The following is a 288358-nucleotide window of genomic DNA, read 5'->3' as shown; positions in this document are numbered from 1 at the left end:
CTGGCTGGCGTCCTCATATGCAGAGGAGATGTGGACGCGGTCACCAGGGGGAAACGGAGGAGACGGAAGGAGGCAGTCCCGTGACAGAGGCAGAGGCTGGGTCGAGACCCCACCAACTTCAGAGGCCCCGTGCCCCGCCGACACCTCGCTTTTGGACTTGTGGCCTCCAGGACCATGAGACAATCAACTCCTGTTGTTTAAACCAGCTGGTCTGTGGTGCTTTGTTACAGCAGCCCTGGCGAATCAAGATAGTGAGTTATGTTAAAGAGAAATACATATATATACGTTTATAAATATATAGTCAAATATAGTGCAGGAGGTACATAGAATGGCAGGAATCAAGACAGTGGGTGTGTGAGGTCCAAGTTCAAGGCACTCATCAGCTGGGGCAGGAAAAGCCCCGGTCCTGGGTCCCCACATGGGCAGGGCTGTCCCAAGTCCCTGGCTTCCTTCGAAGGAGAGGTAGGGGGGCCCAGCCGTCCTGGTGTGTCTGGAACGGAGGGCGTTCCCACATCGTGGGACTTTGGTGATAAAACTGGGACAGTCCCAGGCGAACCAGGACGGTTGGTTACTCTAACTGGACTGGGGTTGTGGGGACAGTGGAGAGTTGCTGGTTTAGGCCTCTAAGAGTGGCTGTCACTGTGCAAGGAAAGAAATAGTGTCTTTGGAGTGCCCGCAGCCTCACCCCCGTTCCCCACGGCTCAGGAGAACTCTGCCCTAGCCTTGCTCCGTTCCCAGGCCGCCTCATGCCTGCATGGGTGATGGGGGCGGGGTGAATGGAAAGGAGGCTAGAAAGATGGGAGGTGGTTCTATCGGAAAGGGTCAGCACCCCATAATTTGTCCTTCCATTCTCCTTGATGGACATTTAGCTCTTCCCAGTGCCTCTGCTGTGATCAGCCTTGTTATTTTTACTTCTCTCCTGGTACACATGGATGGCGGGTCCGCATCTAGGAGTAGAATCGCAGGGTCTCATCCACACAGGGTTTTCAGAAACGCGGCGGCCTTTAGACTGGGACGTCCTCTCAGGTTCTTCTCAGCCCCCACTACGCCCTGTTGTCTTATACCCAGGCCACTTCACTGTTCCCATGATCTGGCTCTGCTGGCATTTGGGTTTTCAACTCCTGGTCTCTTGGGAGGTACAAAGGCATGTAGACTAATCATTGCAATGTCTTGTGATAGGTGCTATGAAAGCAATAAGCCAAAGGTGCTGGCAGTGCAGAGAGGAAATAGCAATCGGTTCCAACTGAGGGTTTGAGGAACATTTCAAAGTAATAGTTAAGCAAGGTTTTGTAGCATGACTAGGAGTCTTCCATATAGATGGTGGTGGTGGGAAGACATTCTAGCAGAGGGAACAGCATGTGCACAGGCACAGAAGTTTAGGCTAAGGAACAAGCAGAACTGAAGGAATAACAAAGGCTGGTATGGCTAGAACAAGAGGGAGGCATGGCAGGAAGGACAGTTGGGACCCAGGATGCCATGCTAAGGAGTTGGGATTTACCTTGTGGTGGTGAGTCTCTGGTGAGGTACTAAAGGAGGGGCGTGACATGTTCATTGCTGTGTTTGCAAGAAGTCACAGTGACAGTGGAAGGGGGAGGGAAGAGATGGGCCTGAGAGCAAGGGAGACCGATTAGGGGTCTACTGCAATGGTCCAGTCACCAGAGATCCAAGGGGAAAAAACGGAAGGATAATGAAGCAAGGCAGAGGAGGTGACTGTTGGGAGAGAAGTTCAGGCAGTGACCACTTAGATGAGTGGATAAGCAAGGAGAAGAGTGTCCAGAACTGTGGGAGACAGAATAATGACCTCGAAAAGACATCCATGTCCTAATCCTTGGAACCTGTATGGCCAAAGGGATTTTGCAGGTATAATTAAGGTTCTGTACTTTCCAATGGGGAGATTATCCCGAATAATCTGGGGGAGCCCAATCTAATTCCACGAGTCCTTAAAAACAGAGCATTTTTATTTGACTGGTGCGAGAGCTGTGTGGTAGAGGAAAGAGTGATTTGAAATATGAGAAGGCACGACGTTGCTGGATCTGAGACGCGGGTGCTGTGAGCAAGGGCGGGGGAGAGGCCCCTAGGAGCAGAGTGCGGCCCCCCGCTGATGGCCAGCAAGGAAGGGGGCTGCATATTGCGTTTTTGAAGCCGCAGAGTCTGTGGGCACGTGTCATGGCGGCCACAGAAAATGAACACCAGGGCGGGCCCCAGGGTTCTCGCTGCAGCTGTGGGGCGCAGGTCATCACAAAGAGGGTGCAGAACCTGAATGGCACCTGGGGTTTTGGTGTCCCTTAGCAGACTCTTCTTGGGTTAATGATCTATTGCTGTATAACAATATCGACACAAATTCCGAGGCTTACAAGAACGCACATGTGCTGTCTCCCAGCGCCGGGAGTCCAAGCCCCAATTAGCCAAGGTCTCCGCAAGGCTGCAATCGAGATGTCACCCAGGCTAGGGCGCACCTGGGGCTCACCAGGGGAGGGTCTCGCTTCCAAGTTGACTCCTGTCTGTTGACAGAATTCAGTGCCTTGCAGCCTGTTAGGACTGATGGCTTCGTTTCTTGCCGATCCTTGGCTGGAGGACGCCCTCACTTCCTTGTCTCCCCAACCCGGCCCCTCATCTCAGCAAACCGCAGGGGAGCATCTCCAGCGAGCTGGACATCTCACCCTAATGTAACGTCACCTCAGAAGTGGCATCTTAGCACCTACTGGTGAGAAGCAACTCCCCAGTCCCTCTCCCACTCAAGAGGGGGGATTAGAATACCAGAAGGCAGGGATAACTGGGGGCTGTTTAGAGCCTGTCCCCCACGTTTCTCAAAGAAGGAGGCGGGGCCTCCTCTTTGGGCGTGTTTCAAGAATCGTGACAGATTTGACAGCTAGAGCGGTCTCAGGCTTGCGGGTTATGTTTACCTGCTACTAGTCAAAACCAGCTAGGCTCACCTGGGCTGGAAGGACAGGGCTGAGGCAACAGGGAACACAGAGTCACAGGAAATGTTTGTCGTGCGCCAGCGGGTGATCTGCTAAGCTAAACTCAAGTTGATGTGTTATAAACAGCGTCTGCTGCTTCCAGGGGCCTGCCACAATATTTTCATTTAAGTGCTACTCACGCCTGAAATACGCTTCTGGTTTTGAAATGCGGTTCTCAGTTCGTGTGTGTATACAAACCACTCACTCCCTTACGAGGTGTCCCATTTTTTATTCTTTAATGTAAGTTTTCTCAGCACATACTGTCAGCTCTGATGGGCAATGTGCCAGGGCAGGGGGGACCAGACTCTGGGGGCCAAGAACTGCAGGCTCCTGCCGGGTAGACCCCTTGGCCCCCACCTCTGGAGGGGGTCAGCTCAGCTGACCAGAGATGAGCTTTTTCACTGGCGACCTGGCGTCATATCAATATCCGTGCCAGCTCTGGGTTAACACTTCTGTATCCAGAGCCCTGACATCTGCTGACTCTTTAGATTTTTTTTCCTTTTCTTTTTGGCTGCTGTTGGGCATGGTAGGTTTTTGTTTGCAAAAATAGAAAATCCAAAAGTAACACTGCCTCTCTTTGCCAATACCACGACATTAGGGGAAATTAATAATTTTCCCTGCCGTTCCTCTTGCCCTGCCTGGAGGTGTTCATTGTCAATAGCCTGATGTGGAACCTGCCACGTGGCATGTGGGTCCTCTTCACTTTCCAAGAAACCCATGTACACAAATGCACATACGTGTACTAATAAATATGTTTATTTTGATAAAACAGGACACTGTTGTTTTCACTTAACTGTACCTCCTTACGTACCCTTCAGTACATGTCCGCCTCCTTCCCTCAAGTGCTGCCATGATTCTTTTTTTTTTTAAAGATTTATTTTTTATTTAATTCTCTCCCCTTGCGGGGCGGCTCTCCTTACGGAATGCACTCCTTGCACGTGGGGCTCCCCTACATGGGGGACACCCCTGCGTGGCACAGCACTCCTTGCGTGGATCAGCACTGCGCATGGGCCAGCTCACCATATGGGTCAGGAGGCCCTGGGTTTGAACCCTGGACCTCCATATGGTAGGCTGACGCTCTATCCGTTGAGTCAAATCCGCTTCCTTGCCATGATGTCTTTAGGTGATGGATTGCCATTTACTGAACAGCCCTGGCTATCATCAGAAGAACTCCTCAAGCGAGGAAGTGAGAGAATGTGTTGTTCCTGTTTTACAGAGCGAGAAACCGAGGCACAGAGCGGTTAGGTGGCAGTTCCAAGGTGCTGACCAGTTAGTTAGTTCCTGGTAGGTGAGGGGAAGAGCACTCAGTTTAGCACTGCCGTTGCTTCCTGTGGCCACAGGGGGGCACTGTTGGAGTTGCCAACCTACCCTCAGCCAACAGCCCTCCCCCCCTCCTGTCTTGTTTCAGAAGTTCCTTACCCTTTGCTGCCATTTGCCACCGGGTGCTCATCTCATAGGCCGCCCTAACTTGGAATATCAGGGAGGTGGGTCGGGGCAGTTCCGTTTCTTCTTTCCTAGAGAGCCCTGAGCTTCTTAGGAAATACGGCTGGCTCTGCAATGGTCAAGTTTGCACACTGAGGTCTCAAAGGCGCTCTCCAGTTTCTACACCTGCCTCGCCTTGCTCCCCACCCCTCTGAGTCAGGGGCCTTCTCATCTCTCCTTTTCTTAAGGAAGTGATTCCTCACAGAGCACAGACAGCCGACTTCAAGGTTACTTTCAGATATGAAATTCATACCGAAGTTATAGAATCCCAGACGCGCTTTCATGCATTCATGAACACAAGTGATTTAAATCAACATAAAACTTTTTGCTTATTCAGATACATGATCAGCTTTACCCATGTGAATTCAGGATTTTGCTCACTATGCTCCTCTTCTGACCTAGTATTCAGGCTTGCAGAGTGTGCCAACTGGGCCTTACAGCTCCCTGACGTCTCCAAATTTCAACCAGAGGTGATGGTTTTGAGGTTAGTGTGTCATGTTCAAGGTCTAACAGCCCCCATCCCCTGCCAAAAAAAACCAACCAACCAGTTATCACTCTCCATGTGTGAATATGTATCCTTAATTATTTTGTGCACCCCCTCCCCCCCATAAATGGTAATTGTAACTTGCCTGGAGTTGGGGGTGAGGATAAGGGATTTGAAAACAGAAAAAGGCATATTGATCTGCTCTTTGGATAAGGAGATGGAGTAGGTTGAATTACGTACTCCAGTTTAGACAGGTCCTTAATCTTAATCAGCATTTCCATATTTCCACGGGTGTGAACCCATTGTAAGCAGGACATCTTGAAGATGATATTTTTTTGTTCGAGTGTCGCCCAACTGAATGAGGGCAGATTTTTTTTTAAGATTTCTTTATTTAGCCCCCCCCCCCCCGTTGTCTGCTCTCTGTGTCCATTTGCTGTGTGTTCTTCTGTGTCCGCTTGTATTCTCATCAGATGGCACTGGGGATCTGTGCCTCTTTTTGTTGTGTCATCCTGCTGCGTCAGCTCTCCGTGTGTGTGGCACCACTCCTGGGTGGACCGCAGTTTCGTGCGGGGCAGCTCTCCTTGTGCAGGGGCCACCCTTATGCAGGGGCACCCTGCGTGGGCCGGCACTCCTTGTGCGCAGCAGCACTGCGCGTGGGCCAGCTCACCACATGAGCCAGGAGGCCCTGGGTATCGAACCCTTGGACCTCCTATATGGTAGGTGGACCCTCTATCTGCTGAGCCACATCCACTTCCCTGAGGGTGGATCTTAATCCGGATTACTGAGGGCCCTATAAAGAGAAAGCCAGGGCAGCCAGAAGCAGGAAGTCAGCAGAACCGGGAAAAGAAAGGAGAGGAATAAGAACCCCAAGGAAACCCCAGGATTTGCCTGCTGCCAGCCCCAGAACACTATAGTCTTCAGAGAGAGCAAGCTGTGCCAGTGTCTAAATTTTGGGCTTCTCCTAACCTCAAAACTGTAGCCAATAAATTCCCATTGTTTAAGCCCAAACCAGTTTGAGGTGTTTATGATGGCAGCTGGGAAACTAATACAGGAAAATTCATGTGGGTGACTCCCTCCTTCATCAATACTGGGCTTCCTGCCCAGGGGCAGTGGGCCTTTTTTAATTTTAATTTGTGTCTTTTTAAGTGCTCTTCTCCTTTCTTTAGGAAGCAATGAATGAACACCCCAGAGGAGGAAGAGAACCCTCAAGCATCCTCTCTGTCGTAATTTTGGATCTTCTAATTTGCCTATGCAATAATAAGTTATCTCTGAGACCTTTGGAGGTGCTTCTAGGGGGGCAAGTGCACAGGTAAAACAAGCAAACATCCCTGTAGAAAACCCAGATGACACGTTTGCAGGGTAAGGCGTCCAGGACGCTTTCCACAGCGCTCGCTTCGCACTCCCCTCGCCAGAGGCAACAACTGTTATTTTGGCACGTAGCCTCCTGTGCCTCCCGACTTACTACACTTCGTGGGTTCTGGACCCGCAGCCGCAGCTTCACGGGGGAGCTTGTTGGAAATGCAAACCACGGGCCTCACCCTAGATCTACTGAATCCGAAGCCGGGGCGGTGAGGCCGGCCAATCCGTGCTTCAGCAAGGCCTCCCAGGGATTTTGCCGCAAGCCGGCCCCTCCAGCCGGGATCACGTCCCTGTCCCTGTCGCCTCAGGAAAGCCGGCTCCCCCCCCCCCCCCCCCCGCGCCACCAGGCGCACACCAGGAGCGCCCTTACTGCTTAGGAGCTCGGGGGGGTACCGGTTTCCCCAATTTAGGCCAAGCCGCTTTTCAGATGTCAGTTACCCGACCTGGGGGTCTTTAAATGCACCCTTTGGTGGTGCAAGGAACCCCCGTGCGAGATGACGGTAGCTCCATTTTCTGCGACCACCCCGACGGCGCGCCTCTGCCAGCTGCTTCGCAGACGTCGACGCTGGCCACGGACCCACTTTACCGAGGGGGAAACGGAGGCTCCGAGAGAGAGGTTCAGAGCGTCGCGTCAGAGCCGCCCCCCCCCCCCCCCCCCCCGTCTGGGCAGGACTTTTAAGGCAACGCCTGCAGTGGGTCCTTTTAAAAAGAGCAAGGCAGACACCGCTGTCTGGGGTGTGAGGTGTGGATTTTAATTTTCAGAAAAACGCGAGGTGGCTCTTAAGTGAAGTGGCATCAGCTGTAGGACTTCGGCACGAAGTGTTGGGCCTTCGGTGGGGTCCCCGTTCGGCCTCTACCTCGGCCCCAGGTTCTCGAGGGGACCCCTCCGGGCTTTTCGAGTTTGCGCCCCAGCACACCCGACACCCTCCAACTTCCCCGAGGACGAGGAGCCCGAAACGGCCCGCGGCGCTGTCTGCGGGGAGCGGAATGCAGGGCGGGTCGAATTTGAGGCCAAAAGGCTCCGGGGCTGGACCACCCAGAACGGTTACCTTTGTCCCAGGTAAGGGGGTTTTGACTCTAAACTGAGTGAAAATGGTTGGTTCCTGCGGGCAGCCCAGAGGCAAGGGCTCCAATTCCGAAACCAAGTGGCGGAAATCACGGACGACCCGTGTGAAAAGTGGTTCCTCCCTTAAAAAGTCTCCACCCAGCGGCAGGGGACAAACAGGCACGGACGGGGTTCGAACCCGTGATCTTCGGTTTACGAGACCGACGCCTTACCACTTGGCCACCGCGCCTGCGTTAGAGCGGCGGCCCAGAGAACCTGTATTCTGGCTTCGCTCCCGTGAGTTCGCCCCGCGGGCACGAGCGCGTCCGCACGGCCCTCGCGCGGTCCCGACGGAGCACGCGCAGCCGCGGTCCCGCCCCTTCCCGCGGCCCAAGGGGCGAGGCTTCAGGAGGCGCGCGCGCCGGCCGTTCCCGCGGGCTCGCGGCGGCCTGGGCGTCGCGGGAGCGCGCTCCGCGGGGTCCTCCAGGCCCCACCCCGGGCTCCAGGCGTCTCGCGTCCCAGCTCCGCCGGGGTCGTGTCCCCGGATACCCCACTGCCTCGACAAGGAGGCGTGTCCGGGACTCGGAGGCGGGCGGGTGGGAACGCCGTAGGGATTGGGTTCGAATCCCAGGTCCGGATGGTCCGCGCGACCTTGGGCGGCTCGTCTCGAAGCCTCAGTTTCCCCCTCTAGAGTGAGGTTTCCGTGAAATCGCGCGGGTGGAACGCTGGCCGCCGGGGAAGCTGAAGCAAGGTGGCAGTTCTTGTTATTAGCCCGCCCCCCGGGGCCGTCCGCGGCTGCAGGAGGTGCTCAGCAAGGGGCTGTCGAATGAAGGAACGAGTTTAACGCACTAAAAAGCCATAAATTTCTCTTCGCACAGATTATCCGTTGTTTAGCCTAGTGTGCGTCTCCAGTCCTAGAACAGCAGCAGCAGCTGGCAGCTTGTTGGAAATGCAAGTTCTCTGGCCCCAGTCCAGACCTGCTGAGTCAGCAGTCCTCGGGGCGGAGCTCAGCGATCGGGGTTTTAGGAAGCCTCCCCACGTGCTGCTGGTGCACCCCAAGTCTGAGCCCCACTGCTCCAGACAGTGCAGCTGCATAGTCGTATTTACGTATTCGAACGTGCGCTTTTATTTTAATACAGAAGGACTGACTTTACCGTTCTCTGCCCTTTGAATTTTCATGAACTAATAGATGCTGTGTTCATTAATACAATGCCTTGTGATACATAATGCAATATAACAGCCAGGATAAATAATAGCATACGTTATTTGATAAAGATCATTAACGATCGCTACTACTCTTTAATGTGGTGGATAATATTTTCATCATATGTTACAGTAATTATATACTAAATTATATACTATATTTAATTTGATCATGATGCATGAATGGGTTAATTTAGGATAGGTTATCTTGTTTTCTTTACTGGCTGCATGGTTTTCCACTGAATGGCTGTACCACAATTGATCTAATCGGTTTCTGGGAGGTAGGCATTGGGTTGTCTGCAGCTTTTTTTTTTTTTTTCTGCACAGAAAGTTCTGCCACATGGGCCTTTGTCTGCTGTTACCAGTGATACTGTAGGGTATATGCGGACTGTGCAAGAATTTGAAGAATATCCACAGTCCACCCATGCAGGTTTATAGGCAAATAGGAAGCTTGAAAATACCAGGAAATTGTGCTCTCCAAGTTGCCATAAGTGTCAAGTTCTTGGTAGGTGAGCGTAAAAATGTATGACATTACCCTCCAGACACTAGGAATAGAACCCCAAGATGTGGGGATGCTGGGGACCCCTGGGTGCTTGGGATTTATGTGCAGCCCCCCAATTAATAAAAAAATACTTGAACATTTTTGGGAGTTAAAACATTTATTACTGGGCATTGCTTCTAGATGATAAAATTGGTTCCATTGCCCCCCCGCCACCACCACCACACCTTGTTTGGTTTTCGTAAGGTTGTTGGAATTATTGTGAGGAAGTGATGGGCTTATAAAAAGTGAGAAGAAATGATCAAATGAGAGAAAATCACTAGGGGCTGAAATCAGATTCTAACAGGTACATTTTTTTGGCTTTGCCTTCTAAGGGATGGGAGGTGGTTGCATGCTTTGGGAGGTCCCAGGCATGGAGGAAGGGGCCTTGATGCAGGCTGGATGGTGGGATGCTGTGGGCTGGGAGTGATGCCCCAGGAATCCACAGCATCTAAAAAACACGTTCGAGGTGGTGTGAGCCAATTTCTCTTACACGTTTAAAGGCCCCCAAGAGGCCAGGGAGTAAATCATGGACCCCTGGGTGGGGATCCGTCTATCCTGGCCTCCGCATCTTAGAGCAGTGCCAGGACACAGTAGGCACTCAATAAATATTGTGACAGAAACCTCTTTGGCTGGCGCCCTTCAACCTTTTAGTGATCAGGAATTGTTCCTTAAGGAGTGAAGGTCCTGCAAATGTTTCCTGAGCCCTTTCAGGGACCCTGGCGAGTTTTGATGGCACAAAAATAAATATGGCTGATCCCAGGTCTCCCCAGGGAACCGAAATGCTAGGGTGAGAAGACAGGGTCAGCTGAAGCAAATGATGCTTTGGGAAGTCTGGGAAAGCGACATTTGACCTGAGAATGTGTCAAATTGATCTGGGGACAAAGCCAGGTGACATGATGGAATACTTTTCATCTTCTTATTTCATCCGTATAATTAAGTTGCCTTGATCTGAATAATTTATAAGCATCTACATTTCTTTTGTATTGAAACTTAATCATTTTTTCCCTCTATTTTAGAAAAAATATATAGTTTTAAAATCTCTTTTTTTTCCTCTACCACTTTGTTTCCCTGCCCCTGTCTTTCCAAAGCAGGGATTCTTAGCCTGGGGCCATGCATTCAGGACCAGGGAATCGGTGAATCCCCCCCAAAGTATTTGTAAAACGTGTGCGTATATTTCTGGGAAAACGATGGCACTCTTTTTTTTTTTCAATCAGGTTTTACAAAAGGCCTCCTGAAGGTCTTAAAAGCCCTGCCTTCCCGTCTTTTTTCTTCCTCTCATCGGCACATGATCTCCCAAGCCCCGCAGAGCTGAAATACCCTTCTAAAGTTCCTTAACCACAGTTGAGGTGGCTTGAAAAACTGTTCCCAACCAATTCAAAGGAAATGTCTCCCTCGGAGACACGCCTTCCGGGATGAGGATGCTTCTGCCAGCTGCCAGCACCTACACCCTGCCTCCGCTGGCCTCTGCCTGCTACCCACTCGAGAGCAGGGATGCAGCAACAAAGGGCCGTCGCCTCTTCTGTTTTCCCACACTTCACAGGCTACGCGGTGCTTTCACCTGTCGCATCTCAATTAGGCGTCGGCTGCGGCCGCGCAGCGCCCCCTAGCGCCCCCCGCGCTTAACGGGGCCCGCCGTCCACCTGCAGAGCTCGCTAAATCGCAGCCTGGGGTTCTGCAGGTCTGGGCTGGGGCCCGAGGTTCTGCTTTTCTAACCAGCAACCAGGTGACGTTGCTGCTGCCGGCCCAGGGACCTTGGAGAACCGCTGCTCTGAATATGCTTGGAGAAATTCATTTGCTTGCGCAAGAGGGAAAAATTCCCTCAGACTTGGATGTTTGGGTACCTGGAGGCTTTTTATTAATCCCTTACCTAAAGCCTTTACCTCAGAACGCTCGCTTAGCCCCACCGGGTGTCCGGGCTCCTCCAGGCAGTGCGAATGCCTTGTTGGTGATGGACGATTTAGAACCCAGAGCTGGCCAGGCTGAGGCCGAATCCGGCCCCCTTTCCACTGCTTTAGCTGATACAAATTAAGTTCCATGACTTGGAGCAGCTGTGGCCACCTCAAAGCTTGATGGGGCCCAGCAGGTTCCATAGACCTGTGAACTGGGTGGGTGTTAGGACCCAGGGAGGGTGGGGTCTGCGGCCAGGCCATTTGCCAGGGCTGCTGTAACAGATGGCACGGACTTAGTTGGCTTAAACTACAGGAATTTATTGTCTCCCAGTTTTGGAGGCTAAGAGCCCAAAATCAGGGTACCCGAAGTCTTAGCATTGGTTGGCCGGTTGGCCATCTCCGCCTGGGTCACATGGCCGATCTCTTCCCATCCATCTCCTCCTGTGTCCAAATTTCTTCCATTTATGAGGATCTCAGTTATATTGCATTATCACCTTACCTAGTAATTTCTTCAAAGACCCTTTTTTTCAAATGAGTTCACATCCACAGGACCCAGGTGGGGACTTGACCACGTCTTTGTGGGGATCATGATTCAATCCAGAACAGACGAGTTGTAGGCCTTTCACATCTTTCACATCCTGTCAGGCTTTTTAGTTTTAGCTATTGTGGGGGGTATACAGGAGTACCTCAGTGTTTTAATTTGCCTTTCCCCGGTGACTGACGACCCTGAGCCCTTTCTCATATGCTTATTGGCCATTGGTAGATCTTTGTGGTCTAGTCAGATATCTTGCCCATTTTTATAGCTTGCCTCCTATTAATAATAAAATCATCACGGTTCTTTGTATATTCCGGGTACAAGTCTTTTGTCTGGTATTTTTTTTTTGTGACTATTTTCTTTCCAGTCTGTGACTTGCTTTTTGATTTTCTTAATGGTGTTTTCCCAAGTGCAGACATTTTTTGTTGGAAACTGAGGCACAGTGGTCTCGCCAGGAGAGATGTGCTGTTTCCATGGCTACGCTTGCACCCTAAGGAAGGCGGTAATTAAGAGTTCCGGGCAAACAGGATGAAGCTGTTAAAGGCTGAAAGAAAAGATGAGCAGATAACATTTTGTAGGAAATAGAACACTTCGACTTTGTACCTTGAGATAAGAGTTTTTGAATTCCTTAGACTGTGAGTAGTGCTGATGGTTACTGCATGTTGCTGCGTGTTCTCCCGTGGACTGGGGTATATATAGAGCCACTTGTGAACAATAAAGTTGTCTGATGAGTCTCTACTGGCAGACCCCCTGATCCCAGCTCTCTCACGTTCTTTATCTTTCTTTCTGTCTTTCTTTCTTTCTCTTTCTTTTATTCTCCTTTTTTTCTTTCTTTCATTCCTGATACCCTTTGGGCCCAAATCTCCAACAATTTTTAATTTCAATGAAGTACAATGTACCAATTTTATCTCTTATGCTTTTTGGGTCCTTTTTCTGTCTACCAAGGTCATAAGAATTTTCTCCTATGTTTTATTTCACAAATTTTATCATTTTGGCTTTTATGTGTGTTTTATCTGTGATCCATTGAGTTAATTTTTGTGTAGGGTGTAAGGTAAGGCTTGATGGTCACTTTTTTTTTTTTTAATGGTTGTTCCATTACCATTTGTTAAAATGATTTTCATCTCCCCATTGACTTGCCTTGGTACCTTTGTCAAAAATCAGTGGACCTGGGGAGCGGATGTGGCTCAAGCAGTTGGGCACCGGCTTCCCACATGGGAGGTCCTGGGTTTGGTTCCCAGTGTCTCCTAAAATAAAAACAAGACGAAAACAAAACAAAACAAACAAACAAGCAAAAAACAAAAAACAAAAAACCAGTTCAGGGTAGCCAGTGCAGCTCAGTAGTTAAGCATAGGTTTCCACGTACGAGGTCCCGGGTTCAATCCCCAGCCCCAGTACCTCAGGAAAAAAAAAAATCAGTGGACCATATATGTATGGTCTATATCTAGACTTTGTATTCTTTATTACAATACCACACAATCTGGGTTACTGTCTCTTTATGAAAAGTATCAAAATCAAGTCTTGTAAATCCCCTGGCTTTGTTCTTTAAAAAAAATTGTTTTCCTTATTCTAGGTCCTTTGCATCTCCATTTAATTTTAGATTGATTTCATCAATTTTTACAAAATGCCTTCTGGGGTTTTGATCAGGATTGCATTGAATCTATAGATGACTTAGGGGAGAATTTATGTCTTAAAAAAATTGAGTCTTCCTATCCATGATTACTTCATTTTCCAGGTTGTTTTTTTGCTAGTGCCTATGATATTTTTAATTCTAAATTCCATTGTTTGAGGTTTCGTGATGTGAGTTCTCCATGGTTTTCAGTGCACAGATAGCTGAAATGATCGTGGTAACCCTGTTCACTTCCTTTTGGCATGCCATCCAAGCAAAAGCCCCTGTCACATGTAGGAATTATGCAGGCCACAGCAGAACACAGCAAGGTGATGAGTGAGGCAAGACTTATTTCCTGTGAAACTGCTGTGATGAAATGCAGAAGACCCTAAGGTCTCCCAGGCTGGGAAAGAAGTAATTATTGCTTTAACATCCTTAACAAATAATGGCAACCTGGGGGTGGCTTGGAATTATGCACCCCAGAAAAACATGATCTTTTTTTTTTCTTAAGATTTTTTAAAAAATTTAATCCCCCCCACCCCCCCAGTTGTCTGCTCTCTGCGTCCATTTGCTGCATGTTCTTCAGTGACCACTTCTATCCTTATCAGCAGCACCGGGAATCTGTGTTTTTTTTTGTTGCGTCATCTTGTTGTGTCAGCTCTCCATGTGTGCAGCGCCATTCCTGGGCAGGCTGCACTTTCTTTCACGCTGGGCGGCTCTCCTTACGGGGCGCACTTCTTGCTTCGTGGGGCTCCCCTACGCGGGGGACACCCCTGCGTGGCACGGCACTCCTTGCACGCATCAGCACTGCACATGGGCCAGCTCCACACGGGTCAAGGAGGCCCGGGGTTTGAACCGCAGACCTCCCATGTGGTAGGTGGAAGCCCTATCCATTGGGCCAAGTCTGCTTCCCAAAACATGATCTTAATCTATTTTTGTGGGTATGAACCCATTTGTAAATTGGACCTTTAAAAATGTTTTTAGTTAAGGTTTGCCCAAACTCAATGAGAGTTGGCCTTAAATCCAATATGTCTGAAGACCTTATAATCAAAGAAATTGGACACACAGAGAGAAGCCACATGGGGACCAGCCAGAAACTGGAAGTTAATGGAACGTGGAAGAGAAAGAAGATACTGCCATGTGCGTTTCCATGTGACAGAAAAGCCAAGGACCAAAGATTGCTGGGAGCCAGCCCTGGAACGCCATCATCTTTGGGGAGAAAGCATTGCCTTGCTGACGCCATGAGTTTGGACTTCTCTTAGGCTCAAAGCCATAAGCCACTAAAGTCCCATTGTTTAAGCCAACTCCTTGTCCTTAGCCATTAGAAACAAAAACACAACCATACATAAAATATTATTGAAATTAAAAGTAAATTTTTATGCAGAAAAATTACAGCCATATAGAAATGTCCTGGTTTCACCCCATCAAATCAATGTTTAAACCTCTAATCTTGAAAAGTATATTTAAATTGGTTCACTCCAGAGCCAGAACAAGATGGAGCTGGCAGCTATGAATAATAAAAAGTTTCGTCCTTTTTTTTTCAGATAAGCTCTTAAAAGGTCAATTAGATTATATGACATACAGACATTAGCATGTGGGATTGGCAATGGATTTATGTATATAAAAAGCAATAGAGAGGAGCAGAATAAAATTGCTTTTTCTCTTATTATTTTTCCAGATCCTCCTCTCTCCTCCTCCTCGTTTTCAAGACAACCACCGTTATGAGTTTATTTTGTATCTTTCCGTTTCTTTCTTTCTCTCTTTTTGCTTTCACATCAATATATTTATCCATAGGAATTATGGATAGTGTTTTGGGTAAGTATGTGGGTTCCCCAACCCCTAAAATGGCATCGTATCATACGTGTTTTTCTTTATGTCCCTTTCATTGTACAAAGCTTTGGCAGTCCAATCACATCATTCCCTTTGGCTCTAGCTCATTTCTTTCAACATGTATTCCAGTCCACGGCATGATGGCACCATAGTTTTAGTAATTCCCCTGTTGCTGGACACTTGGGTTGTTTCCAATTTTTCTTCATTACCAATAGAATTGTTTTGTATCCTTGCACATGCCTCCCTGCCCATATGTTGGGGGGTGGGCGATTCTCCTGGGTAGGTATTGGGGCCCGTTGCCTTCCTAGGAGAACTTTTCTGTCATTTTACCAGCCTTATCTGAACAGTTCTGACATATTTACTTGCTGGTGAGTGAGCTGGCCATCAGTGCCACTGGGTTATGGGAGTGATACTTTGATCTGAGACTCTCATTTTCAGCTTTGTATGGGGTCTGTTGGGAGAAGGCAGAGATAATCAGCCACACTTTGTGGCTCAGATATGTATTGTGGTTTCGCGTATGTTGGAATCAAACTGAACAAATTCCTTTGGTTCTTTTCAGTATTCTGAGCTTGTAAGAAACAATATGTGAATGTCCAAAATTGATTCTTTCACATACGGTTCCACTTCCTCTAAAGTGGTACCAGTCTCTCACACGAATGACAGATGGCATATGTTTCTCAAGGCAACAAGGAATCGTTTATTTTCCTTTATGTTTATTAATATTATTGATATTTTAAAAACCCAATCCACTTTACTTATATTATCCAGGAAGTCGTTTTTTTAATTTTTTAAAGATTTATTTTATTTATTTCTCTCCCCTTCCCTGCTCCCCCCCCCCCAATTGTCTGCTCTCTCTGTCCATTTGCTGTGTGTTGCTCTGCGTCCACTTGCATTATCAGGTGGCACCAGGAAACTGCGTCTCTTTTTTGTTGTGTCATCTTGATGTGTCAGCTCTCTGTGTGCGGTGCCACTCCTGGGCAGGCTGCGCTTTTTTCTCACAGGGCAGCTCTCCTTGTGGGGTGCATTCCTTGTGTGTGGGGCACCCCTATGTGGGGGCACCCCTGCGTGGCATGGTGCTCCTTGTGCACAGCAGCATTGCGCATGGGCCAGCTCACCACATGGGCCAGGAGGCCCTGGGTTCGAACCCTGGACATCTTATATGGTAGGCAGATGATCTATCACTTGAGCCACATCTGCTGCCCGGAAGTCATTTTTGAGAATAATACATATACAAACATATAATAAATACATACACATAGATGTACATATATATGTTCACACACAGACATGGCTATAGGTATGGATATAGATATAGACATATTCTGACCTTTTTTCTAGACTTTGTATTCTTAATCTTCTAAGTTGCCTTTTTTTTTTTTAATCAATACAAAGTTTTGATGAATTTATGCTTGCTATATAGCCATCTTCCCTATTTAACCCCTTTTAAAAATCTAGGAGTAAAAGCAGTATATAAGTGGTTAAAGATGGAATATATATTATAATTTTAAAGCGACTCCTCAAAAATGTCACCTCCTGTCATCAGACACCAATTATCATTTCCCCAGCTCTTGGTGTGGGAGGTGATTATTCCCAGGGCTGTTCTTGGCAACTTGAAAAGACAAATGGGTGGAAGGAAATTAGAACAAATGTGGTGATGAATTCACTTATACAGCTGAACATATCTTCTGCATTCCCCCCTACCCTGGTGGCTTTGCTTTAGTGCCGTAAAACTGTAAATGTACATGCAAAACTCCAGTGTAAAAATGTTTAACATGAAATATGACCTTTCCCTCCTTTCTCCTCCCATTGTGGACACACTAGAATTTCTTTCAAGGGAACGTAAGGTTTTTCTTTTTGGAGGATTCACTCTTCGTGTTGTACTGTTCTACGTTTTTTTCTTTTATTCTGGTAACCTACATACAACATAAAATTTCCCCTGCCAACCACTTGTTTTAGTTTGCCAAATGGCTGCCAATGCAAAGTAACAGAAATGAGTTGGCTTTTATAAAGGGGATTAATCTGGGATAAAAGCTTACAGTTCCAAAGCTGTGAAAAGTCTGAATCGAAGCCCTGGGACTGCCACGTGCTGAAGCAAGATGGCCACGGAAATCTGCTGAGGCCTCTGCCTTTCGGCAGCTGTAGGTGAACCTCGCATCGGGCTTGTTTCTCCTCGAGCTGTTCCATGGGACCAGCCTCCGGGGGGCTTCAAGCTAAAGCAGTCCTCTAGTCTTCTCTCACGTGGAAGGATCAGACATGGTGGCTTCCTTTCCTCTGTCTGTGTGTCTGTCTTTGTGTCTCTGTTTTTATCAGACCCAGCAAGAGGGCAGAGACACATGAATCATGCGCCACTGACCTAGTCCAATTAAAAGCCCAAAAGTGGTCTTACCAAAGGGCCAAATTTAATCAAAGGGCCAAATTTAATGATGACCAGCACAGCTGTTCTTTACCAACAACCTCCCAGCCTTGAGGAAATCCAAAATAGAATACTATGCCATATAATCAAGTGGTATTACACCCACAGGAATAGATTAGTTTTTAAAAAATAATCTTTCTTTTCTTTATATATTCTAGATATTAAAACCCTTATCAAATATATGGTTTCCAAATATTTTCTCCCATTCTGTAGGTTGTGTTTTCACTTTCTTGATAATGTCCGTTGCATAAAAGTTTTTAAGGATAATGAAGCCCCACTTTATTATTTTTTCTTGTTGTTTTGTGCTTTTGGTGTAAACTATAAGAAATCATTGCATAATATAGGGTGATGTTTTCCTCTATATTCTTCTAGGAGTTTTATAGTTTCAGTTCTTATATTTGGATTTTTGGTCCGTTTCTGCATTAATTTTTTAAAATGTGGTATGAGATAGCAGTTCACTTTCATTCTTTTCTGTGTGGATGTCCATATCTCCCAGCAACATTTGTGGAAGAGCCTATCCTTTCCCATTGAGCAGAACTGGCACCTTTCTTTCTCCCTGGCCATCTTGGTAGCTCCTCTTGGTTGGGGGCTGCCCTACACCTAAGGCAGGAAGGTGATGGCCACAGAGAAAATGAAAAAGTTGCTGAAGCCAATCAAATCTTGTTTCCTACTCATTATGAAAAGTAGAAAGTATGTTCTGGGGTACAAGCAGGCTCTGAATATGATCAGGCAAGGCAAAGTACAACTGGTCATCCTCATCAACAACCTCCCAGCCTTGAGGAAATCCCAAATAGAATACTGGGCCACACTGGCCAAAACTGGTATCCATTCACTACAGTGGCAATAATATTGAATTGGGCCAGTGTGTGGAATGTATTACAGAGTGTGTACATTGGCTCTCACTGGTCCAGGTGATTCTTTTTTTTTCTTAATATATTTTGCGACGGCTTGCTCAGTCGGTAGAGGTGGGGTCTGGCTGCGGACGAGGGGTCGGTCCAGCTCTGGACGAGGGGTCGGTCCCGCTTGGGACTAGGGGTCGGTCCAGCAGCAGACGAGGGATCGGTCTCACAAGGGGTTGCGCGGTTCGGCTGACGGGGTCGCCCGGCGAAGCCGGCGACGAAGGGGTCGCCCGGAGAAGCAGGCGACGAACTGGGGACAAGGGAGGCCAGGCCCTTGTGGGGGGCTCTCAGGACTGGAGGGCGCACAGCAGAAAAACTACCGCGGAGACAAGGTAAACACACAAGTCCAACTTTATTGAGGGAGAGGCAATAGTTTTATAGGGGCTGGGGAAGGCTGATTGGTCGAAGCCACGCCCTATTCTGATTGGTTGCTGGCGAAAGGTCAGTGGGCGGTACCGGACGGGGGGAGGGGTGGTGATTAGGGATTGGCTGTCGCTGTTGCTGGGGGAAGGGGCAGGGTTTAGGGCTTGGTGGCTGCTGTTGCTGGGGTGGAGGGCAGACTTGAGTTTCCCGCCCACGCCTGGCTGTTGCTGCTGTCAGGGGAAGGGAAAAGGGCAGACTGGATTTTTCCGCCCACACCTGGCTGTTGCTGCTGTCGGGGGAGGGGAAAAGGGTAGACTGGATTTCTCCGCCCACGCCTGGCTGTTGCTGCTGTCGGGGGAGGGGAAAAGGGCAGACTGGAATTTTCTGCCCTGCGCCTGCACAGGGAGAAGGAAGAAGAAGGGTGCCGCCCCACAAGGCATCGGGTGGCGCCATCTGGGAGGAGGGGCGGCCGCGGAAGCATGGCTGCCGAGAAGGGGAGACCCGAGGGCACTCTGCGCCCATGCCGAGCTTCCTTCAGGGGTGGCGGTGGGCCCGACCAACCACCCTTTTATGGGGGCAGCGGAATTAGGCCTACCGCGGCCGCTCCCCTCGCCAGGCCAGCAAACCACACTTCAGCCCGAGGGGTGACCGCAATATTTTTTTGAGATTTATTTATTTATTTATCCCCTGCCCCCCCCCAGTTGTCTGCTCTCTGTGTCCATTTGCTGTGTTCTTCTGTGACCGCTTCGGTCCTTATCAGTGGCACTGGGTATCCATTGTTTCTTTTTGTTGCATCATCTTGTTGTATCAGGTCTCCGTGTGTGAGGCGCCATTCTTGGGCACGTTGCACTTTCATGCTGGGTGGCTCTCCTTAGGGGGTGCACTCCTTGCGTGTGGGGCTCCCCTACGTGGGGGACACCCCTGCGTGGCACGGCACTCCTTAAGCACATCAGCACGGCACGTGGGCCAGCTCCACACGGGTCAAGGAGGCCTGGGGTTTGAACCGCGAACCTCCCATGTGGTAGGCAGATGCCCTATCCATTGGGCCAAGTCTGCTTTCCCCAGGTGATTCTAATATCATTAAAAGCATGCCAGAACCAAAAAAGTAATTTATGTAATATTATGTAATATTTTATAATATGTAAATTATGTAATATTTTTCTTTAATAAAACTGGTCAGAGTTTGTTTTAAAAAGTCAATTGGCCATAACCATGAGGGTGTGTTTTTGACCCCTTAATTCTATTCCATTGGCCTATTGGTCTATATGTCCTTCCTTCTGCCAGTACGATGCTGTTTTGATTACTGTAGCATTGTAATAAGTTTTTTTTTTTCCTTAGGAGGCACGAGGGATTGAACCTGGGATTTTGTATATGGGAAGCAAGCTATGGGCTATGCATGCTCCCGGTAATAAGTTTTAAAATTGGGAAGTGGGAGTCCTTCAACTTCATTCTTCTTCAAGATGGTTTGGGCTATTCAGGACTTCTTACCCTGGCATATGAACTTGCTTGCTTTTTCCATTTCTGTGAAGAAGTCTCTTGGAATTTTGCTTGGAATTGTATTGCATCTGTATATCACTTTAGATAGAATTGACATCTTAAAAATATTTAGACTTCTAATCCAAGGACTTGGAATGTCCTTCCAGACACTTAGGGCTTCTTTAATTTATTTCAGCAGTGAAAATTTTCAGCAATTGTAATTTTCCATGCACAAGTCCTTTACATCCTTGGGTAAATACATTCCTAGATATTTGAGTCTTTTAGTTGCTGTTGCAAGTGGAATACTTTTCTTGATTCCTTTTCAGATCGTTCATTAGTGTTGTGTGGAAACACTATTAATATTTGCATGTTGATCTTGTATCCTGCTACTGCTGAATTTGTTTACTAGCTCTAGGACCTTTATTGTAGATTTTTTGAATATTCAATATCTATAGGATCATATCTTCAAAAAGGGAAAATTTTACTACTTTCTTTCCAATTTGGATACATTTTCTTTTTTTTTTTAACTTTAACCTCTGCTTTTTATTATGTTTTAGTTCAATTTATGTAATAATTTGTATCTGTACAAATTCAAGTTTACTGAATAAAAGGCATTTTTTATGGTTTATAAAGCAAAGAAAAATAAGCTGCTGATGGGGTAGCATTTAGCGAATTAGATAATACACATTTCCAATAGATCTATATTTATACATAAAATAAACTGCAAAAGAAACTGTTTGTATTATGACACCACAAAGCAGATTTACATACAACAATAAGTAGAAAAACACAAAAAAATTTCTGTGATCCCAGCAGAGGTGCCCTTTCCTTGACCGTAAGAAAACCAAATGTTTTTAGAAGTTAAAGTTTAATAGGTTTATAGCCACACAAACACCAAAACACTTTAAGTGAAGCATTATTTTTAAGGAAAAAAGTATGTTCTTGGCATAAATTTTAATTCTTTCTGGTAGACCCAAAACCTCCTGAACCCCTTTCAGTGACATCCAAAACCTGAACTTCCTCTATTTCTGGATAAAAAATCCGTTCACAAATCAGCTGTGCGATTCAATCACTTGTTTTCACTTCAAACTTTTCTTTGCCAAAATTAAAAAGCACAACACCAACATTTCCTCTGTAATCTTCATCCATGACACCAGCTCCTACATCTGTGGAGCGTTTTGCAGCCAAGCCAGAACGTAACATCCAGAAGGAAGGGCTAGCTGAACGTCTGTTTTCACAAGGGCTTTCTCCCTGGGTGGTGGTGTATAATCATTGGCACTGTACAGGCCAAAGCCCCCGGCTCGCGCGGACCCCTTGGTGGGGGCCATGGCCGGCTCTGAAAGCCGAGCAAAGCGGCTCCGCTCGCCGCCCTCCTCCGCAGGCCGGGCCGCTTACTGGGGGAAATGGCGGGGGTCTCTTCAGAGCAGGGCATGGCGGTGCAGAGAACGGAAGAAAGAAGAGAGACCCCAAAAAGAGAGCACAAGATTTTTATTTCTTTTTCTTGCCTAATTGCTCTGACTGGAACTTCCAGTGTGAGGTTTAATAACACTGGTGACTGTGGGTATCCTATCTTATTCCTGATCTTAGGGGGAAAGCTCTGTCTTTTACCATTCAATATTATGTTAACTCTATTTTTTTCATATGTGCCTTTTATCACGTTGAGAAAATTTCCTTCTAATCCTAGTTTTCTTATGGTTTTTATCAAGAAGGGGTGCTGACTTTTGTCAAATACCTTCTCTGCATCATTGAAATGATCATGTGATTTTTCCCCTTTGGTCTATTAATGTAGTATATTACACTGATTTTTCTTATGTTGAACCACCCTTGCCTTCCTGTGATAAATCCCACTTGATCATGGTGTATAATTCTTTTAATGAGCCTTTAGATCCAGTTTGCTAGGATTTTTTTGATCATTTTTACATTTATATTCATAAGAGATATTGGTCTGTAATTTTCTTTTCTTATGATATCTTTATCTGCCTTTGGTATTGTGGTGATGCTAACCTAACAGAATGAGTTAGAAATGCTCCCTCTCTTGAATTTTTTGTGAGGGTTTAAGCAGGATTGGTCTTAATTCTTTGAATGTTTGGCAAAATTTACCAGTGAAGCTCTCTAGTCCTTTTCTTTTGGGAGTTTTTTTCTTTTCTTTTCAATACAATCCCTACTTATTATTGGTCTGTTGAGATCATCTATATCTTCTTGATTAGTAAAGATAGTTCATGTGCATCTAGGAATCTGTCCATTTCATCAAAGTAATCAAATTTTTGGCATACAATTGTTCTTAGCACCATCTTATAATACTTTTTATTTCTGTGGAGCAGATAGTAATTTTCTTCTTTTCATTTCTGATTTTAATTATTTGCATCTACTCTGTTCCTTTGTCAGTCTAGCTAAAGATTTTACTCATCTTCACAACTTCTGGTTTTATTGGCTTTTTCTATGGCTTTTTAATTCTCTATTTCATTTCTCTGCTCTGATCTTTTTTATTTCTTTCCTTCCTTCCCACTTTGGGTTTAGTTTGCTCTTCTTTTTCTTGTTCTTCCAGATGTGATATTTGAGCTTTCTTCTTTTTTTCATGTAAGCATTTAGAGCTAAAAATTTCCTTCTCAGCTCTTCCTTTGCATCCCATAAGTTTGGGTATGTTGTGTATTTATTTTCACTTGCCTCAAGACATTTCTTAGTGTCCCTTGTGATTTCTTCTTTGACTCTTTGGTTATTTATGTGTGTATTATCTAACTTCCACATATTTTTTCCCCCGTTATTGACTTCCAATTTCATTCCACTGTCGTCAGAGAAGATACACTGTATTATTTCTGTATTTTTAAATTTACTGAAATTTGTTTTGTAACCTAACATATGGTCTATCCTGGAGTGGGATCCATGTGCTACTAGAGAATAATATGTATTCTGCTGTTGTTGTGTATAGGGTTCCAAATATGTCCATTAGATGTTGTTGAATTACCATCTAGTTCAAGTCTTGTTTCCTGAATGATCTTCCATCTAGATGTTCCCTCTGTCTTTGAAAATGGTGTATTGAAATCTCTTGCTATTAATGTAGAACTGTCTTTTTACCTTCAAATCTGTCAATATTTGCTTCTTGTATTTTTGGGGCTCTGCCCTTAGGTGCATAGGTATTTATAATTGCCCTATCTTCTTGTTGCATTGACTCTTTCATCATTATATAGTGTCTTCCATTGTCCCTCATACCAGTTTTGAACTTAAAGCCAATTTTATTTGACATTAGTATAGCCACCCTCATCCTATCCTCTGGATTCCAACACTATGAGTTTGCTTATTCTAATTATTTCCTATCAGTGAAATGATACAATATTTGTCCTTTTGTGGCTGGCTTATTTCACTCAGCATAAAGTCTTCAAGGTTCATTCATGTTGCCACACGTATCAGAACTTCCTTCCTTTCTATGACTGAATAATATTCCATTTTCCGTATATGCAAATGATGGCATTGTTACTTACACAGCAGGAAAAGAAATCCCACTGTGGCCAGTCTTCTGGGGTGGCCAAAACTGCTCGGGTTGGGTGCCCAAGATACAATGGCCCTCATCTGGTGTTGCAACAGGATCAATGTTGAGGGGCCTCCACCACCACTTATGCGTGGGTGTCTCTCCCTGGGGGCCTGGGTGAGCCTGATCTTGACAGCACCACTTCCAACTGATGATGTTCCGTTGCTGGGCACTGCCTGGGTGGGTGTTCTGATGACCCAGGACCAGGATATGATTGGGATTTCTGGCCTCAGTAGGACCTGAGAGCACTTGTGATCCTTTCCATTTCTACCAAGGCACAGTAGCAGGACTGAAGTTGCCTCTTGCTGGGGAGAATATCACTGGGCTGCATCTGAAAACTTCTTAGTCTAGAAGACCAGGAATCTGTGTCTTCCCGTTGTTCCTTCCTTCTGCCAGAGAGACCAGTTGACATGGGGCCAGGTGGCAGAAACGTGTAACTCAAATGGAGACCCATGCACTCAAGGTCCTGGAGGCAGCAGCTGAAATGGCCACTTTCACCTCCCGCAGGGCCTGCTCCTTCTCTGTTCCGCAGTGGAAAATGCCTGCTTTCCGTGTCACCTGATAGGAGGATGCCCAGAGTTTACCGGGATGAGGAATATGCTTCACCAATATGCAGACAGTGCAGTGTCTGAGACCGCGGGTGCCAGAGGGGACACTTGGCATTCAAATGCCGACAGTCCATAGTCAGCCACCTTGCTCCATTCGCCTCTTTGGCCGGCCACACTGGGCTATTGCAATAGGCAGAGACGGTGAAGTGGAGGACACCTGTGGATAGAAAGTCCTTTACGAGTGCAGTAGCGTCCTTTTCCCCACCAGGGAGCCAGGATGGCTGCTCCTGGATGGTGTGGTGAGGAGCTGGGAGCACTGGGAGTGCACGGCCAGTCACTCACCCACACATGATGGTAGGAATTTGCTGGGATGGGGGAGAATATCCCCCCAGTCACTGCTACGAGGTGCAGCAGTGCAGGCCATCAACTCCTACAATGCATTCCCTGGAGGGAAACTCGGCCACAAATGTGGCCAGAGGGCCCCGGGGCTGACCTGACACCAAGCAAAAGCAGGTTCTTTTCTCCTGATGCATCTTGAAGGCTGATTTCTGAGATACCAGGGTTTCAAAGGCAGAGTTTATTTAGTTGCACAAGCCAAGGAGGCCAGCTGCCTTAGCCCAAAAACTCCTCCCTGATTCTGCAGAAATCCTAATATTTTATTACATAGGGTGCTAATGAATAACTGGGATAGAGCTCAACACATTTCCTTCATTAATAAACATTAAGGGGCTGGACAGGATTGGGGTGGGCCCCAAACCAGGGGAGTCACAAAGTGATGATCATTATCAGAGATCAAGGTTCTGGCATAGGAAAGGACAGAGTAGAGGTCAGTCACAAGGTTTTCCATATGGATATTTCCATATGGAGTGGTTACCAGCCCAATCATAAGTGTATGCAAGAGTGAGCCTAATCGGTAAGGTCAATCTAGAATTACCATCATACACAAGGGTGAGGTTAAGTCTAGAGTAACCATAAACAGGGCTGAGACCACTCTGGCTAGCTTCAGTCATTAAAGGTATTGATCTTCTGCTATTTTATAATATAAAGGCATCTATACGATGACTTAGTAATCATAATATTTGTTAATTATTAACCCTCAGTTATAACTCCTCCCTTTCTGTTTTGTAAAATCCCCAATCTTGGGGATAAACTAGACGTTGGATCTTTCCGGCTTCTTCATACTGAACAGGAGTGTCCACATGACGGGGTAGAGAAGTGAAGCTGGTTGCCATTTTGACCTCAGTTCCAGGGCTTGCCTGGCAGAGAAATAATTCAGAGACTTTCTAAAAAATAAACTTAATATGTCAATTGAGAGTTACAGGTGTAAATAACCATATTACATGGGGGAATTTACTTACAGCTTTTCTTAGATATAGTCCAGAGTATTCTTTTGGGCTTTGCCTCCTGTGCCTTTTTGCACTATTTGGCTAAAACCCACATAATGGCAACCTCCAGATTGACCTCTTGACTCTTTGAAATTTCTTAGCCATTAAAATGTGATTCTCTTCTATTTCTTTTCCCCGCTTTGGTCTAATCCCATGTTATCAGGGAGGCCCATCCCTGGGAGTTGTTAAGTTTTGCACTGCCAGGAAGACTTTATACCTGGAAGTCCTGTCCTACATGCTGGGGAGGTAGGGAGACTTAGAGATGGGGCCACAGTGGAATAACAAAGAGGTTTTCTAGAGGTGACTCTTAGGCATTAATTAGAGTTAGGCTTAGTTTTGTTATTACAGAAAAAAGTTCATTGAGTGCGAGCCTGGAGACGAGTGTTCAGCACACTGGCATGTTTCTCTTTTACGGGTTTACCTTGTAGAGTTTTACTATTTCAATAAATTGTTTTGAGATAGTAGTAGGAATTTCCCAGGTGAAGTTTTATATTTTTACATTTTTCCCAGCCTCTTAGCAAATACCTTTCTATCTTATGCCCAAAGCATTTTGAAATGCATTAGGGTATTACAACAATTCTGTACAGAATATCACAATCTGAGTCGCTATTTTAGGTTCCATGTTAGTTATGTTGTTTAAATAAACTGACTAGTAAGGTTAAATTAGATAGTACTCTACAGAAATTTAAAGATTTTTCTTGACAAAATGTATTTCTTTCTGGTCTCTATAATACTAAAAGTTTTAAAATACTGATATTACCATTTTCCTTGTATCCTGATTCTCCTTAGTGTGGAGTTTAGCCCCATTTACCTTTTAATTGAAATCTGGTTCTTTTTAGCTTCTTTCATTGGGGTGGTCTTTTAGAAGTAATGCTGCTTTTTTAGCACCTTTAGCGATGATTAACTTTTAGCTCTGAGTTCCAGGTGTTATCCCTAGAATCTTTACACAAAGAGTAAAGCATCTTAGGACTTAGAAATAACAATTACAGATCAGAGCTCAGGAATAAAGCTGACTGCTGCCAGAGTTTACCATCTAGACCCTAATTTCCTTGAGCATTTTGAATAAAGCTGTGTTTAGACACCGTTAACTATAGACCAGAGTAGAAGTTTTGTTTCATTTTACTTTTACTCTTTTCCAAGATTATGTTAATCAACAGGGAAAACGTAACTTACAGACTTCCCTTGCTTTTCTTATACAGTCCTTTTTTGTTGAAGATGGGCTGACTCCCTGCTCTTTTAGAGAAGCATCAGAGCAGAACAATGAAACTGATAGATTTTGATTGTTTCCATAATATATCACATTCTTCTAAGAATAACTATAACTATAACCAACAATACTGTCATGCAGATCAGTATTAGGATAAAATAGATAGTGAGAATTTTAAAAGTCTTTAAGAATATCCACATAATCCCCAAATATGTAAGTAAATTACACACTTAATTTCTCCTTCATATATATTTTTTATTTTAATTTTATTCTTTCTTTAGGAGGTATGGGGAATTGAACCCAGGACCTCATATGTGGGAAGCAGGCACTCAACCACTGAGCTACACCTACTCCTCATGTTTTCTCTTTTAGAAAGATACTGTTTACCACAAAGAAACTTTAACAGTACCAGAAGAAAATGATTTTCCTAATTATTTTATGAGAACCTAATATTACCAATGAAATCAAGATTACTTTCCTATTATCATTTTATAGGTTTTCCCTTAGTAGTAAACATAATTCTACACATTCACAATAGTCTTAGGAAATAAATACTGTGACTAGTATTTTTTAAAAGAGGAACTTTAACACTTTTATAAATTTCTGATCAGAATAAAATGTGACTAAAACTTAAAACACTGTAAAAATAACATTCCATTTAAACTTTTCCACAGTTTACAGAAGTATTATGAGTCTCCAGTTTTGGTATATATTTTTCTATTGTGAATTAAAATACAAATATATTGGTAACGTTAATTTTCATAAATGTATATATTTTAGCACCTCATTTTTTACAAATTGAAAGAATAAATTCTTTTGTAGCAGTGTGAAATTAAAGATATCCTTAAGGGTTTAATTAGAATACTAAAAGTTGCCAGGTTTAAACATTATATTTAAATAGGCCTCTATTTGTCACAGGGACAAATAAATTTGTAAAATGGTTTGCAGTTAACTTCCAAAATAATAGCAGTGTTGTGTATGTATATTTTAAACAGTTACGGATATGGTAAGGCCAATATAAAGTATATGAAGTCATTCTGATAAGGCACAGACTCTTTGTTCTTTATACATTGATCATTTCAAGAGGACTTTTAAATTTTTTCACTTCAAACTGATTAACAATTTAAGAAAACTGTGTAACTTTAACAGAGAGAGAAAGTCAATCTTCAGTTTTGCATCAGTACACACTCTGTAAACAAAATCCTAGTTAGCATAGCTCATAATAGATTAAGATGGCAACTGGCAGGTTTCTCTGCTATGAAGTTATTTTTTGTTATCAATATCAACTCATAGATTTTTACTAATAATAGCTTCCCGGAATCAGCTATTTACACTCAAATCCCTTGGTTTAGAAAATGCTTTTATAACTTCCTACAACATGCAGTCTCCTATAGCCTTTTATAACTATTTATAGCCATATAGACTAGTTACTTTACTTTAAGACAAATTTCACCTTTAAATAAGCTTATTGAATTACAGTCAGCAACAAGGGAAATTTACTTCCACAACCCTCCTATAACTTTCCATACCCATTCCAGTCTTGTCCCACATATTTCTATCTTGATTTTATGAAAACCAGCCATCTTATTTTAGGACAAAACGTACTCCCTTAAACCAGCTTTCACAATCCTTCTACTTTTTTTCCATAGCCATTTAGGTCATTTCTTTGTCTTTTTCTTTTTTCTTAAGTCGTTTCTTATAACCCTCATTCTATTCTCTGAAAAACTAGTCATTTCACTTTAGGCAAAACAATTGTTTTTAAAAGATGTTTGTGAAAATTAATTTCATTTAGTTACAAAACTTATATTAGCAACATAAAGATCTGATAGTCTTAATGTTAACTTATTAATATCTGTATAAACCTTGAGAGATTACACCCAAGTATAATAAAATTAAAATGATAGTTTACATAAGAAATGTTTTCTTTTTTCTTTTCCTTCATAGGAGGTTAAGACCTCTTTGTTTTCAGGATATCTTAAAATTATAAATAACTTCAAAATCATACTGATTATCAGGCTCTAGAGAATATAATTGTTTTATTTATTAACTTATTTTTTTTAAGATTTATTATTTATTTATTTCTCTCCCCTTCTCCTCCCCCCTACCCCGCCCCCCCACCAGTTGTCTGCTCTCTGTATCCATTTGCCGTGTGTTCTTCTGTGATCCCTTCTATCCTTATCAGCAGCACTGGGAATCTGTGTTTCTTTTTGTTGCGTCATCTTGTTGCATCAGCTCTCCGTGTGGGTGGCGCCATTCCTGTGCAGGCTGCACTTTCTTTCGCACTGGGTGGCTCTCCTTACGGGATGCACTCCTTGAGCGTGGGGCTCCCCTACGTGGGGGACACCCCTGCGTGGCATGTGTGCATCAGCACTGCTCAAGGGCCAGCTCCACACGGGTCAAGGAGGCCCCAGGTTTGAATCGTGGACCTCCCATGTGGTAGGTGGACGCCCTATCCATTGGGCCAAGTCTGCTTCCTATTAACTTATTTTAAAGATTTATTTTATTTCTCCCTACCCCCTTGCTGTTTTTCACTTACTGTGTCTGTTTGTCTTCCTTGTTTCTTTAGGAGGCACCAGGAGCTGAACTGGGGACCTCTGATATGGGAGTGAGTTTCCTAATCCCTTGAGCCACCTCCACTCCCCACTTTGTTGGATCTCTCATTATGCTTTTCCTCCCCATGTCTCTGGTTGCATTGGCTTGCTGTCTTCTTTAGGAGTCACCAGAAACCTCTGCTCCTGCTTTGTTGTGCTCTAATTATGTTTTTCCTTCTTGTGTCTCTTGTTGTGTCAGCTTGCCATGCCTGCCCATCTTGCCAGCTTGCTGTCTTCTTTAGGAGGCACTGGGATCTGAACCAGCAACCTCTCATGTAGTACGTGGGAGCCCAGTTGCCTGAGCCACATTCGCTTCCCTGTTTTATTTATTTTAATTATAATTTAATTATAATTATATTTAATTATAATTTAATTTAGTTATAATTTAATTATAATTTAGGAGCTTTTCATAGCTTTCAAGGAACTTTTCTCTACTTACTGAAATTTGGCCATTGGGTTAATTGCTCTTATCTCAAGGCTGTTAAAACTTAATTGGGGAATTACAGTATGAACTATGCTAAATAAGGTTTATTCTGTTATATCCCCTCTGTTCCTTTCATTTTTAATTTCCAGGCCTAGTAGACAGGATTTTAAGTTAAACTCACATCTCCCCTATCTTTCCATACCCAGTTCATCTCCCATTGTTTCCTAAACTGGTTTTAATGAGTCACTAGAATTCAGTCAAAATTGGAAGACCCAGGGGTAGGATAGGCTATAGAAAGATTGTGGAGGAATTCAGGCCAGCCTTTTTAAGGTTGTTTTTTTTCCCTTTTTTTTTCTCCCTTTCAATAGTTTTTTCAGTCAGATTTTTATATGACCATTTTCATCGTGCTTGGCTTTTCTAATTTGGTCTACAGGAGTATTAATTATATCTATAAACACTTATTTAATTTTTAGCAATTTGCATAGAGCTCTTTTAAGAATTTTCATTTGTTAATTTGATATTACCATCTAGAGGTATGAAAATAGACTCTGAACAAACAGACACAAATAGAGTCAGACACACCAACAGAAACAAAACTCACTGATTTGACACATAATTCTCACTCTTTTGGTATGGTTGTCTCCAGGTTTTCCATAATTTTACATCTTTGGTTTTTACCACTTTTTTTTCTAAACAAATCGATTTTAATGGTAATTATTTAAAAAAACATACAATTAGTCCAACATGTACAATCAGTGCTATTTGGTATAATCACATAGTTGTGCATTCATCACTTTAATCATTATTAGAGCGTTTTCATTATTTCAATAATAACAAAAAAACAAGACAATTCTTCACCTCTCAATCTCTCATGCTGTACATAGCTGCTATTTCTGGCTACTGTTACACGTTTATTTATTTATCTTTAAGCAGTTTTATTGTGATATATTCACATACCATATGATCTATTCCTCATTCAGTAAGCTCTTCTTAAAATATTTGGTATTAATTCGGTAGTAAAGCTCCCCTCCCCTGGGCAGTGTTACTTGGTTTCCATCTAGCTGCTCTTGGGGTTTTCCCCAGGGGCATCTAGGGCAGCCCCTTTTCCAGTGTCCTCCTTCTTTGCAATATGCACATTGATTGGTTCATAGTTTTAAAATTTCTCTCGTCCCTGGAGGGGTAGAGGTTGGGCCCAGAGGTCTTACCTTTTTGAGGTGGTCTTGTTGTGATTATTTCAGTTCATTAGAGAGTTGAGTAAGGTCATTTGACCTTCCGAGGTGCAGGGTTTCTTTAACTCGGCCCCTAGTGTCATAAACGTCATAGGCAATGCTAACTAAACTACAGATAGGTCATTCTCGTCCCCCATCAATTTCCTGCAGCTTCCTTCTTATAGCTGGAGAACTTTTTGAGTAATAAAAGTTATATATAAATGTCTGGTATTTTCTGGACTTTCCGGATCTCTCTTAGTATATTGCCAATAGGCAGCATCAATTCTTTCTAGAAAAGTGGAGGGACTACCTTTCTAAGTTTACAGCTTCAGGGACTGATCTCTGCCCCGTCCTCAGCACCATTAGCATTCCATTTAAGACGTCAGAGGGCCCTACTTGGAATCTGTGCTCCTGAGTGTGATGAAGCTGGACTCAGATGTGACCTTCCTACACACGCCTCTTGTCACTTTCACTGAACCTGTGGTTGGTGCTAGGGATGGTCCATACTCAGGTGACTTGAATCTCTGGACTGCCCATGTGCCAGCCGGGCCCTGAGCCTCAGGAGAGTGGTGACTCCTACTCTCTGGTTCATTGGACTTACCCAGGTCAGCTAACAGGGAGGTGAAGATGGTCAAACACCACACCAGGGAATCAAGAGTGCCTACAACTGCAAGCAGAGAAATTGCATCCATCATCCATGTGTAACCTAAGCCCCCTCTTGATCTAGAGGTGGAGGGGTCATTGCCATCCCAGGGTCCACAGAATGGAGGAATAAAATATGGATTAGAGTGGACTTACTGATATTCTACTGTAAAACTATTGTGACTAGTAATAGAAGAAATTGTAGCATTGAGGAGGAGAAAGTGACCACAGTAGTTGCTGAGGGCAGGGAGAGGGAAGAAGAGATGTGATGTGGGGGCATTATTGGGACTTTGAGTTGTCCTAAATGATATTGCAGGGTCAGATTATGAACTTTATATATCCTGCCTTAACCTACTCAATGTACTGGGGGAGAGTGTGAACTACAGGGTAAACTATGATCTGTGTGGTACAGCAGTGCTCCAAAATGTGTTCACTGAGTGCGATGAGGGTGCCACAATGACGGAGGAGGTTGTTGGTGTGGTAGGAGAGGGGTGGGGGAGTTGGGGGTGTATGGGAACCTCTTATATTTTTTATTTATTTTAATTTATTTTTATTTTTATTCATTTATTTATTTATTTTTTTCTGATCAAGTCTCCATTTATTGAGGGTAGAGCATCAGAATATATACTAAGGGGAGGGTATTAGCAGGGGGTGATAGGCTGATGAAGCGGCTCTTCCATATAAGGCAATAAAATGCTGTTGCACCTCTTGCTATAGGTTGCGAGTCTTCAATGCTGGTCATGGCTTCAACATCTTGTTGCGCAGGTGCAACACTTTTTGCCCGGGAAACTGGGGAAAGGGGAAGAAGAAGGCGGAAGCACAGGGGTGGAGTAGGCGTACTTATGAAAACCGCCATGTTGCTGGAGACCGCAAATGCACGTAGCTCCGGGCGGCTCCCCACGGGTCCCCCTTCTTTATTATATTTTATGAAGCACCCTGAGTTCGGGGGGAACTGTGCCTGTCTTAGGTTGGGGTGGGCAAACGGTTAGGCGGATTGCCTTACCGGTCATGGAGAATGCAACAGCGGCGAAAGGCTGTGTCTCTGTCTTAGGTGGCTCTGCCTTGGAACCGATCACGCCCAGTTGCCCGTCATTGGCTATCCAGTTTATCACCTCAGAACCTGACAGCGTTCATATGTATTTGAGAACCGCTGCCAGCAGTCAGGGTGCTCCCATTTTGGTTATAATGTGTGGAGGCCAGAGGGAGGTGCGGTATGTACCGCGTTCTCTTACTGCGGTTTCATAATGGAGGTTTGGGGAGGTGAAAGCAAGAGGGGGAGAGAGAAACATGAGGGAGCTGTAGCAAGGATGGACTCTTCAGTCGCAAGCAGCTGGCGCTGGTGGATGTGGTGTGCGGCGTTGGCCGATACAACCTTAGGTTGTGCTAAAGACTCGGAGTGCCGGCGTCACAGAAGGACTCCAGGGGGGCTGTACAGCCGCATGGGTTTTTGCGTTGGTTGCTCTCCGAGGGTTCGCAACCGGGAGGCAGGTTCCCTCGTGGCGTCCTCTTATTACTCTCTGATTCTCCTTTTTTATTTCTGGGCGTTACACTTGGTTCGGCCGGACTGTCTGTCGGCGTTCCTCACTGGATCCCTCGTTTTCAGGTCCCTGTGCTCGGGCGCCAGTTGACCTGGCCCGCAGGTCAAAGGAACCGGCACCTGAAAGAGGGAGTGGGAATTGGGGGACAAGAGGCGAGAGAAACGGAGACAAGACAGGATTCTGATCAAGTCTCCCTCTTATATTTTTTAATGTAACATTTTTTTGTGTGATGTATATCTCTTAAAAAATACAATTTACAAAAATGATGGGGTGGGGGGAGCGGGGTATATGGGAATCTCTTATGTTTTTTATGTTTTTTTAATGTACTGTTCTTTGTGATCTATTAACTTTAAAAAGTGTAAAAATAATGGGAAACGGACTTTGGCCCAGTGGTTAGGGCGTCCGTCTACCACATGGGAGGTCCGCGGTTCAAGCCCCGGGCCTCCTTGACCCGTGTGGAGCTGGCCATGCGCAGTGCTGATGCGCGCAAGGAGTGCCGTGCCATGCAAGGGTGTCCCCCGCATAGGGGAGCCCCACGCGCAAGGAGTGCACCCGTAGGGAGAGCCGCCCAGCGCGAAAAGAAAGTGCAGCCTGCCCAGGAATGGCGCCGCCCACACTTCCCGTGCCGCTGACGACAACAGAAGCGGACAAAGAAACAAGACGCAGCAAACAGACACCAAGAACAGACAACCGGGGGAGGGGGGGAAATTAAATAAATCTTTAAAAAAAAAAAAAAAAAAAAAAAAAAAAAAAAGTGTAAAAATAAATAAAATTTAAAAAATTAAAAAAAAAGATTCTTTACTGGTGCTGCTAATTTCTTTCTAGCAAAACTGGGAATTTTTTTTTCCTCTGGATTTTTTGTTTCTTATCTGTTTCCTGCTCTGCTTCTTCATTTTCTATTTTCCCTTCATCTCCTGTTATCCGCGAGGCCTCAGTATCCAGTTACAGGTTGGAATAATTAATCTTTTTATTTTCTCTGCATCCTTTTTCTAGAGTGGACCACCATTTCCCCACCTATGTAAATCTGACAGGGGAAATGGGGCAAGCATTTTGTCTATTCCTAGAGGTGTTTCCCTGAGGAGAAGAAATTTTCTCCGCTCAGCTGCTGACCTTAGAAAACTGTGCTGGACTAATGGGGATACAGCGTACTTTCCTACAGAGCCATCCTCCCGCCGTTTTCTACCTGGTTCTAAGTTATATTGAGGCCAAACTTTGTTACAGGAAAAAAATTATCTTTTGCTTTTTCATAGGCTTGTGACTGAAAATTTTCCCATTAGGAACAAACAAATAAACAAACACAGCCTAACGGGCTACATTTAGGAATGGCAGTAGAATTAGTATTTTCCATTTTAAAGAATTTCAGTAACCAGTGACCAGTTAGGAACACGTGAGCAATATGAATGTAGTCATACACTACTTTAGCAGTTTAGACAGACTGCGTATTTACGACACCTAAACAACACACACCATTTAATGAACAGACACTTAACACATATATTCTGGATTACTTTTCAGAAGTACACTTAACAGACAGACTTAAGGCAGGGATTTGAACCCCAGACAGAATGCCACCCCCCAAACAACAACAACAACAACAACACAGGAAAAGGTGGAGAGGTCAGAGCAAGGGAACTTGTTCTGGAAGGAGTTTAAGGGGCCTGGGACTCGAGCTAACGTCCTGATTCTCTTCTACTTTGGTGACGGCTTACCCAGGCAGATGGCCTGACTCAGGGCTGGACATGTTTCTCTCTTTGAAGCTTTCAAGCACCTTTAGAGCCTGGAGTGCCAGCGAGGTAGGAAGAGCCCCATAGTCAAGCTTTTAGACCAAGAGGGTCTAGTGGCCACAGAAAGCTTGATTATTTTGCGTACCTCTCTTGCTGGGGCCCCATAACTTTGGGCAGTTGGACTCTATCAGGGACCCCTTTGTTCTTAGTCCCATCTGGGTTGTCAAATTGATAGCAAGCAAAAGCTGTATCTACTGATGTCTTTAAAGCCAATTTCTGAGACACTGGAGTTTCAAAGAAAGACAGTTTATTTGGTTGCATAAGCAAAGGAGGTCAGTTGCCTTAAACAGCTCCAAACTGCCTCCCTGATTCTGCAGAAATGCTCCTACTTTATAACATATGGTGTTAACAAATAACCGGGGTGGAGCTGAACACAGGTTTCTTTATTACTAAACATTAAGGGGCTGGACAGGATTGGTGTGGGCTCCAAACCGGGGGGAGTCACAACGTTAAGATCATTAATCAGTGATCAAATGTCTGGGATAGAACAGTAGAGTAGGTTTTCCACACGGCGATTAAACAGAAGAGGGCAGAGTGGTTACTACCCCAATAGCAAGCCTCCACAGGGCAATCCGTACACAAGGGCAAATTCAAAGTGCGGTAAATCTATGGATCAATGTGGGGAGAATTGACATATTGACAATATTGAGTCTTCCAACTTCTGGGTGTGATATATCCCTTAATTTATTTAGGTCTTTAATATCTGTCAGCAGTGTTTTGTCATTTTCAGTGTACAGATCCTTCATGTCTTTTTGTCAGATTTATCCCTATGCATTTCCTATTTTTTATACTATTGTACATTTTATTTTTAAAATTTCAATTCCTGATTGTTCTTTGCTAGTATAGAAACTGTTGATTTTGGTATATTCATCTAATAATATTCTGCAGCCTTCCTAAACTCACTTATTAATTTTCTTGTAGATTCCTTTCAATTTCAAAATAGATAACCATGTCATCTGAGTTTTACTTCTTCCTTTCCAATACAAATTCTTTCTATTTATTTTCCTTATCTTATTGGCCAGGACCACCAGTAAATGTTGAATCGGAGAAAGCATTCTTTCATTCACCATTAAGTATGATGTGAGCTATGAGCTAGCTATAGATGCCCTTTATTGGGTCCAGGAAGTTCCCATCTATTTTTCCTTTGCTGAGGATTTTAAAAATGTCAGGGAAGAATGATGATGGTCTTTGTCAAATACTTTTCCTTCAAATGTTAAACCAATCCTACATTCCTGGGATAAACCCCTTTGGTCAGAATATATTATCCTTTTAATATATTGGTAGGTTCAATTTGCTAAAATTTTTTAAAAGAAATTTGACATGTCCATGAGGGATATGGTCAGTAATTTTCTTTTCTAGCTTTTTTTTTAAGAAATTCCTTTATACACTGCACATACCTACTCTCTTATTGTGAAAGACTTTTTGCCCCAGTACTGAGTCTTTTTTACCCTCCCCCCATCATTTTTTTTATTGTCTTTTTTTTGAAGACACATAGATCACAAAAAATGTTACGTTAAAATCTAGTTTTGGCATTGTAATGTTGGTCTCATAGACTAACTGGGAAATATTCCATCCTTTCAGTTTTTGGAAAGAATTTGAGTAGAATTAGTATTTTCCTTATATGAGAATAGGAATTCATCAGTGAAGCCATTTGGGCCTGAGTTTTCCTTGTGAAAGTTTTAAACTATATTCATTTTCTTTAATTGGATTAATCAGGTTATTTGTTTCTCGGTGAGCTTGGGCAGTTTGCATCTTTGAAGGAAATTCTCTGGTTCATTTAAGTTGTTTAATTTATTAACACAGTTTTTCATAAATTCCCCTATTATCCTTTTCATATTTGTAGAATCTGTAGTGATATCATCTTTCATTCCTACTACTGGTAATTTGTGGCTTTTCCTTCTTTTCCTAGTTTGTCTGTCCAGGGATTTGTCAATGTTGTTAGTCTTCTCCAAGATCTCTTAGTTCCACTGATTTTTCTCTATTTTTTTTTCCATTTTCTGTTTCATTGATTTCTGCTCTGATCTTTATTTCCTTTCTTCAACTTACTTTAATTTTATTTTTCTCCTTTTTAAAGATGGAAGCTGAGGCCATTGGTTTGAGAACTTTTTTCTTTTCTAAGATAGGCATTTATTGTACTGCTTTAGCGGTATATCACAACTTTTGATACACTTTTTATTTTCATTAATTCAAAGTACTTTTTCTCCTTTGACTTTATTACCCATGGGTTATTCAAATATGTATTATATAGTTTCCAAATATTTTGAGATTTTGAAGGAATCTTTCTGTTATTGATTTCTAATTTAATATCATTGTTGTCAGAGAACATGTTATATATGATTTTAAGAGTTTTAAATTTATTGAGACTTATTTTATAACCCAGAATAATGTCTTCTTGATAAATACTTCATGTGCCTTTGAAGATAATGTCTTCTGCTATTGTTGGGTGAAGTATTCTATAAATGTGAATTAAGCCAAGCAGGTTGCTATATTGTTTAAATATTTTTTATCCTTACTTATTTTTTTCTTGCTCTATTAATTACTAAGAAAGGACTTTGAAATCTTTGACTATAATTGTAACTTGTCTATTTCTCTTTGTAGTTCTATTTATTTTTTGCTTTAGGTAATTGGAATCTTGTTAGGTGCATAAATGTTTAGGATTCTTATGTCTTCTTGATGAAGTTATCAATATGAAATGACCTTTATTTCTGTTTGCTCTAAAATCTATTAAGTTGTGTCTGATATAAATATGACCACTCCAACTTTCTTTTTTTAATTAGCTTTTTAAAAATTTATTTTTATTATTAAAAATTTATTCCCACCCACCCAAGATGGCTCCCTCATCTGTTTGCTTGTTGTTTCTGCTCATTGTTTGGACTCATTGTCTGCTCATTTTTCTTTAGGAGGCAGCAGGAACTGAAACCAGGACCTCCCATGTGGGAGCCACATCTGTTCCCCACAACTTTCTTTTGCTTAGTGTTAGCATCACTTACCTCTTCCTCTACTTTTTCCTTTAATCTATATCTGTGTCTTTGTAATTGAAGTATGTTTCTTGTAGGCAGCATAGAGTTGCATTTTACATTTTTATCAGTCTGAAAATCTCTGCCTTGTAATTAGCTTATTTAGACCATTTATATTTAATGTGACTATTGATAAGATTAGGTTTAAATTTATTACATTTATTTATTTTCTAATTGTCCCATTTGTTCTTTGTTCTCTCTCTCCTTTTCTGTCTTCTTTGAATTCATTGAGTATTTTATTATGGTTCCATTTTTATTCCCTTTGTTCACTTAATAGCCATAACTTTGTCTTATTTTATTGTTTGCTCTAGAGTTTATAATATACATATTTAACTTATCATAGTGATATTATGTCACTGCACATATAATTTAAACACTTTACAACAGTATACTTCTATTCCTTTCCCTTTATGCTATTGCCACCATCAGTTTTACTTTTACATATGTTATAAACCCTATATAATATTATTACTTTGGTTTGAAGTATGTTATTTACATTTTTTATGTTGAAATAATTTCACACTTTATAGGGAAACTGCAAAAACAACAAAAAAAGAATATAAAACCAATACATATATTAAAAAAACAATATAAAGAACTCCAACATATCCCTCCTCCATCCCAAGTTACCCAGATCCAATTTCAACATTTTATCACATTAGTTATATCATTCTGTCTCTATCTGTCTGTCTATCTATCTATCTATCTATCTATCTATCTATCTATCTATCCATCCATCTATTTTCTAAACATTTGAGAGTGGGTTATATATATATATATATGCTCCTGCATACAGTATTTCCATGTACATTTGCTAAGAACAAGGATATTCACTTAATCAACCAATTTAAGTACAAGTTCAAGAAATTTTAAATTGATGTAAAGCTTACAGTCTATATTCCAATTTTTCAATGATCTTACACAAAATGTTACATTAAAAAATATAAGAGGGAAGTGGAGTTGGCTCAATGGATAGAGCATCTGCCTACCACATGGGGGGTCCAGGGTTCAAACCCAGGGCCTCCTGACCCATGTGATGAGCTGGCCCACGCACAGTGCTGATGTGCGCAAGGGGTGCTGTGCTACGCTGGGGTGTCACCCATATAGGGGAGCCCACGTGCAAGGAGTGTGTCCCATAAGGAGAGCTGCCCAGTGTGAAAAAAGTGCAGCCTGCCCAGGAGTGGTGCCACACACATGGAGAGCTGATGCAGCAAAATGACACAACAAAAAGAGACACAGATTCCTGGTGCTGCTGATAAGAATATAAGTGGACACAGAAGAACACACAGTGAATGGACACAGAGAGAGCAGTCAATTGGGGGGTGGGGGGTGGGAGGGCAGGGGAGGGGAGAGAAATAAATAAAAAATAAATAAAACTTTAAAAAAATATATAAGAGGTTCCCATATACCCCACTCCCCATACCTCCCACTCCTCCCACATCAACAACTTCTTTCATTAGTGTGGTATATTCATTGCATTTGATGAGTACATTTTGGAGCACTGCGGTACAGCATGGATTGTAGTTTATGTTGTAGTTTACCTCTCTCCCAGTCCATTCAGTGTATTATGGCAGGATATATAATGTCCTGCATCTGTCTCTACAATATCATTGAGGACAGCTCCAAGTCCCGAAAATGTCCCAATATCACACCTCTTATTCCCTCTTCCTGCCTTTAGCAACTCCCACAGCTGCTGTCTCCACATCAGTGATAGAATTTCTTCCATTGCTAGAGTCACAATAATTCTATAGTAGAATACCAGTAAGTCCACTCTAATCCACATTTTATTCCTCCATCCTAAGGACCCTGAGATGGCAATGTCCACTCCACCTCTAAATTGAGAGGGGGCTTAGATCCCACATAGTTGATGGGTGCAAATCTCCTGCTTGCAGTGGTAGGCACTCTCAGTTCCCTGGAGTGGTGGTTGACCATCTTCACCTCCCTGTTAGCTGACCTGGATAAGTCCAACAAACTGGAGGCTCAGGACCCAGCTGGCACATAGACAGTCCAGAGATTCAAGTCTCCTGAGAATACACCAACCCCAGGGCCAACCACAGGTTCAATAAATGTGAAAGAAGAGGCATGCATAGAAAGGTCACATCTGAGTCCAACTCCATCACACTCAGGAGCACAAATTCCAAAGTAGGGCCCACTGGTAAGGCACTGAACTCCAGAGCCATCTGTCATGACAATAAGACCTGGGTGTCTCCATAGCCCTCAGGAATACCAATATCTGGGGTTGTATCTACTTTGGCTGTCTCTAAGATCCTTCTGAGAGGTGGATCCTCTGAGAGGCATGACCCCTCTGATGACTTCCAACTCATTTTGAAGTCTCTTAGCCATGTAAACTCATTTGTCTTTACCATTTCTTCCTTTTATTCAAGCTCTTTTTCTAGTTGCATCACCAGCTGGTGATTGGTAGCAATCCCTTAGTGGCAGGGAGGCTCATCCCTGGGAGTCATGTCCCACACTGGGGGGAAGGTAATGCATTTTCATGCTGAGTTTGGCTTAGAGAATGGCCACATTTGAGAAACATGGAGGCTCTCAGGAGGCAACTTTTAGGCACTCTAGGCCTAGTTGAAATTTCAGGCACACAGACTCATAAGCATAGTCATCAGTATCAAGGACTCATCTTTGGACCATCATTCTTCACTGGTCTTTGCCATTACACTCGGGGGATTGTTGCTTTTCCATTGGGGAATGTGACAAGCTCCTCTGGCTAGGAACTCAGTACTCCCTCAGTTGTCATTTGTAACTCTAACTACTATGACAATACCCAATGAATATCTGAACATTTTTATATACCCTATATGCATGCCCTGGAGAACTCCCTCCCAACCATGTGTCCCCCATCAATAACACCCCACACCAGTGTTCCTCCCCTGCCATAGTTGAACCCCTCTGTGATCCAAAACTTCTTAAAAAAATGAAGCCTACTATATTGCCAAATTAAATTAGTAGGAAAATGAAATAGTAACGATATGTTTAAAGATTAGAAAGAGAATACATAAAAATTTAGAAAAACTAAAAGAAAGTAAAAAATAAATTGGGGTATTAAAAAAATGAAAAATATCATAAAACTTTGTTTTTGACATTTTGTTTTCATCACTGTAATAGGTGTTGTCCTGTATGTACAGTAGCAAGGTAATTTCTTTCATTCCTTCCTCAGTGTTTACATCCTTTTTAAAAAAATGTTGTCTTCAAAAAAGTTTTAGATCACAATAAAGTCACATATACAATATAGGGGACTCCCATATATCCAACATCAAACCCTTTTCCCCCTTCCCCAGCAATGATCTTTTTACATGTTCATGTTATATTTGTTGCAGGTGATGTACCTGTTCAATTTTTTCCACTCTTTTTGTCAATTTTTTTGTGTGTTCATTTTCGGAGGCCATGTCTTCAAGTTCAGTGATACTTTCTTCTGCCTCTTCAAATCTGGTGTTAAATGACTCTAGTCTATTTTTTATTTCATTTATTGTGACTTTCATTCTCACAATATCTGCTATTTTTCTATGTTTGCTTTCAAATTCTTCTTTGTGCTCACCCAGTGTCTTCTTAATCACTTTAGCCTTCTCATTGAATTTATTAAAGCAATTTGTTTGAACACCTGTGATTAGTTTTCTTAACTCCTTTATGTCATCTGGAGGTTTAGTTTGTTCCTTTGACTAGGCCATATCTTCCTGTTTTTTGGTACAGCTTATAATTTTTGTGTTGGTGTCTTAGCATCTGATTTACTTGGTGTATTTGTTCTGGGCTCAGTTTCTCTCTTTTTTCCTAGGGTCTTCTATTTGATTGGCTTTGTGCTAAAGCTCCTCTTTGACATTTGGTTTGACTTTCTTTGGAACTTTGTAAAGGCTTGTGTTTAGCTGATCTGAATTTTTTCAGTTCTTTTTCATCTGTTTCTTGCCTTTTCTCTCTTTCTGGGGGTAGAGTAGGAGCTGAGAGTGTGGTTGGTACTGTAAAGCATAAAGGCTGAAGCTACCTGTGTTGCCCTCTGGTGGCAATGAAGCTTCTCCCACCTTTCTACACTGCCAGGGAGGCAACTGAGCTACAGCTGTGTGCAGTAACCCAGGCTGTGCAGGCCAAGATCATCAGTAGTTGCCTGGAGAGACTGATGAAGTTTCATGGACCTTCCTCCCCTGCCTGGGGTGGCAATGAAGCCACAGGTGTGGGCAGCAAACTAAGTCATGTGGGCCAAAACTGACTGCAGTTGCTCAGATAGACTGATGAAACACCAGTCCCCCTTCTCCCCTGCCAGGGCTGGGATGGATCCACCTGTGCCCAACAATCTGTCCACGTAAGGCCTTGAGGCTGAAAGTGGTTGCAGTTGCCTGGAGAGGCTGAGAAAACACTATCCCTCCTCCTGCCCTCTAAGAGTTGGGTTGGAGCCACAGGTGTGTACAACAATCTTGTCTGTGTGGACTGAAACCACCTGCAGTTGCCCAGAGAGGCTAGGAAATCACCACCCTCTCCTGTCCTATTGGGGGTGGGGATGCAGCCACATGGGTACCCAACACTCTAGTCCATGAAGGCTGAAAGTGACTACAGTTGCCTGGAGCAGGGCTGGAACCCAGGCTAGGGCAGCAATCTGACCTGGGTAGAAAGAAGCCAGTCCTTACCATCACTATAATTTTCACTCAGACCTTCTTCTCATGCCAAGGGCAGAGTTAAAATGGAGGCTACCAGCATCTTTCTGACTTGGACAGATTCAAACTTTAGCTCTACTTAGGATTGAACTTTAGCCAGTGAATTTACTAATCAGTAGCTGAAGATGGTGCCCAACCATCTCTTCCTCCTCTGTTTTTGGGAAATGGAGCTTTCAACTGCAGCCAGGGAATAGCCAGGGAATCAGTGGGGGATGAGCTCCAGCCTCCATGGTGTGGAATGCTCTGCTCATGAATCCTTACTGCAGATGGGCAGTCTCCTCCTTACATTCTTCCAAGGATGTTGCAGGATACTCTTCTAGTCTCCTAGGCCCTACAAACAGGTGATTTAGATAGCTTTGGGTGATTACTAACTGCCTGGTAGGATGAGCTGACTCTTGGAGCTCCCTTCTCTTCCACCATCTTGATTACTTTTGCCTTCATTTTTGGAAAGATATTTTTACATGGAATAGAACTGTAGATCAATAGCTTTTTTTCTTTTAGTACTTTAAAAACAATGCTCCACTGCCTTCTAGCTTGCCTCATTTCCAACAAGAAATCTACCATCATTCTTACCTTTGCTCCTTTATACATAATGTGCACACATCGCCCCAGCTGATTTTAAACTTTTAAATCACCAGTTTTAAGCAATTTGATTACATTGTGCCCTGGTGCTGTTTTCTTTATGTTTCTTGTGCTCAGGATTCATTGAGCTTCTTGGATCTGTGGGTTGTTTTACCAAATCTGTAAGAATTTCAGCCATTTTTTTCCATCAAATATTTTTTGTCTTCCCATCCTTCAGGGACACAAATTACACATATAGTAGGCTGCTTCAAGCTGTTTCACAGCTCATCGATGTTATGTTCTTCTTTATTTCTCTCTTGTCTTTCATTTTGGATGGTTTCTAATATATCTTGAAGTTAATTTTTTCTTCTGCAATATCTAATCTGAGATTAATCCATTCCATTCCCTGTGTTTTTTAAAAAAGATTTATGTATTTATCTCCCCCCCCCCCCATTGTCTGCTCTCTGTGTCCATTCCCTGCGTATTCTTCTATGTCTGCTTGTATTCTCATTAGGTGGCTCTGGCAACTGATCCTAGGACCTTCCGTATTGGGAGAGGGGCTATCATTCTCTTGCACCACCTCAGCTTCCGGATCTGCTGCATCTCTTATCATCTCTCCTCTGTGTCTCTTTTTGTTGCATCATCCTCCTGCTCCAGCTCTCTGCATGGGCCAGCACTACTGTGTGGGGCAGCATTCCTGCACAGGGCAGCATTTCTGCATGGAGCAGTACTCTGTGCAGGCCAGCACTCTGCATGGGCCAGCTCACCACATGGGCCACCTTGGTTTCACCAGGAGGCCCTGGGCATCGAACCCTGGACCTCCTATATGGTAGATGGGAGCCCAATTGCTTGAGCCACATCCACTTCCCCATCCCATGTATTTTTCCTCTCAGACATTTTGTTCTTTATCAATGAAAGTTCAATTTTTAAAAAGTAGCATCCAAGTCTCTACTTAACTTTTTGATCATATGGAATTCAGTTATAATAACTACTTTAACATCCTTATCTTCTAATTCTAATATTTGTCATTTCTGGGCACTTTAGATTGATTACATATTTTCATTAAATAGATCATATTTTGCTGCTTCTTTGTGTATTTGATTTTTCTAGATGGGTCTGGAGCAGGGCTCATTCTAGGCTAATTATTTCCTACTGTTGAGGAAGGTCCTCCTGAGTACTTCTCCCATTATGAGTTTTGCAATCTGGCTGGTAGGAACAGATACTGTTCCTGACCCTGCATGAGTGCTAGGAACTGTTATTGCTAATCTTTTGGGGTGGTTCTTTCCTGGGCCTTGTGTAATTTTTACTTACCTGTACTCTACTGAATACTTAAAGAAACCTCCTGCAGATTTCCAGCATGTCTTCCAAACTGTGGTTTCATATATTTTGCCCATTTTTCGTTGTGTCATGTGGGAAGATAAAACTGGTCCTTTTTGCTCCATTTTGGTCGAAAGTGAAAGTGGAAGTGTTCAGGTGTCATCTCTAAGCCAAAGCTAAGGTCATGATTTCCCCCTCATTTTTTTTCTAAGAGTTTATAATTTTAGCTCTTTTAGTATTTAATCTATTTTGAGTTAGTTTCCATATTTGGCATGTGGTAGGGGTCCAAGTTCATTCTTCTGCGTATGGATATCCAGTTGCCTCACCACACTGTTGAAAAAATATTCTCTCCTCATTGAATTGCTTTGGCACCCCCATTAAAATTCAACTGATGATAAATATTAAGGTTTATTTCTGGACTCTTAATTCTATTCCATTGATCTTAAATATCTATCCTTATGTAAATACCCTACTGCCTGAAAATTGTAGCTTGGTAGTAAGCTTTAAAATCAGGAAATATGAGTCTTCTAACTTTGTTCTTTTTTCTGATTGTTTTGGTTATTTTGAATCCCTTGGATTTCCATGAACTTTAGAATCATCTTGTCAATTTCTGCAAACAACTTAGCTTCAGTTTTGATAGGGGTTTCCATGAATCTGTAGATCAATTTGGGGAAATATTGCTATTTTGACAATATTAAGCATTCCAACCACAGCCATAGAATGTTTTTCTATTTATATAGGTCTTTAATATTTTATCCTATTTAATGCTCTTGTAAATGGAATTGTTTTAATTTCATTTTCAGCTTGTTCATTGCTACTTGTATTAGTCAGGGTTCTCTAGGGAAACAGAACTGACAGGTGATATCTGTAAATAGCATGAATTTTATAAAATTGTCTCATGCAACCATGGGGATGCATAAGTCCAATTTCCATAGGGCAGACTCCAACCAGGAACTCCAGTGAAGGTCCTCGTTAAGTCCCCAGGAGACACTGATTCTCTAAAGTAGAGATGGGAGTTCTCTCTTTGAATGCTGAAATCACTCCTCCTTTTAAGGCCTTCAACTGATTAGATGAAACCTCATTCATTGCCGATGGCAATCTCCTCTGTTGATTGTACATGTAGCCAGTCATCTATGCAAATAACTCACTGATAAAATATCCTTGTATTACAATTAGCCTAGTGCTTGTTTGACCAAACAACTAGGCATAATTACCTGGCCAAATTGACACATTAGCCTAACCATCACAGTCTAATCCTTGTCAACTTGGCAGCCATACACATCATCTTAAACCATACTTAGTCTCTAAATAAAAATAAGTATATATATAAGTGTATGTGTGTGTGTATACACATATATACACACACACACACATATATATACACACACACACATATATATGGTAAGACCAGAGAATTCCATGAGCATGTGCCCATTTCCATACATCATTTGCTGTGAAGTGGATTCCTTGATCGGAAGCAATGCTGTGTGGAAAACCATGGCAGTGGATAAGACTTTTGGTAAGTCCACAGATGGTAGTTTTGAAAGAAGCATTGCGTGGAGGGAAGGCAAACCCTATCTGGAGTATGTATCTATTCCAGTTAGAACAAATTGCTGCCCCTTCCATGATCGTCCAATGTAACCAACCTGCCACCAGGTAGCATGCTGATCACTTTAGGGGAATGGTGCCATATCAGGGGCTGAGTGTGGGTCTCAGCTGTTGGCAGATTGGGCACTTAGCAGTGGCTGTAGCCAGGTCAGCCTAGGTGAGGGAAAGTCCATGTTGCTGAGCCCATGCATAATAACCTCCATTCCTATCACCATGGCCACTTTGTTCATGAGTCCATTGGGTAATGACAGGAGTGACTGGGGAAAGAGGCTAACTGCTATCCACAGAATAGGTCATATTATCCACTTGGTTATTAAAAATCTTCCTCTGCTGAAGTCACCCTCTAGTGAGCATTCATGTGGGACACAAGTATTTTCATGTTTTTTGCCTATTCAGAAAGGTCTGTCCACATACCTCTGCCCCAGATCTCTTTGTCACCAATTTTCCAATCATGTTCCTTCCATTTCCCTGACTGTCCAGCCAAATCATTGGCAAATGCTCATGAATCAGCATACAAATGCACGTGTGGCCATTTCTTCTTGCAAGCAAAATGAACAACTAAGTGCACTGCTTGATTCTGCCCACTGGGAGGATTTGCCCTCACCACTGTCCTTTAGGGATGTCCCAGAAAGGGGCTGCAGTACTGCAGCTGTCCACTTTTAGGTGATACCTGAATATCATGCAGAACCATCTGTAAACCAGGTCCAAGTTTTCTCTTCCTCAGTCAACTGATTGTAAGGGACGCCCCAAGAGGCTAAAGCTGTGGGCTGGGAAAGAGAAGGCAACATGGCAGGGATGGTGACGATGGGTATTTGGGCCACTTCTTCATGTTACTTACTTATGCCTTCAGGACCCACTTGAGTCCTATCTTGAATATACCACTCCCATTTTATGATGGAAGGTTGCTGTGCATGCCCAACTTTATGGTTTGGTGGGTCAGACAATACCCAGCTCATGATAGGCAACTCAGGTCTCAGGGTAACTTGGTGGAGCATAGTTAAGCATTCAGTCTCTACCAAGGCCCAGTAAGAGGTCAAGAGCTATTTCTCAAAAGGAGAGAGAGTAGTTATCTGCAGAGGATGGCAGGGCTTTGCTCCAAAATTCTAAGGGTCTGCACTGTGACTCTCCTATAGGGGCCTGCCAAAGACTCCAGATGGAATTTCTTTATGCCACTGCCACTTCCAATACCATCAGATCATATGGCCCAAGTGGCAGTGCAACTTGCACAGCAGCATGGACCTGTCACAGAGCCTCCTCTTGTTCTGGACCACATATCAAAACCTGCAGCTTTTCTGTTCACTCCACAAATTGGCCAGTGTCGCACACTTGAATGAGGAATAAGTTGTCTCCCAAATCTGAAGAAGCCAACTGTGATGGTTAGGCTATTATGTCAACTCGGCCAGGTAATTGTGCCCAGTTGTTTGGTCAAGCAAGCACTGGGCTAACTGTAATACAAGGGCATTTATGGACTTTAGTCATCATTGACTTTCCTGCAGTGGTAAATCATAGATAGCTGATTACAATGACATCAATCAGGAAGATTGCCATCAGCAATGAATGAGTGATGCTTTACCCAATCAGTTGAAAGCCTTAAAAGGGAAGGTGATTCCAGCATTGAGTTAGAATTTCCCAGCTTGTCTTTGGACAGTCAGTGTCTCCCAGAACTCATCAAGAACCTTGTTTGGACTTTCATTGGAGCCCCTGTTTGCAGCCTGCCTGTAGAACCTGGACTTGTGCATTCCCATGGAAACATCAGAGACTCTTACAAAATTGCATACTATTGACAGATATCCCTTGTTGATTCTTTTTCCCTAGAGAACCCTAACTAATACAGTTTGGTACCAGGAGTGGTTCTTGAGGAACAGAGTCTTAAACATGGGGTGTCTGAGGTGGTTCTGGAAGCTTTGCAATTGGTTCTCTACTCTAATTGGACTCAAGGGTACTGACAACTTTTTTTCCAATAATGAAGAGGCTGCTAAGAGTCCATGGCATGAGTTGGCAATTGATATATGCAAAATATCATCACTGGATTCCCCTACTTCCATGCTTATAAGAAGCAAGGAACTGGGGTGAGAGTGTTTTCAACACCTTAACAGAGTTTTGTGGAGTCAAATGGTATAATGATGTCGGCTGGCTCCTCCTAGATACTCTGGATACGTTACAAAAGAAAGAGATGAGTTAAAGGTTTCAAATTTGAAATTTAAGCACCATATGAATGATGCAATAGTTTCTATATGTGCTCTGAAAGGAAATCTTTTCTCCTGTGGCCACAGGTTCGAAATATCTGAGAACAAAAACTCAGACTCTTATTGTATGAGTAGCAGAGTTACAAAGAAAACTAAAATCTCAACACCATAGGGTTTCTGCAGTTAAATTGAAAGCATTGATTGGAAAAGAGTGGAATCCAGAGAATTGGGATGGAGACATATGGGATGAGGGTAATATTTGGTGGAGACATTGGAACCTTGAATTCTCTGCAATTTTACCAGATAAGCCTGCAATGGCCTGCCCTGTCCAGACCACACTTTGTCAACATTGTATCATCCAGCCTCCAGCCTGCCTAAGGGAGTTTGAAACAACTTCTAGGCCTGAGGGTCGTACTAGCCAAACTGAAGCCTGCCTTGCCCAGCCTCTGGCCTGCCTCAGGGAGTCTGGACCTCCTCCCAGCCCTGAGGCATGTACTTGTACCAGCCAAACTCCAGCAGGTGCTGCTGAGCCTCCAGTCTGCCTTGAGGAAGCTGCCTTCCAACCCCTGCCTGAAGAGATTAATCCTGTCTCACCAGAAGAAAACGCAAGGGAATGCCCTGAGGTCAGTAGTTTGCAAGGCATTTCTAATCCTTCTCCTTACCCATCCATACCTCTCTTGTCTTCCAGACCTAATACTAGACTAAAATTACAACAAGGCCCCAAAGGTGAAATACAAAGGGTGACCCATGAGGAAGTAAGGTATACCCAGAAAGAACTGCTTGAGTTTTCCAACTTATAGAGACAGAAATTAGGGGAATATGTGTGGGAATGGATACTAAGAATATGAGATAATGGTGGAAGGAATATAAAGTTGGATCAGGCTGAATTTATTGATATGGGCCCACTAAGCAGAAATTCTGGATTCAGAGCTGTCGCTTGAGGGATTAGATGGGGCTCTGAAATATGGACCAAAAGATGGCCTAGCATGTCTGAGATTGAGATGCCTGATTTGCCCTGGTATACAGTAGAAGAGGGAACTCAAAGGCTTAGGGAGATTGGAATGCTAGAATGGATTTACCATTTGAGAGCCGCCCACCCACCCCAGGAATGTCCAGAGGACACACCTTCAACCAGGACAGTGAGGAATAAATTTGTAAGACTAACTCCATCTTCCCCCGAAGACCTCTGTGGTTGTTCTTCTCCGTTGTCTAGATAATACTGTCTGGAAGGCTGTGATGGGATTAGAATTCTTAAACATTGTGGGAATGATTGGATGTCGGTCTGGTAAGAGTCAAGTATCAGCAGTTAATGGCCAAAGTCAAGGTGGGTGTGGCTACCGCAATGAAAGGCAAATTCAAAAAAGCACTCAAGATAGTCTGAGTTACATAGAGTTATGGTGTTGCCTAACACATCATGGGGTACCTAGCAGTGAAATAGATTGGCAGTCTACTAAATTTTTTCTAGATCTGTATAAACAAGAGTTCTGGGTCGAGTGAACAAAACCCTAACTCAAATTACAGATGCAGGGAATCACAGTCCCTTAATCAATTCCCAGACTTAAGACAGTTTACTGACCCAGAGCCCCTTGAATGAGAAGGCCAGGTCTCCTTGGGGAAGGATCCTGTTAAACTGCCCAAAATTTATACTGTTAAAGTTGTTCCCACCTTTCCCCAAGGAGATTTATGGCCTTTCACCAGTGTAATAATAGGGGATTATTAGACACTGGCTCAGAAGTGATATTTATTCCAGGAGAACCAAAATATCACAGTGGTCAACCAGGCAGAGTAGGAGTAGGTTTATGGAGGTCAGGTGATTAATGGAGATTTAGCTCAGGTCTGTCTCACAGTTGGTCCAGTGGGTCCCCAGACCCATTCTGTGGTTAATTCCCCAGTTCCAGAATGCATAATTAGAATAGACACACTCAATAACTGGCAGGGTCCCCACATTGATCCCTGACTTGTGGAGTGAGGGCTATTACGGTTGGAAAGGCCAAATGGAAGCCACTAGAACTCTCTCTAGCTAGCAAAATAGTAAACCAAAAGCAATATCAGATTCCTGGAGGGATTGCAGAAATTAGTGCCACCATCAAGGATTTGAAGGATGCAGGGAATGGTGATTCCCACCACATCCCCATTCAACTCTGCTATTTGGCCTGTACAGAAAACAGATGGGTCTTAGAGGATGACAGTAGATTATCATAAATTTAACCAGGTGTTGACTCCAATTGCATCTGCTGTTCCAGATGTGGTATCATTGCTTGAGCAAATCAACATGTCCCCTGGTACCTGTTATGCAGTTGTTGATTTGGCAAATGCTTTTTTCTCAATTGCTTTTAGTAAGGACCACCAGAAACAGTTTGCTTTCAGCTGGCAAGGCCAGCAGTATACCTTCTCTGTCCTGCCTCAGGGGTATATCAACTCTCCAACCCTATGTCATAATATTGTCTGCAGCGATCTTGATCATTTCTCCCTCCCACAAGACATCATGCTGGTCCATTATATTGATGATATCATGTTGATAGGACCTAGTAAGCAAGAGGTAGCAAAGACTCTAGACTTATTAGTAAGGCATTTGCATGAGAGAGAATGGGAGATAAATCCAACTAAAATACAAGGACCTTTCACCTCAGTGAAATTTCTAGGTGTCTGGTGGTGCGGGGCATGTTGAGGTATCCCTTCTAAAGTGAAGGATAAGCTGTTTCATCTGGCCCATCTTATGACCAAAAAAGAGGCACAATGCTTAGTAGGTCTCTTCAGATTTTTTTTTTTTTAAAGATTTAATTATTTATTTAATTCCCCCCTCTCCCCTGGTTGTCTGTTCTCTGTGTCTATTTCTGCGTCTTGTTTCTTTGTCTGCTTCTGTTGTCGTCAGCGGCACGGGAAGTGTGGGCGGCGCCATTCCTTGGCAGGCTGCTCCCTCCTTCGCGCTGGGCGGCTCTCCCTACGGGGCGCACTCCTTGCGCGTGGGGCTCCCCTATGCGAGGGACACCCCTGTGTGGCACGGCACTCCTTGCGCGCTTCAGCACTGCGCATGGGCCAGCTCCACGCGGGTCAAGGAGGCCCGGGGCTTGAACCGCCGGCCTCCCATGTGGTAGGCGGACGCCCTAACCACTGGGCCAAAGTCCGTTTCCCCTCTTCAGATTTTTGACACAACACAGTCCTCATTTGGGTGTGCTACTCTGGCCCATTTACTGGGTGACCAGAAAAGCTGCTAGCTTTGAATGGGGACCGGAACAAGAAGAGGCTCTGCATCAGGTCCAGGCTGCTGTGCAAGCTGCACTACCACTTGGGCCATATGATCCAGCAGATCCAATGGTGCTGGAAGTTTCAGTGGCAACAGAGATGTGGTCTGGAGCCTTTGGCAGGCCCATATAGGAGAATCACAACACAGACCCTTAGGGTTTTGGAGCAAAGCCCTGCCATCCTCTACAGATAACTACTCCCCTTTCGAGAAATAACTTTTGGCCTGCGACTGGGACTTAGTAGAGACTGAGTGCTTAACCATGGGCCATCAAGTTACCATAAGACCTGAGTTGCCTATCATGAGCTGGGTATTGTCTGACCCACCAAACCATAAAGCTGGGCATGCACAGCAGCATTCCATCATAAAATGGGAGTGGTATATTCAAGATAGGGCTCCAGTGGGTCCTGAAGGCATAAGTAAATAACATGAAGAAGTGGGCCAAATACCCATGGTCACCATCCCTGCCGTGTTACCTTCTCTTTCCCAGCCCACAGCTTTAGCCTCTTGGGGAGTCCCTTATAATTAGTTGACTGAGGAAGAGAAAACTCAGGCCTGGTTTACAGATGGTTCTGCACAACATGCAGGTACCACCGAAAGTGGACAGCTGCAGCACTAGGAGGGCGAATCCTCCCAGTGGGCAGAACTTCAAGCAGTGTACCTGGTTGTTCATTTTGCTTGGAAGAAGACATGGCCAGAGGTGTGTCTGTACACTGATTCATGGGCTGTTGCCAATTTTTTTGTTAGATGATCAGGGAATTGGAAGGAACATGATTGGAAAATTGGTGACAAAGAGGTCCTGGGGTGGAGCTATATGGATAGACCTTACTGAGTGGGCAAACAACATGAAAATTTTTGTATCCCATGTGAATGCTCACCAGAGAGTGACTTCAGCAAAGGAAGATTTTAATAATCAATGGATAAGATGACCCCCTCTGTGGCTAATGCTCAGCCTCTTTCCCCAGCCACTCCTGTCATTGCCCAATGGGCTCTTGAACAAAGTGGCCTTGGAGGTAGGGATGGAGGTTATGCATGGGCTCAGCAACACACACTTCCCTTTACCAAGGCTGACTTGGCTACAGCCACTGCTGTGTGCCGAATCTGCCAGCAGCAGAAAAGCACTCTTGGCCCCTGATATGGCACCATCCTTGAGGTGATCAGCCTGCTACCTGGTGGCAGGTTGACTACATTGAACCACTTCCACCATGGAAGGGGCAGTGATTTGTTTTAACTAGAATAGACACATACTCTGGATATGGATTTGCATTTCCTGCAAGCAATGCTTCTTCCAAAATTACCATCCATGGACTTACCGAATGACTTATCCACCACCATGACATTCCACACAGCATTGCTTCTGATCATGGAACCCATTTCACAGCAAATGATGTGCGGGAATGGGCACATGCCCATGGAATTCACTGGTCTTACCATGTTCCCTATCACCCTGAAGCAGCTGGATTGATAGAACAGTGGAATGGCCTTTTGAACACTCGATTATTGTGCCAATGAAGTGGCAATACCTTGCAGGGCTTGGGCAATGATCTCCAGGAGGCTGTGTATGCTCTAAATCAGTGTCCACTCTATGGTGCTGTTTCTCCCATAACCAGAACCCATGGGTCTCGGAATCAAGGAGTGGAAATGGGAGTGGCACCACTCACTATTACCCCTAGTGACCCACTAGGAAAATTTTTGCTTCCTGCTCCTGCAACCTCAAATTCTGCTTGTTTACAGGTTTTAGTTCCAAAAGAAGGAGCACTGTCACCAGGGAACACAACAATGATTCCACTGAAATGGAAGTTAAATCTGCCACCTGACCACTTTCGGCTCCTCTTACCTCTGAATCAACAGTCAAAGAAGGGAATTACTATACTGGCTTGGATGATTGATCCTGACTATCAAGGGGAGATAGGCCTGCATCTACTTAATGTGTGTAAAGAAGAGTTTGCCTGGAATACAGGAGGTCCTCTAGGGCATCTCCTAGTACTGCCATGCCTATGATTAAAGTCAATGGAAAATTGCAACAACCCAATCCAAGCAGAACTAACAATGGCCCAGAATCTTCAGGAATGAAAATTTGAGTCACCCCACCAGGTAATGAACCATGGCCAGTTGAAGTGCTTGCTGAGGGTAATGGAAGCAAGGAATGGGTAGTGGAAGAAGTTAGTGATAAATATGAATTTTGACCATGTGACCAGTTATAGAAACAAGGACTATAATGGTCATGGATCTTTCTTGCTTGTTTCATTATGATGATGACTGTATATGTATACAAAATGAATTTGTCTTCTTCCCCAAACTTTCCCCTTATCATTTAACAAGTTGTATCAGTTTCATGTCAAAATATTTGAGGATGTCAAGTTTGAGAATGAATATTACCCAAGACCTTGCACCCTATTCTGTATGGAATTAATGCATTTCCGATTATATGCAGGAGAGCTTAACATTGTTAGGCGGAAATATATATATATGCATGTCTGTTATTGTTTTTACTTAGAGACTGGGTATGATTTAACGTAATGTGTACAGTTGCTGAGTTGACAAGGGGTAGACTATGATGGTTAGGCTATTATGTTAACTTGGCCAGGTAATTGTGCCCAGTTGTTTGGTCAAGCAAGCAGTGGGCTAACTGTAATACAAGGGCATTTATGGATTTTAGTCACCGTTGACTTCACTGAAGTGGTAAATCATAGATAGCTGATTACAATTACATCAATCAAGGAGATTGCCATCAGCAATGACTGACACTTTATCCAATCAGCTGAATGCCTTAAAAGGGGAAGTGATTCCAATATTGAGTCAGAATTTCCCAGTTCGTCTTTGGGCAGCCAACGGGTCCCAGAACTCGTCAAGAACCTTCATTGGACTTTCAGTGGAGCCCCTGGTTGCAGCCTGCCTGTGGAACCTGGACTTGTGCGTCGTCCCCACGGTCACATCAGAGACTTTTATAAAATTGCATATGATTAACAGATATCCCTTGTTGATTCTGTTTCTCTTGAGAACCCTGGCTAATACACCAACTAAGCATTATGCCTCTATTTTGGTCATAGGAAGGGCCAGGTACAACAGCTTATCCTTCACTTTAGAAGGGATATCTCAACATGCCCCACACCACTGGACACCTAGAAATTTCACTGAGATGGAAGGCCCCTGTATATTTGTTGGATTTATCTCCCATCCTCTCTCATGTAAGTACCTTACCAATAAGTCTAGAGTTTTTGCTACTTCTTGCTCACTAGATCCAAACAGCATGATATCATCAATATAATGGACCAGTGAGATGTCTTGGAGAGACAATCAAAGTCCTAGCAGAAAATACGACAGGGCTAGAGAGTTGATCTACTGTGAGGCAGGAGAGTGAAGGTATATTGCTGGTCTTGCCAGCTGAAAGCAAACTGTTTCTGGTGGTCCTTACTAATGGCAATTGAGAAAAAGGCATTTGCTAGATCAATAGCTGCATACCAGGTGCAAGGGAATGTGTTGATTTGCTCAAACAATGATACCACATCTGGAACAGCAGCTACAATTGGAGTCACTACCAGATTAAGTTTATGATAATCCACTGCCCATCCTCCAAGATCCACCTGTTTTCTGCACACGTCGGAAAGGAGAGTTGAATGGGGATGTGGAGGGAATCACTACCCCTTCAGATCATTGATGGCTGCACTAATCTCTACAAACCCTCCAGGAATCCAGTATTGCATTTATTATTTTGCTAGGGAGGGGTATTCTAGTGATTTTTACTGGGTCTTTCCTACTATAATAGCCCTCACTCCACAAGTCAGGCATCCAATGTGGAGATTCTGCCAGTTGCCAAGTTTGTCTATTCCAATTATGTACTCTGGAACTGGGGAAATAACCATGGAATCTGGGCACCCACTGAAGCCACTGTGAGAGAGACCAGAGCTAAAGCTCCATCAATCACCTGATGCCCACAGGCCCCTCCTCTGATTGGGAGACCACAGTAATGTTTCCTGGAATCGTCACTTCTGAGCCAGTGTCTAATAATCCCTGAAATGTCTGATTATTTCCTTTTCCACAGTGCATGATTACCCTGGCAAAAGACTGTCAGTCTCCTTGGGGAAAGCTGGGAGGAAGATTAACAGTATAAATTGTTGGCAGTGTAACAGAATCCTTCTCCTAGGGGTCCTGGCCTTCCCTTCATTCAAGGGGTTACTGGGTCTGTAAACTGTCTCAAGTCTGGGAATTGATTAAGGGGCCATGACTCCCCGTTTCTATAATTCAAGTCAGGGTTTGTTCACTCAACCTAGAATTCCTCTGCTTATATAGATCAAGTGGGAAGTTAGTAGATTGCCCATTTATTTTACTTCTATGTACCCCAGGATCTACATGCCAACCCCATAGGTCTGTGCAACCCAGATGCTTTTCATTGCTGCTTCGAGTCTGCCTTTCATTGTAGCCGTGCCCACCTTGTCTTTGGTAATTAAGTGCTGCTACTTGGCTTCTGCCAGCCTGGGATCCAGTCATCCCCATAGTGCTTAAGGATCCTAGTTCCATGACAGCAGTTCCAACAGTAATATCCGGATTACAGAGTAAAGCAACCATAGAACTCTTCAGGGAAGATGGAGTCTCATGAATTTATTCCTCATGGTTTTGCTGAAAGTTGTGTCCTCTATCCTGGGGTAGGTGGACAGGTCTTAGGTAGTAAATCCAATCTAGCATTCCAATCTCTTTAAGCCTTTGGATCCTCTCTACAGTATACCAGGGTAAATCTGGCCTTTCAGCTTCAGTCATTGTAGGCCATCCTTTGGTCCATGTTTTAGCCAGCCACCCAAACAAACTGTTGGAGCCCTTTCTAACCCCTCAAGCTACTCTGCTTCGTGGGCCCATATCAGTAAATTCAGCCTGCTCCACCTATATTCCCTCCACCATTATCCCACATCCTTAATATCAATTCTCACACACAGTCCCCTGATTTCTGTCTACATAAATTGGAAAACTCATGCAGTTCTTTTGGAGTATACACTCGGTCACACTTTGTACTTACTTTGCATTTGGGGGCTTCTTGTGATTTTAGTTATAGGTTTGGGAGAAACGAGGGTTGGTTGGGGTGGGTAAGAGGAATTAGAGGTGTCCTGGGGAAGCGGACTTGGCCCAGTGGTTAGGGCATCCACCTACCACATGGGAGGTCCGCGGTTCAAACCCCAGGCCTCCTTGACCCGTGTGGAGCTGGCCCACGAGCAGTGCTGATGCGCACAAGGAGTGCCCTGCCACACAGAGGTGTCCCCCGCGTAGGGCAGCCCCACATGCAAGGAGTGTGCCCCGTAAGGAGAGCCGCCCAGCATGAAAGAAAGTGCAGCCTGCCCAGGAATGGTACAGCACACACGGAGAGCTAACACAGCAAGATGATGCAACAAAAAAAACACCACAGATTCCCAGTGCCACTGATAAGGATAGAAGCGGTCACAGAAGAACATACAGTGAATGGACACAGAGAGCAGACAGCTGGGGGGGGGGGGGGGAGGGCAGGGAAGGGGAGAGAAATAAATAAGAAATAAATCTTTGAAAAAAAATAATCTTTAAAAAAAAAAAAAAAAAAAAAGAAGTGTCTTGCAAGCCACTACCTCAGGACACTTTCTTGCAGTTTCCTCTGGTGAGACAGGATTAAATCTCTTCAGGTAAGGTTGGATGGCAGACTCCTCAGGGCAGGGCTGGGTTGGGTGGTTGTTTCCTTAGGGCAGGGGGGAGGCTGCTGGGACTCCTTGGGGTAGGCTTGAGGTTGGGTGGTCCTCTCCTCAGGATGGGGAGCAGGTCAGACGGCTCTCTCCTCAGGGCAGAGCATTACAGGTCTATCTGGCAAAGTCTCAGCAGGCTTTAGGGTTTCAGTGTCCCCACGGCCATCATCATCATCAACTCAAAGGTCTCCAACCCAGTCCTCAGGTTCCCACTCCTTTCCAATCAACTTGAACAGCAGGCACACTTCAAGGTTGAGATTTTAGTTTCTGTCTTAACTCTGCTACTCACCCAATGAGACTGAGTCCAGTTTTCTGAGATCTCAAGTCTGTGGCTGCTCAAAACAAGATTTTCTTTCAGTACACATATAGAAACTTTCCCGTCATTCATGCAGTGCTTAAGTTGCAAATTTGAAGCCTTCATCTCATCCCTGTCTTTTGTAACTCTATCCAGTGTATTTAGGAACAGCCAACCAACATCACTGTACCTTTTAACTTCACAAAACTCTGTTCAGGTGTTAAAAACACTCTCACCCATATCCTTGCCTCTTATAAGTGTGGAAGTCAGTCATATCCAGCAGTGGTATTTTTCATATCTCCATTGCCGACTCATGCCATGGACTGTCAGTGGACTCTTGATTAGTGGAAACAAAGTCATTAGTTCCCTTGAGTCTAATTAAAGTAGAGAGCCAATTGCAAAAATCCTAGAACCAATTCAGAAATCCCACTTTTAAGATTCTGTTTCTCAAGAACCACTCCTGGTACCAAGCTGTGTTAGTCAGGGTTCTCTTGGGAAACAGAACCACCAGGAGATGGTATGAGATTTTATAAAATTGTCTCACACAACTATGGGGATGTACAAGTCCAATTCCTGTAGGGCAGGCTGCAAGCCAGGGGCTCCAGGGAAGGTCCTTGTTGAGTTCCCCAGGAGATGCTGGCTGTCTAAAGGAGAGATTGGAATTCTCTCTCTGAATGCTGAACTCACTTCTCCTTTCAAGGCCTTCAACTGATTCAATGAGATTTCACTCACTGCTGATGGAAATCTGCTCAGATGGTTGTAGATGGAACCAGACATCTATGCAAACAACTCACGGATTAAAGTCCATGAAATGCCTGTGTATTACAATTAGCCCAGTGCTTGCTTGACCAAACAACTGGGCACCATTACCTGGCTGAGTTGACACATTTGCCTAACCATCACACTACTTCATAAAAATATAACTGGTTTTTGCATATTGATCTTGTGTCCTGCAATGTTTTTGGACTCATTTATTAGTTCTAGTAGATTTTTAGTGGATTCCTTAGAATTTTCTATATACATGTCTATATGTATCTTCTACAGAAATATATATACAATGTAATCTGTAAATAGAGATTGTCTTCTTCTTTCTTTCAAATCTGGATGCCTTTAAATTCTTTTTTGAAACATTTAAAAAAATTATCTCTCCACCCCCTTGTTTGCATTTGCTGTGTCTGTTTGCTGTGTGCTGGTATTCTTTTGTTAGGAGGAACAGGGAACCAAACTTGAGTCACCTCTGCTCCCTGCTTTGTTGTGTCTCTCATTATGTTTTCCTCTGAGTGTCTCTTGTTATATCATCTCGTTGCATCAGCTTGCCATGCCAGCCCATTGCATCTGTTCGCTGTCTTGCTTGTCTTCTTTAGGAGGCACTGGGAACTGAACCTGGATCTTCCATGTTGTAGGCAGGAGCCCAATAGCTTCAGCCACATTTGCTTCCCCCTTTTAATTCTTTTTCTTGTCTAGTGTCCTCGTTTAGAACCTTCAGTACAATGTGGATAGAAGGGTTCCTGATCTTAGGGGGCAAGCACTATCTTTCCCCATTGTTAGGTGTGGGTTCTTTGTAGATGGCAGATTGTTTCAGTTTCCTTCTATACTAGTTTGCTGAGTATCATGAAATGGTGTTTGGCAAATGCTTTTTCTGCATCTTTTGAGATGATCATGTGGTTTTTGTCTTTTATTCTATTGATCATTGCTTTAGTTTGCTAGGCTGCTCAAGCAAATTCCATGAAATGGGTCAGGTTAAACAGTGGGAATTTGCTTATAGTTGTGAGGCTAAAAGAAAGTCCCAATCAAGGCATCATCAAGGTTATGCTTTCTCTCAGAAGACTGTGGCTTTTTGGGACTGGTTCCTGGCAATCCTTGATCATATGCATTGTCATATGGCAATGCACATGGCAGCCTATCCTGGCCTCTCTGTTTTTTTCCTGGTTTTGTTAATTTCAGCTTCTGGTGGCAACCTCTGTGGTTTTTTCTCTTTCTGTTTGAATTTCACTCTGCTTATAAGGAATTCCAGTCATAGGACGAAGAAAGTTTTAGTTTGCTAAGCTGCTCAAAGCAAATTCCATGAAATGTGTTGGCTTTAATGATAGGAATTTATTAGTTGACAAGCTTACAGTTTTGAGGCTGAGAAAAATGTCCAAATCAAGGCATCATTGGGCAAGTTTTCTTCCCAAAGACTGGCTGTCGGCAATTCTGGACTCCTCTGTGACATGGCAAGACACATGGGAGACCTGCTGGTCTCTTCCTTCTCTTCTGGATTTCATGGCTTTCCGCTTATTGCTTCCATGGCTTTCTCACTGTATCCATCCCTTTATAAAGGACTCTAATAAGAGGATTAAGACCCACCCTGGGCTATGGCTTTACAGAAGTAACCTCATCAAAAAGGTCCTGCTTATACTGGGGTTTGCACCCACAGGAATGGATTAAATTTAAGAACACGATTTTCTGGGATGCATAGTTCCAAATCACCATGAAGACCCATTCTGAGTGAGGTGAGTCACACCATCTTAATGGAAGTAACCTTATCAAAAGTTTCTACTTACAATAGGTTTAAACCCACAGGAATGTCCTTTTTCTTTTCTGGGGTATATACAGCTTCAAACCACCACTTATGGTGTATTACATTAATTGATTTTTAATTGATTTTTCAGATGTTAGATCAACTTTGCATTCCTGGGATAAACCCCACTTGGTCATGGGGTATGATATTTTACATAGATATTGCTGGATTTGGTTCACTGATATTTTATGAAAATTTTTCCTATTTATACTTATAATAGATACCATTTGTTTGTGTGTGTGTGTGTGTGTGATTTCTCTAGTTTTGTTAACAGGGTAATACTGGCCTCATAGAATGAGTTGGGAAGTTTCCCTATTCTACTTTTTAGAATTGTGTGTGAAGAATTGGTATTGATTTGTCTTTAAAAGTCTGGTAGAATTCATCTATGAAAGCATCTGGGCCTGGATTTTTTTTTTAGCTGGGGTGATTTTGATTACTGATTCAATCCTGTTACTCTATTCATATAATTTATTATTTCTTCTTGAATCAGTTTAAGTAGTTTGTGTCTTTGTAGTAATTTGTTCATTTCATCAAAGTTTTCTTATTTATTGGCCTAGTTGTTCACAGTATTCCCTTATAATTATTCTCATTTATTCAATTTAAAGCAGCCTTTTCTACATGAAATATGTTCAACTCATAGAAAAGAATGGGGGTGATAAAAAAAAAATCAAGTTAACAAATGCTAATATTTTGTCACATGGCCATAGGATTTTTAAAAATGTTAAGCTACAGGGCTTTTAAAGAAATAAAATATTAACAAGTTAAAGACCCTTTCACACTTTCTCCCATCTTATTCCTTTTCTTTCCAGATGTATTCAGACTCTTGATATTGATATTATTCCTTACCACCCATGTTTTTTATACTTTATATCTTTACATGTTAAAAAATACATAGCATTTCTTGTTTTGTATTTTAAAGTGTTACTTGAATTATCAAGGCTTCAATATGCAACTTTTTCTTTCAGCGTTTAATTTCAAGATTCTTTACAATGACACATTAGGTTTAGTTCACTCATTTTAACACAACTACTGTGTGTATTTATCTGTTCTCCAATTGAAGGGAATATGGATTGCTTTCAATATTTGCTTTATAAACAATGCCTTCGTGTTCATTCTTATACATGAATGTGTGCTTGTGTTTTTCAAGAATATTTATAAAAGAAGTTCAGTTGCTGGGTCACAGAGTTTGTATCTTCAAAGTACTAGATATTGTAACATTATTCTACAACACTTGGGCTCTTGCATGTGCTCAAGTGGTAACATAAGTACAGCACAGATAGACAGTATTTTTTTTTTAAAAGATTTTCTTTCTTTCTTCCCACCCCCTTGTTGCTTGCATTTGCTGTGTCTGTTTGTTGTATGCTGGTCATCTTTTTAGGAGGCACCAGGAACCAAACATGGGACCTCCCATGTGAGAGGTGGGAACCCATATGCTTGAGCCACACCTGCTTCCCGGTAGTATATATTAACAAATCATTGTGCACGTCAGAGGACTTGATGTAAGATGCCCCAGTCTGGGAGTCCAAGTTCAGGCTGTAGTTAACCTAGTAAAAACCACATACTGGTTATACAGATGTCATTAACCATCTGTATAAGTGTTGTAAAATGTGTGAAATATAGGAGACTTGAGAGACAACCAGCTCTAATAAGAGAAGTTGGGGTGAACTCAAAATTGACATGAAATCCTATAAGCTATAATTGATTATATTCACAATGGATGCAAGCAAGGATGGTCAGCATGTGGAGAGTTATATGCCCCAAGTCTACAGAAATGGTTTGGATTCTGGGGGTTTCAGAAGCTTGATCTTGAATCTGGATTCTGTTTCCTTTGTGAGTTTGGGAAGTCATTTTGACCTTAGTTGCCAGATCTATGCAATGGTGACAATAAGGGTTCCTACCTCAAAGACTTATGTTTAAATGAGGTTTATACATATGAAGTGTTGGACATAGGGCCTGGTATATGGCAGCATTTAATACATTTCTCTATTACTATTATCCTGTCTTCAACCACTGTGCAAGGTGAGTGGGGAGATGGGTAAGTTGCATTTAGTCTTAGCATCTCTTTTTTGGTCTCTCTGTTGTAACTTCTTTATCTCTAGTGAGTTTGATGTCTTGGTCAACTTTCTAAGTTGCTTAACAGACATGATTTAAATGAAAAAAAAAAATAAGGGTACTTCTTTAAACAACTTTGTAGATTTTTTCTAGTGTTCAAGGAAGCATTGTAATAAAACCATTTTAACTGCACTCCTTGTCTAGAAAACTTCAGGGGTAGACAAGATTTCATTGTGATTCTGCTGAGCATAACTTGGGTTCCATCCAGCTACTGTTGAGAAAACACCAAGAGGTGCATTCAAAAAGTTGATGAGCATTCTTGTCTTATTTAGTTACAAAATGTGGGTTTAATTTCAATAGCTTGCCATAAAAATTAACAGGGAAGATAAAGTCCAGGATATCAAGGTGTTTATTTCTGCAAGTTAAATTAGATTAAAATTAATAGCCATAAAACATTGAAGATAAGCTATTTCTAGAAGGAGGGGCGAGGGAATGGTCCTTAGCTGTGTGACTTGGGAAACCTCCATGGACTGGGTATCATTTATTTACAGTCACCCCTATGTGTGTGCATGTCTATGTGTACAATGTTTTGGTATTCATCTCGTTTCTAGAGCAAATGTGCTGTATAGGATTAAAAATGCTAAATGATGACTCTGTCCAATAACTGAAAAGCTTTCCATTACACAAAGCAAAAATAATTAACTACAGGAGATTCTTAAGCCCTTAAGTCCTTGGCCTATAGAGAATATCCAACTGTTTCCTGGCTTTCCAGACCGTTTCTTAGCACTTCCCATGGATGCTGTCCTGCAGCCAAACTCCAGATCCAGGCTGGTATCTACCACACATCAGGGACTCAATTATCTTTCTCTTTTCCTAATCTGGAGTTGATACTATGCCCATTTTATCATATGCTGATATGATAGTTATGGTTGGCAGTCAAGTTTACTCACTACCATTTTGTTTTTTCAAAGCAAGGAAAAAATTTAATACAGTTCTCCTTTAAAATCTATTTAAAGGCTTAAGGACTGAAAATTAAATATCATCTTACTAAAAGAATACTGAATTCTAAAAACCATATTACATGGTCTATAAAAATGTTTCACAGAGTTGGCTAAATTGAAATTTCTGAGTCTTTCCAGAATTTCACTGGTGATACATTTATTACTGTCAGAGCATGCATCAGTTTTCACTGTGCCCTTCCATATATATCAACTACATACTTTATCATTTTATTCATGTGTTTCCTTATGATTGTGGAAGAAAGACCATGATTTTTCTGTGGTCGAGTTCCCCTAGTTCCTGAGTTTCTGCTTTGTACCTTGTGGTCCTGGGCCTGGGAGATGTGGTTTACTCTGTATGTGCCCTACCAGCTCTCCTGCTGAGCCCATGGCTCTGTCCGGGGGCTTTCTGTTGTGAGCTGCTGTTCTAAAGGTGGTTCCTTGCCCAGATCTTTTGGCACTATGCACCCCCCCACCCTCCCACCCCCCAGTCTACCATAGCTCTATCCATTTACAGTCATGGGGTCTTTTCTCTGTATAGCAAGAATCATGGTATGTCAAAATGTTTTTTATTTGAGACACAAAAATGCAAAATTGCTGAGATATCAAACATTTCCCAATCAGCTACAATACTGCCACTATGTACAAAAGATCTGATGATAAATGTGCACACATATAAAAATACAGTATGCGTTACCTATGTACAGTACATGTGCAAAATGTATGGCAAACATGATATGGAATTGACTTCAGGGGTGCAAACAGCAAATACAAAGGCATCATGGTTTTTCTTTTACAAAACAACATCAAGGCAAGACATGAAGGGACCCCCGATTGCCATAATTTTTTGTTTATTAAACTAGTGCTTCAGAAAGCAGGGCTCTGAGGATTGGTATCTTTCTTCTTTTTTTCATAAAGTGAGATGCTAAGACATAATGTGACAATGAAAATAAGAAGAGAAACACCTACCATGTTAAGCACTTCTATTGCAAGCAAGAAAACTATTTCTATGTCGAAAGGCAAAAACTTTGCATTACAACTAAAAGTGTATTATCCTTAAACCAAAAAAAAAAAACAAATCTACACTATTTTACATGAAAACAATAGAGAAATATCTACATGTCCGTGAAAATTAAATTTTAAATGGTAATACCTTTTTGGGACTGAATTTTGAAATCTCATTAGTCTCACATTTTACATAAAAAGTGCCTCCTTTTGGCAAATACTTGGCAGTGCCTTTGGTTCCTTTAAAGCAAGTTTGCCTTACCATTGGTTAGGTGAGGTTAAGTACTTTTGGTAGATCCTAAATCCTTTCCTAAATGCTTCCTCCTATTCCTATCCAATTAGCAAGTTTTTTACAGCACAATGTAGAGAGGTAATTGTAATGAGTGTCCATGATTCTATAAACTTTGTCAAAGCCTTATCTTTGTAGTTGGCATAAGCTCTGTTAAACACTAAAGCTGTGTTCTCTCCAATGACAGGTTTCATTTGACTCCAGACAGCACCTTTTAGATCTAAGATTGTTACACTGTGACAACAAAATTGTGACCTTTTCCAATAATGATTCACAGAGCAATGTGTTTGCATGGAGGATAACAGCTCTTTTGTAAACATGTGCAGCTTTTTGAATTACAGGCCTCATATTAGAGATTTCAGGTACAAACCCTTTGCAATGAGTATTTCCTCAGATATTGCAAGAAGGGCTGACTGGGGAAAAAGTGTGGACCTGCTTATTACCATGCAGACAGTCACTTAACAGATTAAAACATAGCCCAGAAAGACTGCTGAATGAGCAAGTTATTTAGGTTTGAACCAGGAAAAAAAAGTACATCTTAATTGTTGTTTTCCAGTTTTGACTGAAATCACTTAAAATATTAGCTGGAATGCAGTTAGGATGCTCTCCAAATACACATCTATGCACTCGTAATCATGTTCATTGATGAACCTGACCTTCCAGTTAACATTCTTTGATGCCTGTGGATGTATTCCGTGGCCTCCAAGGCAGCAGGACAGTCTGAGTTGTGTATTCTGCTGTTGCTGACATTCTGCAGTCACGTTTGCAGTGGGATAGCAAAAAAAAATGGAGGGTTACTTGTGAGTATGTTTGCCTTGTGAATTTTAAACTGACCTGTGGTGCTTGGCTGTAAACAATGAGTAGCAATTTTCCCCAAATTGCTCTAAAAAGCCCCGCATGGTGCCACAAGCTCCCTGCCTTACTGACAGCCAGATGTTTTGGGAGCTAACCTGTGTGGTTCTGCTGACATGGTGGGAGGGTATGTCCTGAAATGTGGGCTTCTTGTAAAAACTTTCAAATTGCTTTACTAATTTTCTAAGGCCAAGTCTGTTTGAGGACAGTAAAGGACTGTCACATCACTTGTGGGGACAGCTGTTTTGTCTGCTGCCTGGGATGATCTGGGCTGAAGGTGGACGCAGCCTGAGTCAGCTTTGGTGACAAAATGGGAAATAAGCTCCTGAGCCACCATTTAGGGTCGCCTACTACACAGTCTGGTGGAACTATTTTATGGCCAGGTGTTTGCGTTCAGTAGGTAGCAGCTTGGAGTTGACACCAGACTATTTTTGCCACTTTTCTTAAACCACACTTAAAAACTGAAAAGTATCAGTTACATGATGCTGATCACAGAACCATGCATTTTTTTAAAAAAGAAATTTAAATAAGATCTCTTTAGTATTACAAAAATATTCATATAAAACAAACACAAATAGTATCTGAGCAGGAAATTCAATGAACTTGGAATATATCAACGTACAAGTAAATGGCAGATACTATACAGTAGATTGCACATTTCAGGAAAAACACAAGAACATGAACCATGAATTCTGTCCTAAGAAGTTTCCTAGTAGGTGCTTTGCTGAAATGTACAAGATGACCACATAACTCTAGACTTCCAAAGGCTTTAGCGAAGCTTTGGTATATCTCTACTTCACCCCACCCCCAAAAACATGATCTGATATCTGCATACTGTAGAAAGCTAAGGATGATACTACTGTAGTTTCAAGAATGTATAAAAGCCTGCGATATGAGAGAATACACTTCTAGGAGTTATTTTCTTGGCAATGTATGATATCCTACAGTGTGATATACAACAGCAGTACCACTTCTAAGCTGTACACATGCATAATGAAAACTGAACCAGGCTGTTTGACCTGTGCTTTAATGGCTGTGAAACGAACCTTAAACAATGACAATCTTCTTTAGTAAACATACACTTACCATTATATACACTGAGTCAGGTCAAAGGGGCCTTGACTATAGAGTATCATCTTTGGTCATATCATAGGCTGCACATTTTCAGTATATTCACTCCAAACTGAAACATGTAGGTGACATCCTGGAAAGCAGCACTGAAGTCACAGATGTCTGGCTTGCTTCCCAAGTCAGGAGAGGAGGCCGAGCGGAATGGTGTAAGTGGGATGGCTTATAAAGTTAATAATTCAAGACTTCTTGCCACCTTAAAAATTAAATATTGATACAGAAAGGATTGAACATATATGTGAGGTGGGCACTTTGGCCTGATTTCTGTTGACTATGAATTGTTAAATGAGATAATGTTCTTTGCACCGCATTCTGTATTTTTGGAGAGCAACCTTCCTGTGACAAGTTTCAACCCCTGTTTAAAAAGCAATAAGAGGACCTAAGAGCTAGAAAACTATTTATGTGTACAACTCAGGAGCATGGAGATATAAAGTTACTCAACAAAAGTTAATAGCAATAGTTCAGTTGCCTGCTATGATCCCACTGATAATTGGTGCTAATCCAATATGCCATTCAGATCTGAATGAAAATGATGCTCAGAGTGTAAGTATGGACCTGATACACCCCAGACAAAAGCCTGTAGCAGAAAACCCATGACCAAGACCTACTACAAAAAAAAAGTACCTCCCCAAGTAAATGAGCCTGCCCAGGAGAGAGGGATTCTTCTCTCTCCAAGGAACCTGACCTAAGGATTCTCATCACATCCAATACAGGAAACTTTTATTGGGTTTGGTCAGATGGTGATGGTTCTGGTTAACAGAAAGTTACTGTACCTCATAAAGTGGAATAACAATTTGTAAAAGCAAACACTCTATTCCCTACAACCTCTACTGAGCATGACAACCTCTGCCTTGAATGATGTAGTGCATTCATATTAGGAAGTGCCAGTTAACAGAGGGCGCCAGTGTTCTGATTGACTGAATGCTGGAAAAGCACCTTTACATGGCAGGAAATTTGTAAGCTTGGGGATGGGAGGGGAGGACAACTGACAAAGATCAGCACATAGGCAAAATAAAACCCAAGAAATGATTGTTTTCAAATAATGGGACGGACTGCCTTTCTGCATGTCACTAAATGAACCAGGGAAATTAAACTGACCTGAGGATTTACACAAGGGTGAGGTGGAGGGCACATAGTATTTAGTAAAAGCTCCAAGCCTCTTTTGGTAGATTTTAGTTTTAGTTGTTATTTACATTCTGTCATATACTTAAATACCTTGAATTAATTTGGGAAATCCTGTAATAGTTGGCATTTTAGAAAATTATGAAGAAACTACATGGCAAATATGTAATAACATTTTTTCTATATATATATACATAAAAAAAGAATTAATAAAACCTCCAGTTTTTCAATCCTAGGCTTGATAACATAGTGAGAGCTGGGGTGTGCCATCCAGTTACAAACCTGTAAAATGATAACCAGGGATTAGCTGCAGAGAAGAGGGACAGCCGGGCCTGGGCTCTGGAGGCCGACCCGTGGCACAGTCTAACCTGCAAACATCATGGGAAAGTCCTGGGTTGGGGACAGACATCCCCCTTGCCTTCTATTTGTAACTCACCAGCTCAAAAAGATACTTTGGGCTAAAGCCCTTTCTTGGTTCTTTGAGATGGGTTTGGTTACCTGAAAATTAGTCAGCAATTCTTTAAATACAGAAATACATGTGGCTCAAGTACTCTAGAAATTATTCAAATTATTAAAAGAAGTAGGATCATTGGATACTCATTTCCTTACTCCAATGTAGTCTGTACAAATCACAATGTCAGAGTGTACATACAATAATCTAATATACACATTAAAATCAATATAATCAACAAAGGGTTGCTAAAAGAATTTTCAGTGTTATCAGTATACCTGGACTTTTTACAGTTCATTATGACAGTATTTCATAGACATCTGGTTATCATGAAAGATCTTCCATTTAAATTTAAATTTGAAAATCTAAAGTAAGATACCCCAAATCACAAAATAAATTACAACACAAAGAAATTACACAGGCTTCTGAATGGAACCAAAAGTCTTTAGCTAGAAGTGTCACTGTCACTTCCCCACAATGGCCAGCACTCCCTAGTGCCCTTGACCCCGATGCGTCATGCACTCAGCTTGGGTCACCTCTAGATATGCCAAGTGTAATGATTTCACCTCCCTCACATCGGCCTGCTTCCTCAAGTGGAGCTATCTACCTTTTGTTCAGGGTTTTAAAGTGACCACAAAGATTTATATGTAGTTGATTACCAGAGAATCCTAATGGCATTTTCCTGTATACATTACTCTTCTTTACGCTTTTTATCTAAAACTCTGTGCACTCTTTATGGAAGTCTGGAACACTAGATGAGTCTTCCTTGACAAGTGTATTTCTCAGAAGGCCCTGTGCTACCTCCAAATCTTTAAAGAATTCACTGCAGAATGCAATGAAATGTTTTCAGACTTGGTTTCCAGGCTATGACTTTCTAGCCATTCTTTCTGTGACAACCTATTGTAATTGTAACAATGGAACTATGGATCTATCTCCAAAAACAGACCTTTTAGAATCATTTTCATATTCTTAAACATCATGAACTCAGATCAGAAATATATGACTTTAGTCCCATGGCAATGGTAGATCTTGTGGATCTAGAAAGTCAGCAGAAAACATACTTGGAGCAGTGGCGCTGAGAGGAGTGAGTCCTGATGATGGGTTAGGCATAGTGATGTCTAACCACTCCATGTTGTCCAAGTTTGTGTCAGAAAGGTCAAGTGACAGACAGGAAGTACTTGCAGCAAATTGGGCCTCGGAAGTTTCCATGGGCGAGTGTGAATGGTCCAACACGCTTGAGTGACTCAGTAGATCATTCTGGAGATCCTCAATCAGAGAGAAGGACTCTCTATCTTCACTGCCACTTGGCAGTGGAGCAATTTCATTGGCTGAAGGTAAAGTTCCATCCAAGAAGGCTTCTAGCTGATTTTCTAAGCTGGTGGATAAACTGCTCATGGGTTCTAAGGCTATAGGTGGAGCCATCTGGACTTGGGGTGGTGGCCGGGACACCACTGTACTGACCGGCATTGTAGTGATACTGGCTGTCACTGGTCTCATTTTGGAAATAGGAGATGGCTCTTCTTTTATAGGGAGGGAAATCTCTGTGCAAAATAATTGAAGTAATCAGTAAGTAAAGATATATTACTATTTAGAAAAATGTATCAATTTACCAGGACAATTATTTTGCTATTTTTCTTTTACACATGTCCATCTAGAGCTAGGAGAATGCTATTGGCCTTGTACAATCCTTGATATCTTAAGGATGATGGGCCATTTTAGCTAAATAGGTAAACATTTAAGTTTATAACATTCTGATAGGTTTTCAATTCTTTTTAGGAAGACTAAGCATTAAAAGCAGTTACATCTCAGTAGGTAGGAGTAAATGGTTATCTCTCTGTCCTTCCTCTTAGTCACTTTAGGTTTAAGACAAGGTTCATATCTTATACTTACACCATGAACTTGCTATCATAGCAGCAGGACACCCTTAAAATTAATGTAGAAATGTATTTTAATGCAAATACTGCTTTCCTGAGCTGATGCAGAGACATGAAGTGTATCCTTAATATTATGAAAGACCTAATTATATTATTTTTCCTTTTATTATCATTAGAGTTGGGCTGTGTCAGATTTGGCCATATACATTCTTAATACATTTTTGAAAATATTCAGTGCCATCTTTTGTTGTTTCTGAATAAAAGCTAACACATGCTCCTTTGTCCTTTTTATTTAAGTTGAGGGAATTACTTGCTTATTTCTTACTTTTTTTTTTTTTTGGTCTTTTTTTGAGTCTGCATAAAATCTTGGAAGATCTGGTAAATGTCTTAATAGGCACTCATAATGTGATGGTCTATTTATTTACTGCTTTATCTGACAAGGACTATCTGCTACAGATACCAGTGTTCACTTAACTATATATGTTTGAATAAAATATATTTTTTACTCTCTTAGGTGTATCTGATTGGTTTTATCTGCATACTTAGAGCAAGCAGATGCACTAAGAAAAATAGTTTTAATGATAGCTCTTAAAGCTCAATGATTGGGATGGATAGAATCCCAATGAGAAAGAACTTATGATCTGATCCTATAAGTAAACTGTTAACTATATATACTATATGGGCCTTTTGGACTATTCATCTTCTTTTCATTATCTACAGTCATCTCTAGAATTGTTTCGAAAGCTGTTAAGTACAACTGAAGTGACTAATTTTACAATCAGCTATTTAAATCTCAGTTTTCATTATTATTGGTATTAATAATAAGATGAAATACTACACTCATGATCCAGATACCTTGTCATAAAAAGAAATCATTCCTTTTAGAAAATAACTCAAAACTATTTGACTTTGCCATATTTTAATTTCCAAGATTAATCTGTAAAAATTACCATCACTTTAAAAAGTTTTTTTGTCTTCATCAGATTTGGCAAAAATCATTTAATTTTTTAAATCCTAAAATTAGGGCATGGAAACCTGTCTATTTCTTTAATTTCAATAGGTTAGATACACCATGAGTTTAAATTGTTTTGCAAGGCCAATATATTTCTTAGCAAAAAATGCTATTTCACATGTAGAAGTGTAGTCAAACATCACTAATTTTCTATTATGCTGAATATTACAATCAGAACATCAACCTCAGTATGAAATAGTACTGGCTATGAATGGAGAGATCTTGATCATTATTTAAAAATTCAAATAAAAACAACTTCCATCAGGGTAATTTATATTTAAGATTATTCCAAAATAGCATTTCAATTTTTGAAATACTGATTTTATACTTATTTTTAAAGATATTGAAATTGAGGCAGAGATATCTTTGACTTTTTTTATGGTTAATATTCCTTATGACTTTTAAAAAAAATTTTTATTTAGTTCTTCCCCCTCCCTCCATTGTCGGCTCTCTATGTCCATTCACTGTGTGTTCTTCTGCATACGCTTGTATTATCAGGCGGTACTGGGAAACTGTGTCTCTTTTTTGTTGAGTCATCTTGCTGTATCAGCTCTCTGTGTGTGCGGTGCCACTCCTGGGTGGGCTGCACTTTTTTCACACGGGGCGGCTCTCCTTGTAGGGCGCACACCTTGCACGTGGGGCACCCCTGCATAGGGGTGCCCCTGTGTGGCACAGCACTCCTTACGTGCAGCAGTACTGCATGCAGGCCAGCTTACCACAAGTGCCAGGAGGCAATGGGGATAGAACTCTGGACCCTTCATATGGTAGATGGATGAGCTATCATTTGAGTCACGTCTGCTTCCCCCTTATGACTTTTTAAAAACATATATTCTAAAATCTAAGATTTTATATTATGTTTAGAAAGTGCTTTAGCATTGTTTCTAAATTTTAATAAAGTTATTAGAGGCCAAGCTAGGGAATTTGATTGTCACAAAATTAACATATGGATTGGAAAGTTTTTATCCCACAACGACTGATACACAAAGAACATGGTTTAAAGTTTTTCATGGTGGAATCTAAATCTGGTTCTACTTTGCTCTTTTGAGGTTGTCTCTTTCAGAGGGCATACTCTACCGTTACTTCTAACATTATTTACTGTTTTAAGCTAAATCAATGGATTTCCCCCCATTTATAGTTTTAAACTGATATAATGGCCTAAATTTAACATAAATTAACATGGTAAATTCAGTTAGAAGAATATATTTCACAGTATTCAAAGAAAAGCTGTGAGCTCTAGAGAAAAATGTTTACTTACTTGTGGTAAGAGATTGTTATATATGGTTGGATGTGACTTTCCACTTACCTCCACTCTTAATGAGGATATCGAAGAGGTCGTCCATCTGCTGACTATGTGCAATGGAAATCTGCAACAAAGGAGAATATAAATTAGCTTTTGGCCATACAATTCTGGAGTATAGTACAATTGGGAGCACTAAAGGACCTCACAGAAAATCTAGTTCCAATCTAATGTTTGAAAAGTTTACAAACACTAAAGTCATCCTTAGAAGTTAAGCAGTTTACCCAAGGTGTCAGCTGGTTAGTTGACAGTATGAGTGGGGCTAGTATTGAGCTTGCCTGACTTCTATACTTCCTTTATTTTCTATCATTGACTGTATTTTTTAAATTAAATTTTGCACTGTGATAACACACACACACATACATACACACATATACACCACAAAATGACATTTTAACCATTTTCCAGCATCTAATTCGATGGTATTAATTACACTCACAATGTTGTGCTACCATTATCACCAACTATGATCATCACTAAAAACAAACTCTGCCCATCAAGCCATAATTCCTCATTCCCCTGCTTTTACCCAATCCCTGGAAACCTCTAATCTACTTTCTGTCTCTAAATATGCTTATTCTAGATATTTCATATAAGATGAATCATACAATATTTGTTCTTGTGTATCTGGTTTATTTCATTAAATATGATATCTTCAAAGTTCATCCATGTAGTAGCAAGTATCAAAACTCTATTCCTTCTTATGGCTGAATAATATTCTACTATATATATTTACCACATTGTGTTTATCCATTTATCTGCTGATGGATACTTGGGTTTTTCTCCCTTTTGGCTATTGCGAATAATGCTGCTATGAAAAAAAAAATAATGCTGCTATGAATGTATCTGTTTGAGTCATGACTGCATTTTCAGAGGCTTTTAATACTTTATTTAAAAAACGTCTTTGTTCAATTGCATGTAGGTAAAATTTTACATGTCTACATGTGACCATACATATATTTTTTTAATTAGCTTTATTGATATTTATCTGACATACACTAAACTGCACATATGTAAAAATGTACAATTTGGTAAGTTCTGACACATATATATACTAATGAAACTATCACCACAATTGAGCTAATGAACATATCCATCATCCCAAATTTCCTTTTGTCCCTTTGTAGTCTTCCCCATGTCCCCTCCCCCCAAAGCCTCTTAGCTGCTTTTTTTCACTATAGTTTGCATTTTCCAGAGTTTTATATAAATGGATTCAAACAGTATGGGGACTGGTTTCTTTCACTCAGCATAATTAGTTTTAGATTTATCCATGTAATAGCATCTACCTTAGGAATATTTCATTCCTTTTTCTTGCTGAGAAATATTTCATTGGACAAGAATACCACTGTTTATTCATTTACCTGTTGATGGACATTGGGTTAATTCCAGGTTTTGGCTATTAAAAATAAAGTTGCTAGGAACATTTGTGTATAATTCTTTGTGTGGACCATAGGCTTTCTTTCCTCTTGGGTAAATAACCAGGAGGGAAATGCCTTATACATATGATAGTTATAGGCTTAATTTTTAAAGAAATGGATAACCATTTTTCCAAAGTGCTCATACCATTTTACATTCCCACTGTAGTATACAAATTTCCAGTTGTCCCGCATTCTCACTGACACTTGCTGTAGTCGGTCTTTTTAATTTTAGACATTCTAATAGGTATGTAGTGATATTGCATTGTGCATTTCCCTAATGACTAATGATGTGGAATTTTTTCACAGGCTTATTTGCCATCCATGTATCTTCCTTGGTGAGATGTTGGTTCAAACTTTCAACCTATTCCAGATTTCTTATGCATATTGTTTGCATGGTATATATATTTTCCAACCTTTTAGCTTCATCCTGTGTCTTTGTATTTAAAGATGCCTTTTGTAGACACATGCATTGGTTATCTATTGCTCCAAAACTTAGTGGCTTAAAACACTAAACATTATCTCGTAGTTTCTTTGGGTCAGATATTTGGGATTGGTTTAGATGGGTGGGTCTGGCTTGGGGTCTCTAATGAGGATGCAGCAAGATGTTGGCAGGATTACAGTCCTCCTGAGGCTTGGCTTGCTTTGAAGGGGGCTCGCTCACATGACTGGCAGAATGGTGCTGGCTGTAGAGGGGAGACCTCACTTTTCCACATGCGCTTCTCCACAGGGCTGCTGAAGTGTTCACAAGGCATGACAGCTGGCCTTCCCCAGAGCAAGCAATCCAAGAGAGAGTAAGGCAGAAGGGGCATGCCTTTCTTGAGCTAGCCTCAGAAGTCATTTGTCATCATGTCTGCCAAGTCTAAGCACTGGAAGAGTGTCATGAAGTTCAACAAATAGAGGAATGTCAAAGAATTCTTAAAACTACCACATAGCACATAGTTTAGACTGGTTTTTAAAAATCTGTTCTGACACTTTCTGCATTTTAATTGGATAGACTAATTGTCCACCATACACTGTATCGATATGGTTGGTTTGCTATTTTTTAATTTATTTTCGGTTTGTACTATCTGTTTTTATTTTTCCTTTCCTGTCCTTTTGAAAGAAGTTATTTGAAATTTTTTGGGATCCTAACAACTTTTTGAAAAATTTTTTTAGCTATACGTCATTGCATTAACTTTTCATAGGCTCCTTAATCTTAATATTGTATCATCCCATATAAAATACAGAAACCATGCAGATCTATTTATTTCCTCCCCCATCCTTTAAGTTATATCTTACATCTGTATTGTTATAAATTCTACAATGCTATTTCTTGTAGTGCAATTTTACTGCTGATGAATTATCCTAATTTTTCTTTACCTGAAAATGTCTTCGGTTCTTCATTCTTTTTTTTAAATTAAAGATTTTATTAATATTTATTTATCTATCCCCACCCCCTCATTGTTTGCACTTGCTGTGTCTATTCGTCTTGTTTCTTTCGGAGGCACCAGGAACTGAAACCGGGACCTCTGATGTTGGAGGGAGGCACTTAATTGCTTAAGCCACCTCCATTCCCTGCTTTGTTATCTCTCATTATGTTTTCCCCCTTGTGTCTCTTGTGGTGCCATCTTGTTGCACCAGGTTGTGCTGATGATCTGCTTTAGGAGGCATAGGGAACCTCTGCTCCCTGCTTTGTTGTGTCTTTCGTTATGTTTTTCTTCTTGTGTCTCTTGTTGTGCTAGCTTGCCATGTCTGCCTGGCACACCAGCTCACTGTCTTCTTTAGGAGGCACCAGGAACTGAATTACGGACCTCCTGTGTGGTAGGCAGGAGCCCAATCACCTTAAGCTACACCCACTTCCCTTCATTCTTGAAGGATAATTCCATTTGATAGAGAATTTTTGGTTGGCAGTCCCTCCCACCTCATCCACTTCCTTTAAACTTGTTTACTTTCTCTAGGTTTCCATTGTTTCTGATGAGAAGCTGACCACTAACCAAATAATTAATCCCCTGTGTGTACTGTATTGCTTTTCTGTTGATGCTTTAAAGATTTGCTTTTAACTTTGGCTTTTAATAGTTTGACTAGATGTGATGAATAGATGTGACTAGTCCCCCATTGCATTGATCCTGCTACCAAGAATCTTGAAACTGTTAATTTGTCTTCCATCATATTTGTGAAATTTTTGGCCATTATTTTTTGAAATATTTTATATGTCTTATTTTCTTACCCCTCCTCTGGGTCTGCCTGTGTTAGACTGTTTGATATTATCCAACAGGTCTCTGAGGCTCTGTTCACTTTTTTAAAAAAATCTTCCTCCCCTCTCTATTATTCAGACTGTATAAGTCCTGCTGATCTAATTTCAATTTCACTGACTTTTCTTCTGTCATCTCCATTCTGCTGTTAAGTTCATCAATGATTTTTTTTTCCCATTTCAACTGCTGTATTTTTTCGTGCTAGAATTTCCACTTAGTTCTTTTAAGAAATCATTTATACATCTGCTTAGATTCTCTACGTATTCATTTTTTTCTTTTACAACATTGAGGATTGCTATACAGTTGCTTTGAAATCCTTGTCTGCTAATTCAGACATCTGAATCAGCTGAGAATTGGTCTCAGCTGATTGCCTTTTTGAGACTGGGTCACATTTTCCTAATTCTTTGTATGTTGTATGCTATGAATGGATGTTAAATTGTGGAGACTCTGGATTGTTATTTTTCTCAGATGAGTGCTGTTTTTGTTTGAGCAGGCAATTAACTTGGTTGGACTTTAATTTCGAAATGTTTCTCAGGCAGAAGTTCCCATCTCAGTTCCAATCTTTTGTCTTTAGCTGAGCTGCTATGAATCTGATCTATATTTATGTGATAGGGGTCAGCGAGAGATGAGGGCAGATAGAATTAGGGCATCTCTTCTCTACCTCTTTCCATTCTGGGGTGCTCTTGAGTTATTTCTCTGGATTCTCAGGCCATAAAGATTGTGGATTTTCCACCAGTGACCTCACCACTTGGCTTGACCCCATAGTAAAAGCAATAAAATGAGGGAACTCACACCATATAAACTTCCCTCCTCTGAATGTGGACTCCCCACCAGAATATGATTGCTTCTATTCACTCTTCAATGCCTTCATATAGTTGCTTTTTGTATTATTTATAGTTGTTACCTGTGGGAAGGCTGGAAAGTAAGGCCTTACTTAGCCATTAGTAGAATTGGAAGTCTGAGTAAATGTATTTAAAAACAAACAAACCCCAGAATTCCCGGAATTTGGTGATCAATGGCATATAAAGAGGTACTACAGATAGCTCCTCATTCAAATACTAGAAAATGATGCAGAACCTGGCTCCTTCCATCTATAAAAATGAACCCAGAGATGTGTAAATGCCAGGGATTCCAATCAGCTTTCTTAAGTTAAAGTGAAAGATTTTTTTGTGTTGTTGTTACATAAATCAAGTAAGTAGTACATATTAACCTACACACAAGAACCAGGCAAACTACCTTTTTATTCTCTTAAAAATTGCAGTTAAGGTCTAGGAAATTCATGTCAACTCTGCTCCCCTGTAAAGAGAACAGATCTTACTTCTGCATGGACCATGGGGGTGGGTAGTCTAGTTCAGTATCATTTGTGTCAATTCTTATTGAAAATGTTTAAACTTAGGAAATTTGGCTTTTCCCTCTCAGATAAAGGCTCTTACTGAGTCTGGACCTAAAGGATTATTTTACAACTAGAAAAGTTATTTTCCCTCAGCATTAAGGCACTAAATGGATACAGAGAAGCATATGGTATATACATGTTGTAGCAAATGTTCCTTACTTAGGGAGGCAGTCCACTATGGTCCCTGAGCATCCCTGAATGTCCTTGCTGGGAGTGCCAAGCTGTATGCTGTCCCCCGGTACTTAGCAGTTTCTGTAGCTGTTCATTTTGGCAACTAAATAGGTCAAGGTAATCACAGAATGATTATGCTCACTCCCTGGTTGAAGGGGACTGGCTTGTTTGCTGCTTGCTGTGCAAAAAGTGATGAGCCCTTGGTCCTATGTTCCCATGGTGCAGCAAAACCAGCTGCATCTGGCCTCATCAAATCACTCCATGGAACACAGGAACTTGGGGGAACTGTCACAACTGTGTTGATGCTCCTGTTGTAATAATCTCGTTTGTTCAGCACCGATGGAGTGGTGTCAGGTTTTTTCCTTGCCATCTTTACAAGCCTGGGGTTCTTCTGTGATAGTGAGTTTTGTTTTAAGCCTTGAAAGAAAGATTTAGATAGGTAGGGAAACTAGGAAGAGTGTTTAGGGTTAGGCTTGACAAGTACTATTATTGGTGGACACTCACCATAGGCACTATTTTTAAAACTGGGAATTCTAACTATTCTCATCCCTCGAGTTGGAAAAGGTGCTGCTACTCTTATTTTAATCAATGAAAAAGAAGGCTCAGAGATTAAAATAAGCTCTTTGTCCAAGGCCACATGGTTATCAACAGGACCTCAGGTCTGTCACCTCCAAAGTGCACTGGCTCAACGAACAAAGTCACGTGCATGGGCAGGTTTTCTAAGAGCAGGTGCTGGGAGCTAAAGAGTGATGGAAGCAGGACAAAGTGGGTTTAGGTGGTGGGCAATCTTAATGCCAGCCCGACAGATGGTGTTTTAAAAAAGAGGAGCCTGTATAAATACATGCCCTGGTCATAATCACATCTATGCCTAACATATGTGATCCACTGCCCCAAAGGAAAAATTAAGAGACAAGACCCAGATTTCCAAATAAGTAGTAACTATAGGTTATACAGTTGCTAAAAGCTGTTGAGGACTCTTCATAATGAATGACATTTTGATTTTTAATGACCACTTAAAATATAAAAAAGCCTCCTTGTCAAAACAAATTATTTCTATTGAGGCAACTCAATCTTAGACTCAGTACAGGGTAAGTCAAGATTTGAGGATGCCACATCAGATGTAAGCCTTATTTTGAAACTGAGATGTGAAAACACCGTTTATAAGCTATGACCACTATCCTTACTTACCTCTGGAAGGGAAGACTGTGCACTGCGAGTCTGCTTGATGGCCTCCTCATAGCGGGGAGGGTCTTTTGTCTTGGTGACTGGGCTACCAAACAGCGAGTGCTGGACAACAAATTGTTGGGGTGGAGGGGGTGAATTAGGCTGTGTCAAACAAAGATGAAGCATGTTAGCTCTTCACAATGACCTTTCTCATGCCCTGGCTAGACTCAGCTCTGTTCTTCACATGGCAGCCAAATCAACATCTGTGAGGTTGACAGCACTGGTGGACCACATCATGTGGGAAGGACTGTCTTCACTAGTATAATTTCTAAGCCACTCCTTACCACATTATTACCATGGTGTTTTCTGCTATTTCACCCAATTAAAATTGATACTGTCATTTCTTTTCTAAAAGCACTAGGCTTTGGAATGATTTCATACTCATGTAAGCATTGTTATTGCCACACAGTCATCACAGGATTACCTTGCTGGGACTGCTGGGTCCATTTTGCACTGATGGAAGTGGAACATTTCTGGACTGAAGAATGCTGTTAGATGCCTTATTAATGAATGGCTGCTGGACTGTTGGAGCAGGCTGTCTCTGGTATGAGAGGACTGTACTTGACGCTGAGTTTGTGAAAACCTGAAATGAATAAATATTTCTCCATCAATTTGCTCTTTTGCTTTTCCTAATGAAGGAAAGAAAATCATGTTTTAGAGCAGGGGTTGGCAAACTTTTCTGTAAGTTTTCTGTAAATGGCCAAATAGTAAATATTTTAGGCTTTGTGGGCCCTTTGGCAACTACTCAACCCTGCAACTGTAGCATGAAAGCAGCCCTAGACAGTATGCAAACAAATGGGCATGGTTATGTTCCAAAAACTCAATTTATCAAAATAAGTGGTGGGCTGGATTTATCCCCAAGGCCATGGTTTGTTGAACCCAGTTTGAGCATAAGCAGTGCTTTTACTCAGGAGCCTGTCTTTGATGACAGTGTTGGCAGAACTTTGTGGGAAAACATAGCATTTGCTCAGTAAAATTTTCCTTTAGCTAAATTTCTTATATTTCTTATGAGTGATTTCCTCAATTCTCATGGCTTTAATTTTCACAATTAAATCCACTCCTCTATTTCCCATGTTACTCCCAAATGCTAAAGCCATATATGTCAACTTCCTGGACATCTCAAAATTTAATACATTCTAAATGAAACCTTCCCCTTCCCTCCCACCATCCCCAACCTTTGACAGAAAATAATTCTGCCTTTGTTTTATGTTTTAAACTCTGGTAAACAGAGCCGTTGGTCACATTGGCTTTCTGTTCTAGATGCTCACATATTTTAGAGCTGTCTCTTGAGGGAGGACTCTGTTCTCTGGCCAGCTACCCTGATCCAGGTCATTATCTATCACTGGAATAGTGCCACAGCCACATAGCTCTGCCTCCCAGCCCATCAGCCCTCCACGAAATTATATTCTTAGACACAAACCTAGACACTCCTGCCTAAAACCTCCACTAGCTACCTGTCTTTAAAACTCACTCTGTGTCTGGTATGTAAAACTTCTCATTATCTGGCTCCTTTTCCACTCTATCTTAAACCTCACACATGTTGTAGCCATGCTGAATTTTCCATCATTTCTTGAAAACTTCTTCTAATCTTTGTAATGTAAGACCCTATTTAAAATTCAGCCCCTCATTGCCACAGTGGGTGGCATTCACACAACTGAAATATTGAACTCCCATCCTGGGGAGTTCTGCCACATTCTCTAATGGAACAGCAATAATCACCCAAGTACAGGGGCAATGACTAGTGTCCATTGTATGGCCCTTGATATTTATGACTATTCTTATATGAGCCTTTGTTCTTGAAGTTGCAACGTAGCCTGGTGTTGTAGGGTGCCAAAGAGTTACGTCCTGAGAGCCTCTCTATTGTTTGACTCTCTCAGAGTCAAACTCAGCATATAAATGCATTACCTTCCCCCCAGCATGGGACATGACTCTCGGGAAGGAGCCTCCTTGGCACCAAGGGATTATTACCAAATACCAATGAGCAATGCAACTGGAAAAAGACCTTGAATAGGGCGGTGGACTTGGCTCAGTGGTTAGGGTGTCCATCTACCACATGGGAGGTCCGTGGTTCAAACCCCGGGCCTCCTTGACCTGTGTGGAGCTGGCCCATTCGCAGTGCTGATGCGTGCAAGGAGTGCCGTGCCCCGCAGGGATGTCCCCCGCATAGGGGAGCCCCACGTGCAAGGAGTGTGCCCCATAAGGAGAGCTGTCCAGCGCGAAAGAAAGTGCAGCCTGCCCAGGAACAGTGCTGCACACACGGAGAGCTAACACAACAAGATGACGCAACAAAAAGAAAACAGATTCCCATGCAGCTGACAGCAACAGAAGCGGATAAAGAAGACGGAGCAAATAGACACAGAGAACAGACAACCGGGGTGAGGGGGGGAAGGGGAGAGAAATAAATAAATAAATCTTTAAAAGAAAAGAAAAGAAAAGAAATAGACCTTGAATAAAAGGGGGAAAAGGTAAAGACAAATGAGTTTATATGGCTAAGAGACTTCGAAATGAGTTGGGAGGTCTTCCCAGAGGTAACACATATGCATGTCTCAGCAGGATCTCACAGACTGCCAAAATAGATACTACCCCAAATAGTGGGGCTCCTGAGGGCTCTGGAGAAACCCACATCCTACAGTCATGGCAGATAGCTCCAGAGGTTGGTGCCTCACCAGTGGGCCCTACTTGGAATTTGTGTTCCTGAGTGTGACAAAGTTGGACTCAGATGTGACTTCTATACATATTCTTCTTCTGTCCCTTTTATTTGAACCTATAGTTGATGCTGGAGTTGGCAGGTGTACTTCTAAGAGACTTGAATCTCTGGGCTGTCCATGTGCCAGGTGGACCCTGAGCCTCAGCAGAATTGCAACACCCACTCTCCAGGTCACTGGACTCACCCAGGACAACTAACAAGGAGGTGAGGATGGACAACCACCACACCAAGGAACCGAGAGAGTCTACAACTGCAAGCAAGAGAGGCCTATCCATCAGCCATATGGAACCAAAGCCTCCTCTCAATTAGAGGTGGAGCAGGCATCACCATCCCAGAATCTTCAGGATTGGGGAATAAAACATGGACTAGGGTGGACTTACTGGTATTCTACTATAGACTTATTATGATTCTAGCAGTAGAGGAAATTATATAATTTATGTAGAGACAGTGGCTACTGGAGGTGCTGAAGTCAGGGAGAAGGACAAAGAGGTATAATAGAGGGGCATTTTCAGGACTTGGAATTGTCCTGAGTGACACTGTAATGACAGATATGAGTCATCATATATATGGCCATAACCTACAGAATTGAGTGGGAGAGAATGTAAACTATAATGTAAACTATAATCTGTGCTTAGTGGCAGTGTTCTAAAATGTGTTCATCAAATGCAATGAATGTACCATACTAATGAAAGAAGTTGTTAATGTGGGGAAGGATGGGAAGTGTGGGCAGTGGGGCATATGGGAATCCTTTTATTTTTTTATGTAAAATTTTATGTAATTGAAGTATCTTTTAAAAATAAATAAAAAATACATTAAAAAAACAAACAAACCCAGCCCTTATAAGAAGCTGTCCTCATGGAATCCCAAGTGGTTTGTTTAACCTCCAACAAGATCCATAGGTGTTAGGGCTTTTGCAAATGTATTTCACAGAAGTTGGTTTGTGTATTAAAATATTTAATATACTTTATACCATTAATACTCTGAAGGAGAAAAACCTCCTTCCTATACAAAAAGTGTACATCAATATATAAATATTATACACACACACACCAATACATACATACATATGTACATAGACACACATATATATATATATATATAGCCCACGTATTTCTTAAGTGTGAGAGTATATGTATATATATATATCTCCCAAACGGTTTAACTTCCCTGGGTGATGAGTTCTATAAATTTATTCCTATTGAAAAAGTTATGTTTCCTTATATTTGTTAAAAAAATTACTTCCTTTAAACTGGAAGTAGTGACTCCAAATTCTAGTAATTTGAGACTTAGTGAATAAGCCCATTACCCTGTCTATATATTACTTATGTTGCTAACATTTGAATATTTCCTGTGCTTATAACTACACTAAAACGATATTCTGAGCTTTCCTCAAACTAAATAATATACATGCATAATTCCTTTCTCACTGCATTTCTGAGGAGCTTCCTAAAGAGAGCATGCTGAGTCAAGAGGCCTTTTGTTTGTTCCTAAAGTTGTCTTAACTCAAACTGTTCAAACTACCTCCCCAGGCATCTCTACAGGTATACTAATTATCTAAGTTCTTTTACGTTGAAGAGCAAAATTCTGGGACTAATAATTCTCAAGGTTTAAAATTCTAAGGCCTATTTTTGAGGCCTTCAGATCTTTCTGACAAGGAGATGTGCATATAGCTCCACCTGCTGGGTAAGAGGGAGTTTTGCTGACTTTTGGAGCAATTTAATGTCATAAGTTTTTGGTAGGAATTTGTACAGAGGATGGGAAGTATTAGAACAACAACCTTCATTCATTCTCTGTCATGCAGAGAAGGTGAGTGAATTTTGCTAAAGGCCAAATACATAGGAAGTAGTGAACAAGAATGATAACCAGACCTAAATGCTCTGGCTAATAATTTGTATATGGCAAAGATCTTCATCAAAATAAAAATTTCAGAAGTAACCTTTTATCTTCAAATAGCTTTTCCCAGGGAACAGCATTTTTGTTTTCTACAAAATCTTTTAATTTGAAAAACAAAAACCTCTGAGATTTTCATTTGGAAAAAGGTTTTAACTGTTAAGGTGAGCTATCTTTTAGTAATATAGAACTCTTTCTCCATCCCAAATAATTGGATAATCTGCAGCCAAATGTTATCTGACCTATGGCTTCCTTTATGGGAAAGTGATCATAGAGAAGAGCAAACAGGAGCTTCCCACTGAGGCGGCTTCTGAAGATGCTTGTTGAATGGATGAAGGGGTGACAGTAAAATCAAGCAAGAGGCTGTTGTAACTTGTTAGCATCCACTGACCTTTCTGACTTGTTGAGGCTGACTCAGAACATGCTGTGTGAAAGTGTCTTGCTTCTGAGGTACAGTCTGGGTCAAGCCTGAGGACAAGGCAGCAGCAGTTGACATTTGTGCAGCAGTTGCTATCTGAGGCTGAGTCTGGATGCCTGCTTGTGGTGGAGTCTAGGAGGTGAATAAAAATAATCAATTTGTTAGAATAAAAAGTTTAGATGTGGAATAAATGGTCACTTGCGGATTGTATCTAAAATGAAATAAGACAAAATGTTTACAGATAGTTTTCGTGGCCCTTTTCAGATTTTATTGAGTATTTAAAATCAGAATTTGAAAGAGAAATATGTGTCCTAAGAATGTTTAGGAACACATTACTGAATGGTATTCTAGATAAAGTGACTTCAATTTATATGTAAATAAACTTGAATTCCAACAATTCTAAACCAGAGATTTAAAGGGCAGAGGAGAATTTTTATGTTCTTGTTTCTTATGTGGCTAAGATCTTCATTTGAAAATTTGGGGAAAATAAGAAATGGAAATAAGAAGAACCTATTCCAGTTTTGCATACATGTAGGTCAACTAAGAACTTCTATTTCTCTGTCCAAATTCCTGCTTCTCAAGTTGGAGTATGTGTACTCTCTGGGGATGGGGTGTGCACAGGTGGGTATACAAAGCCCCACTATAAAAATGGTTCTTGCTCTTAGAATGTCAACTCTAATGGAAGATTTGGACAAAACTTTTTTTTCCAAAAAGATATATTGTGGTGTACATTTTCAAATTCACAGGTGCTTTAAAGCTAAAACAGGAGAATTAGAATTTTTACACATGCCAAAGACCTGTGGGGCCATGTCGCTTAACCCCAGGTTACAAGCTTACTCCTCTCGGCTGTTAAGTATTTTAGTAGTAAAGGCTGAAGTGCACTGGTCCACAGGATTTCTTGTTAGTTGTATTCTACATTTTATTAAAACCTACCAAAATTGCGTTACATAAAACAACTTAATATAATTACATAGTTTATGTAGGCATAAAATGAAATTTTATGCTAATCAGTATTTTCTCTCAATAACATTCTCAGTCCTAAGTCTGAAGTCATATTTTCCTTGTTTAGGTACCTTGACATTAATAGTACCTTTTTAGAACTAAATTTGGGAGACATAATATTGGAATGGGTATGAAATTTAAAACTGTGGAGTCAGAGGACCCGGCTAGCTCTGTGACATCCTAGCCGAGTCCTTTGGCAACTTACTAAACCTTCCTAGGCCTCAGTTTCCTTATCTAGAGAGTGAGCATATCACTTGGCTCTTCTGGAGAGAGGGAGGAGTAAATGAAATAAGTCACTGAAAGGACTTGATATTGTGCCTTGCATGTAAAAAGTGCTCAATAGCAGTAGCTATTATGATATAATGTCATTGGTATTTTAAAATGTCTACACAAATGATAATGCCATTGGTATTTTAAAATGTCTACATGAACAAGACTGTGTTCATTAAAAGGTAAAATGTATTTGATAGAAAAGCATTCCACATTTGTTTTTACTTATAAAAAGTCTAGCTTTAAAAATCTTTGAAACTCCCCCCACCACTGCAAGTTTTATATAATTGCAAAACCTAATTTGAATGCATTTAGGAGAATGCTCAGGTATGCTTTTATCATGAGCAGTTTCTGTTCTATGTGTGGTAGAATACAAGGTAGTTAGAAGACACACTTCACACCTGGAGTTTGAGGCTGCCTACTGGGAGCTGCACTGGAGTGACATTTGAGCCCTGGATGGACACTGGGAGCAGTAGCTGAGCAGTTTGCGTGGTCAGTAAAGCCTGAGGCTGAGCAACAACGGCAGGCGGCGGCTGTCCCTGGGAACTCACGTAAAACTGAGAGACGATGCTCTGCTGCTCCGCTTGGGCTACAGGTACCTCTTGCTTGATGACTACAGCCTTTTTGGCAACAAGGGTCTGGCTGCCTGTAGAGACAGGTTGGCTTACAGAATGGCTGGCTACTGGGATGGGTTGTCTTGAGTTGGAGCAGTCAGTGAGCGAAGTCTCATCTTTGACAGTGACACCAGTGCTACTATGGTTTTGATCTAACTTATTGACAGAATTAGCTGCTGTGGTGGGCTGGACTTCCAGCGGCCGCTGCTGCTGGCTCCGTTTTTCAACCTCAAGTTGCATTTTCAGGACTTCCACAAGCTTCTGCTCTTGTTCCAGTTTTCTCTTTAGCTCTTCAATCTGCTTCTCTTTTTCCTGGAGCTTGCGATCCTTTTCAGCTGCATCCAGTTCCAGACTGGACAGAGTACTGCTGGTGGGACTTAAGCTGTCTTCAGTATTTGTCACTCTCAAAGGAGAGGAGCACAAGAACTGTGAAGGAGACATCATGGTCATAATCTCAGTGAAAGTGTCTGCCATGTTTGTGTCATCGGTACTGAGACTGGACTGTTCGGAGGGAGATGGTGAGATTGGCAGAGGGGAACTGACACTTTCAACAGGAGCCAAGTTGCTGCTTCCGGCAGATGACAATTCTGCCTTGAAAGTGGAGACTGAGCTAGTCACAGAGTTATGTAGTGTTGTAACTGGCAAGGCCACGGTAACTTCTGGGTTACTGGTAATGATGGCAGAGGCTGATACTGCCACAATACCGCCTGCAGCAAGGCCACTGCTGTTCAGTTCCTGGTAGGGTTTCAGGCGTTCAATAAGGTCGGGTTTGGTGCCTGACACTGGCAGACCCCTTAACTTCAGTTCTGTCTTCAGTTCCGATACCTAGAAATATTACAAACAAATCAGATCTCTTCTCTTGGTACTGTAACTTTCTGACAAATTGACAGTACACTTGCATGATGGAAAAAGTACCTGTCAGACAACTTGGTATTACTGCATTTCTGAAAGTGGGATTGTTCTTTTTCATGAGAGAGGATTGCTTTCTTTCTTTTTTTTTCTTTTGAGGTACCGGGAACCAGGGACTGAACCAGAACCTCACATGTGGAAAGCTGGCACTCAACCACTGAGCCACAATGGCTCCCAAGTGTTGGCCCCTTCGTTTGTTTTGCTTGCTTGTTTTGTTTTTTTTCTAGGAGGCACTAGGAACTGAACCCGACACTTGTGGGAAGCAGGTGCTCATTTGCTTAAACCACATCTGCTCCTCTCCCCTTTTTAAAAAACACAAACACGTTCAACTAGAGAACTAAAGAACTTGAGAGGCAGTGATAAAGTACGGGTTTTTAAAGTAATTCCTCTTTTATGTCAAAGAAAAGATTTACTAATTATGATGATGAAAACAGCTACATTTATTGACTAGTTATCATGTGCCAGACACTGAAGTGCTTTGTGTGTACTCTTACAAATTAGTCTTCAAATGACTATGAGGTAAGTATAATTATTAGCTACATTTTACAGATGAGGACGTTGAGGCAGAGAGGTTAAATCACTGGTCCAAGCTTCTACAGATAATAGAAGGCTGAGCTAGGGGGGAACCCAGGAAGGCTGGCCCTGGAGCTCATGCTCTTAACTGTTACAAGTTCCTCCTTCTCTCAAAATTGGCACTGGGCAGGGAAGAAAAAAATCCTATGTGCTTGGCATGTGGTACATCCTTAATAAATGAGAGTTACTGTTTTAAAAGAATCTTAATGGAAGTAAAAAGAAAGTGCCTCCAAAAAGGTTTCATAGCTTTGGTAAAGTTGAATGCCTAGTGAAAACTACCTACATCTGCTAGACAAATCTGGCAAAGTATTTACATTTTGTGGTACTTATGGGTGAATAAGCTCTATTTGGAATTATCACCTTTAACTCATCCAAGCTAGAAGGCAGTGGTCCTGGTTTTCTCACAGGAGCAGATGTGTTCTGTCTTGGTGTGTTAGGTGTGGTACTGTTCGAAGCTGAATTCCCACTGTTGCTATTTTTGTCATTGAGTGTCCTTCAAAAGAAAAGGAAAATTAGAGTTCAAAATAAATAAAATAATTTCTGAATCTGTTATTGTTTGCTGCTATAAATTTGACTGTTAATTTATTAAGAGAAAAATATCATAGTCATGGATTGGAAGACTCAATATTTTAAAGTTGTCTATTAAATTAGATTCCAATAAAAATACCTGCAGGGTACATGAAAAAATGTTCAGAATCACTAGCTATTAGGGAAATGCAAATAAAAAATACAATGAGATATCATCTCATACCTCAGAGAATGACTGTTATTAAAAAAAACAGAAAACTACAATTGCTGGGGAGAATGTGGAGAAATACAAGCACTCCTTCACTGCTGGTGGGAATGTAGAATGGAGCAGCCTCTGTGGAAAACAGTTTGGTGGTTCCTCAGGAAGCTAAATATAGAACAGCCCTATGATCTAGCATTCCCTCTTCTAAGACTATATCCAGAACTGAAAACAGGAATGCGAACAGACATTTGCACACCGATGTTCACAGCAGCATTATTCACAATTGCTAAAAGATGGAAACAACCCAAGTGTCCAACAACTGATGAATGGGATAAACAAAATGTGGTATACGCTTATGATGGAATACTATGCTGCTGTAAAAAAAAGGAAATTGGGACACATATGACAACATGGATGAACCTTGAGGACATTATGCTGAGTGAAATAAGCCAGACACAAAGGACAAATATTTTATAGAGTCTCATTAATACGAACTAAATACAAAGAATAAACACATGGATTAAAATCTAGAGTATAGGTTACTAGGAGATAGGATGAAGGCTGAGAAGGGGTACTGATGATTAATGTATGCAGAATTTTTAATTAGCTTGAAGTTAAAGTGTAGAAATGGATACAGTTGATTATAACGCATTAGAGTGAGTGTAATGGTTGATTTATAAATGGGATTGTAGTTGAAAGGGACATTACATCTAGGGATGCAAATGTCAACTGAGAGACAGCTAGAGAATAATTTAGGGACCGAATACCATAGGGAACCTAATGGTAGATAAAAATTGTGGTTACTATAAACACAAAAATAATGTTCTTCTATGAACTAGAGCAAATGTACGTCACTATTACAAAGTGATAAGAATATAGTGATGCATGTAAAAATACAATTAATTTAACTTATTGACTATAGTTAATAGCAATATTCTTGCAACAATGTCAAAGAAGGTACTATATTAATGCTAAGGGTCAATAATAGGGTATAGGGGATTTTTTTTCTTTTGGATTAAGGAAAACATTCAAAAATTTACTGAGGCAATGACTGCACAACTCTGTGATGAGACTGAGAGTCACTGAGTGTACACTTTGGATGGACTATACAAGGCATGGGACTCTGTAAGAGTGAACCATGTGGTAGATGTCTGTGGTTATCAGTACAAATAAGAGAGTGTTTTCTCACTAACTATAACAAATAGTACTAATACAAGCTGTTAATAATGGAGGGGTGTACAGAAAAAAAAATCTAATATAAGCTATAGCCCATAATAGTAATATTTTGATGATGTTCTTTTATAATCTGTAACAAATGTTCCACCACAATGCAAGGTGTTGGTGGAGGGGTGATGTATGGGAATTTTCCATGTTATGCATGATTATTTTGTAAGCTCACAACTTCTCTAATAAAAAACATAAGAAAAGACCTGCAAATTTTGTTTGGTGAAAATTTAGAAGGTGATCCTAAGCTTTATATGGAAATGCAAATGGCCAAGAATGGTGACAGCATCCTTGAAGAAAAGTAAAACTAAAAAAGTCATACTACAGAAATCAAAATTTATTACAAAGGCACAGTTATCAAGATAACATGGTGCTGATGCAAGGACAGAAAGAAAAGCAAATGGTAGAAAATTGAGAAAAAGACACCACATATATGGGCCCTTGAGTTAATACAAAGATGACATTGGAAGGCAATGGAGAAAGGGTGGTCCTTGCAGTAAATGGTGCTGGGCCAACAGGATATTCATTCAGGAAAAAATAGGTTCCTGACTGATCCCTACACTCGAATTTAATGGGAACTGTAGAACAAAATTTTTAGAATAAAATTCAGGATATTATCTTCATGGCCTTTGGATAGGTGACTTCTTAAACAGGACACAAAAAGCACTAACTAAAAGGAACACCTTAAGACAGCGAAAAGTCAAGTCATATACAGGTCTCAGATCTACAATATACAAAGAGAAAGCTGATGTAGCTCAGTGGTTGAGTGCTGGTTTCCCACATATACGGTCCTGGGTTTGCTCCCTGGCTCTGGTACTTTGGGGGGGAAAAAAAAAAAAAAAAAAAAAAAAAATATATATATATATATATATATATATATATATATATAAAATGTACACACACACACACATATACACACAGAAATCTTATGAATCACTAAGAAAAAGAGAGAAAATCCAGTGGAAAAACGGGGGAAACATCTTGACAGGTATGCCCAAGTGGTCAATAACTATATGAACAAGTACTCAACTTCATTAGGGATGAGGAAAGTTAAAATTACAGTGAAACACCATTGCATACCCAGAAGAACTGCTATAATGAATGAGACTGGCAATACCAAGTACTTGGAGCAATTAGGACTCTCACTGCACAGTGGAAACGTGTATTGGTAAAACAATTTCGGACAACTATTTCATAGTATCTACTAAAGGTAAATACATGTCAATCCTCTGACCCAGCAATTCAATTCCTAGGTAGATAACCAACAGAAAGACACATACGTGTACCAAAAGATAAAGATTAGAATACTTATTATAGCCTTATTTGTAATAGCCCAAATTAGAAGTATGATGGATAAATTATGATATAGTCATATACAGAACACTAAACAGTATTAAAATTAGTGCTATCTGTAACAAGAAGGATTATCTCACAAACACAATGTTGAGCAAAAAAAGCCAGACACACAGAAGTATTATAAGATTGCATTTATATAAAATTCAAAAACAGGCAAACTGGGCATAGAAGGCAGGATAGTCACTAAGAGGGGATGCAAGGGGGATTTTTGGGGTACTGATAATGTTTCATTTTTTGATTTAGGTGGTGGTTACAGGTGTATGTTTACTTTTGCATTAATTTTCACTTATACACTTTTCTGTATGTAAGTGATATTTCAATAAAAGAGTTTATTTAAAAAATGTTGGCAAATCAATTGTCAAGTCCTAGAAGTTGGGTGCTTTGCATTAATTTCCCTAAACTCCTTTCCACATCAAAGGTAGACCTCTTTGCCTTTGCACAGATCTCTTCCATCTGTGATACTCTTGGAGAGATTGGCCTCTCCTTTTCTGGGTGGTTGATGCTTATTAAAATATAAACATAATGGTTGATTCTATATAGCCATCTACATTGTGGATTTATGGTCATTACAAAGCTTTGGTGTAGATACCGAATAGACTCTAAATTCCAAATTCTGAAATAGGGATCTAAGGTGAGAATGCTTATGGGGTGAGATTCATAGTTGGATGAGAATCAGTTAGTAAAATGGCAGAGTGGGAAACTCTAGGGGCTAGCACTGAGGCAACTATTGAACTGGAAACAGTGCTTGGAATTAATTATTTTGGAACTCTGGAACCTGATGTGACATTTAAAACAAGGTGAGTGCTAGATGGAGAGGCTGCTGATCTTTCATTAAATGAGCAATACGCCTGGACCAGCTACTGCTCCCCATTTCTCAGCCTTGCTCCAGCTTTGGGGATAGCAATGGGTTGGTGGCTATGGGGACCATGTTGCCCCCAGAACTGGGAGTTGGCATTTTGGTTGGTCTGTTGGTGCTTCCAGAGACTGGCACAGATGCTTGCCTTAGTTTTGCTTTTTTTTTTTACTACTTATTATATTTATTATTATGTTTACACTGGATTAAATCCTTGGCAAATATCACCTCATTCATCCTCTTTCTATCTCTCTGAGACACACTATGTTAGACCCATTTTTGCTGAAGAGGAAAGGGAAAGCACAAAGAGATGACATTTATTATCCAAGGGTAAAAATGATAAATTAGATATGGTTCTTTCCATAAAGAAGCTCTCCATAGGTCTTTCATTTAATAACCTCTATTGAGTCTAGTTTCATTCAACTTGAATTAGGATTGGAAGACAAAGCCTGGGACTTCAGACGTGGTGCACTTAACACAGACCTCCCATAACTTTAGTATGGACCAAGACTGCCCTTCTGGAGAGAATTCACTTAAACAGGAGAGGGAACATGAGAGAAACATGAACTTGATTTTGGCTTTTTTAGGCTTATCCAGGTGGCACTACATATTGGAAGATTTAAATGAACAGTACATCCCCCCACCCCCTTTTTTGGTATTTAAAACCACACACAACAAGGGCTAGACACTTTATAAAAATTTAAATTTGACAAGTCACAGATGGCTGCTGTACTCAACAAGCAAAAAAAAAAAAAAAAAAAACAAGCAATGAGTGAGGAGTTGGAGAATCAGATTTCCAGAGGTAACACATTATAATACTTAAATCTGTCCAGCTGCCAACAAAAATTACAAAGCATACAAAGAAACAAGGACATGTGACCCATTCACAGGAAAAAAAGAATGTGACAGTAATCATTTCTGAGGAAGCCCAATGTTGGAATTTCTAGTCAAAGACATTAAATCAACTGTCTTAAATACAGTAAAGAGCTAAAGGGAACTATGAATAACTAAAGAAAATCAGGAAAATGAAGTAGGAACAAAGTGAAAAAGAATATACTAGAGAATAGAAATTATAAAAAGAAACCAAACAGAAATTCTGGAGCTGAGAAACACAATAACTACAATAAAAAATTCACTCGAAGGGCTCAACAGCAGGTTTGAACAGGAAGAAGAAAGGATCAGAGAACTTGAAGATAAAGGCAATTGAAACTATCCAGTTCGAGGAGCAGAAAGAAACAATACTGAAGAAAATGAACAGAACCTGAGGGACCTGTAGTCACCATCAAACATACCAACATAGTCACAGAAGTACTGGAAAGAGAAGAGAAAAGGACAAGAAAAGTATCTGAAGAAATAATGGCCAAAAAAATTATTAAATCTGATTAAAGACATGAACATACAAATTCAAGAAGCTTTATTAACTTCATGCAAGATAAACTCAAAGAGACACCAAGACATACTATAGTCAAACTATTGAAAGCCAAAGACAGAATTTTGAAAGCAGTGAGAGAAGTGACTCCTCACGTACAAGTAATCCACAATACAATTAACAGCTAATTTCTAACCAGAATAATGGAGGCAATAAGGGATTGGGATGACACATTTAAATTCCAGAATGAAAAAACGTCAAGCAAGACATCTCTAAATGGCAAATTCACCTTTCAAGAATGAAGGAGAGGGAAGCGGATATGGCTCAACGGACAGAGCTTCCGCCTACTATATAGGAGATCCAGGGTTTGATACCCAGGGCCTCCTGGCCCATGTGGCAAGCTGGTCCACAGAGTACTGCAGTGCAAAGGAGTGTGGCCCCTACACAGGGGTGCCCCCCGCACATTGAGTGGCCCCCATGCAAGGAGTGCAGCCCTGTGCAGGAAGGCAGACTGCTCAGGAGTGGTGCAGCCCACATGGAGAGCTGACGCAGCAAGATGACACAATGAAAGAGAGACAAAGAGAAAAGACAATATGAGACACAGCGAACTAGGGAGCTGAGGTGGAGCAAGAGAATGGTCCCCTCTCTCCCACTCCAGAAGTTCCCAGGATGGGTTCCTGGAGCCGCCTAATGAGAATACAACAGACACAGAAGAACATACAGAAATGGACACAGGGAGCAGACAATGGGAGGAATGAGGGGACTGGAGGGGGAGGAGGGAGTAAGAAAAATAAATAAAGTGAAAGATTAAAAAAAAATAATAATGAAGGAGAAATGAAGACATTTCCAGATAAACAAAAGCTGCGGAAGTTTATTACCAATTGACCTGCTCTATGAGAAATGCTAAAATGAGTCCCTCAGGCTGAAATGAAGGACTTTAGACAGTAACCCAAAGCCTTAAGCAGAAGAAAAGAACACTAGTAAAGGTAACTACATAGGTAAATATAAGTAAAAGCCAGTATTATTGTACTTTGGGTTCATAACTCCTCTTTTTTTCCCTATGTGATTTAAAAGGCAAATGATAATAATTATAAATAAATTTTAATGGGCACACAATGTATAAAGATGTGATTTGTAAAAACAACAATAAGAAGAAGGGACAAAGACGTATAGGAGCAGAGTGATTGTATACTATTGAAACTAAATTATTTAAACTAGGTAGCTTTAAGTTTAAAGTGTTAATTGTAATCTTCAAGTAGCCACTAAGAAAACAACTAGAAAATATACAGAAAAGGAAAGAAGGGAATTAAAATATGGTCCACTATTAAAAATCAACTAAATACAAAAAAGGGCAGTAATAGAGGAATTAAGAAGTAAAATTAACATGATATAGAAAAAGTGCCAAGTGGAAGAAGCTAATCCTTCCTTATACGTAATTACTTTAAATGTGAATGGATTAAACTCCCCAATTAAAAGGTGGAGATTGGTAGAATGGATAAACAAAACACATGGTCCATCTATATGCTCTTTATGAAAGGCTTACTTTAGAGGCAAAGACACAAAGAGATTGAAAATAAAAGGATGGAAAAAGATACTCCATGCAAATATAATAGTGCCCAAAGAGAGCTGGGTAGCTATATTCTTGCCACAGAAAATAGCCTTTAAATTAAAAAAAGTTGCAAGAGACAAGGAATAACATTATATATTGATAAAAGGTTCAATTTATCAAGAAGATATAATAATTATTAATACATACACATCTAAATAACAGAGCCCTAAAATATATGAAGCAAAAATTGACAGAATTGAAGGAACAGACAGTACTAGAGTAAGAGTTAAATAATAAAATTTCAATATCCTACTTTCAATAATGGATACAACAACCTGGAAGATCAATAAGGAAATAAATAGAGGACTCAAACGATACTACAAACCACTTAGACCTAACATACACACACACACACAACACTCCACTGAAAAAACACATATAGGAGACTATATGTTCTCAAGTGCACATGGAACGTATTTGCATGAGCTTTATTAAATGGGTTTCAGGAAGCCAGTAATTGAAGCTGACCTGGACTTGTCAACAGCTAACTCTTGACATTCATTTTGGGGTTTTATTTTACAAATCTGCTTCAAGTATTTGAGATAAGTTTCTTCAAGTTTGGATGAAATGATAAACATTTTAAGTATCACTATTATCCTAAAAATTCAACTTTTAAACTTCATGTTAGAATTATGAAAATATATTAAATCAGCATTTCTTAGTCTTAATTTTCATTATTGCCCCTTCAGGGACTATAATAAGACATTTTTTTCATAATTGTCCTCCCCATGAAATTTTAATAACACAGATGTACTACACATCTGTTAGATACTATGCTTGTCTGTGTTTTATACACAAAGTAAGATTTTTTTCACTTCCTCTAACCCCCACAACCATCTTTAACCTCTTGGGGGCAATATTGTCTCCCATCAAGATTGCATGATTTAAAGTAATTATTCTATGAGGCTTGTCTTTTTGGTTGAGAATCTATAATACCATACTTGGTCTCCAGATTAACAGTTTAGTGTTTAATCCTTAAAATAACAAAACTAAGTTAATTTATTTTTCCCTTAAGTCAACTCGGCAGGGAAGGGTCTGGTGAATGTGATCACTATCTAGACAAGAACTTGAAGTTCAGAGAGAAGATATGACCTCCAGGACCATTGAGGCTGTGTTTGGCAAAGCTTAGACTAATCCTAGACTTCTCAGGTTGTTGTTGGTCTTTCCATGGTACCAAAGGGGAATATTATACAAATAAAATTCTACTACTGTGTGCTCTGTAGGACTTAAAAATTCAGTTTCTTATAATGGGATTTTGGTAAAAATAAATGTGGCAGGGAAGCAGTTGTGGCTCAACTGACAGAGTGTCTGCCTACCATATGGAGGGTCCAGAGATCGATACCCAGGACCTCCTGACCTGTGTGGTGAGCTGGCTCACGTGCAGTGCTGTCGCATGCAAGGGGTGCCATGCCTGCCCTACATGCAAAGAGTGCACCCTGCAAGGAGAGCTGCTCAGCACGAAAAAGCGCAGCCTGCCCAGGAGTGGTGCCGCACACATGGAGAGCTGATGCAGCAAGATGACAAAAAAAAGTGACAGGTTCCTGGTGCCCCATGACAAGAATGCCAGTGGACACAGAACACACAGCAAATGGATAGAGAGAGCAGACAACAGAGGGGAAGAGAAAATAAATAAATAAATAAATAAATTTTTAAAATCTTAAAAAAAAATGTGGCAGAAAATGTCTCCAGTGTTTGGTTCTGGAAATTAAACAGAATTTATCTACATCTAATTTATTGCAAAATTCTTAACCAGTTTTCCTATTTCTAAACTCCCCTTTAAACCAAATTTCAAATTATTCTTTCTTGCATTTCAAGAAACTGCCCTCTGAAACTCTCTACTGTCTGTCTACCACGTCAAAATTAAACTCTTCTACCCAACTTCAACTTCCTGCAGACATTGGCTCTGCTCACTTTCACCTTCCACTTTTCTTAAGAAATTAATCATATTCTTTACTCAGGCTATTTTTCTTATCAACCAATACATGGCATTGCTTACAACTCCTTCTATATTTGTACTTATATCATTTCCCTTTGTTTGGAAGGGCTCTTCCTGAGTTCTTCCACATATGCAAATCTAGCTTTTTCCACAAAGCTTTCCTTTATCATTCATCTTTCCTTTTTATACCAGGTCTTCAACTTATGTCTGTATCATAGCACTTAACACTGTTTTGAGTACATAATGGAGATATCTCTCCTGACTGAATAACGTGAAAAGCCATTTCTCACTTGAAAAGTTCTGAACCTATTCTGGAGGATGAAAACTAGACTGGAATGTGGGTAATTCTCACTATGGTAACTTCAGGCACTGGCTGATAAGCTTTGATGACAATAAAATGAAAATAATTGTTGAGTGCAAATAAATCACAACATCTGACCTTTAGTAACTTATGTTGCCTCATAAGATACCACAGTAAAATCCACTTTATGAAGACAGCATTGACCCCCAGCCCCGTACTTGAGTGGTGCAGGCAGGATTGTCTGATAGTTGTAGTGTTGCTGCTGTTGGCTCAGGATCTGCAGCTGCAGGAACAGTTGCTGCTGTTGGAGCAGGCGGGCGTAGTTGGAGTCCATTTGCGGCTCGTTCTTCTCACCTTTCTGATCTGGTGGAATGTACTGGTGGTACTTCAGCTTCTTTACCCGTGGTTTGGGATCTTTACACTTTTTGCTACGATGTTTATCGTTTGGATTCTTGGGATGGCTTTGCTATTTTTGAAGAGAAGAAAATCAGACGATTTAAAAAGATGTCACCACAGGGAAAATCTATTCTATCATGTGCCTAAGTGATTTGAAATGAAAAAGCAATGCACCCTTAGAAACTGGTATAGTCGCTTTGAAAAGAAATGTGCTAAATCCATTTCAAGAACCACGAAAACATTTGCATACTTACTTTGACCAAGAAATCTTGCTTCTAAGACTCATTTTCTCCTGCTGCATTGTTCCCTTAGGGTAAAATTCAACAAACATTTATTTTGGGTCTCCTATGGAGACACATTACTAAAAGCTTACATATATTACCTCAAAGTGAAAAACAGGCCATATAATAAATATATTGGGGAAAAGATTAAGTGTATTTCACTATAACTATGTAATATTTTATAGTCATTAAAAATATCTATGAGGACATAAAAAACAGAAAAATGCTTTTAATGAGAATGAAGCAGAATCCTATGGAAAATAACACAAAAATGAAAACATTGAGCAATGTGACTGAAATATTTCAAAATATAGCATTATTTTATTTTAAAAATGGAGTGTGAGAGTATACAACCCCTTACCTTATGATTAACAATCTCATGATTATTTTTATTTTTCTTGCATTCTTTTCTTCCTCTCAAATTCTAAGTTAATCAGATAATCTTCTTTTACATTATTTACTAATATTTATTCATAAGATACCTTCATCTAAAAAAAGTCTATCCTAAAAAACAAGGTAATAAATTATTCCTAAGCTATTTTAAGTAAAACACCAAACAACAAGACACTTTGAGAAGTACTAAATTAACTATAGCTATTGATGCAATAATATTAAATATGTTCATGCTCAAAGAAGTTAGAAATTGCAAAACAACGACAAAGAAAATAAAAATCACGATAATATTACAGACTAGAAATAGTCATTGTTAATATTTTTGTTACATCCTCCTATGCACATGCTAATGTTTAACAAAATTGGGATGATATCTTATCAGAAATATGACTTTTCCCTCCCCTCACTTAATATGCCATGCACTTCTTTCTTTATCATAAAAGAATTATTCTGCAACAAGATTTGAAGGCTGCATTGTGTAACAGTTTATAGACATAATCAGTGGTGTGCTGGAGCCAGCTCTGAGTCAGGAGAGCCAATCGTGAGCATCTCTCCCCCACTCCACATTCAGTGACAGCCCATGAGCAGCTTGAAATTGAACATGATGGGAATATTTACACCTCAGGAATTAGCAAAGGCTACAAACCACTCCCATACCCTCAAAGACAGTTGTTATACATTTACCAGCAACCACTGGATATAACATAATCCAACTAACTAGTAGACTTTTCTGAACATCTGTAAGGATTTGTAAAAGTAAGTGTGTATTGGAAATAATCTGTTCTTGTGAACCTCAGTCTCAGACTTGCCCACCAGGATTTGTCCTTGTTTTAGTTCTTTACTGACCCCCAGGCCACACCCACCCACTCTTTACTTTTCCACTTCTACTCCATTCATGGTTCTTAGAGATCTTAATAACTACATACACAATCCTCCTAATATTCTGGCTTCAGTTCCTTGGCTTCCTTTCTTCTAAGTACCTCATCCACTATCTCAGTCACACATTCTGTGGTCATAATCTAGATCTTGTCATTACCCCAAATTGTACCTTCTCACTTTCCAGCATCCTATTCTCTGACAACCACCACCTATCTTTACAACTCACTCCACCTAGGACCACCATCTCCAATAATTATTTGATGCCATTGGTAATCTAGAATCCATTTATCTTCCTACCTTTACACTGCCCCTCACTTACCTCCTTGCCTAACTATACTGGCCCACCCTTTGTCCTACTCACTTGGCAAAAGCCCAATCTAACTGTCTATTCCAGCGTTTCTCAACAGTGGCACTACTGACATTTTAAACTGGATAGTTCATTGTATATTGCACAAAGTTTAGTGACATCCCTGGACTTTACCTACTAGATGACAGTAGCATCTCCCCACCAACTTGTGACAATCAAAAATGTCTTCAAACATACCCAGGAAGGGAAGGGGGGAGGGTAAAATCATCTCCCTACTGGGAACAATTAGTCTACATGCCCATACTCACACAGCTGAAAGCAGCCACAAAAAAACAAAACTGAGCTGAGAAGTCTCATGTTAAACTCATGACCATAAACTTAAAGGGTCTCTTTAGTGCTACCTGGCTATCCTATTGCATTTTTCTAGTCCATTTATTTTCCTAATCTCCTAGAATACTACCTCATATCTTCTCTCTTTTCAAACCTTTCATACCTGCTCCTACATCCTGTCATCAATGGCCCTGCTTCCTGAAACACCAATGAGTGATCAGCAAAGAGCTTCCACATGTTCCCACCTTGGCATCCAACAGCCTGCCTGTATCTGGGCTCCATATGTAGTGTTCCTGCTGCTATGGACTGTCTGTGCTGGTGTCTAAGGCCAGCATTTTCTCTACTGTACAATCCTCCACTTTTCCTTGTTCCACAATCCTTCCCAACCCTCAGGATTATTGCCATTGGCTCACAAACATTCTTTCTTGACCCCACAACCTGATCAAGTACTTACTGACCCATTTCTCTGCATCCCTTTCCAAGAAAGGTCCTCAGAAACATTTTTCTGTATATACACTATCCCCTGGTTCTCCCTTTCAATCACTCTCATACTCCACCCAATATTTTGCCTTTCTCACTCAACAGAAACTGTTCTTAACAGGGTCACTGTAACTTCTCCATTGTTAAACTCAAGGTCACTAACCCCAGTATTCATCTTAATTTGACCCATAGCAGCATTTCACACAGGTAAGCTCTTCTCTCTTCTTGAAATGTTTGGTTTGGTTTCTGTGCCACCACACTCTCTTACCTTCCTGGCTGTCTCTTTTCAGATTCCTTTGCTGGTTCTTCCTATCTCCCTAAAACGTGAGTGCCCAAGGACTCAGTTCTTGAGTTCTTGTATTTCTTCTTTATCCATTATACAATTAGTTCCTTGGTAACTTTATTGGGTCTCATGGCTTTAAATGTCATTTACACAGTTGTGATTTTTCAGTCTGGACTTCTCTCCTGAGGTCTGGATTAATCTATTCAACTGCCTCTATAACACTAAAATGTCTAATAGCATCTCAAAATCCAGGCTTGTTCCTTCCCATCACTGGAAAAGGCAACTCCAAATATCTAGTTCATATAAAAAACAATGGATTGGTTTATGGTTTCTCCTTTTTCCTCCCCACATATTTAATGTCAGTAGATCCTTTTGGCTCAGCCTTCAAAACATAGCCACTTCTTGAACTGCTACCATTGTTGCCTGCTGTAGACTATACGTTTTAATTGGTCTCTTATCCACCATTGCTTCCCTACTGTTCTTTAACAAATCAGCTCACAAGCTTCTAGCAATTTCATATTTTAGTTTTTGTAAAATGTCTAACTTCTTACCAGGCTCTATGGAATCTGGTCCCTGGGCCACGGGCTGGCCTCCTGGTTTACTTTCTACCCCGTGGTCATTTGTGTTCACTCACACTGGCTTCCTTGTTCCTAAGCTTCAAATTTCCTTCCATATATCCCCACGGCCCACTTCCTCACCTCATTCAGATCTCTGCCCAGATGTCATCTACTTATTTTACCAGACTGCCCTATTTAAAACAGAAATGTCTCTCCTCATCTCCCTTCTATCCATGATTTATTCTTTACCACTTTAGACACTTGGTATTTCATTCTTTGCTTCTCTCTCCACTCCTAACAAAGGTGGGAATTTGTGCTGTTTGGTTCACTGCTTTATTTACCCCTAGCACCCAAAAACAGCACATAGAAAGTGCTTGAAAAGTATCTGCTGATAAATGAATGATGATTACATAAGCTAGCTGGAAATCACTTTAATTATCAGGCACTTAAGATACATCACAATGTCAGAAAATTTTCTTACTTGCTTAAACATCCCCCTACAATCTCAAAATATTAATCAACTAATCGACCTCTGCTTATTTTGTTGTCAATAATAAATTTTATTTCCAGTCTTTTCAAACTGATCATAACAATGAATGGAGTCTGAGTTAAGGAGGTTTTGGTGTAATTATGATGTAATGATAAAACAATGGACCCAGCTATAATCAGGAAGGCATCTGTTGGGAGATGGAGGGAGGTATTAACATAACCAGTATTCCTCAGACTAAATCAGCTATTACCTATTAGCTGGCATGGATCTGTTCTCTCAGTAAGGCTGATAAACAGCTTGCCTCACAGAAAAGCCCAAAGAATTGCAGTCTATTTCCTAATATGTACTAAATATTTCTCTACTGGCTTAGTGCTAGGATCCCCTAACCAGTGCTTCAGTTTCACATTCTTAAACAATACCTTTACCCTCCTGACCAAAGCCCTCCTTAAGGAGAGACACTAGTAAAGAGCATAAATTCAGAGACCAGGAGGGGCAGAGAACAAATCTGCAGGGCAGACAGTTTGGCATTCACACCCTCTTTGTGCCATAAGTGGTACATATATGGGAGTTTTGGAAGAGGAGGTTAAGAGGTGATATTATTGGCACTGTTGCCACTCACCACCCTCTGGAATTTCTGGCTCCATTGCTAAGCAATGGAAGACTGTGAAATACACTGGTATATACCCTGAGGCCATGTACACTTAGCTCTACTGACAAAGACAGGCTGGAGAAGAAATCCAGGGAGGCCAAGGAGCAAGTATACTTCGAGGTGAAAGATAGAAGTGAGGAACATGCACCACGCTAATTTGAAAGACATTACAGAAAAGTGCTGCAATTGATGAACTAAGAGGCTGAAAGGAGGCTGGACTGTGATTTGGGAGACTGGCACCCTTCCTGGGTTTGCCACTTTACTTCCTTGGGCTTCAGTAGCCTCATCTGAAGGTGGTGAAAGGGGTAGCTAGCTCTCTTATGTCCTTTATACAGTTCTAAAATTTTGATATCTATATTCTAGTTCTGGCAAAACTGTATTTGAAATGATTACACTAGTCCTCTGTTTATGCACCTCCTTCCCCTTAAGTTCTAAATATACTTAAAAACTTTAAAAAACGTATTATGTATTAAAATTTTTAACTTTCCTTGGGAGTTATTCTACCCAAATTATTTTTACCAAGTAAAACATTGGTAACAGTGCCACAAATCAGCAGCTTATCTGAAGAACAAACCAAGCCTCTTCTGGCCAAATCTGCTAAATCAAAAAATGTATCTGCATCTCTAAAGCCTTTAACCTGTCTTGCAATATATTTGGAATATTATGGAGTACAACCTTGTGTATAAACTCTAAAACCAGGTTCCCATTAAAGACATCTGTTTTAAGATTCAAAAATCACAAATCCTGTGTTGAAGCAACTCTTACTGTTCACCATTTTTCCCTGTTTCATTTTAGTGACCTGGGTGGTAGCAGAATTGGAAATTGCAGATAAAATAACTCCTAGAACCTTTCTTCACAGTGCCAGTCATTTTATTCAGATCAAATTTTGTGGTATTTCTCAGTGACTACAAGACAACAGGTCATTTGTTCAAGGTGACATTTTCAAACATTAAGGCCCACTTCTTGTCTTTCTATGGTTTAGTGTTCAAAGCTGCAGGCTACAAGGGAGGCTGGGTGACTGAAATGCCTGAATATTGTTTTCTGTTCAGAGGGCGACAGACAACAGTTACAAGTAAAGATACTTGAAGCAGTGTGCATCCAGGGTACCCACCTTTACCAGTGTTGGCCCAGGTTTTGCTGAGGACACAGTGTTTGTGGGGAGGACAGAAGCTGTGGACCTTGTGGGAGGTTGATCCGCAGGAGGAGTTTTCAAGAATTCAGGAGCTGCTGGGGACACTGAAGTAAACTGATGGAGAAGACAGAAAAGGAACAAGTCTGTGGAATCAGTGACCATAAAAATAGAAATAATGTAAGAAGATGACTATTTTTTTTTTAAAGTCTGCCAGAAAAGAAATGAAAGAAAAATAGACTATTATGTCAGAGACCAAGATGGTGGAATAACATGTTTTACATTAGTGGAGCCAATTATTTAGTCTTTGCCTCAACAGCACTGAAACACTAAAGCTAAACAGGCTTACAAGGACTAAACCGGTGTTTTCTTAGAAATATGGTCAGAAGAAATCTTTTATGGTTAAAAAAAAAAGCCTAAGACTCTTACAAAAAATGATAAAAACATTACATGGTGTTCATAAGGTTTTCCTGCCTTACTGGTCACAAGAATGCTGGCTAATTTAAATGGGATTGTGAATCTTCATCTCAGAGCCTCCGTCCTGCATAGTCCCATGGCCTGTGATAAGCACACTGCCTTGACGGAAAGCCCAGTAGGTGCATGTGTCCTCACAGGTGCTTGACAGCTTACCTTACTCTCTCAACCTGACTAACACTCTCAATGAACCACTTCCCCTCAATTCTTGAAATAAGAGAAGATGTGAAGACTATACTCTGATAAGACTGACCTATTTTATCGACAGACCACCTCACTTAAAACAAGAAGCTAATTTGTTACCTAGGCTGAAAAAAACAATTATTGAATCTTAATATGGAGTCATATTAACAAAGGAATCTACAGGAGGCTCTTAAAAAAATTCATTGTAAGTATATCACTCACACATAAACAGTAAGTATATAGTAATAGTTGTGAACTTACAAAACAAACATACATACCATCATACAGGACTCTCATAACTTACTCTACCACCAATACCTTGCATTGTTGTTAAACATTTTTAACTAATGATTAAAGAGCATTGTCAAAATATTACTACTAACAAAAGCATTTTCTCCCAACCTACCCTATTATTACCTTTACATCATTTATATATGAGCATACATAAACAATAAATGTATAGTAAAAGTTGTAGACTTAGAAAGCAAACATGCATAACATTATACAGGGGTCCCATACATCAACCCTCCACCTACAGGAGGCTTTGTTAACAATTTGGTTAAATAGATTTTAAGTATTCATTTATTGGAAAGAGACATTACTATTATAATAAATCAAATTTTGCATATTAGTTACTACTTGTACTTACTTATTACTAATCTTATCCTATGGAAAAATTTCTTCCTTTATCACTTCCTCTTGCCTGAACAACTCTCGAATTCACTATACCAACAATCAAAACCAGTTCTCTTGTTGAAGTATTTGGGTTTTAAAATATCAAATTGTATTATTCCTTTTTAAAATAAATGACCTAAAAACTCAAAGGGCTATTAGCAGCAAAAAATATGAAGCTTGGCACATACTAGTTACTCAATAAATATTTGTTTAATGCATGAATGGAAATTTCTTGTGGCTTTGCTCATGCTAGTACAGACTGCCAAGCCCAGAAGAGACTGTGACTATGTGTGTGAGTGTGCAAATTAATTGTGCATGCCCAGGCCTGCTCTGTCCCTGAGATTGTTTTCATTTTGCCACCTCTTTTAGTTTTCAAGTAATTATTAGTAAAAGTAGTGTTTATAACATAAAAGACCAGCTCTTATATACTTTGTAAAGATGGCTGTACTCCATTTAATTTTCAAACGGAAATGAAGGGAAAGCAACTCATCCAAGAGTCTCAATATCTATATTCTAGGCAGATTTCTGCCCTCATTCCCCTGAGATGGCTGGCTCCCCAATGAACCTCTTTGACTATCCAAACTTCACACGATGTAAAAGATGATGGCAAGCTGATGATTTCTTTAAGGGATGTAGTACTGCATTACTTATTATTTGAAAACCTTGGGAAGCGGTTATGAGTCAACTAATAGAGGGTCTGCCAACCATATGGAGGGTCCAGGGTTTGGTACCCAGGGCTCCTGACCCGTGTGGTGACCTGGCCCAAGTGCAGTGCTGCTGCACACAAGGAGTGCCATGCCACATAGGGGTGTCCCCCATGTAGGGGTGCCCTATGTGCAAGGAGAGTGCCCTGTAAGGAGAGCTGCTCCGTGTGAAAAAAGTCCAGCCTGCCCAGGAGTGGCACCACACACGTGGAAAGCTGATGCAACAACAACAAAAAAAGCAACACGGTTTCCCAGTGCCTCATGAAAAGAATGCAAGTGGACACAGAAGAACACTCAGCAAATGGACACAGAGAGCAGACAATGTGGGGGAAGAGGAGATAAAACTAAAAAATAGATCTTTAAAAAAAAAGGAAACCTTGCAAATTTTTTGTAAATAAGAATAGTTACTTCTGGGTCAATTTTTACATATGAGAAAAAATTTCTTGCCTATTATATAATTGCAGATGTTTGAATTTTGAACTGTACATATATTTCCTTGCAGATGAATTCTAATAATCTGGCAAGCTATTTTACCAGTCCAACCTCCTGCCCCCCCAACTGATATAATATAGTAATGCTGCATTTGAGAGCAGTGTTAATAATCTAAATAATAATCTAGAAGTACAGATGTAGTATCATCTGTAATATTTACGGCAATATTTTGCCTATGTTTCTAGACCCTGCCTTATTGATTTCAGCCTTGATTACTGATCCTGTCCTCTCATTAGCTCTTTGGTATTTCAGTTTCCTACCAGAAACACACAGACTCAAGCATAGCACAAGAATAACCCAACTGAAGTACAGTGATTAACTTTACCTAATCTGAAGGTAAATTCTGATTAAAAGGGGGGAATATCTAAATGCCTCTCTACATTTTGCTAGCCTTTTTAACATGTTTTAGAAGGGACTCCCTACCCTACCCCTCAAAAATCTTAGATCTTATCTATGTATTAGGATCCTATTGGCTAAAATTATCAAAACAATTTAAATATTAGTAATTTTGAAGTTACAGTATTCCAGAAAAGATTACCCACACCATAAAGGATACTTTGACTTATTGTTCCACAGTAAACTGAACAATGTGTTAAAATCTTATAAGATTGATATGTTAAATATGTTTAAACTGTCACTGAGACTTAAGTTCACCTCCATACTGTCAAAATTTAATTTCAAACTCAGAATCTTTTCCTTAAAGAAGCAAAAAAGTTGCAAGTTTGGCTTTGTTTTACTGGATCTGATTGCTATTTCCATTAAAAATATAGGTCTTACAATGATCAGTTCTTTAAATTTCATCATTATACCATAAAAGAATATGTCAGAAAATATTGTTGTCTAATGATGGCTATTTGCTTTAAATAAAACTCAAAAGAAGGCACTTTCAGTCTTAAAGACTGACTTTTAACAGAGATTTCTTTTGGGAGATTCTGCTATAAATGAAAAAGTTAAAGGAAAAGCATCTAGGGGGATTAAAGTTTTATAATGTTTCAGGTGTCTATACTGGTACTTTCTGAAGAGCATGATACTCCTGCCAAGGACCAATAATTTTATGTCTAGTAAGTTTCCCTTTTTAATTAGAATTTCTTTATGTAATCTTGAGGGGCAGAAACTAGAAAAAGAAAACTATCTACTGTACTAAAGATAGGTAATAAAGCTTTTTTGTATTGTAGATTTAAAATCTACAGATGTGTTTCTAATTTAAGATGCAGGAGAGTTATGTAAGAGGGCAAAATGCAAGATATAAAAATACAATTATTCTTTAAATAGTATTTTCATATTCTAATACCCAGAGAAATAGAATGAATACCATTCAGTGAGTTGACTATAAACTAAAACTTATGCTTTGCATGTTTAATAGACAGATATTTTACATAAAATTCTAGCTCTTCCAAACATATTACCTATCAATGATCCCTTGTTTCTGTAATATATACTTGTAAACTTAAGTGTTTCATTTTTAGAACAAGTAGTTGAACATTGAAAGTGAATTAAACCACTGGCACATCTAGTGGATATTCAGCTGGTACTTGATGAGTAGTGAGGATTCTATGTATCCTTCATCCTGTTTAAAAATATGCATTACCTTTTATGTGAGACTGTTCTACCATTTGTGTTAAGACAGTGCTAAGCATGTTTACACATACATAAAATCTCAAAATGTAAGTCTGTTTATTTAATTTTATTTAACTTCTAATTTTTAATAGTTCTATTATAGCCACCAGTACTATACCTAAAATAGTGCCACAAAACAAAAGGGCAATTAATCATTTGGAGTATCACCAATCTACTCTAACCATTAACAAGCAACAGTATTTTTGGTGCTAACTTCACAGATAAATCAAGATAAAAAATTTCATTAATACTTTGGATTGACTTTGGAAAGCCCAGAGTCAATGTCTACTTTATATTCAATACAGTTCCTTCTATAAAGGTGATATGTATTATTCATCATATTCTCCAAAATCACGTGGAATGTTTATTACAAGCATGGTATGACCATGTTGGTGATTCAAAAATTAGCCAAAGTGACTGTTATGGGCCAGAATGTGGAAGAATAACAATCATTAGAATTTCTAGGCATTTTTGGTAAATGAGTTACAATACTTGAGTAAACTGTGTGGGGTCAAAGAAATAATGTTATCTACCTCTTAAGTAACATACATAATAGTGTAACTGTGAGTAACAAAGCATGACACAGGATAATGTGTTGAAAAATAATCTCAAGGAGAATCTCAAGCTGCTGACCTAATGAGAACAATGCCATTAGCGTAAACCCTAAGAGGACAGATAGATATGGACTTTGGCCCAGTGGTTAGGGCGTCCGTCTACCACATGGGAGGCCCGCGGTTCAAGCCCCGGGCCTCCTTGACCCGGGTGGAGCTGGCCCATGCGCAGTGCTGATGCGCGCAAAGAGTGCCATGCCACACAGGGGTGTCCCCCGTGTAGGGGAGCCCCACGCACAAGGAGTGCACCCATAAGGAGAGCCGCCCAGCGCGAAGGAGGGAGCAGCTGCCGAGGAATGGCGCCGCCCACACTTCCCGTGCCGCTGACGACAACAAGCAGACAAAGAAAAAAAAAGACGCAGCAAAAAGACACAGAAAACAGACAACCGGGGGAGGGGAGGGGAATTAAAAATAAATAAAAATAAATCTAAAAAGAAGAATTGGGATGGAAAGCAAATCCACAGTTACTGTTGGAAACCAATTCAAAATCTAAGTATTAATAATGGAAAAGTCCTCTTGACATAACAAGTTATAAACAATGTAACTGAAAGGGTAACAATAGAAATTAAAGTCATTATCTTTGGCCTACTTGGAACTTCACTGATAAGCATTTGTAAAAAAAAAAAGGTTAGAATAATTTTGATTATTTAACATATATGTGTATGGCTTACCTATTAGCCTCTGATCATTCTCTTTGTTAGCTTGAACCTGAGGTTTCTAAAATAGCTGGCAAAAGGTCATGTAACAGATTGTTACTTGGTAATGGGAAAAAACAGGACAGTTCACCAAATTCTCCTAAACTTGTCTTCCTGAAAATACACAAAATTGCTGGCCAATAAAGTTCCTTTCAGGACTGTAATTAACATAGGTCCTGTCTGGCCATGTTTACCGTTACACATTTGGGTATTTATCAGAAATGACTAATGGGCTTAAGATGACTGAGAGAAAGAAGTCTTCAGATTAGGAGGGTCAGTGTAACAAGTTCCAGGTGCCCACATGTACTAGCTGCTCCTAATTTCCTACAGCTTTCTGATGTTGAAGAGTTGCTTAAGCATTAATATAAATCAAGCTCCAATATGTGATACATGTGGCATTAATTCCTTTCCAGCTCCACTTGGATCAGAATTGAAAAGATGAGAAAAATCTAAGGAGAAGCAGTTTTTGCCTCTTACATATCACACAGAAATGCGTATTTCAAAGAATTTTTTTCAGTTAAAACTTACATTTTGAAAAAAGGACATGGCGATGTGTTGTACTGTCTACACCATGAAGTCCTTAGCATTTTAGCACTGGGATTGCAAGAGGAGTGCCTGAAAAATCTGTTCTTTACCTAGATGTTATGTATTGTAACAATAATTTTTGTAGAGAATGTTTCGTATATTTGAATAGTTTTCTGTAGAACCTACTCTCTGGTGTCTGTGTGTCCTGCAAAAGAATTAAGGAGACGATATGTCATAAAACATTTTGGAATAAAGCAAAGCACAATGAAATTTTAAGCCTACTTTTCTCTTTAACGATCTGTAAATTTTAACTTTTAAAGAACCTAAATGACACTGAGCTTTATATTAGGTGAAGTATAAAAATGTTAAATAGGGAAATGAGAAATGTGTTTAAGCCATGGGATTAAACCTGTAGCACAGAATGATGATTAATGAATATATGAAAAAACTTGGCTCGTAAAGAAGAAAACTGAAGTCCATAGCAGAGCTACTCAAAGTGTAGTCTGTGGTCTTTTGTTACCAACCTGTGACAGATAAATATAGAAAATCTCACAAAAACCTGATGTCACCCCATCATCTTTCTTGAATTTAAGGAGAGGATTAGTTTGCAATGAAATGGAAATTAAACTATTTAAAGCAAGCAAACACTAGTCCTTTGGTCTAGGCAGCTTGAGAAATAGTGGCCTATAGGAACTAAACTCACTACTGAACTCTTACACTGAATTTCCATTTTAAATATTAAAAATCAAGAACTTCAAAGAACACTATACATGCAAGAGGCTTACATTGCCCCTTTATTATCTTTGCATTAAAGGGGCTATTTTAATAAACAGTGATGAGATGTACTTTCCAAGTGTAATGCTAATTCTAAAGCAGGACAAAAAATAAATTGTACAGATAATCTCCTAAGGTTTTTCATTCATTAAATTAATAAGCACTTGGTGTGTGCTGGACACTGTGTTTGGTACACGGTTACTAAAATAAAATGAGAGGAAGCCCCTACCCTCTAGAAACTCACTGTCTATTGAAAGCAATATTTTAAGTTACTTTCCCCCTTGAGTTACAAATGCAAAAGTAATTCTATTTAGATAGATAAGTATCTATCAGGTGAGAAGCCTGGATTCTATAAACAAATACTGGATAACACTGAAAATAATTAAACTACAAAACTTGCCAAAGAAAACCAAATTACCACTTTCACATGATAAAAAATCCCAAAGACTTCACAGACATCATAAAGTTTGTCTATTTATGTCAATTAAAAACCAAAACCAGGGAAACGGACTTTGGCCCAGTGGTTAGGGCGTCCGTCTACCACATGGGAGGTCCGCGGTTCAAACCCAGGGCCTCCTTGACCCGTGTGGAGCTGGCCATGCGCAGTGCTGATGCGCGCAAGGAGTGCCGTGCCACGCAAGGGTGTCCCCCGCATGGGGGAGCCCCACGCGCAAGGAGTGCGCCCCGTAAGGAGAGCCGCCCAGCGCGAAAGAAAGTGCAGCCTGCCCAGGAATGGCGCCGCCCACACTTCCCGTGCCACTGACGACAACAGAAGCGGACAAAGAAACAAGACGCAGCAAATAGACACCAAGAACAGACAACCAGGAGAGGGGGGGAATTAAATAAATAAATAAATCTTTAAAAAAAAAAAAAAAACCAAAACCAAAACCAAACCAAAAAAACCTAAAACATACTTAAAATCAGTTTAACTCCTATTGCTACTTAAGGATTATCCTTCTTCAATATGAATATAGCAGTTATTAAGGAAAATGCTACTCTAATTTCATGAATTTAAGTATAATGAATAAGAAACTTTGTCAAATTCCTTACTTACAGGTATCAGAACTCTTAACACAATAGAATTTTATGAAGGACACAATTTTAAGAGGTCTCAAGGTAACTAGTACAGAAACAATCTAACAGGTATAGCTGTAGCAGAGCTATCTCAGACTCAGGTTCTTTTTCTTGAGTGTATGTAGAGGGATTATTAACGTTCTTGAAAGGGGGTCTTTTCCCCTGTGCCGACTTAACAGAGAAATGACAGACTGTTAATGCTGCATGTGGCAGGCAAAAGTGGTGTCACAGCAACACAAGAGGTATTCTAAAAACCAACACCTAAGCTCATGAATGACCTGAGTTTTGTGTGTATGGCACTAGTAACAAATAGGTATTTATTCTTCAAGATGTACTTTCCTCCAAGAAATTGTGGAATGTTAACCCACCAGGTGGGACTGTGTCTGGTTAAAGTTTCTCACTTACAAACTTTGCTAGAGACCAAGTTTCAAGAGCTAAGCAAAATGTAATAAATAGTACAAGCAACACAGGGAAAAGGAGACTGATAATCTCTTACTCAGGCACAATTGTCATGAAGCCATTAACAGGTAGGTGACAAAAATTCTGCTTTACTAACCAAAACTAAATACCATGATGATAGCTGTCTGATATCCTGACTTCTTCAGATAGAAGCAGAGAACAAATAACCCAAGTGGATAAATAGAACTGTTTTTTAATATTATTTACTTGCATACTTGACATTCTTTTTAAAATTTCTCTCCCCCCGCCCCTCCACACGCCCCCCCCCCCCCATGTCTGCTCTCTGAGTCCATTCGCTGTGTGTGTTCTTCTGTGTCCTCTTGGATTCTTGTCAGCGGCACTGGGAATCTGTGTCTCTTTTTGTTGCATCATCATGCTACATCAGCTCTCGGTGTGTGTGGCACCACCCTGGGCAGGCTGTGCTTTTTTTTTGCCCTGGGCAGCTCTCCTTAGGGAGTGCACTCCTTGTGCGTGGGGCTCCTCTATGCGGGGGACATCCCTGAGTGGCATGGCACTCCTTGCATGCATCAGCACAGCACATGGGCCAGCTCATCACATGGGTCAGGAGGCCCTGGGTTTGAACCTAGGACCTCCCATGTGGTAGGTGGATGCTCTATCTGCTGAGCCAGGTCTGCTTCCCCTGACATTTTTTTTAGCCTTAATTTTAAAGCTCAAAACCATGGTGCAGAAAATATGTGAGAATACAGTAGGGGCTGATCTCCCTTACTCTCTCTTTCTGCCTGCTCAGAGGGTGGGCTGGCCAGTGACCTTCATTTGTACTTTAGGCCAGGTTCCAGTGAAGCTGTGGGGCCAAAGTCACTTTTGCCCTAGTTGATGGTAAACTTTGACAGGAGAATGTGAACTGCAGGTACCCAAACACTACCTCTGATGAATCTAAGCTGGAGAGGTCTACTCTCAAATGGAAGGAGAACACAAACACTGGTTACACAAACATTCACTATCAGTCTTTGCTCATAGTGCTTAATTCAACATTTACTGAGCACCTTTTCTGTACCAGTCCCTGTGCTAGATGATGAAGACACACAGACAATGAACAGTAGCTCTTGTCCTCTAAGAGTGAAAACCCCTGTCATCAATAGGCTCACATTTTAGCTGAGGCATAGGACCAACAAACAAACAAACAAATATATTTCAGATGACAGTGATAAATGCAATGTAGAAATAATACTGAAAGCCTTGGTTCCTAACAAAAAGATGTTCACTGTTGAGAAGCAAGGTTGTAAGAAAATATGTAAATAGTTTTTTCCTTAAACTCTGATACCTCTATGAGTTGAGGCTTCCTCTTGATTAAGGATTAAAGCACATAATTGCCAAATTCCTTTCCAACTAAAAAATTCTATGATGCCATGTCTTAACAAGAATATTTTCTGCTAAACTTGACCACTCTCATTAAGCAGTTCAATAGTTCTGACTTTAAAATAACTAAATACTACTAAAATTTCAAATCCATAGAGACAGAAAAGACATTAGTGGTTGCCAGAGGCTGGGAGGTTGGAGTATGGGAAGTGACTGCTAATGGGTACAGGGTTTTTTTTTTTTTTTTGGAGTGATGAAAATGTTCTGGAATTAGATAGTGGTGATAGTTGTACAACCTTGCAAATATAACAAAAATCACTGAATTGGACATTTTAAAAGGATATGATATATTAATTATATCTCAATAACAAAGCTTTTAAAAAAGAAAAATTTTAAGAAGTTACAAACAGAACTGTATGTAAAATAAAAACGTACATGAAGAACAGAAATAGCATGTAAGAATATACTGAAAAATATTTTTCAGCACTTTCAGAATTTTTTTCTGGTGAAAATGAATTACTCTGACATATAAAATTAGGCACTTTCTCCAGTAAGAAGTAAAAACAAAAAGAATACCTGGGCTGGAGTGTTTGTAGTCACAGGAGATGGCGATTCACTAACTTTTGGCTCACTTGGGGATGCGGCTGACCCCTGTGACTCCTGGCTAGCTGGCTGGTCTGGAGACAAAGCATCACTGCTGTCTTCATCAAATGAGAAATCACCCTGAGTGTGGGGATAGTCCTCCTTTCCAACGCCTAAAAGAAGAAAGTATTCTTTCCTTATTTTGACCTTGGAATACCACACTTAAAACAAAAAAGAAGAAACATTTTCTAAAAGAACTTAAGAAGTAGGTTTAAAAAAACACTGTATTATTGAACATTATGTATGTTCCAGTGGAAGAACATATCACCAACTATGATGTATTTTGGGGATGGGAAAAAAAAAGTCAAACTTGAATCAGAGTAAGTCTCTCTATCTAATTACCAGTTACAGGACAAGTACAGGAGACAGAGAAATGTTTTTATGACACCTGGGGATGTACTTGCAAATCAGTAAAATAAAGAATGTGGGAAATGCTGTAAGACAAAACAATTGCATTTTGTCAACAAATGAACACTAAGAAAAAAAAAAAAAAAGACTGAGGGAGACCCAACAGATTAAGACTTAGACACATATCAGCTAGAGGCAATGTGTGGGCCTCATTGGATCTGAGTCAGAACCCAACTGTTAAAAAACATCATGTGGCAATTAGGAAATGGGACTACGATTTATCTTTCGTTAAGTTCCCACTTCCAGGAGCAGCCTACCTATATTGGCATTTTACTGTCTGGGACTCATCTTTTTGGGTTTCAATGGAGTCATAGAAGATTGTACCAATTAGAATTACTGAATACAAATTGCTTGAAATTTAAATTCATATTAATGCAAAATATGAAGTTCCCAGAAGGAATGGAAACCCTGATAATTTAAAAAATAGGGTAATCAAGGTTTCAAAATTGCGCTTGCTGAACAAATAACATTATCCCTGAAATTATTTTTATTTGCTAAAATTTATGCTAGAAGAAAAAGATGAGAGAAGAGTAAACATTAGTAATTATGATTAGATTATGTAAAAACAGATATAGTTATTAATGAATACATTTATAGTCTTATGCTTTTCACCTTTTTGAACTAACATTGAACATTCTTTTCTAGAAGTAAATAAAAGTAAAATAATGGAAAGTTTGTAAAAATATTAAAACAACAAAACCTAAACAGTACAAGACTGTAAGATTAATTTAGAAAACATGATAATTAAATCAGAACATAAGACTTAAGTCTCAAATGTAACAAGGGGACTCTCTGTAGTTAAATGGGAACAAATGTTAATCTTATGTAATACAATATCAACAATAACAATAAGACTAAGAATCACTGTGTTAGTAAATTTCTAATGACCCAGAAAAGAATACTCATGATTGGTGCTTGTTTTTTTAAATTAAATTTGTTTTATCTAAAATTTCAAAGTTTTAAATATTCTTCCTCACTCAAAATGGTAAATTTTTAGTCTTGCCTATAATTGCTTCCTTAACGCTGGAGTCTACAGGAAGGATGTTTTTCTCTACCAGTTCCATAGGACCAGGTCTTTGAGCAATCTTTTCATTGAGATCATCAGCTAGTCGAGCTCTCTTCAATTTCATCTGAGTAGCCTGCAGTGATGGCTCTGCAAAGGTTTCTAAAAGAGGAAACATGGTTTTAACCATTACTTGAATAACCATTTCTATTCCATAATATTACTCCAGAACAGAGCAACTAATTTAATTTAAACTGGTTTAAACATATTTATGTGTTCTCAAAATATTTATGGAAGGAAAAAATGACTGTTTAAGAATGCTCCAGAACACATTTTATCTTTTTAGTTTTGGATAGCTTTATACTTGCTGTACAACATGGATGCCTGCACATTTGAATTACCAGCATAAGCCAAAAATGGTGTACTGTTATTGTTTGTATATGGTAGGAGGGTCAGATTCACATATTCTAGGTACTAGGGACATGGAGGATGAATAAAACCGATATGGTTTCCAAGACAGATTTGGCTTTATTGGAAAGTAAATTCCTAGAAGACAAGATACTACATCTTAAATAGAAGCTTCTCTGCAGTGGTCAACGGCAAAAACTATAATTTACATTCTTGGATTGATTCCTACGTGTCTCAGAGTCAATCATCATAATTAAGTATTTGGATTTATTTCTGATTAAATACCTTTGTGTCTGTTAGAAACTTTCAATTACATGGGAATGGTCATACAATAGCATTAACTCTTCTACTTACAGGTGCATAAAGTTAGCACAGCAGATGTGAAATAGCTATAAATATATCTAATTCATTTGCTTCATCTGATATTTACTTGTTTCTGGTAACACTAACATTTTTTCCATTGTTCTATTTATACATGATTATAATAATGATGATGATGAGGTATCAACTCAAAACTCCAAGTTGAAAGCTATGAGTCTTTTAAATAGAAGATCTTTTAATGAAACCCCCCTTAAAGCAATCTCAGGATTAACTGGTACTCTCCATCCTGAAACTAAAATGTCCCACCTGAAACCCAAGGCTGGAATTTTAGCTGTTGAACTTCAGAAAATACTTTAGATTTTAGTGTGCTAAATATTCAATCAATTCAAAATTGAGTTAATGTTAGAATACCCTTGGGGTGGTTCTGAGGCATTTTAAAAACTGTAGATGACACATTCTTTCTTACTTGGAAAATCTCAATTTGACGATGGATGTCTTAAAAACATCACTTATGGATTATTCATATACACTTTTATGTTTTTAAGTGTTGGGTAGTTTTTTTTTCCTAAGGGCAAATATGATTCCTCTTAAAAGTTAAATGAATTTGCTTTGGTTTTAATTGTATTAATAAAGCATGTTACAGTTAGAAGGCAGATTGAACAGACAGTATTATCTATTGCCCCTTATAGATCAAGATTTTTTTTCAGGCATGGAAAGAGCCATTGACCCTGTTACTTATCAGTAAACTTACTTCTCTGAAGAGTCACTTATCCCTAATACCTGGTAGCTACTTCTATCCTACCACTGGAGTTCTGGAAAAGCTTTTTTAGTCCAAAGACTTCTGAGAACACAACCCAAAGTAGGGAAAGGCATATGTCTCTCCCCCTTCACTCCTGGAATGATGAGGATAATCACATAATTATAGATTCTTCAGATAAGAAGAGATCATAAGGGTTGTAGAGCCCAAGGTGATATCTGAATCTTCTTTACAATACCTTAATGTGGTATCAGCCTGTGTTTATTCTCCACCACAGCAGCCTGTTTATTCCCTACAGAACTCTTTTCACAATCTGCAATAGATTTGTCTTTTTCACGATCTGTCTGCCACCAGAATGTAAGCTCCATGAAAGTAGGCACCCATCTGTCTCACTCACTTGTTGGGGATATAATGGCTAGCTTGCTGGTCAGTGAATGGATACCTCTAATAATGGCAACCATATCACCTGAAGATTTCATTTTTGGTCATGTCTGACTTTCAGGATGTTATTCATTATGTTGAGCTATAATCTAATACTTTGAAACAGTGGCCTAATTCTAATCTTCATTCTATCTTTAGGCCCAGGAAGAACAAATCTAATCCTCCTACCACTTGATAATTGTCTCCAAATACCCGAGAAGTTTTGAGAATCTTTCTGTATCTTCTCAAGATTAACAAACCTAAGAACATCACAGAGTCAAGACCCCAATCCTGCTCAATAAACTAGTCAGAGAAGTAAAACAATTAAAGAAAATGTAACTTGGGAACTTATGGTGGAAATACTAGCTTTCAAGAAAGCTTTATCTTTAGAGAGAAAAACATTCTGGCCTGAACTATACATTTTGCCAATGGAACTGTCCCACTAGTGGGTACTTATGAGGCTAGATTATCTAGATTATCAAGGGAACTTCGCTGGGGTGTGTTTTTTTTGGCGGCGGGGGGGAGGGATAGTGTTTATGATTATAATGAGATCAAGCTGGATCATCATGGGTCTGTGGCAACAAAGACAATGTTGGGTGTGGGCAATTCACAAATTACATATAACAAGATTAAAGGATCTTAAATCTAGAGTTAGACTTGTAGGAATCATATCCTTAATAAGAGGGGTATATGTCCCTCACTGATGAAGAAATCCTCTGGGCTAAAAATGTTCTCCCAGAACAGCATGGTGGAGACATCTGTAATACCAGTTACGGAAGAGTCAGTCCATTAATAAGTTATATTAAGAATCAAAACTTCCCCATGTATCTAACATAACATTTTAGCTTTGGATCTTCATGTTGCTATCCAATTTGGTAGATGTCAGCTTATGGGGTAAAAAATTTGGAGTGGGAAGAAGAGATATGATGTGGGGGCATTTTCAGGAATTGGGAGTTGTCTGTCCTGGGTGGTACTGCGGGGACAGTTACTGGACAGTGTGTGTCCTCCCATGGCCCACTGGGTGGACAGGGGCAGAGTATAAACTTAAATGTGGACCTTTGACCATGTGGTGCAGCAGTGCTCAGAGATGTGTTCACCAAGTGCAGTGAATGTTCCATGCTGTTGGAGGTTGTTGTTGTGGGAGGAGTGGGGTGAGGGGGGTGGGGGAGTATATGGGGACCTCATATTTTTTGAATGTAACATTAAAAAATAAAGACAAAAAAAAAAAAAAAAGTTGCTATCGAATAAAAAATTTTATTAAAGTGGGGATAAATAGAAATGGTAAAATTCTCACTTTTTTTCTTGAGAAAATACAGCAATATAAGCAGAAATAAAATTTTTACCTTCTAAAATGTGCATTCTGACAAGTTCAGAACGATCTGGTCGGCTCCGAATCTTGTGCTTCAAAAAGTTTTCAGTCTAAAAAAAAAAAGAGAGAAAGTCTTATAAACTGTTTGATTTATTGTGGTTTTAAGACTTTTCTCAAGGTACTCTATTTAAATAAACTGTATATCTTTTCTGTCATGACTTTGAGAGGAATAAAAGGGTAGAAATTAGTATTTAGATAAACAATTACCTGATTCATGATTTAAATTGCAGCCTTCAAAATCTCACAGGTACTTGAAATATATATATTGGTATAAAGTAAGCACTGGGTAGACTTATACTCTAAAACTTGGCAAAGGCATAGGGTCATAATTTTGAAGATATTTTTGAACAGATAGGACTTGGATAATTTAAATATCTAAAATCAATAAAATATATACTTTAGTTTAGGTCAAGTAAAAATCCACTTAGATGATAAGAACTTTTCTAAAAACCCTAATATATTTTCTTTGATGAGTTTATATCCTTGATTCTATTTTCTTAATTAGAATTGTATTTCAACTCTAAACACAGGGTTTTAAAATGGGGTTTATATTTATTTTATAGGACTCTGAGAGATCATTAATGGCATCTTGGGGAACATTTTTAAGGAATTTCTGGATTTCACTTATTTTCATATTGCATACTAGTTTTCCCCAAAATAAATACACAAAACTGAAAGAATGCACATTTCAAATGGCACTTTTAAAGAAAAATAATAACTATCAATTCAATGTGCATCAGTGATGGAGCCATCTCAAAGAATAAAACAGAGAAAATACAGCAATATTCTTTCACTTAGTCAAACTCTCCTACCCTTGATCACATGAACAGGTAACATAAATCGAACAAGGAAACCACCTAAGTATCTGGTATCACTTCATTACTTGGATTGTCCCTTTGCAGGGGTATTAATGGGCAGAATTACTTCCCTGTTAAGTCTTTAAAAACTATTGTTGTGCCTTGAAGAGGAAGAAAGCAGAGACATATGATTTGCCCTTTATGCACAAAACTACTTACTGGTTTGAAAAGAGCAAAATCATAATGTCATGTATTTTCTACAAATCTCCAAGGTAAAACTATCCCAGAATATATTACTCAATTTGTCATGTATCCTGAAGGTATGCTGTATTTTCTCTATTGAACATGTTTAGGAGAAAGATTGCTACTTGTCGACAGGTATTTTAGAATGAAAGAGAGAAGTAGCGCTGTAGAACATTTTAAACTGAAATTTCTTACTCTGGCTCGTTCCAAGCTTTTTATCTGTTCATGGAATGCCGCTGGGCTCTTCAAAGCTGTGAGATGAAAAGAAGTTCCACAGTATAAATAGTGGAATTAATACTTCAAACATTACAGTATATCATGTTGATGTTTCCTCTTAATCTTATTAGTTCATATCTAGAGTTCCATTTATTAGTTTCTTTAGGAAATCTGCAAAATTCAAAACCTTAAAATGAGGTATTTTGCAAATAAAATGAGTACACATTTAAAACAGAGTCGTACACAACATGACATTGCAAAAATAAAAGGTCAGACTAGTTCTCAACCCTAGTTGGAGCAATTTTCATCACTGAGAGAACTTGTTAATGATTCCTTGATGGGTCTTTTTGCTCTTCATATCCATGTAAGCTACTGGGAAAAGCCCAAATATTCTTGAGTGTGATCTCACCTTGAACATGAGAACACATTCACTCCATGTCCAACAGATCAAAGTTACCTTTTATTGACAGCCCACAATGTGCTCAGTCCTGTGCTCAGTGGTCAATCATGGTTACACAATGCTGTTCATCTTCACAACAGCCTTGCCAAGTGGATATGAGCCCCAGTACAGATGAAAGGTTCAGAGAGGTTAAATGAATTCTTGAAGTCATATATAGCTAGATGGGGATGAAGTGGGGTAAAAAGCTAGGATTCTGATTTTGAAAGGCTCATGATCTTTCTCTTATACCATAATGCAACTTGCTTTAAAGAAATAGTGAACCTTTAATATGTGAATTGCTAGTCCATTGAATATTCCAGAATCCCAGAGTGAGGGTAAGCTGAATTTACCAAAACATCACCTACTCTAGGCTTTCTATAAATTATCTTTGTTAAATCTTTTGTATTTGTGTCCACCACGGCCTGATAACACACTGCACTTACTATCAAGGGCAATCAGATGAGACAGATGGGACACAGTACCAGGCTTACTTGGGCTGTTACTTCTAAGACTTACTGATTAACTCTTTATCAGCAGTATTTTCAGCTCTGGTTCTTGAAGCATTGCAAAGACTACCAGGAGCCCAACCCATCATGTTGGGCTGGGGACCAACTCCTAAAAGCAGACTAGTGCTGACTTGGACATTATCATTTGACCCTGTTTGTTTGATTCTTAGATGGTAATACGCTGGTGGAGAAACATGGCAGGTTTTCAAAGCATCTTTTGACTCTTATCAAAATGCTAGATTTAAACTATTTAGATACTCAACTAAATAGTTGAGTATCTAAGGAAAAAAGTTTCACTAGGAAAAATAACTACTGTAGAGAAAAATCATTCCTTATTATAAACCAAGAATAGAGTAATATCAATGATTCAAAAGGCAGTCTATGAAACATACATTTATTTTGTAATTTCTTTCTCATACTTTAAAGCCAAATAAGTTACATATTGGACAAATCAATTTTTAGATGAAATTCAGACAAATAATCCTAATGGGCTACATAAGACAAGCACTCTTCCCCTCTAAAATACAAAGCTACCTCCAAATCACTAAAAGGTAAAGAAGACAATTTGGACAAATATTCTACAACTTTCAACAATCTCTTAAAGGAACAAAGCATTGGGATACTTGGGAAAAGAAAGATTTTATTAAACTATAAATAGAACATTTATCAGTCCTATAACTAAGATACACTTAATTATATAGACCATACTATAATATGAAAGATAATAATTTGAATTCTATAAGATAAAGCAGAATGAGGTTGTAAATTAATTATATATTTTTCTAAGTTTAACTAAGCTTAGATCCATTACTTCAATTATTTTAAAACTAAAACAAATCTTGACACAAAGTAAAAACTGTTAGCCTAATTAAAGAGCTTTAAGGGTATGCTTTGTATAATATAAAATTCAAGTCCATCTTTTAAGTTGCATCTATTTTTAAAAATATATTCTAAATGATTCTCTTAGGTTGCCTGAGTTTTCCTTACAAATCAATTTGGCAGTCATATATTGATTTAATGGGTACAAGTGAAAGGAGAGTATGATAAAGGCTCTTCTTGAACACACCCATTTGTTGTATCAAGTAAGACAGGACAATGATACTGAGACTCTTACGTGGCATGATGCCCTGGTCCACTAGTTGTTCTCTCGTTCTTCTTTGTTGCAGCCTCAGCTGGAGCACTGTAAAAAAGGAAATAATCACTGTTGGAGTTTATAGGCAACTGTAGGATCCAACTCATGAAAATTCCAAAGATACAATTAAGCTTTATTAAACATCTTTTATTTCATAATTGAACAGTAAGACTATTTATTACCTGGCACTATCCAACTTGTAAAAAAGGAAATCATTTTGTAGTTTCTGCCTCTTTTGTGAACTCTGAAGTTTATTCAACATATTTTGGTTCAGTTAGTTAATAATCTTAATTTGGTGAATAAAGCTAAGTATTTCTGTTTAAATACATTCAAATAGTAAGCAATAAATGAACAAAAATAATTGGCTTAAACACTGCGACTTGTTAATAAAGAAGTCTTATTCTTGGAAATAGAAATGTCAGATTCCTTGACATTCCTTGTTTTTTTCTTTTAAAAAACAAGTTATAACAAAAATGTATTTTAAGGAAAGAATGACTTATTTGAAGGGACTTACTGCATCTGGAACAAAGTTTACATAGCTTTAATGAAGTTAGTGACTTAAAAAAATAAGACCTATGAACTATTACTAATGACCCAAAAGAAAATTTCTAAATAAAGGATTTTAAGTTTAAAAACCTTTACATAAGCATAACACCATATCTCACTCAAGTTCTAAGAAGGTCACAAATCAACTGACACCATATCATTTTAATAGAAGAGTAAAATTCCAGAACTGACAGACAATGGTGTATACATCATGAAATGTAGAAATCTGGTGTGCCAAATTTGATCAAAATTAATTTTTTTCCTAGGTTTCTCAAGCATATTTTAAAATGTTTTCCTTTTTATAGTAACTACATATTTTTCTCTGGAAAATGAGCTTATTTCATAACAGAGAAAAATATGAAGTAATTTTGAAAAATATTTTTTTAAACTTATCTTACATTTAATTTTGAGATTCCATTTTGATTTTTGTTTCTAACCATGGATAAAAACCAACGTCAGGATTATTAAAAAGGTCTGCCTAAGGGTTGTTAATATGCTAAAAAAAATTACCTATGTATATTTTTTAAACTTCAGGTCAATGCTAGGTGAAGAAGGAAGAGAGAGAGAACTTTCTAGTGAGGGGGTAATGGCTGGAAGAAGAGGCTGGCTGGGACCAGTTCTTTACCCAGCCTCAAAGGCAATGCACAAGGTGTCTCCTTTTTGCAATAAAACCCTGAGATCTGAAGATATAGCAACCATGGCCCTCAGATCTGTTTTTTTAGTTGGCTGTGTGCTAAGGGCAGAACATAAGCAGGGAGAGCACAATTTTAGATACACTTCAAAAAGGGCCTAAACTGTAAAATGGCTTTTATATGTATTCTATTATTCATTATTATTAATGAATGTCATTCTTTATTAATAGAGAAATAATAATGACTTTTTGGTTTTTTTTTTTTTGCTTCTTTTGGGGGCCATGGGGTCACAAAGCTTTCTTGACATCCCATTTAGGACAGAAGCAAGTGACATAAGATTCTGTTACACAAAGCAAAAGAAAAATTTAACGAGTTTAAAAAAATAAAGGCACATATTTCTCACATTAAAAGTTTTTGTGATGTTTTGAATCAATTGTGCTCTAACACAAAGATCTTTTCCCTGATAATTTATAGTTTATTGGGGATGGTATGTTCTTACTGTACTTTACTAAGAACAAAACTAACCAAGGAGATGACCTGTGGATCTGATTGCATCCAAATGCCTGCATACTCTAACATTCTTTTATGAATGCTAAAGTTAATGCTTGCCGGAATTTAAAGTTGTCTTATTAAAGAGGCAGAATCCTAAGCAAAGGAATACTGAGGAGAAAAGGGTTAGAACAAATCTCTAGTTCAAAGGTTGATATTTCTGGAGCATGATGGTCCATGTCTTTTGGAGAATCTCTAGCAGTAGCAGCTTTCCTTTCTCCCAAGGGAGTCCTCAAAGAAAGAAGTAAAAAAGACACGGTAGTAAATACATCAAGAACCCCCTTTTCTGGTTTAAAGCAAACCAAACAACAAAAAGCACTATACTTATAAGACAAATGCATTAAACACAATGTGAATTTTTGGAAGAATGGCATATTTGAATGATGTATACATTTGCAACAATTTGATTTGCAAGCCAATGCTGATGACAAGAGCTTGCTAGTCCTGGAAGCCTTTCCTGATTGTCCACTGGTCATATCAAGCACTAAGACTGCAGCCCTTTTACCAATAGCATCTTTGACTAGAAATCACACTTTCAAGCTGAAGATTTCCTGCCATGACGAGAGTAACACACAAAATGTATGTATGTCACTAATCACAAATTTTTAAAACAAAACAAGAACCAAACACAAACTATCATCCATCCAATTTTCTAAATGGCAAAATAAACAAAAAACCTTACTTAGTCATACTGCTTGAAGGTAGGAGAATAATGTTCCCAATCAATGTTCTCATGAGTGCATGAACAATTTTCCTGAGAAGAATATCATACTACAAGTATTACTCAAAACACAGAGGCCAGCAGTTTTTCCCCAAGGGAACACCTAGTAGGCATCTATTGGTGATTGTATGCAAAGTACCGTATGGGAGAAAAATATGGGAAAGAGTAAAAGCAGCAGTGAACATAAGTTCTGTTTTTGAGCAAAGATAGTACGAAGAACATGAATGGAAGAGTTGGCAGATTTGAAAATAACCAGTTATATTGTTAAGACTGTTGGTATCCAGCTTGATTTAGTTTTCATCTGCACAAATAGGTAGACAATACTGGACCTATTTTGTTGAATATGAACACAAAGGCCTATGAAGAGACTCAGGTACAATGCCATTTTCAGTCAATGTTAAAACACAATTACAGGGAAGTGGATGTGGCTCAAATGATTGAACTCCTATCTACCATACAGGAGGTTGAGGGTTAGATTCCTGGGGTTTCCTGGTGAAGGCGAACCGGCCCACATAGAGAGTTGGCCTGCTCAGGAGTGCTGGCCTGTACAGGAGTACTAGCCTGCGCAGAAAAGCTGGCACATCAAGATGATGCAACAAAAAGACACAGAGGAGAGACAATAAGAGACACAGCAGACCAGGGAGCTGAGGTGGTGCTAGAGAATGGGTGCCTCTCTCCCACTCCAGAAGGTCCCAGGATCAGTTCCTGGCCACCTAAAGAGAAGACAAGCAGACACAGAAGAACACACAGTGAGTGGACACATCAGACAGCAAGTACAAAACAAAAGGAGGGGAGGTGGGGAAAAATAAATAAATCTTAAAAAAAAAAAAGCCAAAAAAAAACCCAAAAACAATTACAGGGGAGTGGATGTAGCTAAGTGGTTGTGCATCTGCTTCCTAGGTACAACGTCCTGGGTTATTCCCCAGTACCTCCTAAACAAACAAACAAAAACCAACAATGTAATTACAGTATTTGTTCATATCAAACACAACCAGTCACTCACAACTTTGACAAAGGTTCTTCTGAGAACTATTAATATTGGCTATAAAAAGTACTGACCAAATAAGTACCGGTTCATAATCTTAAAAAGTATCAAACTTCCTTTCAGTACATCCCACTCATCATATTAATGCATATTAAATGACAACAGATACCTGCACCTTAAAAGACAATACCCAGGGCCAGGAAAATAAGGCTTGAATGATGTAGACAGCTTAGCTCGTCCAACACTGGAAAACTGGAGTTGGGCAGAATATGGTAGTGTTTCCCTACAGCTATGAAGGGGTTAAGATCCTGAATATAGAGGATTGAGTCTTTTTTAAAATTTTTTAAAGATTTATTTATTACCTCACCCCACCCCCACCCCACTGTCTGCTCTCTGTGTCCATTCGCTGTGTGTTCTTCTGTGTCTACTTGTCTTCTCTTTAGGTACCAGGAACTGATTCTGTGACCATCAGGAGTGGGAGAGAGGCACTCAATCTCTTGAGCCACTTCGGCTCCCTGGTCTGTTGAATTTCTTATGGTCTTTCCTCTTTGTCTCTTTCTGTTGCATCATCTTGCTGCACCAGCTCTCTGCGTGGGCCAGCACTCCATGTGGGTCAGCACTCCTGCATGGGCCAGCACTTTGTATGGGGCAGCACTCTGTGTGGGTCAGGTCTCTGCTCAGTCTGGCTTGCAGCATGGGCCAGCATGCCTTAACCAGGAGGCCCTGGGAATTGAAATCCGGACCTCCCACATAGTAGATGGGAGTCCAAATACTTGAGCCACATCCGCTTCCCCCTGGATCGACTCCTTTAATGAAGGAGAAGCATTCATGGTTCTGGGATCGAGATGCTTTATCAAGTTTTTCTGAGACCTTTGAATTAAGCCTGGAGACCTTGCCCCCTTGGCAACCTCCTGGCTCGCCCCAGGTGCGCTCACATCTGTGTGGAGAGTGGAAAGGCCCAGATCCCCATCACTACTGGTACTGTTGTATACTTACCGTTATCAAGACAAATGAATAAACTGATATGCTAGCTAATCTATGGAAAATTTGTCAATTCTGGCTGTGCTGACAAGACTGCACTTTTGTAGCCACAAACTGAAGTCTAGCTGCTGGTACAGCACTGCTGCCCTGTGGTGGTACTGCTGCCTAAGCAACCCAAAAGCAGACCCTGACCACATTCTTTCCCTGCAAGGTGGCTAACTGAGTAGGTGAACTGTGCTACTGGGCTAAGGTCACAGCCTCAAATCTCTTAATAAATTGGCTAAAATTTAGTATCTTCCATAGCACAGCAATCTTGCAAATAATTGCATGCAAGAAAGGAATATATGTAACTCCATAGAATTCTAAAGGGGGGCAACAGCAGTTAAAAAAAACTCAGTGAGTGGCTACATCTCTTAGCAACAAAGGAACAAATAGGTAATAGAGTGAAATAGAATTCATGTTACAGTTGCTCACACTTGAACATTTTTAAAGAATGGCTTTCTCTTTGAAATATGGAGAAATTACAATAATCAAGCAAATAATGATTGGGTTTAAACCTGTTTGATTTAAAAAAAAGGCAGATATAAATAAGTATATTGTACAGTTAGAATTGTATTCTTTGTGCAAAAACATATACCACATTTGAAGAATTCCACAAGAGCGGTGTATTTCCAGGTGACAAAATTTACAAGAAGTGAGCAAAGAAGCCCTAGCAATGGAGGAAGATAAGTGAGGTTGCAGAGCTATTTTGTTTTCTGCCTTTATCACAACTTTCTTAATCAGCCTGAGTCCAAGCCTATCTTTTTATTAAAACAAAACAAAATAATTTTTCATCCTTATAATAGAAATTGGTATCTGTTCATGACATAAAATAAGGAAATATAAAAAATAGGAGGAAGAAACTAAAAAAGCAAATTACTGTTCAGAGACAACTACAGTTACCATACTGGCATATTTCCTGTCTTTCTTCTAAGCATGATTTTTGATTCTCTGCTTCCCCAGTGCAACAAGGATCACATTCTTTTTATATAAATAGCAACATGAAATATTCTGTTAGGTGGGTATGTCATAGTTTTACTAAATAGTCCCCTACTGTTTGCCACTTAAATTGTTTCCGAATTTTTTCAACTATAAATAATGATGTGGTGAAATTTTTGTGCATAAAGTTCATTCTTTATTTCCAGTTATTTTATTAATTTAAATTCCTGGAAGCAGGAATAACTCTATGTGGTCTATAGTAATGAGACTAATCTCTTCTTGTGCAAACATCATCTTGAAATTATACATGTGTGAAAACATGGATAAAGGCCACTTTATATTTATTTTTAAATTTATTTTTATATTTTTTAAGAGAAAAAAATTTAATTAATTATTGAATTTTTCCAAGATGATGTTCTTTATTATATCTTATGGTAGTAGTCATGGCTTCCTGTTACATTTCAACAAGCAAGGAGAACATGCATATAAATTTTAAAAACTTACATAATGCTTATTCCTTGTTATAAAAAAAACAATATTATGTTGATATTTTTGAATCAGCTATATTTTACATAAGGAATGTAAAAATTTAATTTTAATCATCATCCCCTCACAAGAAACACGGCTTATGTAATGGTAAACTGGAAATGTCATTCTTAATACTACAAATAGTTTAGACTTAAAAAAAATACCTTCCTTTAGTTTCTTTCTCTTGTTTATTAAATAGTGTAAAGTGCTTTTAGAACAGAATTTTAAGACTACTTTGCAATATTAAAAAAACAGAATATAAACTTTTTCAGGTAACAATACCTTACTTCTAAATTTTAAGGAATTTTTTTTAACCAGGATGCTGTGACTATTTTCTATTGTTTCTATAAGTAGGATAATTTAAATGTTTTCTTAAGATGACCTAATTAAAGTGTTTTTTGTTTTTTTTCCACTCTGAAGAAAAGAAAATGCATTACATAGCATTTTAATAACACTGGAGTTTAGCATGAGTTGAACAAGCGAAAACAAAGCTTCTGGCTCAGAGGGGGGTTGTAAGGGGATATCTGACGACTGTAGATTACAAAAGCAAGGCAGAAATGTCACTTTCTGGGAAACAGAATGGCAGGCAGCCATGGTCTTGGAATTTATAACTAGTTAAATTTCAGTTATGGGGAATCAAGAGAGGTGGTTGGAGGAAGGCCGTGGAGATGAGGAGCTATCTGCAGGTTAGAGAAAAGATCCAATATATTTTATTTGAACAGGGCAATGGTTAGAACAAACTGCAGTCATGAGAGGTGAAATAATTGGAGCAGTTAAGTAAGACTGGGAAACCAGTGGCAAAAACAAAGGGGAAAAACTAAAGAATACTCTAGAATATCAGGCAAAAAAGAGATCCTGGTTTCAGTTTTATTTTTTTAAACAGACGGTTGAGTACTTAAGAGAATGAAGTGGTTGTACTTTGGCAAAAATTTAATAAGTACTGTTCAAATAACATTAAATGGAGTCCAGATTCTATAAAAACACGACAATTTATAAAAGCCAACATTATCTTTTGAGCTTTGACACAGAAAGAACACCTTAAAACAGTTAAGTTTGAGAGCACCATTCAATTCTGGTTTTACGGTTTATCAAGCAGCATTTTAATGGTAAAGTTTAGAATTGCAGGAAAGCAGACTTGGCCCAATGGATGGGGCATCAGCCTGCCACGTGGGAGGCCAGCAGTTCAGATCCCGGGCCTCCTTGTCCAGGGTGGAGCTGGCCCATGAGCAGTGCTGATGCGCACAGGGAGTGCCAAGCCGTGCAGGGTGTCCCCTGTGTAGGGGAGCCCCACACGCAAGGAGTGCGCCCCGTAAGGAGAGTCGAGTCGCCCAGCACAAAAGAAAGTGCAGCCTGCCCAGGAATGGCGCCACACACAGGGAGAGCTGATGCAGCAAGATGACGCAACTGAATGAGGATGGAGGTGGTCACAGAAGAACACACAGCAAAGGGACACAGAGAACAGACAACTGGGGTTGGGGGTGGGGGGAATTAAAAAAAAAAGTTTCTTGAAAAAAAAGTTTAGAATTGCATTTGTTTATCAGGTAAGGGCAAACCACATTTTGAGAAATTTATACGAACAAAAGACTATTCCTTAAAAAATAAAGGATTAAAAAGATGGTGGTTAGTATTATTATAACTTTAGATACTTGATGATAACCAAATTTTTAAAAAATGTAAAACTGTAAGGATTTTAAAAATTTAACTTCACAAAGTTTCACATATTTATGTTCTTTGTTGTGGACTATTTATTTTGTAGTAAAAGGGTAAGAAGTCAGTTCCTGCAGGTTTTCCTTCTGAACCTAGGACTCAGAAATATATCCTATATGTACCACCAACAACTCCATTTTTAAAAATCTACATTTTATGACATTTACTATTTGTTAAAAGGAAAGCGGCACATATACATAATAAAAAAATATTAAAAAAAGGTAAAAATCAGTCCTTCCCACCCTAGATACACAGTCATCTCCAAAGGTAACCACCAGGAAATTTCTTATGGCTCCAGAAACTATTTTGTGTATATTCCAGAAAAATTATATATAAAATAAGCACAGGAAATACATGGGATGGGATCACATGATTCACGCAGTTTGTAAAGGGCTTCTAAAAAATAACATTAAAGCACTTCTTCTTAATGGCTATACTATATTCCACTGTATGCTTCTATCAATTTATAGACATTTAAGTTTCCAGACTTTTTGCTATTGTGAAATACAAACTACAGTGCATAAGCCCACTCATTTATTTTGGCATCCTTTGATAATATATCTATAGATTAAATTCCTGATAATGGAATATGCATTTAAAATACTGATAGGGCCACTTTGCCATCCAAAAGGTTGCACCAATTTATATTCCTACTCACAAGGTGAGTACACCCTACCCTACAAAGTGCATCATCATATTTTAAGGTGACTTTAAATTCAGAAATAAAGTTTACCTCATTTTATCACAAGAGTACTGGCAATATCATGCTAAAATATTAGGATAATTTAGTATAACTAGATACAAATGAATTAGGTAGGGTGATGGGGCGGAGTTTTTTGTTTTTTTAAAAATATATATTAGAGAAGTTTTTAACTTAAACAAAACAATGTGCAGAATTTTCTATACGTGTGGAAAAAGTGGCCATGGTAGCTGCTGGGTGTGGGGAATGGGAGGAAGAGTTGAGATGTGGAGGCATTTTCGGGACTTGGAGTTGTCCTGGGTGGTGCTCCAGGGACAATTACTGGACATTGTATGTCCTCCCATGGCCCACTGGATGGAACGTGGGAGAGTGTGGGCTATGGTGTGGACCTTGGCCATGGGGTGCAGCGATGCCCAGAGATGTACTCACCAGATGCAATGGATGTGTCATGATGATGGGGGAGAGTGTTACTGTGGGGGGAGTGGTGGGGTGGGGTTGGTGGGGGTGAATGGGGACCTCATAATTTTTGAATGTAATATTTTTTTAAAAAAAATGAATAAATAAAGTAAAATAATAATAATAAAAAAGAATTTCCCATACAACACCCTTCCACCAACACTTTACATTGTTGTGGAACATCTGTTACAGATTATGAGATAATGTCATCAGACTATTATCACTAATTATGGTCTACAGTGTATATTTGGTATATTTTTTCCATAATCTCCTATTATTAACAGTACTTCTTTGATATTGATGTAAGAATATTATAATATTGCAGCTCACTATAGTCTATAGGTTACATTAATTGCATTTTTCCAATGTACTTCCATACTCATACTACCTAGTAATAGTGATGTACACTTGTTCTAGCTCATAGAAGAAAGTTCTTGTATTTGTACTTTTAACCACAATTCTCATCTACCTCTGGGCTCACTGTTATTTAGTCCCTAAATTATTCTCTAGCTTTCTTTCAGTTGACATTAACATATCTAAAATGCCCCTTCAGCCACAGGGGCTAGGTTTTTGACCGAATGGGGAAATATTTATAGTTGACTGTCAGAAACTCAGGCTAGGTTTTTTCTGGCAAACCACGAATGTTTATAAATTTGGTATAATTCTTCTGATGTTTTAACACAGGACTTCTTGATTTTTTCTTCAACTCCCAATACAGCAGAGAGATGTAATGGATAGATCCAACATGTATTTAGAATGAAATCAATAGGAATTGGTGAAGGATTGGATGTTGGGTTTGAAAGAGAAAGGGTCAACAAAGATGATTCCTGGTTTCTTGGCTTAAGCAGCTGGGCAGACCATTTACTGAGATAAGGGATACATGTTGGCCATGACAAGGATCAGTCTTGAACATTTTTGAATTGAAAGATGAGATATCAAAGTGGCAATTGGCTGTATGGATCTATATTTCAGATGGTAGCCTAGAAGGTTGGTCTTAGCTAGAGCCTGAAACCTAGAAGTTGTCACTTATTAGTATATGAAGCTGTGGGAGTTTGCTGAGGTAGAGAAGGCAATGGGTAAAAAAAAAGGCAAAAAGCCCATGACTGAGCTATTATGAAAGACAATAATTAAAAGCCCATTTATAGGCTAGATAAGGGATGGAGAGCCAACAAAGGAAGTCCAAGGTAGCTGCTTAAGAATTAGGGAAACTGGAGGGTGGCATAAGAGTATTTCTAGAATGGAGCACATGATCAGCTGGGTCAAATGCTGCTGTTAAAATACATGGAGGAGGGCGGCAGATGTGGCTCAAGTGATAGGGCTTCCACCTACCATATGGGAGGACCTGGGTTCGATTTCTGCAGCCTCCTGGTGAAAAAGAAGAAGAGAAAGCATACCTGCATAGTGAGCCAATGCCTGTGTGGTGAGCCAAGTGCCCACATGGCAAGTTGAGTGCCCACGTGGTGAGCCAAGTGCCCACGTGAGTGCCTGCGTGGCAAGCCAAGTGCTTGCGTGGCAAGCTGAGTGCCTGCACAAGTGCTTGCATGGTAAGCTGAGTGCCCACGTGGTGAGCTGAGTGCCTGCATGGTGAGCCAGTGCCCACGCAAGTGAGTCATGCAGCAAGATAATGACACAACAAAAGAGAGATGAAGGGGAAAGTCGAGGTGAAGCGCAGCAGACCAGAAACTCAGGTGGTGCAGCTGAACAGGGAACCTCTCTCCATATCAGAGGTCCCCAGGATCAAATCCTGGTGAATCCTAGAGGAGAAAAAAAAATGAGAAGAGAAGACAAAAAGAGAAATAGACACAGAATATCCACAGCGAATGGACAGAGACAGCAAAAATAGCAGGGGAAAAATAGACCTTTAAAAAAATAAAAATAAAATAAATACATGGAGAAGCAGACTTGGCCCAGTGGTTAGGGCGTCCATCTATCACATGGGAGGTCCACGGTTCAAACCCCGGGCCTCCTTGACCCGTGTGGAGCTGGCCCACACGCAGTGCTGATGTGTGCAAAGAGTGCCGTGCCACACGGGGGTGTCCCAGCGTAGGGGAGCCCCACATGCAAGGAGTGTGCCCCATAAGGAGCCGCCCAGCGTGAAAGAAAGTGTACCCTGTCCAGGAATGGCGCTGCACAAACAGAGAGCTGATACAACAAGATGATGCAACAAAAAGAAACACAGATTCCCATGCCGCTGACAACGACAGAAGTGGACAAAGAAGAACACGCAGCAAATAGACACAGAGAACAGACAACTGGGGCGGGGGGAGGGGAGAGAAATAAATAAGTAAATAAATCTTTAAAAAATAAATAAATAAATACATGGAGGAGCTACCTTCATGGAGTGATGGGTAGAAGTCAGACGAGGACATTAAGGAGGAAAGGAGAAACCAAAGTATGATGTAGTTAACAGAAGCAATACTTTCAAGATGTTGCCCATGAAGAAGGGTAAGAAAGAAGATGAAAGCTTGAGGGACGTGAAACTGAGCTGGAAAACACTTGAGCATGTTTATAAATGATGGAGCCCAAGTAGAGAATAAGAATGAACAAATATGATTGTGAGAAAGGACAAGAGGCTAAGAGACAGCAGGTCCTGCAAAGGCAGTAAGTCAGAGCATACAAGGACATCCTTTGGTAAGAGCCACTTCTCTTATGATACAAGAGCAATGATGTTGGCCACAGATGCAGGTAGGTTTATAGGTGGGGTCTGGATGTCCAAGGAGTTCTCAGGTGATGGCTTTTATTTTCCAGAGAAGTAGGAAGCAAGGTCATCTGTTGAAAGTGATAGGAATGAAGGGAAAGTTAGTTTTGAGAGTGAAGGTGGTTTGAAATAATCATTGCAGTAAGACTATGTTGAAAAGAGAAACATAGTTATGTATTATCGAAAAGTTCCAACTAATAATGCCCAGAGCTAGGGGAGAGAAGTCTATCAACAAGTCATTCATTGGCCCTGAATTATATCATTTTTATCAGAGAAAAAGACCACAAGATATAAAACTAGAACATTTAGCAGTTCTTTCTAAGTCTCATTATATAAAATTATAGTTAAGAACAGTTAGCACAACAAGACTATAAGAAAATAACTTCTCGGACTTCCGGCAAGATGGTGGCTGAGTGAGCTTGCCTTGCCGTCTCTCCTGGGAAGAGGTAGCTGGGCACCGCTGGAGGTTCTCCGGGACCAGGCTTTTTCAGGATTTTTTCAGGGCAGGAAGTGTCTGGACATCGATTTGGTGGGAAGGTAACGGAAAGGACTGGTCTATAAGATATAAATTGAGACTTTTCAGGAGGGGGAGGCAAGATGGCGGCTGAGTGAACTTCCCGGTTACTAGCTCCTGGGGGGAATTGGCTGGGAGGCGTCGGAGACTCTTTGGGACTGGCTGTTTCGGGATTTTTCCTGGTCCGGAGGTGTCTGGACATCGATTTGGAGGGAAGGTAACAGAGAGGATCCATCTGTGAAATATACACGGAGATCCCAGCTACGTGTGGAGGATTCCCTCCTTGGGTAGGTGGAGCCGAGGCAGCTAGCACCGCGCGGAGCCCCGGCGGGCGGCGGCCAGGGTAGCCGAGTCCGGCCGACCCCAGCTGAGCCGCGGCGGGCGGAGGGGCGGAGCCCAACTGAGCTCGGCCGAGCCCGGCCGAGCCCAGCCGCGCCGCGCCGGGCGGCGAGCGGGAGAGCCAAGCCGCGCTGTGCCGCGCCGGGCGGCAGGCGGGAAAGCCGAGCCCAGCCGAGCCGCGGCGGGCGGCGGGCAAGGGACCGGAGCCCAGCTGAGCCCAGCCAAGCCTGGCGGCGGGGTATCTGTTCTTTGGTTTTTTTTTTTTGTTTGTTTTTTTTTTCAATCCTCTCTTTCTTGTCCCCAATATTCTTCTTATACTATTTTACCTTAACAATACAATAGGTCCTACAGGAAATACCTCACATTTGCTGGGTTTCCTCACCCTCCACTGCCGCATTGCTCTGTGAATAGATTTAGCCTATCTACACTATCCCCTTTCCCCTACAACTTGATATCCTCCACCATCTGCTATCTCTCCTATATTCCATCTCCCTTTCTTTGATCCACAAAGTGTCTAACTCTTAATTTCTAATACCTTTGTTTAGTTTTCCATCTGGTATTCGTCCCTGAAACTATTACCTTTCTTTTCTCTTTCCCTCTCTCATGAAAACAATAGCCTCTTAGTACGTACCACATTCCTCCCATATTCAGTCGTCTACCTCATTATAGGTACTTTCCTACTACTATAACTCTACACAATTTACATGATCTAACCTCCATCCTCCCAGAACTCATATTGTTGCTTGGTAAACATATATCACCAATACTACTTCACACTTTTTCCTTCCTTACACAATTGACTTTCCCCAGCACTAATACTTTCCTTTAAAGTGAGCTTAACTAGCAATAAGAAATTGGAATAAGAAGAACAAAGTGACAAAGAGAAGATATAACACTTACGCAAAAACAACAGCTAATTAATCTCCAAGACTAGACAAAGAAGCTAAGGAACTGATTAAACCCGTCAAGAAAAAATGTTGACAAGACAGCAACAAAAATCTACAAACCAAACCAGTAATCAGGAAAACATGGCTGAATCCAATCAACACACTGAAAATCAGGAAGGGGGGCAGGACTTCGCACAAGCAATGAAAGATCTCAGAACATTTATCACCAACAAATTTGATGAAGTAATGAAAGAGGTTAACAGCGTGAAGACAACACTTGGAGGGGAAATCGCAGACATGCGCAAAAAAATAACAGATATGATGGAAATGAACACCACAATTCAAGAAATCAAAAATACACTTGCAGCAAATATCAGCAGACTAGAAGAGGCAGAGCAGAGAATTAGTGATGTGGAAGACAGTGCATTGGAAATCAAACAGATAGTAGAAGTGGTCAATAAAAAGGTAGAAAAAATCCAGATAGGACTTAGGGACCTGAATGATAACGCAAAACGCTCAAACATACGTATTATAGGCATTCCAGAAGGAGAAGAGAAGGGAAAGGGGTCAGAAGGAGTGTTGCAGGAAATAATGAATGAAAACTTCCCAAATCTACTGAAAGAGACAGATGTACATATCCAAGAAGCACAGCGCACTCCACTGGTCATAAACCCCAACAGGCCCACCCCAAGACATATACTTGTCAAATTATCCAATGCTCAAGACAAAGAAAAAATTCTAAAAGCAGCAAGAGAAAAGAAAACCATCACATACAAGGGAAACTCCATAAGATTAAGTGCTGATTTCTCATCTGAAACGATGGAGGCAAGAAGGCAGTGGTATGATATAGTCAAGGTACTAAAGGAAAAAAATCTCCAACCAAGAATACTATATCCAGCTAAACTAGCATTCAAAAATGATGGAGAGTTCAAAATATTCACAGATAAACAGAAACTGAAAGAGTATATCAACAAGAAACCTCCCCTTCAAGAAATTCTTAAGGGAATTCTGCAGGAAGAAAGGAAAAAACAGGACAGTCAGAGATGGAGGAGAGTGTAAAAGCAACAAGAAAGACAAAAATAGAAGGGGAAAATAAAATAATACAAACAAAATATAACAAACACAAATCCAACCAAAATATGGCTACCATAAATAACTCTCTAAACGTAATAACACTGAATGTCAACGGATTAAACTCACCTATCAAAAGATTCAGACTGGGACACTGGATAAGGAAATACGACCCATCTATATGCTGCCTACAAGAGACACATCTTAGACCCAGAGACTCATGGAGGTTGAAAGTGAATGGCTGGAAAACAATCATACAAGCAAACAACAACCAAAAAAAGGCAGGAGTAGCTATATTAATATCAGACAAAATAGACTTTAAATGCGAAACAATTGTGAGAGACAAAGAAGGATACTATATTTTAGTGAAAGGGACAATTTGTCAAGAAGATCGAACAATCATAAATATTTATGCTCCTAACAAGGGCGCCTCTAAATATGTGAGGCAAACGCTGGAAAAACTAAGTGAAAGAATAGATGCATCTACAATTATAGTGGGGGATTTTAATACACCACTATCAACTCTGGACAGAACATCTCAAAAGAGAATCACTAAAGAAACAAAACATTTGAACAGTATATTAGAAGAGCTGGATCTAATAGACATATATAGGTCATTACACCCAAACACAGCAGGATATACATTTTTCTCAAGCGCACATGGAACATTCTCCAAGATTGACCATATGCTAGGCCACAAAGAAAGGCTTAATGAATTCAGAAAGATCGAAATCATACAAAACAATATCTCTGACCACAGTGGAGTCAAGCTGGAAATTTGCAAGGGACAGAGACCCAGACTTCACACGACAATTTGGAAATTAAACAGCACACTCTTAGAAAAACAGTGGGTCAAAGAGGAAATCTCAAAAGAAATCAATGACTACCTTGAAACAAATGATAATGATAACACAAAATACCAAAATTTATGGGATGCAGCAAAAGCGGTACTGAGAGGGAAATTTATAGCCATAAATTCATATATCAAAAAAGAAGAAAGAGCAGAAATTGAAGAATTAACTGCACATTTGAAGGAATTAGAAAAACAACAACAAAGTAACCCAACAGGAAGAAGAAGGAAGGAAATAACAAAGATAAGAGCAGAACTAAATGAAATAGAAAATAAGAAAGCACTTGAAAAAATAAACAAGACCAAGAGCTGGTTTTTTGAGAAGATCAACAAAATTGACAAACCTTTAGCGAGACTAACAAAGAAAAAAAGAGAAAAGATGCAAATACACAAAATAAGAAATGAGAAAGGTGATATCACCACTGACCCCACAGAAATAAAGACTATCATAAGAGGATACTTTGAAAAACTATATTCCAACAAAAATGACAATTTAGAGGAAATGGACAAATTCCTAGAAATACATAAGCAGCCCATACTGACGAAAGAAGAGATTGATGATCTTAACAAACCAATCACAAGCAAAGAGATAGAATCAGTCATTAAAAATCTCCCAACTAAGAAGAGCCCAGGGCCAGACGGCTTCACAGGTGAATTCTACAAAACATTCCGGAAAGAACTAACACCAATCCTGTTGAAACTATTCCAAAAAATCGAAACAGAAGGAACACTGCCTAATTCCTTCTATGATGCCAACATTACCCTAGTACCAAAGCCAAACAAAGACACCACAAGAAAGGAAAATTACAGACCAATTTCTCTAATGAACCTAGATGCAAAAATACTTAACAAAATACTTGCTAATCGTATTCAACAACACATTAAACGAATTATACACCATGACCAAGTGGGATTTATTCCAGGTATGCAAGGATGGTTCAACATAAGAAAATCAATCAATGTAATACACCATATAAACAGATTGAGAGAAAAAAACCACATGATTATATCTATAGATGCAGAAAAGGCATTTGACAAAATACAGCACCCCTTCCTGATAAAAACACTTCAAAAGATCGGAATACAAGGAAACTTTTTGAACATGATAAAGAGTATATATGAAAAACCTAAAGCCAACATTGTTTACAATGGCGAAATCCTGAAATCCTTCCCTCTAAAATCAGGAACAAGACAAGGATGCCCATTGTCTCCGCTCCTATTTAACATTGTCTTGGAAGTACTGGCTCGAGCACTGAGACAAGAACCAGATATAAAAGGCATTCAAATTGGAAGGGAAGAAGTCAAAATTTCATTATTTGCAGATGACATGATCCTATATATAGAAAACCCTGAGAGATCTACAACAAAGCTCCTAGAACTCATAAATGAGTTTAGCAAAGTCGCAGGTTATAAGATCAATGCGCAAAAATCAGTAGCATTTCTATACACCAATAATGAGCAAGATCAGGAGGAAATCAAGAAACAAATACCATTCACAATAGTAAATAAAAAAATCAAATACTTAGGAATAAATTTAACTAAAGAGGTAAAAAACTTATACATCGAGAACTATACAAGATTGTTCAAGGAAATCAAAGAAGACCTAAATAAATGGAAGAATATTCCCTGTTCATGGATAGGAAGACTGAATATTATTAAGATGTCTATCCTACCAAAACTGATCTACACATTCAACGCAATCCCAATAAAAATCAACACAGCCTTCTTTAAGGAACTAGAAAAACTAACTATGAAATTTATTTGGAATAAAAAGAGGCCCCGAATAGCCAAAGACATATTGAAAAATAAAAACGAAATAGGAGGAATCACACTTCCTGACTTCAAAACATACTACAAAGCTACAGTAGTGAAAACAGCATGGTACTGGCATAAGGAGAGACACACAGACCAATGGAATCGAATTGAAAGTTCAGATATAGAACCTCATGTATATAGCCATATAATATTCGATAAAGCCACCAAACCCTCACAACTGGGAGAGAATGGCCTATTCAACAAATGGTGCCTGGAGAACTGGATAGCTATATGTAGAAGAATGAAAGAGGATTACCATCTCACACCTTATACAAAGATCAACTCAAGATGGATCAAAGACCTAAATATAAGAGCCAAGACCATAAAGACCTTAGAAAGCAGTGTAGGGAAACATCTACAGGACCTTGTAATAGGAAATGGCTTCATGAATATCACACCAAAAGCACGAGCAGCAAAAGAACAAATAGATAAATGGGACTACCTCAAAATTAAAGCCTTCTGCACCTCAAAGGAGTTTGTCAAGAAAGTAAAAAGGGAACCCACACAATGGGAGAAAATATTTGGCAACCATATATCTGATAAGAGACTTATAACTTGCATATATAAAGAACTCATAGATCTCGAAAACAAAAAGATAAACAACCCATTTAAAAAATGGGAAAAAGATTTAAACAGACACTTCTCCAAAGAAGAAATACAAATGGCTAAAAAGCACATGAAAAAATGCTCCAAATCCCTAGCTATCAGGGAAATGCAAATCAAAACTACAATGAGATACCATCTTACTCCCATAAGATTGGCAGCCATGAAAAAAACAGTAGAATACAAATGCTGGAGAGGATGTGAAGAAAGGGGAACACTCATCCATTGCTGGTGGGAATGCAGAAGGATCCAACCATTCTGGAGGACAGTTTGGCAGTTTCTCAAAAAATTATCCATAGATTTGCCATATGACCCAGCAATACCACTGCTGGGTATATACCCATCAGATCTGAAAACAAGGACACAAACCGATATATGTACACCAATGTTCATAGCAGCATTGTTCACCATCGCCAAAAGTTGGAATCAATCCAAAAGTCCATCAACAGATGAGTGGATCAATAAAATGTGGTATATACACACAATGGAATACTACTCAGCTGTAAGAACCAATACACTACAATCGCACGTGATAACATGGATGAACCTTGAGAATCTTATGTTGAGTGAAGCAACCCAGGCATTGAAGGACAAATACTATATGACCTCAATGATATGAAATAAGTTAACTGCCTCAGAGAGCTAGAGTCTGGAAAAGTGGCTTACTGGAAATCGGGGGGTGGAGGAAGGCTGTGAGTTAATGTCTGTAGGGGTGGAATCTGTGATGAGCTGGGGGTAAGTATGAGCACAAAGAAGGGACAAAATGGGGGCAAGGGGTTACCTTCGGGTAGGGTTTTCTGGGTTTGAGGGGGGCTGGGGATGGGAAGAGGGGTAATATGGTCCAAGAAATAGGTGGGAGGGAGGGGCAACATACAAACATGGGAGAGTGCCAGAAGTTCATTGAGAACTAAATGTTGAGTAAAACATATCAAAGTATAAGTAGGAGGGTTACCTGGTTAGGACGCTCAGGGGGTATGGTCTGATGCGGGACGGACTCCGGAGGGAATAGCTGAAGGCTCATTTTGCCAAGGTGGGTTCTACCATTGGGTGGGGTGGACCCATATCCTGGGGAAGACTAATGCCGTCGAATAGAGAGAGAAGCCGTCGTGAGAAAGGACGGCTCCCAGGGCATTAGATTGGCAGGCGTTGTGGGCCCTAAGGGGAGGGGAAAATGGACGTGCAATGGATGGAACAAAGGTAAATAAGGGGGCAAAAGAGGAGTTATGTGAGAGTACACGAGGATGAATATAAAACAGCTAATATTACACCAAAAATATATAGGGGACGACAGACTAATAATGAAATATAAAACAGCTAATATTACACCAAAAATATATAGGGGACGACAGACTAATAATGAAAACCATAAGACAAAACATAGGATAACTAAAAAATTTAGAAAACTGTACAACCTAAAGTATGGACCACATAGTAAGCACAAATGTTACCTTGTTTGAAAACTATAGTTTCGGAATCTGTACATCAGTTTCAGGAAATATGATATGAATAAGTTAAAAGATTATTGCTGTGGAAGGGAAAAGGTTTTATGGTGGATCTGGGGAAATACTGTATATTGTATATATGAATTTTGGTGATCTAAGACTCTTCTGAAGCTGACATTATGTTGGGATTCACTTTACGGGAAGTTTTGGATCACAGAGTGGTTCAACAATGGCAGCGGAGGAATACTGATATGGGATGTTATTGACAGGATATATATGGTTGACAGGGAGTTATACAGGGCATATGCTCAGGGTATATGGTAATGTCTATATATACTCATAGTGGAAACAATTAATAACAACAGCTAGGGGGGTACTGGGCTCCTGGCCGGGGGGTCACTGTTGTGGGCCCTGGGAGAGCAGCGGCAATCCTCCAGGTGCAACGGCAAGAACCAGGAAGGAAGGAGGGCCCAACAGTGGGCTCTTGATACTAATGGCTACACTTTTGAGCCTATGCACCTGCAATAAGAACAAGGCCTAGAGTAGCATTGTGCCTGGGGGTTTCCTCCTGACAGCCTTCATGTTACTCAAATGTGGCCACTCTCACAGCCAAACTCAGCGTGTAGATGTGATGCATTCCCCCCAGCGTGGGACACGACACCCAGGGATGAGCCTCCCTGGCACCGAGGGATCACTACCACATACCAGCTGAAGAAGCAACTAGAAAATGACCTTGAATTAAAGATTCAATGCGGAACAGCAGAATATACCTGTCTACATATAATAACATGACTTCGGGAAGCGGTTTGACCTAATGTAAGGGGGAAATGGAAAGGAGAAATGAGATTATAAGGCTGTGAGTCTCTAAAAAAGAGTCTGGAGGTTGTCAGAAGGAATACCCCTATGTACAACTGAACAGAGTCTAAGAGACAGATAAGGTAGATACAACCCCAGGTATTGGTTCTTTTGAGGGATAAAGAGACCCACGGGTTCTATGGTCATGGCAGAAGGGGTTCACTGCCATGACAGATGGCCCTTCTTTGGAGCTGGTGTTTCTGCGTGATGGAAATGGACTCAGAGGGGATCTCTTTTCACAAGACTTGCATGCTACTTTATTGGAATTGTAGTTGGTGCTGGGTTTAAGATATATGTAGGGGATTTGAATCTCTGGACTGATAATATGACACCCAGGCCCAGAGCCTCAACAGACTTCAGCTCCTACACTTTGACTTATTGGACTTACTCCACTCAGCTAACATGGAGTTGAAGAAGGTCAACCACCACAACATGGAGCCTAGAGTGTCTACAACTAGAAGCGGGAAGAGTGCATCCAGTACCCATGTGCAATCTAAGCCCTCACTTGACATAGGTGTGCAATGGACACAACCAATCCAATGTCCACAGAGAAAATGTGGAATGGGTGTGGGAACGGTAGCCATGGGGGCTGCTGGGTGTGGGGAACGGGAGGAAGAGATGAGATGTGGAGGCGTTTTCGGGACGTGGAGTTGTCCTGGATAGTGCTTCACGGACAATTACGGGACACTGTAGATCCCCCCAGGGCCCACTGGATGGAACGTGAGAGAGTCTGGGCTATGATGTGGACCATTGACTATGGGGTGCAGTGATGCTCAGAGATGAACTTACCAGGTGCAATGGATGTATCACGATGATGGGAGAGAGTGTTGCTGTGGGGGGAGTGGGGGGCGGGGGCGGTGGGGTTGAATGGGACCTCATATATTTTTTTATTGTAATTAAAAATAATAATAAATAAATATTAAAAAAAAAAAAAAGAAAATAACTTCTCAATGATCAAATTTCTCATTTCTCATCTACCCATAGCTGGCTCCCTCTCACCACATAATTTCATTAACCATTAGCAGTGACTTCATCTTTGATGATTTGATAACTACAAGAATAGCTACATTATATATTCCCTGTCACACGAAAGTTCTAGATATTTGCTTTTGCTGATTATCCCCTCCCCACTAGTCTTCATCCTTATATATTTTCTAGAACCTTCCACAATGCTATGCACATTTGTTTTGTTTAATTTTGCATGGTACACATCAGAGTACATAACTGAGTTATTATTTTCTAAGAAAAGAGAACATTATTTCCAATTTAAAAATAAATTATAAAAGGATTTTCAATGGGCAAGTGATTATCATGGGGCAAAACTAACACTATTTTCCTTCATCCTGATGAATTTGGGGTTGAGGTTATTTTTGATTGGTGTTGGTGGTAGGAATAGAAGACAAAATCCAATGTCATCCCCCACCCCCCCACCTGTGCCAAGATGGGTGGCTTGTCTGCTTGTTGTTTCTGTTCATTGTGTCTGCTCGCTGTGTCTATTTGTCTTCTTTAGGAGGCACTGGGAACTGAACCTGGGACCTCCCATGTGGGAGGTGGGCACCCAACTGCCTGAGCCACATCTGCTCCCCCAATGTTGTTTTGACGCGTAAAAGAAAACTAAAAAGGAAAGGCTAAGGGCAAAGGAGTATAGAAAACCATGAACAAGTGGTAGATGCTAATTTCTTTTTAGCTCCACTTACAATTAATTTGAAATACATGCTGTAATAAAGAAGAGACAAAGTACTTAAATATTCTTATAGATGATTAAAAGTAGCAGCCAAATATCTGAGATTTTTTGTTATATTTTCAGGGATCTAAATTGTCAGTTATAAAATAAGGCACTTCTGAAAATGATTTTTTAAAAAATAGAATGCAAAGAGGCAAAAAATAAGGCGGCATTTGGTTTGTCTTGTAAGAAACATGCTATCTGTACTTACTAAGCAAACTTTCATCACCACTTCCTGTCTGAAACAAAAGCAGAGTTACAAAGTGTGCACATAAATCTAACCCTCAGACACTGGGAGGAGTAAATAACATTTGATCAGGAATTTTTATTATTATGCATATTTTCATTTAAAAAAAAGGGAGAGACAATATCAAATTAACTGAAAACAAACAAACAAACAAAAAGCACAAAAAAACCCAGCACAAATTAGTGTTTGAATACTAAGGCTTTAGACCAACTAATTAGGAAATACGGTTACTTCAATATTTCAAAGTGAGAAAACCTATTGCATACTTATTAGGTACACTAGGATTGGGAGAGTCCTAGGAAGTGGAAGATGGTACAAAAAGTGGAATTCTTTACGACTATCCCTTGCCTGTAAGGAGGTCACAATGTAGGAACCAAAGAGCAAAAACGGAGGGAAAACTGAAATGCTAACAGAATTATCATTATTTCAGCTTAACACACTGAGGTTTCCTGTGTTAATCTGCAGCATGAGGTCAGGAAGACAACGTTTTCATCACTTAGCTTTGGAAATTTACAGAAGCTTTGATAACTCTGTGGCTGGCTGTTTCTTCTGTTACCATGGGAACAGACTGCTAAAAATGGGGCATGTTTCTTTAAACTGATTATACCTTCACATAAATTCTCTTCTCCTTTTTGTCAAGTTGGAATGAATTTAAAGTATTCTCCTCATGGTGTGACAATATAATGTCAAGCCAGGCGGCTTAGTACAAATGGCAGGGACAGCATTAAACATCAGCCCATGGCAGACACAGAAAGATATGCATATACACATTTTAAAAAACCTAACTTGGTTAAAAAGTAGTGCAAATAAAGCTCATGATGGGATAAAAGGAAATGTAACACAAATAGAAAGTATTTCAAAGTACATTCAATCCATGAGCATTAGTAATGCAGAAATGTTAATAAAATAATTGCTTACCTTCTCAAGCAATCAATCTTTAATTTGTAGGACCATGGTGTTCTATGCCTCAAGTTCTAGGTTTCTTATTCCATAGGGTTCACAAAGATAATGTCTATTTTAAAAAAATATTTGTGGCAATCAAAAATTCCCTATTCCACTACTGCATTAGAATTTCAGGATGTAGCTATAGTTAGAGGTGCTAATAGGCTAAAGCTGTTTCCTAATCCCTCTATATAATGGGAAAATGCAAGTTCTATGAAAGATTCTGAAATGCCTTTATGTAAATTTCTAAGGCAGGCTCTTTGAATAAAAGAACAATTAACAATGAAACAGGAAAACAGGAATATTGTTTACCTCTATTTTTTCCCAGACTAGTACGCATAAGCCACACTCTCCTGAGATCACTTAATCCAAGCCAACATTTTGATTTTTCTTCCCATTTTGTGGATTCGAAAATGGGATGGAAGTACATGTCCATACACAAATATATTCACCTACACACACATATGTAATATATACATACACACACACCCTACACATATAGAACACATATGTACATACAATTTGCCCATCAAAACATAAAGACAACTAAGAATGGTTACACCTTGTGTGCTATCCTAATATCATAGCAACTGTGCACTATGATTTAGAAGACACTATTTGAAGCAGCCAGAACAGCCTGGGGGATCATGCCATCACCCCTTGCCAAACACAACAGCCACTTGTTCTTCAGTTATTACATGGGCATTTTTATAAAAGTACATATAGAAAGATTCTGATGTCTGGATACTTTTTAGCATTTAGACTCCAAGATAGACAATCTACTCCCTTGACATGACCACTGTTTCCAATCACACAAATGAGAAAATGTGCACGTCTAGCAGATGAACATGCCTGCCAAAACTCATGGCTTCTGTAATTCTCTAGATGGGAAATGTATTCATTTTAGCGAACAGGAAGAGACTGGACACTTATATTTCCTCAGAAATTTTATTCACCTGGAAAATCACAAAACTCTTGTGTATTCACCAGCTTCAATGGCTTAAAATTGGTTTTACTTTGCCCCAAAGATGTATAAGTAGGACAAACAGGGATTTTCCCCCCATAACATTCACTGAGGGCTTACTGTGTACCAGGCATCATTATGAAAGCTTTACATGTATTATTTCATTTAATCTTCACAATAACATAGAAGATTTATTTTTACACAGAAATTAAGCAGTTATCCAAGATCACAGCTAGTGAAAGGCAGAGCCAGAATTAATGAGGCAAAATGGGTAGTGTTTCTGTAGGATGATTTTTCTTAAAAAAAGAGAAAAAAAATCTTAGCACACAAAAATAAATATTTCCTGATGTTTGAGTAAAGTCTTGGCCACCATCAAATAACCTCAGCAATCTTTTTGATCACATTGTCTCCATCTAATAAGAAATCCTATACATTCTAATTCTAATAGAAGAGTTACATATATCAAGAAGAATTCACCAGGAAGACATAAAGAAATTATAAGATTATTCTCTTTGCAATTCTGAAACCTGTTTAAAAAACCCTAATAAAAGCTATCACAGGGAACTATTTGAAAACCCAATGTTGAAACTTACCTACATTTCTCCTGAAACCTTTTAATAAAGATTAGAATGATGTCACGATAGAATGTCATTTATTATTGCTATTATAATGATATTATAAAATAGTAGTCAAGGCCTAACACAATGCCACTTAGAAATTTGAATGAGAAGCACGAATGCCACAGGTGTGAGCTGCGAGCACAGTGATGAACAAAACAGACACAGTCCCTGTCCTTATGGAGCTTATGGTCTACAAAGGCAGATAAACATTTAATAAAACAATTGTGATAAATACTATAAAGAATAAAAGGATCTAATGTAGTTTGAGGAAGGAGCAGATGGACAAAAAGGCCTCTGTGAGATGACTCCTGAACTGAAATTGAAAGGATGACCTGTAGTCACCCAGGTCAGTGGAGTAGGGTAGGAAGGGTAGGGTGAGATATTCTGAGAAAGAACAGTGATGGAGGGAGAGAGAAGCACAAGATACTTGTAGAGACGTAGGCAGGGCCTTTATCTCCATGGATTTTGGATTTTACCCCAAGTACAATGAACACACATTGTAGGGTGTGAAGCAGTGTCACAATTAAGATCACATCGTAAGATGATCACTCTTGAGATTAATGGAGGATGATGGAACACAGGGGGCTAGAGTGGGTGGGGAGGGATTGGCTAAGGCAACTCTATTTCTAGCTAAGTAATAAGACTCAAGGAGACCTGGTTAAGGGGGGCAGTCATGGTGACAGAGTGCTGTGGAGAAATGAAATATTTCTGAAATAGAGACATACTCTAAGTGGGGAGGACATCAAGGACAGTGTCAAGGATCAGTCCCATTTAGGTTTCTGGTATGAGCCACCTGGGAGCATAAGTGCCATTTACTGATGGGAAACCCTGGAGAAATATGTTCTGTGGGAAGACTGAGAGCCTCACTGGAGCCGTTGGAGAGGTAGGTGGCTACACAGGTCTGTAATCCTCACTCATTTAGACTCTATCACCTATGGTTTTCTCCTGTTATCTCTTTTACGCGTGTCTGTATTTCCCTAAACTCCTGTATTACCATTTAGTTTCTTGCTCTTTGGCTGTGAGCCCCTTCATACAGTGGCTTAGAGAGATTTATAACATCTGGCATGGTCTATGTAGGAGCACTTAATTGTATGCTAAAAAATGATTTCTAATAAAAAATTATATAATTTAATCTCAAAAGTAGCATGCATCCATTCTTTAAAAACACTGAATCATGTCTGGGAAGAGGGATCTATCACTTTTTCCTTAATACTTATATATAATTTATTTTTAAATATATATTGATTTAGTAACACATCACTTACAACACCCTCGATTCAGGAGAATGTTGGCAGCAAAGAAACTCAGAGAAATCAAAACAGATGCTGCAAAATTCATTTACTTTATTTAAAAAGGCTTTGTAGCACTCTTTTTACCAATTGCCCATTTGCTGTTTGCTTCTGCCACTCTCTCCTATAAATTTTAGTTGAATCAACAACAGAATTAGAATTCCACTATCATATTTTGTTAACTTTTACAATTTTAAAGAAGATTAGAAGCAGTAAATCAGAAAAGGTAGAGCAGCCAGAAGTGGCAAATGACATAAATCAAATAAATAAAAATTCTAGTTATCTAGCAATGGTCTAGGAATCTTTCTGTGTTTGGGGAAACAGTCCTATATACCTCAACAGTCCCTAAAAGCACCAATGCATTATATTTTGGGTTAGAAATTAATTTATAATTGAATTATAACTGAATTATAAATTATAATTCAGAGTGCTGTGAGTTATACATTATGCCTGAAAATAACTGCAAATTATTATATTCTGTTGAAGAAGGCAAGGTATAATATTCTTTAAATAACTCTTGTATAATAATAGTGTTACCATGGGATGTAGGGATGTGGCGTACTGGTTGTAAGGTACAAAAATGAAGCAATGGTTCTTTGTGGTCTCATAGTGAATGTAGTACAGATATACAGAACAATGGCACAAGGTCAAATGGAATAAATACCATAAAAAAGATGCAGATAAAGTCACTGCAAATATACAGGAGGGAAGGAATTAATTTCGGCTGATGGAATCAAGTGACTTTCTTTGGGAATTGACACAGGAATTGGTTTGTGGGTTTTTTTTTTTTTTTTTTTTTTTATGTTACATTACAAAAATATAAGAGGTTCCCATATGCTCCCCAACCCCCCTCACCCCACTCCTCCCACAGGAAATGACACAGGAATTGGGTTTTAATAGACTTTGGACCTACAAGGATGGGGTGAGAGGAATATTGTGAGCAAAAGCCTGAAGGAAGAAAGTACAGAGCAGTGCTTTCTGCAATGATGGAAATGTTCTACAATCGCACTGTTCAATATAGTAGCCATACCCGCATGTGGCAACTGAGTACCTGAAAGGTGGCTAATGTGACTAAGGAATTGTATTTTAAATTTTATTAATTTTCTTCTAAAATAAATCTACTACGAGACATGTCCCCTTACATCATACTAATCAACTCCACTGTTTACTATGCAATCTACCACAAACTTTCACATACTTTGTCAACTAACCAATCTGGCAGAATTGGGAATGTGGTCCCCAATTCTATAACATCTCCCCTCTATACACACATATACCTACCCATGATGGAGCTACACAATGAAAGGATCTCAGATCTACAGATCAATTCTTGGAAGACACTGCCTAACCTACACTGGACTGTGTTGTAAACAAAAAATGCAGTTTATTCATGCTCAACCATTGAGTTTTGGGGTTATTAGAGCAGTTAGTTTTAGTCAAAGTAATTAATAAACAATTGACTTTTCTTCCTGTGGTTTCTTATTTTCACCATAGGGAGCTCTCTATATTAAACATCAATTTTTCCTCTTTGAACCTCATTTGCTACCATTTTGCCTTTGATAAATATGAAATATGGCGAGCTAGCAACACTGGTATTATGATTCACTTATCTCAATAACAATTCATATTAAACCTCTTCTCTGAATTAAATCATCTAAATTTACTAGATCTTTTCCTCAAAATTTATAATTATCAAGTTTTCAGTTAAGTAACAGTTTATAATATTCTTTTTGAATTGTAGAACTAAAAATTAAATTTAAATCTCACCCATGTTGAGCATAATTAGAAAATGTTCTCAGCCTTTGCATACAAGCTGAAAGATATTTCCTACTGTTGCCTGACAAAAGAAAACTAGTCTAAGGAAATTCCCTATTTTGAATTTGATCAGGAGAATTCATGACATTTATTGCTATTCTCACCTAAAACAGAAAACAAATGAAATATCTAACTAAACATATTGGTTGGTATTTATCTATAAGTTTATAGACAAAACTGTGAGATGGTATAAGTTTTATTATCCAAACAATTCTCTATTACGTGATATTCATAAGGGGTTTATAGTTAGAACATTTTCCCTTTTTAAATTTCCAATAGATATTAGGTTATTTAAACTCTTGAAACCTACAATTATTTTTGCATACAAAGTCTGTTCTCCTCCCACTAATAATTTTCAATAAACGAGCACTGTCAACAATAGGAATTCCAAAATATCCCAACGTAAGCAAGAAGTAAAGCAACCACTTAAGAAGCAAAGTAGACTTTCAATCCCTGACAGTGTACATATACCAGAAACACCAAAGATACCAAGTTTGTGTTTATATAATATGAATTGAACCACTCAAAATTTATCCATCTTTCATTATATGAAACCTTATGATTCAGACATAAAAAAAATTTCAGAGGCTGCTCTTTTAGACACACAAAAATAAAACAACTTTGCCAAAAATGAGTGGAAAATCGAACACTGATAATGTTAAAATATAGTTTAGTGTCCCATAACACATGAGGTATAAACTATTCCAGTAGTTATGTTTGTCTCTTTTGACAAAACAGCATAAGATCTTATTAGACTCTAAGCTTAGAGTTTTACAGAGATATGTCAAAGTGTTTGACAACCAATTTTCATTTATCAAATACAATTGACTTATGACCCAAATATGGATGGAACTCATCAGTGGCTTGTCTCAATGTCCCAAGTCTGATGAACTGATCATCTGTGTTCCTGTACAGGCAGTAACTGACATATTGAATTGCAGGAGTTCAATCTAAAACATGGAACCAAGTTACTTTCATACTATTGCAAATAAAAAAGTGGCTGTCTACAACATTTTTTTCCCCATTCTAATTAAACCCAGATCTAATCTTCAGTATCACTAAACTCTGAGGTAACAGATCACCCTTGATGTCTATATTACTATTTTTAACTCCAAGCTTATATACAGCAGAAAATGAGTAGAAACATAGTTTAAGATATAAAGCAAAACCCCATTCAACAAAACTGTGGTGAAATAGATGAATTTTATTATCCAGTCACTTTTGTAGAGTGTTTTAAAATATGAAAGTTTCCTCCCCTACATATTACATCAAATATACAGAATACTCTTGTTTGATAAATTTATTTAGATTTAAAATTAAAATTTTAAAGAAAAAGGAATAGTGTTTTAACAGTGGTAAAAAGAAGTGTTAAAAACAAGAAGAATAAGAAATATGAAACTGGCATTAAACCAGACATCTCATAAAAACACTGTGAAGTAGTTTTTACCTTCATTGTACACATGAGGAAATTAAGGTTCAGAGCACTAAACTAGTCCAGGTCATAATAAAGCTAGTAAATGGTACAGGTGAGATTTGAAACCAAGTACAGCTATCTAACTGCAGAATTTGTGCTCTTTTGGCATTATACTATAACACACATATAATCTGAAAGCACAGTCAGAATCGTTAGGGAAAGAATCAATACATTTTGTAATCATCACAACTCTGCCGTTCCAGTTGATAATTCTACTTTGTTTTTATATTTTTAATCCTTGCTTTCTATGCTTATCACGCTCTGCTATTGACATTTTTTTTATTATACCTATTCCATTTTTCAGTACTTTGCCAGTTTTTCAAGTAGCAAAAAACTTAGGGTATTAAAAGGGGCTTAACAATTGACTTAAATGATGCGCAGATAATTTTAAATTAATGATTTAAAAATTTCTAAGTTCTTCTCAGTGAACTCTCCTTATATCTCCAAAGCTTCAGAAATGTGTCCTAAAAATTCCACTGGTATTGATTTTATAAGACATTCACAATAGGTTTGCTGTACAAAAGCAGAGGTAACTCCATTGTTTGGATCCTAGCAACAGCTATTTATACTTCATTGTGTGTCATTTGTTTCCATTTAGGTGATTTTTCTACTCATTCCTAAAAGTAGCTTAACTTTAGTAAGTTCAATTTTTATTGTTTATTATTTTCTTTAAATATGCAACCAACTATCATCACATTCTCATATTCACTTGAGGGGGGAAAAAGGAAGGATATCCTTCTGGAAGAAGCTCTACTTAGGCAGATATCTCTACATTTGCTCTCTGGACGAGAGCATGTGGAGAAGTGAGGGGTGGTTGATGACAAGATGAAAGCCGATAAAAGACAAAAAGTTATGTGTCGTCTAGAAAATCAGTTTTCAAATTAAGCATTGGGGGTGGGGGGGCAGTGATCTTCATGTCCCCAATTTAGGAAAAACCTATTCTTTAAGCATTCTGGATTTAAGCCATGGCCCTTGATTTCTAGCTGCCAAAATAAGGCAAAATGTCCAGCCTTTAGTATGCCAGGACAGAACAGAAATGTCCTTATCTTTGGTCATTTTCTTAAAAGAATCAGTGAGGTACCTGTGGTTTTTAACAATAATTGACAGCATTCTCAAGCTTATTATTTGCTTTATTAAAAAAATTTATGTAATGTGCATTGTAACTAATTAAACCAATCATTTTAAACAATGAAAACCACAAATATATTAATTGGAAAAAATGAATTTTCCTGGTATCATGTCTTTGCAAACCTAAAATAAACAGTTTTCTAACATTGAAAAGGAAATGGCTTCTCCTTAAACAAAAGTGGGGGTGTGGGGGGGAGGGCATAGAAGACAGGAAAAAAAAAAAGAAGAAAAAATTGGAAAACACACAAAAATATATAAAATGAACCTAGAAGGATTTAATGACATGAGAACTGGCTTTTATAAGGTTCCCTGCTGTATCCATTATTGCACAATCCCTAGAGTTCTCTCAATTAATGAATCTTTAGTAATAGTTACCAAGAACAGATTTAGCATTCACTGCGAAGAACTTGGAATGTGTAAGGTACATGACTGGACAGAGAACAAGCAGACACACAGCATGGTAAGCAGACACACACGCTCAACCTGGTTGACAGGAACAGGAATGTGGCAGTTTTGCCCCTGTCCACAGGCAGACTGACCTTCCTTAAGACTTTTCTGGTTGCTCCCCTCAAGGCATTCCTTTTCTTTTAATGGTTCAAAATCCCCAGCAGTTAAAATCTCTGGGAAGTCCTGATGCTGCTTTTTGGAGCTATCGATCATGGTGAGAGGCTTCTCCAGATAGGCAGCATCAAGCAGAAGAAAAGCTCAATTTGCCGAACAGCAGAGAACGATGCTCAGAATAGTTTGGTCCCTGTATCCTTGGATCCCTCCTCACAATATTCTAATCATCGGGCAATTAAGTCTTTAAGCAGCAGAAGGCAGCCATTACCCTTTACTTCCCAGCTTGACCTGCAAACACACTCATGCTGATGGAAGCCCTCAACTCTCTCCTGCATTGGGAGGCAGAGCCACAGAGGCACGTTTCTAAAATCCCACCCCTTTTCCCAGCCAGCCCCCTTTCCTCTGCCATTCCAGCTTCCCCTGCGCCGGGTACTTCAATGTGCAGTTTGATGGTCCGAATCATCTGACAAACACTGACTCAAGCAGTTAAAAATAAATCCTCTAGTTGTTACAGGAGAAGACTTTGCCGATACCTAAGAAGACAAATTGCTGCCTGTGGTCTCTCTCCTGCTCTCTATAAACACAGCCGCAGGCTGTGGAAATACTTTATACCAGCCAGACAAGCACATTCATTACTCATTAAGTTCTCCAGCTAAACAAATGGCAGTCTAGGGCATCTGAAGGAAGCAGGTCTTATCACGCCTGAGGCACCACACTGAATAAACATACTACCAGCATATCTGGATACAAACAAAATCATTTCACCAGGGAAGTTCTTTTGTGGTGGACTTTTTTGCTGCATACGGATCTCCCTGGCCAAACCAATGCTCTTTGTAACAGGAAAATGGACTGTAATCGCAGCTTTCTTCCTCTGGCAATTCAGATCCGAATAGCAGTTTTCCTTTGTGCCACTAGTTGGCAGAGAGAGTTAGCATCGCCAAGATTTTTCTAAGGGAAAATCTTTTCCCGTGCATTAAAAGTGGTGCCGTAAATAGCTTCTTTCACAACAGACTCAGCCAGCAACCAGCCCAGGTTTAATTTCACGTGAGTACCAACGATCAACACCACTCTGGCAAGTCATAGACTGTTCATTACATATGAGGGATGCTGCTGGAAGGGACTCTTTAGGTATGACAGTCCAGGCAAATGGGGAGAAAGCCTTGGACTGTCTGTGTCTATTTTTAGCTGGAGTCAAAAGAAAAAAATTTAACGGTTCAAAGTATGCACCTTTGCAAAGAGTGCCCATAAAGTCCATTAATGGTTATAAAAGCAGTAGATTATGACTCTTGTTCCATGAGGGATCAGTTTTGCTCATTTTACAACTGACATCAGTAGTGTCTGAATACTGGGAATACTTAATAAATATTTGTTGCATGAATGAGTGAACGAATTAAAGCAGAAGCTCAACAGAATTATCTTTTGACAATACTCATTGAGTTCTATAGAAGTCTTGGAGAGCCAATAATTTCAGATGAACAACTAAATGTTGTCTAAAGGAAGCAAATTCTCTCTTCAAAATGTTTTAATTGTGCACTGACAGGATCCTCCTGTGGGATAAAGAAAGGCTTACCTTTTTACAGCCAGAAAAATCAATATTCTTTTGTTTAAACAAGGATGGAAGCAGGGAGGGGACTGGATGAAGTATTTTGTCCTTTGTCCCTGGTTCCAAGGCTGGTGTGCACTAAACCCTTGATGTTCTAGAAAGATAGTTATCTACCCTTCTCCAGTATCTCTTGAGAATAGGATTATACAACACACGACATATTTCTTGTCAACTGAAATTCCTTCTGAAGCAAGTAAACACCTATCTGTGGCAGTTCAAACCCCTGCAGAAACAAACAGCTATGAACTTATTACACTTCTCAAAAATGCCCTCAAATCCTCTCTACTACATCAGATCCAATAAAGTCTTCTTCTAAATTAACTATTCATGTCCTTTCAAAGAAGCAGTGAAAAAACCTTTTTTTTAGGAGAACATTCTTTATGTCAGTCACTTTATTAGATTTTTTTTATGTTTATCTCCTTTAATTCACTAATCAGTGCTTTGTGATCTCCAGGATTATTTTTATGTCATAGACATTTTATAGACTAAGGCCAAAGTCACAAAGCTTGTGTTAAGTATGTAATTAACCACAGTCTTAGTTCTCCAAAGCCCAAGTTCTTTCTACTGCATTGCACTGCCTGCTGTCTTCTAGAATAAGCCCAATTTCTGGGCTTCAGTTTGATCTTGAACAGGTTTAATAGTCGAGGTCATAATTCTTATGGTACCGTAGTAATTCTACTTCTGGTGATAAAGAAGAAAACCAATATAATCATACCAGAATACCTTTTAACTTTTCATGAATAAGTGCTTACTCTATTTAGTGCTTACTCTGTGCCTCAGTCTAAGCATGCTTTGTATATTATCCCATTTACCATGTCAACAGACCTGTGAGTTCAATATCGTCTTTCCAACTTACAGATGAGAAAAGTGAGGCCCAGAGAAATCAAATACTTAGTATCTGAGGTCTCATATCTTGTAAGTGGTGGCCAGGATTCCAAAGCAGGCAGCCTGGCACCACGGCCTACATTCTTTATTACTTTGCAAAAAGAACAAAAACAATATTTTTCTTTTCACAATGTTGCTTTTTATATCCTGTCCATGGGGAGCTGATGTGGCTCAATGATTGAGTGCTGGCTTCCCATATAAGAGGTCCTGGGTTCAACCCACGTCCCTGGTACCTCGAAAATAAAAAAATGAATAAATAAAAAAATTTTTTTTAAATAAAATAAAAATAAAATCCTGTCCAAATGTTTTTTCAGACCATACGTCTAGAAACCTGAGTAGATATACGACTACACCAGCTCCTTTAAAATTATTTTTTGGTAGTGTGTGTTGTATGTTAAGTGTGTTCTTTAAAAAAGCAGTTGTCTTTTAAATATCCTTTGTATTATTATTTATATATAAAGATTAAAAAATATATTGGATTTTTGTATCCAATGAGTATCAAAATCCCAATAAGGAAACTCATTGTCCTATTGTAGGTTTGTATGAAGAGTCTTGCCTTTATAGTTTTGAAAGGAAATACTTTCTCTAGTAATGAATGAGCCTTACAGAACATTTATTTTGCTATATTCTGAAACAATTTCAAATTCACAGGACATTTCCCCCTCAACTATCTGTAAGCAGATTCTGACATAGTAACTCTTCACCACAAATACTTGGGTGTATAATTCCTACAAACAAGGATGTTCTCCTACATACGGCAATGTAACTATCAAAAAAGAAATTAGGATTGATATATCACTACCATCTAATCCACATACCCCATTCAGGTTTTACCAGTTGTCCCAATAACATCCTTTATAACAAAAAGATCTAAACCAGGATCTTACATAGCGTTGCATTGTGGAGATTCTTTAGTTTCCTTCCATCTAGAACATTTCCTCAGTTTTTATTTGATTTTCCTTTCCTTGAATTTTAAAAATTACGAGAAAAATTTTCCTGGAAAATTCTGCAAATTACTATTTCATAGTATTAGCCTCATTTTGAGTTTGTCTGATATGCCCTCATGATCAGATTCGGGTTATATATTTTGGTAGGAATAGTATGGAAGTTACGAGGTGTTCTTTGCATCCTATCAGGTGGTGTACAAATTTGATTTTCCCATACTGATGATAGTTTATTTTGATCAAATGATCAAGACGGTATCTGCCAGGTTTCTTCAAAGTAGAGTTAGTTTTTCCTTTGTAATTATTTTTGGGGAGTTACTCTGAGACCAACCCATTGATATTCTTGGCTGAATTATTTATTATTATGATAGGTGCCAAATGGTGATTTTTTAAATTCCATCATTCCTTCTACATTTATTAGTGGCATATCTTACTGTAAGGAATTCTCTTTGCCATTTATTTATTTACATTACAATAAAATGGATTCCTATTTTATTTAATGGGTTACAACTTGTTACTATCATTATTTATTTTGAGGCTCAGATTATCCCAGATTTGGCCAGTGGAATTCCTTAAAGCTGGCTTCAGTTTCCTATTGTCATGACCCTATCATTCTTTGAGCACTTTCTGACTTTCTGGCACAAGATGTAAATTTCTTGTCTCAGCTTTGGAACTGGTTATTTCTCCAAAGAGTCCTATCTACTTTTAGTAGAGAAAGATATTTAGAAACCACGGTCTGAATGCTAGATGTTTTCATTGCTTTTAGGATGTCACTGTTCCCAGGATTTCCCTGTAGTAAGAGCTAGGGAATACATATGTAAATGTATATGTATGTATGTGTATACACATATACACTTATACACATTTATATCTATATTTACAGAGGTAAATATAGTTCTATATCAAAACATATACAGCTACATTATTTATACATATTGATAACCATGAGTAAACTCTGCTGCCTCCAATTCCAACCCATTGTCACCAGGTTCACCCTTGTTTTCTCCCTTTTTCGTATCTGTAACTGACTTCTCTTACAGTGAGGAGCATGTCTCCCACATTCTCTGCCTCCCCTGACAGAGATACCCTATTGACCTCAAAACTGCCCCTGCCATAGTCAAACTCTGTGCAAATACCCTTTTACCCAATGTGGGTTCCGAGAACCATATTTCCCCTGCCCCTGCCTGGGCAGCTACCTTGTTCAGCCCCACATAATGCCTTTTGGGTTGAATTAGAAAGGAAGAAGGAGATGAGCAGGACCCAAATTAAAACAAAACATTATCTCTGAGTAAGACAGAGAAGCCCTTAGTTGTCACATAAATTGTTTTCCAGTAGTACATTTGCCCTAGTTCTTTACATACTACATCTTCTTTGCTGCCATTTGGCTCTATGGCCATGAGGGACATGTAACATCGAATGATATGTGATTAAAGTCACTCCTGCTATGGTAACTCTGCTTTGATAGTGTCTGTATGTAGGTACACTCAAAAGAGCTGTTTAAGTATGAAGGAGACTACCATAAATCAAGTCAATCTTCCCACCACCCCAAGAATGGACACTTAATAAGCGTGAGAAAAACTGTATGGCTTAGTGACTAGGAACAATCTAAGAAAGGCTTCAGGGAATTAGAACACAAACAAATATGGCTCAAGGGGCCTACACAAAAACTTGGCAGACACAACATATGCTTATAAGACTACTGATAAATGATGTTATGCATGTTTGCTTTGTAAGTTCACAACTTTTACTATACACTTAATTGTTTATGTATGTTCATATATAAATGATATAAAGATAATAATAGGATTGGTTGGAAAAATGTTTAGTGGTAATGTTTTGACAATGCTCTAATTATTAGTTAAAAAGCTTTAAAAACAATGCAAGTTATTAGTGGTAGGGTGAGATGATATATATTTGATGTTATATATGTTTGTTTTGTAAGTTCATAACTATTATACACTTACTATTTATGTATGAGTGATATTTTTCAATAAATTTTAAAAAATGAAAGAAAAGAAAAGATGATCACTTTAATGATAATGTATTTCAATAAGGAAAAACCTGAGACTATTACCAATTGGGCAATGTTTTACTAAGGCAAAACCAAAAGTAACAAATAAAATAATTAGTAACTGACTGCAAAGAGAATGGTAAATATTGATTTGGACTTCTCTTGCAGCTTAATGTCACCAAGATTGAGAGAAGATGATCTTTACTTTTTATCTTTCATGTCTTGGTAACAGGTGCTCAGTATCTATGCAGTAAAAAAGAATGAAGGTACATTTCAGGGCCTCAAGTGACATCTGAGCCACAGTATACAGAATTCACACAGACAATTAGATTGGATGCATATGGGGATGGGAATTCCAATCTAGATTACATCTAAAATTTTTATAAGGGTACCATATTTTAAATAAAATACATACTTAATCCTTAATTTTCTCCTTTAAAAAATATTGTGGTAATACATACACAACATAAAATTTCCTATTTTAACCACTTATATGTGTACAATTCAGTGATACCAATTACATTCACAATATTGTGCTACCATTACCACCATCCATTATCAAAACTTTTTATCACCCCAAACAGAAACTCTGTATCCAGTAAGCACTAACTCCCCATTTTACCCTCCACCCCAACCCAGTCCCTGGTAACCTGTATTCTAATTTCTGACTCTATTATAAATTTGCTTGTTCTAGGTATTTCCTATAAGGAGAATCACAGAGTATTTGTCTTTTTGTATGTGGCTTATTTCACTTATCATGATGTCTTCAAGGTTTATCCCTATTATAAGCATGCATCAGAATACCATTCCTTTTGATGGCTGAAAATATTTCATTGTGTGCACATACCACATTGTCTCAGTCCATTCATCTGTTGATGGGACACTTGAGTTGCTTTCAACTTTTGACTATTGTCAACAATGCTGCTGTGAATGATTTTCTCCTCTTTACCATAATAGACACCACTATAAAATATACCTTTATGACATTACTCAATGTTTACAGTAAATCCCAACACTCTAAAATCTTTTGAGCAGAGCAGATATAGCTCAGTGGTTGAGTGTGCCTCCTCATATGTACAAGGTTCTGGGTTAATAAAAAACCCCCAAACCGAAAAACAAACCTTTGGTGAAAAAGGACAATTAAAGAATGCTCTCTCTTACAGAGAAGGAGAGCCATCATTTTGACACTGTCATGTGAGAAAGGGGTCTCCAGAGATTGGCTGCCATCTTCTCCTGCCATGTGGCAGAACTCCAGGATCTGTTAGCAGCCAACATTTGGTGAGAAATTATCTCTGATGATACCTTGATTTGGTTATTTTTGCAGCCTCAGAATGTAAACTTGTACCCTAATAAATCCCCATTACAAAAGTCAACCCATTTCTGGCAATTTTTGTATTGGCAGCCTTCAGAGACTATATTAGAAAATGGTACCAAGAAGGTGGGGTGCTGCTGCTTGCAATTACCAAAAATGTTGGAACAGCTTTAAAAATACAGGGGGTATATTCTAGAGGAAGACTGAGATGCTTGATAGAAAAGACCTAGATTGCTTTGAAGAGATTGTTGATAAAAATATAGATGTTAAAGATACTTCTGATGAGGCTTTGGACAGAAATGATGACTGTGTTTCTGTGAACTGGAGGAAAGGTAATCCTTATTTTTAAGTTGCAGAGCATTTGATAAAATTGACTCCTGATGTTAGATAGAAGGTTAAGTTTGAAAGTGATGAGCTTGGGTGTTTAGCTGAGGAGATTTCCAGACTAAATGTGGAAAATGAAGCCTGGCTTCTCCTTGCAGTTTATAGCAAAATGTGAAAGGAAGAGGAAAGATGAGAACTGAACTCCTGGGCACAAAGAAACCAGAACTTGATCACATGGAAAATTCTGAGCTTCTGGAAAATGAGTCCCCATGTGAGGGATTAACTGAACATGGCAGCCATTTTCTCAAAGTCAGGACTGGAAATGTTGTTATCTAGAAAGGATATGTGGAAAGTCTTACTGTCTGATGGTGTGGACCTCTATGAACTGCATGCAAAATCAAAGAGCTATTTGCTTGTTGTATGAACTGTATGAGTGAAACCACTGTCAGCCTGGACTAAATGAGACAGAAAAGGGAGAGAAGGAAAAACAACTTCAAGAGAAAAACAATGGAAACTGAGGTCTGGGTTTAAGACATCTTCTTGGGCCAAGAGAGCGAGACCCACCCATGTGTATGAGGGGAGAGTATACCTAGAGCTTGGGCAGGGCTGGCTTTCCACCCCATTGTTCAGGAAGAGTTCAGCCACTCCAGATTACTGAGAGTGGGGCATATTCCCTGGAGATTAGGGTGAGTTAGGTCACCACTCCATTGTTCTGAGGGGGTTGAGCCTGTATGCCAGAGATCAGGGAAAATGAGGCCCCACCCCACTGTACTAAGGTGGTTGAGACTGTGCCCCAGAGATTGGGGAAACTGTGGCCATCGCCCAAGGGTTCTTGGAGGGCAAGACCTAGAGCTCAGCCACCACCCAGATGCTTGATGATGGTGGAACTGAGAAGAGGGCCTTTGCACAAGCCTCTGGAAGGGGTGGACCCCCAGGAGGTCCTGAGGAGATGAAACTATCATTCTATAGATGACTCTCATACTTTGCAATCTAACGGAGTATGTCCTGCAAGTTTTCTGAACAGTTTGGAACCCACGAGGCCTGTTTTCCTTCCAATTTCTCCCAAAGGCAATGGAAACCTTTATCCTGTCCCTCCTTTGTATAGTACAAGCAGATAACTTGTTTTCTAAGTTTTACAGGTCTACAGCCAGAGAAGAATTTTGACCCAAGAGAGACTGCATGCCTAAACCTGACTTTGATGTGATTTTGTACTTAGCATTGCTACTGAAATGATTTAAGGCTTTTTGAAATACTGTGATGGAATGAATATATTTTGCATATGGAAAGAAAATGCCATTTGGGAATTCAGAGGGTAGAGTGTAACAGTTTGAAATTTTATGAATCCCAGAAAAGACCATGTTCTTAAACTAATCTATTCCTGTGGGTGTGGGGCCCTCTGATTGCATTAAGGGACGTTTTGATTAGATTGCTTGATTAGATTGCTTTAGGGCCTTTGATTGCACTATGTTAGGGAGCCATGACTCAGGGTGGAATTCTACTCTCTTGCTGGGGTCTTATATAAACAAAGAACTGGAAGCAGAAACACACAGAGAAAGAGAGCCACAATTCTGATCCTTCCATGTGAGAGACTCCAGAGATTGGCCACCATATTGCCTTGCCATGTGGCAGGACTCCAGGATCTGCTAGCAGCTGACTTTTGGTGAGAAAGCATCTCTGATGATGACCTGACCTGGTCATTTTTGCAGCCTCAGAATTGAAAACTTTTACTCTAATAAATCCCCATTATAAAAGCAAAAAAAAGAAGAAGAAGAAGAAAAAAAAAAAAGAATTAAGAATGTTCTCTCTGAAATCAGAAATTGTATCTTAAAAGTCCTTCATTTTATCACTTTAAATACATGAATATTGAATATACAATATGTAAGATGTAAACAGTTGAACAAAATTGGCCCCTAAGGAAACCACTATTTCATGGAAGGAAAGGTAATTTTTCCTGCTATTTCTAAAGTAATTAACATCTTAAAGAAAAGCATCAAAGGTTTGTATAAGTATTGTAGCACAACTAAACACTACAACCAGTACAACACGGGAAAATAGCTTAATAAATTAACTAATTATTTGGTCTGTAATTTGTGCTTATCATCTTTCACTCTAGAATACAGATTATAAAGCCTTCACTCAAAGGAAGTGTTCTGCCTACATAGTGTATGGGTGCCATTTTTCTCCTCCTGGTCCAAATCATTGGTGTCAAGAGGTGACAGAATTTAAGTTTTAAAAAAAAAAATCAATTTTTAAAAAGTCTTTCCAAAGTCATTCAAAGCATGTTTCAATTGTGCTTCATACATAAGAATAAGATATTTTTTGCTCTACTCTCCAAGGACCAATTTTCACTGTGAGAATGCTTAATCTATAAAATTGAACAAAAGCCAATGTTGTCCATTCACCATTCATAGCAGTTTGATATTGTTTATGAATTCCAAAAATAGATATTGGATTATATTTGTAAACTGGTCTGTCCCTCTGGGCATATTAGATTATATTGGATTCAGAGGTTTCATGTTTATGTGAATTAGATTAAGGCTTTGATTGGGCCACATCAGTAGGACATTGCATCCCTGCCCCCTTGGTGGGTGGGACTCACAGAGAAACTGTACTGAAGAGAAGGGAGGTTGGAGTTTTGATCCTGGAGCCTGGGAAGTAAACACACAGAGAAGGATATATGTGAGGAAGTAGAGAATCTCCATTAAACACAGGCAGAGGCCTTGGGAAGAGTGACGAGCTATTCGCCTGATAGTCCACAGCTGGCCTTATGGAGAAAGCAGAGCAGTTGAACTGGAAGAGAAACAGAGCCCCAGGAAGAGGGGAACCCAGGAAGCCTGAACCCTTGCAGGTGGCAGCAGTCACCTTGATCCAATAAGTGGCAACAGACTGGTGAGGGAAGTAATTTATGCTTTATGGCCTTGCAACTGTAGCTTCTAGCCCAAATAAGTATCCTTTATAAAGGCCAACAGATTTCTGGTATTTTGCATCCAGCACCCCTTTGGCTAATATACCATTTATAATAATGACTTTTAGAGCACAATTAAAATTAACATATAAGATCTTTTGGATCTTCAGCAGCTCTGAGGTATAGGGTGATATGTACTGTTATTTATGTTTTATTAAAAAAATATTGCAGCTTAGATATAAAATGACATGCTTCCAAGTCACTCTGCTAGTGAATGTACATCTTTAATCCCAGTTTCTGACTCCAATTCTCTTTTTACCCAAAGCAAAAGCCAGTATTTTTTCCTTTTTAAAATTGTACATAAGATTTGCAAAGGCATTTTATGAAAAATTGGTTCTTTAATTGCAGAGGGATAACAACATCACAGACAGTTTTATGAAATTTAGAGGTAGGATGGCTTTATGGCTTTAGAGTTAAACATACTTTGATATGAGCCCTGGTTATGTCATTTAACAGCTTGGAAGTGGCATAAAACTATTGATGCCCTTGTTCCTTGGCTGCCTCATCTATAGAAGTGCAATAAAAAGAAAATAAAAGTAACAATGACAGCCATTTTGTTTTATTATAAATTTTAGGAAAAATGCATTTAAAATAGCCAGCACAGGCATGACAGGCACTTACCAAATGGTGGAGTCTGTCAGGACTCATTTCTGGAAGGATTTCCCTTGACAATTATCTTCCATGTTTGTTTGATTTGGGCTTTTTCTAGCAAGACTCACATGCATACATATGAATGCAGACCCATCCACTAGACAACACATCATATACACATTCTACATTTTCCAACCACGTCATTAGTATAAGAAATACTGCTTACTTTATTTATTTTTAAGATTTATTTTTTATTTATTTCTCTCCCCTTCCGCCTCCCCCTCCCCTAGTTGTCTGCTCTCTGTGTCCATTCGCTGTGTGTTCTTCTGTGTTCACTTGCATTCTTGTTGGAGACGCCGGAAATCTGTGTCCCTTTTTTGTTGCATCATCTTGCTGCATCAGCTCTCCATGTATGCGGTGCCACTCCTGGGCAGGCTGCACTTTCTTACGCATGGAGCAGTTCTCCTTATGGGGTGCACTCCTTGCACGTGGGGCTCCTCTACACGGGGGACACCCCTGTGTGGCATGGCACTCCTTGTGAGCACCAGCACTGCACGTGGGCCAGCGCACCACACGAGTCAAGAGGCCCTGGGTTTGAACCCTGGACCTCCCATGTGGTAGGTGGACGCTCTATCAGTTGAGCCAAATCTGCTTCCTTAGAACTACTACTTACTTTAAATACATACTTTTCCAGTTACTTTTTAGGGGCAAATACTAATATCAAATTGACCTCCTGAAAGGTTTATAAAAAATTTACTCTCACAAAATATGTAGAAGAATTTCTTCTTACAATATCCTTGCCAACACTGGGTGTTAAATAATCTTTTTCACCTTTACCAATCTCATATCATTGTTTTAATGGGCTGATTTAAAATTCCTCATGAGTTTGAGCACATTTTTAAATGTTTTCTGGCTATTTATGTTTCTTCTGTAATCTGTCTGTTTTAACCATTTTGATATTGGAGTGTTTTGTTTGTATCTTATTGATTTATGAATTACTTTTATGTATTAAGGACACCAACTCTTTGTCATATGTGACAATGCTTTACAAGTTTGTCATTTATCTTTCAAGTGTGGAGATGGCAGGTGGGAGGAATGGGGAGGAAGAGTTGGTACAAAAGTTTTTTCTTGTACATTTTTCTCATTTAAATATTGAGATTCTTACTCGAATTGCAATAAACTTTATTGACTGATTAGGAGAGAAATGACATCTTAGAAATATTGAGGCTGCTCATCTAAAACACAGTGCATATTTATATCTTCATTATTAAGACTGACATCTCATTTTTGTAATAAAAAATTATACACACACATATACATAAAACACACAGATATGGTGCTGGAAAAACTTATGCAAAAATGTTAGCATTGGTTTCTGTGAGAAGCAGGATTTTAAAAGGTGATTTTTATTTTCTTTTACATATATTTCATTTTAAAATATTTAAGGAAAATACAATAAAATATTTTAAACTAGAGTAAAATCTTCCAAGATACAATGTAAAGTTAATCTTTTTTGGGCTTGGCACTCAATATCTTCTGGTGTTTTCCTACTGCTTGAGATTTCATTTATTAGATTAAATTTAATTTCAATTTATTATGTGTGTACAAAGTCCTGCTGATACTTTTTTGCTCAACTGGAATAATGAAATAGAAAAACTGGTTTAAGAAGCACAAGGATCACTAAGGCTCAGAAATTGATATTTCAAAGACTTTCTACTTTAATGCCATTTCATCACTATATTGATATAAACACATCTAAGATTTCATCATCACTCAAAACAACTCACTGAAGGTCAACAAACATTTTAAGAGCATTCTGGACATTGGGGACCAAGTTAGGCACCGGGGGCAGTTTTTGCTCCCTTTAAGGTCTAGCGATCTTAAAAATTCCTTTCTGATTGCCTTTACATCTTTTACATTCTTTTACTTATGATAGTGTTCTTTATACTTGTATTTCTCCAACTGTGTGTAGTTAAGGGCAATTCAAAATTTCCACTCTTCTATAAACCAATATGTGGCTCCACCATGCATAAGTAGGATCATGTTGGTTTGACAATAGAGAATCTGGTCTCCACTCCATTCAACAAGAGGAGTTCACTGTTCATGCACTTGAGTGTTGTACTGACATCAAATGACAGAAGTTATCTCCCAGTGTACTGTTAAGAAAAAGTTTGTGGACTGGTATTAATACAGGGATCACACTTTGAACAGCACGGCTTTATACTAATCTTAACTTCTTTCTAGTTCTTTCATCTCTCTTCGGAGTACTAGTTCCCATCCCTAGTTTCAATTCTTCTTTTTAGTTATCTTTGCATCTAGCATAAACGACTTCAGCCACCCTAAATTCTTTCAACTTCTTGATAGCCTGCTGTTGTTCACTGCTTCTTCCTCTGTCCCCAAGTGATGAATCATGGCCAAGAAGTCAACTCTAGGATCTAAGAACTGGGTAGAACAAACACTAGGACAGTATCTTAGAAGTACAAGGGTGCATTCCTAAGAATTTATGAGTTATAAAAAATTTTAAGTTTTGTGTTTTCATTTTGTTTAACCTGGAAAACGAAAGGAATCTTCTTGATTACCTGGATGACTTTTGTTTTATAATCAAGTGTTGCCATATAGTAATGAAAAACAGAGAGCTGGGCACTGTGATGATGACAGATTCAAACCCAGAGAAGGCAAAAAGATACCCAGTCTGTGGTGTTCTGAATAGAGAAAAGGTATGGGAGAAATGACTCATCAAGACATCGCATTACAGATTCTGAGCCTATGCTAGATCTGTGAGTACTTTTGCCAGGTGTCAGGCAGCAATCACATTTTTGCACAAAAGCATCATGTCACAGTAAATACTAATTCGAATGTTATTTCTTTTGCATGTTTTTGTCATTAATATGGACAAACATGTTTGTTTTGTAGTGTATAAGTACTACTAAGCACAAAGATACTTCATTTATGTTTGTACATAGTTAAGCGGCATTATACTAATAAAATTTAAGTCATCCTTGGGATTCTAGTAATTGTTATTAAAAGGGTCTGTATATTACTTCAGTCTGAGAAACTATACTTTACTGTACAATAATATATTGAAATGGGGAGAGGGGACCCCTTTAATCTGCTACTTAGCTTCTCCAATCAGCTTTTACTGCATTTCATGGCCCTAGAATGTTATCTTCAATTGAGAATTAAACATTTACCTTTGTTTACCTAACATGACTGGGCATTCCTAGGAGTCATGACAAAGGTGGCGATAACAGCAAGCATGGCCAAAGAAATTAAGGAGTCAAGATGAATATCTGAATCTAATATTAAGTCACACTATGCTCTCACACAAGTTTCAAAATGTATCCTTTATCTCTTATTGACTCCACTTTGAATAACCTCACTGTTTCAAAGCATTTCTATTTTCCCTGAAAACCATACTATACCCTCTTACCTTTACAGGTAACTTGGAACCCTAGGTTACTAAGAACACTGAGGTTATCAGACATAAATGCTATCTCACCTTCCCATTCCCTTTCTACTAACTGTCTTTGAGGAAGAAGTAATCTTTTTACTTCTGGAAAACCCAGACACTTTTCTGGAAAACCCAGACACTTTTGTTTAGGACTGTAGTTCACTCCTGCCTACCTACAAAACTGTTATCAATACATTAACTTCTCCACTAGGATCTTTTGTGCCTATGAAGATATTTGCATTTCTCCTTGTAGTCCTCTTTTCTAATCTCCTAAGATTTTGGCCTTCTTATTCCTATACTCTCTACTTTAACAATCTCATCCTTTGCACTGGTTTGAACGATTAGCTCTAAACACCTATCAAGACACACACACACACACACACACACACACACACACACACACACACCCCTAATTCTCAATCATGAGCTTTTTGCTTTCTAAATGGTGATTTCTAAATGAGTTTGATTTCTAGATTTAAGATACCCTTGATTTTAAGATATTATCAGACTCAGGACTAAATCATCCAAATTTTATAAGACAAACTTTGTTTGATCTTAGTGGAAAAACAAAGATAAAAAAATAACAATAGCAAGTGATGAAATTAAGCTAGATCTTAGATTGGTCCAGCTCCATACAATGGTCTTAAAAACCATGACAATATAAAATTAATCTTCATAGTCCCAATGCCTAGGACATTGTGACTGCTCAATTAATGCTGCCTAGTGAATAAACAAATGCCACTCAACTGACTGACTCTGAGACACCTACTATTTAGAATGACAAATACCAGGAAAAAAAAAAAAAAGATTCTGAAAGCAGCAAGAGAAAAGCAGTGCATCACATTTAAGGGAACCTCAACAAGACTAAGTTCCGATCTCTCATTAGAAACCATCAAGGCGAGAAAAAGGTGGTGTGATGTATTTAAGGTACTGAAAGAAAGAAAAACAAAAAAAAACAACTGGCAGCCAAGCATTTCTTATCCAGCAAAACTGTCCTTCAAAAATGTGGGTGAGTTTAAAGTCTTCACAGACAAAAACTGAGAGAGTATGCTACCAAAAGATGAGATTTACAAGAGATACTAAAAAGAAGTGCTACTGCCTGAAAGGAAAAGGCAAGGGTAAGAGACTTGGAGAAGAATGTAGAAGTGAAGATTATTAGTAAAGGTAACTTAAAGGGTAGAAAGAAAACCGTTAAGATATGACAATGGAAAGCAAAATGATAAAATGGACAAAGTAAGTAATGCCTTTACGGTCATAACATTGAACATTAATGGATTGTCGTACCTAATCAAAAGACAAAGACTGATAGAACGGATATAAAAACATAAGCTGTCTACAAAAGACTCACCTCAAACAGACAGACACAATCGGGTTGAAAGTGAAAGGTTGGAAAAAGATATTCCACACAAATAGTAACCAAAAAAGATCTGGAGTAATGATACTAATATCAGGCAAATTAGATTTTAAATGCAAAACTGTTGAAAAATATTAAGAAAGTCACTGTATATTAATAAAAGGGACAATTCACCAAGAAGAAATAACTATAATAAATATTTATACACTTAATTTGGATGCCCCAAAATACATGAGACACACACTGGCAAAACTGAAGGGAGAAAGAGAAAAAAGAAGTCTATGCAAAAATAGTCGGAGACTTCAGCACAATACGCTCAGCATTGAATAGAACATCTGGACAGAGGATTAATAATAAAACAAAGAGCTTGGATAACAAGACAAATGAACTAGGCCTAACAGATATTTATAGAGCATTACACCACCAAAGGGCAGGATATACATGCTTCTGAAGTGCTCATGGATCCTTTTCCAGGTCAGACCATATGTTGGGTCACAAGACAGGTCTTAATAAACTTAAAAATACTGACATTATACAAAGCACCTTCTCTAAATGTAATGGAATGAAGCTAGAAATAAATAATGGAAGGAAAAATGGAAAATTCACAAATATGTGGAAATTAAACAACACACTCTTAAATAATCAGTGTGTCAAAGAAGAAATTGCAAGAGAAATCAGTGAATAACTTGAGACCAATGAAAATGAGAACACAACATATCAAATCCTATGGGATAAAGCAAAAGCAGTACTGACAAAGAAATGTATAGCCCTCAATGCCTACATTAAAAAGGGAAAATGAGGAAAGCAGATGTGGCTCAGGTGATCTACCATATAGGAGGTCCAGGGTTCGATACCCAGGGCCTCCTGGTGAAGGCAAGCTGGCCTGCGAGGCAAGCTGGCCTGAGCAGAGACCTGGCCCATGTGGAGTACCGGCCCGCACAGGAGTGCAGGCCTACGTGGAGAGTTGGTGCAGTAAGATGATACAACAAAAAGAGACACAGAGGAGAGACAAAAAAGAGATGCAGCAGACCAGGGAGCTAAGGTGGCATAAGAGATTGAGTGCCTCTCTCCCACTCCAGAAGATCCCTGAATCGGTGCCTGCTGCTGCCTGAAGAGAAGACAAGCAGACACAGAAGAACTCACAGTGAATGAACACAAAGAGTGGATAGTGAGTGCAAAACAATGAGGGGAGAGGAGAAATAAAATAAATCTTTTTTTAAAAAAAGGAAGAAAAATGAGCTAAAATCGAAGACTTAATTAACTTTACATCCTGGAGGAATGAGAAAAAGAACAGCAAACTAATCCCAAACTAAGCTGAAGAAAAGAAATAATAAAGATCACAACACAAATGAATGAAATTAAGAACAACTACAAAAATACAAAGAATCAACAAAACCAAAAGTCAGTTCTTTGAGAAGATCAACAAAATTGGCAAACTCTTAGCTAGACTGACAAAGAAACAGAGAGAGGATGCAAATAAATAAAACCAGAAATGAGAGAAGGAACATTACTGACACCAAAGAAATAAGAAAGCATAAGAGAATACTATGAACAACTATATGCCAACAAGCTAGATGAAAGAGACAAACTCCTAGAAACACATGAACAACCTACACTGACCCTACAGACCTACAGAAGACCTCAACAAATCAATCATGAGTAAAGAGACTGAAACAGTCATCAAAAACCTCTTCCAAAAAATTGAACAGGAAAAATGCTGCCAAACTCATTCTATGAAACCAACTTCCTCCTAATACTAAAACCAGATAAAGATATTATGAAAAAAACTACAGAACTATTTCCCTAATTAATATAGATTCAAAAATCCTCAATAAAATATTTGCAAACCAAATACAAAAGCACATTAAAAGAATTATACACCACAGTCAAGTGGGTTTTACCCCAGGTATGCAAGGGTGGTTCAACACAAGAAAATCAATTAGTGTAAAAAAAACACATTAATAAATTGAAGAAGGAAAAATCATATAATCCTTTCAATTGACACAGAAAAGGCATTTGATAAAATACAGCATCCTTTCTTGATTTAAAAAAAACACTCCAAAAAATAGGACTAGAAGGAAGCTATTAGGGAAATGCTGATCAAAACTACAATGGGATACCATTTCACACCTTATAGAATGGCCATTATAAAAAAAAAAATGGTAGGAATGTAGAATGGTGCAGCCTCTATGGAAGAGAGTCTGGAAGTACCTCAAGATGCTGAATTTATAACTGCTGTATGATCCAGCAATCCCACTACTAGGAATATATGCAGAACTGAAAGTAAGATGGGAACTGACACTGGAACACCAAAGTTCATAGCAAAATTATTTATGATTGAAAAAATATGGAAACAGCCCAAGTATCCATCAACTGATGAATGGATAAGCAAAATGGGATATATACATACGATGGAATATTAATCAGCTTTAAGAAGAAATGAAATCAGGATATTTATGACAACATGGGTGAATCTTGAGGATATCATGTTTAGTGAAATCAGCCAGACACAAAAGGACTAATTTTGTATGGTCTTACTAATAGGAACTAAACACGATGAGTGAACTCACCAGGGTAAAATCTATAGTCTAAAGTTATTAGGAGATAGAATGTGGGTTGAGAATGGGAACTGATGTTTCATGTATGAAGAAATTTTAATAAGGTTTATTGTAAAAGTGTGGAAATGAATCAATAGTAACACAATATATAGTGAGTATAACTAACACTGCTGATTTATAAATGTGATTGTGGCTGAAAGGGGTAGTCTGTGGATGTAAAGTCAATTGAAAGGAAACCAGAGATCTAGGGTATGTATAACAGTGATTTTGGTGGTAGATGAAGGGTGTAGTTAATAATATAAATACAGGAATGTTCATCTTTTACAAAGTGCTAAGAATATGGTGACATGGGAAAATTACAACTAATGCAACTCATGGACAACAGTTAACTAATATTGTAATATTTTTGTAGTGATGGCAAAGAAGATATTTTATCAATTTCAAGGGACAACAATGGGGGGGATAGAGAGGGTATGGAATTTTTTCTTCTGGAGTAATGAAAACATTCTAAAATTGACTGAGGTGATGATAACAGCACAACTCTGTGATGAAGATGAGAGCCACTGAGTGTATACTTTGAATGGACTATACAAAACATGGGGTTGTATAACACAGGGAATCCTGTGGTAGAAGATGGACTGAATAAATATTAGAATGTCCTCTCATGTACTATAATAAAAAAATAATACTAATACAGGGTATTAATAATCAGGTGGGTTGGGGGAAAATACACCAAATACAAGATACAGGCTATAGTTTGTAGCAATATTTTGATGATGCGCTTTCATAGTTTGTAACAAGTTTCACAACAATGCAATGTGGTAGTGGTGGGGTGATGTATGGGAGCCCTGTAGGATGATACACATGCTTGTTTTGTATGTTTAAAACTTTATTATACACTTATTATTTACATATGTTCACATATGAATGATATCTTCAATAAAATTATATGTATACTATAAAAGAATAGTACCTCAGTAACCCAACAGGTAATATTAAAAGTTCTATCTCATGTGCAACTGGAGTTCTAGAAGATGGGTAGAGAGAGAATGGGGCATAAAATATGTTTGTAAATATAATGGATGAAAATTCCCTAAATTTGATGAATTGTATAAATTTAGAGAATCCATAAACTCGGCAAATCTCAAGCAGGAGAAATTCAAGCACATATAAAATCAATATCCTAAAAAAAAAAAAATCAATATCCTTCAGATATACAAACCATAAGCAATTAGAGAATATAATAGTAGAGGAAAACCCATCAATAAAAGCAACAAAGAAGATAAAACCCTTAGGAATAAACTTAACAAGAAATGTGCAAAACCCCTGAAAACACAAAAGTAGGTTTGAACAAATGGAATGACTGCCCTTGTTATTGGATAGGCTAACATAATGTTATAAAAATGTCAGTAATTCTAAGTCAATTTACAAATTTAAAGTAATTTCAATAACCATACCAACAAACTTTTTAATGGAGCTAGACAAGTTGATTTTTAAGTTCAGATGGAAAAAATAAAATCATGAAAAATGAGCCAGGAAAACAATGAAAAAGAAAAGTTATGGTGGGAGGGGGCTGCAGAGGAGGGGGAGAGGATCTGACCAGACAAAAATAAATTCCAACTGTATCAGGGATGCAAATGTTAAAAGTTAAACCATATGAGTACTTGAAGTAATTGTGGATGGTATTCTTCTTTAACATGAGCATAAGGAACAGTTTTCTAACTATGACTCAAAATTCAAATGCAATAAAAGGAAAAACGGATAAATTTGGGCTATAGTAAAAACAAAAAAAACTTCTCCATAGTAAAAAAACTATACCTAAATCTACAGACTACTGTCCACTAGAAGAAAAAGAAATTGCAATAAATACTAAAGAGGAAGGACTAATATCCTTAATACACAACTATCTTTAAAAATTGAAAAAAGTTAAAAAAAAAACCTGATACAGAAATGAAAAGACATGAACAATTTACTCACACACATTTACACACACACGATACTGAAATGGTCCTTTAACAAGAAAAGATGTTTAATCTTACTTATAATCAGAGGAATGCAATTATTATAAAATGACATTGAAATGCCATTTCTCACCTATCAGATGGAAAAAACATGTGACAGCACATTCTGTTGGCCAGGCTGAGGGAGAAATCAATATTCTCACACAATGCTGATTGTAATGCAAATTGATACAACCCTTTGAAGAGGACTTTGGCAATATGTAACAAAACTGCATATGTATTTACCTTTTTTCCCCCTCCCCCTCCCCTGCTCTGCTGTTTTTTTTTTCTGTGTCCATTGCTGTGTGATCTTCTGTATTTATTTCTCTTTTTGTCTTCTCTTCTCATCTTTCTCCTCTAGGATTCACCAGGATTCGATCCTGGGGACCTCTGATGTGGAGAAAGGTTCCCTGTGAATTGGCCACCTTGACTCTCCCATGTTTCTTTTTTGTTGCGCCATCATCTTGCAGCATGACTCATTTGTGCAGGCATTGGCTCACCAAGCGGGCACTCAGCTCACCGCGCAGGCATTGGCTTGTCGGCACTCGTGTGGGCACTTGGCTCACCGTGCAGGCACTCGGCTTGGTGCATGGGCACTTGGCTTGCCACGCAGGCACTCCTGTGGGCACTCAGCTCACCACATGGGCACTCAGCTTGCCGTGCGGGCACTCAGCTCACCATGTGGATACTTTGGCTCACCACGCAGGCACTTGGCTTGCCATGTGGGCACTGGTTTGCTGTGCAGGCACACTTTCTCTTCATCTTTTTCACCAGGAGACCCCAGAGATTGAACCCGGGTCCTCCCATGTGGTAGGCGGAGGCCTTATCACTTGAGCCACATCCACTTCCTGTATTTACCTTTTGATCAGCAACCCCATTTCTAGGAATTTACCTGAAAGTTATGCCACCAATATTACAAAAATTCCTATGTCCAAATTTATTACTGAAGCATTGATTCTAACTGCAAAATATCAGAAACAATTTAAATGCCTCCACATAGGATATTGGTTGAATTAACGATGGAACCTCCACATAATGAGACACTATGCAGTTGTACAAAAGAATGAGGACAATCTCTATGAACAGTTATGAGATATTTAGAATATGTTAAATGAAAATAATGAAGTACAAAGCAGTATTCTTTTATGGATATATATCCATTTATAAAAAAAAGCGGGGGAAATAAGAAAATACACTTATAGCTGCTTATATGTGCAAAAAAGAAACAAAGAATATGCTAGAAACTAATGAGACAGACTACCTCCAGAGGGTAGAGGGAAGAGGATGGAAGAATGGGGGATGAGGATGGGACAGGCTAGATGGGAGGAAGGACTGACCCTTTACTGAGTACACCTTTTTGTACAGTTTTGACTTTTAAAACATTGTTAATATTTCACGTGTTCAAATATAAATGAATGGACCCGACTTTCTTGCAAGTTTTCTGCAAATCTAAAACTGCTCTAATAGATAACTTACTCATAATTAGAGAAATGCAATTAAAATTATCTTTTAAAAATGAATGAAATTAGCAAGGATGAGGGAAAACCCACACTTGAATAGACAAAAATAAATGGATTCAACTGTATTTCAAATGAATTGCATGAACACAGTGATGAAGAGTTAAAACTAATCTATGTATCTTTAAAAGAAAAAAAGACAATAAAAATGTAAAAAAAGGAATTATAACTAATCTTAGTGATTTTTTAAAAAATTATTATTAGAGAAGTTGTGGGTTTACAGGAAATCATGCATATAGCAACTTTTGAAAATAATATTTTAACTATATACTTTTGGGCAAAAGATAAAAGTAAATGGGGGGGGGAGCAGACGTGGCTCAAGCAGCTGAGCTCGCCACCTACCACATGGGAGGACCCAGGTTCAGTTCCTGGTGCCTCCTAAAGAAGACGAGCAAGACAGTGAGCTGACACAAATGACAGGCATGATGAGCTGATGCAACAAGATAATGTAACAAGAGACACAGGAAAACATAATGAGAGACACAACAAAGCAGGGAGTGGAGGTGACTCAAGCTATTAGGTGTCTCCCTCCCACATTGGAGGTCCTAGGTTTGGTTCCCGGTGTCTCCTAAAAAGACTAGCACACAACAGACAAACACAGCAAATGAAAACAACAAGGGCATGGAGAGAAATAAATAAAATGAAATAAATTTTAAAAAAAAAGTAAATAAATATGAATTCTTAGTGGATTTTTTAAACAGCTTTATTTTAAATATAGTTTATAAACCATAAAGTTTGTTTAAAGTGTAACAGATTTTTCACAATGATATCGGTTAGCAATTCTGAAACTACTCACATATATTCTAGAATTGAATACATAAGAAAACACATTATCAATAATGGCAGTAAGGTTTCTTACTGTGTGAGAAAGGAGTTACAAATATGGAAAGGGGTGGACCCTGTGAATTTGGATGTAAAAATGGAGTTATCAGTAAGGATACCTGGTTTTTAATACACACAGAAATAGAGGTAGATAGAAATAGGCACAGTTGTGTATACGTGTCCATTCATGTGCTTCCTATTTCTGTCTGCTGAGAGGGTCCAGAAGTGCATAACAGCCCACTCATAATGATTTTGGTTTCTAAATACACCACTAAAAGGGGGATCCAAACATCCTTGGAGAAATGTCTGATTCCCGGGCTGAGGCGGGGAAGGTACAAATGGAGCTTGGAACATCTTGCTGTGCCAAAAGGTCAGGAAGTTCTCAAAGAATATGGCAATCTTTTAAAAGGACACAGAAGCCTGTCTGAAGGAGCTCCCACTGGCCAAATCTGGGGCAATTTGAGCATCAAAATAATAATAAAATAAGATTATAACCCACAGAATAAAATGAGTCCATCATTCCACACTGATATCAAGAATAAATAAATGGAGGAGAAAGGAAAGCTCATCCTTAAAACAGAATATCTTCTAATAAATGCAGAAGGAATTATGAAATTAGAAAAATCACCACTTAGTAATTACCAGAGTAATAACTGTTTTAGGCAAGAATTCTCAATGGATACTAAAACTAGGTTAGAGTTTGGTAAGAAATTGGATATTTATATAATATCAAAATGCTTCCTCACATAACAGTTATTACACAAATACAAAAAGAAAAACAGTAACTTTACAGAGGAGAAATCTGGAAGCACGATACCACCTTACCCAAGTAACCAAAGTTAATATAATTGGGCAAACAGTTAACATAAGGGGGCAAACAGATATCACGTGTCTCCTGTTATGACCCTACTGGAAAGATACAAAATCACTTCTGTGGTATTCTTGCCAAAACTGCATAATCTAAATCTAATCTTGAGCAACCAAGAAACAAACCCAAATTGGGGATCATTCCACAAAATAATTGACCTCTACTCTTCAAAAAGGTCAAAAAAAGAAAAGAAAAGGACTAAAGAATTGTTCTATATTAAAGGAGACTAAGAAACCTCACAATTAAATGCAAAATGTGATCCAGGAATGAATTATGGAGCAGGGAAAGCAAGTTTTTATTTTCTTTTGCTATAAAGGATATTACTGGAACAACTGGCAAAATTGAATTAAGGTCTTATTTTTAGAAAACACAAATAAAAAGGATTTAGGGGTTAAAAGAAAAAGGCATCATGCCTGCAACTTATTCTCAAATGATTACAGGGGGGAAAATGTATAGATATGGGAAGAGCATAATAAAGCAAATGTGGTTAAGATAGTAACACTGTGGGAATATGGATGAAGGATATACAGGAATTCTTGGTACAATTTTTACGAATTTATTATAAGTGAGATGATATTTCAAATAAAGTTTTTAAAAACTCAACAAACTGTGCATTTAAGATCTGTGCATTTCAGTGTATGTAAAACGTAGCTCTTAAAAAATTATAACACATTTTTTTCCAGTTCCTAAGAATGTTGTGAATTACTTAAACACTGTTTATAAAAGTGTAAATTAGGGGAAGCAGATGTGGCTCAAGTGACAGAGCTTCCGCCTACCATATGGGAGGACCTGGGTTCAATCCCAGGGGCCTCCTGGTGAAAAAGAAGAGAAAGCGTGCCAGTGCAGCAAGTACCCACATGGTGAGTGCAAGTGCCTGTGTGGCGAGCCAGTGCCCACGCAAGTGAGTCATGCAGCAAGATGATGATGCAACAAAAGAGAGACAAGGGGAGAGTAAAGGTGAAGTGCAGCAGAAACCAGGAACTGAGGTGGCGCAATTGATAGGGAACCTCTCTCCACATCAGGAATCTTCAGGATCAAATCCCGGTGAACCCTAGAGGAGAGAAAATGAGAAGAAAAGACAACACAGACAGCAAAAACAGCAGGGCGGGAGGAGGGAAAGGGGAAAAATAAATAAGTCAAAAAAAAAAAAAAAGTGTAAGTTGGTATGATATTTCTAGATAGCAACTGGAAATATGTTCAGGAACCCAGAAAGGTCTAAATTCTTTGGCTCTGTAATTTGGTATCTATAACTTTATTCTAAGGAATATTCTGGAATATATATAATGATTCATCCCAGAATTAACTTTGACAGTAAAACTCAGTACACACTCTAAAGGTTAATCAATAAGACAATGATAAAATTATGACACACAGCTAATGAGATGTTGCACAGCCACTGATAAAAAATTTTTATGTTTCATTTCATTTAATCTCAACAGCCCTAGTAGGAAAGTAGTTATTGTACCTCCATCCCAATTTAACGATGAGGAAACCAAAACAATGGCAAGGTAACTGGCTGGGATTTTTAAACTTAGGACTCTCTGTGTCCAAAGTCCATACTCATAACCATGAGCTAATCAAATAGGAAACACTCTAATGAATGGAATTAAGATGTATTTTAATAGTTTCAAAAGTTGTAGTGTATAATATACAAATATTTTAACCTATAACAAAAAAATAAAAACAGTTAAGTGTCCAAGAGTAATATTTACTTGGGCTAGTATGCAATCATTAAAGTCTGCTTATAAAGCAATTACAAAAATAAAAAAATAAAAATATAATGGAAAAATGTAGAAAAACTACAAAAATGAAATTATAAAATTAAAAAAGCATTCACAGAAAAAAACAGATTGGATACTACAGAAATGTAACAATAATTATTGAGTACTGGTAATATTTATTAACCTTTTGGTCTCTCCTTTTTTTCTTTTTTCTCACAGATTTGTTGTAGGTACATATTACTATTTTTTATAATGAAAAATCAAACTATTCTTAAAAGAACTATAGACTAAGTACCTATGCAGCACAAAAAGACCAGAGAAAATGCAAAACTGAGAATCAAAGTACAGTGACTAACAACAGACAATTATTTTTATGAGATTACATACAATTTTCAAATGAACCAAGAAAAAAAGGCTGGAAAACAAAATATCCTAGAAATAGTCTTAAAATAACAGTGAATTCTTGGATATAAAGTTCTATGAACTACTAAATTGTGTACAGCTAAATAAATGTAGCTTAGAACAGTATTAATGCCACAGTAGTCATCAATCCTTTTCAAAATAAAGGTCATTATTTTAGAACATTCAAAATAGCACAGAGCTTCATAAGTACTATAATGTAGAGAAACATAAAGTTTAAATAAAAGGATATTGTCTCTAGGGCCAAAGCAGGGTCTTTTAACTTCCAAAGTCTGGTGCTAGAACTGTGAGTCAGAAAGGAAAATGAGGTTTCCTAAAGTATGTGCCAGCTTAGTGCCAATAACTTCAGTCACAAATGGCAAAGCTGCTGGAAGGAGATATTCATTTACTGTATATTAGGTGATACGTAAGCACTGAAATAATTTAAAATAAAGAAAGCAATATACCATTCAGTAATAATACAGAAGCCCTACTTTTAACAAATGAGGATATTTTCAAGAACATGAGGAAAATTTAAACCAACTGTCCTGCATTTCTTTATGTTGACTGATCTGTTTCCATAGCAAATCCAACAGCAGTAGCACTTACAAATGGTTGTGAAATGCACTAAACTTTTGAAATGCTCCTTGAGAACAGAGATGGTAGATTTTCCTCTTTGCAGCCCTAATATTTAGCAGTCTAGCACTTAATAAATATATACTATATTCATAAACAACAATTACACAAGCAATTTGATGAAAATATCTTCACTGACATCAAATTACCAATAAGGGTAATGCCACAGCTTTCTATCTAATGTTATTTTCTTTAAAATATATATACACATACATACGCATACACACATACCCATGGCCTTAATATAAAGGCACATATATACTCACTCTGGGAGGTTTCTGGACATTTTGAGAGAAATAAATCCTAATTTAAATTGATGTAGAATGAAGTATCTTTCAAAGGGGCTTCCACATTAAGTTTACAGAAACATTAATCAATATGTGAATTCCTGATAACTCTATAAAACTATCAGCTAAACAGAGCAGAAAGCAGTGTTCAAGTTATAAAATCAAAGTATCCAAAATGAAATTTAAAAAACAATTTCATTGGGAACACTGTCAAAAGTAAATTTATGTGCAAGAACTCTACTCTAAAAACTAGAAAACACTGCTGAGAAATATTATAGAAAATCTATATAAATGGAGAGATATACCATGTTGATGGACTAGAATACTCGACCTAGGTGTCAGTTCTTGTGAAATCAATCTATAGAGTTGACACAATCCCAATTATAGTCCCCCTAGGTATTGTGTGGGTTTTTAAAAATTTTTCTTTGTTTTAAAAACAAACTGACTGAAACATATATGGACTGCAAAACACCTAGAATATCTAGAGGAATCTTGTAAAAGAACAAGGTTGGAGGAATTATCCTACCTGATTTCAAGATTTATTGTAAAACTACAGTACTGGAAATAAGGATTGACACAGATCAGTTGAACACAATACAGAGACCAGATTCACAGTAAAATGATCACTGGATTTTAGATAAAGGCACCAGAGTAATCCAATGGAGGGAAAGGAGAGACTTTTTAATGAATGGGGCTGGGTCAACTGACTATCCATATGGCAAAGATGAACATAATCCCTACCTCACACCATATACAAAAATTAATTTGAGGTGGTCCACAGACATAAATGTAAAATCTAAAACTAGAAAGTCTTTAAAAGAACATATTTTTATGGGCTGTGCATAAGCAAAGGTTTCTTAGGACACTGAAAATTAAGAACTCTAGTAAGTTGGCATGTTTGATAATAAAAAGACAAACACTGCTGTTAAAAAAGGAGCAAGATTTTTTTGGGCAACATCACTCTCTTTTATAAAATATACAGAATCAGACCAAAGGGGAACTGGCTATAATTTCAGAGCACAACTGGTCAGGAAAGGCAGGCAAAGAAGTGGGGTGAACAACCATGGGAAGGAGAAATATGGACAACGTGTTCTCAAAATAAGGAAATTTTAAATAGACATTGAACTCTAGGTTAGTTACAGGTTACACATGACAAAGTATTTAGGGAGAAGTATACAGAAGCCTGTAATTTATTTTGAAATGCACCAAAAAACATAAGGCACACTAATGGTTGGATAGGGGCTGGACAGGCAGACAGACAGGAGGTAAAACAAGCATAGTAAAATATTAATTTTAGGCAGTTAGTGTATATATATATATATATGAGTGCTCACTGTAACATTCTTTTAACTTTGCTATATATTTGAAAAGTTCTATAATGAAAAGTTGGACAAAAAGTTTGAACCAACCTTCTACACTAAGAGCCAAGAGGCACATTAATAAGTGCTCAAAATTATTTGTCATCACGGAAGTGTAAGTTAAAACCACAAGGAGATATCACTGTACACCCACCAAAACAGTAAAATTAACAAGACTCACTTCACCCAATGCCGGTGAGGATGTGGAGCAAGTAGAACTCTCGAACATTGTTGGGGATGTAAAATGGTATAACCACTTCAGAAAAAAAGAGTTTCTTATAAAACTAAATATATACCCAGCAATTTCTCTCCTATAGAGACACCCAAAAAACCCCAAAAACTTATGCTCATGCAAATGCTTGTACAAGAATATTTATAGCTGCTTTATTCATGATAATCCCAAACTTCAAACAAGCCAAGATGTCCACTAAAAGGAAACTGCATAAACAAACAGTGGTATATTCATATGATGAAAACTACTAAGCGACAAAAAGAACTAATGATACATGCAATATAAATGAATTTCAAAAACATTATACTAATGCAAGAAGACTTACACAAGAATTGATACTGTACGGTTCTATTTATATGAAAATCTAAAAAAGACAAGCCTGCTATATGGGGAACAAACCATAATAGTAGTTGTCTCTGAGGGGCTAGAATGAGGATTTCTTGGGAAGGGGCATGAAGAGTTTTTGGGGTGATGGCAACGTATATCTTGATCGATAAGGATTTGGGGTACATATAGTCTATGCCTTTGTCAAACTCATCTAATGGTGCATGACATATCTGTGCATTTCATTGTGTGTGTGTATCTATATATATTTTTCACTTTAAAAAATGTACTCCTCAAAAAAAGATGCTCAGGGAGCAGATGTGGCTGAAGTGGATGAGTGCCCACCTCCCACACATGACGTCCCTGGTTCGGTTCCCAGTGCCTCCTGAAAAAACAAAAACAAACAAGAAGCAAAACAAACCAAAAAGCCAACTTAGGGAAGCCAATGTGGCTCAGTGGTTCGTTGCTAGCTTCCCACACATAAGGTTGGGCTCAATCTCTGGCCTCTGGTACATTAAAAAAAATAGATGCTCATTCTGAAGTGTTTAGAGGTAAAGCATACTGGTGTTGGGAATCTACTTTGAAGTACATAAAAAAAATGTGATGGACCAACAAAGGGAGAGTGATGAACAGATGGGTAGATATATGATACATCAAGTACAGAAAATGTTAATCATAGATTCTTGGTGGTGAGTAAATGGGTATTTAATATACAATGCTTTCAACTCTTCTATAAGGTTGAGAGAACAAAATGCTAGCAAAGTGAAAAACAGAATTCTTTAATTTCTGTAATTGGAGGGTTACAGCATCATATTGTTAATTTGTTTATTCTTATTAATTTTTAAATTAGATTGACATGCACAGCTCAGAAGTAGTTGCTCTGTTTTGCATAAATGGCAAAACATTTCATAATTTTTTCCCTCAAAGTCATTTTGCCATAATTCTTACTTTCAACTATGGAGTGGGAGAAATAGAAACATATGGCTCTAATTGCAGAAAAACTATGTTTCATGCCATTTCAAGTAAAACATTCAGAGAAGGTTAAATTATAAAACAGTATCTGAAAAGCAGGGAACACAATCTCTTGTAAAACAAAGTGTACTAAAACTGAAAAGATATATGTGATGGTAAAACAAAGCTTGAATTTAATATTGAACGCAAAGGTTGTTTACCATTTATGGCCTAGTATGACAAACCAACAACTATTTCCTTTAACTCATCTAGTTAGATGAAAGCAATTATGGTACAGTGGAAGACGTAGAAGGGAGGGAAAATGGTGCCACACCAACAAGATTGTAGAGGTAAGAATAGGAAAAGAGGAGAACACTGAGAACATGTACAAGAAAGCATAGAGCGCAACCTGGACAAAAGTACAGAACTTTACAAGTAAATAATGTGTGGGAAAGGGCTAGTAGTTCAGCAAGGCTAGGGTGCAGAAGGGCACAAAGGACTAGATAGCTAGGCAGAGTTCAGGACACAGTAGGACTAGTCTGTAGGGTGGATGTTTTGACCTCTGCAGGCAGTGGGGAATCACTGAAGAATTAGACAAGAGTAGCACGCAGTTGGTTGGGTCGGTTAGGGGATTGCTGGCCTCTCAGCAGCCTGGGTCACTGTCCAGGGTGGCCACGGGTACTTCTTGCTAGGGACATGGATGCCAGTGGACTCTGCAGGGGCACCAGAAACGTTCCGGAAACTGCCACGGAGACTTAGAAACCATACCTCCTCGCTGGGAGTGTTTTACGTCTATACAGAAACCTTTTCAAGAGCCTTAAGAAGATTTTTTTTTTTTTTTACATCATAAAGTGATTGTTACGCTTTCCTTTTTATTCTTTGCCTAGGCTGTTTTGTTTTTTTAAAATTATGTGATGGCATTTACATGGATAACACCCAAAGGCTGCTGTCAGTCAGTGTGATGGGAGTTTCCCCAACAATATGCAAACTAATGAGATGTATTAAAATAATCATAGTGTACCTAAAAGGGGGGGGGGGGGCGGGACGTTGTTTGGAGATTGGAGTGGAGGAGGATCAGACTAGAGAGGAAGAGTTTAATTAGCAGCTATTGCAATTCTCTACAGCAGCAAAAATAGAGAAAGATGAGTGGATCAGAAATCATTTTCCTGTGCCTTCTCAGATAAACCTTGTATTAACCACATGATCTATCTCAACTGGCAATGCTGCCTGAACTTTAGAGTGATAAATCAAATAATTAACACTATCTAAACAAACTAATACCAGATACATCTCCATTTTAAAGGAAACTCACCTTTAGGATGAAGGTTAGTCATGCATCATGGAAACTACACTTCCTTGAGCCAAGAGAGCAACAACTGTTTTGCCCTTTTTAGCCTGGAAAGAAGTGCTAAAATCTCAGATTTGAAACTTAAAAAGAAAGGAAGACATAATTCAAAATACCATTTTCTATCACTTTGCTTTCAGTTTTACTCTTTTTTTCTTTCCAAAGTATCAACCTTAAGCCTCAATTTAAAATTTTGCTCTTTTGCAGAAAAGAACACAAAAATATAGTTCTGGGTTCAATTCCCAACATACCTTGGACACATTTCCAAATCCCTTGGAGTTTCAGTTCTTGTCAGTTCCTTACTTGTAAAACAGAAAACACCTATCTCACAACATTGCTGGGAGGATTAACTGGGATAATGCGAGAAAGCACAGTGTAGGACCCAGTGTATATGAGGTCATCAACAAATACTGGTACCCTTTTGATTCTTCCTAATATCTTTTTCTTCCCCTCCAGTGAAAGGAACTGAGAGAAAAGAGGATAAAGTTATGTCGCTTTTTAAAAATATACATATGTGAATGGGCGGGCAGGGAATAAATCTTTAGAAAAAAATATATGTGAACAAGTTGGAGAAATGATTTTCATGTGGACTTGCTATGTCAATAAAACACTACTGAAAATTAAACACCCTCATTAAATAATAGTGTAGCCGGGGCTTAAATATAGGATAAATTGATAGCTAATGCTAAAATACTGGGAAAGGAGTTGAAGATGACAGTCTCAGCTATAATGACTACTGATTTCCCTACAAATTAAAACATTTCTCTTACTTGAGAAGTTGAACCACTTCTTTAAAAATTCTTTTTTAATGGTCATATCTGACTTGCTTCAAACTGGGTCCCAAGAAAATCTTCCCTAAAGGATTTAAGAACATAAAAAAGAGGACATCAAGAAATTTCTTACCTATCTCAATAACAATAATGTTCGAAGAAAATAATCAAAATACAGCAAAAGTATTAGTGTTGGTAGGGGTGAGGAATAGAAGGGAATGAGTCTTTTCTGAGAAACTTTTTATATAGTTCTGACTTTTGGTAACTTTTTACATATTTAAAAAATTAAATTAAATCAACAAGGATGGAGAACAAATTAAAACTGAATACAAGCAGAAAAAATGAATCTAACTGTATATCAAATTGAGATCATAACTTAACAGAAGACAAGATTAATCCAAGAAACTTTTGAATGAAGTCTTGATTGTGAATGCTCAAAGAACTGCAATGAAATCTTGAACTTGTGTTTTTTGGGGCGGGTAGTATTTACAGTAGTTCTGAAATTATTTTATATATTGTAGGATTAAACATATGAGGATACTGTTGTTTTGGGGAATCAAACTATTCATTGTGGGAGAAAGGACAGAAATAAGAAATGGGGGAAGAAAAGTTTTTCTTATGGTGTTAGATTGAAATTGGAGGTAAAATTTCTTATTTTTTTAACCTTTCATTTGTGTTATATATATGTTTTTCGGTATACACGCACAGAGAGAGAGAGAGAGAGAGAGAAGTGCACATCTTAGGAGTACAATTCACTAAATTTTCACACAATGAATGCAATCTTGCACCTGACATCAGGTAATCAAATATTTTCAGTACCTAGAAGAACCCGCTTTGTTTTCTTTTCTAGTCACTTTTTCCCCTACAAGGATACTCACTATCCTGATTTCTAACAATGCAAAGTAATTTTACCAGTTTTTGTACTTTATAGAAATATAAATGGAATAATATAGTTTGCATTCTTTTGGGACTGGTTGCTTTTGTCCAATGTTATTCCTAGGAGATTCAAACATATTTTTGCATGTAGTTGTAGTTCATTCATTCTCATTGCTATAGTCACAATTTATTTAACTATTCTACTGTAGATGGGCATTTGTGTAGCTTCTAGTCTTTCTCTAAACCAAATAGTGCATTCTAATAGATTGGACCATATGAAATGGCTGATGGTAGCTACAAAAATGGCAAGTCATATACTTCAAATTAATATACTGCCTCTTAAACAACATATATATACAATTCTGTTGAGAATAAACTGAGGAGTAGAATTGCTGATACTTAGAGTAGAATTATAGTAAACAGTTTTCTAAAATGGTTGTACCCAGTTTGTGTGCCACCAGTTTCTTCACATCCTGGACACATCTAGTGTTTTCTTTTTTCATTTTAGCCATTCTAGTGGGTATGTGGTGGCATCCCATTGTGGTCTTCATTTCTATGATGTCACCAGGGCAACATGTTTTACAAGTATACCATTTGGATATCCTCTTTTGTGGGTTATCTGTCAAGGCTTTTGCCCATTTTTATGCTAGCTTGTAGGAGTTCTTTATATATTTGGAGAAGAGTCTTTTGTCAAATACAGTTGTTGCAAATATCTCCTCCCACTATATGTGTCTTTTCTCTTTTCTCTTTCAAAGGTGTTTCTGGTGCACAAGAGTTCTTAAAATAAACACAGCAAAATTTTTCCGATTTTTTTTTTTAATTTTTATTTTAAGGGTAGTTTTTTTTTTTTTTTTTTTTTTTTTTGGGTGTGTGTCCCATTTAAGAAATCTTTGCCTACTCCAAGTTCAGGAAAAGCCTTCACATTTAGATGTTTTGGGCATGGTGTGAGTTCTGCATAAATTTCTTTCCACTGGATATTTAACTAACCCAGAACCATTTATTTAAAGACAATCCTTTCCCCACTGCATTAAGTGTCAACTTTGTCATAAATCAGGCAACTAAACATTACTCACTTCTGTCCCATTGGTCAGACTTTATCCTTTTGCCAACACCACATGATCTAAATTACTACAGTGTAATAATAGGTCCTGATATCTTGTAACGTAGGTCCTCTGATTTTGCTCAATTTCTTAAAGACCGTATGACTATTCTTGGCCTGATTTCATGATTTTCTTTCCTTTTCTTATTTCCTAGCTTTGCCTGCTGAAAAGGCCTAGAAGAAACGACACCCAAGTAGCAATGGACACACTCAACTCTCAGAATGTGGCTTCCAAAAACTATACCTCTCTAACAGGAACCAGGGATCTTTTATGACAGGGCTAATTCCAAGACTGGGGAATGAAAGCATAATATGATTCTGAATTGCCTTATTGTGTAAGAAAATAAGGGAAGTACTCAAAAATTGATGGGGATGAGTCAAAAGGGCACAAAATCTACCCCTTGAAAGCGCAAGAATAATCTGTGCAACCAAAAGTCAACAGTAGGTGGATTGTAGAAGTTGGCACAGTAGGAACCTCCAGGAATCAGTACCTACAGCAGAACAACTATTGAACTGGCAGGAACTGTCTGAATCAATTACTTTGCAGCTCTGGAATCTAGAACAGTTTGCTGCTTCCAGGAAGAGCAGGAGGAAGAGGCCGGTAAATTGTAGTAAATACTGGTGAATTTCACTATCTCTTAAAGGACTACCATCCCCCCTTCTCCAGCCTCAGGACAGACAGCAATGGGGTACTCAATCCTGACTCCTGGTGCAGGTTGCTGGCATGGAATATAAAGACCTAGTTTCCCAATATCTGGGGATGTGCTGTCCAATATTTGGTCACTGCTTTTGATAGACTGCTTCATATTGCTGGGAGTCTGGCTTTGAGGGTAGTCAGGATCCAACCTGCCTCAGATGAAAGCAGCAGAGGAGTCTTAAAGTCAGTATGCTTCCCCAAAACTATTGAAAACAGTTAAAAGGATGCAGTAACTGAGCAAGTGCCAAATCAAGAAAATGCAGCTTCAAAAGGTCATAGGAGAAGCTCCTGGAACCCTTCCTTGCTGGTCTCTCTCTCACACTTTCCACGAGCTAGCCTGCACTCCCACTGTGGGCTCTTGGCTTTGTTCCTGCTGGAGAAGACTAACCTAGGAAACTCCTTTCAGTCTTGCCTGCCCCTCTTCACCTACCAGAATTTGCCCCCCAGGCAAAAGCAGTGTAAAAAAACAATTGTCAAACAGCCTGGGCCAAAGGCTTACCTACTTGAAATTCTACAATAAAGCACGCTGAAGAGAGAGAAAGGCTATTTCATAGGGAGTAGAGGGGGGCATTTGAATTCCTGTAAACAGGGTAAGTCCTAATGACACTAACAAGCACAAGCCCAGGACAAAGCACAGGCTCAGAAAAAGGTAGGACCCTGCATTTTTTATTTGTCTTTGGTGGACCTTCTTGATAGGAGGCCTGACCTCTGAGGGACAGCAATTTGCAAAGACTATAAAAGTTGTTTATTCTATTGGTTGAAAACACCAACTGAAAACAAACTCATAAAACAGATAGCTCAGGGGCTAAATCGTAGATTTAACATTATTAATATTAAAATATTAAAATGTACATTGTGCAACAAAAGATTACAAAACAAACAGGAAATGATGAACCATTCAAAGGAAGTAGATGAAAATCCAGAAAATGTCAATGAAGAACAGACTGTAGCCATACCAACAAAGACTTTAAAAAAATGATCTTCAATATGCTCAAAGAGATGAAGGAAAATACAGAGAAAGAACTAAAGGATATCAGGAAAACAATGAATGAATAATATGAGACTCTCAATAAACAGAAATTTTAAAAAGGAACCAAACATAACTATTAGAGTTGAAAACCACAATAACTGAAATGAAGAACTCCCTAAAGGCTTTCAATAACAGACTGGAGCTGGCAGAAGAAAGAATACAAGAAAGACAAGATTTGAAACTGGGAAAAGAGTCAGGCTGAAGAATAGAAAGAAAAAATAATTAGAAAAACTGAAAATAGCCTAAGAAACTTGTGAGACACCATTAAGCATAACAACAAAGGTATGTTCCAGAAAGAGAAGAGAAGAAGGGGCAGAAGGAATATTCAAAGCAAATTCCCAAACATAGTAAAAGATGTGAATATGCACATCCAAGCATCCCAACAAACACCAAACAGGACAGAGAGATTGAATTGGTAATCAAAAATATGTCAACAAAGAAAAGTCCAGAACTAGATGGCTTCACTGGTGAATTTTACCAAATAGTCCAAGAAAAATTAATAATACTGCTATAACTCATTCTATGATGCCAGCATCGCCCTAAAACCAAATCCAGATAAAGAAACCATAAGAAAATTATACACCACTATTCCTCAGGAAAAATAGATGTAAAAGTCCAACAAAATACTAGTAAACCTAATAAAAGAATTACATACCATGATCAAGTGGAATTTTCCCCATAAATGGAAAGGGGTTAAACATAAGAAAAATCAATTAATGCAATATGTAACATTATTAGAATGAAGGGGAAAAAACCCACATGATCACCTTTACTTATATAGAAAAGGCATTTGACAAACTCTAGCACCCCTTCTTGATAAAGATTCCTAGAAAACTAGGAGATGAAGGAAATTTCTTCAACATGATAAAGAACATATATTAAAACCTAAAGATAACATCATATTCATTAGGTGGAAGACTTAAAGCTTTTGCTCTAAGATTAAGAATAAGACAAGGATGCCTGCTATCACCAATGCTATTCAACACTGTACTGGACGTTCCAGACAAAGCAATTAGGCAAGAAAAAGAAATAAAAGACATCCAAAGTAAAAATGAAGAAGTAAAACTTTCTTTATTTGCAGATGTCATGATCCTCTATATAGAAAATACTGAAAAATGTTCAATAAAGTTTCTAGAGCTAACCAATGAATTCAGCAAAGTGGAGGGTAAGAGATTGAGATGCAAAAATCAGGAGATTTCTATACACCAGTAATGAACAATCTGAAGAGGAAATTAGGAGAAAAATTCCATTTACATTAGCAACTAACTGAGTCAAATATCTAGGAATAAATTTAACCATGGATGTAAAGGACTTCTACACAGAATATGCAAAACATTACTAAAAGAAATCAAAGAAAACCTAAATAATTGGAAGGACACACCATGTTAATGGACTGCAAGACTAAGTATTTATCAAGATGTCAATTCTACCCAAAGTGATTTACAGATTCAACCCAATCCCAATCAAAATCCCAACAGCCTTCTTTGCATTCAATTTATATAAAGAGTAAGGGATTAAAAAAAGCCAGAAACGTCTTTAAAATAATGAAGTAGGAGAATTCATACTTTCCAATTTTCAAACTTACTATAAAGCTACAGTGGTCAAAACAGCATGGTACTAGCACATGGACAGACTTATGGACCAATGGATGGAACTGAGAGTTCAAAAACAGATCCTCACATCTAAAGCCAATTCATTTTTTAAAAAATTTATTGAAGTATATCACTCATACATAAATATACATAAACAGTAAGTGTATAATAATAGTTGTGAACTTACAAAACAAATATATATAACATCATATAGGACTCTCATACCTCACCCTATCACCAATAATTTGCACTGTTGTTAAACCTTTTTAACTAATTACTAAAGAGTATTGTCAAATTATTACTACTAAAAGAAGTATTTTTCTCCCAACCAATCCTATTATTATCTTTATATCATTTATATATGAACATACATAAACAATTAAGTGTACAGTAAAAGTTGTGAATTTACAAAGGAAACATGCATAATATCATATAGGAATCCCATACACCAACCCTTCAACACCTTGCATTGTCATGAGACATTTGTTACAAATTATGAAAGAAAATTGTCAAAATCTTACTACTCATCCTAGTCCTTATCTTACATTTGGTGTATTTTCCCCCCAACCCACCCTATTATTATTTTTTAAATATATTTTTTATGACAGAAGTTGTAAACTTATAAAACAATTAAGCACATGTGCAGAATTTCCATCAACACACCACAATGTGGTGTGTCATTTGCTACAGATAAAATAATAATCACCTGATTGTTACCATGTCCATAGTGTATATTTGGCTCACATTTTCCATACTGCCTCAATATCAACACAGTACATCTTTCACATAGATGCAAGAATATTATATTACTACTACTAACCACACTTCATAGGTCCCTCCAGCTGTATTTTTCTCATGCTTCTCCACATTCCCAACACCCTGCAGTAGTGATACACATTTGCTCTAGCTAACAAAGGACACTCTTTACCATCTGTACCATCAACCACAATTCTCGTCCACCTCTTGGTTTACTGTGCTATTCAATTCCTAGATAATTCTCTAGCATTCTGTCAATTGGCATTTACATAACTAGACTACCATTTTCAGTCACATCCCCATTTATAAGCTAGCTGTTACTCACTGTGTTACTATCTACTCTATACATTCCCACACTTTTACAGTAAAGCTAAATAAATCTTCTACATACATTAAGCATCAGTAGTCCACTCAGTCCTTTAGTATCTCCTTTAAGAATCCACCATCTACCACCAGGTCTTGAAGATATTTTCCAATAATTTCTTCTGGAAGTTTTATGGTTCTTGCTTTTATTTTTAGTTTTTTGGTCCACTTTGAATTAATTTTTGGAGTTCAGCTATGGATATCCAATTCTTTCAGCACCATTGTTGAATGGATTGTTCTGCCCAAACTGTGTAAGTCTGATAGGCTAGTCAAAAATCACTTCACCATACCTGTGAGGGTCTGTTTCTGAACCATAAATATGGTTTTATTGGTCTACTGCGTCTGTCTTTAGGTCAGTAGATGCTGTTTTTACCAATATAGGTAGGTATTATGATTTAAAGTCTGTAGATGAGGGTTCACTTTCCATTTTATGTTTCTGGCTATTTAGGACTCCTTACCCTTCCAAATAAATTTCATGATCATGTTTTCAATTTTTTCTTTGATGCTGGTGGAATTTTTTTCAGCATTGCATTAAATCTGTATATCAATTTGAGTAGAATTGACACCTTAATGATATTTAGTCTTCCAATCCATGAACATGGAATGTTCTTCCAGTTATTTAGGGCTTTTAAAATTTGTGTTAACATTGAGTGGCAGTTTTCTGAATACAAGTGCTTTACATCATTGGTTAAGTTTATTCCTGACTATTTGAGTTTTATCTGTCATATTTTATTTTCACCACTCTTTTGACACTTTTAGTTACTTTATTGATATAATCTTCACTTCTAGACTCTCTTCCAGGCCCCTCTCTCCTGTCTTTTCTTTTCAGGCTCCAGCATACCCTTTAGTATTTCCTGAAAATCTGGTCTCTTGTTTAGAAATTCTCTCAGTTTCTGTTTATCTGTGAATATTCTAATCTAGCCCTCATTTTTGAAAGATAGTCTTGCTGGATATAAGATTCTTGGCTGGAAGTTTTTCTCTTGTAGTATCTTAAATATATCAGAACACTGTCTTCTTGTCTCCATGGTTTCTGGTGAGAAATCAGCACTTTATCTTATTGGATATCCCTTATATGTTATGCATTGCTTTTCTCTTATTGCTCTCAAAATTCTCTTTGTCTTTGGCCTTTGACATTCTGATGAGTATATGTCTTGGAGTTGGTCTATTCAGATCTTTTCGGATGCGAGTGTGCTGCGCTTCTTGGACAGGGATATCTATGTCCTTCAATAGGGTTGTGAAATTTTCTACCATTATTTCTTCATTTATTCCTTCTGCCCCTTTTCCCTTTCCTTCTTCTTCTGAGACACCCATGACATGCATGTTTGCACACCTTTTGCTGTCATTTAGTTCCCTGAGACCTTGTTCAATTTTCCATTCTTTTCTTTATCTGTTCTTCTGTATGTTCCCTTTCAGAAACCATTTCTTCAAGCTCACCAATCCTTTCTTCTGCCTTCTCAAATCTGCTATTATATGATTCCAATGTTTTTTAATTTCATTGATTGCACCTTTCATTCCCATAAGATCTGCTATTTTTCTATGTATACTTTCAAATTCTTCTTTGTGCTCATTCAATGTCTTCTTAATACCCTTAATCTCTTTAGCCATCTCATTGAATTTATTAAGGAGATTGGTTTGAACATCTATGATTAGTTGTCTCAACTCCTTTATGTCACCTGGAGGTTTATCTTGTTCCTTTAACTGGGCCATAGCTCCCTGTTTCTTGGTGTGGATTGTAATTTTTTGTTGGTGTCTTTGCATCTGGCTTACTGGAGTATTTGTTCCTGGGTGCGGTTTTTCTCTTTAGTTAAGGGCTTCTTGCCCTTTCTCCTTTACTGGTTGTGCAGTAGGAGCCAAACATGTAGTTGATGCTGTAAGCTGTGCAGGTTCAAGCTGCCCTCATTGCACCAGAGACCAATGAAGCTGCTTCCAACTTTCTCCTTTGCCAGGGGTAGGGACAGAGTCACAGCTATGTGGAATAATCCAAGTGCAGGCTTAGACTGTAGTTCCCCAGAGAGCCTGATGAAGCTTCACATCCCTTTCTCCCCTGCCTGGGGCGGGGATGGAGCTGCAGGGGTGGGCAGCAATTTAGGCAGTGCAGGCCCAAGATGACTGCAGTTGCCCTGGTAGACTTTTGATTTTCAGTCTATGCCAGCCGAAGTTACCTGCAGTTACCTGTATAGGCTGGTACAGGGCTCCTCAGCCTCCTCCCTGCCAGAGGTGGGGCTGAAGCCTAGGCTAGGCCTGCAGGCTGATCTCATGAAAGAAACTGGTTCCTGCCAACAGTGAGTTTCAGTCAGTCCAGCTTCCCCTTAGGCTGGGGGTAGAGTCAAAATGGCGGCTACTGGCCTCTTTCTAACTTGGGCTGGTTCACACCCAGCTGTTCCCAGGGTTATATCTTAGCCAGCCAAGTCTACCAATCAGTACCCAAAATCGGCAGCCAACCATCTCCTCCTCCCCCACTTCTGGGAAATGGAGCCTCCAACTCCAGCCTCAGAATAGCTCCTGGGGCGGCTTATGCCGCCAGAGTAGGATAATCACCGGCCTCCGTGGCTTGGCCGGTAATTTCCCAGAGAGGCTAGCGGAGGTCCCTGCAGCTTCCTCCCTGCTGGAGGTGGCACTGGGGCCTAGGCTAGAGCTGCAATATGATCTGGAATGGAAAGAAGCCGGTCCCCACCAGCACTGGGATTTTCAGTCTGCCCTGCTTCCCCTCGTGCCAGGCAGAGGGTTAAGATAGCAGCTCCCTGCCTCTTTCTGGCTTGGAAAGGCTCAGACTTTAGCTGTTCTCAGGATTATATTATAGCCCAATGAATTTATTCTTCAGTAGCTGAAACTGGTACCCAACCATCTCTTCCTCCCCAGTTTTGGGGAAGTGGAGCTTTCAATTCCAGCCGTGGAACAGCTCCCAAAGTGGCTTGTGCCTCCAGTGGAGGATGGGCACCGGCCTCCTGGGCATGGAGTGCTCTACTTATGAGTCTTCTCTGCAGATGGGCAGCCTCCTCCTTCCACTCCTTCAAGGATGTTGCAGGATGTTCTTCTGGTCTCCTGGAGACCCCAAACAGGTGCTTCAGCTAGCTCCAGAGAGTGTTTACTAAGTGTCCTGTAGCAAGAGTTGACTGAAGGAGCTCCTTACTCCACTGCCATCTTGTTGGTTCCCTAAAGTCAATTCATTTTGACAAGGGTGCCAAGTATACTCAATGGGGAAAGAATAGTCTCTTCAACAAAGAGTGCAATGGAAACTATATTCTGTTCTATGTGCAAAAGAGTAAAGGTGGACTCTAATCTCACACCATATACAAAAAGTAACCCCATATTGATTAAAGACTTAAATATAAGTACCAGGACTACAAAACTCCTAGAAGAAAATGTAGGGAAACATCTGTAGGACCTTGTGTTAGGCAATGGTTTCTTAGATTTTACATCAAAAGAAAAGCAACAAAAAGTAAAATAAAGGGACCTCATCAAAATTTGTACATCAAAAGACTTTTTCATGGAAGTAAAAAAACAACCTACAGAAAAGGACAAAATATTTGGAAAGCACATATCTGATAAAGGTTTATTATCTAGAGTATATACAGAAATCTTACAATTCAACAACAGAAAGACAATCAACTAAATTAGAATATTGGCAAAGGAATTGAATAGACTTTTCTCCAAAGAAGACAAACAAATGGTCAATAAGCACACGAGAAGATGTACAACATCCTTAGCTATTAGGGAAATGCAAATCAAACCATAATGAGATACCATTTTACTACTACTAGAATAGTTTTAAAAATGGAAAAATACAAATGCTTGAGAGGATGTGGAAAAATGGGAACACCCATTCATTTTTGGTGGGAATGTAAATAGCATGTATGACGGAAGCAGATGTGGCTCAACTGACAGAGCAGCCACCTACAATATGGGAGGGTCCAGGGTTCGATACCCAGGGCCTCCTGACCCATGTGGTGAGCTGGCCTATGTGCAGAACTGCACCGCGCAAGGAGTGCCATGCCATGCAAGTACCCCTGCGTGGAGTGTGCCCCTGCAAGAAAGAGCTGCCCTGCATGAAAAAAGCCCAGCCTGCCCAGGAGTGGTACTGCACACACAAGATGATGTAACAAAAAAGAGACGCAGTTTCCTGGTGCCACCGAGGATGCAAGTGGACGCAGAAGAACACACAGCAAGTGGACACAGAGAGCAGACAACGGGGTGGGGGTGGGGGAGGGAGAGAAACAAATAAAATAAATCTTAAAAAAAAAAGTGTGTGTGGCTGCTGTGGAATATAATTTGGTGGTTCCTCAGAAAGTTAAATATCATATTTCCATATGACCCAGCAATCCCTCTTCTTCTAGGCATATAGAAGTGAAGTGAAAACAGGGACATGGACAGATATTTGCACACTGATGTTCATAACAGCATTATTTACAATTGCCAAAAAAGTGTAGCACTCAAGTGTCCATCAATAGATGAACTGATAAACAAAATGTGGTATATATTTACAATGAAATATTATTCAGCTATAAAAGGGAAAGAAGTTGGGATATATGTGGCAACATGGATAAACCCTGAAGACGCTATATTGAGTGAACTAAACCAGACACAAAGGACAAATATTGTATGATCTCACTGCTATTAAATAATTAGAGTAAGTAAACTCAAAGTCAGAAATGAAATATGGTGGAAGAAGGGAACAGGAAGTTAATTTTTAATTGGTGTAGAGTTTCTGTTTGGGGTGAAAGAAAAAGTTTTAGTAATATGATATGACCAGCATTGTAAAGGTAATTAACATCAATGGATAAATCTGATTGTGGTTAAAAGGGGAAATTTTGCGTGGAACATATGTTGTTAGAATGAAATATTTTTAAAAATACAGCCACCATAGTACTGTACAACACAGACAGTAAACCCTATTGCAAACTATAGACTATGGTTAATAGTACAGTTATAATATTCTCTCACCAGTTGCAACAAAGGTAATGCACCATTGCAAAATGCTAAGCATGTGGCTGGGTGAAAAAAAAAAAAGGTCTGTGTATATGGGAACTCTATTCTCTGTATGAATTTTCTGTAACCCTATGACCTCTCTCTAAAAAAAAGGTAAAATGAACAAAAAAAGGGAGGAGAGCAATGCATAATACCTTTCCAATAAAAAAATAAACTCCGAGTCCACAGCAATACTTCCCTTACAAGAGAGGCTCTTCTTTCCAAAAGAATGCCAACTAAAAGATAGAAAAGGAATGCCACAAGATCATCATTTTGCAACCACACTTATACTTAGGCAAAAATCATCAATGGTTGTTAAAACCATTTGGTAAAAGATGACTGGAAAACAGAATAGTCAGAACCACTTCAAAGTACTATTTTACCCATTACTTATTACAAAGAGGAAAGGGTACATTTACACGAGAAACAGGAAGGAGGACAACACCCTACACAAGTGACCAAACATAGTATCACCAATAATGGCACAAACTACCATGTACTTCCTCATGTGATTCCCTGAGGACATAACACCACCTATGTAGAATCTGCCCACCCTCAAATAAATAAAATTATTTTTTAACCTGAACGGTTTACAAAGGACACAATCAGACAAACAAAAATTGGTTATTCTGTAAAATAACTTGCCAAAAATCTTCAAAATTGCAAAGCGGTGAAAGATTTTTTAAAAAGGGTTGGGAGTTCTGTCACATTCTCTAATGGAACAGCAAGATTCCCCCAAGTACAGGGGCAATATCTAATAAAGGAGGATGATCCATTGATGGGCCCTTGATATTGATGATTATGCTTGTGAGCCTTTGCTCTTGAAATTGAAACTTAGCTTAGTGCTGTAAGGTGCCCAAGAATTACCTACTGGGAACCTCCTTGTTGCTCAAATGTGGCCTCTCCCTAAGTCAAACTCAGCATATAAATGCAATCACTTTCCCCCAATGTGGGACATGACTCCCATGGTTGAGCCTCCTAGGCACCAAGGGATTACTACCAAGTACTAACAATAATGCAACTGGGGTGAAAAAAAGACCTTGATCAAAAGATAAAGACAGGGAAATGGACTTGGCCCAGTGGTTAGGGCATCCGTCTACCACATGGGAGGTCCACGGTTCAAACCCCGGGCCTCTTTGACCCATGTGGAGCTGGCCCGTGCGCAGTGCTGATGTGCGCAAGGAGTGCTGTGCCACACAGGGGTGTTCCCCATGCAGGGGAGCTCCACGCGCAAGGAGTACACCCCGTAAGGAGAGCCGCCCAGCGGGAAAGAAAGTGCAGCCTGCCCAGGAATGGCGCCACGCACACGGAGAAATGACGCTGCACACACGGAGAAATGATGCAACAAAGAGACACAGAATCCCGTGCCGCTGGCGACAACAGAAGCAGACAAAGAAACAAGACGCAGCAAATAGACACAGAGAACAGACAACCGGGGTTGGGGGGGGGGCGGTGAGGGGAGAGAAATAAATAAATAAATCTTAAAAAAAAAAAAAAAGGTACAGACAAATGAGTTTATAAGGCTAGGAGAGTTCAAAGTGAGTGGGAAGTCATTCCAGAGGTAATAAAGCACATCTCAGCAAAATCTCACTGACAACCAGAGTAGATACTACTCCAAAGAGAGGAGCTCCTAAGGAGTATGGAAACATCCAGACACTATAGTCAGGGCAGATAGCTCAGGAGTTTGGTACCTTGCCAGTGGGCCCTACTTTGGAATTTATGCTCCCCAATATGACAGATTTGGACTCAGCTGTAGTGTCCCTACACATGGCTCTTCTGACCTTCTATTTGGACTTATAATTTGTGCGAGAGTTGGTAGGTATATATCCAGGAGACTTAAATCTTGGGCTGTCCATGTGGCAGCTGGGTCCTGAATCTCAATGGAGTTTCAATACCTACTCTCCAGTTCACTGGACTCACCAAGTACAATTAACAAGGAGGAGACAATGGACAAACAACATGTCTAGGAACTGAGAGTGTCTACAGCTGCAAGCAAGAAAATCTCATCCATCAGCTGTATGGGATCGAAGGCCCCCCTGAATTAAAGGTGGAGTGGGCATCACTATCACAGAGTCCACAGGATTGGGGAATGAACTATGGACTAAAGTAGACTTACAAGTATTCCTTTATAGACTTATTGTGATTCTAGCAATGGAAGAAAGATCACTGATGTGGAGGCAGTGGCCAATGGAAGTTCTGGGGATAGGGAGAGGGAAAAACAGGTGTAATACAGGGGCATTTTTGGGACCCGGAAACCGTCCTGAAGGACATTAAAATGACAAACACAAGCCATTATATATCCAGCCATAACCTACAGAGTTGAGTGGGAAAGAATGTAAACTACAATGTAAACTATAATCCATGCTTAGTGGCAATGCTTCAAAATGTGTTCATCAATTGCAACCAATGCACCACACTAATGAAAGATGTGGGAAAATGTGGGAGGTGTAGGGAGTGAGGCATATGGGAATCCCCTATATATTCTATGTAACATTTATATAATCTAAGTATCTTTTAATTTTAAAAAATATGAAAGAAAAAAAAAAGGGAGGATGGTGAGGGGAAACTGTTCTAGATTTGGGGTATGACAACTAAATGAAATGAGTGATACTTGATTAGATTCAGATATTTAAAAAAACTCTAAGTGAGAAGTAGGATCAATATTACTATTGTGTCAACATTACATTTCTTGAAGGTGATGACTATATTGTGATTATATGGAGAATATATTTATTCTTAGAAGATTCAAGTTAACATATTTAGGGATGCCTACAGCTTACTCTTAAGTGGATCTTTTAAAAAAGTTAAAGTGGCTCTAACTCCAGGAGTTAAAATACCATACAAAAAGATTTTTACTCTGCTATAGGAAAATTAGAAGAGAGAAAATATACATTTATATTTTTCCACAGAAAAGGTACAGTTGATTTAAAGAACTATTAAAAGCAGATTTTTAATTTAGTCTTTAAACATGAAATACTTTATTATGAAGTAAACTGTCTTGAAAGGGTAGTCTATTATTAGGTTCTCAATTTTACTGACAAATCTGAAAATATATTTGTTTGAAAGTTTAAAAAGATTTTTAAAAGATTTCTTCATTCATTTTAATGGGTACCTTCAAAAGTAATAGGCTAGAATGAACAGGGACAACATTAATTAGATTTCTCTGTTCTGAACTACAAAAGTGCTCAGTAGTAAAATACTTCTTCCCGGCATGGCAACATCTTCTGAGACTAATATAAAGTTATAATGTGACATCAGAAAAGAGTAGTGAACATGTCTGTGAGTTTTTCCTCCTTTGTAAGATTGTCCACATGAGTAAACTTCATTGGAACCTATTATGTATGTTGGCTGAATTTAAAGAGGAGGCAGTTCTTACAGGCTCAACTGGTGGTGATGGCAGAATGTCTTAACCTTCCACAGACTTTTAAAGTAAAACTATTCTGCTCAAGTCAAATCTTAACATTTTTATTGCAGTTTTTATGTTGTTATATCTATGCCTTTTGTAACTAATTTTTATATAAAAATTAAAATAATCTATTTTAAAAATACTTTCATCTTAATTTTTTTTCTTCGAAATAAAACTAATCTATCCTAATGCAACAGCAGTCATAATAACCTTTAGAGGTAGCTTTAAGCCAAATATATCTTTACAGCTTTACTAGGTGTGTGTCCTTGCATTATGTAAGCTCCTTGACCCTGAATTTATAGGTCTTATAAATGGAAACAAAATCTACCTCATAGGTCTAGTAACTAGTAAAGTAAGGAATGTTCTCTCCTGACAGAATTGAGTACCTTTCATTGGCTCTTTACCAATTTGGGTGCCAGGCCTACTGTGCAGAAAAGGGGAAAGAATGTAAAGGAACATGCAAAACCACATGGAGAAACTTAACACAGCGCCTTGTTTCTAGGTAGGTGTACAAAAATTTTTGCTAATTGGTTTTATTATAGAAGGGAGTGAGGAAAAAAAAGTGGCTTGTTTTTGTAAAAAGGCAGAGTAACTAAGAAGGTGAAAATATAAGTGTTAGGTATTTAATTTACATGACTATATTTATTAGAAAAGTAAAGGTGGGAAATAGCACCTTAAAAGAATGCATAGGAAGCAGATTTGGCCCAACGGATAGGTCCTCCGTCTACCAATTGGGAGGTCCAAGGTTCAAACCCAGGGCCTCCTGACCTGTATGATGAGCTGGCCCATGCGCAGTGCTGATGCGTGCAAGGAGTGCCGTGCCACACAGGGGAGTCCCCCGTGTAGGGGAGCCCCACGCCTAAGGAGTGCACCCTGTAAGGAGAGCAGCCCAGTGCGAAAAAAGTGCAGCCTGCCCAGGAATGGTGCTGCACACACGGAGAGCTGATGCAGCAAGATGACCCAACAAAACGAGACACAGATTCCGGGTGCTGCTGAGAAGAATACAAGCGGACACAAGAACACACAGTGAATGGACACCGAGAGCAGACAACTGGGCGTGGGGTAGGGAAAGGGAGAGAAATAAAGAAAAAATAAATCTTTAAAAGAAAAAGTGCGTAATTTAAAACTAAAAAGTCTATTGGAAAACATTGTGCATCAGCATATTTAAACTACTTAACACATTAATTCAAACAACTATGTTAGCAAACACTTGGGCCAATAAAATGGAATTGCATATACAAAACATTTGATAAGAACCAAATGTGACATATTTTAAAGAACAAAGAGTATATGTCAAAGACTGTAATTATCAAAAGCATAATTAGTCTTTTTACTCTGCATTTATTCAAGTTTTTTATTTAATTGATTTCCACCGATTGTTATCAACAGGTTACATGGTCCAATAAGAGTGAGAACCAAAACTGACAGCTCCTAGGCAGAGACCTGGTCATTCTGGCTCTCTGAGGCCAGTTTGCCCATGTGAGCCCTGCATGAGCCTCAGAAACCTATCCCACTATTAGAGATTCAGATCTGTTTTCTTTCTACCAATTCCAACCCTGGTTCCTCAGCAACAGTGAGACAACCATATGAGAGCACATGTACGCAGTGAGGGGGACTGCAATGTAAACCAAAAGGTGGAGCCTTACACCACTGGGCCCAAGGATAAGATAGAAAGAACAGAACATGGGAGCCAGACCAAAGAGATTTTGATCTAATTATTTTTCTATGTTTTGCAGGCCATTTCAATCATAGCCTATTTTATTCCTATCTCATCATATAAAACTTTTTATCAATGCAAATTCTTAAAAGTTCTGTTCATCAATAAAGAATGAGAATCTATGACGTGCTGTGAGGATTCAACTTAACATTCAGTTGACCTAAGTAGAATCCCCCCATGGCAGTCTGATATTGTTTATGAATTTCAAAAGTAGATATTAGATTATATCTGTAAACTGGTCTGTATATAGATGTGATTAAATTATGATTAGGTCTTTGACTGGGCCATGTCAGTAGGACATTGAGTCCCTGCCCACCAGAGAAAACTACATAGCAGAGAAGAGGCTTGGAGTTTTGATTCTGGAGCCTGGGAATAAAAACACAGGAGAAGCAGATATATGAGGAAAGAGAGAAGGCTCCCTCAGACATCGCAGAGGCCCTGGGAAGAGAGATGAGCCATTCACTTGAAAGTTTACAGCTGACCTTGTGGGGAGAATCGAGCTCTGGGGAGAGAGACAAAGCCTAGAGAGCCTGATAGTCTACAGCTGAACTGTGGAGACAACAGAACAGCTGAGCCCTGAGAGAAATGAGCCCTGGGAGAGTGATGAGACTTATCGCAGCCTATAGCTGATATTGGAAGAAGCTGGGACCATGGAGCCTTAAGAGGAAGAGGAAGGCTGAATGTCAGCAGCCATCTTGCTCCAACATGTGACAACAGACTTTGGTGAGGGAAGTAACTTACGCTGATGGCCTGGTAAATGTAAGAGTCTACCCCAAATAAATAGCCTTATAAAAGCCAACAGATTTCTGGTATTTTGCATCAGCATCCCTTTGGTTGACTAATACACCCCCAATATCATAATATTATCATGAAATACTCAATCTCCTGGGTGCTTATATGACATTTTTTTTGAAGGGTGTTTTCCTTCACTGATATAAAATGTATGTACACTATGAAAAACACAAAATACGAAAAAGAAAGGAGATGGGAGTATTATATGTGTATGTAAATTGCCACTCTAGGGAGCTTTTTTTCCTGTACATAGACTTCCTTTCTCCAGGAGGGACAGGAGTTGATGAGACGATGTCATTATAAAAAGGATGGTTAGTTGTGCTCATGATTATTTACAATTTTAGTACTCACTTTTCCATATCTTGTGGAGATATTCTTGACAAGAAAATTCCTATTAATACATGTGTGAGAAGAAAAACATTATCTTTAGTTATCTCTTTTAAAGGCTGAGTCTTTTGCCTAGTTGAATCAAATTCAAACACTATGGCAAAGAGAATTTTTAAAAAATTTCAATATTTCTATAAAGAGAGAGAGAGAAAAAAAAGATGACCTCTTCATCCAATGAATTAATATGCCACTGGCTCCAAGGGACTCAAGAGGCCCTAACATGCTATCTTTTATGACAACCCTGCTGACCACTCTTGATCAATTGCAAAAGCTGGAAAGTTACTTGCTATGAGAAACAACCTTAATGATTAGCCTCAGTCTTTCACAAACAACACAACAATGTGGTTTCATTTATTCACTGATCAAAAAACACAGTGCTACTTAGTGTGCTCAGTAAGATCTGAAATGCAGCTGTATTCTAGTCATAAAGTTAAGTTCGATATGTATGGAGAAGCAGCATGTTTAACTGGAAAAACACAGCTTTGTGTTAAAATCCCAATTTCAGGCTTCCATTTTGGCTATGATGAATATAAAGACTGGGCTTAATCTCCTGCCACTAGAAACTAGAAAACAGGACAAAATACATCAAGCAATTATTTTCACACGTTGGAAAAGAGGCAATGCAGGACTGTGATTCTTAAGAGAAGGGAAACAAATGAGATGAGGCCTTCAATTGCCCTAGTTTTCTGCCTGGAGGCAACTTCCAGACAGTGTATATAAGAAGGGATAACACAGAGTCAGGCTCTCTTAGTTGAGGAGACAACAAAGCTTGGCATTTGGGGAGACTAAAGCAGCTGGAAGTTGCAGGGCAGATTTCTGAAAAGGAGGGCCCTGTGCTGAAAGAGTTCCAAATGTCTTTATAAGGGTCCCCTTGAGTCTTTGCTGAATACTAAGCCACATGTGCATAGAGTGAAATTTCCTAAGGCCAGGCAAAAAATAACCAGGGAACTGTAGGGTAAACAATTTCCCGAACACACATAAGATTGGCAGATGTTTGAGTTCCAACCAGCCTGAATGAAAACTCCTTCCTAGGACATTTAAAAATGGGGTATTCAGCAGACTCAAAAGAGGTAAAGTTTCAATAGTCAGGGCACCTTCCTGGTATGAATGCTACCCCAGATCTTCCCTAACAAAGTTTTAAAAAGGTCTCAAGGGTGATCTGAAGGTAACTTAGCTGCCTTCTAAACCAAAAAGGAAGACAGCAAAAGCAAAATCTGGACACTCAGCAATATAACATACACAATGTTATATCCAATAAAAAACTACTAGACTACTTGCCAAGAAGCAGGATAATGTGATCCGTAAATGGGTGAAAAACTAGTCAATAAAAACAGAAACAGAAATGCAGAAAAAAAAATGGAGCTATTAGTAGCTATTATAATGATATACAAGTATTTAAAGGGAAAATGAACATAATGAGTGAAAATGACAATGCAAAAAAAGAGCAAAGCATAACTTCTAAAGATAAAAAGTACAATACCCTGAGATGAACATTTTATTAGGTGGGACTAGGAACATATTAGACCTGCTTAGAAATGATCAATGAACACTTAACAAAAAAGAGGTATAGCTAATAAGCCACTAATGAAAATAAAAATGAAATGAAACACTAAATAATTCTTAAAAAGACAAGAAAATAGGAATAAAGGAACACAGAATAGATGAGACAAAAGGCAATAGCAAGACAGGAGATAGAAATTTAATAGTGCAGCTCCTGAGATGGTCCCCAATGATCCCTGTCTTCTGGTATTTATGCCTTGGATAATCCTCTCTCCCTGAGTAACTTGTTTCTAACCAAAGGTACATGTGGAAGAAGGAATGTCACTTCCATGATTAGGCTACAAAAGATTATGACTTTTCTCTTGCTAGCAGATTCTCTTCTCTCATTGGCTTTGATGAAGTAAGTGATAAGAAACTGAGGGTGGGCTCTGGCTAACAGCCAGTGAGGAAATGAGGACCTCAGCCCAACAGCCTTTAAGAACTGAATCCTGCCAAGAACCACATAAGTAAGTTTGGAATGGATCCTTCACCATTTGAGCCTTCAGATGAAACTTCAGCCCTGGCTGACACTTTTGACACCTGCAGGCTCATGAGACCTAAGTTAGGCCTAAATTCTTTTTTATTTATTTGTTTGTTTATTTATTTATTTCCCTCCCCTTTCCAGTTGTCTGTTCTGTGTCCATTTGCTGCGTGTTCTTTTCGTCCACTTCTGTTGTTGTCAGTGGCACGGGAATCTGTGTTTCTTTTTTGTTGTTGTTGTTGAGCCATCTTGCTGCAATCAACTCTCCATGTGTGTGGTACCATTCCTGGGCAGGCTGCACTTTCTTTTTTTCTTTTTTTTTTTAAAGATTTATTTATTTATTTAATTCCCCCCCCCTCCCCTGGTTGTCTGTTCTTGGTGTCTATTTGCTGCGTCTTGTTTCTTTGTCCGCTTCTGTTGTCGTCAGCAGTACGGGAAGTGTGGGCGGCGCCATTCCTGGGCAGGCTGCACTTTCTTTTCACGCTGGGTGGCTTTCCTCACGGGCGCACTCCTTGCGCGTGGGACTCCCCCACGAGGGGGACACCCTTGCGTGGCACGGCACTCCTTGCGCGCATCAGCGCTGCGCCTGGCCCGCTCCACACGGGTCAAGGAGGCCCGGGGTTTGAACCGCGGACCTCCCATATGGTAGACGGACGCCCTAACCACTGGGCCAAAGTCCGTTTCCCAGGCTGCACTTTCTTTTGCGCTGGGCGGCCCACCTTACGGGGCGCACTCCTTGCACGTGGGGCTCCCCTGTGCAGGGGGCACCCCTGCATGGCATGGCATTCCTTGCACGCATCAGCGCTGTGCATGGGCCACCTTCACATGAGTCAAGGAAGCCCGCAGTTTGAACCGCAGACCTCCCATGTGGTAGACGGACGCCCTAACCACTGGGCCAAGTCCACTTCTCTAGGCCTAAATTCTTGACCCACAGAAACAGTGAGGTAAGAAATGTGTGTTGTGGTAAGTGGCTAAACTTTGAAGTAATTTGCTATGTAGCAAACTAATACATAAGCCATGCCAATAACTGCCTTAATGTAAACGACCTAAACATTCCAATTAAAATATAGATTGACAGACTAGTTATTAAAAAAAAGCAAGATCTAGCTCTATGCTGCCTATAAGAAACCTACTTTAAATATAAAGATATAGATGGGTTAAAGGAAAAAGCATGGGAAAAGATAAACGATGCTGAACTTAAGAAAACTAGAGGGACTACAGGAATATCAAATAAAGGAGACTTTAGAAAAAGAATCATTACCAGGAATGGAAGGATACTTCATAATCTAGAGGGATCACTCTATCAAGTAGACATAACACAGCCATAAAATACCAAAATACATGAAGCACGAACAGAACTGAAAGAAGAAATAAATAAATTGATTCATAATGATGGTTGGAGTTTTCAACAATCAACAGAACAAATAAAAAGAAAATCAGTAAAGATATAGAAGGAAACTCATCAACCAATTGAGCCTTATTTAGGGAACACTTCACCCATGAAAAGCAGAATATACATCTTGCCAAAGGTATATGAGACATTCATGGTCATTTAAGAAATGTATACATTTTCATGAGAGAGTATACCTTAAATAACTTCAGTGTAATATCCAAAGAAAATAAAAATCAAAGGTAAAACCCACTGCACCCTGATACATATAGTTTAAGAGTGAGTTCTTGCATTTCTTTACATTTTAATATTTTTGGTCCTAACTTCATCTGATTGATAACAGTTTACATTTATCTGTAAAATCTTCCAAATTATAATATCTGGGTGTCCAAATAAAATCTTCAACTTCTTGAAACTGTAAGTATTTTGTTTCTTCTAAGTGTTCAGAAAGCTTTTGGCAACCTATCAGGCAGCTACTCTACTACACACAAATAATCAAACAATTACACAACTAGAGATTTTGTTAGTTCATCAGCAAATTATTTAATCAAATTTTATTTCTTTCAAAAAATGAAGACAAATATTTTATGATCTCATTGACATGAACAATTAAAATAAGCAAACTCAAAGAGTCAGAATCTAGAATATGAGTTACCAGGGGTCAGGGTAGGTAAAGGGAATGGGAAGTTAAGGCTTAAAACATACAGGGTTCCTACTTGGAATGATGGAAATATTTTGGTAATAAATAATGGTGATGGTGGCACAACACTGTGAATGCAATTAACATCACTGAAATATATATAGCTGAATATGATTAAAAGGGGAAATGTTAGATTGTATATATGGTAATAGAATAAAAATTTTTTTAAATATACTATGCAATGAACCCTAAGTTAAACCATGGACTTTAATTAATAGTACAATTATTTAAAAAGTGTTATAATCAATTGCAACAAATGCTCCACACCAATGCAAGGAGTTGTTGATGGGGTGATATACGGGAATTCTGTATTTTATCATGATTGCTCTGTAAACCCACAACTCTCTAATAAAGAATTTTAAAAAATTAAACGAAGAGACTAATGGAAATATGTATATATAGAAAATCTGTATTAGACAAATATATTAGAAAAACTTTTTTTTTAATATTAAGAGCATTTCTACTTAAATATCTCTATTACTCTTGGCTTGAGAAAAATGGAAATATATTTTACATATCTTTTTACCATACATATTTATTTATATGTTAAATATCAATCAAGAGGCACACAATTCTCTAGTACATTCAGTAACTATTTTTGACCAATTACTAAGCAATTTATTATTTCACTTTTGTTTTTATTTTATTCTTCTTAGGAGACCTCTAAAATATGCTGGGCTTCTGACAGGTTACTAGAAAAACGAAAAAATAAGTTTTATTTTTACCATTAATTTTAAGAAGCTTGGTTGAGAGCACATTTCTATTTATTTGCCCATCCTAGTTTTTAATGTTTAAAACATATTCTAACTACAGCATCAGCTATGAAATCATAAGAAATTTCTGATTGTTTAAGACTTTTAAATTTCACAGTCAAAATTCTGTGGATTCATCCAAAGGATTGTTAAAAAGCAGCACACAAAGAAGGAAACAAAGCATATAAAATCCTCCCAACAAACCTGACCCTTCAAATATAGAATGCTGTTCACGCCTGGAAATTTCATATATGCCACTCATAGACTTCAGATTGGAACAATCGTGAGGGCTGTTAGCATTTAAGGTTAACTTATAAACCAAATAAATCCTAATTATCCATTTCCTTAAGTTGTCCAGGCTTCAAATCACTTGGGTTCTGACCTTCTCATTTATTTTTAGCACACACACACATATATATATATATATATATATATATATTTTTTAAAGAAGTGCTTAATAATATACAACATATTTTAAAGGGATTCAGATGAACTGAAAAACAACTTACAGATCTACCCACTCTAGTAACATTAAAGCAACATTTAAACATGCCATCACACCAAATTTCATAGAAGAATATTCTAAAACTCTAGAACTATATTTTTTTCACATATTCCAAAGGTCATCATGAAATAAGTAACCATATGTACATTAAACATCGACATATATATGTATATGTTTTAAAATACACACACATATTTGTTTTCTTAAAGATGCCTTCTGAAATTAATCAATGTCTTTGTTAAATAATTAAGTTAATGATTAAATATTTTAAATTTAGAAATGTGATTATGATGTAGCTTACGCACAATTAAAAAAAAAGAATTAAAAAGACAACTCAGGGCAAAAAATCTCTTTAAACATAATAACTTTTATTACTTCAAAATACCTAACTTCTTCAGCATAGTACTTATCATATATATCAAATGCCTTAAAAGAGTCTCAGCAACCATATCTACTATCTTAATCTCTTTAGAACGAGCACATAAGAAGAAAAATCTATAAATCAGTCTGTGATGACAGAGGGTTTGTTTAGGAGTTTACCAAATGGAATGACCCTGTTGGAATTCCTTCAAGTAGCCTGTGAAAATGTCAGAATGGAGTCTGTTTTGGAGGTCATAGTCCCTAGAGAGCTATGAGTTTTGGCCTGTTTGTCTTTTCACATGCTTTAATATTTGAAAATCATTCCTTGTAGACACTGACTGATGCCCAGGGAATGTTAGGATTGTGGGAACTGGCAGTACCAACAAGAGAGACAAACTTCATGGGAAATCAGTGCCTACTGCCTTTGCCCTCTTAGCTCTAATCAGATAAGTTGCTCTTCAAATGTTACAGAGGTACATGGTGAGACATTTAAGAAATTGAATGTCATTTTGATTTCTTTAACAAGAAATACACGCGGAAAATAGATGTAAACATTACTGGGACTACCAAAAGAAACACTAAGTTAGAAAACACCAGGGTGGAAACCCTGAAAAACTTCATTCACTTAGTTGAGTATGCACATTTTCCATACTCAAAATATGTGTACTAAATGCAGTTAAAGTACTAACGACTTGTTTACATTGTTCTAAATATTCACTTATATTAACTGATTTATTCCTCACAGCAACTCTACAAGGAAGATACTAGTATGTTCCTCATTTTGCAAATGAGGAAACTGAAGCAATGGGGAAAAACTAATTTGCTCAAGTTACATAGCTAATAGTGGTGTTACCAAGATCCAGGCTCAGAGAGGTGGCTCTAGAGATGGTGTGTTAACTACAATGCATGCTGCCTCTTCCATTGTATTTTAAATCAGGCATTCCATACTGGGTACCTATAATATGTACTGAGTACTTACGATGTACCATCAAAGTGCTAATCACATTAGATGCTTTATTTCATTTAATTCTCCCAACAACCTAGAGGCACATCTAACATTATTCCTGTTTATAGATTAGAGGCATGGACTTTGAGGGGCATGACACCACACATCTAGTGGAATAAGTGGAGTACAGTCCTGTCTAGGCTCTTCTGCTCAGTTATCTACAAGAATCATTTCCAAATTAATTTTCGGTACATAGTTGGTGGAATTACTTTTAAAGATCTATATGCCCAACACATAAATATTTATGAGAATATACTACATTTTGACCTGCCAACATTGCATTAAAGCTTAAAATCTAGGCATTATTTTAGAGTAAGACACATAATGATCATTCAATAAATGTTTGCTAACAACAAAAAAAGTATCCTACTTCCACCCTTAAAATACTGATTTTTTAATACTTTGGGAGAGCTAAGAATTCCAAAAGAGCAAACTTTTCTTTTATGTAATAAATGATGATGGCTTGATCAAGCAGTCCAATTGATAGACTTCTTAACTGCTATGTTGGGACTTAGGCATCAGTCAAATTGGGTCTTCTAACTTGTTAGCTATGAATCTCAAGTTAGCAGAGAGTTTTGTTGTCAGTTTTTATACTGAGACTACAAGAATCAAAGGCAAATCACTTTTCAAATTTTTGCCTTTTTTGTTATATCTTTATTAAGATATGACAGAACATATGTCAAAAATTTAAGATGGTGAAAACAGACACCCAGTTATTAGCTTTTTCTTAATGAAAGCAATGGCAGAAATGACCAGAAAATAGTATAAATAATTTGGGCCTTTAAAAAAGGCTAAAATATTGTCATTTAACTGATAATCTGATGTTACTATAAATATGTTGACACATACCTGCCAACCTTTGAAAACCATGACTAGGATCATGATGTATATTCTAAACTAAACATGTTATTTTTGAGAATAATATTGAGTCACTATTTCTCTTTCCTTTAAAAAGGGGGGGGGGGGGAGTCAGATTATTAGACAGACCTGGCATGTATGCTTAATAATACATCCATGAAAAGCATATTATACAACATCTTTACTAATTGGTATCTATGGAAAATTCTATCTGTTAACTGAGATGGAAGTTATCTTCCTTTCTTTCTGTTTCTGCTGCCTAATGAACAGCACAAGGCAGAAGTGATAATCATGTACACATGATGCAATGAGGAAAGGCAGCCAGATAAAGACACATGGACTGAAAGCTACCATACAGATATTACAATGGGCATACTGTTGACACAGAGAGCTTCTTAGACTTACCTGTGCTCACAGACTGAGTCAGCAGAGGAGACTGGAGTCCTGACTCCCAAAAGACTACACTTCCTGTTAATAATAGTGAGGGTGGGAGAGCCAACTGTATGAATTAAGTTAAAGGAGTTAGAAAAACATTGTGTATGATATTTGCTAATAAGTCTGGAAGATTATTAACTACAAACCAAAAAGAAAACTCTAATACATTTGTTATTCTACCATATTTGTCTTATTGTTTCCCATCTTAAAATATAATTTAACTAATAGAAAAACAATCATGGATCACTTTTTTCTAGTACACCCTGTACGTTTATCAGTCCCTTTTAGAGGTATGGTAGACAGCAGGTGCCCAATATCATCAATCCTCTCCCTTTTTAGCTATAAAAGGTCATTGTGGCTGAATCAGATGGCAGACATAAGTAAAAAGAGCCTTAACTTAACTTTAAGTCTCTAGACCCAGCAGAGGAAATGATTATAAACTAACTATTCATTTACAAGTACCTTGAGAAGTCTAAATAGCTAGGGGGTTATAGTTGAGTGCTATTTGTCAACTAGTCATTTATATTACATGGTATCTTTTATAACTACTTGCTAAGGGACAGCACAAAGAGTGTCTTAATAAAATTAGTTTCAGTTTATTGACTGATCTAAAATAAATCATATGGTGGACTATGGTTTTTAAAAATGATCTCATTCTATATAAGAAATGTGCAATCTAAAGCTTCTTTAAAAATAAATAAAAGAGAAATAATGTATTTCTGTGACTCTAGTAACTCTAGAAAAGACAAAAATTTAGGTAAACATTTTTGTAAGTATAAGACAATATGATCACATACTAGTTACTGTTAACTACTATTATGTGTGCATCTTATAATGAATACACCAATTGTTGACACTCCAAGAGTATTTCTGTGAGAGGACACTGTTTAAAAACTGTATGAATAAGTTAAAGTGAAGTTTCAGGGGTGCTTCAGGGGGCCCATGATCTTGCTGATGCATTTTTGAAATCGTAAGCTTCACCTACCACCTTAGCGATAAGTAAAGCATGCTTCTGATAGCATTCTGATACTGCTATGACCAGGAAAGATCAGATTCATTGCCAGTTACAAATGGGAGAACGCAAATGAACACACTGCACCTCCCCACAACACACCTCTTAGGAATGTTTAGCAATGCACTGAAGCAAAATAAATCCTCATTAACAGCAAAGCTATCTAAATAAAAAACCCAGAATAGGGAAAAAAGGGAATGTGAACAGGGTTACAGGTACTTATATACCTTGTGAAACAAAGCATGATACTTTAATAGGTAACTTTTTATAAAAATGATTACAATAGAGAGTAGCTCACCCTTAAGCTATTTATAGGTCTTTTTTATTTTGAAGGGTTCAAGAGATTGTTAGGAACAAAGAGTATGAGAGTAGCCACAATCATGAATTTCATTTGCAGTAGTCAGGAGGTTTACAGCTTGCTTTTTAACTTTACAGTTGTGGTTTGTATAAGTTCTAAAGCCCTCATTTAAAAAAAAAATTAGCAACTTAAGGAAAATTATATTCAAGGAGTATGTATTTCTTTTCTCAGGCTAAATATTCTAAAGTAACTCCTGAAAGTATCAAAAGAAAACACCTACACATATCATTCTGAATATGTTTATTGATGATCCTGAGAATTACTTTAAAATTTAAGATCCAAAATATGTTAACGGAAAAATTAATAAGATTATTTTACAGAAAATTATTCATTTCTATTATCCCCAGTAATAACGGTAAAGCAGGACTCTCATAGTTCTATGTCTTGGATAGTTACCATCTATTTATTTTCTTCCCATTTATGATACAGTCTAGTTGGTTGTAAAGGAGGAATATGGAAATTTTCTCTTTCCCTCATCAATCTCCATTAGGCTATAACAGCTCGTGTATATTCTAAGGTACATAGTTTTGCCCAAGACAAAAAAAATGGGTGGAAAAATCTTAGGGTAAAATCAAGATGGGACAATAAGCTCAAAAATATAACAATCACAATAACTAGTAATATTAAGGTTTTAAAATAAGAATAACAAATAAGTTGGTCCTACTTACTGGGGCCTAAAACACGCTGAATATTTCATTGTAAATACAGTTTCAAAAAGCCTTTTAATAGAGGAAGAGAATGGTGGCAAACACTAATTTTACAAATACTTGATGCTACTTGCCTTTATATATCTGTGGTCATACAGTAAATGAACAGACATGATTCATCCTTATCTTAAAAATGCCTGCACCCACAGAAACATACCAAAACGTATTAAAATACCAAACAGTTTTTAAAAATGGAACTCCAAATCAACTTATCCACTTACTTTATTATAATAATACTGGTCATTATTTAAAAGCTTAAATTTGCCAACCAGCAGACTTAGAGAGTCACTCTGCTTGACAGTTAATGAGTCTTGCAAATGACCTCATGGACAAAAAGCCTCTCCCTCTGAGCTCTGTCAGAGTGTAGGCTCAAGGAAAGAGCTATAGCCGCAAAAGATCAACCTTCAGGTATGGTGCTTCCACCCACTTTGCCTTTCCCTGCTTTTATAAAGTGTACTCAACATACAGCTCCTGAGCTTTCCCTATTTATATACTAAAAGAACTTTCCCTTTGACTGATTTTCCCTTTTTTCCTAATGTTGACCATATGAAGGAATGTTAATATTACAACATAAAAATGGAAGTACTGTGTACATAAAATGTCAAATGAAAATCAATTTCCCTCTATATACATTCTTTTAATAAAGTACATTATTTATGTGTTTGTGTATACTAATTTTTTCCTTTATGAAGGGCCAACTTGTTGGGAAAAGTTAAATGCATTACTTTGAAGGGTAAAGGAAAATTATAGCTTGACTTTTCTACTTTGGTAATCTGGTATTGCTGCCCCAATACCAATGCCAACATAAATAGTAACCAAAAAGAGGGAAGACCCTGGAATAGTTACTTAAATGTAAACTTCATTTTTCTTGTAAAGTTTATTTATAAACTGTCCGATGAAGTAATCCTTCTGTACAGTAAACTCAAATATGAAATATCTCCATTTTCCCCAACAGAAAAGAAAATAATTCTAACAAGTGAAATTCAAATGCTTAGGAATAAAAATAAAACACCAAGAAAATATCTAAATTTGATTATTTCATAATATCTAAACATGGCAGTAAGACGATCTAAAAAAGTTGAATATGAAAAAAATGATTAAGGTAAGAAAGTTATGGTTCTTTCATCTACATATTGCTAGAAGTCCATACACTCGGGTCACAGAACTGGGTCAAAGATTTAGATTTCTGATAGCTGCACAGGACTCTTTTCATGTCTTGGAATGTGTATGGAAATTAAGAGCTGATATATCATAAGCCTGAAATGAGAGTATATGCTTGACTATAAGGTAAGGTTTTTAACCTCCTGAATTATTCATTAGCAAAGAGGGAAATGTCTCATATTTGAGTCCTTATACAGTTTTATTTACTTCATCTTGAACAAAAAAGTACTCTGGGGAAAACACATTACTTAAAGACCAAATTCATTCAAAGTTAATTTTGGGCTATTTACAGAAATATTCTAATAGAATCAGGAGAAGGGAGGGGGAGAAGAAAAAATTAACACAATTATTTCCAAGAAAACAACTTGAAAAATAAAACTATTAGATGTTAGAAAGCAGCCCATTAAATACTTTTTAAAAAGTAGTCAAATAATCTCACAAGAAGGATACTGAAAATAGTTACTTCTGGGGAGAGAAATTGGATAGGGACAAGACAGGGAGAGTGACCTAGTTTCACTATATACCCATTGGTCTTCTTTAAATTTTAATACATGTGAATGAACTACCTACTTAAAAAAAATTTTAAATTCTAAAACCAAAACCACACCCCCATAAAATGCTACAACAAACAACAAACCAAAAATAGTGATTATGTTATAAAGAGGATAAATATACAACTACAAGACAATTTATATATTAAAAAGTTCACTGTTTCGTGAATGGGTACTGTGGTTTAGAAATAAAATTTTCATTGTTAGATCAGACATGAATTAAAAAATTGCTGTAACTCAAATGAAAGAAACAGAAATGAAGATATGCCCTGGGACAGTTACCAGACATTGTGTGTCCTCCTATGGCCCACTGGGTGGACTGTGGGAGAGCGTGGGCTATGGTGTGGACCACTGACCATGAGGTGCAGCGATGCTCAGAGATGTATTCACCAAATGCAATGAATGTCTCATGGTGATGGAGGAGGTTGTTGTTATGGGCAGAGGAGTGGGGTGAGAGGGGTGGGGAGTATATGGGGACCTCATATTTTTTTAATATAACGTTAAAAAAAATAAAGAGAAAAAAAATAAATGATGCTGCTTTATAATTAAAAAAAAAAAAAAAAAAAAAAGATATGCCCTGGAAATCAGTGCTAGATGGATAATTAAAAGGTTCTACTGATGATAAAAACACTGACCATAAAGATTCATGTATAGAATTTGAGCACAATGGGTTCATGAAATGACTCAATAAAAACAGTATTTCTATATGCCTGCATTGCTTCATAAAATGTGATTTTAATTGTGTACATATAACTAAATTAATAAATTTAAAATCTGACCATTTCATCTATCTTCCTAAAAGTCTATAAGGGGAGACCACCTTATATTTGGGCTTACTATACAGTCAGGCATATGTAGTAACTTTTGCAAGAGACTATGGTGAGCTGTATCAAGTAAATGACCAAAAAGTATAAGCTTTCTTCACATACTTCCCTCCCCTACTACATATGGTCATTTTCTTGAGCAACTGTATAGTCTGATTTCATAACATTTCAATTCTTATTTTCTTAGAAAGTAATCATTTGAACATTATGTAGTTCCAAGTGTAGTGTGTAAATCTGATCCCATTTTAGTCATGTTTCAATAAATGTGGCTGTATTCTCTCAACCACTAAGATAGTGACATTCCTAACTGATAGAAGGAGATAACCATCACCAATCAACCATGCCTCCTGAAGGCTCTGAAAGCACGCACCCTAGCTAGAATGCTGCTTTATAGCAATCAAACTAGGCAAGGGTTGTGTCTGACAAGTATCAGATACAAATTAAAATCTACATTATTTGAAGGAAGAATGAGTACACTCCAAAGGCATGTACTAAAGAACTAAGAATAATAGTGTATTTCTTTTATGCACTTTATTGAATAAAATAAAGTCAATAATGAGAAAGATTGGGAAAGGCTTATAATCCAGAAAAATAAGTAGCGAAGTACATAAAGAGCTGTTTCAAAGGGATACATTTTTATTTCTTCTGGTCTTTAAAATAGAAATTAAAAAATAAATTTGTAAATGTAAGACTCATTAGAACTATGGAAAGGGCAATAAACTAAGGTGAAATTCTTAATTGTGCCTTTTTAATATGTATGTTAAGTGCATTTGTAAATTTTAGCATTTTCTTTTCATTCTTTTAAGTTTTACATGTCAAATATAACTATATCATCTATTTCTATTCATTATGTTAAACATGGACAGTGCTGAGCTTACTGGAAACTCTGAGCTGCCTTTGTGAACAATGAACATTTCCTGAACAGATACTGAAAAGAACAGAAAACATCCATGTCAGTATGGACCAGCCAAAGACTAAAAATATGGTCACATCCTATACCCAAAGAAACATGCATTTAAAAAATAAACAAGTTCTTGCTTTCTTAGTGATTATTAAGATAGCTTAAATTTTGCCAATTCTGAAATTAAGATGCATTAACATATTAGAGAAAAAAGAGGAGAACCTATTCCTATACCATCTATTTTCCCTGGATTTGGCATAGGAAGCTACTTTCTAATGCATTCCAGCATAACTCTTCTGCTTGTGCTAATGTGATTGAATCCAAAGCTTATTTCCAAAGATAATGTTGCTACCAAAGATATTTACTGAGGAAATAATGAAAGGATTATATGGAAAGTGAAATTATGACTTCTATTCAAAGTACCTCTGAGTAGCCAGTACCTCTGAGGTTCTCCTTGGTGACAGACTGCCAAATGTAACCGATAAAAATTTACTACCAAAGAAGAATGTATTGGGCTGATAAAGAGGGTAAGTTTTAAAATCAAAGCTCTTGCTGCACAAGTTAGATAACTCACCATTCTTCCTTTCATTCAGAGGGGGTAAGTGCTGAGTGGACTGCAAGGAGAGTTCCTGGAATTCATGAGCAACAGCTTCGCTTTGAGGACTTGGAGCAAGATGGGCTAACGGTCCCAATTCATCCTCGGTGTCTATTGTCCCTGTATGATCCATTGTGTTCCAGCCACTGGCAACAGAGGGTACAAGACACCCCTTAAAAGTGGCCTGTTAAAGAGACTGACAAAATAAAGACTGCATAATTAAACAGCACATTTATTTTTCTGCAATTTGTACAAAAGTATTAAAATGGGAACCATGGGTTCTAGTTTAGATTCATTGCTGAGTGGCCATTACTGATTCATTTGCCCTCTATCAAAAATACAGGAATAATATGCTTCCCATCCAGAAATGTACTTATAAGGTAAATGAAAGTTGAAAAATATTTTGAACAATTTTTTAATGCCATGGATTAAAGATATAGCTATTGGTGCCATTATTTAAAATAAGATTTTAATACATATTAAAATGAGAAGAAAGCCAACGCTTTGCTGATGCATATAAAAAAGAAGCACAGCTTGATAAACCATCTTCACTCCTACATATCAAGCAACTTTAAATTAGTAAACACTGTCAACAACTGGCAATGTTTTGGATAATAACTACCAGCCTGAGTCTCAGAGTGAGAACAACAGGGATCGGAACTCTCAGCATACCCATGATGAACATACAAATGCATGACAAAGAAGCAAAATTTTATTTTAAGCCACTGAGATTTTGGGTTGTTTGTTACCACAGCATAAACTGGCCCATTCTGACCGATAAAAAAATTGGTATCACAAGTAGCAAGGACATAACAAAATCCCTAAACATGTGGCACTGGCCTAGAAGCTGAGTGGTGAGTGGTAATAAGCCTATTATCAGAAGCTAGAAGGATGGCAGGTAATATTTTTCATGGCAAAACATTCAATAAAATGATTGACCACTTAGTAGCACTCCAAATCACATTTTACCCATTCACCTACTGATGGACATTTGGGTTGTTTCCAGTTATTGACTATTACAAATAAAGTTGCAATAAACATTTCTATAAAAGTCTTTATATGGATATATGCTTTCATTTCTCCTGGGCAAATATCTATGAAAGAAGTGAATGGCTCATATGGCAGTCATATATTTACATTGTTAAGAAACTGACAAATTGTTTTCCAAAGTGATTGTACCATTTTGCATTCCAACCAGCAGTGTTAGAGAATTCCAGATGCCCCATATTCTTACCCAACACTTGATATGGTCAAGCTTATTCTCAATTTTAACCATTTTAGTGGATGTTTAGTAGTATCTCATTGAGATTTTAACTTGTATTCCCCTAATGACTAATGTTGAACATATTTTACTGTGCTTATTTGCCGTCCATATATCTTATTTGGTTAAGTATCTGATCAAATCTTTTGTCCATTTTAAAAATGGTTTGTTTTTTTCTTTCTTCTTATTAATGAGTTTTAAGAGTTTTTTGTACATTCTGGACATAAGTCCATCATCAGATAAGTGATTTGCTAATATTTCTCCTAGCCAATCTTATCTTTTTATGCTCTTAATGCTTTTTACGTTCTTTATAGAACAAGAACAGATGTTTTTAGTTTGGAAGCCCAATTTATCAATTTTTTCTTTTAGAAATCATGGTTTTTGCCTCATAGCTAGGAAATCTTTGATTAAGCCAAAGTCACAAATATTATCTCCTATATTTTCCTCCAGGCAATTTGTAATTTTTGGATTTACATTTAAGTCCTTGATCCATTTTGAGTATTGTTTATGCTGTGAGATATGAACCCCTTGCAAGGTGTTAATAATAGGATGGGATATGGGAACTCTGTGCTTTACACATTTTCTGTAAAGCCACAACTTCTATAATTTTTAAAAGAAACCTAGAATAAACTAAAAAGTAAAAATAATAAAGCAAAGATTTATAGTTAAAAAGTCAATAGGGAAATAAAATGGAATTCTAAAAACGTACTCAGGCCCCAAAAATGAAAGGAATGGAGAAACAAAAAGAGGTTGAACAAATGAAGAACAAATAGTAAAAGAGTAGTCCTAAATCCAACATTGTCAATAATTATATTAAAAGTAAATGAATTAAACACTTTGATTAAAAGGCAGAGATGGACAAAATGGATAAAAAAATATAAAGAAAATGCCTAAAAATGATATATTTAAATATGAAGACACAAAATAGGATGAAAGTATATGTATGAAAAAAAAAACCAAAAACATCATGCAAACAGCCCAAGAAGGCTAGAATGACTATATTAATAGCAAATAAAGTCAACTTCAAAAAGTTGTTAGGTAGGTAAATTTGTATGTAAAATTACTTCTTTCATTAAGGAATATCAAAATATGAGTCCCAGATATTTCAACACTATGGCTTTTCATTTCAAATTATTCATTCATATAAAATAAAATGCTTACACCAAATTAACAAGTACCATAATGCTCTTATAATGGCAAAATGTATAAACTCTGAACATTATTGATAATGATCTAGAAGATTCTTTAGGCCTAAGATTTTAAAACATACACTTTGATCTGTTCTTTATATTCAAGAATTTTATTCAACCTATTATGCCTTGACATTATATTCACCTTAAATTCCCACATGTCCCTTCAAATTGAGAAAATTATAAGCTAAGAAAATCTTCATAAAATATAGCAAAGGGAAAAAAGAATAAGTGTTCAAAAAAATTTTACCTTAACATTCATGAGCATTTCTGATGGATTACAGACTATCTATTCTGAAATTCTACTACCAATTTGTAAGCTGTCATCTGAAGTCTACTTAACTGCTTGATAATTTTCTTTTGCAACTGAAATCCAGAATCAAACAAACATAAAGAAACACTCTCTGCCCAGCAGTCTCTAATTGAGATGTTAAGGAAATGGCATTAGAACTGATTCATTAAGCCATAATTTAGTCAGAGTAAAGCAATCTTACTTTGAAGAACTGTCATAAAATATTAATTTGTCTAGAACTGACAGAATAAATGAAAATGGAGTTAAATTACAAATCCCAGTAATACTACGTAACTGCATTCCAAAGTGAAACTAACTCAACATTTAGCCAGCTTTAAGTAAAAGCATGGGAGAACACTAGTAAAATCAATTTGGGATATGGCTTCTGCTTTCAAGAAAAAAACAAACCATTATCAGATATTACATTGCCAGAGATAGGGTGGAAAAAATAGAAAGAAAAAAAGCAAGAGGTAACACACCTTCATTTGCTTATCTATTAAATCATGCATTCATTTTTTTCTGAATGGACATCAAGACTGATGATTTAGGGGAGCAGGTGTGGCTCAAGCTGTTGAGCGCCTGCTTCCCACATGGGAGGTCCTGGGTTCAGTTTCTGGTGCCTCCTAAAAAAGGAAAATGAACAACAAGCCAACAAATGAAAAAACCAACTCAGGGGAGCTGATGTGGCTCTCAAAAAAAAAAAAAAAAAAAAAAAAAAGAATAATGATCTAATACGTAAAAAACTGCTAGGCTATCAGGTTAAGGAGATCCTGAAATCAGTGCTAACATTTGTTTTGAACTGAGTATAAGTCCAATGCCAAACTCCTTCTACTCTATTTTATTGCCTGTAATGACTACTTGAAAAGAAATACTACTAAATAAGATGATATATAATAATTGCCATGTACAAGTGACTCTAAATAATAAAGGAGTTCAAAGGATATAGTGTCAAATTTCACAAGTTTAATATATAATCAGTCAAATGCAGACAGGTAGATTATCCAAATATAGTCAACAAAAAGTGTTTTAGCAACAGCAAAATGGTTGTCCCTAAAGCTCCACTGAATTTCAAACATTAGGAAAACACCTGGCTAAAAACCAGTGAAAATAAATGTCTAAATTCAAACAAGCTAAAACAGCAGACTTGGATCAAAAAGTTCAAAGACAAAGTTAGCCACATATGCAAAGTAATTCCCTACATTAGGAAAGTATTTACCATTAAGACCTGTGATCAAACAAGTTGAAATGTTCAGATCAAATGTACTTTTAAGGTAATGAACTTTGTGTCATTGGATTAGGTAAATTAGTGATGTCAACCATGGGTTATTTTATGTTATCTGTTCTTCCTCCAAAGCATCCAAATGTCAATATGTTAAATATCTGATTTACATTGCAAAATTCTGACTTACTCATAAAACAAAATTGTGTCAATAGTATGTACTGAAAATATTTATCTTAATAATACATTGCTTTTACTGTGTAATTCTCTAGTATATGAAATTTCTTAATCGTACTGAGAATTAAATGTTGATAAATAAAACCTAGGGAGCTGATGTGGCTCAGTAGTTGAACATAGCTTCTCACATATGAGGTCCTGGGTTCAATCCCTGGCTGCAGCAACCTCCCCCCCCGCCCCCAAAATGAAACAAAACAAAAAGTAAACTAAAGTAAAAAAATAAAATAAAAAACCTAGTAGGCCCAATCAGAGGTACCTCATGCTAAGCCGCAGGTTAGCAAAATCAAAATCTAAGTTTCTACCCCTGTAAATATCTGGCTCTCCCAGAAAACAGAATTTAAATCAGCCAATCAGCTATTTCCAATTTCCTATTACTACACCAGCTAACTTCATTGCTAAGCAACCGTCTGTACTAAACATATTAGGAAAGGCAGTCTGCATTAACCAATGAAAATTCCCCCCCAGTGTACTCCCTTGTTCTGTCTATAAAAGCCCACTGCTTTCTACCTCATAATGACTGGAATCTTCCTAATTCATGAACTGATTCAATAAAACTCTGAGAACTAACCCAATTTTTCACTTTAGTTAACAATATGTTTACATTTATATTTAAATATACATACCTTCCAGTTTTATAACTGAGGAAAAAGAATCACAGAAAGTAACACTTTATACAATCTGTTCATGTTCAGTCTTAATAATCAGGTCAGAATCAGAAAAGTGGAGTTCTAAAATTATATTTATATACAAATACTATTTGTATATTTTATTAAATCTTATCATGAAAATCATTTTTGTTCCCCTAGTTTTTTCCAATTTAATTCCTGGTTTGATTACTTCAATGCTTTTATATTTAAAAAGACTGTATAAGTTTAATGAATAACAGAATACTTTGGCTGAAAAGTATCTGAGAACAGATGTCTACCACCATCATTTGGGGAGGTTTTAAAAAAAGTCCTTGATTGGGGGTGGGGAGGAGGCAGCTTGAGAGATTGTGATATAATTGGTTTGAGATGTGGTGATTCTAACGTGTAGCCAGTATTGAGAATCACTGATATAGAGGAGTCCTCAATTTTTTCTTTTCTTTCTTTTTTTGCTGATGTCTAGGTATTTTCTAACATTTTTTTCCTTTTTTTAAATGTAATAAACCTTATTTTAAAATTAGTTTTAGATTACAGGAAAGTTACATGGAAAATATAGGGGATTCCCATATACCCCATCCCCTTCCCTTCTCACATTTTCCCCTATTAATAGTGTGGTACATTTGTTACAACAGAGGAACAAATATTGAAGCATTACTACTAATCAATGTCTATAGTTTACATTATGGTTTACACTTTGTACCCCATATTTTTGAGAGGATGAATAATTTGTCCAACAAGTGGGAAGAAAGGAGTGAAGCAAATGATTACAGCATATGTGACAAATAGTAGAATATAAATAGGTAAAAAGTACCATGAGGAAAGGACTGTGGGAAGATGGTGGAGAAGGAAGCTCCTGAAATCAGTCCCTCCACCAAAATAACTACTGAACTGGCAGGAACTGCCTGAATCAACCACTTTGAAACTCCAGAGTCTAGGGGAACACTGTGCAGTATCCTGGCAGGACCTGGAGGAAGAGGCAATAAAGGCAGGTGAGTGAGTTTCACTCTCCCTGCAGCAGGTACCCTTATCCCAGCCTCTTGGCTGCTAACAGTGGAGACTGGAGCTCTGGCTCCCAGCTCAGCTTGCTGGTGGTACCAGGGTGGGATATAAAGAACTAGTCCTCCAAACTCCAGGAAGTTTGTGGTCTAATCCCAGATATCTACTTTTGATCAGCTACCTTGGATCTCTGGCGGGGGTGGGGGGGGTAGGAGGGGTAGGGAGGTGTCTTCTCTGAGATCTACCATTGTTCCAATCACCCTGGGGCAAGGGTGGCAGAGGAATCTTAAAGACAGCAACTTTCCTCAAAACTATGGAAAACAGTTAGAGGAATGCATTAACTGGGCAAGTGCTGAATTAAAAAAATAACAACTCCGTTTCGAAAGCCATAGAAAAAATTTCTGGTGTCCTTGCTGGCCTGTTCCCCACCCCCTCCACAACACTGAGTGGAGCCAGCTGGCACTCCTACTGTAGGTCCCTGATCCAGAGGGAGCAGAGTGGCCCCTGTGTGCACACGTACATAAGTGTCAACATGTTAGGTATAAGTCTGAGACTCTGAGCCAGAATGTCTCAGGCTTGCTCTCTCAGAGTTTGTTCGGAAGACAGAGGAGCCTCATTAAGACAGCTGGGCCCATGGGAGAAACAAGTTGAAATGGCCAAGGGCAAAGGACAACCTGCATTAAGCCACTCAAAAGAGCACTCAGGAGTGGGAAAGAGTACCATTTCAAAGGGACAGGAGGTCACTGACTCAAACTCCTGTGGTTTGTAAATGGGGAATTCCTAAGGCTTCTAGCAAGCACAAGCCCAGGACAGGAAGTGAAGCAGGCTCCTTGCACAAGGCAAGCTCAGATAAGACAGAGAACCTTGCACTTCCCATTTGCCTCAGGCAGACCTATTTGATAGAACGGCTAAGCTCTGAAGACTACCTGTGAATGCAGAGCCAATTTATAAAGAGAGTGAAAGGTACTTTTTAAACTTGGTTTGTTTTGGTTAGCTCCTGACAGTCAAGAAAATCTATGCCATAAAACTGGCTAGATAAAAACTTAAGGGACACCCCAGGGACTAAACGCCAAAGTTGACAATTTAAAATATTAAACTGTACAATGTCCAATAAAAAATTACAAGACAAACAATGAAACAGGAAATAATGGCCCACCCAAAAGAACAAGATAAAAATCCAGAAACCATCAATGAAGAGGACCAGACTTGTGACTTACTAGAAAAAAAGACTTCAAAATAATGATCCTCAATATGCTCAAGGAGATAATGGAAAAAATGGAGAAAAATTAAAGTAATATTGAATAAAAGAATGAACAATATGGAAATCTCTCCAGAGAAATACTGGAGTTGAGGAATACAACAACTGAAGTGAAAAATTCCCTGGATATTTTCAACAGCACAGAATTAAGAACCAGGGATCTCAAAGACAAGAAAATTGAAATGATTCAGGCTGAGGAGCCGGAAAGATAAAAGAATAAGAAGGAATAGAGCCTAAGAGACCCCTGGGATACCAAGTATATCAATATATGCATGAAGTGTGTCCCAGAAGGAGGAGAAAGAAAGGGGCAGAAGGAATATTCAAAGAAGTAATGGCAGAAAACTTCCCAAATTTTGCCAAAGACATGAACACACATTCAAGAAGCCCAACTAACCCCAAACAGGATAAATTCAAAGAGAACCTCACCCAGACACATTGTAACAAATTGTCCAATGTCAAGGACAAGTAGAGAGATCTGAAAGCTACCAGAGAAAAGCAACAAGTTATGTACAAGGAAATCCCAATAAGATCACTAGTAGGTTTCACATCAGAAACCATGGAAGCAAGAAGGCAGTGGTACAAAATATTTACAGTGCTGAAAGAAAACAACTGTTAACCAAGAATTTTATATCTGGTGAGACTTTCTTTCAAAAACGAGGGATACATTAAAACATTCCCAGATAAACAAAAGCTGAGAGAATTTGTCACCACTAGACCTTCTCTACAAGTGATGCTAGAAGAAGTTCTTCTGACTGAAAGGAAAGTACACTAGACAGTGGGTCAAAGCAATATAAAGAAATAGACTTCTAGTAAAGGTAACCATCTGGGTAATTATAAATGCCACTACTATTGTATTATATTATTTGTCATACAACTCCACATCTTGTTCCACACAGGCAGCAAAACGCAAATGCATAACAAGTATCATAAATTGATGGTTTTTGACATGTCATGTACAAAGATACATTCTGTAAGAAGTACAAAAATAAAGTGGAAGGAAAGATGAGTATAAGAACAGTGTATGTTTATGCTATTGAAGATAAGCTGGTATCAGATCAAATATGAATTTTATAGAATCTAAGCCCCCTCTTGATATAGAGGGGACTGGACATAACCATCCCAGGGTCCACAGGATGGAGGAATAAAGTATGGATTAGAGTGGACTTCCTGGTGTTCTGCTGTGGAACTACTGTGATTAGTAATGGAAGAAATTGTAGCATTGATGTGGAAAATGTGGCCATGGTAGCTGCTGATGGTAGGGAGAGGGAAGAAGAGATATGATGTGTGGGCATTTTCAGGATTTGGAGTTGTTCTGGGTGGTGCTGCAGGGACAGATGCTGGACACTGTGTGTCCTGCCATGGCCCACTGGGTGGACTGGGGGAGAGTGTAAACTACAATGTAAACCACTATCCATGTGGTGCAGCAGTGCCTAAAACGTATTCACCAAATGCAATGAATGTGCTACGATGATGAAAGAGGTTGTTAATGTGGGAGGAATGGGGTGAGGGGGTTGGGGGGTATATGGGACCTCATTTTTTTAAATTTTTTTTATTTCTATACTAAGTACTTAGAATTTCTTCAACAGGACTATTTCTTAAGAATACTCCTTAGATCACTTTGCTTTTTTTTCTTTAAAAGATTTATTTATTTATTTCTCTCCCCTCCCCGCCCCCAGTTGTCTGTTCTCTGTATCTATTTGCTGCATCTTCTTCTTTGTCCGCTTCTGTTGTCGTCAGCAGCACGGGAATCTCTGTTTCTTTCTGTTGCGTCATCTCGTTGTGTCAGCTCTCCGTGTGTGCGGCACCATTCCTGGGCAGGCTGCACTTTCTTTCACGCTGGGCGGCTCTCCTTACGGGGTGCATTCCTTGGGCATGGGGCTCCTCTATGCGGGGGACATCCCTGCGTGGCAGGGCACTCCTCGCATGCATCAGCACCGCGCATGGGTCAAGGAGGCCCGGGGTTTAAACTGCGGACCTCCCATGTGGTAGACGGATGCCCTAACCACTGGGCCAAGTCTGCTGCCCTCATATTTTTTAATATAACATTTAAAAGAAACTAAAGAAGAAAAAAAAAATTTAACCCCACGGTAACCATAAAGAAAATACATGAAAAAATATTCTGAAAGAAATGAGAAAGGATTCAAAATGGTACAAGTTAAAAAAAAAAAAAAGGAAGTAGGCATTAATGAAAGAACTGAGGGTCAAAAAGGTAATGACTTATGAACACAAAATAGCAAAATGACAAAGGAAAATCCTGCATTAATATTAGTTAATTTAAATGTAAAAGGATTAAATTCCTCAGTCAAAGACAGAGATTGGCAGAATAAACAAAAAAGCATGACACAACTACACAGTGTTGACAAGACATGCAACTTAAATTCAAAGACATAAATCAGTTCAAAGTGAAAAGAGATGGGGGAGCTATATTAATATCAGACAAAATATATTTTAAGTCAGAAACTGTTACAAGGGACAAAGAAGGTCACTATATATTGATAAAGAGGTCAATTCAGCAAGAAGCTTAACAATTATAAATATATGTATGCTTCTAACAGCAGAGCCCTAAAGAATATGAGGCAAATATTGGCAAATCTAAGGGAGAAACAGATAGTACTACCCTGATAATAGGAGATTTCAATACATCACTTTCAATAATAGATAGAACATCTAGAAAATCAGTAAGAAAATAGAAGACTTGAAAGATACTCTAAACCAGCTGGACCTAACAGACATATATATTATAGAACTTTTCACACAAAGCAGTAGAATTACCCTCTTCTCTTGAGCACATGGCTCACCATATGTATGATAGACCATATGTAGGTTATAAAACAAGTCTCAATAAATTTTTGAAACTTTTTATTTAATGTAGCTTCTCTGACCACAAAGGAATGAAATTAGAAATCAGTGAGAGAAAAATAGAAAATTCACAAACATATGGAAATTAAACAACATACTACTTAAAACAACCTATGGGTCAAAGAAGAAATCACAAGGGAAATTAGGAAATACATTGAGGTGAAGGAAAATGAAAATACAACATACCAAGACTTTAGGGGGAAAGCGGACTTGGCTCAATGGATAGGGCGTCTGCCTACTACATGGGAGGTCCGTGGTTCAAACCCCGGGCTCCTTGACCCGTGTGGAGCTGGCCCATGCTCAGTGCTGATGTGTGCAAGGAGTGCCCTGCCATGCAGGGGTGTACCCCGCATAGGCGAGTCCCACATGCAAGGAGTGCGCCCCGTAAGGAGAGCACGAAAGCGCAGCCTGCCCAGGAGTGGCGCCGCACCCACGGAGAGCTGACACAGCAAGATGATGGAACAAAAAGAGACACGGATTCCCAGTGCTGCTGATAAGGATAGAAGCGGTCACAGAAGAACATACAGAGAGCGGACACAGAGAGGAAAACTGGCGGGCAGGGGAGTGGGGAGAGAAATAAATAAATAAAAATAAATCTTTAAAAAAAAAAAGACTTTATGGAATGCACCAAAGGCAGTTCTGAGGGGGAAATTTCTAGCTCTAAATGTTCACATTAAAAAAGAAGATCTCAAATCAGAGACTTAACTCAAAACTAGAGGATCTAGAAAAAGATCAAACTAGCTGAGCTGAAAACAAGCAGGTTACTAGGGGATGAGGTGAGGGAAGGGAATGGGAAGTTAATTATTAAATTATACAGATTTTTCTATTTGGGTTGATCATAAAGTTTTAGTAATAGATGGTAACAGCAGCACAAGATTGTGGATGTAATTAACAGTATCCTGAATTATATATGTGATTTAGTTAAAAGGGGAAATTTTAGGTTGTATATAATGTTATTAGAATAAAAATTTTAAACAACATAGGCATGTACAAGACAGGGACCTCTAATATAAAGGATGAACTATAGATAACAGCAACAATTATATAAAAATGTTTTCATAAGTTGTAACAAAAGTTCCATACTAATGCAGGCTGTTAATAAAAAGGGTGGTATATGGGAACTCTGTAGTTTATGTGTAGTTTTTCTATAAACCTACAATATCTCTAATAAAACAAAAAGTACTATGGGAACCTAGAGAATTGAATGTCTAAGTGCACTTGAGTAAGTTAGGAAATCTTCAAGGAAGAGCAGAAGTTTGCCAGGCACAAAAGCTTATCTTATCAGTAAAAACACATAATAGCAAAAAGTTTGATGGGGTTAATATCGAAGGGCATGGCATGGAGTGATCAAAGACAAGGCTGGCTTGGTAAGGCAAAGCGCAATTGTGAGGGAATGTGGACTCTAAAAAAACTGTGATATGAATCGATTTGTATTTTGGAAAGATAATTCTGGCAGAAGCCAGTAACTGATAAAATTTAATGATAAATTGCTGAGGGACTGAGTTAAGACAGTGGAAATGTGAAAAAGGGAATAAATCCACATAATACTTAAGAGACAAAATTTCAAGTCTTGATGCTTGCCTCATCTGAAAGGTAAAGGGATTAAAGAATTGAGGGTGACTGACTGAGGTTTCTAGATTTGGGCATTTTGAAGGGCTGGTGGGGCCACACCAAGGCAGGGATGAGTGTTAAGTGAGAGAGAAAGGGGAGTGTTCACTTTGAGAAACTAGTGGTGCTCTAGGTGGGAACTTGAAACAAAGGGTATATGGTTCAAGGGAGAGATATTTGACTTCAGGCAAATCATTTAACCTCTCAAGGATCCAGTTTCTTAATTTAAGAAACCAGAATAGCAAAGGAAAAGACGTAAAGGGAAGAATATTTACTGAATTTCTACTAGGTGTGGCACTAAATCCATTCTATGCCTTCCTTGGTTTCACCCTCAGTGCTTCAAAAGATTAAACAAATTTGAGAGATTAGCATCAAAGCCAAGATTCCAATTTAGTCTTTCTGATTTCAGAGCCATATTTCTTCCATGATATCATGACAAGGGCGTGTCAAAAAATAAATTGGAACAAATGATTGGGAGGGATAAATGTAGGGAGTGGGGAGACAGTGGGGAAGTGGGAGACAATGTTACAAAAAGATCCACTCATGCAATTCTTCAACATATATATATTGAAGGCACATCCCCATTAGAATCTATGTTGGGCACTAGGGTTAGAATGATGAATCAATCATAACCCTGTCCTCAAGGATGTAAAGAAAGAACTTGTCAAAGAGGCAATACAATGTAAGTGCTATAAGAGGAGCAAGTATAGCATGCCTGCTTCATGGTAGACCGAAGGGAACACTATTCCTCTTATTGCTCCATTTCAGCAAGCCCTGACTATATGAATGGGATTAAACTCCAGACCAGAAGAAAATGAAATCTACAGTTTTAGGTGTACTACCTATAAATAGGGCATATTCTTTCAGTATAATAATACGCAGGATTATTCTTTCTGTAGCAGTTGGTTTTTATGTGTAGCTATTAAGTGCACAGCAAAAATGTACCATAAATATGCCAAACACTGACAATGCACTGTACAGAAAAAGTTATATAACTCTTCTCCTATGGTGGGAGTAGCTGTTATAGTTCTAAAAATGCCAATGCGATGATTTATTTTTAAACTTGTTTACAGTAAATCTACTTCAAATGAATACAGCATGGAGCAAATTATATACTTACCACCACCCAAAATGATGCACTCTTTTTTTTCTTCAGTTAGGCTAGTAAAAAGAATTTATTTGGGTAATAGGTAATGCTTGCTCAGAAATGGGAAAGATGAAAATACACACCAAGATTTTGTGTGGGCTTCTCTAAGCAGAGAGAGCAAACATTCTTAATAAGTACTGTAACTATACTTAAGCAAACTGTTCTGAAATATTCATTAGAATCTATCTATAGGGAAGTGGACTTGGCCCAGTAGGTAGGGCATCTGCCTACCACAGGGGAGGTCCACGGTTCAACCCCTGGGCCTCCTTGACCCGTGTGGAGCTAGCCCACACAGTGCTGATGCGTGCAAGGAGTGCCCTGCCACGCAGGGGTGCCCCCTGCGTAGGGGAGCTCCATGCGCAAGGAGTGCACCCCGTAAGGAGAGCCGCCCAGCGCCAAAGAAAGTGCAGCCTGCCCAAGAAAGGGCGCCGCAAACACGGAGAGCTGATGCAGCAAGATGACGCAACAACAACAACAAAAAGAAACAGATTCCCGTGCCGCTGACAACGGAAGCAGACAAAAAGAAGAATACACAGTAAATGGACACAGAGAAGAGACAACCGGGGTGGGGTGGGGGAGGGGGAAAAGGAGAGAAATTAAAAAATAAAAAGAATCTATCTATAAATAACTTGAATTAGCAAGTCTTAAAAGTACCTGTGGCTTTTAATTCACTACATAAAAAGAGAAAGAATAAAAAGTTTTATTCATTCTAGAGGTAAAATGACCAAAAAATTCTTTTAGCTTGAATGATTGGGTTTTGCATCTCCAAGTGCATTCATAATGAATGATTCCCAGAGAATAAGAAGAGAATGGAGGATAGTATTAGTCTGCCAAATGGGTGGAGCTTTAGGCACAACTGTCAAAAGCTGGGAGAAACTCAAATTTCTTTCAACTGGTAAATGAATAAATAAATTATGGTACATCCATACAATGGACTACTACTAAACAATAAAAAGGAATGAACTACTGACATGCAGAAACATGGCTAAATCTCAAATGCATTATTAATGCTACATGAATGAAGTCAGTCTCAAAGGGCTTCAACAGTGTCTGATTCCACTTGTATGACATCCCAGAAAAGCCAAAGCTATAGGGACAGAGAGAAAATCAGTGGTTGCAGGAGTGGGCAGATTACAAAGGGGCAACCCAGGCAATTTACTGGTGATGAAACTGTTCTATATCTTGATTATGGTCATGATGAAGAAACCCTATGATTGTGTTAAAACTCAGAACCATATGCCAAAAAGCAGTGAATTTTACCATACACATATTAAAAACAGATCTAAAACAATGATTTTGCACAAAATTATTCACTGCAGTATGATTTTAATAGCTAACAATTAGAAACAGTCTGTCACCATCAATAGGAAATGGGTTAAATTTTTGTATATTTAATCAAGAGAATACCATGCAGCTATAAGAAAGAATAAGGAAGCGCTCTATGTAATACTGAAATGGAAAGATCTCTAAGATTTGTTGCTAAGCATAACAGTGAATTAGAAAAGGGGAAAGAAGAATATATGTATTCATTTTTGCTAAAATGAAACACTGGGGTAAGACAAGAAAGCAAAGAGGTAAAGCAGATGTGGCTCAAGTGACAGAGCTTCTGCTTACCATACGGGAGGACCTGGATTTGATCTCTGGGGCCTCCTGGTGAAAAAGAAGAGAAAGAGTGCCTGTGCAGCAAGCCAATGCCTGCGGGGTAAACCAGTGCCTGCACAAGTGCTCACGCAAGTGCCGGCATGAGTCAGTGCTCTGCACAAGTGAGTCACGCAGCAAGATGATGAAGGTGAAGCGTATAAAAAGAGAGACAAAGGGAGAGGCAAGGTGAAGCGCAGCAGAAACCAGGAACTGAGGTGGTGCAATTGACAGGGAACCTCTCTCCCCATCAGAGGTCTCCAGGATTGAATCCTAGAGGAGAGAAAATGAGAAGAAAAGACAACACAAACAGCAAAAACAGCAGGCGGGGGGGGGGGGGGGGGGGGGGAGGAGAAAGGGGGAAATAAATAAATCTTTAAAAACAGAAAGAAAGCAAAGAGGCTCTTAGATTGTATGGGAAGTGGGGGGAGTGAAGGACTGGCCATTGGCAGAAATCAAAGTGGATGTTTAGTATTGTTATATTATCTTTGAACAAGTAAATATATTACTTATGCTTTAAAAGGAAACTAATCAAAACCAAAACAATTTCTTGATTAATTCTACTCTCCAATATATTTACACTCTTAGCTTTGTATCATCTGAAATGTTTGCCTTTTGTATATTCATCTTTGGCATTGATTAAAATATTGGTCTCAAGAGAAATTGGGAAATCTTTGTAAAAAACTAATAAAATTCTTTAGATTGACTCACAAGTTACAAGAGGCATGACTGTTTATGGGCAAGTTACTCAATCTCCCTAACACTGTAAAATGAGAGCCAGTATTATCTCCCTTGCAGGGTGCAAATTAAATGAGACAATATATGTCAAGTGCTGGCAGTCATGCTTGGCACTGAGTCAATAATTGCTCAATGACGTCATCTTTAGGCATGGTGGTTTCATGGTTGATGAATTCACCTAACTGTCATAGATTTCGGCCCAATTCCACAAGACCTTGTCAAGAAAGAATTGTGGTGGTAAAGAGTTCCTACTCTGTTGTTTGGCTGTTTGGGTTCAAATTCCAGCTCAGAAAATTTCTAGGGACAAGTCAGTTAACTTTTCAAAGCCACATAATCTTTAGTGGAAAATGGGACAACGAAAGAACTTACTTCAAAGGATTGATATGAGAGTTGAGGAAATAATAAATGTGAGGTAGGGGGAGGCAAATATGGCTCAAACAGTTGAGTGCCTGCCTCCCACATGGGAGGTCCCAGGTTCAGTTCCCAGTGCCTCCTAAAGAAAAAACAAAACAGACAATGAACAAAAAACAAGAGGCAATGAGCAAACAAACGAGGGAGCCATCTGGAGGTGAGGGGAATATGAGGTGGGCGTCAGGCACAGTAATTAGGCAATGCCAGTAAATACTGTTATTCTATTTTAAACATTTTCTGGTTCCCTGCATTTATTATGTGAAATAAAATAAAAAGCATTAAAATTATTACTTAAATATTTTTCAAAACCTCATACTAAACCTAATTTCTAGCTTGTCTTGACTTTCTAATTATACTTCAAACTTCCAAATAAAAAGTTGATTTCTACTAACTCTTCTGACACACACACAAAAATATTCTGACAAATAAATGATAATAGGGTTTAAAAATTTCTCTAATAGAGGCATAACACAGATTAACTCTAAAAGTAACAGAGACTGAAATCAATATTTATATTTTGCAATGTTTTCTCCATCATCTGTGACTCAACAAGCATTTGGATTTCTAGATATGTGGCATCAGAACACGGCTATATGCATTAAAATAGGATTTTCTGAAAGAAAAAAAAAAACAGTTTTTTTAAAAAGATGTTGTTCCTAAAGTCACTTCTGAATCCAAATCAATCTCAGTTGATTACAATAATTTCCCAAAGCTTTTTTTTCAGTTTAATCAGTAAAAGAAAACCTCTCCATGTACTGTTTATTCCTTATTACATAGTGTCTGTTTAGCTTTTTCTAAAGGTAGCCAGAAAAGTTCAAAATTTTAATTTAGTCTTTGAAAGTAATTATTTAAAGTTAAAATTTCTGCACTGGAAATGACTAAACAAAGGGGGAGGCAACTAAGATTTCTGTGTTCCGCAAACCGTTTGTTTTTCAAACATTTTAATTATTTCCCATAAATACATCATTGTCCTTAAGAAAAAGAGTTTGCAGATAAAGACGAAAAATCTTTAATCATCACTTGGGACATATTTGGAAATGACCTCAGCATATTATAAACCTTCTAAAAAAGGTTTAAAGTATGAAAACCTATCTACTAAGTAAGAAAAGCAACTATTACTTGGAATGTTAATACACAAGATACTCCAAAAAGAAAAAAGACAAGCGTTTAAATTAGATAAGTAACAATAAAATAGTTTTAGAAAATTTCTGGGAGATCTTGTGAAAATTACCCACTGGACAAAACTGAGGTGTTAAGAGAAGAAATCTGTTTACCCTTACCCATCCCTATCACTACCCTCGATTCCCCAAGGCTTCCTCTCCTAGTTGCCCCTTTTGGCTCACTTGACTCTTCATCATGCCAAGCCAGGATTTCCATTAAACCTTGGACAGGAATTAAATTTTTCTTTTGAGTCTGAGAGAGAATTCAAGCCCACAGTATTTATCCCTGGTGCAATTCTGAGCATAAAACAAGATGGACTTTTGGAAGGTGGGCAGCAAATGTGCCTAGCACTGCCATCACACAGCACCATTGCCAAAACGATCTCATGGAAGGCAGAGGCACTGTACCCAAGTCTGCCTGTCTGAGATAGTCAGCAGCTGGCAAAAAGTTCCTTTCTCTTCCTTAGCACAGTGGATGATATCTGATCAGAATCATGTCACTGCACCGTTAAGCAACTGCCAGCCTCAATACGGTCATGGAGGATCCAAGTATGAGATTCCAGTGGGGTGTTAATTTGAAGTTCTTAGAGAACTCTAATAGGCACCACAGTACATAAGAAAGGGCAGACAAAAAAGTACAGTGTTAAAAAATAAGAATATATCTACAGAGAAAAAGTGAGAACAACTGTGGTGGCTTAGAGTTATGTACCCCAGAAAAACATGTTCTTAATCTTAATCTATTCCTGTGGGAGTGACTGCATTGTAAATAAGACCTTTTGATGAGGTTACTTCAACTAAGGTGTGGCCCAACCTCATCAGGATGGGTTTCAATCCTATTACTGAAGGCCTTATAGTGCAGACCACGGAGGGAGAAGCCATGGGGAGCAGCCAGAAGCTGGAAGTCAACAGAACCCATAAGAGAAAGGAGAAGACACTGCCATGTGATGGAAAAGCCAAGGGCCAAAGATCGCCAGCTGCCAGTCCTAGAACAAAACAGTCTTTGGAGAGAAAGCACAGCCTTGCTTGTGTCTCAATACTGGACTTCTCCAAGCCTCAAAACTGTAAGCTAATAAAATCTTTGTTAAGCCGACCCATTTTATGGTATGTTTTAGCAGCTGAGAAACTAAAACAAACACTTACTCCTATCAGTAGGTTAAATAAATGTTGGTACATTCATTCCACTGAAATTATGCTACAATTGAAAAAAAAATGAGATAGATCTACATAAACTGAAAAAAGAAATGTCCATGATATGTAATTAAGAAAAACTTCACTGCTACTGAACAGAATGCATTAGGTGTATATACAATATGTGCATAGAGAAAGCAAGAGAAAGTATGGGGCAGGCAGGGAGAGCAGCAGGCAGAGGCAGGCAGAAAGGGTGGCAGACAGGTTGGCAGGCCAGGGCAGGCAGGGAGAGCATGGCAAGCTTAATGCCCAAGAAATAGGAAGAAGGCAAGAGAAAAAGAGATAGCGCACAAGATAAATAAACAGAAAATGGGCAGGAGGCAAACAGCAAGACCAGCAGATACAAGAGAGACAAACATGCAAGTGTACATACAAACCTGGTCATCACTGAGTGCCTAATACAATAGACTACTAGCCACATGTGGCTATTTAAATAAAAAATTCAGTTCCACATTTGTACTAGCCACATTTAAAGTGCTCAACAGCCACATGTGGTTAATGACTACTCTATTAGACAGCACACAAAAGAATATTTCCGTCATTGCAGACAGTTCTATTGGGGATGACATTCTATACTCTTCTGTAAAATTTTTGAGTAAAATTTCTAAAAGTAGACAATACTTTGAAATCTGCAAAGAGAATAAAGATATTTCCAACTTGGAAAGAAAAAAGACACACACAAAAAAAACATTTTCAAGTTTTTTCCCCAGTCTACTGGGGAAAATACTCCTTTTTCAAACATCAGGGATGCACCAGAGGTTTCATGAGGGCTTGCTTAATGACCTGCATACTAGCCAGTTTTCTCTAAGTTGATTCTTACTAACTCAGTAAGTACCTCAGAACTCTATTTAAGAGTTCAAATGCCAGCAAAATAAGGAAGACAACATACATTTAGAGCATTGTGACATCCGCTCTTGTTCTCTAAAATCTAAAATGGTCATGTTATTCATTCTTAGAAGAAACCCTTTGCAGTTTAGACAAACATTTTAAACTGACGCTTTTCTTCAAAAGAATAATAGCATTTAAAAATAGCATTCTTTACTTTTCTGATTCAATTCACTACAAAGTAGAGAAAAAAAATTTAAGCCTAAAGCTTAAAAAAAGAAAAGCCTCATTAAACTGAAAAAGAGAATGGCAATGGTAAAAAACCATTTTTTGAATGACGACCATAACACAGAAGCAATGAAAAGTTGATAATAAGCAGCTTCTAATGCCTTTTATAATAGAAGTTTGAAGCATCTGGTAAGATTTTTAGAGGGTAACATTTTAAAGAAGAGATCACAGAAAAGTCTCCAGAAAAAAAGAAGGTATATGCACAAATTTGTGGGGAATTCACAAATAACAACATCTTGAGACCCTTAGCAACCTTAGCAAAAACAGATTCTGCCAAAAGCTCATGCTCCCAATCATGACTGCTGTCACTGTCAGCACCCAGTGACCTGCTACTACACTCAGATCTAACTAGGTCCTCAAGTTTCTTCAAAACCCTCCACAATATCATGTCCACATACTTTTCTAATGCCACCACCCATTTTTCTTTATCCCTGGACCCTAAGTTCCAATTATAACATTTACTCAAAGTTCTTATCTCAGGGCCTTCCATAATCAATAGTAAAAACATGTAAGGGAAAAAATACAGTCCAATAGAAACACATACAAAAGCAAACAAGTCAAAAAGAGGTTTTGAAAAAGCCAAATATAAGAAATGATGCTCACCAGATATCAAGGAAATGCACTATTTCAAATTGGCAAAAATTCGAAAGATTGATAATACCAAAGCCTGGCAAAGGTATGGAACAAAAGCAACTCTCATACAGTAAGGTTATGGGTAGAAATTCACAAAATTACTTTGGAGACGGATCTGGCAATATGTCGTGAAGTCAGGATGCACACATTCTATGCTCTGGCAATTCTACCTCTAGGAACCATATCCTAGAGAAGCTGTCAAACAAATGCACAAGAAGACATGTACCAGAAGGTTCACAGCAAAAGTGTTTAATAGTGAAACATGGACATAAGTAGAACTCTGAATAACAGAAGAATGAATAAACTGTAGAATAATCCTAGAATATCATATAGCAACAGAAATAAAAGAATTGCTGCTACACAAATGTATATGGACACATCTCAGGTGTATGTTAAATGAACAAAGCAAGTCACAGAAATACATACACAGTACATAGTGTACAAAGTTCAAGATCCACTGACTAAATATATTACTTATAAAGACATTTACAAGGGGAAGCAGGTGGGGCTCAAATGACTGGGCTCCTGCCTATCACATGGGAGGTCTGGGTTCAGTTTCCAGCACCTCCTAAAGAAGACAAGCAAGATGGCAAGCTGATACAATGGGCAGGCACAACGACCTGATGCAACAAGATGACGCAACAAGAGACACAAGGAAGAAAACATAAGAGACACAACAAAGCAGGGAGCGGAGGTGACTCAAGTGATTAGGTGCATCCCTCCCACATGGGAATTCAGTACCCAGTGTCTCCTAAAAAGAAGACCAGCACACAACAACAACAACAACAACAAGATACAGCAAATGCAGACAATGAGTGGGTGGGAAGAAATAAATAAAATAAATCTTTAAAAAAAACTACATTTACAAGAAGTGTAAGTAGAAAACCATCCATCAGAGTTACAAACACCGACTTCAGGATAATAGCTCTTCTGCAAAAGAAAGACAGGGAAGTTGAAAACAGGGCTCATGGACTATGTGGGCAATGTTTTGTACATTTCATATCACTTTAATCTTTTAACATGAGACGAAAGGTAGCAAAATGTGAAGCTTTGACTAAGTCAGCCAGAGATTTTTCTCTAGATTTTTCTAAATTTATGAAATATTTCAAAGTACAAAGTAATGTGTATTTTAAAGAAAATGAGAGGAAATGCTGAAATTTACCAATGATTGTCTCCTAATAATGAAGCTGTGGACATTCTTTTCTCCATTCTAATCTTCTCTACTTTCTAATGCTTTAAATAAAGTCATCCCAGATTCTTCCAGTTCCAATTTTCCTATTTTACTCCCAAATCACTGTACTTTCTTGCTCTTTTTGGTAAAGGGCCTAGACATTATAGTAGATACTGTCTCCTCCTGGAAATGTGAGTTCTTGGAGAAACTACCATATGCATTTTCATTTTTATATAAATTATTTATTGAATGCCTACAATGTGCCAGTTAAGGTGCCAGAAGCAAACAACACATAAATGAACAAAATAGGGAAACGGACTTTGGCCCAGTGGTTAGGGATTCCGTCTACCATATGGGAGGTCCGCGGTTCAAACCCCGGGCCTCCTTGACCCGTGTGGAGCTGGCCATGCGCAGTGCTGATGCGCGCAAGGAGTGCCGTGCCACGCAAGGGTGTCCCCCTCGTGGGGGAGTCCCACGCGCAAGGAGTGCGCCCGTGAGGAAAGCCACCCAGCGTGAAAAGAAAGTGCAGCCTGCCCAGGAATGGCACCGCCCACACTTCCCGTACTGCTGACGACAACAGAAGCGGACAAAGAAACAAGACGCAGCAAATAGACACCAAGAACAGACAACCAGGGGAGGGGGGGGAATTAAATAAATAAATAAATCTTAAAAAAAAAAAAAAAGAACAAAATAGATACTGTCCCTTCCTTTACAGAGCTTAGTCTCAAGGAACAGAAACATTAAACATAGGGAAAGACATAATTAACATTGTGAGGAATGCTAAGAAGGAAAAGAACAGGTGCTATGGGACCATATAGCCTGACACAGATTAGTCAGAATGAACAGGAATGTGCTGGGAAGGGAAGGTTGGAAAGACCTTTAAGACAGAAAGAAAAACCCTTCTTCTATTCATAATTATCTGCACAAGGGAGCCTTTTTCACTAGGTAGGAGCATCTTGAGATCAGGGATGACTTTTTTATTATTAGAGAAGTAGTGTGTTTATAGAAAAATGATGCAGAAAATACAGGATTCCCATATACCACATGCATTGGTGTGGTATATTTAATACAAATGGTGAAAGCATATTTTTATAATTGTACAATGAATTACAGTCTATGGTTTAACTTAGGGTTTACTGTGTAGTGCTGCTCGATAGTTTAAAAAATTTTATTCCAGTAACACATATATAACTTAAAAATTCCCCTTTTAGCCACATTCAAATATATATAATTCAGTGTTGTTTATTATGTTCACAACCGTGTGCTACCATCACCAGTCATTACCTAAACTTTCCCATCATCCCAAAGAGAAACTCTGTTCATTTGAAATGTTAACTCCCTATTCCCAACCCCTGCCCTGTCCATAGTAACCTATATTATATATTCTGACAAAAATTTATTTACTTCATTATTCCTCCTCCTAGGATGGTCATATAGAAGAGGAGATTCAGTTGATATCAAGAACCAGATCTTCATCTCAGCAGAATAATTCCAATTAGAGCCAGTTAGGAGTTGAAAGAAATTTGAGGTCACCCTCTCAAACACTTTTAGCCTAGTCACAAACATGTCAGTGTGTGAAACTTCCTTAGGAGAAGAGGCCTGGTCTCTGTGTACTTATGTCAAGGAGTAGGGAGGCCAAGTCTCTTCCTCACAAATGGTAGTGCTGCAAATAAAATGAACTCTAGGGATGGCTGCAGGGGCAAGGAGGGGACTAAAACTCACTTTCATTCTTTGTTTCATTCAACAAATAGCTGCTAAGTGCTTTCTGTGTGTCAACGAGGATAGAGTAATTAAAAAAATAGACATGGTCCCTTTTCATCAGTGACGGGGTACATGAACATTAAACATAACATTAAATAAGATGCAAAAAGTTGTGATGGGAAAGCTGATGATGGTATATATAGCAAAGGGACTAAGACAGCAGGAAGAAAAGAATCCAGGAAGACCTTCCTTAAAGTGAGTCATGAAGGATAATTAAGAATTACTGATCCTAAGGGACTAATAAAAGAGGAAGAAACTGAATTGAAGAAAACCAGAGAAAGGAGAAAATACTGGTTGAAAGCTGAAGGTGACCAGGTAAACTTCAACTCAGAGAAGGTTCAAGCACAGTGGAATGCAGCCTCAAGTATGGACTAGAAAGGTGCAAGAAAACTATTTGAAATGGATGACTCTTTCTGATGTTCTAGAAAGTACTTCATGCTTAAATGTGGGAAGTTGAGAATTACTTTATGCTTATTGGGGCTAGGGGGAAACAACTCTTCCATGTAATAAAGCATACCTCAAGTGTACTTCAAATGGATAAAATGAATAGTTGTATAGTAAAACATTTAGAACACTTACAATGAGTTCAAATAATAAATTAGGTCATCAGCAATATGCTGCCAACTTTGTAAAGTACCATGGCCTGGCAAGGCATTTTAAAATAATAAATTTACCAGAAACAAAATTGAGATGTTCAGATGTCAATTGAAAAGATTTTGGCAATACTAAAGTTTCCAACCACAAATATATCAGGTTAAATCATCATCTATATTTTGAATCCATGACAGCTTGAAAAGCAAATGCTAGTACTCTACCCCAAAGATATGAAGGAATCAGCATGCCAGAATAACAGACTTAAAAACTAGCATTAGCACATTTTACTTCTAATTTTTTTTTTTTAACTCTAAGAAACTTTCAGAGATCTACTAAACCAAAAGAGTTCACACTTAACTAAATGCACATAGGAGAACTGGAAAAAGAACGAAGACTGATGTAATGGGAGGGAAATACATCACAACCAGTACTTTGTTTCTTTATGGACTTACTTTTTGTTTTTAAAACCATTCTCTTCTCGGTTTTTTTTTAAAACAAGAAGTTTATGTAAAGAACAAGATATCACTCATTTCACTTAGAGCAGTTTATCCCCACTTAAAAGTCAGATTGCCCTATATGTAACAGCAATGCACAAAAAAGTTACAAAACTATCCTTGGTTTTACAAAGATAAATGAAAAACATTAAATTTCTCCCCTTGAACTGAGTATGCAAGAATTTTTTAACGTTGATAGTTTTGCTCTAAACAGTGAGATTAAAATAACTTACTGGAATATACAGCTAAGAGCTGAATGAGGATGTCACTAATGGAAAAAGACGGTATTTTCACAGAACTGGCATTTTTTCTCATTCCATCCCCATTTGATGTCGATCAAATCATGCCATTGGCCATTCAGTAAAAAACAATACAAAACAAAAACCAATATGTTTGTGCACACACACTGTTACTTTATGTACAGTTAAGGAATGAGGAAGGGGAAAATGAAAGAATAGAGAAGACTATCCTATAGTGGTTAGGAGGTGGTGGGATCTAATTGTTTTTCTAATAGAGAATGTATTTGCGTCTGTAGGAACAGAGTTCTGGAATAAAGTAGTATGCTCTCTTTTTTAGCATACTTCCAGTTTGCTGCTGGAACACAATTATATCTTCATCCTCCATTTCCCATTGCACAGGTGGGATGAGAATGATTTACCTCACTGATAAAACCTGTGGTTCACAATTGGCTTTCATAAATTTACCTGGTGCTGTATGCCTCTAAATCTTAAAATGCACCACAGAACCATCCTGCCCTGCTACCTTCAAATTAATATGATCATTGTTCTCAGCCTGGACTCCTTCCTTGGGGTCTTCTCAGCCATCATTTCTCACAAGAGATACCAGGTCTGCCTGGAATGAGCACACAGGCAGCACCAGGAGTGGCAGAAGGAGGAGAAAGCAGTGGTGGAGGAGAGGGCTCAGTCATATGGTGTGTTCCTTCCTTTTGCTGGCATCATCTAATGACCACCCAGACACCCTCCTAAATTTCCAAGTGACTTTGGGCCAAATTTGGCATTTCCTCTTTACATGACTCCTGTCACCATGTTAGAGGAGTCAGAATTCTAATTATCCAGTGTCCAGTGACTCAACTTCCTCAACAGGACCTTCCCATTCTTTCCACCTCTACCTCCCACAATGACTGCGTCCTAAACTTCATCCTAGAGTCTCAATTCTGAAGTGACCTACTGTGAAAAGATCTTTTCAAATAGGATGGCTAGAGAAGCCCTGCAAAAGAAAGAGACACTCGAACAAAGATTTGAAGGAGGTAAGGGAGAAAGCACAAAGATATCTGGAGAAAGAGTATTCCAGACAGAAGCTACAGCAAGTACAAAGGCCCTGAGGCAGGAATACTGGTGCCTTCTAGGAATACTGAGGAGATGAGTGTACCTGGAGCAGAAGGTAGATGGCAAGGGACCAGATCACATAGGCCTTACTCTGAGTGAGATGGGAGTGAAAAGATTTCTCTGCTACTATAAAAAGATTGCTATCACTGTTAAGAATCAAATATAAGGGAATAAGGGCAGAAACAAGAAAACCTGGCTCTTACCTTGGAGAAATGGCTTCTTTTGTGACCTTTTCATATGGTGGTGTTTTTTTTTCCTCCCACAGCCTTCACACTCCTGGGCTACTAGATGTCATCCCAGCATGTCCCTGTTGTTACCAAACCATTCTCTCTCCCTCGTCCCTAAAATCCCACAGCTTTTAATCTAATATCATCAGACTCTATCACCTCTTAATCCTCACTGTGGCTGTCATCCAACAGCCCCCTTGGTTCCCTACAGTTATTCCCTAAACCAACAACCACTTCATCATCACAATTTCATGCACCTACTCTCTGACCTTTGACTACTTTTCCAGCACATTTTCTCTCCAGTTAAGAATCCAACAAGCCATGCTTTAACTCCACTGGGATCTCCAAGCCACTGGCCCTTCACCCCTCGATATGGTCTTTCCCCTCTTCTGCTTCACAGTCAATCACTTAAACTCCTTTGCATCTTTATACCTGCTTGTATAAATACTGACTAAATTCTTGTCTACCCCTACTCCATCTGCCCCTCAACAGTGAAAAATTGATAGGGTAGAGGGAAGCAGAAAATCAGTGGAGAGAGATGTCTTTGTGTATTGAAGGAAACCCTTAGATGGGAACAGAGAACATTGATCCTTAGTAAGAGAAGGGAAAGCAGAGGACATGGGCACACATCTAGTTAGGTGGAAAGATGGCAGAAGAAACTTCTGGAAGTTGTAATTGTCTCTATTTTCTCAGTGTATGGCAAAGAAGGTCATCAAGTGAGTGTGAGACGGGGAAGGAGGTGTTAGAGAATTACGGAAAGAAGAGAAAATATGAAATGGTTAGCTAGAGGAGTGAGAGAATAAATGGACTTGGTACCTCTCTTGGGCTTTAGCATCTTTCTCTTCCAAGGTAACCAGCCCTTTCTGCCTTAACTTGCTTCTTTATCCAGTCTAGAATCTGGCAAGAGGTAGCAGAGGGGATTAGAGCCAACTGAAAAATAGCAATACTCAACTATGGCTGCAATTCACCATCTGGATTCACCCATCCAGAAAGTCAGATGAGCACTGCTGAACAAATTCAGAAAACTAAGATGAATCTACTGCATTTTACGTTTATTCATTTCAGCTGGATTCTCAATGTTTCTCAGTAAATGTTTCTCAGCTAATGCCCATCCCAATGCACTAACAAGTGGGTATTTTTCTTCTTTTTTCAGGTCCTTAACACCACCCCCATTTCTCTGAGCAGATGAACTTGACTTCCGTTTTATTAAGGGCAAAGGTAATTTGATATTAGTCAGATTCTTTAAAACTTCCTTTCTCCATGACTCAAAATTCCTACATGTTTTGTCCTTCCCTCCCGGCTCCCAAATGTTCTTCCCTTCTTTCTATAGCTAACTCCACCTTCACTTCCACTCCCTTGGCCTGCCAATTTACAGGGCTTTATTCAGTTATTTTATCTCTCTTGAATCTCTGATTTCTCACATGTATAGGCTGTAAGAATAAAAGGTATTCTAGGTGAAAGAAAAGAAAAGAACAAAGTCACAAAAGTAGGAAAGAACATGGAATGCTTATGAAACAATGACAAAACTGGTCTCATTTCATTGCAGGATGTGTTGGAAGGTAACAGAGATAAAGTTAGATGTATGGGGTAGGCAAAATTACCCACTATCTTAAAAGCCACACAGAGCAGGTTGACGATTTCTAAACAAGGAAATGCTCCTAATCAAAGTAGTGTTTAGGAAAGATGAGCCTCAGAACACAGGATGGGATGGGAAAGGAGGGTTCACACTTAGAACATAGACAGGATGTGGGGCTGGGGAAGGGAAGAGTGGACAGCAAAAGGATTAGGCAATCACCCTGACTAGTATAAAGAGAGTCTGGTCAAATGTGAAGGAAGTGAAAAGGAAAAAAAGATAAATAACATTACTAAGAGAAAAATGGACAGAACCTGGTGAATGATAGTATATTGTGGATGAATTTCAAGCCTAAATCCTGGGAGAAGAATAGTGTCACTGTTATAACTAGATGGAAGGCACAGCACTGCCCTGTTCAAGCTCTTAGACTTACTGGTACTTTGAGGCTGGAAGGGGCCAGGATCTTTGAAATCATGTGGTTCAGTTGTCTTGATTTATAAATGAGGAAGGTGAAGCCCATGGAAGTGAAATGATTTGTCCAAAATCATGAAGCAAGCAGGGACCAAATGAATCCTGTTTCCTGACCTTTTTCACAGTTCCTTCCACTATACTCTGCTGCCTTTTCTAGAACCCATTCTAAGTTTCCAATTTGCCCACTGAGGCTCTAGGTGCCACACTGAAAAAATATATATATTATGGAAATAGCCACCTGTCTTTGGCATCTGCACATATCCCATCCAGGAAAGTTAGCTGTCAACAATCAACAGCTTCAAAGCTGCTGGGCCGACTACATCGCAGGACCTTCCTAAAGATAAGCCTGTTTTGTCCTTTAATGGTAAGGCCAGATTAGACTTGGCTATTCCTCCAGAAAATGGTTTGAGTTTCAAGTAAATCCATGTCTCAAAGCAAGAGAGTAAATAAGACACGACCTTACTCTAAGGATCATTAAAATGACCTTGAGATTAAAGGGCAGACCATATTGACCTCTTATTCTTTCCTTCGTCCCCTCCTATTCTGACTCAGTAACAGAATTTAAGATGCTGCTTGGCTTGTTGTAATGAAAATCTTGAGCTGTGTATACGATTCCACAACAAAAGATTGGTATGTGTGTTTGGTATTCTTCATACTGTCAGCTCACAGTACTCTGCTAACAAAGTAGTCTATAATTTTTAGCAGGGCTTCAACATTTTCTTTCTAGAACATGTTCGTTAGAAAATAGGAGTTTCCAGATAATTTCCTAGTAAATGCTAAGCCTTGAGAAATCAGTTTATATGACCAGAGCTTCCAGCATTCTTATGGAAACCAAGCATGATTATTTAGACTGAATAACAATGGATAACTTGGCAGTATCATTTCCTCTGCCATGTCAACAAAGACTTTAACAAGGTACCACTGACTTCAGCAAACTGTCCACACTCAAATATAGTTAGTTGAGGGAAGCGGCTGTGGGTAAAGTGATGGGGCGCCCATTTACCATATGGGAAGTCCAGGGTTTGATTCCCAGGGCCTCCTGGTGAAGGCAAGATGGCTCAAGTGAAGAACTGGCATGCATAACAAGCTGGCCCAAGCAGAGTGCCAGCCCGCATGGAGAGCTGGTGCAGCAAGATGACACAACAAAAAGAGACATAGAGGAGAGACAATAAGAGATGCAGCAGACCAGGGAGCTGAGGTGGTGCAAGAGATTTGAGTGCCTCTCTCCCACTCCGGAAGGTCCCAGGATCAGTTCCTGGTGCTGCCTAAAGAGAAGACAAGGAGACACAGAAGAATGCAATGCAAAAAGACACAGAGAGCAGATAACGATGGCGGGGGGTGGGGGAGGGAGACAAATAAATAAATCTTTTATATATATATCTAGTTAGTTGAAGTGATGCACACACAACTCTGTGATTATATAAAATGTCATTGATTGTACACTTTAGATGGATTTGGTTTATGAATACATTTCAATAAAATTGCTTTAAAAAAGTTAGACAAGACTGTTCTGAATGATATGAACACATGAGTAGCTGCCGGAATCAAGTCAGTAGATATCAATGAAAATTTTAAAAACAGAAATGTTTATAGTATTATTTTTTTCTCCTCCTGCTATTCCAAGGAGTTGAAACACCAAATTAAGAAAAAAGAAGGAAAAAAGTATAAAATATGCCAAATCCTTCTCTGGAAAATATTGGCAACTCTATCTTTTCAATAAAAAATTTCAAAGTACCAATCACTGCAGTTATGACAATATTATGATTAAAATGTAGACAATTAGACAGTGAATCTGACCCTTTTGTTTGTTTTCTTTCTTTATTTCCTAAAACTACTCATTTTGAAATTTAATTTTCTACCACATACTTTGAGCATCTCAAAAGCTTAAATTGCTTTATAAGTACATCTGTTTGCCTAACAACTTCAAAAAATTTTCTTTTGTGACTAAGCAGCAGGTGCTGTTCAGTTTATTTTCATGCACGTAAATTAGGCCCTTGAACTTAAAGTGAGGAAAAGCATTCCACTTAAAGTTTAGAAAGGAAGGAACTACACAACAGCTTCCTTTAGAACAGCCTGCTTTTTCAGCTTCCTGAATGAAAATAATACTGTATTTTTGTAGGAATTGCTAAGAAACAATGAAGAAATTATATTTAAGCCTTTTGACAGTTAAAATTTCAAATCCTTTACAGAGCAAACAATTTCTTCCAATAACTGAAATTTAAATCAAGCAGGGACTAGAAAGAGACATAAAATGGAAATGTGGTACAAAGTTTAAAATTGGCTTTACAATTTTTAGATAACTACCAAGGGGTTCACATTTCTTCCAGTAAATGACAGACATTAAGACTTTTGGCTTTAAGAGTCACAGAGATCTGTATTTTGTGGGAGAGATGATGGGAGAAAAGGTATTATTTGTTGTTACTGTTGCTGTTTTGAAGTTGTTTTTATTAGAGTGCACACAAGGACACTCATGCATCAAGTTCATTATTAACCAGAGCTTTTCAAACTCTAACTGAACCAGACATAACTGAGTATCCTTCTTAAAAATAAAACAAAACAAAACAAAACAAAACAAAATACACTCAGAATCTTGACTCCCAGGGGAGAGAGAAGTATCCTCCTTGGGGTACAGGCCTTAAATGTCCTCTCCCAAACTGCAACAAAGTGGCCAAGTTACCCATTATCTACTTCCAACACAGTAACAAAAAAAAATGGTTACACTGTCCAGTGGCTCTAACTTCTCTCCATGCGTATTCAGTGTTCTACTATTGTGTATTTAGAAATTTTCTATTGAGTTGTTAAATGAATGTAAGCGTATAATAAACCCAATCTCTCATTCTTAAAGTTTTCTTTAATGAATGATAATATTTTCATTTAGACCCTATTCAAATATTCAAGATTTCACTATGTTAGAGAACTGCGTGTATTTGTACTGCTCAGAAAAGAGCAATACAGCCATACAAAACTATAGGTAAAGTGTCCTAAATATTAACATCTCTTCTCCCTGTCTACCCTTTCATAGCATCTAGCATCAAGTCCCAGCAGAAACAGCTTCCAAATCAAGGCTTAGAAGAGCATATGACCATGGTCTAAAGACAGATGCCAGTCAGAAAGCAGCTCAACTCAGCCAGAAAGTAGGCTCCAATTTCAGGAAGAAACCACTGTCCACTGCTGGCACCTGGATCCAGGGAAGTAAAAGGGTCCTTGGAAGAGAAGCATGGTAGGAAGAAAAGGCAATGGTAGCAGATATCTGGAATGAATTAGGACTTTCTGTCTCTACTGCAACTCACATACTTGGAGAAAGCAACAAAGCTACTTGTGTCTTCTAGAGTTTCCAACCACTCTGACCATGTACTTTACCTAGTATACCTTGCACAGGACTCCACTGCACTGACCTCTCTGCATTCTTTTCTCTGCATTGCTACCCCACTTATCTGTTCATGTTTATCTTCAGATCTGCCCATATGATTCTAGGTTTATCTTTTCATTCATTCCTACCCCTAATTTCTTTTTTTTTTTTTAAGGATTTATTTTATTTATTTCTCTTCCCCCGCCCCCCTTGTCTGCTCTCTGTGTCCATTCACTGTCTGTTCTTCTGCGTCCGCTTGCATTATCTGGCAGAACTGGGAAACTGCATCGCTTTTTCGTTGCATCATCTTGCTGCATCAGCTCACCATGTGTGCAGCGCCACTCCTGGGCAGGCTGTGCTTTTTTCACATGGGCGGGCGCCCTTGCAGGGCACAATCCTTGCACGTGGGGCACCCCCACGCGGGCATGGCACTCCTTGCATGCGGCAGCACCGCGCGTGGGCCAGTTTACCACATGGGTCAGGAGGCCCTGGGGATTGAACCCTGGACCTTCCCTAAGGTAGACAGACACTCTATCAGTTGAGCGACATCCGCTTCCCCCTAATTTCTATCAGAGTACCTGCCACAAGTCGGTCACTCAGCATTTTCTCTGGAACTATCTGTTGAAGAGCGTCAGACCAAAATGAAGTTGTCTTCTAGTATGTCCTATGTTAACTATCATCCCTTCTCCCATGGTGCCAGCTACCTCTTCTATGCCTAAGGCTCTCATTCTTTATATCCAATCAAAAACTACTTTCTCTCAGGAAAGGATGATAAACCCTTTCATTCCAAAAGGATAAGGAGAGTTATGGGGTTGAACTCACTTATTAGCCCAGCAAAAAATGGAATTTCAATGCTATGCTCTGAATGGGAGAGAGGTTCTAGGGAGCTGCCCTGAAATCACACCACAGGGGTAACTGCTTCCCTTTTACACCTAACAGGTCTACCATGCAGAAAAGCTTTTTCCCATTAACTCTTTTTTTAAAATTCCCCTCCCCCTTGCAGCTTGCTTGCTGTCACTCTCTGTGTCCGTTCGCTGTGCGTTCTTCTGTGTGTCTATATTTATTTATGTTATTTCATTTTTAAATTTATCCCCGCCTCCCCTTGTGTCCTGCTTGTTTTGCTCTGTATCCACTCGCTGTGCACTCATCTGTGTTTTTACTTGTCTCCTTTTTTGTTGCATCATCTTGCTGAGTCAGCTTTCAGCAGCTCTTGCGGACTGGGTGGCACCCTGCAGCGTGTGTGCAAGCCTGCCTTCACAAGGAGGCCCCAGGATGCAAACCCAGGGCCTCCCATATGGTAGATGGGAGCCCAACTGATTGAGCCACAGCTGCCTCCCTCCCGTTATAACTTTTATCCTGAGTCTTCGGCATCTTCAGTTCTGTCTAACTGCTATCTCAAATCCCTGTTCTCCCTCTCTGGTAATCTATGCCTAGACCCCCTGGAAAACAGTACATGGACTACACAAACAACTATACTACTCTAAACAATATACTGAACCATTTCACACATAGTCATACAGTACAGTTCAGCATACAATTACTCTATTTCATTTCATATTTGTCCATTTTCCCTATTAACTAAATTGAAAGCTGCCTAAGGATAGAAACCATGTCTACTTTACACTGAGTCTCATCTCAACCCAATGCTGAGCACACAGGAGGAATTCAATGGGGCACTAGAAACAAGATTTGTTATTCAGCAAGCGTGGGAAAACAGTTTAAAAAAGAAGTACCCTCACTCTTTTAAATGCACTGAAAATTATCAGAAAGCTGGAATTAACAATGAGGATATGACAGTACTAAAAGCAATTCACGTGTATGTAGAGCTTAGTATATGCCAAATTTCTAGCCATGCCCTTTACAGTTATTTTCTCATTTAACCTTTGTAACAACTTGTGGAGTTTGGGAGGTTAAATAACTCACATGGTTACCCAGTTGTTTAAGTGGAAGATGGCTGTCTGATTCCAGAGTCTGCATTCAAGTGACACATGAATTATAAAATGTAAGATGTTCCAAGTATTTCTTAATGATATGGCTAAGAAGAAGCGTAATGATTTAAAAAAGAACTGCTTTAAAATAACCTCTTTACAAACTCTTAGCCCTTACCCATGTGGTTCCCTTTGTGGAAATCCCATCTTCACCCTACCTGTCTGTCTATCCAGCATATTTCTGTACATCCTTAAAGTCACCTCAGGCATTCTCTAATTCCCTTCTGTATCACTCCCATTGCACCTGGACCATACCATCATTCTATCCATTGTTCTGCTCTATTCTACGCATCTGTTTTTATTTCCCCATGAGAAGTGTGAGCCCCTAGAGACTGCGAACATCGTCTTTCATCTGTGTACCTCAAGGCTCGAGCATAGTACCTAGCACATAGCCAGTGCACAGCGACTATTTGTTCTTGAAATTGTCGGAGTAGCATTAAGATTTTTACTTTGTAACATCTTTTACAGCACAGTATCAAGATCTACATCATAACTTTCAACTCAAAAAATTAAATGTTTCCATAGCAACTAAGCAAAGTGCTCCTTGTAATGCTAGGAAAGACAATCTCTAACTTAAGGTTCAACCCACTGAAATATTTCACAATTACTTGCTTTTGTTCTTAGTATGAAGAGACAGATCATCAGTATTTTAACTTTCTGTAAATACCTCTCTAAGAACATTTTAACTTTACTATTACCAATAAACTCAAATTTATTTTTAAAACATAACTAGACTATAATATCTTTCCTCTAATAAAAGGATAGCATCTTATTACTTCACAAACCTAAAATATCTTTTGAGAACAACACATATAATCAGACCATAGCTCTATTTCAATCAGAGACGAACAGACCAAAAGATAGACATTGTGAATTTTATTTTTAAAGTATACACCAGCCCTTTTTGATAATTGATCTTTTTAAAAAAGATATCAAAGAAGACTCTCTGCACGTATTTAAAACACAGCCTAAATTAGGCAAAGGGAGTGGTAAAATAACATTTCCAGGCCTCTACTAGCTCAGTAATCTTAAAGGAAAGTAGAAAGGATTCAATTTTTTATTTTCAATAAGGTTGTTTACTCTCTGAAAGTTTACTGATTTCCAGGACATTAAATTTCCTATCCCTGGGCACAGGTTCACATTTTTCTTTGATAAATGGCCTCCTTCCTTCCATCTATTCCCTACCTCACCATTATCAGGCCAATAAAATGGCACTGATTAATCTGCAATTTGTCTTCTATGAATTTTTTCATTCTGGATCAAGAACACCTTTTAAAAAGAAATTGTTATCCATTAAGTAGGAAGATTATATTTCAAGACTGTGTGGCTTCATCATATGACCTCATTTGTTCTCCCTCTAGTATGGCCAATACTAAATCATGATTTCTATGTCTTAGTGGTCAGAAACTGAGCAGAGCTTCTCCAGAGTGAAAGTTAAGCATTTAACTGATCACTTAAGAGTGAAGCCTAAATTCTCTATACTATTCTTTAGGACAGGAATGAAAAGCAAGCAGTCTCTTTAAAACTGCTACTCTCAACTTTTATGATTTAAATTTCAACACCTATTTATTGCAGCTCTGCTGGTCAGGCTTTGCGAAAGCCTTTAAAGTAGACAGTATTTGTAGGCAACTGGCCAATGTACCTAATGCAAAAGTATAGTGCAGGTAGCTGCAGGAGTGTGAGATTCTGTTCCTCCTGATTTCAGCAGTGGAAATGCAAAATGAAAAATGTATCCCAGGGTTCTGCAAAAATCACTGGATCCAATAAGCACTGAGCAATGCCCTGAACAGTATCTTATCACTCAAATATTTCCTTAGTTTAAAAACTAGGGGAAAGGGAAGCAGATTTGGCTCAATGGATAGAGCATCCGCCTACCAAATGGGAGGTCCAGGGTTCAAACCCAGGGTCTCCTGACCTGTGTGATGAGCTGGTCCACGTGCAGTGCTGATGCATGCAAGGAGTGCCATGCCACGCAGGGGTGTCCCACGTGTAGGGAGCCCCACATGCAAGGAGTGTGCCCCGTAAGGAGAACCGTTCAGCACAAAAAAAGTGCAGCCTGCCCAGGAGTGGGGCCCAACACACAGAGAGCTGACACAGCAAGATGACACAACAAAAAGAGACAGATTCTCAGGGCTGCTGACAAGAATATAGGTTGGACACAGAAGAACACAGCGAATGGACACAGAGAGCAGACAATTGGGGGAAGAGAAATAAAAAAATAAATCTTTGAAGAAAAAAAAAACTAGGGGAGAGTGGAATATGGGAAAAGAAATACCTTTGTTAGAATAAATCATTTTATTGAAATTCTCTGAACTTTTTTTTACATAGATATGAGTTCAGTTCCCCTCTTGTTATTCTTTTTTTTTTACTTTTATACAATCTCTTTATTTTTTTAGAAACACTACATTAAAAAAATATAAGGGGTTCTGAACTTAATGCATTGAATTCAAGCTTCCTATTCAACATGATTTCTCTGAGCAACTTTAATCAGGAGTTTTGCTGGATGCTGGGATATGAAGATGATTAAGGGTTTAATCCTTTAAGGGTTTCTGAGGACAGACAAGAAAAGAGACAATCACAACATAGTATGATAAAGAATATTAGACAAGAGCAAGAAATTATGAGGCATGGGAGGTGCAGGAAGAAGGGATTTAACACCACTTGGCAGGAGGGTCAACAAAGGAATCCCAGAGGAAATAAGTGCTGGAACTTATTCTTAAAGAGAGGTAAAGAATAGGAAGCTGGGAAGGAAGGGGCATTCCAGACAGAGGGAGCTGACAGGCAAATCATCTCTTTGCTCCCATACTTTGAATCACTCAACATTCACCCCACTATCTTCCTTTAACTTTAACGCTAAAACAAGCAGGAAACACCGCAAGAAGAAATTGCAAATTCCAAAATACCTGAGAGGGAAAAGTAGATGCATACACTGTGCATATTATTTAAACTTTAAGATATGTACCATCAGAGAGAGCAACATTTACTTTATTATTTGCTGGGCACATCATTAGAAAGTCTGAGACCAAATGACACTGAAGAGCCAATCTTTGATGCTAAAGAGCTAATGATTTTGAAAGCAATTACAAAACATGTAAACTCAGTTGCATATTATTAAATTTAGTAAAAGAAAAAAATTATACTTCTAAATGCAGATGGAGTGGGTCAGTTGGAATCACTACAAAAATACAAAAACTCTGGATATTAAGTAGCTTCTTATTTGTCCCTTATTTACCTGAGTCCTTGAGAAGGGGAAAATGAACCCCTACCCAATATAGTATTAAATATTTATTGAGCAATAACTCACACATTTTCTCATTTAACCCACAACCAGAAGAAAGGTACTAACATCTTCTCCACTTTACAGAAAAAGAAGTGACATTTTGAAGTCTACAATGTATTACAAAAAGAGTACAGAAAGAGTCAGAATTAGAACCCAGGTTTTTCTGATTCAAGAGTGGGTTCTGGTCCTGGACCCAACACAAACAGGTTGCCTAGCTCCCATGGTCATTTTCTCTACAACGGACTGAAAATTTTTAAACCTTGAAGTTTAAGAGTAACATTCTCTTTCAACCATACATAGGTATTGTTGTATTTTTTTCCTTTTTTTAAAAGCTCAGCTCTTGGTTTGATTTTTTTTTGGTAAGAGAAACCAAAATAATACACACAACTCTCGGCGCTAATGGCCATTTTGTTTCTTCCCCACTACCAACCCAGCCATATTAGTGCCACAAGAAAACAGCAAACAGCTGTCAAATATTTTCAAAATCCCTATATATAGTACCTTGATTCAAACTGGAGGGGAACTCAACCTTCTAATATAAACTCTGAGAAGATGGTATTACATTACATTGGTTTCACGCCATTTATAAAATAATTATAGTAGTAAGCCTTTTTAATAAAGTTCTTTTTAATTAAACAAATCATAGAACTTTATGAAAAGATAATAGTTTATTAGAGAAATATGTTACTAGGTGATGTTAAGTTTTCAGAAAGATACTGATGTAAATCTTTATAGTAATCCCTCCCCCAATCCGTCCCCCAAGTTTTCTTCATATTAAAAATAATCTTGTTGACAACACCTGCCACTACTGTAGGAGCCAGTGTTACTATGACCATAGAAAACTGTCTTAATAGGAATAAAAGAAGATTTGTCAGTTAAACTCAAGGAACTATTTAACTGTGTGCAGAATTACTCTGAACATTCTAACTCATTTTTCACAATACAGCAACCAAGAAGGAGATCTGAGTCAATGCAAAATAAACTTTAAGAACTAATACCTTGGATTTGGTCTCATAGATTTATCCAGGAATTCAAGAAAATAAACCTCAGATATCAACTTCTCTAAGGAAGCTGTCTATCACACTCCTTACAGGCTAAGTACCCTTCTCATGCATTCCCCTTGTAGCCTTACTTGCCCTTATCACAGCATTTTATTGTACTGTAAGAAAAAGGATATAAGGGTATGCATTTTAACTGTCTGTCTGTCTGAAACTTCTCTGTGCCTCAATATCCTTTTCTGTGTTTGGGAGAAAACAATTTAACTCAAGACCTTAAAACAACAACAACATTAACAAAACTTTACCCTTAAAATTAGAGGAAGGGAAAAAATTATTAAAATTATACACACACCAAGAAAGCATAAGAAAGGAAACAATGAAGGAAGATCAGAACAGAAAATCAATGAAACAGAAAACAGAAGGATAAAAAAAATCAATGAAACCAAACTGGTTCTTTCAGAAGGTAAATAAAATTGTGAAATACCCAGCTGGACTGATCAGGAAAAAAGAGAAGACACACATTACCAATACCAGGAATGAAAGAGGTAACATCAACAGATTCTACAGGTATGAAAGGATATTAGGGGATTTTTATGAAAAACTTTATACCAGTAAATTCAACAACGTAGATGAAATGACAAATTCTTGAAAGATCAAAACTACCAAAACTCAATTCAAGAAGTTAGATAGCCTAGATACTCCTGGATCTATTAATGAAAATGGATTTGTAGTTTAAAACCTCCCATCATAGAAAACTTCAATTGCAGGTCTCACTGGTTAAGTCCAACAAACATTTAAGGAAAAAGAACAACAACACAAAATCCACAATTCTATACAAACTCTCTCAGGAAACTGCACAAAGTGAATATTTTCTAATTTATTCTATCCTATAATCTATAGTTTTACAGTTCTTAGGACAGTCCTACCTTGATATTAAAACCCAACAAAGACATTACAAGAAGGCATTATGTCTCTCATGAACATAGGTGCAAGAGTTCTTAAGAAAATTTTAGCAAATCAAGTCCAATAATATATAAAAAGAATAATTAATCATGACCTAATGGGGTTTATCCCAGGAAATCAAGGGTGATTTAGCATTAAAAAAATAACCAATCTAATTCACTATATTAACAGACTAAAAAATAAGAACCATATGATTATCTTAGTAGATACAGAAAATATCTACCAAAATCCTACATCTATTCTTGATATAATTTCTTAGCAAACTAGGAACAGAAGAGAAATCCCTCAACCTGATATCGGACATTTACAGAAAACCAGACAGCTAACACTACACTTCTTAGTGAAAGAATGAATGCATCCTAAGATAAGGTATAAGTCCTCTCACCACTTTTATCCAACATTATACTGGAAGTTATAGCCAGTGCAGTAAGAGAAGAAAAATAAGTAACAGGCATCCAGATGGAAAAGAAGAATTAAATCTTCTCTATTAAAAAATGATATAATAATCAATGGAGATCCTTGAAAAGTTGTAAAATATCCTGTATATTATAGCAAGAGATGTGACCAATTGAGTCTATTAAAAAAAGCTACAAGAATTAACAAGTGAGTTCAGCAAAGTAGCAGGATACGAGATCTACATAAAAAACTGAATTATATTTCTATAAGGTAGCAATGAACTGTTCATTGAAATTTTTAAAAATACCATTTATAATAATATAAAAATATGAAATACTTAGGGATAAATCTGCCAAAATATGTGCAAGGTCTGTACTTAGAAGACTATTAAACATTAGTAAGAGAAATTAAAGAAAACCTACATAAGTGGAGAGAAATAACATGTTCATGGGCTGGAAGACTTACTAGTATTAGTAACTCAGTTCTCCCTAAAGTGATCTACAGATTCAATACATTGGGATTCCAATGAAAATCCCAGTAGGCTGTTTTCTATAAGCTGACAAACTAATTCTGAGCTTTACATGGCAAAAGGCCCCAGAATAGTCAAAATACTGTGAAAAAAGAAAAACATTGGAAGACTAACACAACCTGATATCAAAACTTATTATAAGCCACAGTAATTAAGACAATGTAATCCTGGCATAAAGATTAACAAATAGGTCAAAGGAAGAGAACAGAGTCCAGAAAAAGACCCAACTATGCAGACAACTGATTTTCAACAAAGATAAAAGGCAGTTCAGTGAAGAAAGGATGGTCTATTCAACAGAGTGTTGGAAAACTAGAAATCCATACACAAAAAATATGAATTTTGATCCATATACTTTGCACCACAGGTAAAAATTAATTAAAATGGATCATACACCTACATGTAAAACCTAAATTTATAAAATAGCTAGAGAAAACCATAAGCAATCTCTGTGACCATGGGTTAGGTAAAAATTTCTTAGCTATGACACTAAAAGCACAATCCATAAAAGAACAAATTGATGAAATGAACTTCATCAAAATTAAAACATCTACTTTTTGAGAGACATTATTAAGAGAATGAAAAGATAAGTCAGAGATTAAGAGAAATAATTCACAAATTAACAATCTAATATGGCCTAAATTAGGCAAAGGGAGTGGTAAAAATAGTGTGGCCAGAATATGTAAAGAACTCTCAAAACTCAATAATAAGGAATCAAACAACCCAGTAATTAAATGGGCCAAAAAGTTGGACAGACAATTTACCATGGACAGTAAACAAACACATGAAAATATGCTCAATACCACTAGTCATTAAGAAAATGCAAGTTAAAAACAAAATGAAATATTACTATTCCTATTAGAATGGCTAAAATGAAAAAGACCATACCACGTGTTGACAAGGATGTAGAGCAACCAGAAATCTAATGCACGGTGGGTGGGGATGTAAAAGAATACAACAATTTGGAAAACAGTTTGGCAGTTTTTTAAAGTTAAACATGTACCTACCAATATGACCCTGCCATTCTACTCCACTCCTAGATATTTACCTAAGGGACAAGAAAGTGTATATCTATACAAAGAGTTGTACACAAATGTTCATGTCAGTTTTATTTGAAATAACCAAATCCTGGAAATAACTAAATGGCCACCAACAATGAATAAATACACAAATTGTGTTATATTCATATAATGGAATACTTCTCAGCAATAAAAAGGAAAAAACCATTGATACACTTAACACTGATGAATCTCAAAACAATAATGCTGAGTGAAAGGAGCCAGACAAAAAAAGAGTACATACTATATGATTCTATTTATATAAAACTCAAGGAAAGGCAAAACTAATCCACGGTGACAGAAAGCAGATCAGTGGTTGCCTAGAGACAGGAATGGGGGAGGAGGCATGGGGAAGAAAGTGAGGGAGGATTACAAAGCGGTACCAAGAAACTTCAGGGAATGATGAATATGTTCATTATTCTTATTGTGATCATTGTTTCATGAGTGTATACATGTGTCAGAACTGATGAATTAGTACACTTTAAACATGTACAGTTTATTGTATGTCAATTATATTTCAATAAAGCTGCTAAAAAAAGAGCTGCCCAAATTTTATATTATCAATTTTAAATTGCCCCTTTTTTATCAGCATACTGAAAATCTTCCCTCAAAGTAAAAGCAAGGTAATTGCTGTAACTGCCTCAAATACACCTATTCCTTTGACCTTCGGTCTATATAAACACAACTGTAAAAATAAATTACTACTGGAGGGAAAAGTGAACAAACTGGTCTCCCTGGATTGCACAGTGGTCTGTTTATTGGCTTCAAAAGAAGCTTGAATGTTTAGCTAAATTATCAGTACTGATGCTTGGTCATTTAATACTGAAAATGTTATAACCACAAACTGCCCTAAAGCAATTCATTAATTCAAATAAACATTTATTTGCACATGTACTCTGCATCTGGTATTGTTGTAAGTGTTAGATTTCATGCAGAATGGTCAGTATCAAATTACAAAATCATTCTCCTTCTATTCTTGGAATAATTTGTAAGGTTTTACTCACTGCATTTAAAGACACAACAAAAATAAAGAATATCAATGGAAATATAATCTAGACAGACCTAATCAATGATTCTTCTAATAAAATCAGATAAAATAATAAATATTAACAATAAATGACTAAAGAATTGTATATCCATAGCTTAGAAATCCGAAATGAGAGGAGTCTCTTGAAGCCTCAGTGAATTCAGGATTACCAGTTTTTAAAAAGTATTTCCATATACAGTCAGAAGAATGGATGTTGTCAGCTCCCAAGAGGTCCTTTTGGCTTGGAAAAATAAAACCTTAGGTAGACAGTTTCAAAAGTATTGAAAAGAAACAAACAAACAAAATCCACCAACAACTAGGAGGTTTCAAGCAAATTCCCTAAAGACTGTATCAAAGACAATACTCTGTGCCACAGCATATTCCTTACTGGCAATTTTAGAGAATTCTGTGCTAACTAGACCAAGGATGGTAATTACATCTTATAGAAGATGTAACTTATTTATTTATCACAAAATCCCAAAGGTCTACATCACTTGCCACAAAAACAGGATATGTTACAGTTTACCAAGGGCATCATTTGAAAAATTTTTACTATCTTTTTTTCCCCTGCAGCAGTAATACACTTTTACACTGTGTCTATCAAAGAATCCAGTGAACTGATTTAACAGATATAGATCAATAAATATGCTGTTAGAGATAACTGTGGATGCCACTGTGCTTCAGATTCTCTTGAAAATTTTACTCCTTTAAAAACTTTTTCAGGTAGCCTCCAAACTGTCATGTTTTTTGTTCTTAAAGAAAGCCTTTATGAAACGATAAGCTTTTAGTGAATTTTGACTGACATAGTGATTACCTGTTACATGTTAAATACATCATACCCAAATTCATATCAACATTAACTACTGCTAATCTTCTAAGTGTTTAATAACCAAAGCATTCCAGAGCACAGGTTCTGCAAACATAGTTTATAAATATTCATTCCCATAGAGAAGCAATAACCATAATAAAAGATGAAAAACCAAACCACAGTAGTCATTTTACCTCCTACTTTTTGTTTTTCAGATTTTTTAAAAAACTAAATGGTTCTGTTTTAGTTAAAATAGTAAGAAAAGTATCCAAAAAAAGCACAGCCATTCAAGAGCTGATAGTTTATCTTACGGGACTTTTCCATCTCACCTATAATATTTACTCTAAATAAAATGGCAAAATGACACCTGCTGCAGTTTGAGTAAAACTCAAACTGACAGCAAACTGTGTGTTTCTTCATGGTACCTCCACTGTCAACTGTTACCCTACTATTAAATTTCCTTTTAAAGGAAATTATAGCCATAGCCTAACATACACTGGCAGTCTATAATGTGCCAGGCGCTGCGCTAAAGCACCTTTCTGTTCATCCTCCTAACAATGCTCTGATAGAGCATTTTACAGGTAAGTGGACTAATAATGACCTTAAGTAACCTAGCCAAAGTCACAAAGCTTTTTCCTATTACTAATATCTCAGAGGAATTTTTTGAACCACTTAGCAGGGAGTCTCCCAAGCCGAGCCTCAACTGGGACCACAACTGCCTGAGAATGCAGACTGATCTCACTATGAACACCTAGTGCCTAATTATCCTCAGTGTGTTACTACTCTAATTCATTTTAATATGACTGTATGACTAACATGGAGGAGAAACAACATAGTGACAGGACTAGCAATAGACTGCACTTTATCTTCCATGCTTTCGTTTTCAGGTACCTTTTATAACCATAATCTTGCCAAGGCAGGCAAGGTCTCTTTTGCAAGAAGACTTTTATAGCTATACAGTAGTCTAACAAGTGGTGTGATTATTACTCCCAGCCATGTATAAAGTGGTTTTAAATATTTAAAATAATTCTGATTTAAAATTATAGCAGTGCTTGTTATAAAAGCTGTTAATACAGTATAAAGTTATAAAAAAATAGGATTCACAAATTAGTAATTTATCTTTCACTTCTCCAGAAAGACTATTTTACTAATGACAGCAGAGAATAGTAGTTTTCAGATGATTCTCCTGAAGCGCCAGGGGAACGCCAGCCGAATTTTCCACTGTTCCACTGACTGGAGTCCCTATTTTACCTGTTTTATATACTGGAATTTTATGGATAATAAACACATCCAGGGAAGTTTGCAAACAGCATCCCTTAGAAAATGTATCCCCTTATAGGATTTTAGTACACTATTTTGCTGTCTTTGAGATGCAGCATAAAACCAACAAATATAAACTTTACTAGAATAGGGTCTGCGGAAACTAGACCTGGTTGAATAGTTTTTGCATTCTCCTCCACTAAGAAAAACTATTCCGTAGAAAACATGAACAAGATTTATCAGCTCCTTAAACTACAGAAAAGATTGACACACATTAGAATTGTCTATTTATATACATAATATAAATATATATTTGACTAAGAATCACTTATCAGGTTCCTTATATCTGGTAGGCAACACTAGACTGTTCTACACACAAACAGAAGTGCATTTCAATTGTTTCACACTTTCGATAATTCAGAAATTAGTCTTAATGAGATTGAATCTAGGTAGAGATAAAACATTTTGGTTTGCATTCTTCCACCCCCAAGGTTTAATGTTCCTTTTTGAATTATATTTATCACTGACATATCCCCAAATTAAATGGGAACACTATGTGAAGGTTATCTTTGTTTTGGGCAGTACAGTAGAGGAGCGGCCTGGAAAACCCAAAGACTAACCTCAGGAGGGACCCAGGCTCATTCCATCAGGCAGCGTATTCACCACTGTTTGTAAGAGCTACTTACTTCCTCCCTCAATATCTAGGTTGTGAACTTTTCTCTCAAATTTTTAAACTAATTTTTTTTATTTTAAAAAAAACTTTAGATTACATAAATGTTATATAAAAAATATAAGGGATTATGCACCACTCCCTTCCCCTCCCATACTTTCCCACATTAACATTCTTCATTAGTATAGTACACTTGTTAAAATTAATGAACCCATTTTGAAGCATTGCTACTATGGACTCCAGTTTGTATTATAGTTTACACTTTGTCCCATACAATTTTTTAATTTATGACAAAATACACAATGGCCTGTATCTGTCATTGCAATGTCATGCAGGACAAACCCAATATCCAGAAAATGTCCCTATATTACACCTATTCTTCCCTCTCCCATCCCTCAGAACCTCTGGTGGCCACTGCCTTTATATCAATGATAAGAGTTCTTCCACTGCTAGAATAATAACAAGTCTATAATAGAATAATAAGTCTGCTTTAGTTCATTGTTCATTCCCCAATCTTGAGGATTTTGGGATGGTGATGCCCACTCTGTTTCTAACTGAGGGGCTTAGATCCCATGGGGCAGATGGATGGAGTGATTTGCCTGCAGTTGCAAACACTCTCTGTTCCTTGCAATGGGCTTTGTCCATTATCATCTCCCTCCTAGCTGTCCTGGATGAGTCCAATGAACTGGAAAGTAGGTGTTATAACTCTGCTGAAATTCAGGGCTCAACTTGCATATGGATGGACGAAAGATTTAAATCTTTGGGACATATATTTATCAAGTAGAGTGCTAACTGTGAGTTGAATGAAGCTATCTTGGAAAAATTAAATAGTGAAGAATAAAGCTGACTACCTCCTAACGAATATAATCACTTCAGAATACAGAATATGCTGCACCACATCCACTGCATTTTTAAAATAACATGTTACTGAATATATTATTCATACATGAACATACACAAACATTAAGTGTATAGTAAAAGTTGTGAACTTACAAAACAAGCATGCATGTCATCATATGGGCTCCCTTACATCACCCCACAACCAACACCCTGCATTATTGTGAGACATTTGTTACAAACTATGAAAGAGCATTGCCGAAATATTACTACTAACTATAACCCATATCTTACATTAGGTGTACTTTTCCCCAACCATGTGATTATTAACACCCTGTATTAGTAATTTATATTTGTTATAGTTCATGAGAAAACATTTTTATATTTGTCCTGTTAACAGTCCATCTTCCACCACTGGATTCTCTGTTTTGCACAATCCATTCAATGTGTACACTCACTAGTTTCATTTTCATCACAGAGTTGTACTTTCATTACCTCAATTTTAGAATGTTTCATTACTCCAAAAGGAAAAATCCCATACCCCCTTATACCCTATTTTTATTCCTTAAAACTGGTATAATGTCTTTTTTGCCATTACTACAAAAATATGACAATATTACTGTTAACTACTGTCCATAAGTTACATTAGTTGTAATTTTCCCATGTACCACCATATACTTAACACAAAAACATTCTTATATTTATAATATTAATCACATTTTTCAACCACCACCTAAATCACTGTTATATTATACATACCCTATATTATTCTCTGGTTTCCTTTCAGTTGACATTTACATCCACAGACTACCCCTTTAAGCCACAAACTCATTTATAAATCAGCAGTGATAGTTATACTAGTTATACTCTCTATAATGTGTTACCATCAACTCTATTCCACACTTTTGCAATAAAGCTTATTAAAAGTTCTGCATACAAGACACAGTTGTGGCTCAAGCAGTTTGGCACCTGTCTACCACATGGGAGGTCCCAGGTTTGGTTCCCAGTGTCTCCTAAAGAAGATGAGCAAGAAAGCAAGCTGACACAACAAGGTGACACCGTGAGGCGATGCAATGAAGAGATTCAGCAAGGAAACACAATGAGAGTCACAACAAACAGGGAGCAGAGGTGACTCAAGTGAATGGGTACCTCCCTCCCACATAGGAGGTCCTGGGTTCAGTTCCCAGTGCCTCCTAAAAAAGGAAAATGAACAGAGAGCAAACAGCAAGTGCAAAACGAGGGTGGAGGGTGGGGTAATAAATATATTTTTTAAAAAGTTCTACTTACACTAAACATCAGCTCCTCTTCTCAACCCACATTCTATCTCCTAGTAACCTGTATTATAGAGTTCATCTTTGTGAGTTCACACTTCATGTTTAGTTCTATTAATAAGACCATACACGATTTGTCTTTATGTGTCTGGCTTATTTCACTCAACATAATATCCTCTAGGTTCATCCATGCTGTCATATCCATACCAATTTCATTTCTTCTTACAGATGAATAGTATTCCATTGTATGTATATACTACATTTTTTTAACCCATTCATGGTTGATGGACACTGACTGATTCTGTATTTTAGCAATTGTGAATAATGCTGCTATGAACATCAGTGTGCACATCAGTTTATGTCCTTGCTTCCAGTTCTTCTGCTTATATTCCTAGTAATGAGATTGATGGATCATACAGTTCTATACTCAGCTTCTTGTGGTTCTGCCAAACTGTCTTCCACAGAGGTTGCACCATTCTACATTCCCGCCAAAAGAGAAGGACTGTTCCTATTTCTCCACATCCTCTCCAGCACTTGCAGTTTTCTGTTAATTTCTTTAAATAATGGCTATTCTATAAGGTGTGAAATGGTATCAAATTGTAATTTTGTCTGTATTTCCCCAATAGCTTCCTTCTATTCCTATTTTTTGGAGTTTTTTTTTAAATATCAAGAAAGGATGCTATATTTTGTCAAATGCCTATTCTGCATCAACTGAGAGGATCATGTAATCTTTCTTCTTCAATTTATTAATGTGGTTTATTCATTTTCTTGTGTTGAACCACTTTGCATATCTGGGATAAAACCCCTTGATTGTGGTGAATAATTCTTTCAATGTGCTTTTGGATTCAGTTTTCAAGGATTTTATTGAGGATTTTTGTATCTAATTTCATTAAAGAAATTGGTGTATAAATTTTTTTAATAGTATATCTGGTTTTGGTATTACGGTAATACTGGCTTCATAGAATGAGTATGGTAGCATTCCTTCCCATTCAATGTTTTGGAAGAGCTTGAGTAAGATTGGTATTAGACCATCTTCGAGCCAATTGATAGAATTGACCTGTTGCATTCTGTTGCATTTTAATTATTTTTTTTCAGGTGCTGAGAAGGGGTGCCTCCAGAAAACATTCTTAATTTCAACGCTGTAAATGATTTCAAACATGAGGTAATTCATAGGGGTCTTGGCCTTGGCACAGAGATATTCCAGGTAATTACTTAATTAAAGAGACAATAACAATTAAATGCAAGTCATGATCCTGGAAGAGATCTCACAAGGGAAAAGGCTCAAAGGCATATTATTGGAACACACAGAAAAACAGAAATACAAACTGTAAGCTTTACATCAATGCTAAATTTCTTGAAGCTGATAACTGTACTTAAAGTGATTTTCATGCATGAATATTCTTGTTCTTAGGAAATTACATGGCAGTTTTAAGTCCTGTAGGAGGATGATGTATACAACTTACATTCAAGTGTCCAGAAAATGAATTGATAGGTTGCTTGATTGACCAATCTGGGGGGTGGGTATGTTGGAGTTCTCTGTATGGGATTTGTATTATTTTTGTAACTGTCCTGTAAATCTGAAAGTATTGTTAAAATAAAAAGCTGGGGAAAAAAAGAAAAAAAAAAAGCTGAGACATCATAATCTATTTAATTTGAGTTCTTAGATAGAAACGCTTTATCAAATTACAACCTGCTAAAAGACTCTAGCCTGTATTCTGAGCCAGGCAAATTTCATGAAAGTTTTTTGGTGAAAAAGAAAATAAACAATTTAAAATAGCTCACATCTCTACTTCAGCACAAAAAAATAAATCTAGGCAATAAATGAAGACACTAAAAATATATACAATTTATCTTGTTATATGGCAGGATGGCAGGATAAGGGTGTTTAGCCTACAAAATACACTTACAACAAGCCTTTAAAATAAAATACCCCTCCCAAGTGTGAACATAATACTACTACTTTATATAAATACTATATGTTTTTCTAATATTTAAATATAAAAATTATGGCATATCCAAGCTATCAGTGGTTTGGTTTTCCTGAATATAGAGGAAGACAGAACTGGAAGCACACTTACTCCAAAATGAAAGGGTAAAAAACCAAAGTCAAATTCCTTTTCTAAATTAGTGTTCCAATAGTTATTAAGAGATAGGAATCAGGATTCAGATTTCAATATGCCAAGATCTGAAATCTGCAATTCACTTGATTTTTATATAAAAGATGAAACAAAGTTAACATTTGTGATTCAGAATACAAACATTGAAGTCCTGATGTGAACTGAATTCTTACTTTTAAGGTGAACTTCAAGCCCTTTCCATTCACAAGTAGGACTTGATTTATTAAGTTCCCTGCTTTGTATCTCCAGAGTGGATCAAAGCACATTTTCTTAGTACAATCTGTATTGTTCCAAGTGTTTTATAAACATCTTTTGTGAGAGTTTACAAGAGTCATCTGAAATCATATCCAAGGTTTCATCCTATGAGTCAGTTATTCTTATAAGGAAATAGAATCTCTCTCTTTAGCACCATTTTCCCCTATCACAAATCTAATTTTGATGTTGAAAATTTTAGGGAAAAAAGTATTGGCAGGATTGTCAGCAGATAATTACTGGCTTTACATGCCAGGCAGGGTTTAAAAAAAGAGAGAGAGATACACAGAATTTCATTACCTGGACATGAAAAATACAGGTCAACACAATATTAAAGCTTTTACATTAGAAATCACCCTTCGCTAACAAGGATAACTCTTAGGCTTGTCTACCATCTAGCGCTACACTGATAACTTCCGATCTGTATTTCCTAGCTTCATCTGAAATCCAAACTGTTCATCCACCTGGTATACATATGTACCTGAATTTATTCAGTTGCACAGATATTTACTGTATCAAGTACAGTATGCTAGGCTCTGGGGATCTGCAGCAAAGAAAACAGTCCATGCCCTTGCAGGACTTCTCATAGTAAAGTAAGTCAAATCAATCAAATAACTGCACAAAATATGTAATATGCAAACTGTCCCAGATTAAGCTGGTCTAAAACTGAACTCAGTTTATTCACTGCACTCTGGCCTGCTCTCCCAGGATCCTTGTTCTTGGACAGAAACAGCAACATCACAGGTTACCAAAGCTACACACCTGGAAGGCATTCTTGACCTCTCCTCTCCTCCTCAGATCTCAATCACTGGGTCCACCTGTATCTCAGCGTGGACATGCACAGTTGGCTCTGTCCAATACAACCCTCCTTCCCTTCTTTGGGAACTCCCTAGGTGATGGGGATAGAGCGCCTCCAACAAAGATCCCAGTGCCTACAGGACACAACACCCAAGGTCAAGAGTGTACCTGGGAAACGGACTTGGCCCAGTGGTTAGGGCGTCCGTCTACCACATGGGAGGCCCAAGGTTCAAACCCCGGGCCTCCTTGACCCGTGTGGAGCTGGCCCATGCGCAGTGCTGATGCGCGTAAGGAGTGCCCTGCCACGCAGGGGTGTCCTCCGCGTAGGGGAGCCCCACGCGCAAGGAGTGCACCCATAAGGAGAGCCGCCCAGCGCGAAAGAAAGTGCAGCCTGCCCAGGAAGGGCGCCACCCACACTTCCCCTGCCGCTGACGACAACAGAAGCGGACAAAGAAACAAGATGCAGCAAATAGACAGATAGAACAGACAACCGGGGGAGGGAGGGGAATTAAATAAATAAATAAATATTTTAAAAAAAAAAGTGTTCCTGGGATTTTAAGGTAGGAGAGAGAAGCTCTTTCCTTCCTCTTAGATGGAGTGTGAGGATGGCCCCCACTGGTAAAGAAGCCTGAGGGAACAGATACAAGCAAAGGGTCTCGGTGATAAGGAGGACCACTTCTAATCCCTGAGGTTGTCCTGGTTTCTGCAGCATTTCATTCCTTTGACAAGCTTCTCCAGAAGACTTCCAATTAATCCCCCTTTTAACTTAAGATAGTTTGAGTGGGATTTCTATTACTTAAAGCCAATAGTGGGAAGTGGCTGTGACTCAAGCAATTGAGCTCCCGTTTACCACATGGAGGAGGACCCAGGTTTAATCTCCAGGACCTCCTGGTAAAAAAAAAAACACACACACAAAAAAAAAGCATCCGAGACCTGCAAGGCCCGGAGAGGTGCAGACCCCCCATGTAGTGAAGCGACGCAGTAAAAAGACGATGACGCAACCAGATAGGAAAAAAAATAAAAGCCAATAGTTCTGACTTGTATATGCCTCTTAAATATCGCTTGCCTCTGTCTTCTCCAATTCTGCCACCAGTGCTCCAATACAGGTCTTCATTGACTCTCACTTGGACTAATGTAACACTCCAACTGGTTTCCTGGCTCTAGCCTTGTTCCTTACATCCTAGTTCCACAATACAGTAACCAGAGTGACCCTTCAAAGGCCCCCCATTGAAGAACAAAATCCAAATTCCTTCTTTGGGCAAGCCCAGTTCTCTTCTATCAATCTTCCTCTTCAGCAAAGCTCTTGTTACCTCCTGCCTCATGCTTTATGCTCTGACTATACAGAACCACATGGGCTGACACACACACATACTCTCACACCCTATTCTCAACTGATCAGAAATAGGATATTTTCCTTTCTGATAAAATGAAAGAACAGGTTTTCTTTAGGCTCATTTCTCAGTATAAAAATCATCTATATCTATATTCATTACATCAATAATATTAAACATGGCTTCTATGAATATCTGTTGCCAGTGCACATGACATACATGGCAGCAAGAAACTGGAAGAGAGAACTGCAGACCCTAATAAAAAGTTCTGAACACCAACATCAACACTTCTATGAGGAATTCTAAGCTAGAGAGGAAAATATCCCTTCCTCCCTTCTATGCACCTTCACTGTCCTTCTGTGGCACATGCACTCTTGTTCCTTGAGCATAAGAGCACATCCCACTCATCTCTGGATGCCCCATACATAGATGCTTATAAATGTTCACAAATGATGGATGTTTTCTGTCCTAGGAAGAACACTGAAAAAGATATGTTTAAAATAATAATAAAAAGTTCCACTGGGTATTAGGTTAGGAAACTTGATCTTCCCACACTGAATTAGATTAGATGGGAATATCTGAAAATACACAAGATGTTTAATATCTTTTTTTTTTTTTTTAAAGATTTATTTATTTATTTAATTCCCTCCCCTCCCCTGGTTGTCTGTTCTTGGTGTCTATTTGCTGCGTCTTGTTTCTTTGTCCGCTTCTGTTGTCGTCAGCGGCACGGGAAGTGTGGGCGGCGCCATTCCTGGGCAGGCTGCTCTTTCTTTTCACGCTGGGCGGCTTTCCTCACGGGCGCACTCCTTGCGCGTGGGGCTCCCCCACGCGGGGGACACCCTTGCGTGGCACGGCACTCCTTGCGCGCATCAGCGCTGCTCATGGGCCAGCTCCACACGGGTCAAGGAGGCCCGGGGTTTGAACCGCGGACCTCCCATATGGTAGACGGACGCCCTAACCACTGGGCCAAAGTCCGTTTCCCTAATATCTTTAAACCACTGTATTGTGCTTTAGTTTGCTAAAGCTGCTGGGAACAACATACCAGAAATGGGTTGGCTTTTACAAGAGAGATTTATTAGGGTAAAAGCTTACATTTCTGGGGCCAAGAAAATATCCAAACCAAGGTATCAACAGAGATGCAGTCTCACCAAAGTTGGCTGCTGGTGATCCTGGAATCCTGCCACATGGCAAGGCAAAATAGAAGCGTCTCTGCCAAGATCCCTACCGTCCCTTCCAGCCTCACTTTCGCCCAAAGCTCAGGTGTGGGCCATGAGGCACATGGCTAGTCTCTCAGTTCTCCTCAATGAGGCTGCTTGCTGATTCCAGCCTTCAGTCTTTCTCAGCCTCTCTGGGTTTCTCTGTCTTTCTGCAGCTGCAGGCAATCCTGGAGTCCTTTCTCACATGGCAGAGTAAAAACTGCAACTGTCTTTCTAGAGTTCATTTTATATAAGACTCTAGTATTTGGTGGTACAAAAGGAACTGAAGTTTCGGACCGTGATTTTTAAATCATTATACCTAGGCTCAAACACATCTTTATTAATCAAAATAGGAACCATTACAATCAACACATTTTTGCCAAAGAGAAGTAAGTTTATTCCCATAGTATAAAAATCCATGCTTCAGGATTCGACTAACTCTTGGAAAGCATTTTCTGCATCTTGCTCATTGTGGAAGCATTTTCCTTGCAAAAAGTTGTTGAGATTCTTGAAGAAATGGTAGTCAGTTGGCGAGAGGTCACATGAATATGGCAGATGAGGCAAAACTTCATAGCCCAATTCATTCAACTTTTGAAGCATTGGTTGTGTGATGTATGGTTGGGCACTGTTGTGGAGAACTGGACCATTTCTGTTGACCACTGCCAGCTGCAGGCACTGCAGTTTTCAGTGCATCTCATCAATTTGCTGAGCATACTTCTCAGATGTAATGGTTTCATTGTGTTTCAGAAAGCTGTAGTGGATCAGAATAGCAACAGACCACCAAACAGTGACCATGACCTTTTATTTGGTGCCAGTTTGGCTTTGGAAAGTGCTTTGGAGCTTCTTCTCGGTCCAACCACTGAGCTGGTCACTGCTGGTTGTTGCATTAAGTCCATTTTTCATCGCACATCACAATCCAATCAAGAAATGGTTCACAATTGTTGCACAGAATAAGAGAAGACGACACTTCAAAACAACAATTTTTTTTATTTTTAGCCAGCTTATGAGGTACCCACTTATTGAGCTTTTTCACCTTTCCAATTTGCTTCAAATGCCAAATGACCACAGAATGGCTAATGTTGAGTTCTTTGGCAACTTCTCATGTAGTTTACAAGGATCAGCTTCAATGACTGCTCTCAACTGGTCATCGTCAACTTCCAATGCCTGGCCACTATGCTCCTCATCTTCAAGGCTCTCGTCTCCTTTGCAAAACTTCTTGAACACCCACTGCACTGTATGTTCGTTAGCAGTTCCTGGGCCAAATGCTTTGTTGATGTTGTAAGTTGTCTCTGCTGTTGTACGACCCATTTTGAACTCAAATAAGAAAATCGCTTGAATTTGCTTTTTGTCTAACATCATTTCCATGGTCTAAAATAAATATAAAATAAACAGCAAGTAATAAGTCATTAGCAAAAAAACATAAAGAAATGCACATTAAAATGATGTATGACATAACCACATTTATTTAAGAATGTATGCCAATATCAAATGGCAACTTTTCAACAATGCAAAACCACAATTACTTTTGCACCAACCTAATATAAGGATTAGGATCACCCTGGGTCCCACAATCTAATCAAAGGCCCTTAACTGAAGTGATTTAATCAAAAGTGACATAATTAAAAGGTCCCTTGACTGAATCTATCAAAAGGTTGCACCACATATTATACAGTAGGTTTACAGGTAGAGGAAATGGTTAGCTTAAGAACATAATTTTCTGAGGTCTGCAAAAGACTCAAACCAGCACATACTGTTAACCAATTAAACATTTAATTTTGAACCAGTTTTTAAAATGGGAGATGTCTTAGATATTAAGTATGATTTTATTTAAGAATTTATTATTTGTATCAATGTTACAAGTTACTCAGCTAACAATTATAATAACAATAAATCTGCTTTGATCATTGGTTACCTAACCCCCCCCAATATGTTCATTCCTCAATCTTGAGAGGTTTGAGATATCTGTTCTGCTACTTCAGGCTGAGAAGGGACAAAGATACTACAGGGCAGAAAAATGGAATTGTTTTGCTTAGAGTTGAAAATACTCCTTTGTAGGGCTGGTCCAACCTCATTATTTAGTTGGTTGTCCAAGGCAGACCAAAAGAATTGGAGAGCAGGATTTGACTGCATATCTGCCAGGTTTCAGAGCTCAACTGGCATATGAACAATGCGAAGACTTTTAGTCTCTGAGAATTATACTTAACAATTGAAAAGTATAGGTTCAGATAAAAGCAGTAGAAGAATTGTGATTAGAGAATCTATAAATGGGTTTATCTATGTTCTCTTGGGGAAAGAGATTTACATATATTCCCAGAAAAGGGCCACTGAGGCAGTGTTAATTTCATAAGGTTGTGTGACTTGCCTATGGTATCTGGACATCTCTAGGGTCCTCAGGAGCACTTTGGTTTGAGGCTTTGCTTACTGCAGCAGAGTTCATGAAATCTGGCTGAGATCTTAGTAAATGTGACCTCCAGAATGACCTCCCGACTGTCTTTGAAATCTCTGTCATAAAAACTCTATTTTATTTAGTATTTCCCCCTTTTAAGTTCTTTCTCCAAATGTGTGGATGATTAACTCATGTTAATAATTCTTTGGTGCCAGGGAGGTTCATCCCTGGGAATTATGTCCCACATTGGGGGGGGGGATAGTGAGTTTATTTGCAGAGTTTGCCTTACAGAGAGCAACATTTGAGTAACAAGGAGATTTTCAGGAGTTAACTCTTAAGCATTAATCATATTTAGGCTTAATTTCATTATTACAGAAATAAGGTTTGTAAATGCAAGCCTTAAAGTCAAGCGCTTGGCTTATTGGCCTGTTTCCTTTTATTAGGCAAGGCTTACATAATCCAGAGCTTTTTGCCATCTACTTTGAGAAAGTAGCAGGACTTTCCCAAGAGGAAAGTTTAATATTCTGTTAGCTATTATGTGGGCCTCTACCTATCCAGAAAAATACCTATGGCAACCAGGATACCTTTATATCCCATGGACGTATCCAGCTATATAACTATAAACTTTCAAGATGTTCAAAAAACCCTGTCTACTGGGACTCCAGACAGCATCCCATTTTTACCTTCTTACCTGGGTTATGTTAACTAACAGAACATAAATTATATACTTGCCTTGGTTCTCATGAAGTTCTTCACATGTACTTTCAGAGAAGGCTCAGAGTAAAACAGTATTTAACAGACAAGGAAATTTGATTGTTTCTGTGGCATATACCATTTTTCTAAGAATATTAATAAAATATGCAACTTTCCCATAACCTCCTCCCCACTCCCATTTTTAACACTTAACATTGGTGTGGTACCTTTGTTACAATTGATGCAAGGATGTTAAACTAGTACTGTTAATTGTAGTCCACAATTTACTTTAGGTGCATTTTCTCCCCCTATAAACACTCTGTACAAGTGATGCATCTTTGTTATAGATCCTGAAAGAACATTCTTATATTTGTATTATTAACCACAATCCCTGGCCACCACGGGGTTCACTATGTTATACAATCCCACGTTTTCAAGCAACCACAGAAAACATAGATAAACTGGACCTTATCAAAATAAAAAACTTTTGTATGTTAAAGGACACCATCAAGAAAGTAAAAACAACTCAAAGAATGGGAGAGGATTTTTGCAAATCACATACCTGATAAGAATCTAGTATACAGAATATATAAAGAATTACTATAACTCAATAAGAATAAGACAAATAACCCAATTTTAAAATGGGCAAACAATTTGAATAGGTGTTTCTATAAAGAAGATATACAAATGTCTAATGAGCCCATGAAAAGATGCTCCATATCATTAGTCATGAATAAAATGCAAATCCAAACCATGAAATAACATCGTCAAACCCACTGAGATGACTATAATGAGAAAAACAGAAAATGACAAGTGTTGGTGAGGATGTGGGGAAATTAGAACCGTCAAATATTATGGGTGGGAATATACAATGGTGCAGCCACTTTGGGAAATAGTTTTGACTGTTTTTCAAAAAGTTAAACACAGAATTACCATAGGTAATGCCAGCAATGCCACTCCTAAGTATATACCCATGAGAAATGAAAATATATGTCCTCACACAAGAACTTGTACACAAATGTTCTTAGAAGCATTATTCAAAATAGTCAAAGGTAGAAACAATCTAATTGTCTACCAACTGGTGAACAGATACACAAAATGCCAAATAGCCAAACAATGGAATACTTCTTATCAATAAAAAGGAACAAAATACTGATACATGCTACCATATCAATAAACCTCAACAAAATTATACTAAGTGAAAGAAGCCTGATGCAAAAATCACATATTATATAATTCCATTTATATGACATGTCTAGAAAAGTAAATCCATACAAACAGAAAGTAGATTAGTGGTTGCCAAAAACTGGAGGGAGGGGTGAATGGGAAATGACTGCTAATGGGTATCAGGTTTCTTTTTGGAGTAATAAAAACATTCTTGAATTAGATGCACAGTTTTTTGAATATACTAAAAACCAATGAATTGTACAGTTTAATCAGGTGAACTTTATGGTATGCTATTAAAAAAATTACCACATAAAATTATACAGTGACACCTCTGGGCAGGGACCTGGTTGAATCACTCTGCCTGCTGCAGGATAACCTGTCATAAAAACACACAACACACTCAAATGAGAAAATGATCTATTTTCCTACCACTAAATCCCTATAGCAATCAACCAAATCCAAAGTAAAAAAAGGGAATGAACAAGATCACACAATGTTCAATTTGTTGGGAGGTATGGAATGGTATTAACCAAAGACTGCACAAAGAAAAATGTTTATCAGAACTGCTCACTTCCCTTTGATTACACAGATTTAAACATGTCAAAGTCCTTCTACTCATGAGAAAATGTGCCAGCTTCTTTATTAGCACAGAGCAAGGAAAAACAAGCATTCTCTTCCATAACAAAAGTAACATCCCACAGAAGGTCTGTTTGTACTTGGCAGCCATGAACCTTTCATCTCCAAGCACTGCTAAGTTAAACAAGCCTATGTTGTATTGGACACAATGAGCCAGACACCCTGGCAGGCTCTTAAACTTCATCAGTTGCTACTGGAGAACATTAGAAATAAAGAAGATGATGAAAATGATGTTGATGACCTTCATTCTCATTCTTTATTCTGCTCAACACTTCAATTCTCTGCAATAATTTTGGAAAAATTCTAACAACTCCTGAGAGCCCTTTCTCTGTCAATGTACATACATAAGAGAACCCAAGTCTGGGAGCCAGAGAGAGCTAAATGCCCAAGGGCAAATTTCACCATCTCATGGAGCCCTCTATTCTCTAATACTGACATAGACCTATCCTCACCATGTTGCTGTAAGGATGAAAGGCTATGCAAAGGGCATAGCACAAGGCTCAATTATGTACATCCCCACCATCAAAATCCTTCCTGCTCTCAATTTTTCAAAGCAAATACTTATTATAGAGTATATGCTATAGTCTTAAGTAATTGACACAGGCCATCCTTGTTCTATTCCAATGACATCTCACAATCAACAGATTCCATGCAGATTTCATATTAAATAAATTATCCTCCCCTGCCCTTGCAATCCCCCTCCCCCATGGTAAGAAAGCCATTAATAAAGTCTCTTTTAAATGGATTAAATCAGGGCATGACACAAAGCATTCATTCACCTAAGAGGCATTTAAAAGCACTGAACTGGGAGAGACACACCAAGAGAAACATTATTAGAAGAAGTGCATGTTTTGCAGTGCAATAATTGGTAACCTTTCCATAAAGATTGAAGCAATCTGATTGTTACTCCCAAGTGTCAGTAATCAGCTCTAAAGGTAAAAGAAAAAGGAAGTGGGATGGTTTCAAGCACCCCAGAAAAGATGTAGGAGGAGATCCTTTCCTACTGACAGTAATTAAGGTTTGAGTGATGACTGCTAGCACATTCAGAACTTTGTTGCATTAGACTGAAAAATATTTAAAACAAAACTTACTTAACATACACAAACACATAACCCTCACCATGAACACCAGTGTCCTCTCTGAACAAACTGACATGAAGGAAAAGTTCGTGTGAAATTCCAATACTTGTCATTACATAGTTATAATAAAGGGGGTAAATGGTGCTTTTAGGCTGTATTCCCATGTCGGAAGCCTATTTAAAGAGAAAGTCTGGATTCTGCAGTAATTAGACAGGGTCAAATGCCCTCTGCCCAGCTCCAGACAATTTTCCATCATGCTGCAACAGTAGGCAAAGCTTCCAGGGTTAGGAAGGAAGAAAATTTCTCAAGGATGATGGGACACTGCGGGGGTGGGGATATCCTCAGGGAGTTTCACTAAGCACTGAGCTTCACTATGGAACTGTGGCCCATTACTGCTGTTCTCCACAACTCTTCCCAAAATTCTGCCCTTTTAAGACCTTGAGTTAATAACACCCCTGGGAGAGACCAACTCAGTTACAGATACTATATAATTCAGGCCTGCATGTTGGCTTTGCTAGGAATCTATTATCTATACTACATACAAGCACTTAAATTTTTCCTCCTCCTATTCCAGTCCAATGCTCTTACCCTGATCATAAAAGTTTTATCTGAATATTCCACTCTCACAAAATCTGTATATGAAGACACTTTCCTCCTCTGCCCAACTTTGCAATCAAAAGCTAACTACTTGCAATGCCAGTCTAAACTTTAAGCTTTATGCCTAAAATAGGAAGAAACTGTTACAATTGCACAAAATCCAGTCTATTAATTACATAGGAATGTCTTAAAATCTTGTTTAAATACAACATAAAAAGTTTTACAAATACAGCAAAGAGAGGAAATAAATGATAAAGCTTTAATTATGACTTCTGTTCAACTATTATTAGTAATTCTTCACTTTTGAAGTGTTTTTAGAATCAGGGTTTTAAAGCACACAATTAAAGAAATTAACTCATCAGTGAAATGAATGCTACCATACAAACAAATTCCTATACAGCATAGGAAAGAAGAGTAAAAAACCGGAACTTTGGGTGCTTTAGGAAACAAATACAAGATTATACCATTAGCCACAATAATATATCAGAGGAAAAAGTATAGGAAAAACTCATTAATTTAGACTCTGCTAATGAAGACTCAATTTTCTTTCAAGTCTGTGTATATTTAACCTTGGATTATTTATTAAGAAAAGAGTTGCTAAGCAAAGAAGTAAAATGCTAGGGGATAAATCAATTTAAAAATTTTTACATGCAGGGAAGCAGACTTGGCCCAATGGATAGGGCATCCGCCTACCACATGGGAGGTCCACGGTTCAAACCCCAGGCCTCCTTGACCCGTGTGGAACTGGCCCATGCGTAGTGCTAATGCGCGCAAGGAGTGTCATGCCACGCAGGGATGTCCCCCGCATAGGGGAGCCCCACGTCCAAGGAGTACGTCCCGTAAGGAGAGCCGCCCGGAGCAAAAGAAGGTACAGCCTGCCCAAGAATGGTGCCACACACACAGAGAGATGACACAACAAGATGACGCAACAAAAAGAAACACAGATTCCTGTTGCCGCTGATAAGGATAGAAGCGGTCACAGAAGAACACACAGCGAATGGACAAAGAGAGCAGACAACTAGGGGGGGAGGGAGAAGAGGAGAGAAATAAATAAAAAATAAATCTTTAAAAAAAATTTTTACATGCAAATGAGAGCTAAAATACTAATTAAAGCTAGCAAATGTATTCTTTAGACTCCCACATTCCAATGGAAACAAAATGTGTGAAACGAGATGATACCATTGCTTAAATCTATTAGGTAATTGCCCCATTATCTCAGCTTATTTTGGCTGTGAAAAACCAGTTATGAATCAGAAAAGCTTAATAGGCAGGACACTGGACACAGAGTTATACATTCTTCTCAAGGCCTAGCACTTTATTTCCCTATTTTTATTTTTAATAAACGCTAAACTACATAATTTAAATATAGCTCAAATTCTCTTTATTATAATTAATACATATTTGGGGCATTTCACTTTATTCTTGGCTTCAAATAATATAGCGGTGAAAAATATCCCTATGTTGGGAGCTGAGGTGACTCAAGAGGATGATCACCTCTCTCCCACTCTGGAAGGCCCCAGGATGGGAAGAATACAACAGACACAGAAGAACGCACAGCGAATGGGCACAGAGGGCAGATAATGGGGGAGGGAGGTATCCCGATGTCTATAATTATGATTTTGAAAATAAATGGGGTATAGCATCAATCAATAGTACAATCACAATGTCACAAAATGTTACAGTAATAAATGTAACTACAATTATGTATGTCTAGATGTTTGTATAAAATCATAGATGTTAGTTTTCTTCTCCAAATTAAAATTTAAATTCTTCTCATTTACAATGAAAGCGTCTAAGAAATAATTTAGGAGTTCAAGAATATCTTCATTCTAATTTAGTAATGACACAATATACACTAACCATTCATCCCCTCAAAGATTCTAAAATTTTATCTTATAAAATGTATTTGAGAAATAAACGAAAAATTGAAAAAACAATTTATTTGAATGTCTACCATGTACACACACACCAGCTACTGTATTAAGTGTTAAATGTAAACTGGTGGAAAAAACACAGTTTATGCCTATTTTGTTGGCATTCAGTCAACGATATTAACTAGAAGTGAAAAGAGAAGCATCCCCACAAAAGGCAATCTCAATTATAAGAAGATGCACCTATATATAAGGAAAAGGGGTGGATTTTAATTGGTTTTTATTAAGTCAAAGAGCAAACAATAGGCCAATGACAAAGTCAATACCTACTTCATGTGAGACCTTCCCTAAGTAATTCTTATTTGATTGAAATAAAATCTAAAATAAACATAAAATGAGAAATTACATTCATATAAAAAACTGGTTAAATTCTTTGGACAGAAGAAACTGAACATTAATATATATAAGCTTACATGTGAATTCAAACACTCTATAATTTCCATAAACAACAAGTGTGTAAATCATATTTCATATGCTATTTTGAGTTTAAAAGATGTCAAGAAATTAGTTTTTAAAGTTTTTTTTTTTTTACCCGCCCCTATAAACCAACAGAAAACAAAGCATTATTCTGTATAGAGGAAAACTTTCAGTATCTAAAACAATTGTAGTTAGTTAACCAATTATTCTTAAATATTCATAATGAGTTAATTAGGGCAACAGATCTAGAAACAAAGAACTCAACACATTTTAACTTTTTATCACATTTAAAGTTCAAGGGATGTCTCACACATGAGTTATATTCTCAATAAGGAAATTCGTGTCAGTATGAATATCAAACCAAAAAGGTCTTTGAAAACATAAAAGGTTTCTTCTAATCAAAAACCTTGCTATCTCAAAAAGATACCATTTTTTCTCTTATTGGATTGATAAGCATGAAAAAGATTAACAAAACTCAGTGTTGACAAGGATATAGAAAATAGGACTCTCTCAAACTCTGGGAAAAGGTTTAAATTGGTAGTTTTTACAAAGGGCAGTTTATCCACATGTATCAACATTTAAAATGTGTACAATCTTTACCCAGTAATTATACTTCTAAGAAAATTAATAAACACGTATACAATCATTAAAATATAAGAATGATCAACACACTATTACCCAAAAGAAAGAAAAACTAGAAACAAGATAAACAGTCACCAAAGTAGTTTAAAAAAAGTATGGTGCCTCTATACAATGGAATAGTATATAGTCAGTAAAATGAGTATGTATGATTATTTGTGTCTAATTCATGTGTAGAGATGTGCAAAGCATACTGCTGCATTTTTTAGAAAAAGAACACCATGAATAGGGTACTCCAACTTATCTAAAATCTTGTATAAAATACTTCTATATGCATAGATTAATTTCTAGAATTATGTTCACTAAAATATTAATGGCAATAATCTCTGAGTGACAGGATTTGGGTGCTTACTTTTTTTCATTATATTGTTTTATATGAATGGAAGTTTTTCTCATCATTATAATAAAAAAAAAGACATCAATTTTCATTTAAGAAAAAAAGTGTTGCAATCATCTCATAAGTGGTTTCAAATCCTTTCAACTCCCTATTTTAAAAAGAAAGATTCACTAAATGTTGTAAGTGAATGTACCAACCAGCAACCTATGGGTTCAACCTGCTAGACTCTTTTAAAATAGTGAGATAGTGGGGATTTAAAGAGCACATTCAAAGGGAAAGCCAGATGACCTTATTAAAATAGCTAAAAATCCCAGGTTCTCTGAACTTAAACACTCCTACAACAATTACTGTCCTACACTCAACACAGAGAGGAGTGAAAAAATAAAAAGAAAATTTTTTTCATTGAGAAAACTTACCTGAGTAAAAATATTTAATTATTTTCCTGTCTTACATTCTCTTTCTTAGCACCTTGATTGTGAACCTGGGGGGAAAGAAAAGTAAAAATTACTTTTTATTGAACATCTTCTACACTGCACGCAAGGTACCCTGAAAAAGGTTCCTGAAGAATATGTAAATCTGACATAAATTGAAAAGAATAAAATAGAAGTTACTAAAATTGGGTGGTAGGGAATAAAAGCAAGAAACTGAAAGTGTATGTAAATAACTTTTCCTTAGTTGTTCAAGTACTTATAAACAAACCATATTTTTCAAAGACCTGTATTTGAAAAATATTGTTCAAATACTTATAAAGAATAACATATTGACAAACCTGTGAGCAGCACTACGGCAGACTGAGTTGGGGTGCTAGACTTAGAAACTTTAGCATTTAAATCCCAGTTCTACCACTTCCTAGCTGAGTGATCTTGGACAAGTTACTTAACTTCTATATGCCATACATTTAATAACAGTACCCAACTCATAGGGCTTTTATGAGGATTATATGATAATCCACATCAGGACCTTTAAAAACAATCCCTAGAACATTACAAATGCTCAACAGGTGTTAATTATTATTTTATTATTAAGGGCTATTATGATGATGATAAATCTGCCTCTACCAACATTATTTATATTTATTTTTATTGTTATTATTATTGAGAAAAGGCATAATCCTTGTCTTTTTTTTTTTAAGATTTATTTTTTATTTATTTCTCTCCTCTCCCCACTCCCCCCCTTGTATGCTCTCTGTGTTCTTCTGTGCCCGCATTTATTCTTGTCAGTAGCACTGGGAATCTGTGTCTCTTTTTGTTGTATAATCTTGGTGTGCCACCTCTCCGTGTATGTGGCACCACTCCTGGGCAGGCTGCGCTTTTTTTGCACAGGGCAGCTCTCCTTGTGGGGTGCATTCCTTGCGTGTGGGACTCCCCTACGTGGGGGACACCCCTGCCTGGCACAGCACTCCTTGCGCGCATCAGCTCACCACATGGGTCGGGAGGCCCTGGGTTTGAACCCTGCACCTCCCATGCGGTAGGCAGATGCTCTATAAGTTGAGCCAAATCTGCTTCCCATAATCCTTGTCTTGAAGGAGCTTACTGGGCTTACTGGTTGAACAACAGTAACCCAGACACATAATATAAGCACAAAAAGAGAGATCAATGTTATTATTAAGTCATTTAACAAATATTTGAGTGCCTATTTTTGACCAGGTATTATGCTAGATGCTGGGGATTCTCTGGTGTACAGGATGGATATAAATTCTCTCCTCATAGAATGCAGTCTATTAAGGCACAGCTACATGACAGACAAACTAAATGAGTAGACAGATACTGCTTTTGACTGGTCTGGGGGCAGCAGGTAACTGAACTGGCAGAATTAGGTGGTAGAAAATTCCGAGTGGAAGAAAGTCTTATAGGAAGCACAGGGCCTTTGGGGAATGCTAAGTAGCCTCATTTTTAGAGCCCATCAAGGAGAGCAGTAAGTAGCACCAATAGAAAGTAGGAGGGAAGCCTGAATGCCAGGCTGAGTTTGTTGGCTGTTCTCAAGTACACTGATCACCTTGCTTAAATTGAGTAAGAGCTTAGTTTTAACTTCAATTTTAATCTTTTTGTTGTTGTTATTCATGGTTTCTTTCCATTTTTCTCTTTTAAAGGTGAGAGGGGTAAGAGTAGGAAAATGGAAAAGAGAACAGCAACCTGGACCCACATTGGTGTTGGCGGGGAAGGGAGGTGGGAAGAGACACTATGTGATGAGTTTCACATGAAACTTCCCAACATTCTTATAAGAACAGTATTTTTTATTTTACATATTAGGAAACGGAGGCTCGGAGAAGTCAAATATTTTGCCCTATGTCACAGAGCTAATAAATGCATACAAAGTATTAAATCCAAATTTGATTCCCAAATCTTTCATATTCTTAGACAAAAATGTACCTGGGATTTTGGAGAATTTAAAATCTGTTAAAAACTATAGGGTACATAAATTTCTGTATTTATATAGAAATAAGCAGCCTGCATACATATAAGCAAAACCACTTGAAATAAAGAAAGAGACAATCCCACTTACAAAAGCAACAAAAAGATAAAAATACATAGGAATAGATTTAACAAGAAATGGGCAATACCTATATTAGGAAAACTTTTACAATATACCAAAAGGACTCAAGAGTAAAAGCAAACAAATGAAAAGATATACAATGTTCTTAGATAGGGTGCTTCAACATCAGAAAGATTATTCTCAAGTTCATTTATAAATTTAACATGATTCCAATTTTTAAAAATCTTTTTATTCTGGAACTAGATAAAATGATTCTAAAGTTGACATTGAAAAGTAAACATAGAAGAATTGCCAGGAAAAGAGCAACAATGGAAAACAACTTTAAAATGATATTAAAACATTTTATGAAAAAAAGAATATAGTACTGGCATATAAATAGAAGGATGAATGGAAAAGAATTCAAAGTCCAGAGGTGTACCTCAAGACACCTACAAGTTCAGAATACAATAAAAGTGTTTTTTAAAGATGGACTTTGAAACAAATGTCTAAAGACATCTTGTTGCCATATAGAAAAAGATAAATTTGGAGTTATATATCACCCTGAACACCAGAACAAACTGGAAATGGATCAAATACTTAAGTGTGAAAAAGAAACAATAAAACTACTAAAAGTAAACATGAGAAAATTTCAAAGCCCTTGGAAGCCTTTCTAAACATGACTCAAAATCCAGGCACTGGGGAGCTCTGCCACATTCTCTAATAGGTCTGTAAGAATCCCCCAAGTACAGGGGCAATTACTAGTGAAGGAGGATGGTCCATTGGCAAGCCCTTGATATTGATGACTGTGCTTATGAACCTTTACTCTTGAAATGGAAACTTAGCCTAGCATTTTAGGGTTCCTAAGAGTTGCCTCCTGAGAGCCTCCCTGTTGCTCAAATGTGGCCTCTCCCTAAGCCGAACTCAACGGATAAATATATTACCTTCCCCCGAATGTGGGAGATGACTCCCAGGGATGAACCTCCCTGGCAATGAGGGATTACTACCAGGCACCAGCTAGCAATGCAACTGGAAAAAGACTTTGACCAAAAGGGGGAAAAGGTAAAGACAAATGAGTTTTAAATGGCTAAGATATTTCAAAGTGAGTTGGAAGGTCAATCCAGAGGTTACACTTATTCATGTTTCAGCAGGATATTTCTGACTGCCAAAGTAGGTACTACCCCAAATAGTAGGGCTCCTGAGAGCTCTGGAGACATCCAGACACTATAGTTAGGACAGATAGCTCAGGAGTTTGGTACCTTGCCAGGGGGTCCTACTTTGGAATTTATGCTCCCCAGGGTGACAGAGTTGGACTCAGTTGTGGTTTCCCTACACATGGCTCTCTTTCTATTTGAACCTATAATTAATACTAGAGATGGTAGGTGTATGTCCAAGGGACTTAAATCTTTGCGCATCTCCATCCCAGACTCTTCAGGATTGGGGGATGAACTATGGTCTAAAGTAGACTTACTGGTATTCTACTATAGACTTATTATGATTCTAGTAAAGGAATAAATTATATCATTGATGTGGAGGCAGTGGCCACTAGAGGTTCTAAGGGCAGGGAGAGGGAAAACCAGGAGTAATATGGGACATTTTTGGGACTTGGGAATTGAGCTGAATGACAATGCAACAACAGAAACAGGCCATTAGAAATCTTGTCATTCAGTTACTGGACATTGTATGTCCTCCCATGGCCCACTGGGTGAACTGGGGGAGATTGTAAACTATAATGTGGACCATTGACCATGTGGTGCAGCAGTGCTCAGAGATATATTCACCAAGTGCAATGGATGTCCCATGATGATGGAGGAGGTTGTTGTTGTGGGGGGTATATGGGGACCTCATATTTTTTTAATGTAACATTAAAAAAAAAGACCAAAAAAAATCTTGTCATAACCTAAAGAATTGTGTAGGAGAGAGTGTAAACTACAATGTAAACTTCACACTTAGTGGCATTACAAATTGTGTTCTTCAATCACAGTGAATGTATCTCACTAATAAAGGATGTTGCTAATGTGGGAAAACGTAGGAGGTGTGAGGAGCAGGGCATACAGAAATCCCCTATTTTTTTAACATGACATTTGTATAATCCAAGTATCTCTAAAAAAAAAAAAAAAAAGTAAAAATTTAAAATTAAAAAAAAAAAAATCCAGGCACCATGAAAGACTAACATTTTGACTAAAATTTTAAAAATTAAAAACTTCTGAATGGAAAAATACACAAAAGAGAAAAAACAAGTGACAACCTTGTTCCTAGGAATTGATAAAAAATATCCAATTATTTTATATAAGTAAACTCATGAGTCAAAATCCACAATATAGGTTAGCAGGGGATGGGATGGGGGTGGGAATAGGGAGTTAAGATCTAAATTGTATAGAGTTTCTGTTTGGGTTGATGGTAAAGTCTGATAATGGATGGTGGTAAATGGTAGCACAACAACGTGAACATAATTAACAGCACTGAACCATATATTTGAATGTGGTTAAAGGGTACATTTTAATTTGTATATATATTATTAGAATAAAAAAATTTTTTAAACATAGGAGTATACAACACAGTGAACCCTACTATAAAAGATGGACTCTAGTTAATAGTACAATTATAAAAATGTTTTTTCATGAATTTTAAGAAGTGTACCCACAAATGTAAGGTGTTAATAGTAGGGTGGAAGGTATATGGGAACTCTGTGTTTTATACATGATTTTTCTGTAAACCTATAACCACTCTAATAAAAAAATAATTTCAATAAAATAAGAGAAAAAGGCAACCCAAAAGAAAACTGTGTAAAGAGCCTGAACAGATAGTTCACAGAAGAAAAAAGTCTTTAAGCAGATAAAAAAAGATGCTCAGCTTCATACCTAATGAGAAATGCTCAATACACAGTAAAACTATACTAAGATGTCATTTTTACCTATGAGACTGATACAAATCCAAAGGTTGGTAAATACAGTCTGTTGGAGAAACGATGGAGGAATAGGTATCCTCTGACATTATTTGTGGAAATACAAAATGGTATAACCCCAAAGAAAGGCGATTTTGCAGTTTTATCAAAATTATAAATGCACTGCGCACAGACGCAACAATCCCACTTCTGAAAATGTACTCCACCAATATACCTGCACAAAAAGGTTATTCACAGCTGCACTGTCTGTGATTGTAAAATAACTAACTCATATCTACCAATAGATAAGCTATGGTACAGCCTTAACAGGGAATATGCTGCAGCTGTTATTTAAAATTGTTCTAAAATTTTTTGTGGTGACGAATGCACATTGTGATTATACGAAAAGCCATTGAGTATACGTTTGGATTGCATGATATGTGAATATATCCCAATTAAAAGGCTTTAAAAACAAGAACAGACCAACACAACTTTCTATACACTAATATGGAAAAACCTCCAGGATATATTAACTGAAAAAAAAAGCAAGGGGCAGAATAGTTTATATAGAATGCTTCTTTTTGTATAAAAATGAGGGAGAACATGTAGTATATTAGTGTTTAAAACTGCATAAAGAAACAATGCTTGGAACTGCACAAAGAAACACTGAGTATCCAAAGGAAACTATCTATGGAGGAGGGGAGAATAATGGGGTAGTACAGGACAGAACTGGGAAAAAGACTCAAAATATACCTTAATGCATTGTTTTTATTTTTGAACCATAAATATCTTATCTATAAAAAAAAAATTTAAATTTGAGATTACTACCTTACAGAAAGGATACTACCTACAAACCAGAATCAAAATGCAACCAACATAAAAAAGAGAATTTTCTCTGAAATTAGATATTGACAAGCAATTTTAGTATAGCTTTCACTAAAAATTACAAAAAACAAATGTAATTTTTCCTTTTAATCAAGCAAAGCATCTGATTATTGAAAAAAAGTTATTTGGAGGAGTGAGGAATTAGAATGGTAGGGTACAACAGGAAAGATGCTTTAGTCCAGTGACTCTCGACGTATGGTCCATGGACCAGAAGCACCAGAATCATGATGGTCCCTGGACCAGCAGCACCAGAATCAATGCAAATTCTCTGGCCTTAGTTGAGCAAGACTTCCAGGTAAAACTAAGCTTAAGAGCCACTGCTCTGTTTTAGTGCTTCTCAAACTTTCATGTGCAGGTCTTGGGGAAGGATTTTGTTAAAATGCAGATTTGTATTCAGTGGGTCTAGGGTGGGCCCCAAATCTGCATTTGAAGCCTACTATGCCAGGACTTGCCCCTGGTTTGGGGACCATATTTTGAGAAGGAAAACTGAAGTCTACCTGAGGAATAAGGTATGCAATCTCCATGTGGTTGAGCTTCCTATGAAATCTGCTCTCATTACCAAATCAAAAACTCCTTACACAGGTTTCCAGCCTGAGAAGTATCACTAGCCTCCCATATAAATTGTGTCTTTCACAGAAAGTAAGTATACTTTCAAATATAATTCTTACTAAGACAACAATAACATGAATTGTTGAAATCCAATCTAGGGATGTCCCATTTGAGAAAATGTTCATTTATAAGTGGACCTACAAGCATTCCAGAACAGAAAAACAAAACAAAACAAAAGTTATATTCATATAACTGCCCGGTTATACTGTCTGATTAACCTTACCTCAAACACATTAACTACACCATCTGCTCTCCATGAAAAAATCATGAAGCAGTTTGTTTCCCTCCAAACATTTTCAAAAAACAGTTGTTCTATTTACAAACACCAATTCCCCATTTGTTTAACATGGGGGAAAATCTCTACAAAAATCTTTCAAGTAAAAAATTCCAGTATAAATGGAAGGATCTAGAAATGTTTTTTATATCTTCATTTTGCAAGTCATCCTTTGGATAAGATTTCTGGCATTTTAAACATTAATCAAATATCCTGAAAACTGTACATACAACCGTATTTCATTGAATCTAAGATACAATCAATTTCAATTTTATGTACCACTAAGAAACAAAGTTATCAATGAAACCATGACATGACAATTTTAAGGTAACATTCTATCTCAGATGCACAACTTAAAAATGAAATACCTTACTTATAAATCACAAATATATGATTAAATACGTATAGTAAATTAACTGGGTTCGGTTTCATTCTAGTTAACATCTTGTGTCTCTCAAACGTAAAACTTCATAAGGGATGAATTTTTGCCCATTCGACGGTATACAGAAAACTGGAACAGTTTCAATATCTGAGCAATTCATAACTCGGTTCGTTTTTTGTTTAGGTGAATATATTAAAAAAAAGTAGTGATCTCTTTACACTCTGAAACAAGATACTACTTGCTCTTAATAAAAAGCAATTACTTTCAATTTGGATAATTTTCCAACACAAAAGCATTCGATGTATCCATCTCTAGACAATTTAAAATATATTCTATTTGGCAACAGCCTTTACTTACATGTTTGTTTCCATGGCACCGTTCAAAAATAACAAATAATAAGCAAACATCTTACAGCAAGAAGCAATTTACTGTTCAACAGAATGAGAAATAATAAACTTCCTTTTTATACTTAGAGTTGAAGAAATTTATAATGTTAAATGTTTTCGCTAAACTCAATTTGCATTTTTTTTCCTAAGGAGCAAGACTAACAGAAATTCAAATGAAAAGAAAATTTCTAACAAACCATACAAGAAGGACTGATGACGTGATTAAAGGTCATTTGAAATTTTCATCTTCGTACATTTTTGCATTTTCCAAATCCTCTAATATGAATGTTAGTCATTAGGAACAAAAGTTATTTTAAAAATGATTACACTAATTTGTATTGTACTTAAAGCTTTTTAGTTGTTCTACACACTATTGCTTTCCCATTACAAATCCATTCTAACCTCAAAATGCCAATTGACTCAGGGATTTCCATTAAATAAAGCAAATTTTTCAGATGGACAGACATAAGCACTAACTTTGCCTCCCCATGAGATTCTAGGATAATCAGTGAAAGTGTCATCAGCCAAGAACCTGACCTTTTTCTTTGCACCTTGTGTGTGTGTGTGGGGGGGGGGGAGGGGGACCAGTCACCTCAGAAAGAACAGAAATAAATTTCCCAACAAAAAACTCTTGTCAGTAAAATTCTGCCCCTTTTCTTGTTATAATTCACTAGATAATGGAGATTGTTCTACCGTATAATTCTCAAGGGAGCTGGTACTGTACCCTGAGGGACATTTTTGGTAATCAGAATGATGGGAAACACCATTGGTGCTCAGTGTTTAAGAGTTAGGGTTGTTAGACTTCATTCAGTGCTTGCAAAATAAGATTCATCCTGGTTCCCAGAGTCGTTTCAGTCCAGCCAGATTAAGCCTATAATTTGGCACTTATTTAGAACACAATACTGAAAAGCTTTTACAAGAAATGATGGAAAGCTCAGTAATTGAGAAGGTAGCTAAAACGAGGGAAGCTTAAATGGAAAAAAGAAACTGAAAATTACTGACCATTTCCTCACACCACACGTTGTTATAATTGCAGTATCACAATCCTGAGCATTTCAACTAGCGATATATGGTACTGAATCAAAATTTTCAATCTTGTTAACATCACCCACAAGAGAATTCAGCACTGCAGTCTTTCGGCAGAATCGTGCTAACCAATTTACAAAGAGCAATGAATGTTGTTTTCCCTTTGTTTCCTTAGGTTTCAGTTAGCGCACCATATTGATTTTCAATTATGTGTGCAAGTAAATTATATTATTTATGAATTTCATTTCAGGGTAGGACTGTGAGCTTTATAAATGTTCCAAAGGGGAAGGAGGGCTTTGGTTCTGACAGGGTTTAGAACTACTGGTTTAAATAAAATCACGTGCTTAACAAAGCTCAAACTTAAAAAGTTTCCTTTGACTAAGGCAAGCCCTGGCCTCCAGGGGGTTCCACTTCCATTCCGCCAGACACCCCACCCCAGCACACGCCCACTGCTCCAACCCCACCTCTGCTCTCCACGGGGCGAAACAATGGTTCTTGAACATTAAGAGTCTGGGACCCTTCGGGGAATCTGACCAAAGCTGTGAACCCTCTCCCAGAAGTTCCTAACATCTTGCATCCAATTTCAGGGGGTTCCTAGACACACCCTCTGCAGCCCAATTAGGACCCCAGAAAAAGAACTCGAGCCCTGAAACACTGCAAGTGGGGGTGGGGAGAAAGAAGGGACACAACGAAGAGGCGTGTGCTCCTGAATCATTGTGCCAGGGTTTGATCCCCAATTCCACCTCTTTCCAGCAGTGTGACTCTGGGCAGGGCGCTTAACCTCTCTGTGCAGCACTGGCGTGAAAGAGCGCAAGTAAAGTGCTTGGCATACATTAAAGGTTCAGTAAATGGAGTTGCCAAGTTACCACGGTCAGAGCACCAACTCCTCGGTGCCGACCCCGCCGCCAGGGCAAACACAGACCGGTCCCGCGCCGGCGTCCGGCGCGAGGGCCGGCTGCGAGGGGGACTGGTCCGGCGGCCCCGGCCCGGCCGCCCCGCCCCGCGAGGGTCCCAGGACTGCGCGGAGAAGGCGGCTCCGCTGCAGCCGCGGGACGAGCTGGGGCTTCGGCCCAGGACGCCGGCCGCCCCGTTCACCCCCGACCCCGGCCCCTCGGCCTCCTCTGCTCTCGCCCCCTCCTCAGCCCCCAACGGCCGCCGCGGTCGACGTCTCCCGCAGCTCACCTCACGGGCCGCCGCCGCCACCGCCGCTGTCGCTACCGCCGCCGCCGCGCAATCTCGCGAGACTTCGCTCCCCTCCGCACTCCCCCTCCCACTCCGCGACGGACGCGGACCCCGGCCTGGACCCCGCTCTGCCTGCTGCCCACACCCCGCCCCCCGCCACCGGGTCGAGCCTCGCCCTTCTCGCGACCCTCCGCCCACCATTCATTCCGCCCACCCCCGTGAGGGCGAAGAATTCAAACCCAGGTGCGAGCCGGCTGCCTTCTCACCTGGCCGGCGGCGTGAGCGTGCGCATGCGCGGGCCCGGGACCCTGGCCGTGAGAGCCTTCGCTTAAGCTTTGACAACAATGACCCCAAAAATCGTAGCAGCCGGCCTTTGAGTGCTGACTGCGGGACGAGTATCTTTACATATCCCCTTTGGTTCTTGCAACAGCCTCAAGGAGTGGGCATTACCATCCTCCCTGTTCTCTGAGAGGAAGAAACGGAGGCTTGGCAAGGTCAAGTAACTGGCTCCAGGTCACTCAACTAGGAATTGGCAGAGCCAGGATTGGCATCCGGGATTGTCTGACGCTCCAGCCAAATGCTGCCCTATTTTGACGCCTCCATGACAGCTCACAGATCCTGTCCCTCCTTCAGCTCAGGGCGCGGGTCTCAGCCCCAGACCTCACTTCAACCCAAGTCTCACCAAGGTGAGAAGTGGTGCTCCTAAGTCAGTTGCTACAATTTCCCTGGTTTTAGTGGAGCTGCCCTAAGTGAAATGTTTCTCCCTCATTGCACGAACTTTCTAAAGCTCCCAGTGCCAGACCCTGTGTGGGACCCTGAGAACTGTGTGGCTGTTTATATTCGGCTCTGTCCCCACTTTAGACTGATGGCACTTTGATGGTGGAGCACAATGGAATGGTACTCGGGCCATAGAACCTGAATGTGTATGTTGTTAGGGAGAAGGTGTGACTCCCTAGCCAAGGGAAAATGGAGACTCAGAGAGGAAAAAACTGGCCTGAGGTTCCGCAGCGAGACAGGATCTGAACCCGGATGTGAGTCCAGCTCCCAGCACTGCCTCTGCTAAGTTGCCATGAACTCATGTGAGTTAGTTCATCTAGCTCTTCTAGGCCAACAAGCTGCTGTAAAGTCAAGAGCCTTCCTTCACCCTGCATCAGGGTCTGCATTGGCTCACCCAGCCCACCTAAGAGTCACATCGACGTCAGCAAAGTTTGACCTACCCACCCTCCAAACGTGTCCACTCCCTTCAAAAACAAATCCCAGTCTCTACAGGCCAGAGCTTATGGGGGCGTCACCATGTGCCAGCATCACCCAACACACCTGCTGAGGGAAGGGAAAGAGGAAGGAAAGTCACATCTGATGGACAGCTCTAAGTTGCCAAACACTGCACCAGAAGCTATTTGTTAACTCATTTAGTCCTCCCAACGAGGTACAATTACCCCCATTTTACATTTGAGGAAACTAAGGATCTAAGAGATGAGAGAACTTGCCCAAAGGCACACAACTGGTAAGTAACAGATTTGGGATTCAAACCCAGGTCACCCTGGTCCCAAACCCATAAACTTTGGCCGCAGTGACCTCCAAAGTCCTTCCCTGCCCCCAAAGTCCTTGTATTCATGCAGCTGAAAGCTTAGAATTCAGCACTCCAGTCTAAGCTACTGTATGTTCTCCACTGGAGGCACTGTGCCTCAGTAACCTCATCTAAAATAAGCATATTAATAGGTTGATGGGAAGATTAATTTAGTAAATGTACGTGAAGCATGTAGAAAAGTGCCTGGCGCATATTAAGCACTCAGTAAATTACAGCTGTTATTACCATGGGTGGGTTCTCGGTGATATTTTGATCTTTCCCCATTTCCTAATATAAATTCCAAATCAAGTTGGAGGATGTGACTGTATCTGCTCAGGCAGGGAAGAAAATTAGTTTGTAGCACACTGCAAACAATGAATATTTTTCAAATGGATAAATATTACCCCAGCACTTCCTCCCACTGGTGGAGGGAGCCCAGCTTTCCTGAAGCTCTGATAGGCTCTCTCCTCCCACTTTCATGGGAGACTGGCAGCTTGTTTTATGAAGGGCTCCCCTTATATAGACCAAGACACTGAAATACTTTTCAAGGATCTGGGTCCTGAAAGTCACTTTTTAGTCAAAAGCAATGCAAAGAAAAATTTAATTATGCTGCAACTTCCCAAGAGAATTTTGGCAAGTTTGCGGTTAATACTTCAGTGACATGATTGCAGGGAGAAGATTTTATAGCAATTGCAGCTGCCACCACCCTTGGATCATGATACCCCAACTTCAGATTTCTACCCAGACGCAAGGCATGCTACCTATTCCCATCAATGGCAAGGGGTCGCTGTGGACATGCTGTTCACCAGTGAAGTTAGAGGCACAGCAGCATCCAAAGAGGGCATTATGGTTTGACCAAAAGAAAAAAAAAAAAAAAAAAAACAGGGCGATTCTAAAATGCACAGCCCTATGGTTTTAAGGTATGATTTCCAAAGAGCACTGTTAAAATGTCTGATGATCCAAAAGGAATTTCATAAATGCCTATAACATGGTTGTTTAGTACTCATTCATTCAATA

At 38.6% G+C, this 288358-nt stretch overlaps 2 protein-coding genes, 1 non-coding gene and 1 pseudogene across 28 annotated transcripts; 1 reads left to right on the top strand and 3 right to left on the bottom strand.

Annotated features, from left to right (window-relative positions):
- Positions 1 to 7508: 7508 nt before the first annotated feature.
- TRNAT-CGU (transfer RNA threonine (anticodon CGU)) lies at positions 7509 to 7580 on the bottom strand. Its single transcript has one exon. It is a non-coding gene; the product is annotated as a tRNA-Thr (tRNA).
- Positions 7581 to 20812: 13232 nt separating this feature from the next.
- LOC101434361 (deoxyuridine 5'-triphosphate nucleotidohydrolase, mitochondrial-like) lies at positions 20813 to 21517 on the bottom strand (annotated as a pseudogene).
- A 42150-nt stretch (positions 21518 to 63667) lies between these two features.
- MRTFB (myocardin related transcription factor B) lies at positions 63668 to 286208 on the bottom strand. 26 transcript variants are annotated; one of them, XR_009183032.2, is made up of 19 exons: positions 285775 to 286009; positions 276094 to 276158; positions 214421 to 214637; positions 208303 to 208365; positions 120761 to 120826; positions 118681 to 118736; positions 117420 to 117495; positions 114171 to 114332; positions 112694 to 112872; positions 102500 to 102634; positions 96562 to 96809; positions 87326 to 87458; positions 85271 to 86308; positions 83571 to 83729; positions 79007 to 79165; positions 78547 to 78684; positions 72152 to 72212; positions 66348 to 69503; positions 63668 to 65160 (listed from the first exon to the last, which is right to left on the bottom strand). XR_009183032.2 is itself a non-coding variant. In XM_071211346.1 (19 exons), the coding sequence occupies exons 4-19, from the start codon at positions 214572 to 214574 to the stop codon at positions 68968 to 68970; spliced, it is 3363 nt and encodes a 1120-aa protein (XP_071067447.1). In that variant the 5' UTR covers positions 214575 to 214637; positions 217664 to 217807; positions 276094 to 276158; positions 285775 to 286009; the 3' UTR covers positions 63668 to 68967. The 26 variants fall into 26 exon arrangements, 20 of the variants coding, with proteins under 20 accessions (XP_071067447.1, XP_058142426.1, XP_058142431.1 ...); XR_009183035.2 differs by having other exon boundaries at positions 85421 to 86308; XM_071211346.1 differs by adding an exon at positions 217664 to 217807 and having other exon boundaries at positions 63668 to 69503.
- LOC139437438 (uncharacterized) lies at positions 285441 to 286106 on the top strand. Its single transcript, XM_071211474.1, has one exon. The coding sequence runs from the start codon at positions 285441 to 285443 to the stop codon at positions 286104 to 286106; it is 666 nt and encodes a 221-aa protein (XP_071067575.1).
- Positions 286209 to 288358: the final 2150 nt, after the last annotated feature.

The sequence above is a fragment of the Dasypus novemcinctus genome, chromosome 23, assembly GCF_030445035.2.
Source record: "Dasypus novemcinctus isolate mDasNov1 chromosome 23, mDasNov1.1.hap2, whole genome shotgun sequence".
NCBI lineage: Eukaryota > Metazoa > Chordata > Mammalia > Cingulata > Dasypodidae > Dasypus > Dasypus novemcinctus.
This window is presented reverse-complemented; position numbering and strand designations above follow the sequence as displayed.

Coding starts and splice junctions, on each gene's coding strand:
- MRTFB (XM_058286443.2), bottom strand. CDS start 214,574: ATGGATCATACAGGGACAATAGACACCGAGGATGAATTGGGACCGTTA. Junction 86,309..87,325: donor CTAGCTTGGATGAGTTAAAG/GTGATAATTCCA, acceptor TAATATTTCTAG/GTATCGGAACTGAAGACAGA. Junction 69,504..72,151: donor TATCCTCATTAAGAGTGGAG/GTAAGTGGAAAG, acceptor TATTTTGCACAG/AGATTTCCCTCCCTATAAAA.
- LOC139437438 (XM_071211474.1), top strand. CDS start 285,441: ATGGAGTTGCCAAGTTACCACGGTCAGAGCACCAACTCCTCGGTGCCG.